The 275,930-nt window shown below is 34.4% G+C and overlaps 36 protein-coding genes, 8 long non-coding RNA genes and 2 other non-coding genes across 84 annotated transcripts; 23 read left to right on the forward strand and 23 right to left on the reverse strand.

Annotated features, from left to right (window-relative positions):
• Positions 1-6,697: 6,697 nt before the first annotated feature.
• Positions 6,698-16,392, forward strand: LOC101217120 (serine/threonine protein phosphatase 2A 55 kDa regulatory subunit B beta isoform). Its single transcript, XM_031888471.1, has 14 exons — positions 6,698-7,502; positions 9,195-9,298; positions 9,403-9,501; positions 9,626-9,745; positions 10,259-10,456; positions 11,566-11,657; positions 13,174-13,292; positions 13,471-13,594; positions 13,703-13,826; positions 14,951-15,019; positions 15,116-15,207; positions 15,317-15,394; positions 15,464-15,534; positions 15,641-16,392. The coding sequence occupies exons 1-14, from the start codon at positions 7,391-7,393 to the stop codon at positions 15,775-15,777; spliced, it is 1,539 nt and encodes a 512-aa protein (XP_031744331.1). The 5' UTR covers positions 6,698-7,390; the 3' UTR covers positions 15,778-16,392.
• Positions 16,393-17,102: 710 nt separating this feature from the next.
• LOC101216882 (ubiquitin carboxyl-terminal hydrolase 6) lies at positions 17,103-26,893 on the reverse strand. Its single transcript, XM_004141626.2, has 18 exons — positions 26,730-26,893; positions 25,989-26,134; positions 25,772-25,807; positions 25,575-25,682; positions 23,372-23,472; positions 23,181-23,304; positions 22,717-22,776; positions 22,565-22,632; positions 22,230-22,280; positions 21,479-21,587; positions 18,808-18,896; positions 18,492-18,561; positions 18,293-18,373; positions 18,101-18,196; positions 17,973-18,021; positions 17,759-17,881; positions 17,600-17,674; positions 17,103-17,469 (listed from the first exon to the last, which is right to left on the reverse strand). The coding sequence occupies exons 1-18, from the start codon at positions 26,737-26,739 to the stop codon at positions 17,414-17,416; spliced, it is 1,452 nt and encodes a 483-aa protein (XP_004141674.1). The 5' UTR covers positions 26,740-26,893; the 3' UTR covers positions 17,103-17,413.
• A 971-nt stretch (positions 26,894-27,864) lies between these two features.
• LOC101216653 (RWD domain-containing protein 1) lies at positions 27,865-34,673 on the reverse strand. 3 transcript variants are annotated; one of them, XM_004141625.3, is made up of 11 exons: positions 34,520-34,673; positions 33,661-33,726; positions 33,495-33,562; positions 32,859-32,892; positions 32,669-32,738; positions 31,811-31,868; positions 31,289-31,417; positions 30,442-30,533; positions 28,506-28,590; positions 28,271-28,349; positions 27,867-28,177 (listed from the first exon to the last, which is right to left on the reverse strand). In XM_004141625.3, the coding sequence occupies exons 1-11, from the start codon at positions 34,524-34,526 to the stop codon at positions 28,098-28,100; spliced, it is 768 nt and encodes a 255-aa protein (XP_004141673.1). In that variant the 5' UTR covers positions 34,527-34,673; the 3' UTR covers positions 27,867-28,097. The 3 variants fall into 3 exon arrangements, with proteins under 3 accessions (XP_031744378.1, XP_004141673.1, XP_031744377.1); XM_031888517.1 differs by having other exon boundaries at positions 33,661-33,749; positions 34,520-34,655; XM_031888518.1 differs by lacking the exons at positions 33,661-33,726; positions 34,520-34,673 and having other exon boundaries at positions 27,865-28,177; positions 32,669-32,733.
• Positions 34,674-35,244: 571 nt separating this feature from the next.
• On the forward strand, positions 35,245-39,186 carry LOC101208635 (uncharacterized protein At1g51745). The gene is made up of 3 exons (XM_011661346.2): positions 35,245-35,622; positions 36,077-37,281; positions 37,701-39,186. Exons 1-3 carry the CDS (start codon positions 35,438-35,440, stop codon positions 38,768-38,770), a joined length of 2,460 nt encoding a protein of 819 aa, XP_011659648.1. The 5' UTR covers positions 35,245-35,437; the 3' UTR covers positions 38,771-39,186.
• Positions 39,187-41,260: 2,074 nt separating this feature from the next.
• LOC101208393 (anoctamin-like protein At1g73020) lies at positions 41,261-48,375 on the reverse strand. Of its 6 annotated transcripts, none has more exons than XM_011661351.2 (17): positions 47,112-48,366; positions 46,598-46,667; positions 46,347-46,462; positions 45,912-46,038; positions 45,734-45,834; positions 45,556-45,647; positions 45,345-45,449; positions 44,953-45,219; positions 44,293-44,425; positions 44,078-44,191; positions 43,909-43,976; positions 43,667-43,797; positions 43,003-43,085; positions 42,800-42,907; positions 41,955-42,113; positions 41,671-41,809; positions 41,261-41,397 (listed from the first exon to the last, which is right to left on the reverse strand). In XM_011661351.2, the coding sequence occupies exons 1-16, from the start codon at positions 47,283-47,285 to the stop codon at positions 41,681-41,683; spliced, it is 1,977 nt and encodes a 658-aa protein (XP_011659653.1). In that variant the 5' UTR covers positions 47,286-48,366; the 3' UTR covers positions 41,261-41,397; positions 41,671-41,680. The 6 variants fall into 6 exon arrangements, with proteins under 6 accessions (XP_011659653.1, XP_011659652.1, XP_011659651.1 ...); XM_011661350.2 differs by lacking the exon at positions 41,261-41,397 and having other exon boundaries at positions 41,419-41,809; positions 47,112-47,304; positions 47,928-48,366; XM_011661349.2 differs by lacking the exon at positions 41,261-41,397 and having other exon boundaries at positions 41,419-41,809; positions 47,112-47,341; positions 47,928-48,365.
• Positions 48,376-48,813: 438 nt separating this feature from the next.
• Positions 48,814-49,921, forward strand: LOC101216409 (ESCRT-related protein CHMP1B). Its single transcript, XM_004141624.3, has one exon. It carries the CDS (start codon positions 49,000-49,002, stop codon positions 49,609-49,611), a length of 612 nt encoding a protein of 203 aa, XP_004141672.1. The 5' UTR covers positions 48,814-48,999; the 3' UTR covers positions 49,612-49,921.
• Positions 49,922-52,552: 2,631 nt separating this feature from the next.
• On the reverse strand, positions 52,553-55,773 carry LOC101216165 (glycosyltransferase BC10). 2 transcript variants are annotated; one of them, XM_004141623.3, is made up of 4 exons: positions 55,656-55,773; positions 55,454-55,559; positions 54,539-55,138; positions 52,810-53,448 (listed from the first exon to the last, which is right to left on the reverse strand). In XM_004141623.3, exons 3-4 carry the CDS (start codon positions 55,076-55,078, stop codon positions 52,810-52,812), a joined length of 1,179 nt encoding a protein of 392 aa, XP_004141671.1. In that variant the 5' UTR covers positions 55,079-55,138; positions 55,454-55,559; positions 55,656-55,773. The 2 variants fall into 2 exon arrangements, with proteins under 2 accessions (XP_011659656.1, XP_004141671.1); XM_011661354.2 differs by having other exon boundaries at positions 52,553-53,448; positions 55,454-55,692.
• Positions 55,774-57,444: 1,671 nt separating this feature from the next.
• LOC101215920 (uncharacterized RNA methyltransferase BT_0643) lies at positions 57,445-62,695 on the forward strand. Its single transcript, XM_004141622.3, has 10 exons — positions 57,445-57,936; positions 58,106-58,348; positions 58,813-58,974; positions 59,497-59,606; positions 60,567-60,675; positions 61,262-61,417; positions 61,499-61,614; positions 61,690-61,856; positions 62,047-62,177; positions 62,257-62,695. Exons 1-10 carry the CDS (start codon positions 57,571-57,573, stop codon positions 62,383-62,385), a joined length of 1,689 nt encoding a protein of 562 aa, XP_004141670.1. The 5' UTR covers positions 57,445-57,570; the 3' UTR covers positions 62,386-62,695.
• A 229-nt stretch (positions 62,696-62,924) lies between these two features.
• On the reverse strand, positions 62,925-67,862 carry LOC101208149 (protein HEADING DATE 3B). Its single transcript, XM_011661356.2, has 5 exons — positions 67,309-67,862; positions 66,219-66,815; positions 65,090-65,868; positions 64,252-64,303; positions 62,925-64,170 (listed from the first exon to the last, which is right to left on the reverse strand). The coding sequence occupies exons 2-5, from the start codon at positions 66,432-66,434 to the stop codon at positions 63,133-63,135; spliced, it is 2,085 nt and encodes a 694-aa protein (XP_011659658.1). The 5' UTR covers positions 66,435-66,815; positions 67,309-67,862; the 3' UTR covers positions 62,925-63,132.
• A 5,811-nt stretch (positions 67,863-73,673) lies between these two features.
• On the forward strand, positions 73,674-75,715 carry LOC101207907 (transcription factor bHLH87). Of its 2 annotated transcripts, none has more exons than XM_011661358.2 (3): positions 73,674-73,868; positions 74,103-74,250; positions 74,369-75,715. In XM_011661358.2, exon 3 carries the CDS (start codon positions 74,384-74,386, stop codon positions 75,563-75,565), a length of 1,182 nt encoding a protein of 393 aa, XP_011659660.1. In that variant the 5' UTR covers positions 73,674-73,868; positions 74,103-74,250; positions 74,369-74,383; the 3' UTR covers positions 75,566-75,715. The 2 variants fall into 2 exon arrangements, with proteins under 2 accessions (XP_011659660.1, XP_011659661.1); XM_011661359.2 differs by having other exon boundaries at positions 74,153-74,250.
• A 3,858-nt stretch (positions 75,716-79,573) lies between these two features.
• Positions 79,574-85,897, reverse strand: LOC101207661 (probable LRR receptor-like serine/threonine-protein kinase At1g05700). Of its 2 annotated transcripts, XM_031888391.1 has the most exons (13): positions 85,755-85,897; positions 85,503-85,632; positions 84,379-85,413; positions 84,152-84,287; positions 83,999-84,070; positions 83,846-83,917; positions 83,677-83,757; positions 83,423-83,580; positions 83,063-83,286; positions 81,920-82,046; positions 81,196-81,258; positions 80,918-81,104; positions 79,574-80,234 (listed from the first exon to the last, which is right to left on the reverse strand). In XM_031888391.1, the coding sequence occupies exons 2-13, from the start codon at positions 85,573-85,575 to the stop codon at positions 79,832-79,834; spliced, it is 2,631 nt and encodes an 876-aa protein (XP_031744251.1). In that variant the 5' UTR covers positions 85,576-85,632; positions 85,755-85,897; the 3' UTR covers positions 79,574-79,831. The 2 variants fall into 2 exon arrangements, with proteins under 2 accessions (XP_031744251.1, XP_011659664.1); XM_011661362.2 differs by lacking the exon at positions 85,755-85,897 and having other exon boundaries at positions 85,503-85,681.
• On the forward strand, positions 85,058-86,110 carry LOC116404959. The gene is made up of 3 exons (XR_004217978.1): positions 85,058-85,168; positions 85,294-85,595; positions 85,680-86,110. It is a non-coding gene; the product is annotated as an uncharacterized LOC116404959 (long non-coding RNA).
• Positions 86,111-86,745: 635 nt separating this feature from the next.
• On the forward strand, positions 86,746-88,830 carry LOC105436217. The gene is made up of 2 exons (XR_970161.2): positions 86,746-87,780; positions 88,248-88,830. It is a non-coding gene; the product is annotated as an uncharacterized LOC105436217 (long non-coding RNA).
• A 1,884-nt stretch (positions 88,831-90,714) lies between these two features.
• Positions 90,715-92,587, reverse strand: LOC101215676 (11S globulin subunit beta). The gene is made up of 3 exons (XM_004141621.3): positions 91,967-92,587; positions 91,421-91,876; positions 90,715-91,322 (listed from the first exon to the last, which is right to left on the reverse strand). The coding sequence occupies exons 1-3, from the start codon at positions 92,552-92,554 to the stop codon at positions 90,936-90,938; spliced, it is 1,431 nt and encodes a 476-aa protein (XP_004141669.3). The 5' UTR covers positions 92,555-92,587; the 3' UTR covers positions 90,715-90,935.
• A 103-nt stretch (positions 92,588-92,690) lies between these two features.
• On the forward strand, positions 92,691-104,838 carry LOC116405316. 11 transcript variants are annotated; one of them, XR_004218512.1, is made up of 10 exons: positions 92,691-92,827; positions 95,457-96,637; positions 97,640-97,711; positions 97,862-98,913; positions 99,006-99,165; positions 99,292-99,420; positions 100,017-100,964; positions 101,689-101,758; positions 102,931-103,029; positions 104,491-104,838. It is a non-coding gene; the product is annotated as an uncharacterized LOC116405316 (long non-coding RNA). The 11 variants fall into 11 exon arrangements; XR_004218505.1 differs by adding an exon at positions 102,577-102,608 and having other exon boundaries at positions 95,457-98,913; XR_004218510.1 differs by having other exon boundaries at positions 95,457-98,722; positions 98,844-98,913.
• LOC101206930 (putative leucine-rich repeat receptor-like protein kinase At2g19210) lies at positions 100,635-104,497 on the reverse strand. Its single transcript, XM_031889416.1, has 11 exons — positions 104,381-104,497; positions 103,766-104,294; positions 103,174-103,652; positions 102,929-103,061; positions 102,743-102,814; positions 102,575-102,643; positions 102,413-102,493; positions 101,704-102,323; positions 101,508-101,570; positions 101,274-101,433; positions 100,635-101,171 (listed from the first exon to the last, which is right to left on the reverse strand). Exons 1-8 carry the CDS (start codon positions 104,454-104,456, stop codon positions 101,894-101,896), a joined length of 1,869 nt encoding a protein of 622 aa, XP_031745276.1. The 5' UTR covers positions 104,457-104,497; the 3' UTR covers positions 100,635-101,171; positions 101,274-101,433; positions 101,508-101,570; positions 101,704-101,893.
• A 1,203-nt stretch (positions 104,839-106,041) lies between the features above and the next one.
• Positions 106,042-110,342, reverse strand: LOC101206687 (probable LRR receptor-like serine/threonine-protein kinase At1g51820). The gene is given in 12 exon segments (XM_011661364.2): positions 106,042-106,656; positions 106,751-106,940; positions 107,048-107,110; positions 107,250-107,376; positions 107,466-107,880; positions 107,988-108,065; positions 108,146-108,217; positions 108,292-108,363; positions 108,511-108,666; positions 108,668-109,192; positions 109,300-109,825; positions 109,903-110,342. Coding segments are annotated over 12 exon segments (2,664 nt in total). The 5' UTR covers positions 109,976-110,342; the 3' UTR covers positions 106,042-106,289.
• A 630-nt stretch (positions 110,343-110,972) lies between these two features.
• Positions 110,973-112,520, reverse strand: LOC101208111 (probable LRR receptor-like serine/threonine-protein kinase At2g28960). Its single transcript, XM_031888856.1, has 4 exons — positions 112,385-112,520; positions 112,186-112,248; positions 111,893-112,082; positions 110,973-111,800 (listed from the first exon to the last, which is right to left on the reverse strand). Exons 1-4 carry the CDS (start codon positions 112,497-112,499, stop codon positions 111,374-111,376), a joined length of 795 nt encoding a protein of 264 aa, XP_031744716.1. The 5' UTR covers positions 112,500-112,520; the 3' UTR covers positions 110,973-111,373.
• A 6-nt stretch (positions 112,521-112,526) lies between these two features.
• LOC116405134 lies at positions 112,527-113,682 on the forward strand. Its single transcript, XR_004218238.1, has 3 exons — positions 112,527-112,997; positions 113,088-113,137; positions 113,283-113,682. It is a non-coding gene; the product is annotated as an uncharacterized LOC116405134 (long non-coding RNA).
• Positions 113,683-113,722: 40 nt separating this feature from the next.
• On the reverse strand, positions 113,723-115,142 carry LOC116405269 (probable LRR receptor-like serine/threonine-protein kinase At1g51880). The gene is made up of 4 exons (XM_031889253.1): positions 115,082-115,142; positions 114,489-115,011; positions 113,850-114,339; positions 113,723-113,761 (listed from the first exon to the last, which is right to left on the reverse strand). Exons 1-4 carry the CDS (start codon positions 115,140-115,142, stop codon positions 113,723-113,725), a joined length of 1,113 nt encoding a protein of 370 aa, XP_031745113.1.
• Positions 115,143-116,073: 931 nt separating this feature from the next.
• LOC101206446 (LRR receptor-like serine/threonine-protein kinase IOS1) lies at positions 116,074-120,049 on the reverse strand. The gene is given in 11 exon segments (XM_031888857.1): positions 116,074-116,816; positions 116,909-116,978; positions 116,981-117,097; positions 117,201-117,263; positions 117,400-117,526; positions 117,618-118,017; positions 118,125-118,205; positions 118,287-118,358; positions 118,432-118,503; positions 118,630-118,762; positions 118,850-120,049. Coding segments are annotated over 11 exon segments (1,920 nt in total). The 5' UTR covers positions 119,208-120,049; the 3' UTR covers positions 116,074-116,389.
• A 695-nt stretch (positions 120,050-120,744) lies between these two features.
• On the reverse strand, positions 120,745-125,642 carry LOC101206211 (LRR receptor-like serine/threonine-protein kinase IOS1). Of its 2 annotated transcripts, none has more exons than XM_031888855.1 (12): positions 125,418-125,642; positions 124,769-125,306; positions 124,196-124,671; positions 123,976-124,108; positions 123,819-123,890; positions 123,656-123,727; positions 123,202-123,282; positions 122,634-123,048; positions 122,424-122,550; positions 122,244-122,309; positions 121,896-122,085; positions 120,745-121,400 (listed from the first exon to the last, which is right to left on the reverse strand). In XM_031888855.1, the coding sequence occupies exons 1-12, from the start codon at positions 125,512-125,514 to the stop codon at positions 120,980-120,982; spliced, it is 2,688 nt and encodes an 895-aa protein (XP_031744715.1). In that variant the 5' UTR covers positions 125,515-125,642; the 3' UTR covers positions 120,745-120,979. The 2 variants fall into 2 exon arrangements, with proteins under 2 accessions (XP_031744715.1, XP_011659665.1); XM_011661363.2 differs by having other exon boundaries at positions 122,244-122,306; positions 125,418-125,640.
• Positions 125,643-127,317: 1,675 nt separating this feature from the next.
• Positions 127,318-133,067, forward strand: LOC116405081. The gene is made up of 3 exons (XR_004218160.1): positions 127,318-127,545; positions 127,732-132,548; positions 132,668-133,067. It is a non-coding gene; the product is annotated as an uncharacterized LOC116405081 (long non-coding RNA).
• On the reverse strand, positions 132,217-136,375 carry LOC101205965 (LRR receptor-like serine/threonine-protein kinase IOS1). The gene is made up of 12 exons (XM_031888730.1): positions 136,058-136,375; positions 135,430-135,967; positions 134,851-135,329; positions 134,617-134,755; positions 134,475-134,546; positions 134,326-134,397; positions 134,163-134,243; positions 133,630-134,050; positions 133,421-133,547; positions 133,194-133,256; positions 132,918-133,116; positions 132,217-132,750 (listed from the first exon to the last, which is right to left on the reverse strand). Exons 1-12 carry the CDS (start codon positions 136,143-136,145, stop codon positions 132,336-132,338), a joined length of 2,694 nt encoding a protein of 897 aa, XP_031744590.1. The 5' UTR covers positions 136,146-136,375; the 3' UTR covers positions 132,217-132,335.
• Positions 136,376-139,176: 2,801 nt separating this feature from the next.
• LOC116405210 lies at positions 139,177-139,938 on the forward strand. Its single transcript, XR_004218373.1, has 2 exons — positions 139,177-139,393; positions 139,556-139,938. It is a non-coding gene; the product is annotated as an uncharacterized LOC116405210 (long non-coding RNA).
• Positions 139,939-141,365: 1,427 nt separating this feature from the next.
• Positions 141,366-142,268, forward strand: LOC116405304. The gene is made up of 2 exons (XR_004218480.1): positions 141,366-141,519; positions 141,912-142,268. It is a non-coding gene; the product is annotated as an uncharacterized LOC116405304 (long non-coding RNA).
• Positions 142,269-143,320: 1,052 nt separating this feature from the next.
• On the forward strand, positions 143,321-143,880 carry LOC116405286. Its single transcript, XR_004218441.1, has 2 exons — positions 143,321-143,487; positions 143,615-143,880. It is a non-coding gene; the product is annotated as an uncharacterized LOC116405286 (long non-coding RNA).
• Positions 143,881-144,902: 1,022 nt separating this feature from the next.
• Positions 144,903-149,993, forward strand: LOC101205735 (putative leucine-rich repeat receptor-like serine/threonine-protein kinase At2g19230). Its single transcript, XM_031889254.1, has 13 exons — positions 144,903-144,987; positions 146,037-146,559; positions 146,638-147,140; positions 147,238-147,373; positions 147,461-147,532; positions 147,643-147,714; positions 147,829-147,909; positions 148,027-148,178; positions 148,299-148,519; positions 148,608-148,734; positions 149,023-149,085; positions 149,188-149,377; positions 149,468-149,993. The coding sequence occupies exons 1-13, from the start codon at positions 144,903-144,905 to the stop codon at positions 149,862-149,864; spliced, it is 2,622 nt and encodes an 873-aa protein (XP_031745114.1). The 3' UTR covers positions 149,865-149,993.
• Positions 149,994-150,029: 36 nt separating this feature from the next.
• On the reverse strand, positions 150,030-150,101 carry TRNAQ-UUG. Its single transcript has one exon. It is a non-coding gene; the product is annotated as a tRNA-Gln (tRNA).
• A 615-nt stretch (positions 150,102-150,716) lies between these two features.
• TRNAE-UUC lies at positions 150,717-150,788 on the forward strand. The gene has a single exon. It is a non-coding gene; the product is annotated as a tRNA-Glu (tRNA).
• A 326-nt stretch (positions 150,789-151,114) lies between these two features.
• On the forward strand, positions 151,115-157,103 carry LOC101205499 (probable LRR receptor-like serine/threonine-protein kinase At1g05700). Its single transcript, XM_031888772.1, has 13 exons — positions 151,115-151,593; positions 152,371-152,884; positions 153,016-153,494; positions 153,780-153,912; positions 154,143-154,214; positions 154,351-154,422; positions 154,500-154,580; positions 154,960-155,111; positions 155,305-155,522; positions 155,603-155,729; positions 155,830-155,892; positions 155,979-156,168; positions 156,481-157,103. The coding sequence occupies exons 1-13, from the start codon at positions 151,431-151,433 to the stop codon at positions 156,899-156,901; spliced, it is 2,685 nt and encodes an 894-aa protein (XP_031744632.1). The 5' UTR covers positions 151,115-151,430; the 3' UTR covers positions 156,902-157,103.
• A 209-nt stretch (positions 157,104-157,312) lies between these two features.
• On the forward strand, positions 157,313-162,724 carry LOC101205261 (putative leucine-rich repeat receptor-like protein kinase At2g19210). The gene is made up of 12 exons (XM_031888773.1): positions 157,313-158,682; positions 158,768-159,225; positions 159,303-159,435; positions 159,522-159,593; positions 159,872-159,943; positions 160,038-160,118; positions 160,484-160,635; positions 160,804-161,021; positions 161,331-161,457; positions 161,694-161,756; positions 161,851-162,040; positions 162,242-162,724. Exons 1-12 carry the CDS (start codon positions 158,117-158,119, stop codon positions 162,648-162,650), a joined length of 2,541 nt encoding a protein of 846 aa, XP_031744633.1. The 5' UTR covers positions 157,313-158,116; the 3' UTR covers positions 162,651-162,724.
• Positions 162,725-163,852: 1,128 nt separating this feature from the next.
• On the forward strand, positions 163,853-168,458 carry LOC105436219 (LRR receptor-like serine/threonine-protein kinase IOS1). Its single transcript, XM_011661368.2, has 13 exons — positions 163,853-164,293; positions 164,379-164,922; positions 165,038-165,513; positions 165,597-165,729; positions 165,815-165,886; positions 166,057-166,128; positions 166,221-166,301; positions 166,483-166,649; positions 166,812-167,029; positions 167,112-167,238; positions 167,341-167,403; positions 167,496-167,685; positions 167,866-168,458. The coding sequence occupies exons 1-13, from the start codon at positions 164,206-164,208 to the stop codon at positions 168,269-168,271; spliced, it is 2,637 nt and encodes an 878-aa protein (XP_011659670.1). The 5' UTR covers positions 163,853-164,205; the 3' UTR covers positions 168,272-168,458.
• Positions 168,459-170,212: 1,754 nt separating this feature from the next.
• On the forward strand, positions 170,213-173,621 carry LOC101215446 (GDSL esterase/lipase APG). Its single transcript, XM_004141620.3, has 5 exons — positions 170,213-170,591; positions 170,994-171,124; positions 171,237-171,470; positions 172,779-173,037; positions 173,142-173,621. The coding sequence occupies exons 1-5, from the start codon at positions 170,309-170,311 to the stop codon at positions 173,333-173,335; spliced, it is 1,101 nt and encodes a 366-aa protein (XP_004141668.1). The 5' UTR covers positions 170,213-170,308; the 3' UTR covers positions 173,336-173,621.
• A 164-nt stretch (positions 173,622-173,785) lies between these two features.
• Positions 173,786-177,395, reverse strand: LOC101205025 (protein CHUP1, chloroplastic). 3 transcript variants are annotated; one of them, XM_031889087.1, is made up of 5 exons: positions 176,962-177,395; positions 176,447-176,680; positions 176,164-176,267; positions 175,045-175,824; positions 173,786-174,945 (listed from the first exon to the last, which is right to left on the reverse strand). In XM_031889087.1, the coding sequence occupies exons 2-5, from the start codon at positions 176,589-176,591 to the stop codon at positions 174,064-174,066; spliced, it is 1,911 nt and encodes a 636-aa protein (XP_031744947.1). In that variant the 5' UTR covers positions 176,592-176,680; positions 176,962-177,395; the 3' UTR covers positions 173,786-174,063. The 3 variants fall into 3 exon arrangements, with proteins under 3 accessions (XP_031744947.1, XP_004141788.1, XP_031744948.1); XM_004141740.3 differs by having other exon boundaries at positions 176,164-176,264; positions 176,962-177,393; XM_031889088.1 differs by lacking the exon at positions 176,962-177,395 and adding an exon at positions 176,828-176,951.
• A 1,176-nt stretch (positions 177,396-178,571) lies between these two features.
• LOC101204777 (DNA-directed RNA polymerase III subunit RPC7-like) lies at positions 178,572-183,036 on the forward strand. Of its 2 annotated transcripts, none has more exons than XM_004141739.3 (10): positions 178,572-178,881; positions 179,387-179,511; positions 179,656-179,743; positions 181,384-181,504; positions 181,608-181,733; positions 181,832-181,885; positions 181,999-182,045; positions 182,212-182,322; positions 182,491-182,545; positions 182,717-183,036. In XM_004141739.3, the coding sequence occupies exons 3-10, from the start codon at positions 179,660-179,662 to the stop codon at positions 182,731-182,733; spliced, it is 615 nt and encodes a 204-aa protein (XP_004141787.2). In that variant the 5' UTR covers positions 178,572-178,881; positions 179,387-179,511; positions 179,656-179,659; the 3' UTR covers positions 182,734-183,036. The 2 variants fall into 2 exon arrangements, with proteins under 2 accessions (XP_004141787.2, XP_031744270.1); XM_031888410.1 differs by lacking the exon at positions 178,572-178,881 and adding an exon at positions 178,886-178,983.
• Positions 183,037-186,797: 3,761 nt separating this feature from the next.
• LOC101204536 (protein IQ-DOMAIN 14) lies at positions 186,798-189,774 on the reverse strand. The gene is made up of 3 exons (XM_004141738.3): positions 188,433-189,774; positions 187,791-187,997; positions 186,798-187,705 (listed from the first exon to the last, which is right to left on the reverse strand). Exons 1-3 carry the CDS (start codon positions 188,850-188,852, stop codon positions 187,052-187,054), a joined length of 1,281 nt encoding a protein of 426 aa, XP_004141786.3. The 5' UTR covers positions 188,853-189,774; the 3' UTR covers positions 186,798-187,051.
• Positions 189,775-194,505: 4,731 nt separating this feature from the next.
• Positions 194,506-200,195, forward strand: LOC101204291 (nuclear poly(A) polymerase 4). Its single transcript, XM_011661369.2, has 12 exons — positions 194,506-195,228; positions 195,332-195,409; positions 195,807-195,914; positions 196,614-196,676; positions 196,773-196,934; positions 197,103-197,216; positions 197,322-197,384; positions 197,478-197,807; positions 197,938-198,102; positions 198,252-199,202; positions 199,301-199,377; positions 199,491-200,195. The coding sequence occupies exons 1-12, from the start codon at positions 195,079-195,081 to the stop codon at positions 199,513-199,515; spliced, it is 2,286 nt and encodes a 761-aa protein (XP_011659671.1). The 5' UTR covers positions 194,506-195,078; the 3' UTR covers positions 199,516-200,195.
• A 5,514-nt stretch (positions 200,196-205,709) lies between these two features.
• On the reverse strand, positions 205,710-208,225 carry LOC101215038 (clavaminate synthase-like protein At3g21360). Its single transcript, XM_004141619.3, has 3 exons — positions 207,627-208,225; positions 207,057-207,310; positions 205,710-206,397 (listed from the first exon to the last, which is right to left on the reverse strand). The coding sequence occupies exons 1-3, from the start codon at positions 207,984-207,986 to the stop codon at positions 206,037-206,039; spliced, it is 975 nt and encodes a 324-aa protein (XP_004141667.1). The 5' UTR covers positions 207,987-208,225; the 3' UTR covers positions 205,710-206,036.
• An 84-nt stretch (positions 208,226-208,309) lies between these two features.
• Positions 208,310-226,722, forward strand: LOC101204052 (MMS19 nucleotide excision repair protein homolog). Of its 5 annotated transcripts, XM_004141736.3 has the most exons (20): positions 208,310-208,616; positions 211,839-211,901; positions 212,000-212,054; positions 213,119-213,216; positions 214,337-214,495; positions 214,620-214,679; positions 214,976-215,164; positions 218,463-218,516; positions 219,449-219,535; positions 219,639-220,335; positions 220,701-221,080; positions 221,620-221,693; positions 222,149-222,251; positions 222,400-223,292; positions 224,276-224,351; positions 224,470-224,581; positions 225,600-225,676; positions 226,086-226,166; positions 226,257-226,336; positions 226,430-226,722. In XM_004141736.3, exons 1-20 carry the CDS (start codon positions 208,545-208,547, stop codon positions 226,461-226,463), a joined length of 3,444 nt encoding a protein of 1,147 aa, XP_004141784.1. In that variant the 5' UTR covers positions 208,310-208,544; the 3' UTR covers positions 226,464-226,722. The 5 variants fall into 5 exon arrangements, with proteins under 5 accessions (XP_004141784.1, XP_031745194.1, XP_031745192.1 ...); XM_031889334.1 differs by lacking the exon at positions 212,000-212,054 and having other exon boundaries at positions 208,550-208,616; positions 214,307-214,495; XM_031889332.1 differs by lacking the exon at positions 212,000-212,054 and having other exon boundaries at positions 208,550-208,616.
• A 60-nt stretch (positions 226,723-226,782) lies between these two features.
• On the reverse strand, positions 226,783-232,924 carry LOC101203806 (protein PAF1 homolog). The gene is given in 13 exon segments (XM_004141735.3): positions 226,783-227,277; positions 227,365-227,508; positions 227,619-227,690; positions 227,780-227,848; positions 228,195-228,281; positions 229,059-229,164; positions 229,545-229,664; positions 229,756-229,832; positions 229,909-230,092; positions 230,180-230,287; positions 231,017-231,085; positions 231,496-231,964; positions 231,967-232,924. Coding segments are annotated over 13 exon segments (2,118 nt in total). The 5' UTR covers positions 232,460-232,924; the 3' UTR covers positions 226,783-227,157.
• A 616-nt stretch (positions 232,925-233,540) lies between these two features.
• LOC101214800 (histidine-containing phosphotransfer protein 4) lies at positions 233,541-244,036 on the reverse strand. Of its 2 annotated transcripts, XM_004141618.3 has the most exons (10): positions 243,894-244,036; positions 243,321-243,513; positions 241,085-241,166; positions 240,093-240,159; positions 235,667-235,758; positions 235,246-235,376; positions 235,078-235,146; positions 234,804-234,875; positions 233,989-234,061; positions 233,551-233,862 (listed from the first exon to the last, which is right to left on the reverse strand). In XM_004141618.3, the coding sequence occupies exons 5-10, from the start codon at positions 235,724-235,726 to the stop codon at positions 233,815-233,817; spliced, it is 453 nt and encodes a 150-aa protein (XP_004141666.1). In that variant the 5' UTR covers positions 235,727-235,758; positions 240,093-240,159; positions 241,085-241,166; positions 243,321-243,513; positions 243,894-244,036; the 3' UTR covers positions 233,551-233,814. The 2 variants fall into 2 exon arrangements, with proteins under 2 accessions (XP_031745195.1, XP_004141666.1); XM_031889335.1 differs by lacking the exons at positions 243,321-243,513; positions 243,894-244,036 and adding an exon at positions 242,107-242,255 and having other exon boundaries at positions 233,541-233,862.
• Positions 243,628-251,752, reverse strand: LOC101214316 (transcription factor MYBS3). Of its 8 annotated transcripts, none has more exons than XR_004218465.1 (8): positions 251,242-251,752; positions 249,788-249,996; positions 248,968-249,536; positions 248,518-248,646; positions 247,216-247,544; positions 245,683-245,786; positions 244,968-245,079; positions 243,628-244,244 (listed from the first exon to the last, which is right to left on the reverse strand). XR_004218465.1 is itself a non-coding variant. In XM_004141616.3 (3 exons), the coding sequence occupies exons 1-3, from the start codon at positions 251,552-251,554 to the stop codon at positions 249,018-249,020; spliced, it is 1,041 nt and encodes a 346-aa protein (XP_004141664.1). In that variant the 5' UTR covers positions 251,555-251,752; the 3' UTR covers positions 248,785-249,017. The 8 variants fall into 8 exon arrangements, 1 of the variants encoding a protein (XP_004141664.1); XR_004218461.1 differs by having other exon boundaries at positions 247,216-247,825; XR_004218463.1 differs by having other exon boundaries at positions 247,216-248,642.
• Positions 251,753-255,586: 3,834 nt separating this feature from the next.
• On the reverse strand, positions 255,587-260,867 carry LOC101214072 (NADP-dependent malic enzyme). The gene is made up of 19 exons (XM_004141615.3): positions 260,388-260,867; positions 259,532-259,652; positions 259,356-259,430; positions 258,959-259,110; positions 258,760-258,865; positions 258,537-258,602; positions 258,181-258,276; positions 258,025-258,096; positions 257,830-257,913; positions 257,654-257,752; positions 257,514-257,561; positions 257,341-257,394; positions 257,142-257,240; positions 256,964-257,053; positions 256,807-256,884; positions 256,629-256,703; positions 256,430-256,520; positions 256,035-256,163; positions 255,587-255,945 (listed from the first exon to the last, which is right to left on the reverse strand). Exons 1-19 carry the CDS (start codon positions 260,468-260,470, stop codon positions 255,857-255,859), a joined length of 1,707 nt encoding a protein of 568 aa, XP_004141663.1. The 5' UTR covers positions 260,471-260,867; the 3' UTR covers positions 255,587-255,856.
• A 1,523-nt stretch (positions 260,868-262,390) lies between these two features.
• LOC101213827 (protein SAWADEE HOMEODOMAIN HOMOLOG 1) lies at positions 262,391-266,317 on the forward strand. Its single transcript, XM_004141614.3, has 9 exons — positions 262,391-262,572; positions 262,697-262,782; positions 262,892-262,937; positions 263,029-263,257; positions 263,863-263,923; positions 265,000-265,051; positions 265,264-265,407; positions 265,731-265,850; positions 265,942-266,317. The coding sequence occupies exons 1-9, from the start codon at positions 262,510-262,512 to the stop codon at positions 266,002-266,004; spliced, it is 864 nt and encodes a 287-aa protein (XP_004141662.1). The 5' UTR covers positions 262,391-262,509; the 3' UTR covers positions 266,005-266,317.
• On the reverse strand, positions 266,245-271,836 carry LOC101213589 (casein kinase 1-like protein HD16). 3 transcript variants are annotated; one of them, XM_011661378.2, is made up of 17 exons: positions 271,684-271,836; positions 271,035-271,491; positions 269,542-269,673; positions 269,373-269,446; positions 269,223-269,292; positions 269,066-269,121; positions 268,902-268,973; positions 268,686-268,780; positions 268,536-268,599; positions 268,286-268,415; positions 267,979-268,197; positions 267,734-267,876; positions 267,380-267,554; positions 267,157-267,247; positions 266,879-267,036; positions 266,613-266,801; positions 266,245-266,514 (listed from the first exon to the last, which is right to left on the reverse strand). In XM_011661378.2, the coding sequence occupies exons 2-17, from the start codon at positions 271,467-271,469 to the stop codon at positions 266,455-266,457; spliced, it is 2,163 nt and encodes a 720-aa protein (XP_011659680.1). In that variant the 5' UTR covers positions 271,470-271,491; positions 271,684-271,836; the 3' UTR covers positions 266,245-266,454. The 3 variants fall into 3 exon arrangements, with proteins under 3 accessions (XP_011659680.1, XP_004141661.1, XP_011659678.1); XM_004141613.3 differs by having other exon boundaries at positions 267,734-267,864; positions 271,035-271,834; XM_011661376.2 differs by having other exon boundaries at positions 271,035-271,833.
• Between the last annotated feature and the right edge of the window lie 4,094 nt (positions 271,837-275,930).

Raw genomic sequence — 275,930 nt, forward strand, 5'->3', positions numbered from 1 at the left:
CATAATTGATTAAACTGTTATTATTATTTAAACAGTGAATTAGTATATGAAATGACTTAAGACATATCTATGGCAACCTTTAAAATTGTATATGGGATATTTTATGTGTTTAAATAATACTACGAGGATTAGATTGATAGACAATGAAGATTATTAAAATGAAGGGATTAAGTTAGCACGTAATTGGTCAACAAAGGAATGTAATATAATTTTTTAATTAGTTGTCATCAATTGAATATAGATTATTAATTAACTAATTGTGTTTATTAATTAATTAATCAATCCACAGCTGCACATCTTGGAATTAAAACAAACAAAAAAAAAGTGGAAGTATTGTTTTGAATATTGTTCTTCCACGTTATTGATTCAAAATTCTCTTCAAAAAGTGAAAAATAAATTTGGTTTTACCCAAAGTTTTAGAAGAAACTAGATGATAATAAAAAGGGGAGATGTATTATAAACATGTGTTCTTGGTTTTTTCAGCTTCATATTCGGAAGCAATTGGTGTGATTAGAAAATAATCACGTTTTTTTATTCAATTAATTAGTGTAAATAGTTTTTTAATTTTTTATAGTTTTTAAAAAATGGATTGTATTAACATTTAATGAATATTTTTTAAATTGCAAAATAAACTAAAAAATATTCGATATAATTTAAAATTTTACTATATTTTTTTAAAAATTTTAATTTTTTTAGACGATCACCCAATATTTATTTTCTATTGTTTTAAATATTAGACTTTGAATCATTCATAAATTTAGTTAACATTTTAAAATGTTACAATTTTATAGTCGGAGATATCAGTTAGTTTCAAATCGATTTCAATAGTGGGAGTTGAAAAAATAAGGAAAATTATCAACATTTTGATCAAATATTTACGTTTTATAAAAAGACTAAATGTTATAAGTTTTATTTTGAGTAGTTTTGTTCTATCAGTTGTAAATAGTTTGTCAATTTTTTTTTTATTTTCGTGAAAATCTCTTATAAACTTATATTTATCAAATTGTGTTTAGTTTCATAACAGTCGATATGTAATCATCTATCATCAAAATCCACACAAATATAAGAATTCATGCATTTGAAATTTTCAAATATTATCTTACCAAAGATTTTTTATTTCTTGATCAAAACTCGAGATTTCAATTAACACAATTACATTATCATATATTTTAACATTAAACTTCTCGTAAGTCAAATTACTATTTTTTTCAATTATATTACTAATTACTCATCTAATAGATAGTATGTGTTAAAAGATGTTTGATAATATTATTAGAGATCAAAAGGTTTGTTGTTCGAATTTTCATTTTTTTTAAATGATTGTAATTAAAACATAGATAGAAGAATCAAAAACTTCAAATCTTGAAATTAATATTACATATATCATAGTGTAACAAACTTATTTTTCTTATATATCGTACATAGAAAATGTTATTATTATTTTGATTAATTATTGTTTAAATTTTGGAAAGAAGAAAAATGGCGGGGCGGTGTTGAACTTGATTGACCGGTCTGACGTGGTGGACACGCATTGACACGTTGTTTTTATGGCTCACATGCGGCAGCTTCCATGGAATTTACGGTGCCGCCCAAGCAGAAAAGTGCCGAGACCACCGAACCATATTCCCCTGTTTTTGAACTATTTATTTCGTTTTCAAAAACGGGTGAAATGTATTTTGTTAAATGTTTGTTTTTTCATTTTTCCAATATATAATTTAAGACCATAATTTTAAATGAATTTACTTGCTAAATAAAACAACAAATTATAGCAAAATTTTAGATTATATTAATGATAGTCTTCTATCACCGTAACGTATAAATTTAAATATTTTTTCAATTTTACTATTTTTGTAAATCTTTTATAAGAGAATGTAAAGGAATTTCTCATAAATATATAAAACATTTAAATATTTACTATTTATATAATAAAATATAAAAGATATTCAAAAAAAATAATTGAAATATTTGTAACAATATTCTTTTTAAAAACTATTTGAGTAAAAAAATCTAAAACTAATCCAATATGATCCCATGTTGAAAGAGATATTTTCTGTATTCGTGAGCACGTGGGTTTTTTCATTCTGAAATTGATTCTTTTATAAATATTTTGCTTATATTTTTTAAAAAACTCAAATATATAGATTTTAAATATTAATTTATGTAAATAAAAAAAATAGGAAGTATTTACTTAGAGCAGAAAAATATTTAGATTTATCATTTTAAACTTGGATTAAAAATTTGATGGTAAATAGTTTGGATCAAAACATGAGTTGATTGAGTGGACAGGAGCCACGTAACACCCGGTCACGTGACTCACATCACAATCAAAACAAGGAAACAAATTATTAGATTTTCTTTTTTTATTTTTTTAGTTCAAATTATAAAATTCATGGTATGAGTTTAGTTTTCATTTTTCAAAACTTTGCAATAATACTTTTTAAATTAAATACATATACATGGTCAAAAATACACTCTTAAATTAAATTGATCTATTTTATTAGTATGTTTATATTTAATATTGCAAAATTTGAAATTAGTTCATAATTTAGAACAAAAAAATAAAAAGGTAATTAACACCAACCAATTTGTTTAGAGAATACAAAAAATTAAAGAGTAAAAACTTAAGAGAGTAAAGTAGAAAATATGTTAAAAAAATTTATTGTTCTTAATTATTTAATTACAATAATTTCTTCCTATCTTTTAAAAATTATTTATATTTGTACATGGCAAAGTTTGAATCTCTAGTCCATTGTTGTTTAAGTACGATGAAAATTACAAAATGAGATATTAAACCTCGTATTTCGAGAATGATAATTTAGAACTTTACGAGTTCAATTAAACTTAAGTTAATTTAAACAATATTAAATTCTAACCCTTAAACCCTAAATCCTAAACTAAATCCATTATTTTTGAAAGAAAAGGAGATTGAAATTTCCAAGTATTGTATTATTTATTTTTTCTAAATTATTAATAATAATAAAAAGAATTCTAATTCTATTTTAATTGAAATATAAACGTTCTTTTGAAATTGAAAGCGATAATTATGTGATGAGTAAGACGATAAGTTTAGTTAAAAACAAACGCATTGTTGTTCGGATGTCGAACAATTGGAAGCATGCAATTAAGTTATTCGTGAGGAATGAGCATCAAATTCTATGGCATATCCCATTAGTTGGGTGAAGTTACACACATCTAATTATATTCCTTATACTAAACATTTTCTTTTTATTCCTCAATGTGATTTAATGTATTATTCTAGCTCCCTTCCATTTCTAATGTTCCCATTTTATATATTCTTTTACCTCTTTGATGTTTATCTTAACGTGGTTAGATTATTTATTATACAACGTATCATAAAATTTTCTATTTTTTTATTCTATCTCGTGAACGATGTGATAAGATAGAAAATACTTCCACATTAAGGTCAACGTAAACATACGATAAAAACATTATAAAAAATGAAAAATGGGATTTAAAACAAATACGAGATAATTGTTCTTGGTTCAAATCTACAAATTAATCAAAGTGATTTTTTTTGGATAAAAAGATTGGATGGTCGATAATAAAATCTAACCTTTTTTAACATAATTAATATTAAGGGTGTAGTTCAAACCTAGCTAATGGTAACGTCATACTGTATTTCATTACTTTTGTTTCACCATATTAATTATGACAACGTAGATTGAAGTACGAAACTATGATGATGTATATATTTATAGATAAACGGCCTCAAGTTTATTTTAGATTTGAGAATTAATTAAAATATGAAATTCTCGTGATGTTTAGTTTGATAATTAGTTCACTTTATTTTATATGATGTTTTGAGTCTTTGATCTATTTTGTAAGGTTCAAACTTGTCTAATACATGTATATATTTATTAATCAACTTATGCTTTGAAATGTCTTAGATTTGTTATGTAGTGTTACGTACAAACAGTTAAAAATACAAGCTCGTTAGTCACATATTTTTATTGTTTATGGTTAAACTCTCTAATCCTAGCGATATTGTCTGTATTATAACAAAATTTTCTTTAATAAAATTATTTTGAACGTAACTAAAAATCTTATTTAACTATATATAACTGTGTGTTGATTTTTTTTATTGTGTTTTGGGGAATGAGAATAAAAAACTTGAATAAATTTTTGTTAAAGAATGAAATGAATGAAAACAAAGTTAGATAAAGAGGGGGAGATATGGACATGACATATGCAATATGTGTAAGCATATACTTAGGTTTGGTGGTTTTATTCGTTTCAATTATAATAAATGAATATGTTCAATTTCAACATTTTACTTCCTTTCACACTACAAAAAGTGAACGAGATAGATTTTCTCTATATCGAGAAATTATATAAAAAAATATAACATTTGTCAAAATATTTACACGTTGTAGAAAAACTAAGTGTAATAAATGTTAATTTTTTTATTTTTGAAAAAACTCCTTTTAATTTCTACTTCTACCTAACACACACTTTCACATGGGAATTTTGCTCGAATTTTGCATACATCGATCGAGCTTCATTGGAGTGTCTGTTGGCCTTAGTGTTCGACTCACTTTGTATGGTTTAATATCTTTTTGAATGAATATGCATGTAAGTTTCTTTCTCCATTGTAATGTTTAGTTGATTACACTGCGACACTTAAGTTAGTATAAATAATGACTAATTGAACTAATCATAGAAAAATAGAAGGTTTGGATTCTCGTTGGCACTTATAAGTTATTTACCTTCTTCTGCAATATATTTTTCCTACAAACACTCACTTCACTTTTAAAAAAAATTTCACGGCTTTAGTTCATGCTTAAGAAAGAGATTGAGAGTTCTTACTCAGCTGTAGGGAAAGCTGCTTTGTTCCCCGCTACGTGGGCTTTATGGATTTGGGCATGGAAATTCTCTTCCACTCGTACAACTGTGATTTGAAGAGTATGAGTCATCAGTCTCACTTGTCTTCGAAATACAGAATCCCACTCGAATAGAAAGGGAAAAACCTAGTTTTCAAAAAGCTTGTTTTTTGTTTTTCCCTTTTGAAGCTAATAACTCACTCAATTTCTTAGATGAAAGATGAAAATTATGGTAAGAAACGGAGAAAAAACTTAGTTACAAAAATAAAAAAATTTAAAGGAATAGTTGCAAATTTAACAATTAGATTAAAAACAATTAAGTATGTAATAATATTTAATTTTTTTTTGCAAATATAGCAAAATTTGTCAACTTCTATCAATAAGTCTATCACCGATAGACCATGTTACAAATATATAGTCTATTAGTGATACAAACCGATACAAGTATATTAGTACTATATATATAATTTTTTTAAAATGTTACTGATATTTTTCGTTATTATTCCGATTAATCTAAATTGTCCAAACGAACGTGTACATTAGGTCTTCAAACATCCAACTACTCTATATGGCCTTTACGCTTTTGTGTCAGCAATAGGCTTCAACCTAGCATCTAGGCTTTTCTAGTGATGGGCCAGCCCGTTAACGAAAACCAGCACTACAAAAAGTTTGATAAACATTGGACCTTTATGGGCTTGAAGAAATATTATTGGGCCAGCATTTGAATTTTCCGAAAGAGAAGAAAGTAAGGGTAGGTGACCTTGAAATAACAAAATAAATATAATATGGGATTTTATAATTTAATAACATAAAGTAATGATAAGATTACGCTATGATTCACCAATAAATAATTTTATTGTGTGTTTTTTTTCTTACACTGAATGCGATTGCATTTTGTCTTACTACTACATTGTGATTACAGTTTTCTCCAATCAGTTTTAAAATAAACAAGGCAACTTTGGACATTTATGTCATTTCACACTTTTATTAAATTATTGATCATACATTAGGTTGTTTAAGATATGCTTTTTATTTCGCATTGGAAATTATTATAGTGCAACAACACCCCTATGATTGGCTTTTCATATTGTTATTAGTAGGTTTGCACAATGTTTTATTAAGTTGCATATGCTTTATCAAAAACCTTTTAAGTTTTTGCATATCTTATCAACTTGTTTCCTTTGATTTTTGTTTCACGGTTAATTCCCATAAACGTGATAGATTGGTATAATGTGTTCTTTTATTGTTTGGTGTTGGTAATTTTGTGTAATTTTGTAAATGAAGACTTGAAACTTAGTAAATTTGTTTAACCTAATTAGTTGAAACGTTGAAAGATACTTGGAAGTTGATTTTGTCTTCTATTGAGTTTTGGTGTTGTTGTTATATGTGATGATTGTAGTTGTTTGGTAATTGTTTGACGACTTTTAATTTATAGTGTTTGATCGTCGTGTTGTTGAAACGTCTACCAAGTTGTTTCGATGGCATGTGTGTAGCTCGTTTAGAGAAAATGTAGATGGATGGGATTAGTTCATTGTTGAATTGAGGAAGTTTGGGAGATTTCGAAGAGATTGAAGTTATTTTCGTGTGGTTTAATCAAATATCTCTTTTAAAAGAGAAACTATTTAAACAAACAAACATATATGTCTAGCATTTACACTATACTTACATCAACGCTCTTTGTTTTTATGTCTCATCAAATATCAATTAATTTGTTTATGTAGGTATCAAATTTATGGAAGACGGTAGACACTGTATGATCACATAATCGTATATTTAGAAGGGGAGGATAAAAGGTGAGACTATTATAAGGTGAAAGGAGGAATGAAATGGGAAATATATATATGTGGGTGTGTGTGTGTGTAATGTACGAATGAGATTGAGACCAAGTTGATGTTGATCTCCAATGATAGGGAACTCAAATGGTTCATCCGGGGAATTCGGGGATATGATGAACGATTATATAGAAAGGGGTAAGAGTAATAAGAAAAAAAGGGGGAGTTATTGATGAAGAGAGAAGAAGAAAGAGGAAAAGTGTTGGTGTGGGTATGTTTATGGGGTTTGTAGCTTTATGCATCAATGAGCTTTTTAATTTATAATAAATTGAAATTAATTAATAGTTTTTTTTTTCTTTTTTTCTTTTTTGTTTTTCATTCTTTCTTGTGTTTGGACGGTTTGTTGAGCTTTTAATCCCAATTTTCTCCTTCTAGAGAGAGAAAGTCTTTTAGAGAGACAAGAGACAGACACAGGGGAGAGAGTTTTAGAGAGAGAAAAAGTTTGTGGGAGGCGCAGGGGAATTGGGCATTTCTTTTTTCCCAGTTCGCGATGGTTTGATTGGAATCTGCAGCAACAGTTAGATTTCCCCTTTTTCTCTTGTCTTGTTTTGTTGCTTTTTCCAATTTTTGTTTTTCTGGGTTTCGAAAATCGTTGACGGGGTTTCCAAGCTGTGGTTTTTGTAAACCCAGAAAGGGATCTTCGATGCATTGATTAGATTTGGTGGATTTGGATTTTTCCTATCTGGGGTTGCTTGGATTTGCGTTTTTTTTGGCGAAATGAATGGTGGAAACGAGGTCGTTGCAGCTCCGGCCGGCCCGCCACAGCCGCTGGACTGGAAATTCTCTCAGGTATTTGGCGAACGTACAGCCGGTGAAGAAGTTCAAGAAGGTACTATTCACTTTATACTGTAATCCCGATGTTTTCTTTTCCGTTTGGGGTTTCTCGATCCAATTCAAATTTGTTGCATCCATTACAATTAGGGTTTTTTTTCACGCCTCCGATCTGTTTCAGATTGTAGCTCGTTCTGTTAATTTGGAATTTTTGTCGCGGATCTCTATCTGCTACCTTCTTGGACCTGCGAGTCAATCTGTGGTTTTTATGTTTATTTGCTGGGAATTCTTGCTTTGTGTTCTGTAATGAGAGGGAGTTAAGTTTGCTAGTTGAGATGCCCTTCCCCAAGGTTGTGCAGCATTGTTTTTCATTTTTTCTTTTTCTTTTTTTTTGGTAGGATTAGTAAGAAGCTTCGAACCTAAGCCTGGTGAGTGACCTGTGTAATAGCTTTGAGTCTCTGGGTTGAATTTACTGCATGCACTTTCTAGCCTTTGCCCTCAGATTTTCCTCCTTTTGATAGTAAGTGAATGCAAAGAGCCATGGTTAACTGTGTGGAGTGCATCCTCGATGTGTGATCCCTTCCACCCCCCTTTCAAACTATCGTTGAGAATGGGATAAATTTCACGTAAACACTCAAGCTTTTCTGGTCATAAGAAAACCTGACAAATGCCTGGTTCCTGTTATTCTGGAAATACCTGTATGTTAGAATATTGAGTTATGCTTAGCTAGCTTTAAAGCTTGTTTGGATTGTTCCCTTCCTGATGTGAAACCAAAATGCAAGTAATATGACAAACAAGCCTATTGAATTCGTATCTTGAGCTGACAAGTGTATTAAATTCCCTGCAATGAACCAACAACCACCCTTTAGTAGTTTCTGTGCTCATAGTCCGCTTTTGGAATATGGTGTTGTATGCATATCACATAAAGTTAAAATGGTATTGGACCCTTCTTTTCCTCCCCTTTTGGAAATTATTGTGGGAAAAAGTTCGAATTTCTTAGAGGACCCCGGGCTCTGTCATTATCTTTGGGAGTTAATTTGTTTTCTTTTCTATCTATCTTTCTTTCTCTTTTTTTCCTTTTAGTGCTACAATCGAACATCCTTCTAGTAAGTAACTGTCCTTTATGATTTGCGTTGGTGAGAAACTTTTTCTGCCACTCTTGGCTTTTGTGTTGGTAGGACAGAGGTCTTATTTCCCAAACCTCTTATTACTCACACCATTATATGTGGCTTGAACTCTCGGATGCTTCTTTGGGCAGTCTTCATGCTTCTATTGTCTTTCACTACCCAACTATTTCTTGTCTCATTGTTTCATTTCCTTTCCTTTTCCCAACTATAGCATTCCCTGAGATAATAGCCCTTGTTGCTGTCTAGCCGTGGTATGTGAAGGTAGACATGTATTATCAAGCTTGTTAAAGGTTTTGTTTGTTTTCTGTGTTCTCATCTAAATTCTTGGTTTTAAGTTTAGCATTCATGTTACACTGGTGATGGGTGTTTCACTTCACATTAACTCAGTTGTTTCAACATGAAAGCTCTTTCTTTCAAACTATCTGTATATGATTACTCTCTGCAATGGTTTTGGGCTGCTTGGATCTGCAATATGTGAAAATCTTGGAGTTGTCTAATAGATGCAGCAATTCTCGTTTTCCTAGTCAGTTTGATCGTTGATGCATGCATTTTTCATGGTTCTGTTTTCCTGTTTCCTCTATGTATGAATTTCTGAAGCTCTATATTCACCTCCTTTTTGGCAGTTGATATTATTTCAGCAATTGAATTTGATAAAAGTGGGGATCATCTTGCTACTGGTGACCGTGGTGGCCGGGTGGTACTCTTTGAGAGGACAGATACGAAAGATGTTTGTCTCTTGGAATGCCCTCTTTGTTTAGTACCCCTGGATATGTTTCTTGCTTTCTGTGTTCATTAGCATCTTATTTATTTGTCTTTTGCTTTAACTTTTAGCATGGTGGATCGAGAAGGGATTTGGAGAGGATGGATAATGCAATTATTAGGCATCCAGAGTTTCGTTATAAAACAGAATTTCAGAGTCACGAGCCTGAGGTATTCTCTCCAACATTAGTCTTTTAATTTCTTATTACTTATATGTGTGTGTGTTTGCGTATGTATTATATTGACGGGCTCAATTATATTCATATTTATGTTTCATTTGCATTGCTTTGATCAGTTTGACTACCTGAAGAGTTTGGAAATTGAGGAAAAAATTAACAAAATCAGATGGTGCCAGCCAGCTAATGGAGCCTTATTTCTGTTATCTACTAATGACAAAACAATCAAGTACTGGAAGGTAGGCTACTACCTATATCTCTCGTTATTAAACCATGCGGAGAACACTAAATTTGGTAGTTGATAAAATGGTAGCAATTATATCTGAGCATCTTGGTAGCATATTTCTGGAGGTTACTCAGTGTAATCCTAAGATTACATGCTTCGTAAGGTTGCATAAATTTTGAAGGGTTGAAAATTTAAAGCTTTATTGACTGTAGTCTGGTAGGTTATTCTAAATACTAGCAGCAGACGATTTCAGATTATCATGTCTGCTCATTTAAAAAATTTATGAATTGCTAATGCATAATGCTGAAGAATTATTCTAAACATCGGTTCTAGTGCATGAAGTTCTCTCTTTGAGTTTATTTATAATGAAAATATGGCGTGTTTTGGGACTAGTCAGAAGCCCTATCTCTTCCCCACCCCACCGAACAAACACACTCACGTGAAAAATCTTATATTTGTTGTCTTGTAGCCCTTTTGCCTGTTCTGCACCATTTACATCTTTCTTTTGTTTCTGAGTGTTGATCAGGTGCAAGAAAAGAAGGTTAAAAAGGTTTCAACTATGAATGTGGATCCTTCAAAACCTGCTGGAAACGGCAGCAATGCTAGTTCAAGCAATTCAAGCAGCTCTGGACAATATCTTGCAAATGGAGGATCCCCAGACCGGTATCCGAGTAATGACCTCTCATTTCCAGCGAGAGGGATACAATCGCTACGCCTACCAGTGGTAGGCCTTCACCTTCTTGTAATCGGGCATATATTAATTCGTTATTGGTTATTTTAGGAAAAATATGAATTTATACCTCTAAACTTTGTGGTTGTGTTAATTAAAACCTGAACTAACAATATCGTATCAATTTAAACTATAAACTTTTGTAAGTGTATTAATTTATACCCTCTATTACGTTTTGTTTTAGAAAACATCGTGTCAGACTTATACTTGTATCAATTAATCCCCTAAAATTTTATAAGTAAATCAATTTAGACTACCGTGAGAATTTCTTTTGAGAATCATCCATGCATCAACGCTGATTATCTATTTTATAAAACCAACGTCCGTAAAATTCTACACATGTAAGTACAGATGTATGGATGATTTTTAAAGGTAATCGTAATGGTGGATCTAAATTGATTTGCTTATGAACATTTAGGAGTTCCATTGATATGAATTAGAAGTTTTACATAATATTTGTTGAGTGAAATCTGGAGAATGAGAATGGTGTAGATTGATAAATTTACAAAAGTTGGGGGTTTTAATTGATACATTTACTTGTTTAGAGTGTAAAATGTCACAATTATTAGTTCAACATTTTAATTGATAACCCCAAACTGTAGGGGTATATACTGATATTTTCCCTTACTTTTAATTAAGGTCTTCAGTCTTCTATGATACTTTGTTCTCCTCTCTTAAAAAGTGAAGCTTGTTACCATGTTGTATCGTGGTGTAAATTGTCTTACTTCCTCTCGTATAGCTATACTCCCCTTTTAACAAATCAGATAGCCTTTTGTAACCAAAATGGATTTTCCAACCCTTTTTAAATTTCATACATTACATCAATAAAATTGTTTCTTATAAGAAAAATAGTTATTTTGATATATTCTTCTTAAGAACGCATTCGCCAAATTTCAAAATCAGGATTAGAACTTTGGTAACTATTGTTTTCCGTTGTTAAGATTTGGCCAAGTTTTTAGTAGTAAATTACAAATAGAGAAACATGTTTGGAAATAAATGTTATGTTTAGAAAAATAAGAAGAAGATAAAAGACCTAATTTCATCTTCTTCTTCCTTTTATTTTATTTTTAATGCTTGAGTTCTTAAAGACACTAGTTTTGCAGGTAACTAGCCACGAGACTAACCTGGTTGCAAGATGTCGGAGAGTGTATGCCCATGCTCATGATTATCATATCAACTCCATCTCCAATAATAGGTTTGATGTCTTTCACTGGAAGTTTTTTTGTGTGTATATTCTGTTATACTCTTTGAGTACTTGATGGAATGTTTTGTCTTTGATAACCTTGGCCATACATGATAATTTTTTTCAGAATCTTACCATTTTATTTTATTCATGCCTTGTATTAAGCACACGAGTATTTCATCTTACATGTTATACTTTTCTATTTTGAACAAGAAGGTTTTTTCATTTGTATATGAAAAGAGTTTGAAAATACATACTCCCAGAGGGGAAAGAAAGGAAAAGGAAAAACAAAAATGTAAAAGATTGCAGGAATCCAAAAAGAAACCCAACAAATCAAACAAAATACAGGGACCAAAAAAGATGCTAACTAACAATGATTGCAAAGCTAGAAGATAATAGCAAGTTAGCAACAAAGACTCTTAGCTTTTAAACAAAAGCTGAGTCTTTAATGGGAATTGGGAAGCTCCTCAAACTGCTGAAGCTTCGGACATCTAGTTGAGGAAGGAACAGCAACTGTCAAGGAGAAAAGTACGAACACCACAAGGCTAAAGAAGAAAACAAACAAAACAACAAAAAGCCCCTTTAACACCAAACTCAACTCCGAAGAAAACCCCAACAAGTAGCAACTTCACCCTATAACTGAAAACTGATGATATGACTAGCACTTCAGCCTAGCCAAAGATAAATGCACCAAAAAGGAAAAGAACAAAACCAATAGAAGATTTTTTTTTCATTTTCATCTATTTTGTTGATGAGAGGGGGAGAAGAAGACTCATCCAGCAGCTTCCTTGAAGGCAAATTAAGTTCTTGACAAGTACATATGAAAGAGCTTCAAAATCTTAATCATCAAATACCTTTTCATGCCCATCTATGATTGAAAGTTGAACCTCTAAGTCATCACTTCAAAGACTAAACAGAAACCTTGTCTGTCTCTTCATCCTCCTCCAAAAATCTGACTTCTTGATGATCTCATTTATTGAGATAATAGAGAACCTTATAAAGAGTGTTAGTAACAAATTATGTTGAAGACGAAGTTTTATTAAAATGTTATAATTACATTGAACTGTTTTTTAAACCTCTACACCAATTACAGGATAAAGTTCCATCAACATCCCATAGGTCCCAGAAATTTCTCAGTTGAAATCTCTAACTCCCTCCCTGCAGCATTTTCCTGGAAGTAAAAGTTCAAACTGTTTGTAAAAGTTAATGAACTAGTTTCAAATTCTGAGAATTTTCTTCATACTGGTGGTACACATATGTGTGTGTGTATTGCTTGCATAGAGTCAAAATCCGATAGCTTTGTGCTTGCTCATTTGACTCATGTATGTACGTATTTACTGTTTTAATGTCCTTAGTGATGAACTCTAGCTACTGTTGATTAGGGTCGTTAAAGGGGGAAAAAAAGGAAAAGGAAAAGAGAGGGGAATTTTTGATTTATTTTCGGAAACGTGCTTTCAATTTTCAGCAGTCTGCTTGTTTTTAGAATGCTTTTAGTAACCAATTATGTTATCTTGCCTTGTGTTTATAGTGATGGAGAAACTTTTATATCAGCTGATGATCTGCGGATAAATCTCTGGAATTTGGAAATTAGCAATCAGAGTTTTAATATTGTTGATGTCAAGCCTGCTAACATGGAGGATCTGACCGGTAAGGTGTTGAAATTTTGATCAGTAGTGTATGGCATTCCTTCTAGTGGCTGATATTTAAGTAATCAAAATTGAAAATATTAAGTGAATACTTTTTTCTATTACTAAAAAAATGGAAACGGAAAGGGTCTTTTATCTTCTTAAACTTTGGATTCTAAGTTTCCCTTGTGCTTCTGTAGAGGTGATAACGTCTGCAGAGTTTCATCCTACTCATTGCAATATGTTAGCATACAGTAGTTCAAAAGGATCCATCCGCTTAATTGATTTGCGGCAGTCAGCATTATGTGATTCTCACTCCAAATTGTAAGTGCCTTTACTGGTTTTAAAGAAAGATGGTTTTTTGCTTCATATCCTGCGTATAAAAGCATCCTGTGGACTTGAAAACTCATGAAAAATTTCAATTGGGTGCAGATTCGAGGAGCAGGAAGCACCTGGTTCTAGATCCTTTTTCACTGAGATTATTGCTTCAATCTCTGATATCAAGTTTGGAAAGGATGGAAGATACATTCTTAGTCGTGATTACATGACTCTCAAGGTTCTCATTTTTCTTCTTGACATGTGATATTTGGCGACCATGTTACAATTTCATCATTTAGGATAATAGAAAAGGGAAAGATAACCTTTAGCTCATGCAAAGCTCTCTTATTTCACGTCCATTTAGGAAGTTCCTGTTAGACTAGATCTGCAACAATTTTGGATTGGTCTGCCAAGAAAGCATATAGTTGAAAATTTGGAGTTATTACTATGTGGAAGATTTTTTTTAGTAAAAATCATCTTATTCCTCTGAATCCAAGCACTCCACAAAATAGTAAAGAAATCAGCTTGCCACAAACTCTACCTCCTCTGTGAGAGGACAATGTGATATCACCTCCTCAACCTTGGCTTTGACATCTCTATTCCGAACCCAAAATTCACCCAACTGCCACAACTTCAACTGCAGCCTCCCCATTTCCTTTTTGTTTATTTAGGAGTTTTTGTGTTGGAGGTAATGGGTGATATCTCCATTCTCATCTTTTTTACCTTTTGGTCTACTTTGATTATGATGGTCCTACTACATTGTTCTAATCAATAAGAAAACTCATTAGGTATAAGGCTTCTTGGCACTTTTCAAGGGAAGATACTTGTAGTTGTAGCTAACTTCTCTTAGGTAGTGTTAAATATTAATGCCTGGTAGGGTCATAACCCACAAGAAGGTTGTGAATCTGTGATTAAGTTTTTTATTGTTAATCGTGGGATGCTTGATCTTGTAAATGCCTGCTACAGTTCTGGAACCACTCTAAACACCGTGTGTGTTGTGCGTGCCTGCATGTAGTATGCTTCCGGTGGTTTTTGGCTCAGATTTTGTATCTTTTGTTTCTTGTTGATTGATTTTCATATTCACTCTTACCCCTAAGGCTTTTGGTCTATATTTTAAGAGTAATGATTGGGTGTAACCTAAGTTGAACCGAATACTTTGCATCTCTCCCTTGTAGATAGTGAAGAAAAAAACAATTCAACTTTTTCTTTTTTTAAATTGCGAGATGGCAAGATGTTTATTGGCAACTACCACCACCACCCAGACAACACCTAAGATTTTTTTTTCCATATTCAACAAAGTTTAGATTGTTTTCACTAGTTAAAGTTATCTTGTAACGAAGTGAGTTGTTTACTTATTTGCAGTTGTGGGACATTAATATGGATTCTGGTCCAGTTGCAGCGTTTCAGGTTCATGAATATTTAAGACCTAAGGTTGAACTATCTGCCCCTGAACTCAGATTTGAATATTAAATATGCAGCTATCTTTTATTTTTTTTTGGTAACGTTTTACTTCGAATATTCATGTAGCTGTGTGACCTGTATGAAAATGATTCAATCTTTGATAAGTTTGAGTGTTGTTTGAGTGGAGATGGATTGCGAGTAGCTACAGGCTCTTACAGGTAAGTGTTCTACTGCAGAGAACTCTTTATTTCTTTTCCTTTGCAGAGAACTGTACACTCCTTTTCTTTTCTGGGACATAAACCGTATTATGCATATTTTTGTTTCCAGTAATTTATTCCGCGTGTTTGGCTGTATATCGGGAAGTGCAGAGGCTACAACTTTAGAAGCTAGCAAAAATCCAATGAGGTAATTATTCGTGAGTGTGATTTCATCAGGTTTACGTGATGCTTATGTGAGGTTCAATTGTAACTGTAGGCGTCAAGTTCAGACCCCTTCAAGGCCTACCAGATCTCTGAGCAGTAGTATAACACGAGTTGTAAGACGAGGTTCGTGTTTCCTTCTCTTTTCACTTGTTGGCAAACCAAATTACCAAAATTCTAGTTGTGGCATACTGTTTATTTTACGTTCTCCCTATTTGGCATCCCATATCAGGAGCAGAGAGCCCTGGGATTGATGCAAATGGAAATTCCTTTGATTTCACAACAAAGTTACTGCATTTAGCTTGGCACCCAACTGAGAACTCAATTGCCTGCGCTGCTGCTAACAGCTTGTACATGTATTATGCGTAAACGTGGATTAGCAAGAGAACGCATTTTGCTTGGTCGAATTTCTCGAGTTTCTCTTGGAGAAAATTATTTTCCCATTTCCTTCCAGCCATTGATTCGGAAGCTTTGCAAGTACTCAAGACATCAAATGACGTACCCTGAAGACTTATTGAATGTGCCTTTGGTATCCCGGATGCAGAGGTGGCTGCCACCCAAAACCCTCCACAAGGTTTATGTTGATTTCTCTGCAGTGGCTGCATCTCATTTTCCTCCTCCCTCCCTCCCTCCCTCCCTCCCTCTTCCTTAACCCCAACTATTTAGTTTCTTCTTTCACTCTTTTCATTTCCCTGCATCTTCTGAAAGAGAAGATGTAGTTATGTTTCAGATTGTTTTGGGTTGGAGCCATGAAGGAAAAAAAGAATGTGATTGTAGCTCTCCTACAACAAATACTATAAACGAATGTTCAATATTTGCAACAACCGCAACTAGGTTTAAGATTACGAGGAAAAGGAAAATGTAGTTTTTATTCATAATCTTGGTTGGGATGAAACTTTTGATAAACTTACACAGCATCATTTTTTCATTGATTCTTTGTGTGACTGAGTGGTAATTTATTTGACCCACATTTATTAGAACTTACTTTATCTTGTGTGGTATTTCCGTTTTCTTATAGTTTCTTATATTTACATCAGGGAGCAAGGGGAAGACTGTGCTCTTACTTTAAGTATTGTTAACCAGATGAAGTGAGAAGTGAGTTTGTATGTCATTTCCTTAATTGCTCTACAAACTATTCATGTGCTCCTTTTAAAGGGTCCGATTTATTCTCTTAGAAATGTTGGCTTTGGTTAACTTTGGCAAACTTCTCCCGTTTTATTTGTGTAACAGAACAAATGGTGTAACAGCTTTTGAGATGATAGTTCCCATTTGGCTTAACGTAGATTTATGAGGTCATTTGATAGATAGATGAAAGTTTCAATCAAAGATATTAATGTAACTTAACATGTGCTGATATTAAAATATTTCTGGCATTTGTAATTTTTGGGTTTCCCTTGGTCATTGTTAAATAGAATCGAGGCAAGAAAAATGCAATAGTACCATACCACTTTTCAAACAGCACATTCGCTTTATTTTCAATTATTTCAAATTCGTACATTTAGTAACTTTATTTTATCATTCTCTATTGCTTAATTCTATAGCTCGAGTCAATATTATATCATCCAAATAATTCAGCGGACGCTATGGTTAAGTCTGTATTTAGGCGAATTGAACCAACCCAAATGCAATAGAAAAATGTTTTGAGAACTGGATTTGTTGGTTAGGTCGGTTTTGTTTTCATGTGCACAACGAACTTGAAAATCTAATTGGTTTCCCTGTTCATAAATAGAACTGAAAAATCTAATTGTAAAATTGTCCAATACAGAAATAGCAAGTGAGGTATAACATTTGAGGTGGTAAATAAAACAGTGCCAATGATCCACACATTCAAACATGACACGTTTGGTTCTAGAAAAAATATCTAACCAGACCGACTAGCTTGCTTTCAAGTTATCAAGCTGCTAGAACAAACCAACTTCAAACACTTTCTTGCAAGCCAACTTAGTCGATGAAATCTTTTAGCCAACCATGGAAGCCATCACATTAAACTCTAACATAAATGAGATCACTTGGGGACAACACGAGCCTTGTACATGCATATGTATGCCATGTGCCAGTCACCTGAAATAAGTGAAAGATCAGAACGAAACATTATTTGTGGTTAGCAGTGGATCCATTTCTAACGAATTTCTGTTTGGAGAATGGAAATTTAGGATACTAAAACAGGAATTAGTTCCCATGTGAGCTCTACCTCCACCAGATAGCTTTAAGATGTCTTCTTCTCTCTGTGCAATGGGGTTATCATCATCATATTCAATCCACTTCCCTGTGGCCAATTGAAGATCATTAATGATTGTTTGTTTTGCATAGTAATTAATGAAGAAAAAACTATTCATTCTAAAAGACTAACCGCTTTCTTGCTTTACCCAGGCAACATAATGTCCTGAATCTGCACTCCTTCCTTTGTGGGTCAACACAGCTACCAAATCATAAATTCCAGTCATTTGTGTTTCCTTGTCAGAAGAGGGCGAATCTGAGATAGATAATCATCGAAAGGTGAGAGTCTAAGAAAGCATGGAGGAAGAACCGATTGAATGCAAAGTGAAATTTTTAGAAAAGTGTACCTTCTTGAGGTGTAACACTTGACTGTGCCTCACTCCCAGTAGATGTACCCTGCATATTTCAGGAATTGGAAGTCAAAAAGAAAGTTCAAATATAATTATCAAAGGTTGCAAATGGAGTCTTGACTCACTTCTGCATCAGACATCTTTACATCCTTGTCTGCCGAATCTGAAGCCTTCTCCTTGGGTTTCAGACCAAGTTTTTTGCCTTCCTCATTCCTCAAAAGCTATATTTCAATAAACGGAATTAAAAAAATCATCAACTCTAAACTATCAATAAGTTTCTTCTTCAAAAACCGTAGGTGAGAATTGAGAAACCATACCAGTCGAGGACCTTCCAATTGTTTGCGAAGATCATCTGAACACAAATCAAACACATCCAACTCCAAAGGATAATCCACTTTCTGAGATGGAAGTTAAAATAAAAAAAAATTATGGAATACTGCAAGGCAATTTAAATTCAAGTAAAATAGAACAGGAATTACAATGTGTATCCACGGGAGAAAAAACTAAGTGGCATACCCTCAAGATTTTGGCCTTCTGATTTGACTCTCTCTTCCAAAAAAAGCGGACAAATTGAATTGTCAGGTACCTTAAAATAATTAAACCACAATAATTGTTATGTAGGTTGCAAAAGTTCACATTTTTATTTAATTTTTTGCATGGTTTAACGCTAATCTAAAATTGACCTCGTAGATTTTCTAGTGAAAAGATGCGCTAAGTAGTAGTAGGCAATGCAAAACTAAGAGAATTTTGAACTTAAGAAGATTATTTATTTTAATAAGAGAAAAACAAAAAAAGAAAAAGAAAAAGAAAAAAAGTATGAAGATATCTTTACCTTGGCAGGCTATTAATACGAGATTCCCTAATGAAAATTGCACTGCGCCCCAGTGAAGGAGACACTTTATCTATTTCTGATTTTAGACCCTGCAGAATTTCGAAGTATGTAAGAACTTATCATGAAGAAGGTTTCTAAAACAAGTACATATTTTAACACAAAACCAATACTTACTAAGAAAATATAAAAAATGAGGCAAGTGAGAGAGAATAGGAATTTCACTCGGGAAAACATTACAATATCAGACTTCAAAGTTCGCGCGAACTGCTCGCTCAAGTTATAGAACTATTTAATGTTTTTAAACATTTGGATAAAAACATTTTATAAATCTTATGGAATTACAGTATGTGGGGGCAGACCCCTGCCCAAAGGAATCACAGAAATTCTGTCCTTGGGCTATATAACAGCAGATAAGCTACAGCTTAAAAAGTAAGTGGAGAATTTACACAAAGAATTAAGAAAAAAGAAAAAATAAATTTGTACCAATGAACTTTGAAATTATATCTATCGATTAAAACTCAACTTTCAAACTCAACTTTCATAAGTGTATCAATTTTGACCATTCGCTGAGATCGTTTTAAGACCATTGATGCATAATCTTTACACACATATAAAACTCTTTCAATACAAGAGTTGCAAATATTAAAGAAATGTTGGAATCATTTATTATTATTAGTATTTTTGGGATAAGAAACAAATTTCATGGATACAGATTTCATTTATGTATCAAATTTACAAAAGGGCAAGAAGCCTGAGCCATGGAGTTACACAAGCTTCTCCAATTGGTCAAAGGAGATGTAAAATCATATGAATGGAAAAAAGATGTACAATTGCACCAAGTCATAGAAGTAGATGGTATGATTAAAAAAGTACCAAAAGATCTTCCCTTTTCGTCGAAGAGGCATAATATCATTAGGATAAGTGTGACCACATATTAACCATAAGAAAGCATAAATCAAGTGTGACCACATAATCTTCTTGGGTGAGGTAAAAGGATTTCTAATGAGAGTGCATGTGAGAAGGGCTCAAAATATCATTAGGATAAGGCGTACTGGAGCAGACCATCCAAAGGAGGTGGTGATCTCATTCCAAAAACGCGTAGCATAAAAGCAATGGATGAAAAGATGCTTGGAGTCTCGTAATCGGCATGGCAGAGTTGGCAACATTGTGGAGATAGAGCTATATGTGGAAGATGTCCCCGAATTTTGTCATTCGTATTGATTGCATTGCAGCAAAAGGGAGGGGTTGGAGAGGGACGCATAAAGACCAGCTATCTAGTGTATTGAAAAATGATTCCTTTTCCCTTGGGACCTGGTGGGGGTTAGGAATTGGGAACCTAAGGTTACAAATTAAAGCCTCAGTGGTAAAGTGGTTTGGGAGATTACGAAGAAAATCTAATTGTACAAAGTAGTTTAGAATGTGGTTGGCAGAAGAGGTGGCAGCATTTCAAGGTGCATTCTTCAGATAATGGTTTTGGAACTATACTCACTTTCTAATTAATGCTAACTTGGGCGATTTCCTATAAACTATTTTGGTGAGTCTTGCTTTTGTTAGAAACTATTGTATTTATTACTGTGATATCTCTCTTAACCAGGGAGATAATCAATTTATTTTAAGGGTACCTTCATATAGGCAGCCACTAGTGTTTGAATGCAATATCACGTACTGATAGAAAACATAACCGTTTCTAAACAATGGAAAGAACGGTGAAAACTGGTTAGTACAGAACCACTAGCTTGACTTCCAAAGAGAATGAAAAAAACCTAACCAACCATAAATTACGGGCTCCAAACACAGAAGTTCAATCTACTTCTAAAATATAAAATTTAGCTTTTGTAATTGAATGGGCAACCTTGTAGAAGGTTTCGGTTATATCAAGTACAAAGACATTTTAGGTATTTATATATGTATATATACCCTATTTCATTAATCAATGAAATGTTTCTTATTTAAGGGAATAAAAAAGAAAAGGTGTATATATATGCACATACATATGTTGTAAGAAATTAATCATTCATGGAGAAAAATGAAATAATTTACATGGCAAAAAAAGACCCACAAAAGTAGTTCACCAACAACCAACAAGAAAGGACTTCAATCCAAAAAAATAAGACCAAACCGAGCTTTTAAGTACATGATTGTTTTTATCTAAAATTTATTTTCCTATGAAATGCCAAATCCAGAGTTTTGGTAATGCTGAAGATACGCAACACATATATCAATCACCATGGCAACGGCAATGAAATTGCAAAACTCATAAGAGCAGGAAGAAACTAAAACTTTATGTAAATTTTGTTACCACTTACCAAACTTAGAAACTTCTCACGTTTATCCATCAGAGGTCAGAGCTAATGGAAATCATTCAAACTTTATTATCTTTTTATAATATTGACATTTTCCCTGTCCACTTTTCCTTCAAATCTATTTACGGAAAAAAAAAACATTTCTCCAAATTTTCCGTTTGTTTCATCATTTGTTTAATTACTTTTGTAAGGCAGGAAAAAGGAGCATTCAGATTTTAAACAAAACTTTTGCAAGAAAAGACAAGCCAAGTAAAGAACAAGTTGAACAACCAATTAATGTGAGTTCTGAAAGATACAAAGCGGGTAGTAAAATAATATCTGCATTCAACTACGAGCAGAGAAGAAATCTTCAAATTAACAAGACTTACATGCTTTAATCCTTCACTCAAATGGTTCACCTCTTGCGATATATGGCATTTAAGCGAATAAACTGATTCGGCTTCCGAACTTTCCTCTCCACTTTCCTGACAATGTATTCTGGCACCATAAAATCCCCACCATCAGCACATTAACAAGTTATAATTTGAAGACCACCATGTGCAATTTTGTGTTTTTTCCAGAAAAAAAAACAGGAAAGTTATATCAATCAGAAAAACACAGACAAAAAGAGGACATGGGAGAATCCAAAAGCAAAGTTAATTGAGCTAACAAAAGATTACACGTGAATACGCCCATCAATTTTCCAAGTATGACCAATCCAAAAACTATTACATGTGAATACAAGTCTCCCAGGCATGAAATTGATCATTGTGCAAGTTCATGAAAACAGTAAGATGTCTCTCTGCTTGTGGATAGTATAATATTGATTTTTATGGTGGTTCTAGTGCCCTCACCAACACACACTCAACAGTGATGACAAACTGGTACTTCAAGGTACGCTACAAAATAAGACACTGATGACAAACTGGCACTTCTTATCGATAGTATACTAAATAAATGTGGAGACATCTTAACACATTTCCACTTGTGATGAAGCAAACATAAGCCCATCAATTTAAGGTCAATGAATAGGTGCAGGAGAGAATGTGAAAGGAAGAAAAATAACGATCAATGTAAACTCTATTACCACCACTTCATGAATTTAATATCCGATGTATTAAATAACAATAGATGCCTTACCTGCTAACAAGATCAATGCCAAATAGGTTCTTTACAGAATCGGGGATTTCACTGCAAGTGAGAATGACAAAATTTTCTCATCAAACTACACACTTCTTCCATGAAAAATGAAACAAAAACAAAAAATCCAAAATCAGATGCAGAACAGCAAACATATTGAGAAATCCCTCAGACACGGCCTGAAACTAGAGTGTGAACTAAACTAACCATGGTTTGAAAACTATTCAGTTCGTGAGGAATTTCAAAGTGTGGATTAGACAATTACATTTATGCATATTTTGAGTAGCCAAATGAAATTACAGAAAATCACAAAAAAAAAAAAAAGATGCAACTACCTGGAACCTGCTGACCTAAGAGACTGAGATAGAGTGTATAGAAGTTGTGTCCAACATTCTTCAGCATCCTGTTAAAAAATAAAGATTTCAATCAATACATTAACTTTAAAGACGTAGTAGAATCCAATAAAAAAGTTCAAAATATCAGATACTTGTTGCATGAATGTACTATTCTGCAGCTGGCCAAATTGAGGATATTTTTTCCGTAGCACCTGGGAACCAAACATGGAACAATAAACACGTTATTTCCTAATCCAGTGAATTAACAACCGCAATGACAAAAAAGTTTCAAAAAATAAGTTATTACAAATTCAAATTCTAAATTAATTACAACTGAATTCCAATATCTAATAACATATGAAGAAATGAAATGGAAAAGATACAAATTGATTTCGTAAAATCAACTTTTTACATGGAGATCTACATCCAACAAAGCATGGCATTTCAATGTTAGCATCTGGCATCATCCTCAAGAAGGTTGCCGGATTGGTCTAGTAAGACGTTTCTAAGAGAAATGACCATTAAATGAAACATTAATACCAGTTTTCACCCCAACGTATGATAGAAACAAGTGCTTAAACAGGTGAATTTCAAGAATTTTGTGAAAGCCACTAACCATCCAGAACTGCATAGGTGCTACTGCCTTGACACTTCTATCAAGCTCACTGAATAAATCCCGGGTTGCAATAGTTAACATGTGTGAAGTTGGATCCACATCACTACGCCCAGCATTAGAGTACCTGATCCAAGCCAGATATTATATTTGTCGCTGCAGGAAGATTCATGAAAATTACAAGTAGAACTCACTTAATCAAAGCCGACTTAAGCTCAGGAACAGAATGCAAACACTGTAAAGTTGAATTCATGTAACACGTGTTTCCCAAATTAAACAAGCCAGCACTGTGACCCTGAAACAGCAAGGTTTTGGATGAAAACCAGGAATCATAAAAAATAGTTCAGCAGAAAATGTCCAATATAACAAAGAACTGAAGAAACAAGAGGAAGATATATAGCAAAATCAGAATGAATAGATGACAAAATATTTATGCATAAGCGACATATAGGCCTAGGGGTTGGGACCTGTGGCATCGGGTAGACGGTAGAGGCAACCTTCACTCATGTGTATTTGTTGTGGAGATCCTTATCTAATAAAGACACTGGATAGTGCAAGCTTTTTTCGGATTCCTTCAGGTATCATTTGTATGATTGGCACACTCTAATTATGGCTATGCACAAGCACCCAATGACTTCCCTTAAAGCTAACACTGGCCTCCCTGCTTTTTGCTTTTAATTTTTTGGTGGTTCTTCGATGCTGAGAAGCCCTTGTGTTCCTTGTTCCCTCATCTTTACCACCTATTGGATAAGAGATCACACTTGGTGGCCTTTATTTTGCCTTTCTCTGATAGTTCTTCTTACTTGCCTTTGGTTTTCATCACGTGCTTTCTGATTGTGACGCCTTTAAGGTTGTCAGGTTTATCTTCTCCATTATTTCTAATCAGGTTCCGAGAGTGGGGAGAAGGGATCCTAGATCTTGACTCTTTGAGCCCTTCGAGGGACTTTCCAGTAGGTTTTTTCCCCTGGTTTTTTTGTAACCCTTCTCCTTGCAGTTGGGTCTTTGATTTTCTTCTCTACAGAAAGTTAAAATTTATAGGAAAGTGAATCTTTTTGCCCAGAAAGTTTTACATGGAGAGTGATTACCCAAGATTGTATTCAAAGACTTTCCCCAATGGTGTTACAACCTCAATGGCGTCCTTCATAGGAGATAGGAAAAGGATCTTGACCATTTGCTTTGGGATTGCGAGTTTGTGACGACATGATGGAACATACTCTTTAGAATCTCTTAGGTTGCTGTTCGATGTTAGAGTAGGTGCTATTGGATCCATCCTTTTCACGGTAAAGAAAGGGTTCTTTGGCCCTTTTTCTTTTGCTGTGAGACATCTGGCTGGAGAGGAATGGTAATATTTTTCATGGTGTTTGGTGGTTTAGCTTAGAATAACTCTTTTGGGTTAAAGCCTATTTCTGCAACGGGGCATGGGGCTTTTTGTTTTTGCCTTCTTAGGCTTGTCCTTCTGCATTGCCTTTGTTTATCCTTTCTTCTATCTCAAAAAAAGTTTGGTTTCTAATAGAAAAAGAAAAATATGCTGGGAATATACTTGCTGTGAGAATCTTGGTTAGTTTTCATTGTTTACACTCTTAAGATGCAACAAGGACTTGAACCATGACTTCACAGTAAGCATAAACCACCCTACCCACAATGCTCACTATAGTAACTGTTTTCCTCGTTCACTCAATTTTACCTACACAAAATTTGAATCTTTTGCCTCCCATTTTCCATCCTTTAACTTACCATACTGGATGAAGAATAAAACAAGAGTATCTGCAGTGGTTTCATTATAGGGTACTAAGTTTGCCAATATCCATAACAATCTCATTATTTTATTGTTATGATTGAGAGCTTTACTTCCAGAGTTTTGTTTTATTGTTTTAGATGATCTATCAAGTTCCTTTTCCCTTGAGGTCTTGGTTCCTTCATATTCTATAATACTTGCATATATTTAAACTAAACTTCAACATTTGCTTATAAAAGAAAAACCTCATGATTCAATTATGATGGGAAACACATAAGTAAAATGATAATCAGTGGCAACAGGTCAGGCATCAATGGTAGATATGACTCATAAGCATGGACCAAAAAGATGTCAACTAAGCCAGTTACAATTATAACAGAAAAAATATGTCAAATTAATGGAATAAGACAAGCGTGACCTTAGATAAAAGAGATGTAAGCATCAAAGGTAAAAGGTGGTATCCTAAGTACACAATACTAATAGTCCAACATCTGGAAACAAACTTACCTTCAAAAATATTTTTCAGTTATTGTCTACAATGATCAAATTAATTATATCAACTAAAGAAAACTATCGACCTAATATTATCACTATCAGATGAGGACATGAATGCCATTATCTGACAAAATCCTGACACTTACAAAACATAATAAAAACCTTACCACTGCAATAACTTGTTCATCTTCAGGAAGATCTTCTATAAAGACAGGGCCCTTTTCTGGGGCCTTAACAATCTCATCTGCTGTCCCCATCATCATTAATTTTTGACCCTACAAAAAAAGAAGCATGTAAATGGAACAACATGCTTGGAGCCACAAAAATCAATCCGAAAGTTATATAACATTACTCATCAGTTTACCTCTTTTACTCCAACCGTTGACCAATCTGCATCATCCTGCTCAGTAAGAGAGTAAAAAGGATGTCAGATATTAGTAATCACTTGGGAAAAGCTTAAAGTTCGATCAGAAGTAAGAAAGAAGACATGGTTATTGTTGGTAATGAATGAGAATCAAGAACGAATAGTTCAACAACAAATTCACCATCCTCAAAAGAAACATAGAGAGATGTCAAGTAACCTTCAGTATACCACCCTTAACCATAATCTTCTGCCTTTCAGGAGGCACACCGGTGAGTTCAAACAACTGGCCTTTGAAAACATACGGGGGCAGACTGGTATCAATTTCAACATCACGGAACAGCTCTTTTTGCCACTTTACACTCACTATAAGATATCAAAATCCATTTGTCAGAAAATAAAATAATTCCCGCAAGAGTAAGAACTAGATTAAGTTAATGAATTCCACAACTTCTAATCGGTTCTTCCACCCAAACTCAAGTTACTATTCAACATTTGCCACTTCGACAAATTTAAAATTGTAACTGCTTACCACGACATGATAACACAATAAACTAAAGTTAGCAGAGATGGGCTTTAGCAAAATCATATCTTTCCTTTAACCATAACCACAAGCTACATCCAGCCACAAACCCAGATTAAAAAAGAAAAGCGTACATCAGTAACTAAGATCCTGCCCATTGATAATTACGATGTATGAAAGGGGTGATCTCAAATGAGAAGTAATGGCGATAGAAAAACGAGGCATTGGCAATTGCCCCAGAAAAAAAAAAAGACAAAGAAAAAAAAGCAATAAACAATTGACAAGGAGCTTAATGCTAAGAGGGGAAGATGAAAATGGGAATTGTCCCAGATCATTGTCCGCAAGAAGATCGGCAAATCTGGGGTGATTAAGAAGAATAAATGAAAGAAAGTAAAAGAGAAAGAAGAAGAAGTGAAAGAGAGAAGGTAGTGTTCGAACCTTTAATCATGATTAGAGAGCTCCCGAGAGAGGTAGAAGAATGGGCGAAGAGGTTGAAGAAGAAGAAGAAGAAGAAGAAGAAGAAGAGTTGTCTTGGAGAGGCGGTAAAGCGGAGCTCTGAATTTCTTGCTGATTCAACAAGCACAACAATTTGCCTCCCAATTCCATTCTTATATAAAGATAGGTTCACATGTTTTCTCTTATCAATTATGGGTCCAATCTACACATTTAAAACCTTAAATTAAAATTACATTCCAAACTTTAGTCCTAAACTTCTGAAGTTTCTCTTTATTCAGTTTAAATTTTTAAGGCACTTTAGTAAGTTTTATACATTTACTTGAGAGCATCAAATTTAAAATCATATCAATTTATTTGAATTTTTTTTTTATGTAAAATTACCTAATAGTCATTATTAAGTGTTTGAAAGTTCATTGACTCACAATACATAAACTTAGACTAAACTATACCAGGAGGCACTAACTATACAATTTCCTTTTTGTTTCAATAAATGTGATATTGGATGAATAGAAAAATAATCATAATTACTTATCAATAACTATATACCACTAAATACCTTAAAAGGCCGAGGAATGAAAAAAATGAAGAAAATTTTGAATAATAGTTGATAGGAAGACATCTATTAGTTAGAAAGTGTAAACTCTTAAGTTATAGTTTTAAGAAGAAAAAGAATTAATTTCTTATATACAATTTGCTAGCTCAATCAAATTTCAAATATTATATTTAAAAAATCTTAACCATAATTTATGAGGCATTGGAATGGTTTTCTAGAATAATCATTAAAAAAGACCATAAAATACTCTAACAAAGCTACCTTAGAATAAGCTTCTTATATTTTGATTGCAAGTACTTTTGTTGCAATCATATATTGAGTGGGGGGGAAAGGTGAAGTTATACTTTATGTAAAGCCTCAGTATTGAACATAACCATTGTCATTTTAGATCACTTTCTCATTTGTCTTGTTTTGAAAATGTAGTTATCATTGGTTCGCTGTTGCCTCCTATGTGAAGAAAGGACATTTCTTCATCAGAAAGGATTTGCAAAGTAGTGATAAATTTGGCATTATGTTTTTCAATAAGAATCTTTCATAAATAGTAAATGTAAGAAAGAGAGAATATGGAAACAAAATATATCACTAATTAATTGGCTTGCCACCACTAGCTTTCTTTCTAACCAAAACAAGAAAATACGAATTTCCAACTTCCAAGATCATCAGTCATCTCATTTCATCGTAACTGAATAGAACAAAAAGTTGTATAAATGGAAAAATTGTCACCCTCGTTCCAACTAAGATTACAAGCCAAAATTTGATATCCATTCTTGTAATGAAGCAAATAAACTGATAAATAACTAAGGCCTTCTAGATGAGTGAGAGGATGAATCTGATTTCTCGGCTAGATAGTGCTCAAGCATGTCTTCCTCGTCATCATCTGCAATTCAAGCAATGCAAAGGTTTGGAATGGGTTAATGCTAACAACTGAACAATTTAGTATGTATTATTATTAAGATGGGAGGGGGAGCACCTTCAAAATCATCCTCATCGAAATCAATATCTTCCTCGTCATCTTCGTCAGATCCTTCAGTAACTGGAGCTGCACCTTTCTGTTAAAAAAGTGAGCAATATGTTAAGTTGAATGAAGCAGAAACTCCAGCTAACTGGAGATTCGACATTATACCAACTGTATCATAGGATGAAATAGCCAGTTGATCAGTCTTTCTCTTCTAGCAATGACACCGGTGCTTAAAAAGAAAAATTACCCCAGAAGCTCTTCCGCTCTCAAACCACTGCCTGCCAGCAAGTTTCTTTTCCTTAGGTGCAGTAAGAGCTGATTCGGGCATTATCCTGAAAGAAGTTCAAATTTATTATCAACAAACAAAATTGTTGATAGGAATGGTATTAGAGAGATATTGAGGTACATTGGTAAACAGTTAAGTAGTTTTTTGGGGAAGATTGGTTATAATTTATAAATCCCGTGGGTAGGGAAGAACTGTAAACAATATTTTGGTGAGGCGATTAGAGCTTGAGAGTGATCGCAAGATTGGGAGGGTCAAGTTGAAACAAGGCTCTTCAATAATGAAATGAAAAGAGACTAAAGCTCAAATTTTTTATAAGTCAATACATTCAGGTCCCCTATCAAATATCTGACTTCTTTGAAACTGGAAAGATAGAATATAAATATGCTGATCAAATGTCAAGTACAAAACGGAAGAAAAAAACTAGGGACCATTAAATCTCGAGACTAGGCAAATTACAAAAGAAAAGCTCTATAATTAGACAAAACCAAAAGAAGAGAAGAATATTTAAAGCCCTTGTTATTAGCCACACAGAGACAGACATAAAAGCTGTCAGCTGCCCCATTTCAATTTCCCCAAAGAATTCCAAAGAACATCCCATCTTTACCTATCGAAAATCCCAAGGTATATCTTAGTCATTAGCTAACGTATTAGGTTGGATTAATAATGAATTTGCCTGGACTAGTGCACAACTTTTTGTAGCCTGGTTGGGATAAGGACTAGTAATAAGTACATATCAAAGCTCTATTGCTAATCATTTAGATTGTTTTATACGTAGTGTGAACCAGAAGTTCAGTAGTTATGCAGGTTTGAAGATTAGTTTTTGTGATTTTCTTTCTCTCTTATTCTCAACAACCAGAGCCCTTTTGGTAATTTTTAAGTTTTTTGTAAATAGGACTGTCCCATTCTCCTTGTTTGCATTTGTAAATAGGACTGTCCCATTCTCCTTGTTTTCATTTGTAAAGCTTAGTTACAACTAACCTTAGCGTTTTCTTTTTAGGGCAGGAACGATCCACAAAATTGGGCCTCTGTATGTTAGTGTTGTGCTAAGAACCAAAAGTCTCTTGAGGCATTTTAGGAGTGCCAACCATAAAACATTTAAGGAGCCACTCACAATCTTCACAAGGGGATCCAGCAACAATCAAGATAATAAAAAGGTGGTCCAAGTCCTCTGTTTGGTGCTCCACCAAAAACGCATATAAAGCAGCTTCGAAAGACCTTCATATGCCCTTTCTGCTGCATATTGTTTTGCTCAGAGTTCCCACAGGTATCTGGCAAATAACAACACGCTCTACGAATGACAACACTCTCTCTCCTCCAATAAAGAATCCTGGAGGCATCATAGCCATTTGAGTTTCTTCTCAGAAGAATTAGTCTTCGAAAGACAGACTTAGTAAGGTCCTTGCCATCTACAAACTGCGAGTTATATTGGCACATCTAAAGTTAACACCCTGTGGATTGCCTAAAAAAGTCAAATGAGATCTGCTTATAAAAAACCTCCACGGTTTCCAGTAACCATCATCTGACATCCAGTCCATAGAAGTGAAGCTCCCTCCATTAGAACATTAGACAGAACAATCCACTTCGTTGCCATATCATCGAGATCCACTCCTTCACTACATTAACATTGAGACTTGTTGGTGATATATAATTAAATTTGCCTTCAACCACCAGCTTAAGCTTTTGGATGAATCGGTGGTTTAATAAGACTCATCCATCCAAGAAAGGTATTGTACAACTTCAACCATATTGTTGGGATAGTCATCAGGTACACTACTAGCAAAACCCGAGACTACTCTAACGGCCTAACCTTTACAAGGACAACAATGGTCGCACTTTTGTTGTTGTATATATATATTGGGTGGGGGGCGGGGGAGCAAAAGAAAAATAAATAAATTACTTGGCTCGTTCCAGTGCAATCTCTGCTTCAAATCTTTCCCTCCATGCTAAAAATGTGTCAAGGGTGACAGGTTCTCCATGTGGTACAATTACCTGTGAGATCAAAGAAGCAGAATGTAAATGAGTTCATTCAATTTCAAGCAATGTTCAACAGTCAAGTATTTTAAAAGATAGTCTAACATAGACTAACATATGTCATCGAGTCAAGAATGTAACATAAATAAACAAATTTTGAAGGATGGTTCTTTTTTTTTATTCCTATGCTATGGGACATTTGGCCTCAGAAGAACATCAGAATTTTCCATCGAGTGAGACTGGAGAGGGACTTTGGGATACAATTAGATTTAATTCCTGTGGGGCATTTGACTTGAGAAGAAAAGTAGAATTTTCCATGGGGTGAGGAGGTCTGTGGGGAACTTTAGGATGCAACAAGATCTAATTCCTCTTCGTGGGCATCTGTTAATACCATCTTTTTAATCTATCAATTGAACCTAATTCTTTTGGATTGGAAGGCATTCCCATAATTGGGTGTGGAGGCTGTTTTGTTATAGAATTTTTTTATCCCCTTATGTATCCTTTCATCTATCTCAATAAAAGCATGGTTTCTCATTAAAAAGAAAAAAAAAGAAAGAAGAGAAAAACATAAATAACTAAACTTGTAGTACTCATCAGTCATCCCAAATATATAATAAACACCATAATAAAAATTAAAAACGTAAATCTAGACACAGATGTCATTTCCAGTCCAACAGTATTATTAACTATCAATCACAAAAGTAACTGAAAGTAAATAGAGAATCTTTATTTATAAAAAACTAATAACAGAAGATAAAAATAGAAACCCGTACATCTTCTTTTGCTCTCTCTTCTGCTTCAGCAATCTCAAGACTACTTTCTTGACCAAATCGCTCAGATAGCCACTCTTTAGATGATGTGACAAGTGTGTAGACCATAGCCATACCGAGATTTTCAGAAGCCTGTCCAAATATACTAAGATGTAAATGTCAGATATAGCACATTATCAAGATAACCGTAAGTTCCTCACCATCCAATAGCCAATAATTAGCTTACTAATCATCAGGCAATTTTGGTAAATAAAAAAGGGCTATAAGAAACTTGCTGTTTTCTGCTACACTGACAGAAACTTTCACGTGTCATCTTATTTCCCAACCCAATTTTGTGGGCACATTATATACTTGATATAATTATTAGTTTAGTTGAAAGAATCCTCAAAGTCTAAGGGCATAACTTGATTTTTTTTTCTTTTTATTTTCTGATAAGAAATGAAGTTCTCATTGGAAAAGAAAATTGAAAGAATATAAGCATCAATGTTACCGATGTGTGATAGCTATTTAAATTAAAGAAAATACCTCTTGCTGAAGCTTTTCTTTCAAAATCTTTAGATCTTCTCCCGGTATTCCTCTAATACTAAGCAACAAAGCAATAAACCCAAAAATCAATATATTATTATGCTAAAGAATGAAATATTCTTTTTAACTCAAATAACCTAGGGTATGTTTGGTAGGCAAATCAGAAATAAAAATTTGAAAAAAAGGGGTTCAATAAAAACAAAGTAGCAGTTTATCTTTTTAAATATATGTTTGGTAGCAGATTTAGAAATTGATCCCAATTTAAACAATTGTTCCAGATGTGTTTGATATAATACATGTATAAATTAAAAAGAACTAATTGCAGTTATCCACTAAATATTAGGTTGAGTATAAACTACTATTAATTAAGTTATAATTTATGAACATGTCTTCGGTTAAGAATTTTGAATGATATTTTACACTATCAAATAATTTATAATGCATTATAACTTATACAACATTTTAATTTAACAAAAAATGAATTGAGTTTATAATATGAGCAATATTTTTTAAAATGTTTTAGTACATTTTAAATATAAATTTTCAAATTCAAGATTTCGATACAATAAAACATAGAAAAACATTGTTTTCAAAAGTTGCAGTATTTGAATCACATACTTTGGAAAAAATAAAATAAAAAACATATCTGCAACTGCATATAGAACCTGAAAACATAAAAGTAAAACTGGATTGCCTACCAAACAACCCCCTAATGTGCCGCCAGAACGAGTCTGGGAATCAAAATCCACAACCTAACTAGGCAACTTAGATTAAATCTTTATGTTTATTTTGAATCATTGAAGTAAAGGATACTAAGGATTCACCTAAGTATTTACAAGCACAGTATAATTATACAACCTTTTCACATTCAAAAGTGGAGGTTCATCAGGATACTTCTCTGTATGAGAGAAAATCAAACCCAGCTGAACTGCAAAAAAATTGGGCAAGAGCTTACTACCACATAAATTACTGATCCTATATTAGGACGGTAAGAAAGTAGTTAACCTCTATGTATATCTATTAGCAAGGAAACTTAAGTAAGAACAACCTGGCATAATTGTTGATTCATCTGTCTCATCATCCTATTGAAAACAACAAAGGTAATGAACATTAAGATCATAAAGTTCAATAGGTCGACTTTCTTTGGTGACAATCAGCAAGTAAGCAAATAACGCTAAATTATAATAGGTCCTAATCTTTCACAATGAAAATGTCTCCAAAACCACAAAGCAAATTGATAACTATTATATCCAGGGTAGAATGTAATAAGGAAAATATTAACTGCTTCTCACGAATGGCCACCGAAAAAGATTTACCATAATATTTGAAATATTGTTCTAAGAACTGCTTCAAGAAATATGAAATGCTCGTTTCAAAAGTTCTAGTTTGAAGTACAACTTAAATTAAACCCAAATTCTTAAGTAACCAAAATAGTAGAACTCAATCCATTTGTACCTATACTAAAGCTAAGCTCTTCACAGCGGAGTAGATATATCCAAAATTTTCAACCATTGTGCTCCCCCTATCTTCCTCCCTTCTTTAAAGAGGAAAAGAGAGTCGGCACAATTATCATATCCTGTTCATCTCAGAATCCAGCATAGCACTTATCATTAGCACTAAGTAGGATGCTTATTGCTTACCATGCAGAAAAAGTAGAACAATTGGGAAACAGAGACACACATACCTGTGGAGACAGTGTTATTTGAAAACATCTACTAGAAGTGTTTAGGCCACTCTCACTTGAGTGAATTTCTGACATAGAATACAGACAGAAAAGGGCACCTGACAAGTTAAAAGAGAGAAAAGGTAGCGAAGCACTTTGAATTCTAAGAGACAAATGTGTCACAAACCTTTGAACTCGTCCATAAGTATAGCTTCCAATGCTTCAATTTCCATTTCCTGCTCTTGTGCATAGTCTACAAGCCGAATCGAACACCAACTGTTAGAATTTATGGGGACATAATGAAAAGTCCAGACAAAATATAATCCAGTATATAAGCACGGGCACACACATCAATTCATTAGATATTGAAGTATAGGATTGTATGTTATCCAATCACACCCAAAGTATTCAAGTCCTGTAATCTCACATTAATTTGATCACATTAACATGTTCATTTTTATTTTGTCCAATAAATAGGAATAATTTTGTCAAAGCAAAGTATGAAGGCGCTATGCTAATAAAGACCTATATATTCAAGTTCTGTTGGTCTCGTATCATAGGGAAAGTGTAACACGTGCTGGCAATTACACGCACTTCGTCAAAGCAAAATATGAAGGCACAGTACTACAAAGTATATGCTAATTATCGGACTTCAGACTTCTGCTGTCCCCATCGAAATCCCCATACTCTCGCCCAGCCCATTAAGTCTATCGTCAATGAGAAAAAAGTTTTTTTTTTAAAAAGCATTCTTTCATGAAGACCACATCACAGAACTTTCACGATTTGAAAAACATTCAATCTGCAGCTGGTAGAAATCGTTAACATAATCGCAAAGCATAATACTAGCAGTAGCCAGAAAAGTAAATATAGCAAGAACCAATAGACATTTATATGATCAGGTGAAAAATACTAGCAGAAGTCAGAGCTGAAGCACAGACGATAAGAAAGAATCCATATTCAGATAAAGGAAGGATACATAAAACACTTCCAAACTTCCTTAACATTAAGGTGAATCTGAAAGAAGTTGGATAGGGAAAATTGCGTACCAGTCATGGCTGCTATAATTGGATTCCGCTTACACCTCTTCCTGGCGTCGCTAAAATGCAATCACGGTCACTGAGCTAATGGAGACCCCAAAATTACTAATTAAAACAAAAAATCATAAGTTCTTCAGCTCTTTCCCTATGGGATTTGGTAAAGAAAACCAAATATAATGGATTGAGAGGAAAAATTGTGGGAATTTTTTCGAGTTTGAGGGGGAAAAGAATGGAAGAAAAGGGGGAAATAAAACAGAGGAAATAAACTATAAAAACCCTTGTTGCCCTTGTATTTATTTAACCTTTTTCTCGTCTCTGTCTCTCTCTCTTTCTCTCTCTCTCTCTCGCCGAATAGTTTTCATTTTTGAATAAAATTTTATTTACTACCCACCCTTTATCACTCTTCACAGAAACCCTCTCTCTTCCCCCACCAAAAGGTTGGTTTTTGATCCGAACTCACATCTCTCTCACACCTGGCTTGGACACCCTTTACACCACATACATAAGCTTCTTCAAAGAAAACCCCATAAACATAAATGGATGTCAACAGAAAAATCATATCAAGAACACTGAAAAATATTTTGCAGTAATGTTGAGAAAGACTCTTAAATCTTGGAGCTCGTTGTAGATCTCTGTTTTTCCCTTAAACCCTTTTCTCCTGTTCTTTCAGTGCCGCTTCCAACTGCTCTTCCTTTCCCTTTGAAGCTTAAATTTTGGTGTTTCTCTCTGACGCATGCAAGTATGCATTTCTCTTTAATCTAGTTATTCCCAGGGGTTCCTCTTTGTTAGTGGTGTATGCATTTGTCGGTGAAAGCAAGGTTTTTACGGTTTTAATCACTACTGATTGCGCTTCAAGATGAACAGCTAAGGGGTTGTTCATTTGAGGAATTCTTTCCCCTGGTCTTTGGGTTCTGGGGGGTTTTGGAGATGGGAAGTTCTAGCGAGGCCAAGGGTATAGATTCATCGGTTGGAGGGTTAGTTTGGGTCCGCCGCCGAAATGGGTCGTGGTGGCCGGGCAAGATTTTGGGCCTCGATGAATTGTCGGAGAGTTGTTTGGTTTCTCCGAGATCCGGTACGCCGGTGAAACTTCTAGGTCGCGAAGACGCTAGCATGTAATTGCTTCTTGTTATTGGTTCATTTTAAGTTCTGTTCTTCATTGATTTGGTTTGTGTGGATTGTATTATCTTCTTGTTCCTGGCTCTATCTCGTCATTTCCAATTCCTTTGTGTTTACTGGTTAACCCTTTTCGTTCTGCAAGGTTGCGTATGATGTTTGATGTCCGTGTGGTTCTCACTTGGCTGTTCTTTGAAGCTAAACGTTGACATTTGTGGCTTTTTGCTTTTTGTTTAACAATGATTGCATAAATTCTTTTTGGTGGCTTATAGCTATTAGCTAGAGATTTGGTCTCTGGAAAGCATGAGTTTTTCCCTTGCAGTTGCATCTACCACTTTTTATGCATCCTGATTTTCCCCTGTTCTCTATGTTTTGAATGTTAGGTGCCTTATTTTGTTTCTGTTTGAGGTTTTTCTCTCTATTGTGACTATATTCTTACTCTTGTTGGTTTAGTGACTGGTACAATCTTGAGAAATCTAAGAGGGTGAAGGCATTCCGATGTGGAGAATATGATGAATGCATTGAGAAGGCAAAGGCTTCTGCAGCGAACTCTTGTAAAAAGGCCGTGAAGTATGCCCGGAGGGAAGATGCTATTCTACATGCTCTTGAGCTTGAGAGTGCCCTTTTAGGCAAGGATCAGTTGGACTTTAGCTACAGGACTCAGAATAATGTTTCAGATGGCGACCATGGTATCTTAGTCAGTGAGTCTTCTCCTGTGTCTGATTCTTGTGAAGAAGGGGAAGAAGAGGAAGAAGAAGAAAAAGAAGACGAAGAAAAAGAAGAGGAAGAGGAGGAGGAAGAAGAGGAAGTCGAAGAGGAAGAAGAAGCCATCATGTCCGATGATGTGAGTAATTCTGAACACGCTTGTCCAAAAAAGAGTAATTCGGAAGATACCTGTCCTAAAAAGAGTAATTCTGAAGTGAGCTCTGATTCAGCCCCAGAAATCTCTCATTCAGACATTCCTTTGGAAGAAACTAATCATGCCAGTTCCTCGAAGGTTCTGTCTGAACACAGGAGGAGAACACCAAATGATTCAGAGGATGATGGAACCGAGGGTGTTAAGCGTATGAGAGGACTTGAAGATTTGGGTATGGGTTCATTGGCAAACGGGAAGTCCCATGCTGGAGTGCAACTTGAAAAAGTTCAGCAAGAGGATGCTTCCCACTGTGATGCGAATACTGGAAACTGTGTGACTAATGGAAATGGAAATCCTCCGAAGATTATTCATATGTATTCATCATCCTTGAGAAGAAAGCGATCACCAGTGGCAACTGTGCAGGAATTTTTGAAAAGGAAAAATCGCCGTCGGCCATTGACGAAGGTCTTGGAGAGCACAGCAATGGTATCTGTTCCAGTGTTTTGTGATCAGCTCCCTAATACATGTAGTTCTAACCTATGGGGATCATCTGATGGTAAAATCTCTGAATTAGATACTGAGTCGAAGAGAACTAATTCTTTAGCAGTTATCAATAGTTCAGACGGCAATGGCACTGCAGTTTCTTGTGATGATGAAGCCTTTTTAAGTGCATCTGAAGTGTCTCGGATTAACTCTAAGGCAAAGGAAAATGAAGTCTCCAGTATATCTGAGATCTCTGAGAATAAAACTTCGGACAAGCTATTTGATGTGACATTGGTTAAAGAGGAGAAGCACCCTGCTGGTATGATTGAAGTGAACAATTATGAATTTTTAATATATACGTTCTCTTTAGTATGTGTAGGTTCAAATTTTATGTTCTTTAACTGATAAAATTATGTTTTTGGCTTATTTACATTTCTGCTACACCTTGATTTTATTTTACGGATTCTTCTTGCCTCCTGGTTCATGCTGCCTGTGATTTATATGTGGCTGTGGCATCGTTGATAATACCTTTTTTCCCTTTCATGTATCATTTTAGAATTAACTTTTTGGTTCATTTGATGACATTATTATTGGTCCTGATGATAGTTGATAGGTTCAGACAGTGCTTGTTTCTCTTTGAATTACTTTCTGTCAAGGTGTTCTGCTGTGGCATAGATTGGAAAGTTTTTAGGTTGCATTTGGATGATATTGTACTGATTTTTGTTCCCCAACTGTCAGGTTTTTCTCCTACAAATCCCTCTTCTTCATCTGGTAGGTCTACAGTTGGTGCTTTAGGAAAGCAGTCCAGTCGAAGTACTCCAGCTGCATCTTTGGAGAACGAGGGAACAAAGGAACCCGGTTCTTCAATTTCAGCTGCCACTCGTAATGATAATACTAAGCAAAAGATTGAGAGAGGTACTTCAAGGTGGCAATTGAAGGGAAAGAGGAAGTCGAGGCATTTAAGTAACTACAGAAAACAAGATTCAAAAAATTCCTTGGATGTGGATGATGCATCTGATGCATGCTTGGTAGGTAAAGTAGAGTACAACAACGTTGGGAGATCCCCCTCTGCAAATGATTGTAACCTGCTAGCCAAGTCCAAAAAATTTGCTGAAAGTCAGGTGGATGGACTCTCTGAATGGAGTAAGCAAGTATCTTACAGGAAACCAAATGCAAGTGAACTGAAAACTGAGATGAAACAATTGCTTGATGACCCTCTAGTACCTCAAAAATTGCTTCCTTATCGCCAGTCCCGCTTTGCCGTTCATCGATATCAGATGCCAGAATTTTATGTTAGAAATCATGGAGCTAATCCACTATTATATGATGTTGAGCTTGAGGTGAAAGCCAGCTACAGGCCTCAGCATGTTCCATTGGTTTCTCTGATGAGCAAATTGAATGGTAAAGCCATAGTTGGTCATCCTCTCACAGTTGAAATTGTGGAAGATGGGCACTGTGATTCATTATTGACCAGAGCAGATTCTGAACCGGAAGGCAATGAACAATGTTATGTGACAGGCAAGCACACTGCACCTTCAAGAACTCAAGCCAAACAGTCCAAACAGTCACCATCCCAACCTTGTTTCTCACCCTCCAGATCGCCGAGAATGAAGAAATCTGGGCATTTATGTAAAAAGATCCGCAAACTATCATCATTGACTGGAAATCGGCACCAAAATCAGCCAAAACGAATGGTACAGAAGTCTAGTGATCATGTCATCACCTGCATCCCCCTTAAAGTAGTGTTCAGTCGGATAAACGAAGCAGTGAGCGGTTTAGCCAGACCTTCACACCATGCATTAACATGAGGCAACCCATGAATTAGGTTTGTTCTTTGACAGCTTGCTTAAATTATACAATTTGCACAACCTAGTGTCTGTTCAATTAGAATTGCGGTATGCATACAGCAGCATTCAACATTAAGGTAGATTGATAGAATCAACCGTACAAGTTCTTTGACATTTTGATATTTGTAGAGAGGAAGTGGTAGGACAGGAGTAGGAAGCATGGTTTCTGTTAGCTCTGTATATATGTAAAAGTAGCGGCAGAGTTGTAAAGATGGTGATTGGAATCATCTGGTGTTTGGTACTATTGTTGACCTCGTTTAGTTAGTTTTTCTTGGTCCAAGAGTGAAATAACTTCCATTCCCATTGTAATGCATGTAAACAATATTGTCACTAATTAATCCTCAGTAAACTTCTAAATTTGTTCTTTAGCTTCCCAATTCTCTGATTCTGTTGGGCACTTAAAACACATTCTAACAGCTTTGTGCATGTGATTTTTGTTCAAATTTTTCATGAATCTTACCCGAGATCTAGCATAATATGGTAATCGTTAGAAAAGGTTCAGAAAAGAAAAGAGTTTTCCATACTAATGACCTATTTTGGAAGGTGCTTCCACTCAACAATTTGTGAGTTCCAATTTCTTCTTGTTATTGCTCTTGCTCCTTTGAGTTTATGTTTTCCCATTCCTCACTTTTTGTTTTCTCTAGCAAGAAGGATGGAGATAGTGAGAGTGAAAGTTGAGAATACAGTTCCAGTTGATGTTCCACCAACCAAAATAATATATAATCATCTCAAATAAAAAAGTCCGTTAATACAATTCCTTGAAGTTTCCTTTTGTTTCTAATAAGATCATCCAAAATTTAAAAAGTAGATTTATATTTCAGTAACGTATTCTGAACAAAATAATACAACCTTTGCCGTTTGCTCATGAATTAAATTTGTTGAAAAGTAAGAATGCAAGTTTTACTTTTATTACCATCAAACACGGTAGGGTATGCTACCCAATTGCGAAAATTAAGAGGAGATGGAATCAAGACTTTTTCAATGGTCAAAGAGAAATCCTCAAAACTGAAATTATCCATCCAAGTTAGCAATTTACAATCAAAATTTTGCATTTTTTTTCTGATTTCCAGTGGAGATAGTCTACCTATGCTTTAATTGACAAATTGGAGATTACTAGATTCTCTTCTGAATAGGACTAATTTTGAGAGAACGGGGCTAAAACAATTGCAACAATTGATGATTTTTTTACTGAAGTACAAGAGTTCGAGCATCATACATTTATTTATTTATTTATTTTTGTAAAGATGGTGATTGGAATCATCTGATGTTTAAAAAAAGAATAGAAAAGAATAACTTAATCTAAAACCCATTATGATTTGAGAAAGTAAGCTATGGTTTTTTAAACCTCTAACAGCCAGCTAATTCTATGACTAACTGCCTTCCCTTCAATTCCCTTGAAGGATGTTTTGCATTGACCCCAGAGGTACACCAATAGCTCTGTAATAAACAATGACTTTCGCTTATTTAAATCTGCACATCTAATCCCAAACCTTGATTAATTTAATTAATCATATTTTCTATAGAAATGGTCAAAGTTGAATTTCCAGACTTCCAAGTTCACCTGGTTGCAGCTAGAAAGATAAGGTAACAATCATTTTGGTAAAGATAGAGTAAACTTCTCACATCATTTCACCAGACCATGGTGAAACAGAGATGAGATCATTAGAACAAACCAATGAGCTTAGCAAACCCAAGGCTTCTTTACAAAGAAACAGTATATTTTGAATGTTCAAAGTCAAAGGAAGTGCCTATACAACACGTATTTGTGCAACATCTGTTACTTGTCCTAGTTGCCATCTCTGCCATATAAATATGACCCAAAGCCGGACTGTCTCTCTACGGTTGTGCCAAATCCTTGGCTGCTAGACGAGCAGCCAAGAAAAAAAAAAAAGATAATGTCTGTGAAGAAGTCTCTCTCTCTAACAAAGGCCGAGGAGGCCAAGCGCCTCACAAGGCATGAAGCTGCCAGAAAGCGCAGGAGATCTTTTGATCTCTGTTTTTCGTACCCAGAGATACCGATGGAACGAGGAAAGTCTTTGAAAGAGATGAATTCAGAGAAGTTGAAGACTGGAATCAAGAAATGGGCTAAAGCTGTGGTGGCTTATGCCCGCACAGTAAGCGACCGCTTTGGAAGCCGACGTCGCTAATTGAACCAGATGAAGTTTCCATGGAATTTGACTAAATTAGAATGACTCAATTTCTCTCTTCAACATGAGGTTTGTTTTTGTGTAAGGAAGACCTTTGAAAGCAAAGTAGTTTCAATGATGATGAGTGCACGTCTTTTGGGTCATTGGTTGGGGGCTTATGGCTTTCATGAAGAAAATGGATCAGAATGAAACTCATTTGTATTGTGTCATGAAAGCTGAGGATCAAAAACAATGTACATAGTCTACTTTCTTGTTCCTTCTTCGTTTGAAATAAAATGCACCTTCAACTTTTTCTTGAGGCGTCTGAAATAAAATGCATCTTCAGCTTTTCCTTGATGAATAAAGTGAGATTCTCTTTGATAAATGAACGATCACGGAACCAAAACAGTACTAAGATTCCCTGTGTGCAATGAATGATCTACCTCTCCATTCTTTTCCACCCTTCATTCATTGAAAGAGGAATGGTCAAATGGGTTTATAAAATCAAACCCACAAAAATTATCGTGTGAATGTTCCAAACAAGAAAACCACCAAAAATTAATAATAACAAAGAAAGAAAGAAAAACACAAGATGGTGGAGAAAATACATCTATAACCCCCTCCCAAAAAAAAAAAACACCTCGTGTAAATTCAGACTTCTATGATATTCATCTATAATTCTATATGCTCTATACCAAAGGATGGAAGTGGAAAGATAATGTGCTTTATCAATACCTTCCTCTTTCTACTCAGTTTTCTTTACATAGTTTAGAGCTTTTTCTCCACCTGATATGGTTCTTAACAATTGTTTTGAACAAATGTCCTGTGCCTGAGTGGCTTTCTTCACACGGTTGGCTTTTACCCATGCAGGTTCCTGCCAATAAAAAAAAAAGTTCCATCATCTCTAATGCCTTTTAGTTTTAGGGAATGTATGGTATAAGATTAGAAAGTCCTAAATTATTGCATTGCAAAATGTTTTGTTCTTCCACTTTTTCATAGAAAAGGCAAGTTAATTTTACCTCAGGTACTAAACGAGAGAAGCCGAACTTGAGCAGTAGGAGAACATGTTCCATTACTAAGATGGCCGCAAGTCCAGGTTCAATCTTCCATTTTCCTTCCTGGTCATATAACCATACTAGAAGTGCGCAGTTGGTGCATATGGACATCACTATCAGAAACTACAATTTTAAGTGGTTTGCCACTTTGTTAGACATAGACATAATATTAAATATAAAACTTCCAACATAGAGAGATTTTTAATTTAATTTAATTTTTATATATAAAAAAAATTGTTAAGAAAGAAAAATAAAATTCCATGAACAGGAAAGCAATACTTTTGATGCTACTTAACGAGTTGGTCCTCTTTAGAGATGTTATGACCGCCTTCCAATATATTAGGTTTTCTTAACACAGTTAAGATTTAAGAGCAAATTCAATGCATGAATCATATTAGTCTGTAAGAGACCTAAATAGAGATAAAGTTGGGTTATTAGGATAATATAGTATGGTTATTAGAATGGGCAAATTCATAAATAACTAGTAAGTTGGTGATAACTTATCTTTTATTTACAAATAGGAGAGTGAAGTTAGGAGGAGCGTGAAGAATTTTGTGAGATTTTTCATCGGGAATTTGGAAGAGTCTAGCCTTTGCGAGTGATATTATAGCATATTTCCATACTTCAGAGTTACTGAGTTTTCTGTGAGATCTTTAGTGTGTTCTTAAGCTTAAATAAAGTTGATCCCAAAACTACTTCAAGGGCTCTACACTTCTACAAGGGCAAAGTTCGGCAAATATGTGGTTCTCTGAGAAACTCGATTTTTAAAGATGTAAATACAGTAGTTGTTAAATCCAAAAGAACAGTACCTGAAAAATGTTGAGCCAAGCACCAATTGTTGTTGCTGCACGGGGAAAGGGTCTTTTGTACATAGCTAGAAGTTTCAAAGCATCTGTTCTTATTTCTGTGATGTTGTTCTGCGTATAGAAGTCGGAAGATTATCCTAAGTACATAGGAAATGAACTGTCTTGGTAAAGCAGCCCAAATACAATGAAATTGAAAGAGAATTTACCAATGCAGCAAATGCAAAGGCAAGAGGAAATGCACAGGCAAACATCATTATCATTCCAAACTGCAATGCTAGCTCCAAACAATCTGCATTCAGTATTGGAGTTGCCATTAGACTTAAAAGGGGGAAATAGTAACAAAAGACCTTGAACAATGAACACAAATTTATAAGCAAATGCTTGCACACCACATACATATTAAGAGCTTCTGAGAAAATCCAAACCTGACATCTCTTTCTTTGATCTTTCTATACTCCAATATAAGCTTTCTCGTTCATTTTCAACAATAATTTTCCAATCAAAACTAAACAGAAAATCTCAAGTGCAACAAGGAAAATGCAACGAAGTCTCAAAAGCAGGAGCAACAACTACTGGAATTTCACATTACATTTCTTGCTATGACTTGGTGCATATGCACAACTTTCTATAGCTCGCGTTCTCTTTCCTCCCAACAAAATCTGTTTTTTTTAATAATAAAAAAATGCTCGAGTGCAAGGAATTTCAAGTCAAGAAAGGGTTCAAAGAAGAAACCCTAACTTCACTTGGTCAGCCAAAGAAACAGAATAAAGCCTCAGAAGTTGCGAACTTTAAAGAAACTGAATATAGTGTGTAATTAGAAAGCAACATAACGATACTGCTTGTTTCAAAGAGTTGCATTTAGCTTATTACCATCAAAGAGCCCATCTTCTAGCTCAACACCAATGCTCGCAGAATAAGAAGGCTTCAGATATTCTTTCTCTGCCCGAGAAGTGAATTGGATCTTCCCTTGTGATGATCCTTTTTCACGTCTTTTCTTGCTCCTTAACGCCAAAAGGATCAGTAGGCCAAGCCCAGTTATATAAAAAAGTCAGCCTGAGGTTGCCCACAATGTAACAAGCCCAGAAATTATTGGACAAAATGGTAGTGCTTACCGAACTTTGTATTTTCTATAGCTGTACTTGAGATAGGGTAAAGAATTTTCCAACAAGTTTTCCAATACCTGAACAACAATTTCAAATTCAAAGCATGCTACGGTCAGAAACAATGAAGAATAAAGTTCAATGCTCGGTGAAGAGTTAAAAAGTTTGATCGCTCTTTCACCTCAGATATAAGGAGGCGCTGTATTAAAACTTGACGAAGTGTGGCAAAGTTACGGTGCAAAAGGGCATGGTAGAAGACTCCAATATAGGATTGCATAAAGTAAAGTCCAAAAATCTGCAAGAAAACCCATTTAAGTGAAACAAAAATCTGCAAGAAAACCCATTTAAGTGAAATAAAGCCATGAGATGATGAGAACAATGAACAGACCCATTTACCTTGTAGACCAAACTATCAGCCCTTTTTTCATTGTTTTCATAGTTTTCACAGTTAATGAGCTTCATGGACATCTTAGCTCCCAACCGCGTAAAATATTGAATTGCAAAAAGGTACAAGACAGTCAACCCAAACCTGTAACCAAAATCATATATAATTTTTTTTAACAGTACGTCCCCAAATAATTTATACAGTTACCAAGAGATAGTACACAGTACTAAATTATTGCTGCCAAAAATAGACAAGAAATGTGTAGAAAAATATTATGCCGTAGTTGAGATGCTTTTTCTTAAGCTACATATATATAAATCTAAGATTAATGTGAAGTTAGAACAGGTAAATGATTATTGATAAGGTAACCAACTGAGACTTTACAGTCTTGAATGCTGAGCATACTGATGCAAAACCGACTGTGGTTTCATTTTAGTCAAAGGTATAATCAGGAATGGAGATTTTGAATGTAAAGATTGTAGAAATTTTACTTGGCATGCATCATCAATAAAGAAAAAGATGGACTGCTAATGGACACTTTTCAAATTGATCAAATGCCTATGCCTAGAGAGCAAGAAAAAGATGCTCAACGTAGAATGATCCAAAATGTTTTGATAAGTATATCAAGAGTTTAATTGCATGCAATATTTAAAGATGTCTAGTGTTCTTACTTGATAGCATCTGACTGAATGACCTCATAACAATGAGCATATGCCAACTCAAATGGCAACTGGAGGCATATAATGCTCAAGATGACAATTGCATCATTTCTGAATCGCCTAAGGCGACCAAACCACTCAATTCTTTGAAACGCTTCCTTCTCTTTTCTCTTATCCATTTCCTGGTCTTCAATGAGCTCTACAGGTATCTGTAGGGAGCTATCCACGCCTGAAAGTCTACAAGCTGGATCACCTCCAAATGTATAATTGATCTGCCATCTTTACAACAAGCATTGAGAGAAATGAATGAGTGACATGCCAAATGATAGACAAAAAAAAAGGAAGCATAATAGCGTATGCAGATTCAAGCTCTGCTAACATTTTATGCTTTTAGACCAAGGTACCTGGCTATAAGAGCAGAGTTTTTCCGTCTCCAGAATTGAGAAAACATGATAGCCCATAAAATAATGCTTATAAAGAAAATGGGGAGGACCAGTAATCGCATGGACCTGCGACAAGATGAGCAACATGGTGTTGATTCTTATGTAAATTTGGTATGCTTGGACAGGTTAAAAAGAACTGATGGCCCAGTATCTATTTGATAGAGTGGCTTACCCAAATTCAACTAGCTGCAGTATAAGCCCAAGTGCAGCTGGAAATAGCATCCATCGTGTATACATTCCAAGGAATGCAAAGTAGAGTGCAATCTTCAAACAGTTTATTCTCTTGCATGTCAGTCAAAATGTGCATCAGAAAGATTAGCAGCTACGAAGGAAAATTGTAGTTGAAGTACCTTTGGACCAAAATATGAATAAACCTCGTCAATAGGCTGTCCAGTGAAGTCCCACCAGTTAAGTGCCCAATTTCCAAGAAGTTTCTTCCTCCTTATTTCATCTATAAAATAGCCATCTTATTTCCACAGAACATACGAATAGAGCTGCAAAATTTTAGGGAAGTCAAGGAAATTATACCATGCAGAGGAAATATTTGTTTAACAATTTTCTTGGATTCCAATGTACGGACTAAACTCTCCCCAACCTTCCACTGAAATTCTTCTTCATCACATTTAAGAGTAACAGCTGACTGGTTCTCATTTACCTGTAAAATGAAATACCTAATCATAGGTTTAAATTCAAAACAATTTGCCGTGTTGTTTTCACAATTGCATTTTTAGTGACGTACATTAAGATAAAATTTTGATACTTGGATCCATAATTTGCAAATGAAAGCAAAAGAAAGACAGATGAAATTATTAAACAGAAGGAACTTTTTCCAGATGAGAAATTACTCAAAATACTAAAACTTATGCAAATGGATTGCCCTTATTAAAACATTGAAATGAATAGTGTAGTTAATAGGGCGGGGAAAAAACTTTGGGGCTCTGCGCCATGTGAGAAGTCACTTACAATCCCGTATATCAAGTGATGATAGCAACGAAACCGCTCACACCAACTGAAGAGCGAACCATCAGGCTGTCTCACAAAAGCATCAACCTCGTCCAATTCAAAAAGCAAATCCATGCCTTGTGTCCAGATAGAACCATGATCAATGCAGAAAAATAAAAACACGACCTATTCAAAACAGGTATTGGAGAAGGCCAATGGAGAAAGGACGACAAGAATCGAACAAGGGGTTTACTAAATATAGTTAAGCTTACCAATATGAGTCCTCTTCTTCATTTCTAGGCGTGCAGCAGCCTTTCCTAATAACTTCAGAGGAGCTGCCAACTGGATTTTAGAAGCAGGCAGTAAATGGAGATTGGATAAGTAAGACAAAACGAAAGCTTCACATAAACTGACTCATCCTACAAAAAGCTTAAGAATCAATAAAAATGTGTTTACGTATTAAACGGGCCCAAAACAATTACAACTTTGCTATAGCAAGCGGAAGGCAAGTGAGTTAAATGCAAGTCTCCTACATTGTTAGCTAAGCCTAGCTGCACATAGTGAAAACTCGCTAGGTTATTACTTCATACGGATACTTCTACTAATACGTTTTAAACATAAGAATATCTCTAGTACACGTAGATGTTAAACGAACACATGCACATCCCAATTGCAATAGAAATTGAAGGATAAATCATGCTTATAAATCACGCCATTGTCTAACAAGTAATGCCCATTGTTTAAATTCACATCAAAAGAAATATAAACCAAGTAGCAGAGGCAAACCTTCATGAACTCGTCAGTGACGCCATCAATCCTCTCAATCATAAAACCCACCTTCAGAAACGCATTTTCAAGCACCTCCACACAGTCACAAGTGGCATCTTCTTTCTTCGCTTTCCTTTTCGGAACCACCAAACATACCTCAAACACATTTTGTTCCTCCGGATGAACTTTCATTTCCGCGCTCCCTCACAGTCTACACGACACCCAGGAGCACCAAAAGATTGAGAATACTGCGCCGTATGGAAACAAAATTCTCGAATACTCAACTGGGGATATGTAAGAACGATCAAGAAGAGAAAAACTCTGTTACAAGAACCCAGTAGCCAAATGGGTCCCAATCACAAGACCGTTTGGGACTAAACCGACATGGTAAAATGGAAATAGTAATCTTAATCAATTGATCGAATACCCAAAAAAGCGCTATGGTTTTGCACAAACGGGAACATGCTTTGGCTCAAATGAAGTTTTCCAAGAACTAATTCAACGAAATCTTTTCACAAAACTGATAGAACGGATGCACAAGGAAGAAACAAAGCGAATCTAAACAAAAGGAAAGAGAGACGGAGTGAAGAGAAACCAGGTGTCTAAGCACACAGCATTTCGCTCGAGAGACACATGGGCGAGCATAGAAATGAGGGAGACACGTAGTGAAACACGGTGAACACAAAAACAAACGCTGTTTCTCTCTCTTTCCATGGCTTTAAAACGAAAAGAGAAAAAGGCTTTTGGGGATTCGAAGGCCAATTGTGATCATCCTTCATCCCATAACCCTTTTTACACATTTGGGTGGTGAAATTTCACAGTGAAAGAGCGTACCAGAAAAGGGAGAAAAAGGGGGTTTCTGAATGTGTGTGTTTTGGAGGGTGGATATCAGCCAGCTCGAAATTGAGACCGCAATCCGCAACCGACGAAGAACCAACAACTGTCAGTTTGAGAAATTTCAGCAGATTTTGCTCCGTCTGCATTCAAAACTTCTATTTCTGTTCACAACATTCCAATCATGGAGGACAACTCTTTCCATGATTAGATTGAAAGAAAAAAGAAATTCCAATCTCCCAATTCCTTCTTCTTCGCCTCTGTTTCTTCGTCAGTTTTCAATCCCCCCTTCGATGCAAGTTAAGCTTCTAACATTGTTAGAAACTTAGACGGAGAATATTTTTTTTCCGCCAATACAATTGGAACTTTCCCTTCTCACCATATCAATAATATTAGTATTTTATGTTAATTTATGCTCCTGGTCCTAAATTTCTTTCTGTTATTAATACTTTATTTTTTAACTATTTCAACTCTCGTCTTAAGCTTTGAATTTCTTTTTCTCTTTTCCACACAATCAAGCTTTGAAAATTAAAATCTATATATATTAAAATTAAAATTTCTAGAATTTTTCAAAATTAGGCCCAACCAAATTTTAAAAACTAAAGAAAAAATGTTTTATATTTATTAATATTTACAGATAGTTTAGATTTAAACTATGTTATCATATTTGTTACATCAATCTAGATATTTGGAGGTTATATTTATGAAAATGAAAATAGTATTAAAAGAGTAAGAAAGGTAAAAAGTAAAAGTAAAAGTAAAATGATTTGAAAAAGTTTGGAGTCACTTTTGTAGTTTTCCTAAAATTAGGGGACGGGAACGGTATATAAGTTAAAATTGGGGGGGTTTTAAAAAGTAAAGATAAAGATAGGACAAGTCAGGGCCCCGCGTCTTTGATATTTCGATGAACAAATCAGCGTCGTCCAATTCCTTCGACACCAAGTCAAACGATTCTTCAAACAAATTTCATCCTTTACCATAAGATTTCAAATTCCCCAAATCATTTCTTCTCCAGCCCTAGCGTTTTTCATCAATTCCACCGCATTTTGGGCATTTTGGGCATTTTCCGACCATGGGGAATACAGAGAAATTGTTGAATCAGATAATGGAATTGAAGTTCACTTCCAAGTCGTTGCAGCGCCAAGCCAGGAAGTGCGAGAAGGAGGAGAAATCCGAGAAGCTTAAGATCAAGAAGGCTATGGAGAAAGGCAACGTTGATGGAGCCAGAATTTACGCGGAGAACGCGATCCGTAAACGAACGGAACAGATGAACTATCTCCGTCTTTCTTCGAGGCTTGATGCTGTTGTTGCTCGTCTCGATACACAGGCCAAGATGACTACGATTAACAAGTCCATGGCGTCGATCGTCAAGTCCTTGGAATCTACTTTGGCGACTGGGAATCTGCAGAAGATGTCTGAGACTATGGACCAGTTTGAGAAGCAATTTGTGAATATGGAGGTTCAGGCAGAGTTCATGGAAAATGCAATGGCTGGATCTACGTCCCTTTCGACTCCGGAAGGAGAAGTCAACAGCTTGATGCAGCAGGTAGCGGATGATTACGGTCTGGAAGTCTCCGTCGGGCTACCGCAGCCGGCGTCACATGCAGTACCAACGAAGGAAACCGAGAAAGTTGACGAGGACGACTTAACGAGGCGCCTTGCAGAGCTTAAGGCCAGAGGTTAACAGTACGGCACGATTATAACATCTTATTACTGTGTGATATATATCAAATTTACGAATTTAGCAATTATGAGTCATTGTGCTTGCTATGAATATTCGAAGGATGTTACTTTTATGTCTATACTCCAGTGAATTCGCTTTCAATGGTAATTTCTTGCCTGCGCATTTTCTATATGTTTTCTGAGTATTTGAACATGGGGCTGGCGTTCGATTGAATATTTCTTCGACACCATAGCCAATGATGGTGTGTGTGTATTCCTCATCTGTAACTGTGGGATTCCATGATTATATCTAGCTTTCTGCCAGCATCAAAGTAAATTTTCCTCGGAGCTCGACTGATCTGCAGGCATTGTAAGTGAACTACACCACATAAATTTGCTTTAATATTCGTTTTCCCGTGCCTATTGAGTGGAACCTTATCCATGTTGCAGCTGTTCCCTCGGTTTTCAAAAGCGTCTCCACATTAAACTTGAAATAAACGAATTTGAAGATTTATGACTTGATGTGATCATTTGTCATGTAGGCATAGGTAGTGTTAACTAGTTTTAATGACTTCTAATTTGGTGTTATCTTCAGTTTGTATTTTTCTTAGTTGTATATTTACTCAATCTTCTCCAATTACACAGCCCTTGTGCATAATTGCATGTGTGTAGTGCATAGAAAAATCACTTGTCCAGAGCTTCCCCTTGTCAAATGTGGCATTGGAGTGGTTTTCAATCTCCTCCTTCCAGTTGCAATGCTTCTGTCATTGCCCACCAGAGATTCCTCTGCCTTCCTCTTTGTTTCTTTCTTCGTCCAAGCTTGGTTCAGGGAAATTTCTTATACTAGGATAGGATGGGTACTACTTCCATTAAGAGGCTGTTCGTGAAGTCATTATTGGAAATCTAACGAGTGTTGAAATGAATGAGGAATTGAGGACGGAATGGAAATGGACTTGTGATAAGTGAAAATGACGAGAATGAGGGATGAGTTGAAAACGGCAGAAATGAAATCAAACTCCGTTTTGGATTACATCACATTACAAGTCCATTCATTTACGGCCCCAAACAGCCCCAATTGACTGTTGCATGTAACATCTTTTAAGTGATTGAAGTGGGTCTAACAACAGTAAATAATTCTTTAGTAAACGAGAAAATCTAGGTGAACATAGGGAGTAGTTACTACAGAAATACTAGAAAACTTCCCCATTCTCGCATCTTCTACACTATTTCTGCCGTAGAAGTTGCTTCCAACTTGCATCACATTCTCCACCACTATAGCAACCTAGGGTTACTTCTTGTTTCCTGAAATTGGCCTCCATGGCTTCCGTGCTCAAGTTGTATACGTTGGCTTTGACAGACCCAATACCTTCCATCAGCAATGTTTTTGCTCTTTCATCTCCAGAGCACTAGACAAAACTGATTATAGTTGTCGATGGAACTGATCCCATCAAGGGTTACAAAATGTATGATAATTCTTATATGTTGTTCAGAGGAAGGGAAGGGAAGGGAAGGGAAGGGAAATGATTCAATATAGTTGCCAAATGCTACAACTACAACCTCCATGGATGTTTCTTGTTGAATGAATACTAACAGAATGGTAACAGTCAATCAAAACGATAATAGTGTTGAAGGTTGTCTATGTAATACCTAACCGAGCACGTGATCAACTGACATAATTATTGAACCGTTGTTTGCTTTTCAATGTATAGTGATTATGGCAGAGAGAGAACATAGGTTGCTGGTGCAGTATTATTGGATATCTCTGCTAGTTTGCTAAAATCTAATAAACTTTTGCTTTATTGAACTTGCAAGATGTTTGAATGAAATATGCTGTTAAAGTATGGAAAGTGGTTACAACAACCAAACTATAATATATTAAGCCATTCTGTAGCTGCTATTGTTTTTCATATCTTAAGGTTCTGTAGATTGTAATTTTGTTTTTAGTAGATTTTTACTGTGTTGGAACTTTTTGTGTCATATTTGGAGGTATAATCTCAGTGATCAATAATTTGGTTCATAATCATATTACATGAATTACTGATAATGGACAGCTTACTGATTTCTAAATTTCATACGAATTCATTTGAGTTGAAGACTTTCATGAAGCTCTTATTCAGCATATTGATTTTATCTGCACCATGTTTCTGTGTGTATCTGTTTTTCTTTTAATGTTCGAAATTTTACAATTTCAAATTCATTAAAAAATGAAAAATGAAGAACTCAAACTTTGATGGAAGATATACTTTAGATTCTCTTTAAGTTACCGTGTTTGTTTTGTAAATATCTATTTTTATTAGTAGATTTTTTTAGTGTTCCAAAAGTTACCATTATTTATGGGTTTATAATAATTTTATATAATTTCAAATTATATTACATGTTTTTATCAATTTGAATTTATTTTTAAGTTAATATAATGTTATTTTATTATATATTAGAATTTAGGATTTTCTGTACAATAAATATTAACTTCAACTTATATATCTGGTTAAAAATAATAAGAAATACAATATAATACAAATGTAAATGAATATAGGAGAATTATAAAAGATGACAAAATTGATAAAATATTTACATAATATATCAAAATTTAACATTCTATCAGTATCTATTAGTATTTAAACTTTTGTTATATTTTAATTTATTTTGTAATATTTGAGACAAAAATGTATAATAGAAATGTCTTCAATTCAAAAATATGAAAATTTGAATTCTCAAGAGGACTTCCAAGACTGCAAAATAAAACGGTAAACAAACTGTCCTAAAAACATGATAGATTGGATGTTTGAGTTAAATCAACTCGAAATTCCATTTATACTTTTAAAAAACTACATCTATACTTCTATTGTTTATTACACAGAACACGTTTTCATTGAATTTCTTGGGTTTAGCGTTAAAGATCACAAACTAACCGCACCCAAACTGTAATGCTTCAATCCAAGATGGGGAAACCATAGAAAAGAATATTGCTAACCAAGGCAGGTAATGCAATTTTATACTAACAAAAATAAAGTGTCTGGAGAGGAAATACCTCAAGCTGTTTGACCAAAGAATAAACAAAGATTGCTTATCGTCCTGGACCCTAAAGTTTGAGAAATTTATATATTTTATATACATCTACAAGTGTAAATCTAATATTTCAAAACTCGTGTAAAAGCTAGTAAAAAATGAAGCAGATTGTATCTACTAAGCCAATATCATTAGCTGTTCTACCAAGCTTGTATCAAAATCCCAAAACTCCCGATGATACATTTAACAGACGACCCAAGGCTTTTGGAGCGAACTTCCTAGCAAACAGAAAACAGAGTGTTGATGGCTGGTTATTGTAAAGGCATGTCCTACTTTCAAGAAGTTTCTTGAAGAAATCGTCCTCAATATCTGCCTCTCCGAAAGTTGCCGGATGAGCACCGCCTCTTGACCAGTCAACAAACGTGAAACTCCTGTTTGCTAAGAGATGTGGCGTTTTGATGCTCAACATAGTCTGAAAGTAATGTTCATCGACGTAACATGGTGGCTTACAGAACTTTTTAAATATAGGGTAGTAAACTGTGTCTTCAACCACCTTCACTGCAAGTTCTCTATTGAGTTCAAACCACTGAGAACCCTTCCGCCAATTTGTGAGATTGACCATGGGTGCCATACTTTCGTTGTACCGTCCCCTACCAATGGGTCCTGGTTCGTCGAACGAACTCATGAAACTGTAACGGGATCGGGATATGTAGTGATAGATGATGCTGAAGTTGTGAAGAGGAATGCAAGACTCAGAGAGAAGAATGAACCATTCATTTGCTATATCAAGAAGTGCATTGGCAAGCAGTCTTCTCTCGGCGTCACACATACTCATCTTTCCCCACTCGGCGATCTACATAGCGAAAATCAACGTGAAATGAATAGTCGTCTTCTATGGATAGGAACTTGAAAAAAAAAATTATAATCCTACATTGTAAACAGATTGTAGTTTGCATACTTTTAAAGCAATGTACCTCAACCACACAGCAATTAACCTAAAAAGATACATAAGCTCCAGAGTATAGCAGCCAGTCACAAAGGCAAGTAAAGAATCAAAATGGGAATGCTATACGAGAACAAGGATAACAAGGTAGAAAAGTGACCACATCATTATCTAACGGTGATAAACTTGTATGTAAACGAAATCAAGAATATCTAAGTTATACAAAATCCATATGTTCTTTCAAATAATATATAATAAAATGACAAAAATCAAAATTAGATCCATTTGGAATGACTTTCTAAGTACTTAAAAACCGTTTTTAAGTTGGAAAAAAATTAAGCACTTAAAGGTGTTTAGCTCAAGGAGGGGAGGAGGGGAGGAGGGGAGGAGTGGAGTTGTGAACTACACTACTTATTTGATCCAACGAGTTAGAGTTAGCAATTTTATGTTTTACAAGCTTCTTACACTTTGGTTGAGTCCTATGACTTCACAACTCCCCAAGCTTCACGCTTTCACTTCTTGTCCCAAACACCTCCTTAGAAAATCATTAACAACTGAGAAAGTTGCCAAACTGAGCTCAGCGATAATTGGTATGATAGTAAAAGGTTCGATCCCTCGCCCCCAATTGTACTATGAATAAATTAAGAAAAAAAAAACTAAGGAAGCTCTTGATAGATTCTAGAGAGTAGGCATGGATGATAGGGTAAGACCTCCCAAGAACAAGGCATCATCAATCTCGACGATTAAATTTTCAATTGTAGATTAGAAGTCATAAATCCATTACCATGTGGCAACGTATTTTAGACAATGAATAGCATGGAAAGGCCTATTCTCGTTAATCAAGGAAGAAGTGCAGAATGAATAATTCCAAATGAAGAAGAAAAACAAACTACGCAGCTTACGAGTAAAGCAGAAGGCTATCTAGAGCATATCATTAATCCCACAAAAAACATAACAAAGAATATCAGTAATGTATAAGTATAACAAGAACAAATATTACCTTGCTGGGGATCTGTCGTCCGTAAAATACTGATGAGGGTGGAAAATCAGCAACATAATGTGGCATAGGGTGAATATAAATAGAATAAAATTTCTCATGTCCCTTCAAGAACCGCTCCCAAAGAGGAGCCAAGGGCAGTGGTCCCTTGGTCAAGAACATGAAAGCAATTTTGCGGACTCTCTTGAATGGATAATTCTTCACACGAGGAATGAAAGAAGCTCTCCAAAGGAGCTCGGCATCGTTCATGGTGTGCATAAGACTTGATGGAGGTTCGATCCATCTTTCTATACTGGCTGGCTCTTCAAGACAAGGTCGAATTATGGACTGAGCTACAGGTACCACATTTGGACCTCCAAAATACTTGACAGTGTGCAAACTAGCCAGTGATATACCAAGGACGAAAAGCAGAAACAGAAAGAATAGCTGAAGAAACCTGAAAGGTAGGGTCTTAATTGGGTTGTTTGTTCTAGTGCTGGTGGCAATGGCAGTGGCAGTTGCAGAGGCCTTCCCTTCCTCAATCCCCACCACTCTAGTCTGCATCTTTGCCCCAATTTCTAACCCAATTCACTTCCAGATGTTTCAAATCCAAGGAAATGAAATCTACAAGGACATAATTAACAATCAAAATCCAATCTCAAAAACAGAGCCGTAAAACAACAGATGAAATGGGTTGCTCCCAAAAGCGGACTTGAAACACTATGCAACAAATTAACAACAAATCGACAAGATCTCAACAAAATCCAAACAAATATAGCAATTCACCAAGTGGGTATTTCCTAAAACTGAAAAACATTCCCATTAAATCAAAATGCCAAACACCAGAGCCCTTAAATCTTGTTACAGAAAATAGAAACAACATACAACATGCAATCGCCATGGCATTTAGCAAAAAGAAAGAGATGGAAGTTGTATTACCATGCGGGGCGGTGACGAATAGGCTCTCTAAGCTTCCACCAATTAAAGCTGGAAAAAATCGAGAAATAACCCAGATCGGTTCACTCATCAACCGTTCCAAACCAGACTGCAAACAAAAAGAATGGATTGATCAGTCATTCATGCACAGTACAGGCGGTTGTTGGAGGCTTTAATCTAAAATGAAGGAAGAGGATGGGCGTACGAGAGATGAGCGTGAGAAGCGAAACGCTCGAAACTTCAAAGTAAAGCTTAGATCAATTATTAATAATAAAGAAATTCCAGCCCAGGTGAATATTTGTCTTCTTATTTTTATTTCTTTCTATTTCAGAGTGTTTTAATTAAAACATTGTTCTTTACACGTGTAAATACCTCTTTTCCTTTCTTAAATCTCAAACTAATAATTCTATTCATTTAAATTTTGAGAATTTAAATTTATATATTAATGAACGGTTCAATTTGATACAATTATATTAAAGAAAATTACATCAGGTGACAAAAAGAATTTAGTAAAAAACGGTATATAGTACGACAATTTTTTACTTTTTGCAATTTAGAAAATGCATAATTATCATAACTTTTTTGCTATTTTTATAAACGTCATAGTTATTAATTTAATATCTAAATCGATACAACACGTATATTACAATTTCTTATAATTGAAATGCTAGAATTAGATGATGTTTCTATGTAAATTTATTATTTTCCTCTTTTGAAAAGTCATGGAGTCTTATAAGTATTATTTTATGGAAAGATTGTTATGTGTTAGTTCGAGGTTTTTAGGAGCATGTGGCATTTGCTAACATGATATATATATATAATATATATATGTGTGTATGTATTAGATTTGTTATTTTAATCAAACTTGCAAGTTGAAAATATTGAACGAATATTTATGTGCCAAATTTGACCAAAAAAAAAGAAAAAGGAATTAGTGTGTATTTTAATAATAGCAATTAAAACTAAGAGCTATCATACACATACGTTAATCCTAATGCACGTGTTAGTACGAGAAACTTGCACAACTCAACTATTGAGTTATTTTCTCTTGTTGAATTTTACTTTTTAAGTTCACTTATATAAAAGTTATTTGTAGCAGTGTGGTATCAAGCCCACCACAAGTTAAGTTATGAAGAGATGTAGAGTTCAATTAAACACATAGACTAAGGTTAAAGCTATTTTTGAAAGGTTGTTCACTGCGCACTTAAGCGTTGTTCATCTAAGTATGAATGTGCCCATGGAAGCATTCAAGTATTTATCTCCTGCCATATCTATAAATAAGTGGATCATTTTACTATATATGTATATACACGAAACATCTCGTTAACGAATCATCTAATAAAGACATTTTTAAGTATTGATTTACAAAATAAATTAAACAACTAAATAATCACAAATATATATATGGATTATGAGATAAGTGATTCAAACCTCTAATCCTATTATACTATGATAAATAAATACAGTCATCATGAGTTTAGCTTAATTGACATATACATATTCATGAGGACATGAGATTTTTTAACCAGTTTTAGATATTATAACATTATATTCAATCATTATCTTGTTTTTCTTCAAAAGTTGATATTTAGTGAACCATAACATGAAATAAAATAGAATCGTACAAACCTAAATTTCTATATAAAACTATATGTGAGTTTTAGTCCAAGCTTAATTTCGAAACATTTACTAATAAGGTGAGCATTAGTCGGTTGAAAAGTAGTTTTTGGATCAAACCTACTGTAAACGATGTAATAAATATTCAAATTGACCTCACAACAAAGTAGTATTTATTGTCTAATTGGGAGATTGATCCGTTTCAATCGATTTAAGCCTTAATTTTTTTTGTTTAAATGATGTGAATTGAACTTTTATCGAACCGACATCATTCAAATCCTTCATTTTGACTCACTTATACTCGATGGGTCAGCTCGACCTTTGGGTATATCATGATTGGAGTTGGATTTGGAGTATATTGGTTTGCTACAAAATTTAGGCATAAATCACCACATGTTGGATATAGCTGTGGCCTGTATACACACATTCACTAAATCCTCCATTGGCAGCTCCGGAGCTCACTGACGGCACTGTAGAGCTCGAGCCCAACTCCGGCTCCCGGAATGGCGTCCATTCCCAGCCATGGTCTCAGACACCTCTCCACCACAAGGTGCTCCTTTCAGTTCCACTTTCACAAGTTCCGCAGCTCAACTTCACTTGCTGCTTCTCCTTCATCCACTACTTCACATGACGATTCTCAACGAGCCGAGCAGCACGACCCCCCGAGTTCCAATGGATTCAGCTCAAAGTCGCAGTCCTATTTCCCCAAACGAGGTCAAACCCTGGAATTGGTTTGCGAATCGTTGGCATTTAAGGGAAAGGGTCTGTGTAAGGTTTCTGATACTGGGTTTGTTGTCATGTGTGATCGAGTTCTCCCTGGCGAGCGATTTGTTGGGCGAGTTACTCGAAGAAAAGGGAACTACGCTGAGGTCAGTTTCATATTATTTCTCTTGGGTAGAAGAAGATGGAGGATTAATTTGAGTATCGACTTCTTGTTTATCTGTTTGAATATAAATTATATTCCAAGTTTTAGAAAATGTATTAGCTTTGAGATGTCTTATGGTTTTATTTTCTCATCTGTCGTTGTTCTATCTGCAGGTGACTAAGCTTGAGACATTGTCTCCTCATTGGGATTTGGTTGATGCCCCTTGTGAGTATGCTTCTTACTGTGGAGGGTGTAAAACACAAAATCTATCTTACGAAGCTCAGCTTAGATATAAGGAACAGCAAGTTCACGAGTTGTTGACTCATGTAGGAAAATTTTCTCAAAAAGAACTTGAATTCCATATTGTCATGAAGCCTATTGTACCTTGTGAAATCCAGTTTCACTACAGGAATAAGGTTAGTAAGCAAGCAGTGGTTAATTTTGTTGCTTGCCTTCATTTTGGTTGCATCTGTGGGTATCTTATGATTTACACGTGGCATCTGTATGTCTTCCACCGTGGAGCCTGTTTGAATGGAGTCATTTCTTAATTTTCTGAGAACTTTAGTCTTGTACCTGAACAGATTTTAAAATTCTGTCATTGATTAAGTCAAGATCCTCGTTGCAGAATGCTATACGAATACTATTACTTTCCAAATATGAGGAACTTAAACTATTTAACTGTTCACCCCAGAACTTAAAATACTTGGTGAAACAAGGACAAGGGCATACCAGACTGCATTGTATTGTCTTTTGTACTAATTCTAATGATTTACGGAGCTTCTACCGGTAGTTCTGGACTCCATATTGATTTGTTTATTTAGTTTATTATGTCAATGGTCGCCCCCCCAAAGTAATTGAGGTAGTATTTCCATATCTGCAGATGGAATTCTCATTTGGTTCTAAAAGATGGGTGCCAAAGGATGCATTGAAAGAAAAACAGGAAGGTGATGAGATTAATGCTCTGGGACTGCATGCACCTGGATTTTTTGATAAGGTTCTAAATGTTGACAAATGTTTATTGCAAAGTGGACCTGCCAATCAGGTATTCAACATTAAGTACATAATCTTGGTTGTGGGATCAATTCACAAACACGTTTCGTTCACATGGTGCAAATGAATGTATACATGAAATGAGAAGTAATTGGGCTCATGGTACCATAAAACAATAATAATAATAATAATTAAACAGAGAAAGAATACATAGATATACCACCTGCAAGTTATTATTTGATTTCAATGTTCTTGTGGTGCATAATTGAGTAATTGTTGTTTACGGAGTTTTACGCCAACGTGTTCTGTCTCCTGCTGTAAAAAAAAAAGGAAAAGAAGCAGTTAGCGTGTTCTATCTCAAACTGTTTTTCAGATGCAAAGTTCTTTAGCTAAACTAACTAAAACTTCTGCACCATCAAGATCACTTCCTTGGTATATTTTTAACAATTTTGAACTTTTTCCTTTGGTTTGTACCAATGTCCGACTCTGAACTGATGTAAATTGTGGCTTCACACTAGATTGGCACTTGGAAATTACTCTACTGCTTCTTCATGGACTTTCTTTTTCCAAATAGGTTCTTGCATCCGTACAAGAATGTTGGAGGGATCCACTACTGGGTTTGTCTCCTTATGATGTACATTCTCACAAAGGATTCTTAAAGCATTTAATGCTAAGGACTGGAAGGTATTGATAAGATTTTTTTTTTCTGTTTCCTATCAGTATATATATGTGTCTCTTTATATTCTGGTATCTAAATTGGTTAGGTCTCATTCATGCTTGCACTTGTAGCATGTCAAACATGTCATTAACATGAGAAAAATCTATCTTGCTTAGACTCCAAGAGAATATCATTACATCTGTCCCTATAGCCTATGTGCTTTAGTTGAAGAATGCTTTTAGCAGAAAAAGAAGTAGAAGTTGTCTCTGTATGAGATGGAACTATGAGTATGTTAGGATCCCAACCTAACAAGAGATACTTGAGAACACACAAACAACTCAAGAACAATCAAATATGAAAAATATATTGAAATATATGCTATAATATCAAAGAACAAGTAACAATGTAACCCCTAGCCTTTGAGAGGGCTAATCTCTCCCAAATTCCCTCACAAGGAAATCACCACAAACTTCTTCACCCTTCTCTCCCAACCCCTCTCCTTCTATTTATAACTAAAATTCCTCACAAACTTAATATCTATTAGAAAACAAACTTAATATTTCATTATCCATATGCCCCTTCTAAACACCCCACTAATATTCTCCTAACACTCCTATTAATTTTATAACTAGGGGCCCTATAGAGTACTGGTAGAATTGTCGCCTGATGCCATGTTCCTTATTTGCTTTTGTTTTTTGTTCTCTGGTTGGATATTTTTTTTAGAAAACAATTATCACCCTTTTGTATTCAATCATTTTTCTCAATTAGATCCGATTCTTTCGTTAAGGGAAAAGTAGTCGAGGAAAGATTCACATGATAGGTTACAGTTAGCTTTTACGTTAACACTTTTGCATCTTTTACCATACATGTGATAAACACTGTTATTTTTCTCCTAATCAGTTCTTGAATCCTAGGATATCCTAACCATTTTCTACTGGAGAAAATTAATGAATTTATATATTCAATCTCCACTTATTGTCTGCCAGGGATGTAAACACTGGTTTGCCTGAGCTTATGGTTAACTTTGTGACTTCATCCTACAAGCCTGAGCTGCTGATGCCCCTAGTTGAGAAATTTTCAGATATTCCCGAAGTGGTAAGTGCGAAAATACTTTACAGCAAATAAGAGATGTGACCTTGTGAAATTCCTCTTCAGATGCTAGCTTGACTCATGTATTCTATGTTACTGTGTTTGGATTCTTTGACTGTTCCGAAAGCATCTTAAGATTGTTTTGATGATAATTGACTATAGGTTGGCCTTGACATACATAATCTTAAGTTGCTTCTATGGTTAGTATACTTTCTAGTGGCTTATGTGGGAAACTTTCTTGCTTCTATCTGTGCTACCATTATCCTCTCTACGAGGGCGAAATTTCTTGCATAGTAAATCTAAGCAGAGATTTCTATGGTTAACTTGTTCTTAATGTTTCTAAAAGCTACATGGCATCTTCTTATCCAATAAAAGTGCTACATGACAACAGAAAATTTCCTGCTTCATTAAATTATAGCGCTCAACTACCCTTTTGAATATTGGCAAAGTTTATTTTATACTAATTGCTAGTTGTTTCACTTTTTCTCACCTGCTACTTGCGTCATACACATAAATTTAGATTGCCGATTTATCCAATCATGTATTTTCCCCCTTTCACTTGTTAACTTTTTGCATCCCATCATGACTGTAGGTTAGCGTTGTGAATAATATAAATTCCTCTGTTGGTAACACTTCTGTTGGAGAGGAAGAACATGTTTTGTATGGTAAATCCAGCATAAGAGAAAGTCTACGAGGTCTAACATTCCAAATATCAGCGAATTCTTTCTTTCAAACAAACACTCATCAGGTAGATAGAAATTTATTCCATTGCCTGTTTCATCTTGATTATGACAATATTAACCGAGACACTGACCTAAATTTTGTTTAGGCAGAGGTTTTGTATAGACTGATTGAAGAGTGTGCTGGTCTTAAAGGAGATGGTTCAGAAATTGTTCTCGACTTGTTTTGTGGCACGGGCACTATTGGTCTTACACTTGCTAAAAGGTAACTTTTTTTTATGGATTCTTTTATTGTGAAGACCTGTGTAATAACTCCATGCTTTGAACCTCTTGGTTTCAGGGCTAGACATGTTTATGGCTATGAAGTGGTTCCTCAGGCCATCAAAGATGCCTGTTTGAATGCCGAGCTAAATAGTATTTGTAATGCTACATTTGTACAAGGGGATCTGAATAAAATTGACCAAAATTTTGGCAACAATTTCCCCAAGCCTGATATCATCATTTCGGGTCAGAAGCTTCATTTTCCTTTAGTTATTATTGTATCCTCAAGAGATCCTTAGCTATGGACCAGACAAGAAGTTCTTGTTTGTATTGTTTTGACGAGGAAGATTTACATTTTTATATTAATGTTCTATCAATAGATACTCTGCTTTTGGTCTTTCATCTTTTCTTAACTACAAGTACATAAATGATGCAGATCCGAACCGTCCTGGTATGCACATGAAGTTGATTAAATTTCTTCTCAAGATCAAGACACCTCGCATAGTTTATGTATCATGTAATCCAGCAACTTGTGCTCGTGATCTTGATTATCTCTGCCATGGTGTGGTATGTCCGATCTCGTTTCTACTATGTAAAAAGTTCCTTTTGCAGTCAGTCATTTGAGCTATTGATATATTCTGCGCAGGTGGAGGAAGGCATAAAAGGTTGTTACACACTTAAGAGCTTACAGCCAGTAGACATGTTCCCGCACACTCCTCATATTGAATGTGTCTGCCTACTGGAACTCACACCTGATTCCCAAATGGGATCATAATTTTTACTCAAATTGAAGCCTCCATTTTCATCTATTCCCAATTAATGAGGAGGGAGCTCTAGAAATATGTCTTGGTATTTTCAGTCAAATTTTGTAGCAGAGCAAGTGAGATGGTTTTGGTATTTTCAGTCAAATTTTGTAGCAGAGCAAGTGAGATGGTTTTGTCAGTTTGTAGTTGATACAAAATGTATAACTAATAAGTCATTAGTTAAGGCAATACATAATCTTCTTGTATTCTTTATATTAAAATTGGAACTACTGACGGCTTATTAAAGCTACCATTTTATGTCATTTTGTTTTTCTTCTTCTACTTAACATGTTTGGTCTTTTCTTATCTCAAACTTTCGAGAAGTATATTACAAAAGAAGACCATCTTAGGGTGTAGACTTTTGAAGTTTAAAAGCTAAGATATATTTTTTGGTCGCAAGGCCCAAAAACTCTCAGGACAAAATAAAATAAAAGGTCAAGTTTAAAACTTTGCTCTCCTCAACACCACTCCAGAGTTATTTTTCACAACACACAAAATTGGCAATCATCCCAAGAAAGAAAGAGTATGCTTTTATAACTTTCGGAAATCTATTCACATTTTCATTAGCCAGAAAAACGTGATTACAGACAAAATTTTCTAACATTTAAGTAAGAATATCTCAGATGGACTTCAACTACTCTGAGGAGCTCAAGTCCTCTGTTGTCAAGCAAAAGGGAGGGGGTAAAAGTAGATTTCTACAAATATAATTTTAAAATACATCATAGTTGGTTTCTTTCTTCTTGTATCAACTGAAATATCCTAGCTGCTGATTCAGTTGCAGATCTAGGATGGTGGGGTACAACCCTAATGGCTCTTGATTTGTTCTCATTCATTTCTGGATTTGGACTGGACTCCTCAACTGCTGGTGGTTCAGTAGGAAAAAGAGGAAGCACATCCCCATTACCTCTCTCAGAGGGGCTACTAGCTGTACTTCCCAACAATTCACTTCCCTTTGATCCATGAAACTTCTCAACATTAAATGGCATCGAATGGCTTGTCTGGCTTGGCATTTCACACGAGTTTTCTTGATGTGTCAAGCAGTTGACATCCCCAGTTGATATTTGGTTTTCCTGTTCTTTTGACTTGACTTTACTAGAAAGACTCACTTGATCTGGAACTGACCCCGACATGGATTTATTAGTTACTGGAATGCCATAAGGTGAAAAGTACGGCTGGTTCAATGGAATCGAGCCAGGAAAATATCCAAATCCTTGGTGGTGAGATGCAGGAACAGCATAAGCCGGAGGGTAAAAGTCCCTAGCTCCACTACCTGTATTTAGGCTCATTGTTCCGAAGTTACCGTACATCGGTGTCATGAATTGGGCACTTGGAGGGCATGGCCCAGAATATGGTTTGTAAACAAGCCCTTCGGAAGGGGACATAACAGGAACCAACCATTGATTTCCTGGTGTAGGTTGGTTCAAGCACCAGGGATTTGATTTTGGGGCAGCAGCAGTGGGAGTTTGTGGCTGCACGTCTTTTACACGAAGTTCATTGCTTGTTTGTTGAGCAAGTACAAGTTTACTGTTGTCCTTGTTGAAAGAAGGAAAAGGAAGCTTAGCAAGAAGATTCTTATCTGCACATTTTCTGTTGAGAACGAGATTGGCCTGTTGATGATTCTCTTTCACCGTGCTGCTCGGAGCCAGTTGTTGAGCACACTCAGTTAGCTTGTTCTTAACGGCAGAAAAAGTTGATGGTGGGTTGTCCAAATAGTCTTCAAGTAAGATGTGTGGTGATCCAGCAATGAGTTTTTGAACCTATGTTAAAATCAAGCAGTAACATTTAAACTACAGAACAACGACCAAAGTTCAAGTAATGACTGGAGCCAAATGATGTACCTCTATGAGTCTATGCAACTCAAACACCTGTACAGCAAAAATCCTTTGCTGACTGAAAACAGTTGGAAAAAAGTGAGAATAAGGGATCAGATAACATATACCGAGATCTCAAAGAAGATAACATTCGGATGAGAAGAATAAGCCAAATATACAAGGAATTGTAATCACAGAGGAATACTTAAGAGGTTCGACCAATTAAAGGATCATTTAATGGTAATGCTTGCAGTGCAAAGAGAATGTTACTTGATAAATGAACTCTAAAAAAATACCAACAAAGATTAACATTACATATCAGATCATATCAGGAGGTTATAATGGCATTTGCATCAACCAGAAGATGTCATAACTGGTGAAGTAACAAAATTCTAAAACATCTTCTAGATGAATAGTGTTAAATCACCGATTAACACAAAATTTTAAGCTAATGGGTTGAGATAATTTAATTATATTAACACTTTCCCCCTTGCTCTAGGCTTCAAAATTTTGTAGAAGACCCAACAAGTCAAAATCAATATTAATTGGGAAGAAAATGGCATTACAAGTGTTTGATTGAATACATAACCTCCTATTCTAATTATGTCAAATTACCAATGACCCAAAAGTTCAAGCTAATGACTTGTGGTAAATTTAGTGTTGATTTAACTATATCAACTTAACAAATAGATTGCAAACTGAATTTACAGAGTCAACTTAAGAATTGGTAGGCTAACAGAAGTATAGTATTGAGGGTATCGGACTAGTAGATGGCCTTTCTATATGAAGTTCAAGACAAGATACTACTTAGCAGCATAATATCTGAGATGTATCAACAAGGCTTAGGCATAAAAAGAATACTCACTGAACAATCGCTTTTCTAGCTTTCCAGAACTGTTTTTCGCCAATCAACTCGACGACAACATCAGGGGAGATGTTTGGAGCTGAAGTTGAATCTACTAAGGAAGCATAGGGTTCCATGAATGAATTTTCCAAACCTGCAACCCGGCTGCAACCCACCTTGTCCTGGACAGCTTCAGAGCTCTGCTCAGCCAAACCTTTTGGATGTCCTCTCACATTTGCACCAAACAGTCTATTCAAAGTGCTGACCGAAGTCCAGCTTTCTTTAGCCATGGATGGATGGGGTAGCTTTGCCTTTTCAAAGTCCTTATACTCTGCCTCTAACAAAGGCTTGCCAGTGGCTGAAGGGATAAATGCAGACCTCTCCTCAGGATCCCGAGTAGTTTTGGTCAAATTTGGATTATCCTTGCCTTCCTGCCCCACGTATTTTCTAGAAATAAGATTTGTGACTGCTATATTACCCTGTGGTTCACAAGCAATTCCAAGTTGTGCAGAAGAGCTCGTACTGGGGCTTGACATCCTTTCCCTATCAGAGGCAGGGATCCTGAACTCTTCGTCCTTGGAAGAAAAGTTCTTGAGAATCGATACTTTATTCTTAGTGACTAAATTGGGTTGAGGATTTGATGACAGTGATCTTGTTGCCACCAGACTTGTCTTTAGCAACTTTGCCTCGTTACTCTGCACAACTCCTCTAGAACCGTAAGAGTGAAGTTTCTCAGCCTGATGAGATTGTACAGAGCACTTGGAGGACGATGAGAAGATGCCCCTTTTTTGGCCAGCAAACTGCGGAGCAAAAAAATTCATGCAATCAATAGCACAAAATGAATAAAGAACTAATGCACGTGAGAAGACAAGCACTTCAGCCATGTTTGGCTCCTAGAGAGGCAGTCTGTTCCAAAATGGCTTACACTGATCAAACTGTCCCTCATTTTCTATTATTGATTCTGAGTATTTTCATCAAACATAATACTAGGAATATATGGTTTCAGTTTGAGTACTACAAGGATAATCCAACGTAACTTTTCGGAGAAGAAAACATTGAGGTTGATACCCAAAAAACCAAAAAAGTCAAGCACTAGTGTAGTGATAAACATGTGGGTTGTGAATAGTTGCAGTAATTCTGTGTATCTTACATGGCTCGGAGACGTCGGGGTAGCCGGAGTGCCGCTTGGAAGAGGAGTGGCTGAAGCTGATCCAGAGGTAAACCTCTGAGTAGGAATGGTGAGCTGCTCATATAGAGCCATTTTATTCCTTGGAGGGGCTCTTGGGCCTCCTTTCTCTGTGTCATTGACATGAAGCCTGGGGAACATCGGACTTAACAATTTTTCTTCATCCTTTCCCCCCCTCATCCTCTCACCAAAGTTCCAAATTAAACAAACTCACTAAATTCAAAATTCGCCAGAAGAACCCAATTCCATGATTTTCTGTGTTAAAACAAAGGGATTTTCATTCCAAAACACAGAAAACCCATTAATATCCTTCACCAGTTTGCAAGATTTCAAATACTTTTGCAAGTAACACGATTGCAACCTTTTGAGGGAAGAAAATGTTAAAAATTCCACTTAATTTTAGAAAGCCCTTTCTTCATTTTGTTTTGAAAAACTATTTAAAACCAACCATCAAATCACAAAATTCTGCCAACCCAGAAAGAGAAAACATTAATTTTGGTGAGGGATTCACAATTGGCAGATACCTATCATCAGCCCACCTCAAATGAACAAATCTTCTGGCTGAAATTCATGAAAAAACAGGAAGAACACATGAAAAAACAAGGAGAAAACGAGAAAGAGAAACCAAACAATAAGTGGCATCACCCAAAAATCCAAACAGTAGAGAAAAAAGAAAAAATTGAAAAACAATTTCTTTTAATAGCAAAAACTGAAGATTCGAGCTGACAACAAAAATGCAGACAACAGCCACAAAATCGAACACCCAAATGGAAAAAGTACAGAATTTGGCAACTAAGCAATCAAAGTAGCTGAAGAAGAAAAGTTAAAAAAAAAAAGAGGAAAATATCAGAAAGAAGTGCTGAAGGTAAGATAGAAACAACAACAAAACAACAGACCATACAAGGAAACACAGGAAGGAGGCTAAAAAATAGAAAAGTCAGCAGTTAAATATAAGGGAGAAAAAAGGAGAAAAGGGGAAAGAATAGAAAGAAAAGACCTATTGGATAAAGAATATAAATTGGGAAAGATGGATTCTGTGAAAGAATAGGGTTACCTTGGATTTGCACTACTACAGAGGATCCCATCAACCCACAAGAAAGGGAAAAAAAAAAAAAAAAAAAAGTAAAAGGAGAGAAAGAGAAGAAGAATAAAAACAAAAAAAGAACTCAAAGTTCACAGTAATGTGGGAACCAGGTGGGAAATAGGATAGAATGAGAACTACTTTTAGGCAAAAGGGCCTAATCCCAGAAGCCAAAGAAGGGTGTTCCTCCAGTTTTTCATATCTGCCTGTGCCTCCACAACAAAGGCTAGTTGTCAAGATTCAATTGGATTGAAAGACCCAATTTTGAAAACATTTCTGATTGTGGGGTAGTGACTGAGTTTAGCACATGGAGAAGTATTTTGTCTACGGTGTTCATCTTTCAACCTCATATTTTGTGTCCCTTAGAGAAAAAATTTGGCCAATCTCTTAACGAAAAATCCGTTAAAGATCGTCTTCAAAAGCTTGGAGTCAAAATTTTCTCTTTCTTTTTCCGGTTGTATTGATTCAACCAAAGGCAAAGGGGAGACAGAATTTGGGGTCTGGATATTGTACGGTCTTGAATTGTTAATTTGACCACAAAGATCTCTCTTTTATTTATTTTTTATCAAAAAGACACAGAAAAATTTCTCCTTTTTTTCTCTTAGATTTCTGTGTGAATCAGTATTATAATCACACGTGATCCCATTCATTACGTGGCCAAACCAAAGCCATTAAAATCTTTTTTATTCTCTTTTTCCAAAGAAGGAAAAAAAGCTTGCTTTCATTTTTGCATATAAACTCCATCCATCCCACACGCTTTACTTATCAGCCGGTACGACAAGTCGTTCCATGCTCATAAATTTTTCAAGAAACTTGGGCCTACCCTTTACTTTAACGAGCCCATTTCTTAAGCCCAAAGGCCTATTGAGTTCTGCGACTTCTACATTTGGGGCGGTCAAGAGAAAACCCATAGGCCCATGTCAACGTCCTAAGCCAAAGGCCAAAGAGGGAGAATCAATGCTCCTATTCTATTCCTTATAAATACTATTCACTCTAACAAGTATCTAATAAGTTTTATAGCTTTTTTGGTTCCTTTTCAAATATGTATGACTATTGCATATTCCTTTTCAAGTATACATAAAAACTTGATTAATACCATCACACCACATGAAGATATTCAGAGAGTTGTTATCTGTAACAATAATTGATATTGAAGTCATGTCCTAGACTTAGTTGTGTAGGTGTTTGTTGATGAGGTGATTAAATAGACAGAGAGGAAATCGATGGGTTACGTTAAAAGTGAGATGCTAAGAAATCGATAACTATTCGAACTAGTTCGATGGTTCTTTCAATTGCTGGAAATGCAACGAAAGTAATAGCTCGACAAAAAGGGCGGAAAAAGATAAGTAAGAAGTGGTGATGTAAATGAAACAAAGATATAAATAGGAAGAGGGTTGGTTGTGTCTAAAAATAAATAAAAAAAATAAGAAAAACATAAAAGAAAGAGAGAGGGAGAGAGACGGTGTCGTTTTAAAGGAAGAGTACAATATTTGAAGGGAAAGAAGACAAGAAAGAAAATGACGAAAAGGAAAAGAAAGATAATGTTAATTAATACTTTATATATATATATATAAAAGACAGATTGGAATTTTTGAAAGAGAGAAAGAAAGAAAGAAAGAAAGAAAGGGTTAGGTGTTAGGATTTTCCACGTGAGACAAGGTTATCAGGAGGAGGGCGAATGAGAGGAGGCCACGATGGAAAGGATGGTTGCGTTCACGTGTGAGCCGTAATAATGGAAATGACAAGGATATGCTTCTGGGGACCAATAATAAGAAAACGAATTAAAAGGAAAAAAGAAAAAAAGAGAGGCAAAATGCAATGTAACGAAATCAAGGGCCCTGATTTCCCCTTTTTGCCTTTTATTCAACATAATTGGATGCATCAACGGTCAGATTTGGATCTGGGATGACAAGATAAAATGGACCCCAAATTCTTTTTTAATGTACTTTATTTTAAACCCCAATGTACTTTCTCTCTATTTTCTTCACACTCTTTTTCCTTTACAATCGAATTTACAAAGTTTTATTAAACATTTTTTTAAAAGTTTAAATACATACTATTGTATTTCAATAATGAAAAGAGGTAAATTGTATTTCATTCCTAAGCTAATACCTAAATTGGCCTTTTAAACTGCTTTAAATTATATCAATTTGACTTTTTCAAATTATTTTAATACTTTATTCAACCAAATATTAAAATATATAATATACCAATTGGGTTTTCAATTCTCAATAAACAATCTCATCTTAAATTTTAATTTCTATCATATACAGTAAACATGACAAGTAATTACTGATATCGACTATTTGAGGAAGAGAATTATTAACATTTAAATTTGTTAATTTTGCAATTTAAAAAATGTAATGATATAAACTCTGTTGTTATAATTTTTTTTTTGCTATTTTTACAGGTGGTCGTGGATGAATTTCTTATTTAGGATTATTTATTTATTTGAAGAAGAAAATAATGCTTCATTTTAATATTTAAACTAAACTACTATATATATGTCTATGTCATGTTACCTGTTTAGGCAAAGATGTGACAAAGTATGTTTTCTTTTTCTTTTCCATTTTTTCAATAAAGACAAAGAAAAAGCCAACAATTTAGAAGCTTCTTTTCTTTTCTAAATCCTACACTATATAACGTTTCTTTTAGCTAAAATAAAACTCTACTATACATTTTAATTATTTCTTTTCTTACATATTCTGATTTGATAGTTTCTATAAAACCTCCCAACTATGATATTTGTTTCGATTATATTTTAAACTCTTTAATTTATAAAACAACTTATTTAAAAGAAAACAAATGTGTTTGGAAGTCACTCAAAATAGATTTTTAAGTATATGTTAAACAATTAAATATATGTTGAACAATTAAAAAAGAATAGTTTAATAATTTTTTTTTTAATTCAATCTAAACGGACTCAATTTTTTTTAGGGTATTTGAGTAATTTATCACAATATGCCTCCCCTAACTTTTATTTTATTAAACTCAATCTCCTATTGCAAGTGGTTATATATATATTGTAACATATATACTTCTACTTGTAAGAATTAATTCCTTCCTAACTCATTTCATCATCAAACTCCAAAAGTTCTCCAATTTTTTTCTTTCTATTTTAAAAAGTCATGGAAGCATGCATCACGAAATCGAAATCTTTCACAACCGTCTTACTTTCTTTAAATCGCAATAAGTGAGTGAGGATTCGAACATTCATCGTTGAAGAACGGCCTATATTATTAATCTCTTTTACTGCCTATGGTATAATTTCTATTAGAAGGATAAAAATGTATACATAAAATTTAATAGATGTCATCTTCACACATTAATGAAAAACCAAAGAAAAAAACTATATAAATGTAAGAGATAACATAATAATAGAGAAGTAGCATAGCATTTAATGGGAGAGGAAAATCTTGAATAATACATTCAATTAATTACAATTGCTACATCTTATATTAAAATTTGAAACTCAATCTAACTAGCTAGCTAAGATAATATGTTTTTCTTATTTCTTAAAACAACGTATATATACGGTGAAAAAACAATCGAGGGTACTAGTTGAACTATGGTCTAAAATAGTAGAAATTTCAATAGATGGATCGAGACATGGGAGGGAAGTTCGTTTAAAAATGATTATACGTTTGAAAGAAAGAGAAAGTAGAATAAAATAATGTGAAATGGGTAAGCCATGATCCGAAGTTTGAGACAAGTTGTAGGGAGAAAATGTTAGGGATGAGACAGTACATGATGTCTTAGTTATACCAAAGATAACATTTGTCCACTTTGTAACCCATTAACATATACAATACTCTGTTTCACACTTTCATATATATATATATATATGAATATATATTCTCTCACCCATTATTATTGTTATTATGTAGTTTCTATCATTCATTTTTAACCTAATGTTACTGTTTCCATTTGGCTGGTTTTCCTAAACTACAAATATTCCCCCATTACTGCTTTTTCCTGTTGGATGAAAATTGGGACTTGAAACATTCAGTTTTATGGTCTACTTGGAACATCAAACTCAAACTTTTCAACTTTAAACTAATAGAAACTACTGTTGGAACTTGAAATAATGTAAAATTGGGATCTAAGTTCTACATTGTTTTTAGCTAGTTGAAGCATATATATATAGAGAGAGAGAGCTCAATTAGTTGCTTGCTAAACTACTCATTCAAACTATATGATTATTATTGGAATCTAAGACAAAGAAATGAGACTTGAATACTGATGATACACTGTTTTCTAAGGTTAACTCAAGCATATATAAATCAGTTGGTTAACTTTTTGAGTCCAAGCGGCTAGAAACTATAACGGAGTTTGAAATAGAATGGAGAGTTGTATAGCGTCACATCTTACATTGTTTAAGTGAGTTAATTAACTCATAAACTACATGTTTTTATTTTAACTCCAAGGTGATGGAAACAAGGGAAGCAATGATGTTGAATTTGATTTTTTTGATGTATTTTAGAATTCTTCTCACTGTCATATTATCTGGTGCAAGAAAAATTGGGGGGGTATGAAGAAAAACATGAGAGTTGACAAATAACAAAGAGATGTTTCACCAAAACATAGCCTATTTAATGAGCTCACTGATTATGGGGAGCATGTGGGTGCTCAGCTCACAAGTCAGAAACCAAGTTTCTCTCTCTCTCTCTATTATGTAAGCAGTTAATAGAACCAGGAAGATGAGAAGAAAGTTTTCATTTTTATATGCAACTTGTTTATTTATTATATGCTCTCTCAAATCTAATTCTTCCTAGCTGCCCCTATGTGTATAAACCTTACTCTAGTTTTGGTAAATATATGATCTTAGAATGCCTTTAGTTTGTTATTTGATATTTCAACTCGTTTTTGGTGAAGTTTAGAGATAATACTCTCGAAATCATTACATCATATACGAACTCTTTAGATTTTTAAAACATCTCTTTCCTTTTGCTAATGGATATAGCCAACACATGGCTAGTTAGCGGGAATATCTTCCATGTCGATTATGTACTGTTTACGTTCTTTGATGGTTAATTTTTCATAACAATCATTATGGATAAATGATGTAATGGTTCTGTTTTTGCTATGTATACAATGTTTCTAAATTGAACTGCTCATTCATCATTACACAGTTAGATGTTTTTGGTACATCAACATTTAGGAAAGCTAAGGCCAAGGGCCATTATGATGCTATTGACATTTCCAAAAGAAAAGGAAAGAGGAAAAATAAAAAAAAACAATATACATCAGGAATCACTATTACACTTATCCTTTCATTTTTTTCCCCCTCTTGGGTCAATTCTAGATTCATCTAATTTGTTTCTATTTCAGAGATAAACCAGATAAGGTATGGATATAAATAGATAAGGATCCCTTTCCAGTTTGTTTGCTTTTTTTTTTTTTTTTTTCATTTTTTTCTTTAAACATATAAAACTGTTGTTTTGATAATAATCTCTTAAACTTCTGTTGTTTGTCTTCAATAATTAAGGAATCATTAGTGTGAATTTTGCAAAGGGAGAAAAGGTAAAGCCTATATGATTAAAGGTATGATTAATAGGAAAAGTTTTTATTGTTTGAAAAAGATGCTTTGGTCTGTCAAAATGACAGTTTTTTTTACAGAAAGCTAAGGCTTTTTAGTGCGCATGGTATTGGTATTGGTATTGGTATTGGTATGGTATATATATATATTAGCAACCAAAAAGGAGGGTCGGGTCAGAACTAGAGATGAGCTCTCCCCACTTGAATAAACTACTAAAATAATATATTAAAAAAATGGGAAGAACTTTCATTTTTCAACAAAGTTTTGATACCAAATAATGAATATGGAAAACAAGTATGAGAATTAAGAATCCTTGTGCTAATTATTTGGATCAGTAACGAAGAAAAGTGAGGTTAGGATAAGTAGTTCCTTCTTGCAAATCTTTTATTTGAATGGTTGGTCATGTGACTCTAGATCAAGTATTTCAAATGGAAATCGAATGAAACTTAAATTATTGAAAGAAAGTATATGAACAATAATTTTGTGAGTCCCTGGTGATTGATATCATCTCTCCACTTGAATAAACTATACAAAATAAAATATTAAAAAAGTGGGGAAATCTTCATTTTCCAACATAGTTTTGATTCAAAAATGCATCACTGAAATCTCATTCTTCCCAATTTGCAGAAATATATACACAGACAGTGTGTTTTTATTTTATAAGAAAAAGGAAATCCCCCCACCAAACTGACAAAAGAAAAGCTTATCTTTTTCAAACGCATTATATTTCTGTCAACTGTTTAGTTATTATATATAAATATTATATATATATGTGTGTGTGTGTGTATATATATTTTTTATTCTCTTCCTTTGTGCTCATTGTTTTACATCTTCAAAGTACAATTACCAATATTTTGTTGCATTATATAGCCTTTGCCTTTGGACATTTTTCTTTCCATTTCCATTCCCATCCCATCTATAAAAACCAAACCTTTCTTCTGTTTACCAGAATTTAACGTTGAATAATTTCTAGTTCTCCATTGCCATTTCACAGGTATGTACAACAATATAACATAAGTACAACTTTCTTCTTCTTCTTCTTCTTCTTCTTCTTCTTCTTCTTCTTCTTATTGCTTTTCACTCAGTTTCTTGTTTTATACGTTTCCTCTTTGCATGAATGTTTGGACTTTCTCTTTTGGAATTTCTATTTCCTTTTCCAATGGTTGACAAAAATTAGTCGCCAAAAAACTGACATAAGCAAATGCCCATTTTCTTCCTCTTCTCTCAGTTTCTTCATCATTTTCCAAATTAAGAAAGAGTTGGTTAATGTCCTGACAGAATGTACAAAAGGGGTTTAAATACTTGAAGGAAACTTTGTATCTTTTCTCCTCTTATTCAAACAAGATCGGTCTTTTTCGGTTTTCGTCATCGCTTTGGTAAGTTTCTTGAATTCTCTTATCATTTTAGGCTTTACTGAAACAGGAAATGAAGATAAAACGAGAAATAACGTGAGTTAAGTTAACAAAGTTTTTTTTTTGTGTTTTCATATTTCAGGGATTTGAATTGGTAATGGATCATTTGAACTGGAATGGATATGGATCGAGAGTTGCGAAGAAGACGACGGCGTCCACAACGTCTTCCTCGTCGTTTTGGAGTAATTACCAACAAGGAGTTGAAGAAAGGTTCGTGATATCAAGCTCAAATAATTCCAACTTCTTCAACTCAGTTCAAGATTTCCCAATTAAAGTGGCTGCAAATTCTTCAACTCCGGTTTTAAAAACAGAGAACCCTTTGGCTATGAGCCCTTCATTGACAAGCTTTACAACATCTAGCAACATGGATGTTGTTGGACTTTTATCGCAACTTGACGCCGGCTCCAACGGAGATAAATCGGCGACCGTAACAACGTGCTCGCTGGAGTCGTTAGACTGTTTGCTTTCAGCTACAAACAGCAACACAGACACATCAGTTGAAGATGATGGATCAGTTTCAATGATGTTAACAGATTACACCAATTTATGGAACTTTGGAGGCAATGCAGCAGTATCTTCAAAAGAATCTGAAAAGAATGGTTCAAATTCTACAAAGAGAAGCCATGAACAAACTCAATTCAAAGCTGCAGATTACTCTATTTTCTCAAATAACATCATAAATCTATCTGATTCCACTTCAGACAGTGGAGGTTTTAGGATCATAACAGATCATGATCTACCAAAACAGAAGAAACCCAGATCAGAAAAGCCACCAAGTTCATCAAACATCAATTTTCAACAATCATGTTCATCGGGATCTTCTTGTATTGATCAAGAACCGGATCCAGAGGCCATAGCACAAATGAAAGAGATGATCTACAGAGCAGCAGCTTTCAGGCCAGTGAATTTGGGATTAGAAATGATAGAAAAGCCTAAAAGGAAGAATGTGAGAATTTCATCAGATCCACAGACTGTAGCAGCAAGACAAAGGAGAGAAAGAATCAGTGAGAGAATAAGGGTTTTGCAAAGGCTTGTTCCTGGTGGAAGCAAAATGGATACAGCATCAATGCTTGATGAAGCTGCAAATTATCTAAAGTTCTTGAAATCTCAGATCAAAGCTTTAGAGAATCTTGGGCAAAAGCTTGAGTCTTTGAATTGTCCTCCAACTAGCATAGCTTTCTCTTTCAACCCATCTTTTCCCATACAAACATCATCCTCTCATAATAATTTCACACTCCTAAATCCCAACCATCTTATTAACCAATATCCTCAAAACTAATCTTTCTTCCTTAAAAAACTGTCCTCAAGATTACTCAACTTTTGATCAACTGATGTAGCTCAAATTTATTGGTTCATGTTTCAATCTTCAATGTATTTCTCTCTTTGTTTTTTACTCAACATAAATCAATAAATTTAAATTCAAATCCAATCATCATAAAATCACATCAACTCACTGCTAAACTCAAAAGCTTAAACAAATGAGTTACATGTTTGTTGTTTCAATACTTTAATACTCTTCTATTCACATATGAAATTGAAAATGTATAAAAGGTTGAACAAATAGAAATCAATACTAAGAGGAGAAAAGTGATATTATACTCGTTTAAAGCTATGATACTATGTTAAATCATCAATGACAACTAACAGGGCGATCAAAACTAAAAGAATCCCGTTTTTCTACCAAGTACAGTTTAGAAAGCTACGATACAAAGTTCCAAGCATATCAGGCCATGAACATGATCCCATTATGCAGCAATATATAACAGAAAACTGCTGAATTGGAGATCATCAATGGAAATGAAAGTGCTTTTTTCTTTTTCTTCTTGGAATTACAATAGTAATAATAATGGGATTTATTTTCTAATGATGATTGATTGATAATGAGGCTTTAGCTTTTTGTATGTAGCAGGGGAAAAGGCTTAGTAATAATAACAGTATGATTAAGATGAAAGAGGAGTTAGAAAGTGAATGTTACTTTTGAAACTTTGATCTTTGTAATTGAAAAAGAATCAAACTTTTTTCTTGGAGAAGAACTGAATTAAAAATTCTGATGTATATATTATTCATTTTGGCCCTCATTTAATTTTATTTTTACTGTAATTACCAATGCTTTTGAAACATTCTCTTTGGAAATATGAGCCAAAGTCAGTGGTGTGGTCTCCTTGATTCAATCCAAAGCGTGCTCTTGGGAATCACTCCAAATTTATTGCTAAGCACATGCTTTATGCTTCTTTTTTGGCTTGGTATTAAATCTCTCTCCCTCCCTCTCTCTCTCTTGGCACTATAGTAAGTACATTTTTGTTTAGCTCTATGTCTTATATGTTCTCCAACTTAGCATAGAATCTGGTTTTCCACTTTTAAAATAATAATAATAATAATACTATGTAGCTTTGATTAAATAAACCATACATCATTAGTTCTTCCAAAAAGAACCCTCAATCACTATTTATATTATACTTCTAATTAGCATATCATATGATCATGCATACTATTGTGGATGCATGTGCAATATGATGTATGGCCGGCTATCATTATTTACGATTGGATTCAAGGTGTGTTTTTGCCGGATACCTAACATGTTAAGCTAAAATTTGTTTACCGTATCTAAATTTTAGCCACTCAAATCTTCTTAAGATAACATACGATTTATAAGTAGCACTATTTTTTGACATATATACTAAAAAAGTCAAATGTTACTATGATAGAAACAACTGACGAACAAGGAAGCAAACACATAGATTTACATGATTCATTAACGATGTGTTAGATCCATAAGGTCGAGTGAGAAACTATTTTATTATTTCGAGGAGTATTAGGGTGAAAAATACAAAATGTAAAGATGTATGTAAGTAAAGGTTTTATACATGTTTTATATATAACAATCCGTTTAAGCCCTAACATGACAATTTGAAAACAAAATGATTGTCAAACAAAACCTTAGCATGTCAATTCTAATTGATACGAGACTTTAGTCGCACTTCTATTCTATTCGTTTTTTTCTTAACGTAATGATCAAACAACGTGAAGGAAAAGACAAAAAGGAAAGGGAGGAACGGTTGGAGTTTGATTGGATGCAAATTGATGATGAGAATGATGATGATATGTTAAAGTAGAGAAATTTGAATTTGCCAAAGTTAAGAGAGTCATGCAAGGAAGCCTAAATTTGTGGGTTGAACATTGAAAGCCCCTATGGGTTTGGTTTGGTTAATGACATAAATGAAGTGGAGGAGGTGGTGGTGGTGGTGGTAATGTGGGGTCACATCCCAAAGTAACAAACTTTGGACAAAAAATGATATCATTTCAATTAATTATTTAATAAGTAACAATAAAATAAAACAATAATTTATATAATATACTTTGAGCAATTTCAATTGGACTCTTATTTTGTAGGCTTTCCAACAGTTGACTTTGTCCAACCAATAGAGACATCACATAAGGGTGTTGTTGAAGCAAAATTCTTAACATATACATGGTCAAAATGAAAGGTGTCAAGCTCTCATTGGGCTGTCTTGCGGTGGCCAATACCGGGGTGGTTCCCTCATTTCTCTTTTCTTTGTTTTCTTCTACCCCGGAAAAGAAGAACTTTAGAGGTCACTCTCTTAACCGTTTAGCTATTAGCTGTGTGGATGCAGTACCATATCTTCTTCAAATAATATACATTTCTTTACCTCCTAGCTTCTTTTAGATGATACTGTGACGGTCAGGTAGATATGAGTTATGAAACAAATGGTATTACTATCTATATGTCTACTATGCTAACAAAGTATATCATTCTTCTTAAAGTTAGATGTGTTTGGGTTACTTTAGAAGCTCCTGTATGTTTTTGTAGACTGATTTAAAAGAGATAGAAATGGGTTTGAAAAATTAATGTAAAAGATATGGATAAAAGAAGTTTTGTTTAAATTTGGAAGGGGAAATGGAAGAAAGAACGTGCTGACCATTAATGGAATGTTGTAAAAGTAAAACTAATGGTGCTTGGAAGGGAGGATGCATCTTAATACCAAAGGTAACCGATTCTAAGTTCCAATCTCTTGTTAAATCGATTGATATTTGAGTGGATTGTGGTTTCTTTTTTCTTGAACAAAGATTTCTCTAAAATGAGGAAGAAAAAGAGAAAGAGGGAACTAAGATCGTTAAAAGCAAGTAATTTGAGTTACCATTTGATGCTTTAATGTGTTTTCTGAGTTGTTCTTGCAAGTCCATTGAAAATTTTAAGTTTCGTTTGATAATTGATTTCATGTTTGTTATTTAGGTGCATTTCGAATAACACACATGTCTTTCCTTTTGCATATCATCACGTCGTCCTATTATAGTTTGCTTTATATTTTTGAAATATTTTAATTTGTTCTTGGTATGAATGGTGAAGGGGAATATATTACTCTTTTAACAAAGAAAAAGGAGTAACTATTTCTTGTTTCTTCCCCATGTTGAGAAAGAAATGGTTTGTTAAATCTGCAAAAGATTCAACAAACAAAAATTGGTATTAGTTGGAGAGAATAGTGTCACAGGTTTTGACATTAAACCTCTGAACCACAAGTGAAAATCAATATTACTTGAAGAGGAAGTAACTTTACGTATGGTTTTTCGATACCGTGTTAAATTGCAAATTAATTTGAACGTATTCCTCAAAAACTCAAAGAAAGATGTTATTGTACAAGTCTTTAGCTTTTTCTTGATACCTAGAGAGTAGGAAGAAATACAATAGCACTAGTTCTTTCTTCTATTTACCGGTGCCTTCTTTTATTCGTAGAGGTCATATGACTCAGTTATTGATTTCTAATAGTTTTTGGTTTTTTAAATATAAGAGTTAGTGAAATACAAAAACTAAACCTGTTTCTAAAAATGACTTTTTTTTAAGCTTAGCTTGATTTTTGAAAATCATTGGTAGAAAGTATATAATAAAGTAAGAAACTTAGAAGTAAAAGAGACGTTTATAAATTTAATTTTCATTAAAAAAATATAGTTATGAAACGATTCATAGTTTTTATTCTTTAAATTTGATTAAGAATTGATGGGTCATGAAGAGAAAAAAAAGAAAGTTGAAAACTACAGCAAAGAAATAATAGCACCTAAGTAAAGAAGGATTGGGTGAGAACTTGAGATCCAGCAAAGTACATTGGAGGGTAGATTATCAGAATGGAGGATTGTTGTTGGATGCTCAGTTAGATTTTATTCGTATCAATTCTTATATCATCAATCAACTCAAAAACTTGTACTGATGGATGAAGTTAAATTCATTATATATCATCTAAAATTCTTGGTATGTGTGAGCTCCAAATATGAAAAAGACTCAGAAATGGAAAGGAAATAACATTGCAGGAGTTTAAACATATGTTCTCTTTGAACAATTTAGTCTCATACCATCTTAAATTACCAACCAATTCAAAAGCTTAATTGTTGAAGGTAAATTTAATTAAATATGATTCGACGCATATATTTTTTTTTAAAACAAGAAACAATTTCTTTCATGAAAATAGCAAAGAGTGGTATTGAAATACAGAAGGTCCAAACTAGAATATGAACAACTTATGCCATGCAAGTTCTATTACCTTTCTTGGGGATCTCTAAATGATGAAGTCAGAGGGACCAACACAAGGCTGGAACTGATTCCACCATTATTTTCCTGAGGATTCTCCAAGATAGCCAGACACTGCTTCAGTTCCATCACTACCTGGGTCATGGTTGGCCTCTCAGTTGAAGATGAAGATACACAGGCTATTGCCAACTCAATAGATTTCCAAATAGAACTATTGTTAACGTCCAATCCTATTTTTGGGTCAACTGTGTTCTTGATTTCTCCTTCCTTAAGCACTGAAATAACCCTTTTGATGACATGGGTTTTGTCCTGAGTTTTTGTTATTGCTGGCTGACCAGTGACAATTTCAAGTAAAATCACCCCAAAGCTATAAACATCACTCTTCTCATTTAACTTGTTTGTTATAGTATACCTGCAGAGAAATATACACCAGAAAGCCTATATCAAAACACAGAATTTTTGGGGAATTTAACAAAAATGAAGGGGGCGTGTTCAAATGTAAGAAGTCTTTTAAGTGCTTGTTTGATAACGATATTGTTTTTAGTTTTTTATAGTTTTCATCTTCCTTCAAGGATATTAGATTTTGAAAATGCTTTTAGAAATAACAAAACTAAGAAACTGGTGGGTGAAGTAATATTTATAAGCTTAATTTTAAAAAAACTGAATGGTTAGTCAAACAAGGTTTAAGTTATCAAGAGAGAGCGGATCAAGGATGATAAATTACTATACTCTATCCATGCTGGCACTAAGTTGGCTCTAAAATTCTTCTCTTTATCAATTTGGTTGTACTTTAATGGCTCGTCAATTCAAGATATCCTCGAAGCTGGGAAGCTTTCATTTTCCCTTATCATTGATTTGTTATCTAGGTTTTCTTTACAGAGAAATTAGTTTTGTTTTTGTTCTATCTCTTTTGGTGTTTCTCAGTGTTTTGTCTCCTTTCGTTTATTTTTTCCTACTGTATTTTAATCATTTCATTTCCTTAATGAAAAGTTCCGTATCCTTTTAAGAAGAAAGTTCTGCTGTTTGTATTTCAAAGTCAATAATCTGACTACTGACAGGAAATTCAAGAAAAAATAAACAACAGCAAATACTTACTCTGGATCAAGGTATCCTGGGGTGCCAACAGCTGCAGTTGCTTGAGCTAAATCTCCTGAATGAAATGCTTTTGACAAGCCAAAATCAGCTAATTTGGCATGGAGGTTTTTATCTAGTAATATGTTTGTAGACTTGAGGTCTCTGTGAATAATTGGTGGCTGACACCCAAAATGAAGGTACTCTAACCCTGTAGATGATAATAATATAACTTAGCACTAGCAATCAAATGAACAATAAAATAATGGGATTTTAGTTGAGCAAATGTTTGTTTTTCCAACCTTGTGCTGCATCCAAAGCAATTCTCAGTCTCTCCTTCCAGTTCAAGATACGATTGCTCTTTTCTAATCAGATTAGGGGAGAAAAAACTCAGTGAGTTTCTCTGTTGAATAATCCAACTGACATAGAATTTTAAAGTATAGTTTGATAATGATTTCCCTTTTAGCTCTTTGTATATTTTCCTCCTCCCAATCAATTTTGAAACTATCTCAACCATCCGTAGAATACACTTGACTTCTTAGATATGACAAAAACAAAAATGAGACCTAGTTTGATAACTATTTGGTTTTTTGAAAATTAGGCGTGTAATCACTATTTCCACCAATAGTTTTTATATATTATTATTCCGTTATTTACTTCTTACAAATGTTTTTAAAATCCAAGTGAAGCTTTTTCAAAACTAAAAAAAAGTAGCTTTTAAAACTGTTTTCGTTTCTAGATTTTAGCTTAGAGTTTGGACTTTTTCTTAACAAACATGCCAATGGAAATAAGATGTGAGAAACCAAGCCATAATTTTAGAAAACAAAAAACCAAAATTCAAATAGTTATCTAACAGTTAGGATTTATTATATTTTGGTTTTAAAATTTTGGCAAAGGTTATGAAAATGTTTTTAAAAGGTAGATAACAAATCAAAGAAACACATGTTCATAAACTTGATTTTTTGATATAAGAAAGCCTAAGTAATTAGTTTTTCTTCTATTTTTGTATTTGATCTTATTTGGTACCCGATAGAAGATCTGCCAAGTTTCCATTTTCCATGTGTTCATAAACCAGTCCTAGGTGAGTGTCTTCATTACAATATCCAAGTACGGAAGTTAAGTTTCCATGGTGAACTGTTGTAAGTAATTGTGCCTGTAATATTGTTAAAACTAAAATTAGCTCAACTTAATTCAAGGTCTTATCAATTACTTTAACATAGAAGAGACTGTACATAAAGAATTAGTGCTGAATGAGAGCTTCACCTGCTGTTAGGAGAATTGTTTAACTGATATGAGAGATATTTGAGAGTAATTTTGAAACGGTTAAAATATTTTTTGATGGTATAATGTAGGAGTAGCTGATTAAATTTTTTGGTGGAATTGCCGCAACATGGCATTCTTAGCAAGAATTATTGCACTTGGAGGATTTGAAAGGCATTATGACACTAAGATTCCTAAGAAGAATGAAACTGTACTTTGGCTAGTGTGTTTGTGTCAGATAGATGTGTACACTTTGAAGTTTGAAACTTCGAAACTTGTTGGGCATGTATTGGATACTTAGTAGAGCAATAGGCATGTTAGACATCAGTTGTACAAAGTCACGATCTGTCCAACATGAGTTAAAACATGCCTTGGTTCTTCTAGTACCACAATTGTGGAGATGGAGGATCGAACCTCCAACCTTTTGAGGAGAAAACCATGTCAATTATTGTTGAGCTAAGTTCACTCTGGATGACCTCAAATATTTGTTAATTATACTAAATAGATACATATCTGAAAAAAATAATTGATTCGAGAGTAATTTACGGCAAACTAATTTTTTAAGCTTATAAATTCATAAACTCATGCATTATGAGTTCCTTCTGGCTTATGGTATAAAAGTGATATATTTTTAAAAATATGTCCTTGCCTTATCTGTGTCCTTGATTTTAGAAAACATTGGCATGCTACCATATCAGTGTCGTGTCATGTCAGTGTCTCTTTGAAGATTTTCAAGGTTAACGCATTACTTAGGTTAGGTTTCACATCTAAAAGTGTAAAACACTCTCAAACATGCCCCTTGTGTGTGACAATTGCAAAATTCTATACCATTGTTTTGTTGTTTGATATATCATATATTATAAGAACATTGCTGAAAATTTAGTGAGGACTCAGTATGTTGTTGCTTACCTCTTCCTCAAATTGCTTGTAACCTTGAACTGATGCAGGGGACAGCATTTTCACAGAAACTTGGATGCTATGCAAGTAACCATGATAAACTGTTCCAAATCCACCTTTCCCTATTACAGTCTCAAAGTTGTTAGTTATACTCAAAATTTCAGAGTAGGTAAGCTTTGTTTTCTCTGGCACTAGTGACGTCTCTCCTTGCTTGCTACTCCCAGAGATCTGTTTTTCTGCATGATGTATTAGTGCTCCCACAGTTAAAGAAACGCTTAGTTTTAGTGAGCTACATTTGAAGAGTTACTGCATGTTTGATGAAACTAGAAGCATCTGACCATGAAAAACAAGATCATTATGTTTGTGCAATACCTTTCTTCTTTCGTCTCCTTTGGCGCCAAACAATTGCACCTCCGGTTAACAATGCTAATGTAACTCCACCAAGTGATGCTGCTAATGGAATTACATACTCTTTCTTCTTCTTCTTACTGCAGGGCTCTGATAGACAAAGATATGGATTGCCTTCGACACTTCATAATGAATAACAGGAAGTGAGATGCTTAAGAATATCTCTGTGACATAATTTCTATTAATTTGAGTAGTGTTGGGTTGTTATTATTAGTTACCTCAATGATATGGTTTCATTTCTTGATCTTTCGATAAGTGTCTGCGGAATTATCCCTGAGAGATCGTTGTTTGCCAGGTTTCTAAAAATTGAAAAATGTTGACATGATAACTCATTACCATAAGATATAGGTTCCATCTTAGCCTAAGTCGAAGATGCAAGTAACTTACAGAACTGTCAAGAATGGCAGACTAGCTAGAAAATCTGGAATCGTGCCATTTAAGTGATTGTTGGACAGATCCCTAAATAAGGCAAGCCAATTGCTTTAGAAAATGCTATTTTGAATGGTAAAGATAATGTCTACAGGTATTTGAGATGCTTACAGGTATTGTAGCATTGTAAGATTTGATATGTAAGAAGAAATTCCCCCAGCCAATCCACTCGACGACAAGTTCCTGATTTCATACCATTTCTTAAAAGAGAAATTTGGGTAAGATTAACAAGTTTTTCATTCTTGAATATGGATGAGGGCTTACAAAGATATGATTTTCGGTGGGCTGTCGCTAATGTAACTGCAATGAAGACTGGTCCACGCGTATTTTTGAGGGTAACATGGATCTCCTTGCCAGTTCTTCAGATTGTATGCTAATTTTATGTTCAGCAGTGCCTCAACTGGTATTGAAATGAATTGAGAATGATGATCATTAACTTGTTATGAACACAAATGACGAATATATTAAGCATAGATTGTGAAAAATCATACTTTCAGCTTGGTCTGTTTGCAACTGTGAGAACTGTTTTTGTACAAAAATCTCAATGGCATTGATTAGGGGTGGAAAACTTGAATTTTCATTTCTTTTAAGGGAGATCTCAATTTTGCTTCGATTTGCAGCTTTGGTGCCACTGCCGCTATAGACTGTGATTGTTGACAAATAATCAGGAGCCAGTTGCCCATACCATAATAATCCATTGACCAAGATGTCGAAGGCTCTAAACTGCCCTTTCTCCATCTTATGGATATCTGCAAAGTGCATGTAAATATAGAACCGTTCCCTTTTGTTACGAGTATTCCACGAAAAATTCAGGGGCTGATGGGAATGGTTTGGCGTAACTGCAGTTTCCAAGACAATAGATGGAATTGCAAATTTATTCAACTGAATTGAGCTGTTAGAAGATATGTTTTGCAATCCAGGTATGGTTGAGGACCACCATATCCGATCATAACTATCATTAGGATACCTTACAGTTCGGTTGCTTTCTGAACCATAGTCTAGCCGCTGACGGAGCATCAAGGATCCAGATACTGTCACATAAGTGGAATTATCTAGAGGTCTAATCTCTATTGCTGATATGAAAGGCACTCCTTTTTGAATGTTTATTAGACAGATTTGCATATAATCTAATGTTGGGACATGTATCAGTTCTTTTGTTACTATTTCAGAAGCATTTGACAGACGAACTGAATCCCAATAATCAACTCCAAGATATAAATCAAATGATGGTGGTCGATTTATGTTATCATAGTTGCCATACATGAAACTCACTCTGATCAAGTACTTTTCTCCCCCACTCCCTTGTGTTATGGTGTAACAGCTTCTGTTTCCTTCAGGAAAACTTCTTAGATTCCTGAGTTGGGCGTTGTTAAACTCACTCTGATCCAATTTTCTACTGTATTCAGGCGATATGTCATGGATTTCACCGGTATCGATAAACTCGGCATCAGAAACATACTTGAGCGTTGTTCTACTGTCAGTATAATTGGAATTTTCTGGTATACCACAATCTATGCTAATGAAACCTGCAAAGCAAAAGGAAATAAAAACATCATCCCTCTTTTTCTTCACAAGCTCGGAATGCAAAAAACTTCGAAAGAATAACAAATTGAACCTGATTGATCTTGACCATCAACATGGACCAGAAGGAGAGGCAAAAGTGCATAAAGCAGGAGAAGTCTAGGCATTTCAGATCACCCTTTTGATGGTATAATTCCAAACAAAACCCCCACCTTTTGAGATTACTTCTTGAAAGAAATATTGCAATAAATTAGATATATTCTTTTTGCAGGTGACCTCAGAAGTACCAAGTTAATTAATTGGGGCCAATGGAGGCAGCCACAAGGTGTAAGAAATGGTCATCTACCTGGAAAAGCAAGTAGTATTCAGCAGGTAACTTCTGCATAATTTTCCATCAGCATGAGCCTTAAACACTTCCATTTGTCAAATCAAGAATGGATGTTTTTGATGGAAAAGAACCAAGGGAGAATGGAATTAGGAGTGAAAATTCCTTAGGAGAAAGTTGCAGAAAATGAAACTTTGTAGCCATTGATATTTCTGAGTTTGAAACAGTCCAAGTCAATGAAGTTGACCACTTCTTTGTTTATGTTTTGACTTGTTTTTATTACAAAATGTACTTGTCTATGCTTATTATATTACATATGGAACCACAAGATGCCTTAAAAAAATCATGGGTGAAGTATTGTGAAATGTTCCATTTTCTTTCTTTCTTTTCCTCTTTGATGGAAGGATGGCTTTGTCTTTGTTTATTCATTTACTTCTATCATAACATTTTAAACTTCTCTAAAGACTCTAAAGTGAGTGGACTTTGTAGTACAGTTGTTAGTTTAAATTACAATCTAAGCCTAAAAAGAATAGTATAACCCATTTTGAATTGACATTTACCTAGAACTTATAGATCTTAGTGCATAAGACACGATGATATTAATTATTAACTAATACAAATGGATAGTAAATTAATAAATTGTCAAAGCGATTATAACTCATCTGAGTCTTTTAGAAATACCCGTGATTCAAACTTTGCTTCTCTAATTGTTTCAAAAGATAAAAATAAAAACAAATTGATTGGTTAGAATTAATCATAGTCAAAAGAATTACAACAAAACTATAAGAATTTTTTTTGTCGGTTTTGCTTAGGTAGAAGCTCGATCCGTGAGTCCTATGATTAAAAACCATTAATTACACAATTTATTAATTCTTGTAAGTTTAAATTTATAGGTCACAAACACTTTATATTAATTATAGAGTCACGACTATATAACATATGTGTATAATAATGAAATGGTATATTAAACTAATAATGATTCCCGCTCAATTAAACTAATTTACCGGAAACAACGAACCAATTAGGGCACAGTTATCTACACGCATTGGACGAACAAGAAATTTGTAGGTTTCAACGGCCAGATGAATCGTGGTGTTTAGCTCTGAAATTGCAAAATCTATGGATCTAATTTTAAATTCGAGTTCAGTGATAATGTAGACCTCAGATGAACTATCGACTCGATGCAACCAGTTGAATTACTTCACAGGGGAACTGAAAGCTGAAGGCAGAAAGAACGAAGAATAGTAATGCCAGTTTCGTAGAATTACTTCACATTGGGATGGGAATGAGATGGAGATCGTCGCATGGGTTATTATTCGGTGATGGCGCCTTTCATCTTGCTTCAGGACTGGATGTTGGTAAAGTAATGGAAATTGAGAACGTCTCAATTGAATCCCTCGAGTTAAGTGAGGGATTTTCTGTCTTCCGACTCATTTCCATGGCCAGACAATCCCTTGTGGTTTATTTTCGGCCTACTGCTTGAATTTGAAGACACGCAAGCCGTTGCTATTTCTACCGATTTCCAAACGGAGTTGGAGTCGAATTCCCCTTTTAGTCTTGAGTCGATTACGTTCCTGATGTCTCCTTGCGAAATCATGGTGGTCGCCCATTGAATTATGTGAACATTTTGCTGAGCTCTGGAAATCACTGGTCTGCAAGTAATTATCTTCAACAATACTACTCCGAAGCTATAAACATCACTTTTCTCAGTCAGTCGGTTTGAGATGTAGTATCTGCATGTCCGACGTAGAGTAAGATTTGAGCTGTATTTAATCTGTATCTGTTTCCCTTTGGGTGACTCACGGAGTTTTTGGTTCCTTAGGAAATTGGTATGATTAATAGTTGGAACTGAATCTGGTACTTACTCTGGATCAAAGTAACCAGGAGTGCCAGCCTCAATTGTGGACATGTGAGTCTTGCGACCATCATTTGGGAAACTCTTGGAGAGTCCGAAATCTGCAAGTTTTGCTTGTAAATTGTCTGTTAGCAAGATGTTTGTTGTTTTGACATCTCTGTGGACCATGGGTGGCTGACAACCATGATGCAGGTACTCCAGTCCTGTATTTTTCAAGATTTACCTGAATATTTTCTTTGTATATGGTGCAAAAGGAATGCTAATATTAATATATTTATTGAAAGGATCGAGTTTAATCTATAATTTTGTTGAGTTTTCTCACCTTGTGCTGTAGCTATTGTAATCCGAAGTCCATCTTCCCAGGTTAAGAAAACTGGACTTTCTGTGTGCATACATAAATTGGTTGAAGGTTCTCGTTGAATTAACACGTGAGAAAAGTCTTCTATAGTAATTAGCTGAACATGAAAGGACCTGTGCTAAGTTACCCTTGGTCATATACTCGTAAATAAGTCCAAAGTGGTTTTTTTCATTCAAGTACCCAACATGGCTTGTCAAGTTTCCATGGTAAACTCTCATGAGAAGTATCACCTGCACAGATAGATTTAGTATGATATAGTGGGACAATTTATGCTGATTAGAAATTGGAATTCTATGTTTAGGTCACACTTACCTCTGTTTGAAATTGCTGATAACTGTGAGCTGATAGTGGAGATAGCATCTTTACAGCTACTTGAACATCATCTGTAACTTTATGATCCAAAAGATAACTGCAGCCACTATGAGGACGCCAAACAATCCACCAACTGACACCACAACAGGTACAACGAAACTTTTCTTCTTCCCCTTTGCACACGAGTCTGAGGCGCATGCACCATCAAGATTTGGATTATCTTCCACACTGTCGTAAAAGCATATCATTAGAAGATGGGCTGGAACCTTTTTTGTTCAATATATTCTTCAATGTTATTTTGAAGTATCCAGACTAAAAAAAAAAACACTGTGGTATATTCCACTTAGAACAGATCTTAATTTTAGTGAACCATTATTCACATTTTTTTTGGAGTTCAGGTGGAAGTGGACCGGTGAGGTTGTTTTTTGTCTAACTTTCTGTGAAGGGTAAAAAAAAATCGTTTTTGTCTAATTTTCCAAGTAAATTACATGACTTTGAGGCTTTTCATATTGGCCAAGAAATCAGGTACATTTCCTGATAGGCTATTACTCGACAAGTCTCTGAAAACAAAATCATTTAGTTCTTCTTCCTTGGCATTGAATAGTTTTTAGGGGGATTGGTTGATCTAACAGTTTGGGTACAAAGATACTCACAAAGTTTGTAACATGGATAAGTTGAATATATAAGGAGATATTTCACCCGTCAGGTCACTTGATGATAAGTCCCTAATAAAAAATTACAGTAGCTTATTTCATTTTATACTCTAATTCCAATGGACATCAAATATGTAATGCACAATTTTTAGGAATGAATGCACCTACAGTGATTATTTTTTGGAGCAGTCTCATTGTCACAGATTAAGCCACTCCACGGATATGCTTTGGGAAGAAATGGGTCTGCTTGCCAATATTTGTTTACTCCATATGTCAGCTTAATGCTCATAATCGCATTTACTAATTTACAAGACAGTACAAACCCGATCATTTTGTATTTGAGAAAGAGATAGACTGATAGATAGAGCAAACCATCTGCTGCTTCCGTTTGTATATTTGAGACATTTATCACTTTATAAACATCAAATGCATTGATGAGAGGTGGAAGAGTTGAATTCTCAGGTGATGCTAATGAGACTGCATATGTTGTTAGTTATAAACTCTGTCAAGGATTGATTTCCTTTAAGATGGTCAAAGGTTGTCATTGCATATGTTGGGTTCTCATTCAGTATTTTGTGTCCAAGTTATCAAGCTTAGATGGCGAGGTTTGGTTTGAAAAAGTTCAACAGCCTTTACAGGATAAGCTTCTTCGTTGGTTTGCTTGCTTTGCGGAGCATGATCAACATCTTGAACAAAAATATTTTGATCAAAGAGGTAAATTCAGAATAGAAAATCCAACGTTGTCACCAAAACATGAACGTGTCCATCAGGGATAAACCCATAAGGGACGTTTCAAGCTCATTCAAAGTTGTAATAAGAAGATCAATCACCAAACTATCATCTTCCAAAGGGAACCCCTCAAAGAGTGGTGTCTTCTTCATCATTTGCTTTAACTTCTTTGATGTTCTAGTGGTCAATTTTCAACGTAATCAATAAGTCATTGTTCTTGCTCGATCTTTTTGACTTCACCTTGGTTTAGAGTTCCAGTGTTCGATACCACTCTTCCTCATCTCATTCGTTGCATTCTTCTTCTTCTTCTTCGCTTGAGACTACTTCCGAATCAACATCTTCAAAATTATCCTTTTCTTCTACTTTATTTATTTACCAACCAATCTAAAACTAACTTGATCATAAAATCTAAAGCTTGTAATTTACAAAGCACTAACTCAGTCCACAACAAATTATATTAAAACTAAAACAATCTCAAACTAAGCCTAAGCCTTTTCTAACTACTAAGCTTTTTCCAACTATGGACGCTTCATTTCATAAATCGTAAAGCAACATAATGTGGCTTGTGCTACCTTAGAAGTCAAATGTTTAATAACGAATTATGTGCTACCTTAATGTTAAGACTTTAAAGCGTTTAATAACGAAGAATTATCATATATATATATACATAAATGGAAGGAAGACATCTAACCAAACTTGTACGTATTTCACAACTTTATTTTGTATATACAAACAAATGAACTATTCAGGTACTACTAAACAATCAGTAATCAAATTCAATCAAATATATATCTGTTTTTCAAAAAATTGATTTTGAAGTTTCACTATTTTTGTATTAATTAGCCAAAATTGGAGTGATGCTCAACTCTTAACTTACAATTTATAGAAATTATTGTTGCAAATTGGTAATAGTTCTTTAAATTCTTAATAGAAAGAGAAATTTGATTATATTTTTATATGTAAAAAGAAGGGATTCATCCATAAGCATTGGGTATTGCATTGAGTTAGAACTTAGAATAGGGAATGAAAGCCCGCGAAACAAACATATATATATATTTAGAGAGAGAGATTTAATTTGAACACAAAACAGAGGCGCAAATATTATTATTTTTATTATTAAAACTCAGTGTCTTTCTGAGAGATTTCTCCATTTTTTCCGGCCGATAACAAGCTGGCTCGTCGGCGGCATCACCTGAAAGCTCGCTCTTTATTCCCTAAATTACCATTAACTACTACATATATCTTATATATATATATATGCGTCCTTTCCCCATTACATTACCATCTTCATCTCTTCACTCTCTTCTTCCCTGCGACCTTCCTGGACTGAAAATCCTCATCTCCGGTTGTCCGTACTTCAGCCGCTGTGCCTCTTCCCTTGAAATCCTGTACATGTTCGACAGAACTCCCAATGGAAGCAACCTCATCTGTGAAACTCTTCCCGCCAGCAAGTTCGTGATTGCGTTGTCGTTTGTCTTGAATGCTATCCATTCGAATCCTCTCTCGCTTGCTCTTGTCATCACCACGAAGTTCTGTGGAATCACCAGTACTTGTCCTTCCCGGACCTCGCCGTCGAACACTGCCTGACCGTAGTTGTCCACCACTTGCACTCTCGCGCTGCCTCTCGTAGCGTACGCCACTGTGTGGGCGTTCACTGTGTAGTGCGGTGCCGAGATCGCGTTCTGCGGTGAAATTTTTGTTGTTGTTAAGGTTTTAAGATTTGAAGGAATCTTATGCTATTACTGTCGTTAGATTGGGAGAAATGGTTTTAGAGACTTACGCTGTAGAGGACTCCTCGTTCGGCGCTGAGGCGGACCTGGCGGAGGAAGGGGAGGTTATTGAAGTTGGCGGTGGAGAGGCGGCCGCCGCGTGGGTTGAACACATCGGCATGTTCTGATCGACCAATGTTATGCTTCAATCGGAGTGTGCACACGGTTTCTTCGAAGCCATTTTCTGATTCTTTTTCAATGTATCTTCCTCTTGATCTTTCTTGATCGTCTTTCTCGGGCATAAGCACATCGAAATCTTCTTCGGCAAACACGATTCTGTCCCTCTCGTCGCTTTCTCCCTTCAACCGCCTAACCAATCCACTGTCTATTTGGAGAGCTTCTTCCAGAAATTCATCTGCAAATCCACTGAACACATTGCCTGATTTCTCTCCAGTGGATTCTCTGAAGCTTCTTCCTTCCCGTTCCCCTCTTCGCATCATCTCTGGTCTTCCGGCGAGGTAAAATTTCTGTAACAAACACACCAAAGAATTTTAAGGCTTCTTGTTCAAATCAGTAATTAAATCGTTATACTCTGTTTTTTTTTTTGTTCAACTTACTCTGGCGAATGGATCGATTTGATTGGCAACATTGCGTGTGTCAACGAACACGATCAAGATGAGATCAGACTGTCCACGGTTGTACATCCAGTGAGAAACTCCAGCCGGGACGACAAGGAGATCGCCCTCTCTGAACTCGCGGATCTTCTGGTGCTGGTCTCTGAAGTTTCCAGACGACTGCGATCTTCGTAGATCGGTTTCATAAGTCTCGGGACAGCCAGGCATTGCAACACCGCGAATACCAGTACCTTGGACGACGAAAATGAGTTTAGGAGCATTAGTGAATCCAGGTAGAAGCAGACCTTTGGGTCGGATTGTATGGCGGACCATATTTACTCCGGCGCACTGGAACTCCTCATTGTTGGGTTCCCATAGTTCAGTGTAACCAGCCTCCGCCTCAATCCGGCGAGCGGGCTCTTCAGCTCTGAGATTCTCGAGATGGCAGGCTTTGGGAGAGTGGAAACGGTGCTGCTGCCTAGCTTCACTGCCTTGGAATCCCCAACTCCAGGGAAATTGGTCGGTCTGAGAGAGGCAGCCATTGATGAAAACTGCTAAACATAAGAAAGCAAGAAGAGAAGAGCGAGCCATGGTGAGGGAGATGAGAAGAGAAGGCTGGTTGGTTGGTTAGTGTGAGGAAGGAAGAGGAAGGTGGCGGAGAATTTATAGGCGGGCGGAGGAAGGGCGGTGGTGACAAGTGGATGGCGGCGGTAGTAACAGAATACGTGGTGGAGGGATTGATGAAGAGACGCACCAGTTGCCATGGCGTTTCTGACTTGTTGGTAGAGTGGGTGCTCTTCCAAGCCTCCACGGACCATTGTTGTTCAGGAAGGAAGATCCACCTCATTTTTTGTCCATTCTGAGGTACGTAAACCCTTTTCAAAACTTCTAAATTCTTTCAATTTTTTGTTTTTCTCTTTTTCCCTTCTGATTCCTTTCTTCAGAAATTGGAATTTTATGTTTAGTTTACACTTGCCTGTGTTTTAAATTGCTGATAACTACGGGTTGATATTGGAGATAGCATTTTTACAACTACTTATACATATATTATCCTAACTTACTGATAATTTAAGGGATTTTAAAACATTGCTGATCTAATTATTTGTGTTGTTAGGAATTGTGAGATCAGGTAAGCATGTTAGTTTATTTATAGTGAGACAGGGGATTAAGCACCAATTATTCTCAAGTCTAAACTATCAGTTGATTTTTTATTTTATTACCCATTTCAACTGAGAACCACCTTTTAATTTTTGGACAAAGCTTGGGATATTCTGTTTTAGAGTATGAAAAAACCACAAGCATTTTTATGTCATTACTACATCAACGTTTCAAATTTAGTGTTATAAACTCTATCAAGGAGGAATTTTTTAAAGATGGTCAAAGGTTGTTATTGCATATGTTGGGTTCTCATGCAGTATTTTGTGTCCATGTTCTCAAGCGTAGATGGAGTTCAAGTTTTCCGTTAAAGCTTTGGCTTGAAAGAGTCTAACAGTCTTTACAGGAGGAGCTTCTTCATTGGTTTACTTGCTTTGGTTTAGTATGGGTTCAAGCCTCTTTACGTCAGACCTATATTGATTTTATTTCTTATGTTTAGTCCTTTTTTTTTTTCATTTTATCAATGGAAAGTTATTTCCTTTAGAAAAAAACTATGCCAAGGATGAAGAAAAGGGGATATGTATATTTTTTCATTGCACAAAAGTAATAAATTTGACGTAGCCTAAGTGGAAGAAGTAATCCTCCAAGAATCAAGCTTGTAAATATTTTATTAGAATGATGATGTGTCTCATACAACAGAAAATGAACTCTATTTATAGAGTTTGTTATAAGTGGGGTAAAAGAATAATTACGCAAGAATATTATCCAATTAGCCCTATTTTTCATTTGATTCTTCTAGCCCTCCAAATAGAAAACTCTTCCTCGAGTTTTAGAAAGAAAAAATGAAGCAAACAAGGAATGAAATAAACTCGTTCAACAGACCAATCAAACCTCCTACATCTTGAATAAAAATATTTTGATCAGAGTTAAATTCAAGATAGAAAATCCAACACTGTTGCTAGAAGCCGAACATGTCCATTAACCATAAACCCATAAGGGATGTTTCCATCAAGCTCATTCAAAACTTGATCGATTTTTTTACTTCTACCTTTGTTTAGAGTTTCGTTGTCTGATAACTCTTCCTCATCTCCTTTGTTGGATTTTTCTTGTTCGTTGGAGACTACTTCCGAATCAACATCTTAAGAAATTTCCTTTTTTTCTACTTTGTGTGATTTTTTTCCCAATCACCTCGATCAAATACATAGCTCTAAAATTTTTCGCAAAAGTTATCTTCAAGATTTTTTATTTGAAAGGTTTCCTGTGGAGATTCCTTTTTTTTCTTCAATATACAAAATTAATTATTTTTTGAACTCTGGCAAATGAATTGATAATTAATCTGTACTTTAGTACTTTTTCCGACAAACATTGAAGTTCTTTTGTTTTTTTTCTTTATTTACTCTAATGTTATAGGATTGAAGTACTTAGTATGTTTCAATCTCATAGTACGTAGTGGATTGATTAGTTGATTTTCTTGAATAGGAATGTCTTGCTTGATTGTATTTCATAACCACAAGAGTAATTTTGAGTCTTGAACGTTTCTTGGCTTGCAAAAGTCCATGTTGGACGATTCTTAAATTTTTTTCTTTTTTATCTTGAATATTAAAGGTTCCCCCTTAAAAAAAGGAATATTAAAAAAAAGGAATACTTTTGTAGGTATGGGTAGTAAAAGGATTTGGGTAAAAGTGGCCAATTGGAGCATAGCAATTAAGGTATGTGCCCTTGATTAAGAGATAAGAAGTTTGAATCTCCCATCTCACTTGTTAAACTCAGGAAACAAAAAGAAAGAAAAAGAAAAAAAAGATCATTAGAGGTGTGAAATCTTTATGCAGGCAAGAGAGTAAATATCCTCTCAACATATTATTTCATAATGAATGTTTATGAGATGTGTAATATCCTCAGAAAAGTTTATGCGCACAAAAGAGTATTCAATTAATATTTCTGTTAATCCTTCTCAAATAAATAAATCAACAAATAAATCAATTAATTAAAACTTTTGTCAATTGAATTGTTATCTTTTGAAATTTCTAGTCAACTGTAGACACTTTTGTGGCAGAACAAGATTATAAATTTTACTTTTTGGTTGTGTTGAAGATTTGTTTGATAGCATTTGAATGTTTTGATGCTGGGTTAGCATTATTTTCCTCTTTTGAATTTGAGTCTGGGTTTAGGTTAAAATTGACTTCATAAAATAACAATTGAGCCCTTCTCCAAAAGGTCCTTAAACGAATTTAGGAATGAAACTGCTTTATGAATTAATTTATTTACTTCGCTCATGAGATAAGAAAGTTTCCTTCAACACCACCAAAAGACAAAGCAAATTAGAGAACAGTTTTTCACATTTTTCTATTAACAATAGATATTTATGTTGGTGGTTGAAGGCGAAATTTATACATTTCAGGTTTCAATGACAAATGATAAAATCCAACAACTTAGATGAATTCTGGAAGGTAAACCCCCAATATCAGATGAATGGGAAAGAGCAAGATGCTGTTCAAATGAACTTCACCTTGCCATGGGACCTGATTGAGGGGGCAAAACCATGTAGATGGATGTCATTTCAATGGACTCTGTTGAATTAGGAGGCTGACTATCAGGTGTTCGGGTCAATTCTGTGGCTAAGCAACTTTTCAGTTCTGCCAGCACTTGATTTATTGTTGGCCTTCTCTCAGAATTAACTGCTACACAAGCCATTGCTACTTCCACTGCTTTTCGAACAGATCGTATGTTATATTCTCCTTTTAATCTTGGGTCTCCTATATTTCGAATGTCACCTTGTGCAACCATGGAACCAATCCATTTAACTATATGAACTGAATTCTGGCCCTGGGATTTTGATATCACTGGTCTGCAACTCACTATCTCCAACAGAGCGATGCCGAAGCTATATACATCACTTTTTGGACTCAGCCTGTTTGATGTTTTGTACCTAAAAGACAGGGCATAAAGTTTCTTCATATTTTTCTTTCACATTTTCTTTTCTTTTTAGGAAAAACTAAATGATCTCATTGAGAAATGTCTGAAATTAGTAGTTACTCTGGGTCAAGGTAACCGGTCTTATCATTTGTTGGGTAGCTCTTGGAAAGACCAAAGTCAGAAAGTTTAGCTTGGAAATTTTCAGTTAACAAGATGTTTGCTAGTTTCACGTCTCCATGGACAATTGGTGGCTTACAACCAACATGCAGATGTTCTAGTCCTGCATTTAATAAACTCGATACGGCACAAGGTTTTCATTTTGTAGAGGACAAAAGCAAAACTTGATAATGTATTTGTGAAGATATTTGAAAGGAAACTTATCTCACCTTGAGCTGCATCCATTGCTATTCGGAGTCTATCTTCCCAACTTATGACATTGGAACTTATCTCTGCATATCCAATAAAAAGAACAGGGAAGTGTTTTCATTCTTTTTATTTAAGTGGAACTAAAATTTTCAGTAGAACTTGGAATGTGATGCACGTGTTTCAAATCTTTGCTAGATGTTAAAAGCAAACGTTACCAGAAAGGCGCTGTGCTAAAGTTCCATTGGCCATGTACTCATAAATGAGGCCGAGATGAGTTCCTTCGTTCAAATACCCTACAAGGTTTGTCAAGTTTCGGTGGTGAACTTTAAGGAGAATGGTAACCTGTATGAAAGGGCATCTTTTTAGTCTGATAAGCAAGTGTGAGCTAAATATTTTTTATTAGAATATCGAAATATGAGATACTATATACAAATACATTCCTCTTCTTTAAATTGATCGTGGCCTTGTATTGCTGATGGTGCTAGCATCTTCACAGCCACTTGAATATCATCAATCAACCCATGGTAAACTGCTCCAAAACTACCTCTACCAAGAATCTGGTCAAAATTGTTGGTCATTGTCACAACTTCAGAGTAAGTGAACTGCCGCCTTCTCGTTTTCAAAGAACTGCTTCCAATGCTCGGGTTGGTTTGCGGACGATCCACCTCCAAGACCTCTTTACCTTTTTCTTTCCTTTTTCTTCTTGCAATACAAAAGAAAATCCCTGCAATTGTGGAAATAGCAAGTAGGCCACCAACCGATGCTACTACTGGAATCACAAACTTATTCTTTTTTTTCTGCTTCTCCCCTTTCTGTTCCTCAGTGCAATCACTTAAAGGATGTGCTTCAAGATTTGGATTACCTTTCACGCTGTCATCAATAAATTTTCATTAGTAGGCATGTTAGACGTAGAACTTGAAATTGAAATATTACTTACAAGTCCAGCTATTCTAAGAAAGATACCTCAGTGATAGTGAATTATCATTGAATCTTCTTAAGAGTACAGGTGGAATTGGACACGAGAGATTGTTGTTCTCCAAGTTTCTGTAAATAGAGAGAATACGTTTTCAGTTATCCTACAAACTACCTGGTCCTTGACTTTTTTTATTTATTTTTTCATTTTCATTGTAAGTAACTTACAGGACTTTGAGATTTGACAATTTGGACAGAGAATCAGGCAGTTTTCCTGTTAAGCCATTGTTTGACAAGTCCCTGAAATTAAAACTCTATTTACTATAATTGCTTTTAAGATTAAATTGGAGATCCTAGTTTAGATATTGTTTAAAGTAAAGATACTTACAGGGTTTCTAGGGCTGCTAGATTGGATAGATCTGGAGATATGTCTCCTGTCAGACCACTTGACGACAAGTTCCTGTAAGTTTTTTATTAGTGTTTTTTTTATCTCAATGCATATGTTTGGCTGGGAAACTTGGATGATTTATTTTCTAAGTAAAAAGCATGCATATACTTACAATGATATGATTCTTGGGATTGACTCATTGGTACAACCTACACCATTCCAAGGATATGCTTTGGGGATGCATGGATCTCCTTGCCAATCTTTGATGACTCCGTAAGTTGACTTTAATTTTCTCATTGTGTCCACTGATTTTCAGTGTATTGCATTCATGAAATCAATACTCAAGATTAAATTATTTGCCATCAGAATGTAAAAGCCGAAAATAAGAATCTAACAATGGAAAGTCAAGTCATCGTACCATCTTCCTGATCTGATTCTAGTTCTGAGATCTCAATTCTGAAATATACTTCTAAAGCATTGATGATTGGAGGAAGTGTTGAATTGTCAGTTCGAAAAAATGAAAGGTTGTGTTGTTTTTGTGGGAATTCCAATGGTTTGGTTTTATAATAGCTGCTTGGATACAAGTAATCGGGAATAATAGGTCCATCCCAATATTTCCCGTTATGACTGATGTTGAACCCTCGGAATTGCTTACGTGGAAGCTTTATCAACTCTGCAAAGTGAAAGTATATATAATACTGGATATTTTCATCATCTGACTTCCACCAAAGATTAATAGATGAACTCGTGTTTTTTGGTGCTATAGCAGTTTCCATGACTATGGCTGCTGGATGGTACTTGTTGTGGCCGTCAACATTTACAGTAAGAGAGGTGTTTAATTGAATGAAATAATCGTCATCATGGAAAGGATACCAAATTCGATCGAAAACATCATAAGGGTACCTGAAACAAAGGGGCACACGCACAAGAAATATTCCTTTTAACCATATTAGAAATTTCTTGCTGTGATATACAATAACGCATGGCAAAGTTGATGTATCAATAATAACTTACCTGTATTTTTCATTTGATCCCGACCCCATATTCAGTCGATCAAAAGTTGACAAGGATCCAAATTGAATTGGGTAAGTATCTTCTGGTAAAGGTCTAAATTCCAATGCAGAGATGAAAGGTATTCCAGTTCCCGTATTTATTAGACAGATTTGAACTCTATTTACTGATGGAATATGTATGATTTCTTTGTAGACCTCACTTGCTGTGTACTCAATCATCACTTTATCCCACAGGCTATCTCCAAAGTAGAGATCAAATGTTGGTAAGTTATTTAACCCATCATAATTTCCATACACAAAGCTTGCTCGAATTAAATATTTCTTTTGACTGATAATATTGCTTATGTTGTAACAGTTTCTGGTTTCTTGACGAAAGCTTCTAAGGGACTGTAGTTGTCTTTGATAGAAGCTCTTGAAGTTTGCGTTTATGGTTTTGCTTTCGCCACTGTTTATATATGCTGCATCTGAAATGTAGTCAATGCTTGTTGTTGGCTCCTTGTATGTTGAATTTTCCGGTAATCCACAATCCAAGCTTATAAAACCTGAGATAATTTTAGTCACATACAATTTGATGAATGTTTATGTAGAAATATACAAATGATGATAACAATTTTTACCTGATTGATCTTGAGCTTGAACAGCAAGTACAAGAGCTAGACCAACCAGAAAAGATCTCGTTGTTGCGTTCATTATCATGCCTTGGGAATTTCTCTCAGATTTGCTGCAGATAAGAATTCAAGTCAGTTATCTTGGCTTGCTAGGCCTTCCAAGTAATGTTCTTATATGTCTAATTCGTATTTGTGCCTTGACATTGAACATTTCATTTCTTCTCATCATTATTATATTATACTTCCCCTATACTTTTGATGTATAGACTTTTAAAATATATTTTGAAGACGTGACTTATATTGGTGACATTTAAGATTTAGAAGTTCATTTACTTTATTATAAAAGACACTATCTTCATATGATAATTCAACTGATTATCTTAAAGAATATAGTTTTGATGTATAGACTTTTAAAATGTGATATGCTCATTAAATTTGGCAAAATAACAGAAACTGGAGATCTAGCATTGCAAAGAAAGATTCATATTGTTAGATCTAAATGTTTTGCAGGTTATAGATCTTGGTCATAGATATTAAATTCATAGAACCTACAAGATATCTTCTAAACATTCCACTAATTCAACCAAATAAGGAATATCTTTTTCTTCTTTAAATCAAGCAGTTCTAATTTGTGATGTTGCTGCTCATGTTTGCAAGTTGACTTGAACTTGGTCTATCATTTTTTTAAAAAATAAATTTTCTGAGTTCAAGAATGTACTGATTTGTTTGTTTGTTTGTTTTTTTTATTTTTATGGCAGGACTTGGTCATCTATTAGAATACAAACAGTTGGACAGAGAGAATTTCAGCCCAATCATTGGCATCATGCTTTCCTTAGCAACGTTATTATTTAGACTTTACAAGCCCTTTATTTTATGCCCTACTTTCCCCTTAGCAGTACTAGAATTGATATGACATTTCTCTTAAAGGTTCTATTTTTCATTTCCATGGTTATTGTAATAAACAAAGGAAATTTGAAACTTGGTGAGCACCAATTATTTGAATGATAATGGCAATGTACTTTATTCCATCTTAATCTATTCATTATTCAACCTTAGCAGATACAAAGTCGATAGTTTAGGTTTAATTAAACTAGAGAGTTTAATCTGTCAAAATTCTATATTCTCATAAATTAGAAGTTTTGGACTTATCAAATACAAAATTAAGAGAGGTTTATGAATTTAAACTTATAAAATACAAAAGTAAGCTTTTTGGATCTTACTTAGGTTTCAAAATGTAACCTTTTCTACTTTTCAGATTCAAGCATTTTCATGAATGCTGGCTTTGTTCACTAGTGTTAACTTCTAACTAATTTCAAATAATTGTGATGGTCATAGAAATAATTATTATGAAATGGATCAGAGACCACCCAAAGAAGAAGCAATTAAAGCACGGTTTTTATTTATTTATTTTTTACATGAAGTCGAAATTTGTACGTTTGGAAGTTTTAAAAACACACTTCAATGATACATTCTGATATTCTGATGAATTTCACCTCGCCATGGGACCTGTTTGAGGTGGCAAAACCATGTACATTGATGTCATTTCCGTAGATTCTATTGAGTGAGGAGCTTGATTCTCTGGTGTTCGACTCAGTTCTATTGCTAAACAACTTTTCAGTTCTGCCACCACTTGATTCATTGTTGGCCTTCTCTCTGAATTCACTGATGCACAAGCCATTGCTACTTCCACCGCTTTACGGACAGAGGTTATGTTATATTCTCCTTTTAATCTTTTGTCTGCTATGTTTCTAAAATCACCTTGAGCAACCATGTGGCCAACCCATTTAATTATATGAATTGAATCCTGTCCTTTGGATTTAGATATCACTGGTTTGCAACAAACTATCTCTAACAGTGTAAGGCCGAAGCTGTACACATCACTTTTCTGACTCAACCGGTTTGATGTTTTGTACCTGAGAGACAAGCCATTAAGTTTCTTCAAATTTGTTTCTTTCCATTGCTTTTCCAAGGAAAAGCCAAGTGAAATTTGAGAAATGTTTGAAATTTGTGCTTACTCTGGGTCAATGTAACTGGTGTTATCATTTGTTGAGTAGCTCTTAAAGACACCGAAGTCAGAAAGTTTAGCTTGGAATTTTTCAGTCAACAAGATGTTTGTTGGTTTCACATTTCCATGGATTATTGGTTGCTTACAACCATTATGTAGGTACTCTAGTCCTGTATTCAGGGTTTTGGACAAAAATAAATGTGGATAATTTGTTACAAAGAAGTTTGAAAGAAACTTGACAAACCTTGTGCTGCATCCATTGCGATTCGGAGTCTATCTTCCCAACTTAGGACACTTGAACTTATCTCTGCATATTCAATGAGAACAGTGGAAGGAGGCCTCAATTTTCATTTTTGTTCTTGAAATGAGTTTAAAACGTTCAATATAATATGAAAGCTGATGCATGTGTTTCAAATCATTGATAGATACTAGAAGATTACCATAAAGGTGCTGTGCTATACTTCCATTGGCCATGTACTCGAAAATTAGGCCAAGGTGAGTTCCTTCACTCAAATACCCTTCAAGCTTTGTTAAGTTTCTGTGCTGAACATTAAGAAGAGTAGCAACCTGTATGAAATTAGCATCCTTTTAATCTGATAAACAAGTGTGTGGAAAATATTTTTGTGAGTATCAAATATGAAATACTAAGTATAAATATAAAATACATTCCTCTGCTTTGAATTGATCATGGCTTTGTATTGCTGATGGGGCTAGCATCTTCACAGCCACTTGAATATCATCAATCATCCCATGGTAAACTGCTCCAAAACTTCCTCTCCCAAGAATCCTCACAAAATTGTTGGTCACTCTCACCACTTCAGAATAAGTAAACTGGCGTATTCTGGTCTCCAAAGAACTGTCACCAACATTAGTGTTGGTTTCTGGACGATGCACCTCTACGGCATCATTACCTTCTTGTTTCCTTTTTGATCTAGCAATCCAGAAAACAATCCCCGCAATTATGGCAATGATAAGCAGACCACCAATTGATGCTACTACTGGAATTACAACTTTGTTTTTCTCCTTCTTTTCCACTACAATCTCGTTATTGCATTTTACACTGTCATAAGATTTTCATAAGCAGGCTTGTTAGCTTGCAGTTTGAAATTGGAATAATATTTATAAATTCATCTATTCCAAGAAAGAGACCTTAATGATAGTAAACTATCATTGAATCTTCGTATGAGTTCAGGTGGAATTGGACATGAGAGATTGTTGTTCTCCAAATTTCTGTACAAAGAATAAATACATTTTTAAACATCTTTCAAACTGCATCTTCCTTCATTGACTTCTTCGTTTTATGTAACTTACAGGACTTCGAGTTTTGACAATTTGGATAAATCGGGTACTTTTCCTGTCAAGTCATTGTTTGACAAATCCCTGAAATAAAAACTCAATTAATTTTGTTATTGGTCAAAGGATGAAACTGTGTCTTGTTGATCCAGTTTCCTTGTACAATTTAAATGAGAGAATACTTACAAAATTTGTAAGGCCGTTAGATCAAGTATATCAGTTGATATAAAGCCTGTCAAATTGCTCGATGACAAGTTCCTGCAAGATATATATATTTTTTTTTTTAGTTCAATTATGCGGTTATCTGGCAAAATCTTAGACGAAAAGGTTGTTATTTCCTAAGCAAAGTGTTTATGTACCGTATGTACTTACAGTGATATGATTCTTGGGCTTGATTCATCGCTGCAACCTATACCACTCCAAGGATATGTTCTCGGGATGCATGGATCTCCTTCCCAATCGTTGATCACTTTGTAAGTTGACTTTATTTTTTTGATTGCATCAACTAATTTCCATACAATGAATTTATTTAATTATCAATCTCGTTTAAACTTTTGTGTGATTGAATGTAAAAGGCAGAGCTAAGATGCTAATAATGAGTAATGGAATCAGCATACCATCTCCCTGATCTGATTCTAGTTCTAAGATTTCAATATTGGAATAAATTTCAACAGCGTTGAAGATTGGAGGAAGAGTTGAATTCTCAATTTGAGTTAAAGTTAAGTTGTGATGCTTTCCGGGGTCCAAAGGTTTGATGTTGTAAATACTGCTTGTGCTCAAGTAATCAGGAACAATAGGTCCCTCCCAATAATTCCCATTATGACTTATGTTGAAGCCTCTAAACTGTTTGGGTTTAAGCTTGACCAGCTCAGCAAAGTAAAGATATGCATAATACTGGATATTTTCATCACCTGTCTCCCATATAAAAAAAAAAGGCCTACTTGCATTTTTTGGGACTATAGTAGTTTCCATAACAATGGCTGGTGGCTGGTTCTCTGATTGGTTGACATCTACAGTGAGAGAGGTACTTAATCGATCGTAATATTTATCATTATTAATGGGAGGCCAAATTCGATCGAAAACATCATAAGGGAACCTGAAAAATGGCACTCACAGGGAATAGAAATGAGCCTCGTTCAATAAAAATTCATGTTGTGATATAGACTAATTTCAGTCTAAATTGATAAATCAATAATAAGGCATCTGTACCTGTATGGGATGTTTGATGTCGAACCAATATCATATCGGAAAGCAAGCAAGAGGGACCCTGATCCAATCGAGTAAATATGGTCTGGCAAAGGTCTAAATTCTAATGCAGAGATGAAAGGGGTTCCAGCTTCTTTATTGATCAAGCAGATTTGTACTTTGTTTGTCGATGGAACATGAATGATTTCATAATTGAATGTATATGTTTCTGACGTAATGTTCACTGTTACCCACAAGCTATCTCCAAAGTAGAGATCAAAGATTGGCGGAGATCGTATCCCATCATAATTACCATACAAGAAGCTTGCTCGAATTAAATATTTGGTGCCATCAGTAATATTGCTTATATTGTAACAGTTCCTGGTGCCATTAGGAAAGCTTCTAACGGTCCATAGTTGTTGTTCATAGCTATTTTTGTACAAGTCTATGTTTTCTGTTTCACCACTGTTTATATATGCTGCATCTGAGATGTAGGTGAGATTTGTGGTGTAGCTAGAATTTGCTGGTAGTCCACAATCCAGGCTTATAAAACCTGAGAAATCAAAAAAAAAAAAAAAAAGCCAAATATGATTTTAGAATGTTTATCGAGAAAATACAAATATTCCTTACAATATTTACCTGATTGATCTTGAGCTTGAATAGCATGTATAAGAGCTAAACAAAATAACAAACTTTTAGTTCTTGTATCCATCATCACCCCTTTCGAATTGCTTTCTGGTTGATTGCAGATACGACTTGAACTTGAAGCAGAGTGCTGTTGTTCCGGAGAAGAACTATCAGCTTTTCAACCTATTAAAGTGCTTATGTATACACTTGATACTGATTTCTTGATATTACATATATCGTTTTCCGTAGTTGGCAATGGAATTTCAACTACATGATTTTTTTATTACATACATAGTGAGGAGACTTCATAAAAATATTGATTACTTATTCAAAATCAGAAGTTCATTTATTTTATCAAAAGCCATTAGCATCCTATGATAATTACATTTATTGGCTTAAACAATATCATGTCAGATGTATGGACAAAATTTGAACACTGTTCTACCGTTACTTTAAATTTGGCAAGCTAACAGATGTTGAAAATCCAAAAGGTTCAGATTGTTGAATCTAAAATGTTATGCAGTTAATAGATTAAGATCATAGATTCTTAGCCTCTGCAAAAATACCTTTCACCAATTTTACCAATAAAGAATGCTGGTTTTTCTTCTGAACAAAAATATTTGGCAATTTGGTGTATTTTTGCATATGTTTGACCTTGCCAACAGCCAACTCTTTTAATACAAGCCGTTGACAGGAAAACTTCAACCCAACCATCCACATCATGCTGACTGCGGCATAGGATATTGTCTAAAGCTCGAAGTCCTATGTTTTACGGCCTCATTTCAACCCAACCAACAACCATCCACATCATGCTAACTCCAGCAGAGGTTATTGTTGAAATTAGTGCAAATCGAGCATGCTAGCAGCAATATGCTAACTACATGATTTGATGTAGTCTAAGTAGACTAAGTAGCCTCTTTTGAGTAATCTTTTAAGAACCAAGAGTGTGGAACTTTTATTAGAATGATAATATGTTTGGTACAAGCTCCTCTTTATAAGTAGGAATTAAAACAGAATTAAGGTAGAATAGTACTTAATTACTCAACTAGTCATCCTTCTTCTTTACATGCAATTGTTCAAAATTTGTGAGGATGACAATGGATGTTAGGAATGAAATGAATTCTAGAATCAATTATTTACTTTGCACATTCAGCATGTCCAAAGACGAAGCAATTAGGCATAGTTATTTATATGCATTCTACCAACAAGAGAGATTTTCGTCGGTGATAAAAAGGCCACAGTTTGTACATTTCAAGTTTCAAAAACCAAATAATGAAGAGATAAATTCTGAAATGAAAAGCTTTAACCAAACAATCGGAAAAATGTTGTACTGATTCTGATAAAAGAAGTGCTTGGTTAAATGTTGTATAAGATATGGTGTGAGATTAGCTAGGATGCACGTATAGTTACGTAGATGAACTTAATCTTTTTCCTCTTTGGATATAGTCAATTTGAGCACAATCTAAATATTTGGACATCTATTTGCATTCAATTTTTTTTTTTTTTCTGCAGGAAGAGACTAAATCTCAAGTACGATCATCATCTAAGATCTTAACATAGTTGAACTCTCCAATTAAGCCTAAAGACTTAAACCCAAGCTTTTGCTGCCCAATGGTACCTTAGGGTTGTTTGATTGCAGTCCATTAGGTTACTGTAAAAAATCTATAAGTTTCTTATAGTGAAACAGACTGATCTTATTCTCATATTGTTGTAATAAGAATGAATAAAACACATCAACTTCATTGCACACTGTTCACACAATTGCAAACTAAACTTCAGTGATACAACAATCAATTCAAATAGTTCAAAGGGAAACTGAAAGTTGAAATCAGGAAGGAAAGGAAAAAAAACATCAATTCAAGAAAAACTTGGGATGGGACTGGCATGAGTGGCATTCACAACCATAGTTGAGGACATCATTTCAGTGAATTCTTGATTCTAGTGGACGCTGTTCTAATCTCTGATTCAATTCCATGGCCAAGCATTCCTTCAGTTCTATCACTACTTGATTCATCGTTGGCCTTTCACTGGAGTTTTCTGATATGCAAGCCAAGGCTAGTCTCACAGCCTTCCAAACAGAGTTACTTTCATATGCTTCTTTTAATCTTGGGTCAACTATATTCTTGATATTTCTCTGAGCAACCATGGTGCGCATCCATTTGGCTATGTAATTCATTTCTGGGTCTTCGATGTTGGAAATTACTGGTCTGCAACTAATTACTTCCATTAAGGAAACTCCAAAACCATACACATCGCTTTTTTCAGTTAGCCTGTTTGATGTATAGTACCTGACAGACAAGCCACCGATGTTTGTTAACTTCATTTTTCTTTTCCTAACTTATGTATTTGAGAAGTAGTGGATTGAAAAATGTAGGAACTTACTCTGGATCAAGATAACCCGGAGTGCCAACAATAATAGTGCTCATGTAGGAGTTGTCATCTGTTGGGTAAGTCTTTGAAAGACCAAAATCAGAAAGTTTGGCGTTGAGTTTTTCTGTCAATAAGATGTTCGTTGTTTTCACATCCCTGTGGACTATTGGTGGCTTACAACCATGATGTAGATACTCCAGTCCTGCGTATTTATTTTGCAATATTAAACACTTCTTAAGTTTTTCTCTCTGGAATGCCAATAACGTGTTTGCCGAAAGTTAAAAGGAATTATGAACTTATTCCACACACCTTGAGCTGCATCTATTGCAATCCGAAGTCTGTCTTCCCAGCTTAAGATACTTGTGCTTTTCTCTGTGTTAGACAAGCAAAACGTGTTTAAGCTTCCGGTTTTGGTTTCTAAAGTTGAATTTGATGTACATTTTCATTTCATAAATTGGGTTGTGAAGCATGTGTTGTAACATGTATCTTGTAGCTAGAGCTAGAAGATTACCAGAAAGATGCTCGGCCAGGTTTCCTCTGGCCATGTACTCATAAATGAGGCCAAGGTGATCTCCATCATTCATATACCCTACAAGGTTTGTTAAGTTTCTGTGGTGAACTCTCATAAGAATTGTAACCTGAAAGAAAGTGGAAATTAATTCCAGTTTAGGAAAGAAGTATGAGCTAACTTTTTCTGAAAATTAGATATTATATCTTAGGCGCATACCTCTGCTTGAAACTGACTGTAGCCTTGTACTGCTGATGGAGAAATCATCTTCACAGCCACTTGAGTCTCATCTAGCACTCCATAGTAAACCATCCCGAAACCTCCCTTACCAAGAACCTTCTCAAAATTGTTGGTTATCATCACAACTTCTGCAAAAGTAAGCTGTCGTCTCCTTGTCTCCAAGGAACTGCCTAATTGGGTGTATGCCTTTGTGGGATTCCCTATCAAAGCAACATCATCACCTTGTTGTTTCTTATTTGATTTAGCAATCCAATAGACAATCACTGCAATTATGAGGAATGCAAGCAATCCACCCACTGAGGCTACTGCTGGAATGATTATATTGTTGCTTTTCTTCCTCTCAGGTGTCATATTTGTGCATGAATCTAAACATAAATTTGGATTGCCTAATGTTCTGTCATGAAATACTATTTGTTAGTCCAAAACTAAATTTTTATCACGGACATAGATGTTATATGTATGAAGAGGAAAGCAAGTTCATGTTCCCTCCCTATAGTGGACCTTAATGTAAGACCGTTCTTCTGTCTTTTTTTAAGCTCGGGTGGAAGAGAGCCTGTGAGATTGTTATTCTCTAAGTTTCTGCGAAGAGAAAAAAGAATGGTTTAATTTCTATATTAGGGTTAATTTGTGCTTCACTTTTTTCTTTTGGATTTACTTACAGGACTGTTAGGTGTTTCAACTCGGACAGAAATGTAGGTACTTCTCCTGTCAAGTAATTATTGGACAAATCCCTAAAAATATAATTTCATTATTTTTAGCATTAGTTTAATCATATTGATCTAAATACTTATGAAGAGATTCTTACAATGTTTGTAACATGGGTAGACTGATTATGTACGGAGATATCTCACCCTTCAATTTGCTTGAAGACAAGTTCCTGGTATAACAGAGTTCTATCATCTCTCACAAGAATTGTAGCTAGTAGTATAGTTAAATCTCTCATATACACTTTACAGTAACTTTGGCTAGTAGTTGATAGAATTGAACTTTGTTTGTCACTTTGCAACTGAAGATGTAAACTTACAGTGATGTGATTCTAGGGATTGGATCAGAGCTGCAACTCAAACCACTCCATGGATATCCACTTGGCAGACATGGGTCTCCTACCCAATTTTTGATTACTCCATAAGTTGACTGAACATTACTGATTGCATCCACTGATTTTTTCAATATATCGTCCATTAGTCTAAAGTAATGAGTAAAAATTAAAATAAAACCCATAAAATGTTATACCATCTCCATCGTATGATTCGATTTTTGAGATTGTCATCATAGTATAAATTTCTAAAGCATTGATGATTGGAGGAAGAGTTGAATTGTCAATTGGGAAGATGGATATATGATGTTTTGATGTTGTTATTAAAGGAAATAGGAATGAAGTATCTGTTATTGTGCCTAAATATTTAGGAATAATAGGTCCAGTCATGTATTCATCATAAGTGATATTAAATCCCCTGAATTCGTTGCTTTGAAGCTGTTCAAGTTCAGCAAAGTATAAATATGCATAAAATTCATCACTTCCGTTTCTTGAGTCCCATGAGAAATTAAGGTACTGGATCCCTTTCTTTGAAGTTGCAGCAGTTTGCATGACTACAACCGGTGTGTCCTCCAAGTTGTCAGTAACTATGGAATCCAGGGTACTTAGTGGTGTATAGTTATTATCTTCATATGTTTCCCACACTCGGTCATAAGGATCATCAGGAAACCTAAATGAATATAGCATGTTTCAAAGTGACTTTTTATCCTTAAAAATCACTCTCAAACATATTACTATTTAGGAAAATCAACTGTTCTATAGCATGCATGAACTAACCTGTACTGCTGATTTGTTATTGACCCCATATCGTATCGTTTATAAAGGCGCAAGGAATAAGATAGAGGTGAGTAACTGGAATAAGGAAGTTCTCTAAACTCTAATGTTGAGATGAATGGTATTCCATAGCCAATGTTGATTAGACAGATTGAGAATTTATCTACTGAAGGTGTGTGCATCATTTCTGTGTAGTAGTAGCTGTCATCCACTGTTGTCCATCGAGTATTGCCTAAATACAGGTCAAATTGTGGAGTTTTATTGAGCCCATCATAATTTCCGTATAAGAAACTTGCTCGAATCAAATATTCGGTGTCTTTACTGGCACTTATATTGTAACAATTTCTAATATATTGAGAAAAACTTCTCAGAGTCCAGAGTGATTGTTCATAGTTCTTGAACTCAGGTGCTACTCTGCTACTTTCCCCTGTCTTTATAAAGCTTTCATCTGATATATACTTGATCTTTGTCTTTGAATCGATGTAGCCTGATGAATTTGCTGGTAGACCACAATCTAGACTAACAAAGCCTGGAGAACCAAAGCAACATAATGACTTCAAGAGAATGTTCATATAGAGTCTAAGGTATGGAAGTTGAGAAAATTACCGAATTGATCTTGAGCTTGAACATGGAGTACAAAAGAACTTAACAGGAGCCAAATTGATATTGCAATTTCCATTTGGTATCTCTCAACTTTAGCTCTTGAAGATAGGGTAGTTTGTTGGTTATTTCTGTTTTATCACACTGATTAAATATATTTGATGCGAATTCAACCATTCCTATGGTTTTTCATTTGCTGAAATGCCATTTTCAAATGAAAATGAAATTTTGGTTAGACTTACAAAAATAAATAAACAAACAAACAAGAATGTCGTACTATCGATATCTTAAAAAATGTAGCATTACTTGAAAGTGATAGTTAGGAATGCACAAAGAACATGCGGTTTGAAGTGTCTACTCTTATGGTACTAAAAAATGTCAAATTATGTGCTAACGATCAAGAGGTCTATGATTCAAATTCCCCTACTACTATTATCCTAAAAAAAAAAAAAAAAAGTTAAAATTCCCCTTCCATTATTATACTTAAAAAAAAATTAAGTTTAGGAAATTTCCACCCATTAAAGTTTTGAAAACAAAAAAGTAGTATGTAAAGTTTACCATCATATATTTTTTTTATAATTGTATTAAAAAATCTAAGTTGATAAGATTGATTAGTTCATCCAACAGTTGACAGAATCAAAGTCCACTACATCAACTCTGTTGGCAAACATTAGGTGGAATTATGAATTATATAAGATCACCAGGTCTCCTCCATTTAAGGCCAAAGACCATTTAATAATAGATATGAGGATATAACTATCTATGATGTTTTTTCTTCCTTATGAAAATGTTTGCCTTAATTTTATACAAATATTTGTGGAAGTCTTGATAGTTATTCCTGAAAAAGACTATTTAAAAGTACAATAATCAAAGCTTGTATTATAATATATACATAGTCAAACTCTTATCTGTTTGGTCTTAGCTTTAATCTACTTTAATTTTTACAATCATTCTTCTATATCCAAATATCATTTTTAAAAATTAATTTCTTAGTTGTACTAACTAACAATATATAATCAGTTAAATTTGACGATTTGAGTAACCTACTAATCATCAAATGAAAGCTCATCAGTACAACCCGAAGTTTTGTTCCAATACATTTCTTCTTACGTGACTACCAATAAAATACAAGAAATACATAGATGATTTGATCATATATTGCTAAATAACAAATAAAAGATCCATATTATCAAAGTTCATGAATGATCGGAGATGAACTCAACCTCACTTCAATGAAATTTGTTGAATCAAGCCATGTGGACTCAGTTCCATGGCTGAAGCAATCTTTGAGTTCCTCCATAACGTTGCTCTAATCTTGGATTGACTTCATTGCAAATTCAACTTAAGTAATACCACAAAACACATCTAACCAATTTTTGTACTAAATTTCATCATCTCCAACTATTTATTTGATGAAATGAAGAGTGGATACAACCAGAAAATACTTGAGGTGAAGTCAATTGCTAGAATATTTTCTTCACCTTGGCATGGGACTAGAGTGGCTGGCATTCATAACCATTGATATGGACATCATTTCAATGGAGTCTTTTGATTCCATTGGATGGCTTTCCGATCTCTGACTCAACTCCATGGACAAGCAGTCCTTCAACTCTATCACTACTTGATTCATCGTTGGCCTTTGATTGGAGTCTACTGATACACAGGCCAAGGCTAATTCCGCAGCTTTCCAAACAGAGTTGCTTTCATATGCTCCTCTTATTCGTGGGTCAACTATATTCTTGATGTCTCCCTGAGAAACCATGGCATGAACCCATTTGACTATGTAATTCGTTTCTCTGTCTAGGGTGTTCAAAATTACTGGTCTGCAACTAATTACTTCCATCAATGAAACTCCAAAACCGTACACATCACTTTTTTCAGTTAGCCTGTTTGATGTATAGTACCTGAGAGACAAATCACCAAGTTTGTTTTCTTCATTTTTTTCTCACAATTTGAGAAGCAATTGATTAGAAAATGTTGGAAATTTAGTACTTACTCTGGATCAAGGTAACCTGGAGTGCCAACAATAACAGTGGACATGTAGGACTTGTCATCTGTTGGGTAAGTCTTTGAAAGTCCAAAATCAGAAAGCTTGGCATTGAAATTTTCTGTCAATAAGATATTTGTTGTTTTCACATCCCTGTGAACTATTGGTGGCTTACAACCATGATGTAGATACTCCAGTCCTGCGTATTTGATTTTCCATAGTCTACACTATAAATTTTTCTCTTGAATGATTATAATGTGTTTGTGCCAACATCAAAGAAATTATTAACTTGTCACACACACCTTGCGCTGCATCTATTGCAATTCGAAGTCTGTCTTCCCATCTTAATATACTGGAGCTTTTCTCTGTATGCAAACAAGCAAAGTGTGGTTAGGCTTCGTATTTTGTTTTCTAAATTGACTTCAAAATTTTCAATTCAGGAATTGGGTAGTGAAGTATGTTCTATAAGCTTGTAAGTTGCAGCTAGAGCTAGAAGATTACCAGAAAGATGCTCGGCCAAATTTCCTTTGGCCATGTACTCATAAATGAGGCCAAGGTGACCCTCATCATTCATATACCCTACAAGGTTCGTTAAATTTCTGTGATGAACTCTCATAAGAATTGTAACCTGAGAGAAATGTGCAACATTTTTCAGTCTAAGCAAAGACATATGGGCTAAGGTTTTTTCTGAAAATTAAGTACTATATTTTAGGCTCATGCCTCTGCTTGAAACTGATGGTAGCCTTGTACTGCTGATGGAGAAATCATCTTCACAGCCACTTGAGTGTCATCTAGAACTCCATAGTAAACCATCCCAAAACCTCCTTTACCAAGAATTCTCTCAAAATTGTTGGTCATCACCACAACTTCCGCATAAGTGAACTGATGTCTCCTTTTCTCCAATGAACTGCCTAAATGAGTGTTTGTCTTTGCCGGATCCTTTTTCGAAGAAACATTCTTATCTTGTTGTTTCTTTTTTGATTTAGAAATCAAATAAATAATTGCCGCAATTATGAGGAGTGCAAGCAATCCACCCACCGATGCTACTATTGGAATGATGATATTATTATTGCTTTTCTTCCTTTCTGGTGTCATCTTTGTGCATGGCTCTAAGGTACATAAATTTGGATTACCATCTATACTGTCATCAAATATGCTTTGTTAACACAAAACTAATTATTTATCATCATCATAAATATTATAGACATGAAGAAGAAAGCAAGTTCATGTTTCCTCCCTATAATGGACCTTAATGTAAGTGAACCGTTTTTCTGTCTTTTTGTAAGCTCAGGTGGAAGAGAGCCTGTGAGATTGTTATTATCTAGGTTTCTGCAAAGAGAGAAAACAGGATGGCTTACTTTCTGTCAATGAGTTTGATTTTTGTTCTTCTTTCGTCTAGGTTAACTTACAGGTATTGGAGGTGTGACAATTGGATCAGAAAATTAGGTACTTCTCCTGCCAAGTAATTGTTTGATAAATCCCTGAAATATAAGTACATTTTTATTGGCTTAGGTTCAAGCATAAAATTCTAATATAGTAATGGGGAGACTCTTACAATGTTTGTAACATTGGTAGACCGATTATGTCTGGAGATATCTCACCCTTCAATGCGCTTGAAGACAAGTTCCTAGTAACAAGTTAATTCTCTTATTATAAAATTTTCACTAGTTGTAAAGCTCAATTTAGTAGGATACAATCACGGAATTGAACTTTATTTGTTTCTTTGTAACTCGAAGTAAACTTACAGTGATATGATTCTGGGCACTAAATCAAAACTACAATTCAATCCACTCCATGGATATCCTCTTGGCACACATGGATCTCCTTGCCAATTTTTTTTTACTCCATAAGTTGACCGAACATTACTGATTGCATCCACTGAATTTTCAATATATCCATAATCATCAGTTCGAAGTAAGAAAAGTCACTTTGAACAAAAAAATAGAGAAAAAAAAAAAAAAAAGACAGACATACCATCTCCACTGTTTGTTTCCAATTCTGATATCTCCATCACAAGGTAAATTTCTAAACCATTGATGATTGGAGGGAGAGATGAATTTTCTATTGGGAAGAATGACAATTGATGTTGTAACGAGGACATCACAGATGGTTTGATATTATAAATTGTTGTTGTGCTTAAGTAATCAGGAACAATAGGTCCATCCCAATATTCCCCATTATAGGTGATGTTAAATCCTCTGAATTGGTTGCTCTGAAGCTTTTCAAGTTCAGCAAAGTGCATATATACATAAAATTGATCACTTTCCTTAGATGAGTTCCATGAGTAATTAAGGTACTTGCTCCCATTTTTTGGAGTTGCAGCACTTTGCATGACTATGGCTGCTGGATTGTAGCTATAGTAATTATCAGACTTTAAAGTGTTAATGGTACTTATTTGTGTGTAGTCATCACCATTGTACGCATTCCAAACTCTATCATAATCATCATAAGGGAACCTAAAGAAAGACAATATTTACATAGGTCAGTATTTCATTTACCATTTATATGTATATAAATCAATCTACAACTAACTTAAGCATAATTCAACTACTTTTGTGATTCAAATCCTATCACCCACCCGTCAATGAACTAAAATAACACCAACCTGTATTGTCTATCTGTGGTTGACCCCATATCTAATCGACAATAATTGTATAAAGAACCAGATACAGTTGGGTAAGTATAATCTGGCAGTTGTCTAAACTCTAATGCTGAGATAAACGGTATTCCTTGGTCAATATTGATAAGACAGATTTGCAGTTTATCTGTTGAAGGCACGTGTATAATGTCTATGTAGTAGCTATCATCCACTGTTCTCCATAGAGTATCTCCCACGTAGAGATCAAATTTAGGAATATTATTGAGCCCATCATAATTCCCATATAGGAAAGTTGCTCTAACCAAATATTTGGTGCCTTTGTTGATGCTAATATTGTAACAGTTTCTAATTTCGTGAGGAAAACTTCTAAGATGCCATAGTTGTCTTTCATATATCGTGAATTCGGATGATACACTTCTACTTTCACCGGTGTTTATATAGTCTGCATCTGACATATAGTCAATTTTTGTCCATGGTTCTCTGTAGCCTGATGAATTTGCTGGTAGGCCACAATCTAGGCTAAGAAAGCCTGGAGAACCATTACTTGTTAGCCATATACGGTTTAAAGAAGTAGGATCGAACCTAGTTAAGAAGATTACCTGATTGATCTTGAGCTTGAACAAGGAGTGCAAAAAGACTGAATAAGAACCACCTTGACATTGCAATTTTCATTGGATCCTCTCAACTTTGCCTTTGAAGACTGGACAGGTGCGAAGTAAACTTGCAAATTACTCATTAGCTAACATGAACAAAGCAGTTCTTATTGTATTTGTTCTCCTGTTTTTATTTAAAGAGAATTCAATCATTCATATGGTTTGTTCCTTTTCACTTTAGATATATCTTATTGATATGTTGTTTTCAAATGGAATTTTTTGAGATTTCAAAAAGAAATATATCATACAGAGAATATAAAAAAGATAGTGTCACATACAAAATGATAGGCAGGTATATACTAATGACTTGGTTTGTTTTGAAATTGAAGTTTTAGATAAGTGAACTATTATGAAAAGTTTACCAACAGTATTATACTTGACGAAAAAACAAGTGGGTAAGTTTGCCTTGCTCATCCATGACTGGTCTGACAGTTGACAACAAGAATGTCAACTGCACTATAAGCATCAATGCTGTTGTTAGCGACATCAGCTGGAGTAATATCACCATCATGACATTAAATAATGAGAACATAAGCTATAATGTTTTCTTTAAAGACATTGACTCATTCCTTCATAGTAACTCTAAGAATGTCTTCAATTTTGCCAGTTTTGTGGATGAAAATGACCATGCCTTAATTTTGTATGAATATAGATAGAAATATTAACATTATTGTGAACAATTATTTGATAGATCTCTCAGAAGTTAGTTAGATTAATAAACGAAAAAATTTATAGTTAGCAGGTGATATTTTAATTGATGTTTCTATTTTTTAAACATTTATATATCTATTTTTTCCTTTCATTCTCACAATCATTCTTCTATATCTAAATATCATTTTTACAAATTAATTTCTTAGTTGTCCTAACTAACAATATATGATCGAAATTTGTGGATTTGAGTAACATAATCTTCAAATGAAAGCTTATAATACAAAATAAGAATAAACAAAACTCAATTCAAAGTGTTTAAATATATTTTTAACTAGCAAAAATTGAACATAGTAGATAGTACTATGTGAACATAGTGTTTTATTCTCCAACACAGTTTAAAAAAAGATACAATAACCAAATGATCGATATTATCAAGGTCCATGAATGATCGGATATTCACATTGCCGTTGGACTTAAAACGGCAGCCATGAACTCCACAGATGAGATGAAGCTTGGATACAACCAATTCAAATAGTTCAAACGGAAGCTGAAAGTTGAAACCAGAAAATAATTGAAGCAAAGTCAGTTCCTAGAATATTTTCTTCACCTTGGCATGGGACTAGAATGGCTGGCATTCATAACCATTGATATGGACATCATTTCGATGGAGTCTTTTGATTCCATTGGACGGCTTTCCGATCTCTGACTCAACTCCATGGTCAAGCAGTCCTTTAACTCTATCACTACTTGATTCATCGTTGGCCTTTGATTGGAGTCTACTGATACACAGGCCAAGGCTAATTCCACAGCTTTCCAAACAGAGTTACTTTCATATGCTCCTCTTATTCGTGGGTCAACTATATTTTTGATGTCTCCCTGAGAAACCATGGCATGAACCCATTTGACTATGTAATTCGTTTCTCGGTCTGGGGTGTCCAAAATTACTGGTCTGCAACTAATTATTTCCATCAAGGAAACTCCAAAACCGTACACATCACTTTTTTCAGTTAGCCTGTTTGATGTATAGTACCTGAGAGACAAATCACCAAGTTTGTTTTCTTCATTTTTTTCTCACAATTTGAGAAGCAATGGATTACAAAATGTTGGAAATTTAGTACTTACTCTGGATCAAGGTAACCTGGAGTGCCAACAATAACAGTGGACATGTAGGACTTGTCATCTGTTGGGTAAGTCTTGAAAGTCCAAAATCAGAAAGCTTGGCATTGAAATTTTCTGTCAATAAGATATTTGTTGTTTTCACATCCCTGTGGACTATTGGTGGCTTACAACCATGATGTAGATACTCCAGTCCTGCATATTTGATTTTCCATATTCTACACTGTAAATTTTTCTCTTGAATGATTATAATGTGTTTGTGCCAACTTCAAAGAAATTATTATCTTGTCGCACACACCTTGCGCTGCATCTATTGCAATTCGAAGTCTGACTTCCCAGCTTAGTATATTGGAGCTTTTCTCTGTATGTAAACAAGCTAAGTGTTGTTAGGCTTCATATTTTGTTTTGTAAATTGACTTCAAATTTTTCCATTCAAGAATTGGATAGTGAAGTATGTTCTATAAGCTTGTAAGCTGCAGCTAGAGCTAGAAGATTACCAGAAAGATGCTCGGCCAGATTTCCTTTGGCCATGTACTCATAAATGAGGCCAAGGTGACCCTCATCATTCATATACCCTACAAGGTTCGTTAAATTTCTGTGATGAACTCTCATAAGAATTGTAACCTGAGAGAAATGTGCAACTTTTTCAGTCTAAGCAAAGACATATGGGCTAAGGTTTTTTCTGAAAATTAAGTACTATATTTTAGGCACATGCCTCTGCTTGAAACTGATGGTAGCCTTGTACTGCTGATGGAGAAATCATCTTCACAGCCACTTGAGTGTCATCTAGAACTCCATAGTAAACCATCCCAAAACCTCCTTTCCCAAGAATCCTCTCAAAATTGTTGGTCATCAACACAACTTCAGCATTAGTGAACTGCTGTCTCTTTTTCTCCAAGGACCTAACTGGATCCACTGGAAAAGTGTTATCCTTACCTTGTCGTTTCTTGTTTGATTTAGTAATCCAATAAATAAACGCTGCGATTATGAGGAACGCAAGCAATCCACCCACTGCTGCTACTACTGGAATGATGAAATTATTGTTGCTTTTCTTTTGCTCTGGTGTCATCTTTGTGCATGGCTCTAAGGTACATAAATTTGGATTACCATCTACACTGTCATCAAATAAGCTTTGTTAATATTAAACTAACTTTTTATCATGGACATAAATGCTATATGTATATAGAAGAATGCAAGTTCATTTTTCCCCCTTATAATGGACCTTAATGTAAGTGAACCGTTCATCTTTTTTTTGATAAGATCAGGTGGAAGAGACCCTGAAAGATTGTTGTTCTCTAACTTTCTGCAAAGAGAAAGAAGAATGGCTTAATTTCTATATTGAATTCATTTCGTGCTTCACTTATTTCTTTCTAAGATAACTTACAGGTTTTTGAGGTATAACAACTGGGACAGAAACTTAGGCACTTCTCCTGTCAAGGAATTGTTTGACAAATCTCTGAAATAGAACTTCATTGTTATTAGCATCGATTTAAGCATCTTGATCTAAATATGAATGAAGAAACTCTTACAATGTTTGTAGCATCGGTAGACTGAATATGTACAGAGATATCTCACCCTTCAATCCGCTTGAAGACAAGTTTCTGGTATAACAAAGTTCATTTCTCTCTTATTGAAAATTTTAGGGGGTAGGATAGTCTAATTCTCTCGTATGTACTCAATCGAATTGAAATGTATGTGTTAATTTTTAACTTAAAATGTAAACTTACAGTGATATGATTCTAGGGACTAAATCAGTACTGCAGCTCAAACCACTCCATGGATATGCTCTTGGCACACATGGATCCCCTTCCCAATTTTTTATTACGCCATAAGTTGATCGAACGTTACTGATTGCATCCACTGATTTTCCAACATGTCATCCATAAATCCAAAGTTATAAGTCAAAAGCGTTACTTTGAACAAAGAAACAAAAAGAAGTTAACATACCATCACCATTGTATGATTCTAGTTCGGAGATCTGCATCTCAACATAAATTTCTAAAGCATTCATGATTGGAGGAAGAGTTGAATTTTCTATTGGGAAGAGTGAAAATTGGTGTGTTGATGCTGTCTGTATAGTTGAAAAAATATCATAAGATGTTGTTGTGCTTAAATATCGAGGAATAATAGGCCCATCCCAATGTTCCCCATTATGAGTGATGTTAAATCCTCTGAATTGGTTGCTCTGAAGCTTTTCAAGTTCAGCAAAGTGCATATATGCATAAAAGTTATCATTATCGTTTGCTGAGTACCATGTGAAATTAAGGTACTTGGACCCTTTCTTTGGAGTCGCAGCAGTTTTCATGACTATGGGCGCTGGTTGGAAACTATTAGAACCATAAGCATCTACAGAATCAGAGGTACTTAGTGTTGCATAGTTATCATCATTGTATGCTTCCCATGCTCGATCGTAAATATCATCAGGATACCTAAAGAAAACACACCATGTTTACACATACGAGTATGTTTCGTTAGTATTCATGTTTGAGAGTGATTTTAAAATTATTTAAATCAGGTTCGAAACTACTATGAACATGTCTGGAATCATTCAAAATATGTTCAACTTTTGAAGGTCATTTTTATATTCAAATGAATACAGATATGTTTAAGAGTGATTTTAACCTTTCAAAACTACTCTCAAACAAATTATTGTTAAAGGATAGTGATATGAACCGAACCTGTATTGCTCATTTGTTATTGACCCCATATCGTATCGACTATAAAGGTACAAGGAATATAAAGTAAAGTAACTGAGATAAGGAAGTTCTCTGAACTCTAAAGATGAGATGAATGGTGTTCCCTGGCCAATGTTGATAAGACAGATTTGCAATTTATTTGTTGAAGGTGTGTGGATCATCTCTGTGTAGTAGCTATCATCCACTCTTGTCCATCGAGTATTGCCCAAATACAGATCAAATTTAGGAGTTTTGTTGAGCCCATCATAATTTCCATACAAGAAACTTGCTCGAATCAAATATTTAGTGTCTTTAATGGCACTTATATTGTAACAGTTTCTAATTTCTTGAGGAAAACTTCTTAGAGTCCATTGGGATCGTTCATATGTCAGGAATTCAGGCGCTACACTTTTACTTTCACCTGTCTTTATATATTCTGAATCTGAAATATACTTTATATTTGTGTCTAGATCATTGTAGCCTGATGAATTTGCTGGCAGACCACAATCTAGACTAAGAAAGCCTGGAGAATCATTACTTGTAAGTCATATATTTAAACTATTTTGTTTTTTTTTTTTTCTTCCAAAAAAACAACAAACAGAGATAGTTATTAAACATATTAATGTTTTTAGTTCTTTAGATGAAGGTTATCAAATGAAAAGTTGAAGGGATGAAAGTTAAAGGAAGTTACTTGTTTCATCTTGAGCCTGAACAATGAGGAAACAGAAACTAAATAGAAGCCACCTTAACATTGCAATTTCCATTGGGAAACTCTGAGCTCCTGAAGCTTGGCTACTTGCTTCCTTCTCTTCTTTTTCTCCCATTAATATGATATATTTAAAGAGGATTCAATACTTCCAAACTTTTAAATTTTGCTTGGAATTACAAGAAACTTCAATTAAACTAACTCAAGTATCACATATTAATGACTCATTCAAAAGGTAGCGTCACATAAAAATTGCTAATAATCTTATTTTTATAACTGTAAAAGAAAAAAGAAAACCAAGTTGATTTCTTCATTGTTTAACTGGTCTAAGAGTTGAGTGGGAGAATGTCAACTGCAATATCAGCATCAATGCTGTTTGCAACATGAGATGGAATTATGTAATCTTCATCACCATGCCTCTTCCACTCAAAGCCAACATTCTTCAATTTTAAAAACAAAAAGGAAAGTTGAAGCTTATCTTATTCAAAATGTAAGAGTACACTAACCAAATTTATACGAAGCATGAAGAAACTAAACACAACCTTCAAGTTTTGTTTGTAAAAAATGAAGAACTGAAAGTTTACAAATTTGATAACAATTACAATACAAATCTCCTTCGAGAAATAGATCCCAGAAGAAGATGAAGAAGGCCCACCGAAGAAATTATCCATATTTTCAAGTACGATAATTCCATATTCACCTCGCCACAGGACTTGAATCGGAAGCATTGATTCCTATAGAGATGGACCTCCTTTCACCGAAATTTGTTGATTCGAGCGAACCATTCTCATGATTCCGACTCAATGCTGTAGCTAAGCAATCTTTGAGTTCCGCCACAACGTCGCTCATCGTCGGCCTTCTACTGGAATTTGCCGCTACACAAGCCATTGCCACTTCCACCGTCTTCCAAACAGAGTTTCTTTCATACTGCCCTTCTAATCTTGGATCCACTATGCTCTGAATATCTCCTAGCGCTAGCAAAGACGTAACCCATTTAGCTATATGTGGTGTATCTCCTGTTCTTGATATTACTGGTTTGCAACTTATTATCTCTAATAGAGCTATCCCAAAGCTGTATACATCGCTTTTCTCTGTTAGCCTGTTTGATACGTAGTACCTGAGAGGAAACCCAATGAATCTGTTTAATCAGTTTTTGTTTCAGTTGATTGGAGTTTCGTTTTAATTGCATATTAAGAAAAGGAATTAAGTAGGATCAGGGATTGCTGGGCTTTAATGGAGGAGGTTTTCTTGAATTCTGTTTCAGGGAGTAGGAAGAAATTCTTTGCCAGACTTGTCTGTTTGGCTTTTGGCATAAAGGACATGCCTTGAGAGGAATTATAGGCTTCCTAGAGGAGCTGAAAGGTAGGAAGTTGGAGAGGTTATTAAGTTCAATGGTTCGTTGTAGTAATTAGCTAGACTTCATTCTTTTGGATTGGAGTCCGTTTTGTGGTTATTTGGACTCCTTTTGTTGGACTGTTTATTCACTTATTCTTGTATGTTATTGTATATTCTTTCATTATTCTTAATGAAATCTCTCGGTTTCTTATATGAAAAAAGGAAAAAGAAAAACGGAAAGTAATCAAGTTGATGGCTGATTGAAACTAATGCTTACTCTGGATCAAGGTAACCAGGAGTTCCAGCAACAACGGTGGACATGTGGGTGTTGCCATCTGTGGGGAAGCTTTTGGAAAGACCAAAATCTGCAAGCTTGCCTTGGAAATTATCTGTCAACAAGATGTTTGTTGTTTTCACATCTCTGTGGACAATGGGTGGCTTACAACCGTAATGCAGGTACTCTAGTCCTGTTATGTTCAGATTATTAAATAGTTAGCGTTTACTTTGTTTGGGGAGAATTGTAAACTCAATCAAACAAGAAATTTTGTTTGGGGAGAGAAATAGTGCTTATAACTTGTTTGTAGAAATGATTAAATGCATGACAAAATTTGTCTGGTTTTCTTACCTTGAGCTGCATCCATAGCTATTCGAAGTCTATCTTCCCAGCTTATGATACGTACACTCCTCTCTGCTTATAAGTGGAGCAAACACACGAGAAAGTTAAATTCTTTGTTCTTTACTGAAAGGTTAAAATTTAGACTAATCTTTTAAGTAGTATTGTGAAACTTATCACCATTGGGTTTACCTGAAAGATGTTCGGCCAAATCTCCATTCGCCATGTACTCGTAAATGAGGCCAAGGTGGTTTTCTTCGTTCAAATATCCAACAAGGCTGGTCAAGTTCCTATGGTGAACTCTCATAAGAAGGGTAACCTGCATTTTTTTTTAAGTTATCAGTTTAAGTTTGATATAAAGTGGTAAACGAATTCGTAAACTATGGATTTAGGTTAGCTTGCCTCTGCTTGAAATTGCCGATATCCTTGTGATGATGATAAAGACAACATCTTCACTGCCACTTCAATTTCGTCAATGACACCATAGTAGACCTCCCCGAAACCTCCTTTACCCAGAACTTTTTTGAAATTGTTGGTCATTTTCACCACCTCAGAATAAGTAAATTGTCGGCTTCTCACCTCCAATGAAGTACCTAACGGACTGTTGGTTCCTGACTTATCCACCACTGAGACAACATTTTTACCTTGTTGTTTCTTTCGAGATTTAATGATCCAAAAGGTTATTGCAACAATTGTGACAACAACTAGGAATCCACCAATTGATGCTACAATTGGAATGATGATGTTGTTTTTTTTCTCCTCATTCTTTGGACAAGGATCTGATGCACATCCTTCCAGATTTTGGTTACCTCCCACACTGTCATTCGTATCATTCATAGCTAGATAAGTTTGACTGAGATTGTGACTTCGGAAAATTTTCAGTTTCCAGGAAAAATGCCATAATAAACTAAGCATAAGAGCTCAAGACAGCTAATTATAATTTCACTTCTTTTCGCTCCATCAAACTGACCTTAATGATAGTGATCCATCATTGGATCTTTTCAAAAGCTCAGCTGGAATTGGACCTGAGAGCTTGTTGTTCCCTAGGTTCCTGCAAATAGGGACAGAATAACTCAATTTTGTTATAGCTCAAGTTGAGCTTCTGATAGAACATCAATAAGATATGTTCTTATTCAATTGATATAAACCTCACTATTGCAGAGAAGAATGATGAATATCAAGTCTGAGATGAAAATGGAGAAAATAATTAAGAACAAGTAAAATCCTACCCTCTCTGCCTATCCTCTCTCTCAAGTAAGAGTGCAGAAAAACTACCCACAAAACTGATCTCCCTTTCTTCCCTCACCAACTTCCTATTTATAACCATGTAACTGCCTTAATATCTAATTACCCTTATACCCCTGCCCTATACTAATCTAGGTAGGTATCTAACAGCTTCAAACATATTTTTCCAAATAACTTACAGAGTTTTGAGGTGTGACAAACTAGACAGGAAATCAGGCACATGTCCTGTCAAATTATTGTTTGACAAGTCCCTACAGAAACAAATGCAGTAGATTAGTACTTGTTTTCCAAGTTCAGCTTATTATTTAATCTACGCATCTGAACATAGAAGGAGACACTTACAAAGTTTGCAACATGGTTAGACTGGATATGTAGGAAGATATTTCACCGTTCAGTCCACTTGCAGATAAGTTCCTGTGCACAAAATTCAGATTCTGATGAATTCCATTGATTCATCCGTTTAAGGGAAATTAAAGCTTCATAGAAGTTTTTCACATACAAGGATATGATTCTTGGTGCCGCTTCATTGCTACAATTTAATCCACTCCAGGGATATCCCATCGGCATGCATGGATCTGCTTGCCAATCTTTCTTTACCCCATAGGTTGACTTGATATTGGTAATTGCTTCCACTGATTATCCAAAGAAGTAATCTAATTAATATTCATTAACCTTTGACAAAGTCAACTCTCAATGTGCTTTTGAAGAAGGATGCCTACCATCTCCTTTGTCTGCCTCAAGCTCTGATATATCTTTCACTATATATACCTCGAAAGCATTAACGATGGGAGGAAGCGTTGCATTTTCAATTGGAGTAAAAGAAAATGTATGTCTATCTGCTGCATCCAATGGTTTATTGCCAAAAATGGTCAGAGTGGATAAATAACTTGGAATTACAGGTCCATAAAAAAGATCCCCATTGTGCATGATATTGAATCCTCTACTCTGGTTGCCTCGAAGCTCTTCAACTTCAGCAACGTGGATGAATGCATAATATTCAGATGAATCTTCTGTATCCCACCAAATTTCCAGTGGATCGCTTGCATTTAGTCGGGAGGAAGCAGTTTGCATGACAATGGATGGTGGTTGGTGATTGTTGTGATCAGTTTCATCTACAGTTCGATTGGTGCTCACTTGTGTCCACTCTTTGAAGTTAAATGGTGCCCACATCCGATCATAAACATCAAAAGGGAACCTTAGGAGAGAGTAAACACATAAACATAATATCATCTCTGCCTTTAACTAGAGGCTTGTTAAAGCATATATTGTTTGCAATATTAGTGCTCAAATACCTGTATGTTTGATTTCCAGTTGAACCGACGTCCAATCGATAATCCAGTGATAAGGACCCTGCGGCTGTTTGATAAGTGACATTAAGTAAAGGTCTAAATTCTAAGGCTGAGATAAATGGCACCCCATTTCCTGTGTTGATCAGACAGATGTGAACTTTGTTTGAGGAGGTAATATGTATTAGATCTTTCAAAACGTTAGTACCCACTTTTGTGACGTTAATTGTCTCCCATAAGCTATTCCCGATATAGAGATCAAACATCGGTAGAGAATTCAGGCCATCATAATTCCCATATAAGAAACTTGCTCGAATCAAGTATTTGGTATCTTTTTTAACGCTTACATTGTAACAATTTCTAATTCCTTGGGGAAAGCTTCTAAGTTTCCTCATTTGCTGTTGGAAGGTGTTTCCATAGACTGAAGCTACACTTCCACTTACACCACTGTTTATGTAGGGTGCATCAGAAACATAGTCAATCGTGGTTGTTGTTTCGGTGTAACTCGTACCCTCTGGCGTTCCACAGTCTAAACTAATGAAGCCTGAGAAACATACAAGAAACGATTTAAACTTCTATTCTTTACACAACTCTTTGTATATGAAGATGATTGGAAGAAAGACAGATTGATTAGCTTCGGAGATATATTTTTTACCTGACTGATCCTGGGCTTGAACAAGAAGTAGAAGAGTTAAACTGCATAGCAGTAAACCAAAGAGCGAATGGAGCCCTGACATTTCCATTGCCTTCATCTTCTTGGTTCTATTTTCTGCTGCATTGCTTGATGAGAATTAAGAAAGTAGCCAACTTTATGCAGCGCCTTGAGACATTTATATTGAATGTTTGATGACAATAGGAAGTCAATACTACAGGGATTCTCTTAACACAGATTGGTCAATATTCACCGCTGGTCTTTGTGATATGTAAGGACACGTTACATAGGCAAGTTGCTCATGTACAGAATAAGTTACAATTAATCATCAGTTGAATTCAATTAATTTAATCGTTGTAACTAAAACCCTTTCGTTTGTTAATGAGTTTTGGGTTGTTCCTAAACCTAGTTTTGCGGAATAATTTTTTAAAACACTGTACTAAATATATCTTGAGAATCATATTATATAGAGTTGAAGCTCAATTTCATCATTATGAGCTGCTAAATAATAAAAGATTAGGGAAGGCTTCCCGCTTCCATTTCCATTGACGTTGACATATTTGTTTTGAAGGGAAGTCTCTAGGAAAATAACAGAGACCAAGTCCAATAATTTATTGCCCAACTGGGAATGCAAGTTGAGTCAAGCTTTATGGCAGATAATAATTTGCATCCTTTAACCAATTAGCCTCTGCAAAAATAAAGCTGTGCTGGGCACGATTAAATTTCTTAGCCTTGTCAAAAACCTTCAATAAACCACCACAATTGAAGGGGGGAGTACAGGAAGAATCTTACATTTGAATTATTCCTCTCACAACCAATTGGTTTTGAAATGGAACTCTATATTTATTTAATATAGCATCAAAACCAATAAAATCCAAGAGGTATTAAATCCAAAAACGAAAAAAAACACGATCCAAGATTGGTCAAATCTACGTGCTCTCATGAAGGATTTCACATTAAAAGAAGAAACTTTTGGAGTTACTCTTCTCATTACCTTTTGATTTTAATAAGAAACTTCATGTTTATTTAATATATTATTTATTTGATTTTTATTTTCGTACAGGTTGAAAATCATTTGGATGTGTATCCAATGAATGTGATGCTGCCATTGGAGGGAAGGGAAGGTAGACTTGGCTGCTGAAGATTTACTGCCATTCAATTTGAACAAAAGATTGAGCACATGGGAAACCGTAGACTTCATGGAGTCAATGGCCGTATTAATTACTTTCTTCCACAAATACGTGTGGAATAAAAGAGCTTAGACATTCATTATGCATTATTGGTTTAGACATTCATTATGCATTATTGGTTGGATTGCTGTAAAGGCGAGAACTGAAGTTTTAACCACACTCGAAAAGTCCATTACATTAGGCAATATTTTAGTCTAAAGAAAGGCTGGCCAATCAACTCACCTTATCAATAAGTAATTTCATGGCAACTTGTAGTTAGTCAAGTCAAGAAAAATGGACCAACCATTCATAATTACATTTAAAACCTCACTAATAAAATGTCATTTATGAACACAAAAAGTTTTAAGAATCTATAAGCTATGGTCAAGGAACCAACATTACTTCAAAACGTAATTTCAAGAACTATAAGGAATTAGGCACGGCACACTGTGAAGGCTACACTCAGAAGTTCATATCCAAATTTGAAATAAGAATTAACGTCTATCAAAAGTTAATATAATTATGCAGTACGGTTGTCTCTGTTTTCAATACAAATTTTCAATCGAAGCTCAAAGTGTGAGATGAAGAAACGTGAATCTCCAATACCCATTTGAAATTCAATAGATTTCATCTTGCTGATGGATGGGATGCAGTGTAATCCAGAACAATGGACATTGTGTTCATGGAGGAGTCTGTCGAATTCAAAGCTTGATTCTCCCTGATCCGTTCCAATTCTATGGCTAAGCAATTCTTCAGTTCTGCCACCACTTGATTCATTGACGGTCTTCTTCCAGGGTTCTCGGATACACAAGTTATCGCTATTTCCACTGCCTTCCAAACTGAGTTCACTTCATAATTACTGTCCAATCTTCGGTCAATTATGCCATTAATATCCCCTCGAGCTGCCATGGAGTTTACCCATTTGATGATATGAGCTTCAGACTCAGTTAGTGGCCTTACAGGTTTGCAGCTGACTATCTCCAATAGAACAACCCCAAAGCTAAACACATCACTTTTCTCAGTTAACCTGTTGGATTTATAGTACCTGAAAGACGAGCAGTTAAATTTATTTATATACATTTAAATCCGCTCGAGAATCTTTAATTTAAAATGAAATCTGTTAAATTTGGTTCTTACTCTGGATCAAGGTAACCAATAGTGCCAGCAACAATGGTGGACATGTGGGTGTTGTTGCCCTCTGTTTGGAAGCTTTTGGACAAACCAAAATCTGCAAGTTTGGCTTGGAAATTCTCTGTCAGTAAGATGTTTGTTGTTTTCACATCTCTGTGGATTATGGGCGGTTTGCAACCATCGTGCAGGTACTCCAATCCTGTTCTAAATTGTTAGAACTTTTTTCATGTTGATAAGGTGCTTGTGAAAATGCTCATGTGACATAATCAATTTACCTTGTGCTGCATCCAAGGCTATTCGGAGTCTATCTTGCCAACTTAAGACATGTGAGCTCTTCTCTGTTTGAATTTGATAAGTTTTGAAAATTTTAGTGTCAGCTTTTGAGTTGAAATTGAAAATAAAATTGCTGAGATTAATCAATTGAAAATGTTTAACTTGTTGGAAGTTGATCACCTGAAAGATGCTCTGCTAAGTTTCCATTGGCCATGAACTCATAAATGAGGCCAATGTGGTTTCCTTCGTTCAAATACCCCACTAGACTTGTCAAGTTCTTATGGTGAGCTCTCAAAAGAAGTGTAACCTACAATGTAGAAAACAACATCATAGTTATTATACAGGTGAAGTTAACTTAGAAGTGAAAATTTTAGTGGTGTGTGCATACCTCTGCCTGAAACTGTTGATAGCCTTGTCCTGATGCTTGAGAAAGCAACTTTACAGCCACTTGAACGTTGTTGATGAGGCCGTAGTAAACCATCCCAAAACCTCCTTTCCCCAGAACTCTCTCAAAATTATTTGTCATCTTTAATACTTCTGAATATGTAAATTGTCTCTTTTTTGACTCCAATAAAACACCAAGTCCATTTTGTGGTTTCTTCTTCAATTTAATAATCCAAAAGATGCTTGTTGCAATTGCGGCAATAGCTACCAACCCACCAATTGATGCTACTATCGGTATAACTACGTTATTTTTCCCACTCTTCTTCTTTGCACATGAATCTGACTGACATGCATCTAGATTTTGATTCCCTTGAACACTACGTCAATATTGTGACAAAAAGTTTATAATTTAAGAATACATCAAACTTGTAAAGTTAGACAACTATGTAAATCATGAAGCTTTTGCAGAAAATAAACCTTAACAATAATGAACCATCAACGGATTTCGTAATGAGTTCAGATGGAACAGTCCCTGTGAGCTTGTTGTTGTCTAACTTTCTGCAAATAGAGTGATCGATGTATTAATATTGCATATCCTAATTACTACGATTCAAGATGAATTATGCTCATCACTTACAGGACTTTAAGCTTTTTCAATGTAGAAAGAAAAGTAGGGATATTTCCTGTCAGGTTATTATTAGACAAGTCCCTGCAAATATCAAGTACGATCAATGGCTAATTCTAATATAGTTCCAATTGGGGTCGGGGTTGAATGTATCCAACACCATTTACTTACAAAGTTTGTATCATTTCTAGATTCATTATATATGAAGAAATTTCCCCACCCAATCCACTTGATGACAAATTCCTGAAAAGAGAAAGTTACTTATTTCATCATTTTATGTAAACATATTTTAGAAGTCAAAAGGTATATTTGTCATGAGGTTACTTACAGAGACCAAATTCTAGGAGCAGTTTCGTTGGAACAGTCTATACCCTCCCAAGGGTATGCTCTTGGAACGCATGGATCTCCTTCCCAGTCTTTGATTATTCCATAAGTTGACTTGATGTTTTTTATTGCATCCACTAGTTATTCATATATTTTTCAAAAATTAGAAGTAGCTAAATCTATTACAAGCCGATTTGGATTGACATTTTTAAAAAGTGTGAATCCAAAATGGCTCTAGATGAGAAAAGACGATCCAAAGGAAAAGAGAAATATAAGCATATACCATCTCCTTGATTTGATGCTAGCTGAGAGAGATCTATTACAATATAAGATTCCATAGCATTTAGGATGGGAGGAAGTGTTGAATTTTCAACTGGGACTATTGAGAATTGATGTGTTTTGGTCGGCTGATTTTGAATTGGTATTGGTTTTGTAGTATAAATAGTTGATGTGATCAAGTAACGAGGACTAAAAGGTCCATACATATATTGGCCATTATAGGTAATGTTGAATCCTCTTGTTTGATTGGGTTGGAGATTTTCTACTTCAGCAAAGTGCATATATATATGATATTGGGTTGTTTCATCTTCTGACTCCCATTGGAACCGCAAGGACTCATTTTTATTTATTTGAACTGCTGCTGTTCCCATGACACCAGACCCTAGCTGGAAATTATCGTTATCATCAGATTTTATCTCAAGTGTGGTACTAATGCTTGTCCACTGACCAAAGTTGAAAGGCACCCAAAATCGATCATAGACATCATCTGGAAACCTAAAGAAAAACAACTTTTAGGAGAGATGATCTTGGTGAGAACAAAAAAAAAAAAAAGAAATAGTTGTCAAATGAGGCCTTTATTTGCTACAAACCTATATGAGTTATTTGTCGTTGTACCCATATCTAACCGACTATGATACAACAACGAGCTGGACGAGACGTAAGTCTCACTAGGCAAAGGTCTAAACTCTAACGAAGAGATGAAAGGAGTCCCATTGTTTGTATTTACAAGACAAATTTGTACTTGATTGTTTGAGGTCACATGTATGATGTCTGTTGTGATTTCGATGCTTTCCTCGGTGAATTTCACTGTCGTCCATAGACTATCTCCAAAGTAGAGGTCGAAAGTTGGCAGTTTACTAAGCCCATCGTAATTACCATACAAGAAACCTGCTCGCATCAAATACTTGGTGTCTTTTTTAATGGCTATTGTGTAGCAATTCCTACGTCCTTGTGGAAAGCTTCTAAGGTGATGATATTGTTGTCGAAATAAAGTTTGATAATTAGAGGATGGGCTTTTGCTTACACCACTGTTTATATAGGGAATATCTGAAGTAAAGAGAAGTGTTGTTGTTGATTCAACATAACTTGTATTTGTTGGCAATCCACAATCTAAGCTGATGAAACCTACCAATAAGCAAATGAAGCTTAGAATCTTTTCTCTTTTTAACATTAATTTCTTCTTTAAATATTTGAATTCTTAGTTAAATTTGGATAAACACAAAAATAAGTTGGATTATAGTTGTGTTTATAACAATTTTCTTGAAATCTATGCTTGTTCTTTTTCTTCAATTTTTTATATTATGGTTTTAACATATTTAGATAGAATACTTTGATTCTAAGTTAAAAAGTTTGGAATTTCTTTTTCTTTTCAAAATTTAGTTCAGTTTTTGATAATATGCAGTAGAATTGGATAATAAAACATAGGAACTTATGAATGAAATGAGTGTTTTTAAGTCTAAATTTGAAAAACAAAAGACTTAATTTTTTTTTTATAAAAAGATTCAAGGAGTTAATTAGATTTATAAGATTAATATACATACCTAATTGATCTTGAGGCTGGACAAGAATGGCATTAAGAGCTAAGCAACCTAAAAAAGCGAGTAAATGTTGGGTAACAACCACGATCATTTTGTTAATCTTAATCCTACAGATGGATTGAGTTAAATATCCGAAAGTCACAAACATGTGTAGTTTTTATATATATGTGATTGTTATGTACTTTGTTTTGATCGATCCAATAATTTAATTAAGGCTAGCTAGTTTTAATAAACAAGATTTATTTAATTGACTTTTTAAGCATGATGATGACAACTTAAGAAAACAATTAGCAACCATGTCAAATTCAAAAAATCAAGTGTTGAATATATAATATATATATCTTTGTTTCATATACCATATCATGCAATGTTGTTATTATTTTTTGAGATGTTGGGTGGATTTATAATAATATCATTGACTAAGCTTTGATATCCATATTTTTCCTTTTCATTTAATTTTTTTATATTTAATAAGTAAATAAATTATACGTTAACTAATCGTAATTTTAAAATTTTCGTACAAACAAGACTTGCGTACAATTAAACCGTGAACGACCAAATCCATGCATGGAAACTTACAAAATAACCTTCAATGTTTGGTTTGGGTCATGAATTATCTAGGTCTCTTCCTCCTTTCTAGTTTTATCAATTTTTTTATTCTAATTTTAATATTACATTTTAGATGTCACAAAAATCATCCGAACAACGTTGTGTCGATGAAGTTGTTGAAATTGATGGATTAATAAGTGAGTGACCATAATCAAACGAGAAAACGTAGCCAATCGATTACAAATACTTCAAAAGGATATAAATTTTTTATATCTTTTTTTTTATGTTTAACATTGGATATTATTAAGAAAACAAGAAATAGTTATCCGACACATTTTTATAAAAGAAAACGAAAAACAGATAGTTACCAAATAAACTTAATAATTCGTTCAGTGTGACTTTCTTCTAAAATTCTAATAGTTCGTCAAAATTTAAATATAAAAAGTTAAAAGAAAAAGTAAGCAAAATTAGATGTCACATACTCACACCTATTGTAAATATATAAATACATTGACTTTGCTTCAAAACCATAAAGTAAAATGCTTGTTTGTTAATTTAATTAAACTTTAGAATCCAACTCGATATAGTTTACAATCAAACGAAAAATCAACAAGATCCTGCAATCCCCATATGAAATTCAACAACTTTTTCATCTAGCCATTGGAGTGGCTTCACTATAATCCATTACAATGGACATCATGTTGACGGAATTCGTCGAATTAAACCCTCCACTCTCCGGTGTTCGTTCCAATTCCATGGCTAAACAACTCTTCAGCTCCCCCACCACATGGTTCATCGTTGGTCTTCTTCCAGAGTTCCCAGATACACAATTCAACGCCACCTCCACTGCCTTCCACACTGAGTTACCATCATAGCTTCCTCCCAATCTTTCATCCATTATTCCGTTTATGTCCCCTTGAGCCACCATCGAGTTTACCCATTTACTGATATGGGCATTTTCTTCACTTCTTGATATCACAGGTCTGCAGCTGATTATCTCCAGTAGAGCTACTCCAAAGCTGTACACATCGCTTTTCTCCGTCAGCCTGTTCGATAAGTAGTAGCTGGAAACACACAAGCCAATAACGTAAACTTTATTAGAGCTTTGAAAATAGGATCTTCTACTTTTATATCATGTTGGGTTACTGCGGAATTTTTTGTTTATGCAAAAAAATATCATATTGACTTGGCAATTGGAAGGGAGTGAACAAATTTTGGTTCCTGTTCTTACTCTGGATCAAGGTAACCAGGGGTGCCAGCAACAACGGTGGACATGTAGTTGTTAGTCTTGTTGGCATCTACTGGGAAGCTTTTGGATAAACCAAAATCTGCAAGTTTTGCTTGGAAATTCTCTGTCAATAAAATGTTTGCTGTTTTCACATCTCTGTGGATTATGGGTGGCTTGCAACCATCGTGTAGGTACTCCAATCCTGTTTTGAACAGTTAGAAATTTGTCTTATGTCGATTAGGTGTTTTTAAAAATGCTCATGTGAACCAATCAATTTACCTTGTGCTGCATCCAACGCTATCCGGAGTCTATCTTGCCAACTTAGCACATATGAACTCGTTTCTGTTTGAGTTTGACAAGTTGAGAGAGACAAAAACTGATGTCAAATTTTTGGGTGTTGGGTTGAATGATAAAAATTATGGTAAAAAAATGCAGAGAAATAAGCACAACTTTAGAAAATAAAAAACATTGGTGGAAGTTTTTTTAGTTAATTGCAAGTAGATCACCTGAAAGATGCTCTGCTAAGTTTCCTTTGGCCATGAACTCATAAATGAGACCAAGGCGGTCTCCTTCATTCATATATCCCACAAGACTTGTCAAATTTTTATGGTGAACTCGCAAAAGAAGTGTAACCTGCAATATGGAAAACAATACTTCGATGAATTATAGGGATAAGCTGATTACTCGGAGATAAACTTTAGTGATGTACACGTGCCTCTGCTTGAAACTGTTGATAACCAAGACCTGAAGCTTGAGAAATCATCTTCACGGCCACTTGAGTGTTGTCTATAGTGCCATAGTAAACTATCCCAAAACCTCCTTTTCCTAGAACTCTCTCGAAATGATTGGTCATCCTCAAGACTTCTGAATATGTGAACTGCCGCCTCCTTGTCTCCAGGAACTGATCACTTATTTGATCATTGGGTCGTGAGGGTCCTGATGGATCCACTTTTGGAACAACGGTTTTATTTTGTTGTTTCTTCCTTGATTTAACAATTAAAAGAACGATGATTGAAACTGCGACGAGGCCTATGAATCCACCAACTGATGCTACAATTGGAATAACAATACTAGTCTTCTTCTTCTTACTCTTGCACGAATCTGATGTACAAACTAGATTTGGATTCCCTTGAAAACTATATCAATAAAACATATGAGAATCAATTTGTTTTGATGAGAAGAGTCTATGAAGGCATCAAAATTACAATTACATTAACATAAACCATAAGTTTTTGTTAGAAACTAAACCTTAATGATAACGAACCATCATCCATTTTCTTAAGAAGTTCAGATGGAACAGAGCCTGCGAGCTTGTTGTTATCTAACTTTCTGTATAAAGAGAAATCAACGATATTTTAATATTGTGCATCTTAAGTCCTATCACTCAAGTTGAGTTATGCCTTTTACTTACAAGACTTTAAGGTTTGACAAGGAAGAGAGAAAATCTGGGATATTTCCCGTCAAATTATTGTTTGACAAGTCCCTGCAAAGATTAAAGATGGTTAATCTCTAAAGTAGTTCCAATTAGGATAGGGTTGAATACATCTAATCATTACTTACAATATTTCTAGCATTTGTAGATTCTCTATACTCTGAGAAATCTCTCCTGTCAATCCACTTGATGACAAATTCCTGAAGAAAAAAAGAGTTAATCATTTCATGTAAATGGTTAGAAAGGAATATTTGATCGTGAGTTGCTTACAAAGACAGAATTCTAGGAGCAGTTTCATTTGTTTTGGTACAATCTATACCCTCCCAAGGGTATGCTCTTGGAACGCATGGATCTCCTGCCCAATCTTTGACTATTCCATAAGTTGACTTGATGCTTGTTATTGCATCCACTTATTATTCATATGACAGACAAGGATTAAAATCAGTTTAAAGTTCACACAAGTGAAGGAAAATTTTAAGATAGATAATAAGATTTAGTAAATACCATCTCCTTGATCTGATGTTAGCTCTGACATATCTATTACAGAATATATTTCCATGGCATTTATGATTGGAGGGTGTGTTGAATTCTCAATTGGTATAAGTGAGAATAGATGCTTCTTTTTTGGTGTTTTTAATGGACTTATACTATAAACCGTTTGTGTTGTCAAGTGCTCGGTTATGAGAGGACCATACCAAAGACTCCCATTATAATTGATATTGAATCCTCTGGTTTGAGGGGCTTCGAGATTTTCAACTTCCGCAAAGTGCATATATACATAAAACTGGGTGTTTACATCTTCAGGCTCCCACCAAATATCCAAAGTCTTTTCGGTATCTATTCTAACAGCTGCAGTTCCCATGACGGCCGACCCTGGTTCGTAACTATCATCAGTTGAATCTATCATAAGTGTGGTACTTATGCTTGTCCACTCAGGCCAATTGAAGGGCGGCCAAAATCGATCATATATATCACTAGGAAACCTGAAGAAAGAAGTTGACACATACTTTTTAGGAGGATTGTGAGTATTCAAATTAGAATGTGTCACATGTATGGAATAAATTTCGTTTCTTTGGAACCGACCTGTATGTTTGATTCGATATTGTACCAGTATCTAATCGGTAGTAAAGTAACAACGATCTTGTCAAGGTCTTATAAGCGTTATTTGGCAAAGGTCTGAATTCCAACGTAGAGATGAATGGAATTCCAGTGTTTGTGTTGACGAGACAAATTTGTACATGATTGTTTAAGGTTACATGTATGGAATCTATTGTGGTATCTAGATTCTCATCAGTAAAATTCACCGTCTTCCAGAAGCTATCTCCAAAGTAGAGATCGAATTTTGGCAGTTGGTTGAGCCCATCGTAATTCCCATAGAAAAAACTTGCTCGCATCAAATAATTTGTATTCTTTTGTACACTTATATTGTAGCAATTTCTACGTCCTTGTGGAAAGCTTCTAACATGAAGATATTGTTGATGTAGATATTCGTTATAAGTAGAGGACAAACTTTTGCTTTGACCACTGCTTATATAAGGAGCATCAGAAGTAAATCGAAGTGTTGTTTTTGGTTCAACGTAGTTTGTGTTTGGTGGCAATCCACAATCTAAGCTTATGAAGCCTAAAACACAAGCAGATGAAACTTAGTTGATTGATTTTATGAAGAAACAAGCAGTAATTAGACTGAGTTTGGGGCATAAATATGCATTACCTGTTTGACCTTGAGCTCGAACAAGATTAAGCAGAGCTACGCCACTCAAAAAGATAAAGATCAGCAAATATGTTGAAACACCCATCATGATTAGATTACCTTCTTAATTCCATTTCCATTGAGTTATATATCTATAATTGCTAATGAGCAACAAATTTATGTGTTTTTCATTAATAAACAAAGATTTAACTTCATTGACTTTTCTAGATTGGTGTGACAGCTTATGAATACAAGTGGACCAGATGAAGTTCAATTACCTAATATAAGCTTGAGTATACATATGAATGCAGATACTTTGGATATTTGAGATACATTAATATTAATAATAATATGTTTTGATGTTTTTTTTTTTTTTCTTCAAGAAAAATGAAGTTTTGTTAATGGTCTTTGCATTTGCAAATTTGTTTTTTAATAGTCATTATTCTAAAGTCTAATGTATGTAATTTAGATGGCCATCACGTAGTTATTTATTTTCTAAAATTTTAGCTTCCATTTTGTATAGTTTGGTTACTGTGTACCCTAGTTTATAAAGTCAACTAGCTAGTTTATAGAGAGAAAATTAAAGAAGTAAATGATTTTTCATTCCATGATAATTAATTAAGCACATTATACTATACTATTGACTATGCTAATGAATATATATATATGAACCAAAAAAATTAAAGTATGAAAGTCGTTCTCAGTGTCATTCTCTCCAAACCAATAATACTCTTTGATTCTTCTCCAATTTTTGTTTTTCAATTTGTTTTTGGGTTGGTTCTTTATTTTATTGAAGGTTGAGTGCTTCAACAATTTGATGTCATACCAACAATTTTGGACTAAAATAAATTAGAAATAATGCTCAAGTTGTCTCCTAACTTATCCTCTTGCTCTATATATTTAAAATACTCATACGGTATAACACGACGTGATTAGATATAAAAAGATTGTTAATTCTCAATCTGTCTAAATAAAAGAAAAATAATCAATATGAGTATTTTGATTAACAATAACTTATCCTCTTTCTTTTTCAACGTAAAAATAAATTCGAAACTAAAAATAAATTGTGATTGCAAAGAAACGTTATTAAAAGAGCAGTAATCATAGTGATTGGAATAATTCTTTCCATTTATCTATTTATGAGAATTATGGAATCTTCGACTTGTTCTATGCTAAGTGGTGAAGGTCAACATACATATACTATACATACACATATGATATATTATAAACCAACATGCCCTTTTTCTTATTATATATTCTCTTAGTCAAATCAGGGTTTGATTAAAGGGATGAATGAAATATAGTGATTTAAGGCAATATATATAGATTTTTTTTGAACCAAGAGACTTAATTTGAGTTATAGCTTTCTGGCAGTTTTTATATAGCAGTGGGCCATTATGAGTTATATATATCTATCTCACTTTCTCTTCCAAGTTAAAGAATTACATCTAAGTTTTAAAACCACATAACACTCATAAATATATATATAATTAATGATGAATCATTTTTGTTGAGATATGATATATGAAAACCCATTTTGAAATAAACATGAAGCTTAGGGAGCATATAAGAGAAGAAAGGTGAAATCCAATCAAGAAATTTATGTTGTCTGCAGCCAACCCACATGAATTGCCAATAGCTTCAAATTTATTACAAATCTCTCTTCAAAATTAAAATAAATTCTCCCAGAAGAAACCAAACTTGCTTTCCAAAGGTTGAAAATGATGGGGAATAATGTTTTAGAGTTTCGAAGATGCCACCTCTTTCCTCACTACTCCAAAATGTTTGAGAATTAATTGAATTCATTATCTGACGTCAATTGCAAACTTTAAACAAATTTATTATTGATACCACGTAAAGGTTATATGTGTTTGTTTTTTTTCTTATATATAATATAATTACTTTCTTTGATTCTTTTATCATTTGAAAGTCGATCTTATTTGATATCTATTTAAATTGCTCAAAATTCTAAAAAACGAAACCAAACAACATACAACGACGTGAATAAAAACAAGCATTTCTAACTTATTTGGTACTTGAGCCATCTAAATATAATACACAATGGGTGAGATGACAAAATTGTTAATAAATAAACTCAAATAGTTCAAAGTCACCTTTGAACTAGATTAAAGAAAAGTATTGCTTACATACATTATAGTTTGTTTTACGTGATTGATTATGATTGACGATGTGCAAGACTATAGGTGTTGCACACGATGTATTCATATACGCGTATATATTTAGAAAAACATATGTTTTGTATTAATGAAAAAAATGATGTAACACCTCATAATTTTGCACCATTTTAATTAGGTGTATGTATGTGAGATTTGAGTATCATGATATTGATAGAATTATTAAGGTGTCCCTTTCCATTATAATTATTGCATATGGAGAAAGAAAAGGTTGAAATGTTTCATTCCCCTCGTTCCCATCTAACACAATCTTTGAAACATTTAAATTAATTAATATCACATCATCACCTAAACTTTCTTCCCCTAATTTCTCTTAAAACTAGCAAATAATTAATGTCTTTGTGGTTTAGTGGAACATCATCTTTAGGTCCAATTTATGATTTTAATTAGGCCTTAAAATTAACTTGATGGCCATTTTCCTAGTGATAATATAATGCTTCTTCAACATTATTAACCTTCTCCCTTATGTTAATGAAATAAATAAATAAGTATGCATCAAACTGGTAGTTGTGAATGTATGTAATATTGTCCATTTTGGTGGATTGACTTTTTGGGTTATTGTAGGAAAACATCATATCTCTCATATATATCAACAAATTAATTGATATAAAAACTTAAAACAAACAAATATACGAAATCTTAAAGTAAAATTTTCAAAGAAAGTACACTGCAAATTTATATATATACCATGCCTAGCCTAGCTTGGTTTGATCATCACGAGAAGATGAAATCAATATGCATGCATGGTGTCACTGCAGCCATCAAAGTTGATTAATTTTGCGTAATATTTTGGAACATGGTTGGAAAAGTTGGACTGTACAACGTGAAATAAGTATAAAAGAAAGTCAAAATTGTACAAATATTTCAAAATATTATCACTTTTGATTGATTATTCAAACCCCATGGTTTCATTATAAATATATGGATCCATGCAGCTTCAAAATCATCACCAATAATCCAAAGAAGTTTGAGTACATACACGTACGTACCCAATAGTACATACCCCTTCACTTCACTGTTATATCTCTTCAAAATATTCTACCAATGGCCATACCTAAACTCCCTCTAACCTCTGTTTTTATCACCGTTCTCGTCTTCGCCATGGTTCTCTCTCCCATGACAACTCCAACCGCCAGTGCCACTCGTGTTCTTCTACAGCAAAGTAAGGATTTTTTTTCCTTTTTTTTGTAAATTAAATATAGACAGTTTGTACATTTGAATTTGATTAATAAACAACAGTAGCTATTTTCTTTAATGGAAAAAACTTGGTTGTTAATATTTAAAGCTAATTATGAGTTGGGGTGGTGTGTGTATGTGTGTGCAGTTAATAGGCCGCCTATATGTCCGGCGTGCGTGTGCTGCGAACCGCCACCGGCGGGATCCTGTTGCCGCTGTTGTGCTTCTCCGATTCAGACTTCATCTCAGAACGGGTCGCCATGAAAAAATCAGAATTTGCTGATCATACTTGCTGATCTGTCCATGGGAGTAAGGATTTGAAGATGCATGCATGCTTTGAGAATAAGGAGAAGACGAATCTCCATTATCCAAATAATAATAATAAATACTAATTAAGATTTGTTTTAATTAGGTTAATGTGTGATTAGATTAATGTTACGTTGTTATTTGAATTAATGAAGTCTCAGTTTGATATTCTAATTGAAGAATAAAAGAATGAAAATAATATACTTCAAATTTAGTGTTTGTGAATTCCCTTATTCCCTTAGCTTTGATATTATGCTTTGGAGATGAACTTAGGAAAAAAATCTCAAAACTTAAAGAATAAAAAAGATGTAATGTTAATTATGAAACTTTAGGGATGAAATGAAAATTAAAACCAAAAGTTAGGGATAAAAGTAAGCACCAAATGAAAATCAACTCAAAACTCAAAATAACAGTAGAGAAAGAAACTCTTTTATGATCTAAGTTATCACTGTTTACCTTAAAACTCAAAATCTAGACCTCAAAATAACAGTAAGGGAAAAAAAAAAACAAAGAAAAACTTATTAGAAGAAAAAACAAAAGAATATGTTGATCCAACCATGAAATAAATAGGATTTTCGATGCATTTGAGATTTGTCTCTTTCTTTTTTTGTGTTTTCATGATGGAAATTAGGTTTAATTTGCTCATTTTGGTTTTCTTTATTTTTCAATCTTGAAAGATTTAAGAAAATAATGCTTGATTCGTGATGTTATAACCACATCAGTGTCATTTTGTTAGATATATAATTATAATGGGCTAATCAACATCAATATATTTTAATCCTTACTAATTTGAATTAGAGTTTCTCAAATGAAAAAGTCAATCTAGAAAACCCTAATGGATGCAACTAAATTCTCTCTAAGCTCCATTTTGTTGGTGATTGTTCTTGTATATATCTGTTGGGAAGAAAAAGAGAGTAAATTATAAAAAGCAAACGACTGTGAAAATTTTCTGATATGTATGTAATTAAAAAGTTGTTTATTTCCTTTCATGGAAGAAGTCTACTTGATTAATTGATTTCGTATCTATTAATATTCACACCTTAATTATATTAAACCGAATAATAAATATTGAATAAACAATAAAATTAATGCTCGTCATCTAATTCATCAGTTTCCATTAATTGAAAATTTGCTTGTGACAGCTAGATGGGATCTTAATCAATTAAGTTCAATTCACTGTTTAGCCAAGTTTGAATAATATATAACATTTCTATATAGCTTGATTATAAATACTTGGTGGGTTTACGAATGGTGTTTTTAGTTGCATACAAGATTGAAAATGTATTGTTTTTAGTGTTTAATACAAATTAGTGCTCAAAATCCCGATTTGTCTAAGCAAATTAAATGAAAATATATCCTCATGGGGTAACTTAGATTTGTCTTTACATTAAAGTAGTCTGTCTCTTCTAGCATTCAATTTCAATCATAACCAAGTCATGTGTAAGATTGTTTTTTAAAATATATAGTGATGATAAGTTTATGATTAATAAGAAAAAGGTACAATAAAAGCTGGGGAGCTAAAAGTACTTTTGAAAGTCAAATATATAGAGAGCACCAACTTTGGTTAAAACAAAAATGGCATACAAAAATAATAACAGAATAGATCAGTTGTGTGTGTGTATTATATATTATAAGGGAGAAGGGTTCGATTATTACGACAAAGTTGAAAAAATATCATAACGATGGCCATTCTAAGGTCCCATTACTATACTCTTGCTTTTGTTGCTCTTTTCATAGTTTTCGTGATGGTTTCTTCTCCTCTCATGATAGCAAGCTCCCATGCAGCTCGTTTATTGACCAAAACAGGTGAGCAAATTAGTCTCAAATGTTTCGGAGTTTAGTCTTAAATAATTTTATCTCTAAGTGAACTAAAAGTTTAATTTATTGTCAACTTAATTTCATAAATGTTTGTCTGATGGTTTTACCATAGAGAGCTTTCTCAATTAATGAGTTGACAGAATTAAAATGTTTATAAATGGATGTGTGAGAAGTTGTTATATTGTACATGTGTAGATGGGGTTCTGAGAATATATATCAAAACATTCAAGTCTTACTGTGATGTATATATATGTGGGGATCATTGGATCAAGGTGTAAGGGTTTAGATACTTAGTTAGGTTGAGATTTAAGATGAACAAATTTGGGTTGACTTAGACTTAAGAGATCCTTCACGCAACCTTTGTATATATTGATATGCAGATCATATTCAACCTTTGTGTTGCGAGTGCTGTGGTTGTTGCTCTACTTCTGATCCGTTGAAGCCGTGAATATAATTTCATTGGACTTATATTACTGCTTCATCAAATCCAACTTCAACATCGTCACCTATCGTCTCTAATATATAAAGACATCCTTCAATAGTAAACCAGTACTCAGCTCAATATATAAGCTGATCAAAAGCCATGTACTAATGTCCATTTGAATGGTTGGAAGCTTGAATCTCCATTAATCCGTATGAATTCAAATCTAGCTTGTTACTTATGGTTTTTGTTGTATATTCATGCATGTATTCTATGTAATGGTAATTTGAACATTAATTAAACGAAATTAAACCCATGTTTTCATTTTGATCAAACTTAATTTAAAAAACAGATATGACAAATAATTTTTTTAAAAAATAAATGACCAGGACTAAGCTTTTCATACCCGGCCATTTATTAAAAAAATTAATTAGAGCAATCATACCTCTTTAATAAAGCCAACAAGTAAATAAATAAATAAAAGACAATTGCACCTTATTATATTTATTTTTGCATAGAAAATAAGGTTCAATATTTTTACTAATTTTTCTAATGCCCTAAGTCGTGTGGATCCATTAGCAATGTTTTAGTTAAATAATCGGAATCGCAACTATATACAAAATTTTTGGATGCTCATTATTTAATTCTAAGTTGAAAGTTTCATGAGACTATTATTGCCACATTAAACCTTGCACTACAATCAAAGAAGAAAGATCAAACATAATTTTTTTAAGAAGAAAAAGAAAGTCAATCTTAATTATTTTCTAATTACTTACCGAAATTAATGAGCCTAATTCACACCTAAAGCTTACATTGTATTCTTATAACCTTAAAATTAGAGGGATGATTATGTATTCTCTATGCTACATATTATTAATTATAGACCTTGATACTGTACTTCCATGAAAATTCAATATTCAATAATTCCTTTAAGAGTGTGTGTGCTAATAATATACTAATCTTTTCTATTGTTGAGTATATATCTTGCTTAAAAGAAAAAAGAAAAAAAAAATCGTCTAATAAATGTGAACTCAAACTCGCTCTTTTGAAATTCAAAACCTCATTATTGTATTTAATAATCCACGAAAATTTAATATTCAATACTTTCTTACAAATGTTTATGCTTATGTACTAAATTTTTTCTATCATTAAGTAAAAAATAAAAATAAAAATATAATGAATGTGTGAACTCAAACAAGCTCTTTTGATATTCAAAACCTCATCTTAGAGATGTGCATAAAATATGGAATGGGGATAGGTTTGATGAGAATAAAGTGAATATAAAAGTAAGAAAAATGTTTGAAAGTCAAATAGAGGGGCTATGCTTTGCTTCATAATTAAAGGAAAACAGCCTATAAAAGCATGCAATAGAGAAATTTAATTTGGTGTAGTGTTAAAGAATATAATCATGGCTCTGCAAAGGTGTGGCAATAACGTTGGTTTTGTTGCTGTTTTCATAGTTCTAATGGTGGTTTCTTCTGCCCCTGATCTCATGCTAATTACTACCTCCCATGCAGCTCGTTTGGCCAAAATAGGTGAGCAAATTTAATACATCAATTTGGATATATATATATATATATATATATATATATATATAATGTTTAATTAAGATTGAATACATAATTGGATATATAATGGTAATTTGGTTTTGGGTTTGGGCAGATCCACCAATGTGTCCTCAATGCATGTGTTGTAGTTCACCACCACCAGGGTTTTGCTGTGATTGCTGCTCCAATTCTCAGTTGCCACCATGAATAAAATTCATCTTCGTTACATGTAATTACCTATGATATGTAACATTATTAAATATTTCATAATCCATTATATTGGATTAGTATTTAAGCTTTATATATATAACTATTATGTAACCCTACTACTCTATTTTATTACCCTTGCTCTATATATATAACAATAGAAATTATTTAAAATATTTCAATGTATTCTAATAGTAATTATAATATAAACTACTGATTACTTTAGGTAATTAAGCTAATGGTTCGAGTTGTTGATATTAATTGTGCTTTAATTATATTAGGATTTTCTAATTAAATTGTACTCTTTAGATATAATACCAATAAATAAAAAATTGATACATATAGTATTATATATACCATCATCTTCATGACGCATTGTATGTGATAGGAATGGAGACAAAATTTAATATATAGTACTCTTGTTTTGCTCATTCGTAAATAATAATCAACTCCTTGATTATTTTTTGAAGGGATTTTGTTATTGATCACCAAAAGTAAAACAAAAAGAAAATAATATATATATTTCTTTTAAACAATAATATATTTATTCTCAACACCCATGCCATTTAGATATAATTAATTACTTAGAAACTCATGTAACACCATTTAATTTGGAATTTGGATAATTTTTTTAAAACTTAGTATACTTTCTGAAATGGACATTACCATTTAACAATTAATTGGAAATTATGAAAGTCTTACATTACTTATACAATATATATTCAAATAGTGATGATACTGGATGTTTGATATAAGATCAAAAGCTAAGACACAATGATATATATATATATATATATATATGGAATGTGAATGTGTATTTTTAAAATTCATAGAAAGAATGGTATACAACATAACTTCTTGAAAACGTTACCCATAAATGAAGAATAGTAATTACATTAGAAATTTGTGTTCACGAATTAGGTTTTTAATACACTAATTAAATTGTTTTTAACTTATTTTTCTTCCCTTTTCATCTATATCTATGTATGTATATAGTTGTTTGAGCATTGACCTAGGAATTAACAAGTGGGAGAATCAATAATCATATTATATATAAAGAAGTTTATAGGAAAATGTCAAATGTCAATGAAAATTCCAATTCCAATTCCAATTGCAACTAATAATTTGTTTGGATTATAACTATAAAGAAGATTAAGAAATAGGAATTATGCAATTAAAAGCATAGGGTTTTAGAAATGAATTTGGTCTATGTGGTGTGTGTGTTTCTTTTGGCAATTGGCTTCCACTTTCTATCCCTTCATGCCGACAATTCTCCCAAAGGTAAACCAAATAATTATATTTTTCTTTTAGAAGATCTTTAAATTAATTTTATTGTTTTTATTGATTAACCTCATGATCATAATTCAGATTTAGAAAAACATTCTTGTTTTTTTTCATTTTTCAAATTACCTAGATTTCAAAAGAAATAAAACCCAATTTCAATTTTCATCAATTTTCATCAATTTTAGGAGTTGTGTTTGCCAATTGAGATGTGTAAAATGCCTTTGTTTGTGGCACAAAGTTATAAAATATGAAGTTAGTTGATATAAATTTTCGAAAAATAAAAAATGAAATGATAAATTTTACTATACCTTTTAATTTGTCTGGTTAGGTTTGGAAGATGTGATTTTTAAATCATCCATTTAAGTTAATTATTGTTTCTTTATAAAGTTTAGAGTTTTAATAAGCAAAATTTGAATCAAACCAAAGATGTATTGAAAAAAATTGATAACTTATGAACGTTGGTGATCTTTAACGGTTAAAATTATTGATTCAGAGTTTAAATTAATACACAACAATAATGTTTAAAGGGTTTAGTTGATATTTTTCGTAATTAAAAACAAGTTAAAATTTAATTTATTGTTGTTTTTAAATATACCAAAACGAATCAAAATAATTATAAAATATAATAAAATTCAAATTTTGATTAATGGAAGATAATAAGCACTAATAGACTATATCTACTGATATTCGTCAATCAATGTCTCTAAATCAGTATCTATAGTACAGAAAGTCTAAACTTTTAGAGTAATACTCGGTGCAAATTGAACCTCGTTCATTTTTGCATTTTTTCTCACTATTCATATAAAGAGAATGTTAATTTTCATAAATATAACAAAATGTAAAATATTTATGTTTTAAATATAACAAATGGATAACATTCCATTTTTTAAAAATATTTTGGCCATTTTCATAGTTTTGCTTTTCTTCTGTCATTTTTAAATATTTACAAATATATTAAAATATTATTTAAGTGAGCGTATTTGATTTATTTATTTTTGTATAAATTACATAAATTTTGAAATTTGCCGCTCTGAGTTTGTTTGAAGATTTCATTAGCATCGACTGTGGCGGAGTTGTTGATTCCGTAGACTCCGAGAGTGGATTTCCATACAAATCAGATCAAAATCTCATAGATTCAGGAGTTATCGGTCAGATTTCCTCAGACATTGCCGATAATTATCGTCTTCAATACAGACACCTAAGAAGTTTTCCCCACGGCGTGAAGAACTGCTACACTCTCCGCCCAGATTCCGGCAGAAACAACAATTACTTGATCAGAGCCATTTTCGTTTATGGCAATTACGACGGTAAAAACACTACCCCTGTTTTCAGCATCTATGTCGGCGTTAATCTGTGGAGTACCATCATATACGACGATACTAGAACGGAGGCCATTGTCGTGCCTCCCACAGATTACATAGACGTATGCCTTGTCAATATTGGGAATGGAGTCCCTTACATTTCTACCTTGGAATTACGCCCCTTGGATAACTCTGTTTATCGCACTGATCCCCAGCAGTTCCTGGTCTTGTCCACTCGACGCGATGTTGGCGGCGATTATAGACTCAGGTAATCCATTTGACTGGAGTGCCTTAATTCTTTGTTTCAACCTGCTTAATTTTAAGAATTATTCCTTTTCTTCAATAGATATCCACAGGATGTTGATGATCGAATCTGGGTAGAGTATGATGATGACTTCAATTTATCGTGGTTGAAGAAGATTCAGACGAACGGGAGCATCACGCAGAATAGTAATGATCCGTACAAAATACCAGCATCGATGTTGAAAACCGCTTACGGAACCCTAAATTCCAGTGTTCCTTTCGTCTATGAGTGGTTCCCTTACGACTTCAGCCCTACTATATATTTCTGCTTTCATTTCGCTGAGATTGAGAAGTTAAGTTCTGGAACGGTTCGAGAAATGAGTATTGTGTTGAATGACATCTACACCATTGCACCATCTGTAATTCTTCAGTATCTCGTACCACAAACCATATGCACAACTTCCGCTGGTATCCCTGTTAATATCAATGAAGAGAATTACTTGCGAATTTCCGCTGCTTCCGGTTCGAAACTTCCTCCCATTATCAATGGGTTTGAGCTTTTTTACTTCGCAAACCTCTCTTATTCACCTACATTCTCACAGGATGGTATGTTTCTTCCTTTCATTCTCCAATTCTTGTTCATTACATTAATATTATTGTCTTTGGATACAAGTTTTTGCATTATTTTTGTCTGCATGTATAGTTAATGCTGTAATGGACATAAAGAATACGTTCAAGCTATTGAACAGTGACTGGCAGGGGGATCCATGTTTGCCTGAATTTTCTATATGGAGTGGTTTAAACTGCAGCCACGGTAATCCTCCTAGGATCATTTCACTGTGAGTGCTTCATTTTAACTCAACAAACTTGACCTTGTCGATAAATATTCAAATAATTTCCGATGTAAATAATTTCTGGGAAAGCAGGAACTTGAGTAGGAGCAATTTAACAGGAGAGATCCCATTTTCCATCTTGAATCTCACTCAATTGGAGACTCTGTACGTGCTTCACTGTTTAAGATTACATGAAATTGAACTTTGATTGACAAAATCATTACATATAGCTCTTTTTTTTATTCTAATCCTCAACCTGCTTTTTTATCTTACAGGGATTTATCCTACAATAACTTAAGTGGATCACTTCCAGAATTTCTAGCACAACTACCTCTTCTGAAAATCCTGTAAAATATTAACTCTTTTAACCCTCGATTCTCAATTGCAAGTAAAACATTTTGCAGGATAGGATCAGTATAATTGATTGGATTACTGATTATCTTTTGACCATTTCCTTGCAGCGATTTAACTGGTAATAATCTTGGTGGCTCAGTTCCGGAAGCACTTCATGTGAAATCTATAGATGGAGTTTTGGATTTGAGGTATCACTGATTGTATTCCCTTAAATTCTACGAGAAATTCACATATTCTTCTTGTCACTGCCTTTGATTTTGTGATTTAGATTCTCACTATTCGCTTCTTCCTCTTGTTGAATGCAGAGTGGGTGATAATCCAGAACTCTGTTTGTCACCTCCTTGCAAGAAAAAGAAAAAGAAAGTTCCTGTTCTTCCTATCATCATTGCTGTAGTAGGAAGCGTCATCCTAATTATAGCCTTGGTCGTACTTTTAATTTATAAGAGAAGCAAGAAAAGTAAGTCATGTCATTTCTTGATGCTGCTTTTGTGTTTCTGATGATAAGTATTGGCCCTTAGAGAGAATTTGGAGAGGAAATATCTGCTTGTGAATATGTCTTGTGGATTATGTTTTGTAGAGAATTCGAGAAATTCGACGGAAGAGAAAATTTCACTAAAGCAAAAACATCGGGAGTACAGTTATTCTGAAGTCGTGAGTATTACAAATAATTTCAAAGACATCATTGGAGAAGGAGGATTTGGAAAAGTATATAAAGGTGCTTTGAAAGATAAAACTCTGGTTGCTGTTAAGCTGCTCTCATCAACGTCAAAGCAGGGCTATAGGGAATTTCAAACTGAGGTTATAAATAATATATGTTTTAAACAATTATTGAATTTTTTCTCTCTGTTTTTTCAATTTTGATTGAATTCATATGATAATGCTTCAGGCGGAACTCTTAATGATTGTTCATCACAGAAACTTGGTTTCTCTTGTTGGATATTGCGACGAGGGTAACACCAAGGCCCTCATTTACGAATACATGGTCAATGGAAATTTGCGGCAACGTTTATCTGGTAATCATGTTTTATGATGAGATTTCATTTTCTAATGTGTTAATTAGAAACAACTCAAATAGAACTGGAATAGTATCAAAATATGAAAGATATAGCAGTAATATATAATCAGATACTTGGAACCTCATATCTTTAGTAATTTCACTCTAAGCCTAACTTCTATCCTAATAGAATTTCAATCAAAATCCTAAAACCCTAAATTTGTTTGAAGTCTTGAGACAAATACTCCCTAAGACGTGTGAATGAGGTTAATTTCAACTAGAATTAATAGAATCGTTTTGGCTACAGACGCAAACACAGACGTTCTGAGTTGGAATGAAAGACTTCAAATTGCAGTGGATGCAGCACATGGTTACCATCATCATCAACCTTCAACTTTCTCACCTTTCTTCTTCGTTATTATTATTATTATTTTAATTATTTTCTTTCCTTCCTCTTCCATGGATGTTTCAGGACTTGATTATCTACACAATGGTTGCAAGCCAACAATAATCCACAGAGATTTAAAACCTGCCAACATACTATTAGATGATATGTTGCAAGCCAAAATAGCTGATTTTGGATTGTCTAGAACTTTCCAAGTTGAAAATCAACCTGAAATGTTAACACGATTAGCTGGAACACCAGGGTACTTTGATCCTGAGTAAGTACTTCAATAAAATTGAATTTCACCTTCTACACACGATGTCTTAAAATTGATGGTAAATTGATCATATTTTTTTTATGTTTTCAGAAGCCAAACGCTTGGAAATTTGAATAAGAAAAGTGATGTATATAGCTTCGGGATAATCTTATTTGAGTTGATCACTGGCTCCACTGCAATAACAAGAAGCTACAATGGAAATAACATTCACCTTCTAGATTGGGTTGCTCCAATAATGAAGAAAGGGAAGATTGAAGATGTGGTTGATGTGAGAATAAAAGGAGAATTTAACCATAACTCAGCTCGTAGAATGGCGGAGATAGGCATGTCATGCACCAAACCAAATGGTAACCAAAGGCCTGACATTAGTGTTGTTTTGGAGGAGCTTAAGGAGTGTTTGGCAGTGGAGATGAGTACACTTTCAGAAAGCTGTGAATTTTCTTCAACAATTTTATCTGAGTTTAATGTTGGTCCTAATCTTAGGTGATTGAGTTTCATTTTTACCTTCAAACACAACAATATCTAGTTGTCATGACTTGTGTGTATACCCCTGATTTTTTACATTTTTTTTCCCCTCTTTTTTTCAAAGCTAGAAGATTATAAGTTGTTGCACATACATACTAGCAAAGACAAATTATAAATAAAAAAAAATAGGTCCTACCGGGAGTCGAACCCAGGTCGCTGGATTCAAAGTCCAGAGTGCTTACCACTACACCATAGAACCACATGTTAAAACTAATTTAAATTTATTAAAGTAACCTCAAAAGCTATTTGGTTCAAATCCTTCCATCCTCCCTTGTTGTAGGAGAAAAATTATATGAAAATCATTTGAATATAAATCTCTTTTTCCAAAAAGAAAAAAAGAAAAACCACTCTTAAACATGTTTTGAATATGAAAATAAAATGATATATATTGGATGGATTCAAAAATCACTTGAAAAATATATGGGATGTGAGGAAGTGATTTTCAATTAACTGCAAACAATGTTTGTAGAGAAGAAAGAAGTAGAGGAAAACCACCGTCATAATTAGACTCAACTACTAATATCTTTCACTTTCTGTAGAATATAAACCAAATTGTGTAGTCCATTTAAACTCAATTGTCCCCTTCAACTTTAATTTTTTCACTCAATGCTTATCTCAAACTACATGCAACTCCCCAACCACACCCTTCCTTGACTCATTCCCAAAGTTATTAATACATTCAAAATGTGTCAATTACTCTAACTTGAAGGCTCTTTTTGCTTAAATCATTTTTTTCCTTCATTATAATTTAATGTATCCAAGTAATATTACTAATTGAGGTTAAGAAAAAGAATATTTATATTAACATCAAAATTCCGTTGTCGTCCAGCGGTTAGGATATCTGGCTTTCACCCAGGAGACCCGGGTTCGATTCCCGGCAACGGAACTTTTTTATTTTGATTTTCTTCCTCTTATGGAGGAGATGCTGAAGAATTCTGAAAACACTTACTGACTTTTCCAAATCTTTTTCTTCCAGGTGGGCCGCATCCTTGTTTATTACGCCGTTGCTTCCTCCCCCTTCACTTTCCATTCTTCTACATCCCCAAATTCCTCCCTTCCACCACCCTCACATTATTATTTCTTTACCTATTTACCTTACAACAAAATTACTACCATTTCAACCTTTTCTTTTTCTTGTTTCTTTTGGGTAGAGGCATGGTTGTCAATTTTGAAGTGGCATCCATCTTTTTAAATTAATGTTTTTTTCTTTCCATTAGAAGAGAAGACTATTCCTTTTTACTTACTCTAGTTGAATTGAAAGTCACCATATGGGCAGGCTTATGTCCTTTCCTATTTGAGTTTGACGCGCTTTTCTTCTCTTTTATTTATTATCATTACTTCTTTCTGTCCACTTCTTCTTCTTCTTCTTCTTCTTCTTCTTCTTGAGCCTGTTGTTGATGCAGGGCAGAGCTGAGCTGAGCTGCTTCTGGGGACAGGGCACCTTTCCTTCATTGTTGATTCTTTGGCTAACTTCATAATCTTTAACCATTTTTTTGGCTTCTTCAATGTTCTGCTTCAATTACTAACTATGGATTACGTTGGAAATGGCCATAATGTTCCAAGCACCAAAATTTGTCTTTTATTCAAATCTTGCTTCATCTTCTACTGCCTCTTTACTATTCTCTCCAACTCTAAACTGGCTTCTGGATATGCATATGGTGCTCGGAATCTTGCTTCAGTTACCCCTTCAGGTGATTTAGTTGACTAAAATTAAAACATACCGACTCTCTTCACGGATTCTTAATTTTACTTTCATTCTTTCCTTTTAGATTGTAAATGGATTCTGCTTTCTTCTCCGAGATTTTTTGCACCCATGACCAAACTTCACGGTTGACTGTCATTTGATTTGACCCGTTTTTTGAAAATAATGAATGAATACTTTTTGTTGTTGATGTCACAAGCCACTTGCAGCAGCACCTTTTTCTCAGAGCGGCGAGCACTAGTGAGAAAATAACCTTGTGTAGGAAAGGAATGGAAAAGGAGCTCGGATAGAAATAACAAAGTTGTGTATCCATACTTCCAAATTTTGGGTCAAATGACAATATCAATTTGGATCATCCATATTCCATACAAAAATCTCTTCTTCTTGATGAAAAAGAAGTTACATGCCATATACTCCCATTCCACTACTTTGGAGAGGAAAAGATAAGTTACATGGAATGAAACACTGGGCACAAGGTGTCACGAGCCAAGGCAGAGTTGTTTATAGTTTTTGAGTTGCACAAACTGAGGGATGGAATTGTTAATATGAAGTTTGAATTGTTAATATGAAGTTTGAATTGTTAATATGAAGTTTGAATTGTTAATATGAAGTTTTCTATCTTTAAACATTATTTATAAGAAAATTTCTACCTTAGACCTAATTAATAATTCAATTAACTTTGATCTGTTTTTACCTATTGGACCTTTGCTTGTAAATTGGAAAATGTATATCTTATTGGTTTCCTTCTCTCAAACACTTGTATTAGGTTTTATTAGCATTGACTGTGGAGCAAATGAAGATTATATGGATAATGGCATCTTGTATAAATCGGATAGTGACTTTGTAGATACAGGAATCAACCAGCCAGTGTCCCTTAACATCTCTAGAAATCTTCGGCCACAGTTAAAAAATGTGAGAAGTTTTCCTGAAGGGAGAAGGAATTGTTATGTCCTAAAACCTGAAAATGGAAAGGACAACACTTACTTGATTCGAGCTTCGTTTCTATATGGAAACTATGATGGAAAAAACTCTACCCCTAGTTTTGATTTATACCTTGGGTCCAATCTGTGGTGGACAGTGGACTGGGACAATGGATATGTAGAGACCCTTTATACCCCTTCCACAGATTACATTACTGTCTGTCTTTTCAACACTAGCAAAGGGGTGCCTTACATTTCAACATTGGAGTTACGACATCTAGATAATACCATTTATCGAACCCCTGCCAGGGCTCTCGTAACGATGCAACGTTTCGACATTGGTGGAAGATCAAATTTAAGGTAACTTGCATTTGTTGATGTAGTTCGGCTCTTCTTGTTCAATGTAATAAACTGAGTGTTAGGCGATTAATGTCGTGGAACAAATGTAATTTGTTTTGAAGTTGTTGACTTTTGTAATTTTTGTTAACTAGATACCCGGCTGATGTTTATGATCGAATTTGGAACCCCTTGGACGTTGCCACACTGAATTCCAGTGCCACAAACTCTAGCATAAGCCAGGGAAATAATGATGCATACAAAATACCAGATATAATGCTGAGAACTGCTGCAAAGGAACAAAATGCCACTTGCTCCTTGAGCTATTTCTGGGAAACCCAATCTTCCAGTACACAGTTTTATGTATACTTCCACTTTGCTGAGATTGAGAAGCTTGTAGGGAAACAAAGGAGATTGAAGGTTGATTTGACTGGCCAACGAAATGCAACAACAAATGCTACACTTGATTACTTGAAGCCCCTATCTGTCAGTCTAACTGGCACCCCAGATAACGCAGGCCAGCTGCAGTTTTCAATTTCTGCTGCCGCGGGATCAGACCTCCCTCCGCTACTGAATGGCTTTGAGATATATGCTGCTAAAGATATGCAAAATGCATCAACCGTTCCTGTTGAGGGTACATATCTTCTGCTCTTGTCTTTGCTTCCTAAATTCCTAATATTATTTTGTGTGTAGTGCTTGCTGTTATTTAAGATGATGGAGCCGCATCGACTGCTTGTTTCTAAGAAAGGATGCTACCAGATTAGCTGGTAGATTAGAATCACCTTTCCTGACGTGTGATAATTTCAAAGTACTAAACTTAGGAAGGGTCATCTCGAAATTATGGATATGGCATCACTTGTTTTCTTTTTTCTCTCAACTTATTGTCATTTGATCTTCTGTTTGCCACTGGAAACAATAGCTGATGCTATGATGGGTGTCAAGCGAGCATTCAAATTGATCAGAAACTGGGAAGGTGATCCATGTTTTCCAAGTGAATTATCATGGTCTGGCTTAACCTGCAGCAACAGTAGCGCATCAAACATCCTCTCAATGTGAGTGCCCTCTTAGGCCATCAAAACCTGCTACAAAGCATGAATTTGAACTGTTCATGACTTGTAAATCTCAAACACAGAGCCCCATTTAACAGTCCTGGACTCTTGGTGCACATTCATTTTCTTTTTTGTAGCTTAGGAGAATGTTCAAGTTGACCAATGTTCTCTTGCACATGCGATTACATCTGTTAAAATAAATGCCTCGTTTCTCACTTTTGTCTTTTAAGCAGAAACCTGAGCTCAAGCAACTTGACAGGAGAAATTCCTGCTTCAATCGCAAATCTCCAAGAAATAACATCACTGTAAGCGTCCATCTAGAGTTTTTCTTTTATGTTAATAGTATTATCAAATGGTGTTAAGACCAAAAAGGGCTTTAAAGAACAAGAAAAGTTAATGAGTACCGATTTTGTGCCAAACTAATATTTTGTTCTCTATCAGGGACTTGTCCAATAATGAGTTGACAGGAGAGGTGCCAGAATTTTTAGTAGATTTGCCAAATTTAAGAAACCTGTAAGTTTCTTAACTTTTATTTAGACATCCTGAAAATGAAATTCTAGGAGGAAACTAAAGATTGTCTATGTTTGCAGTAATTTAACCAGCAACAAATTCACAGGCTCGGTTCCCAAGGCTTTATTGCAAAGGGCCCAAGCTGGATCACTTACATTAAGGTAGCAATCAAATAAAGTTCACTTCCCTTCGCTTTATTCTAAGTTATTTCTCACTTTCTGACCTTCTAATCTAGGCCTTGTTTAATAACAATTTCATTTTTACTTTTTAGCTTTTCAAATTTATGATCATTTCCATAGCTCCGCTTAAATTTCTTTACTATGATTTTCATATTTCGTCTTATTTCTTATGGTGGTTAGAAAAAAAAAAGAGTAGTTGACAACAAAGAAACTTATAGGTTATAAGTTTCGTTTTCAATTTTTTTTAAAAAAAACCAAATTTTGATGAAGCAGCATTAATGTTTTAATACTAAATGATTAATAGAAAACACAAATGAAAATCCATTTGCTTACGCCTTACATTTTCTTCTGCTTGTACTAGTGTTGGTGAAAATCCAGATCTTTGTATATCACTTAAATGTTCTGACAAGTTGAAGAAGTACTTGCCTCTTATAATCATCGCCTGTATACTTGCTGTGCTCCTACCTATCGTAGTGTTTGCTTTGGTAATGTACAGAAGGAGACGACAAAGAGGTACTTGTCTTATTTCTTCAGCTTCAGGTTCCATAATTTATTTATGCTTTTAACATATATCTTTGGATTACTGATGGCCTCATAGTTTAAGTAAATACAATGTAACTGAGGCAAACAGGGAAAAGAGTTCCCAAGTGATGGTTGACTTTGAAGATGTAAATGTACCATAATTTGTGTATTTTCCTTGTTGCAGAGAATCTCAAAAGAGAGATCGAAGAAAGGTTGCTGAAATCGAAAAACCATCAAGTTAGGTATTCAGAGATACTCCTTATCTCAGATAACTTGAAGACAACTATTGGGGAAGGAGGGTTTGGAAAAGTGTACTACGGTACACTGGGTGATAAAACCCAAGTTGCTATCAAGCTTCTGTCTGCATCTTCACGACAAGGCTCTAACGAATTCAAAGCAGAGGTTCAGTTTTTCAATACTTCAAATTTTGTTTGTAACTTTTTACAAAGTGCACTAATGTCTGATACATTATGCACATGCAGGCTCAAATATTAACCATTGTTCATCATAGAAATCTAGTTTCTCTCATTGGTTACTGTGATGAGGCTGAGAATAAGGCGCTCATCTATGAATTCATGTCTAACGGAAATCTACGCAAGCATCTGTCTGGTAATAGTCATACAAAGGATTTTGCTCTAAAATATATGTATGTATGTATCCTGATGGTTGGTTGACTATACAAGATGATTTTCCCCTTTTCCTGATACAGATCCAAACACAAAGGCCTTGAGTTGGATGGAAAGGCTCCAAATTGCAGTTGATGCAGCACAAGGTTATTTTAATCAACACAGGAGCTTATTAATCCATATTTTTTTTCTTTACCCTTCTAATTTGTGAAATCTAGTAAACAAATTGCAGGGTTAGAATATTTACACAATGGTTGCAAGCCACCAATAATTCACAGAGATATGAAAACTTCAAATATCTTGTTGAATGAGAGAATGCAAGCAAAAATATCAGATTTTGGACTGTCCAGGGTATTTGCAAATGAAAGTGATACTCATTTGTCCACATGTCCTGCTGGCACTTTCGGATACGTAGACCCTTTGTAAGTATCAACAATCACGACATTACAAGCATCATGTTCATTCAGTATAATGCATAATTAAATAGACACTACTACTATGACCTTACTTTAATAGGATATGTTCTGTAAGGTATACACAAATATGGCCTTGAGTTCAAAATCTACGCAACTGTGAAATTGTGATGACTATATTTACACTTTAACCTACTTTTTCATACTATTCAAGCAAATTTCAATGTTGAAACGGTCAGGTTCTCTATTTCCTGTTTGAGAATACGAAAAACTCCTCGTTACACAAACTAAAGAATTTAAGAACATATAAATGTATTGCAGGATTCATTTATCTGGGAACTTCACCAAGAAAAGTGACGTTTACAGCTTTGGGGTTGTGTTGTTTGAGTTGGTGACTGGGCAACCTGCCATAATCAAGGGTGAGTACAACAAACACATCGTGGACTGGGCTAAGCCTTTCATTGAAGAAGGTAATATCCAAAACATTGTTGATCCAAGGTTAGAAGATAGCGCAGAAAGTTGTTCTGTTGGAAAATTTGTGGAGTTGGCTCTGTCTTGTACATTGCCTACTACACCTGAAAGGCCCGACATGAGTGATGTTGTGTCACAACTCATTGAATGTTTGAAGATGGTTCAAGACAAAATGCCACAAGTGCCACAAATGTCACAAATCAAATCACACAGAACTGAGGAGTTCTCTTACAATTCAATTGGTTCTGAATCACTGTTCAGTCCTAGATAAAAGTAATTAAACAATTCATTCTTTTTCAGTTGAGTTGAACTGTGAGGATTATCCAAACTTCCAAATCTGTATAATAGGTCCTCAACTTTCAATCTTTTTTCAATGAAGTTGAAATTTGAGAACAAATGGTCCATTGGATCTAATTTGTAACTAAAAAATTTGTCTGTATAATTAGTGAATTTTCAAAGATAATCAAGGTTCACCAACTAAATATGTAATGTTAGATGATGATATTTCTAAGAGTTTGAACTTACATCAAATTCAGTTAAAAGGACGAGGATTCAAATCATGGACTTTTCGATCATCAACGTATATTAATACTAGTCGATGATAAACAAACATTTGAATTTCTAGTCAAATAAAAATGGAGGGTAGCTGTTTTTCTTTTTCTTTTGCTTCTAATTTCTCTATCAACCAGAAAGGATTAGTATTAGTTGATATATTTCCTAAATCTCCAACATGGAGAAGAATTGTTATTCTCGATGATATATAGTTTATATGTTCAAAACATTGATGATATATTGAAAATTGAAATCTGATATATAAATCAACCTAGATTGATCCATAAATTTGCAAATGATTTTAATTAAGTTGAAGTAAGACTTAGGCCATACATTGATAACTGTCATAAAATCATGAAGTACTTGAAAACTCTATTAATCCAATCAAACTTGTTGATGTAAAGTCAAATGTACCCCATCCCATGTGCCCAAAGTACTTAATTTAAAGGGAATTCCTCTTGTGTTGACTTTACATCATCATTACAAGCTTTCCATTTATGTCTCAGCCTGCAAAAATGAGTGTTTTCTGATGAATTCTCACCAATCAATGCACCCAAAGATACATACCCAACATAAAGAGGATGATGATGATGGGAGTATCAACCCATTTCTTCTCTGTTTTGTTCCCAAGTGCTTTGGCATTGACATTGACTCTTCTACTTCCTCTTCAAGCTTCGGATCAATCAGGCAAACAAAATTCTCTAACTTACTTTCAATATTTATATATATAAAGAGAAACAGAGAAGGTTAAACTATATGTGTTAAGAGTAATGATTTATTTTATTCTAATCCATCCTCTTAAACTTTTGGGCTTGGGTTGATCGGTGATTTAAGGTCGTATCAAAGTAGGAAGTCGAGGGGAAGTGTTAAAAGTATTGATACATAGGAATATATGGTAACTTCACGCTTTTGAGTTGATGAGTAATTTGATGATATGTTTTTTTGTTTCTTAGGTTTCGTTAGCTTAGATTGTGGATCACCAGAAGGTACAATGTATACTGAAATTTCAAACAATATTACCTATGTTTCTGATGCACCCTTTGTAAAAAGTGGAGTAAGTGAAAGCCTAGGTTCGAGAATGGGAGCTGATACTGTTCCATTTCCAAGGCAAATGAGGAGTCTTAGAAGCTTCCCTCAAGGAATCAGAAACTGCTACAATGTAAGCATTGTAAATGGTACTAAATATTTGATTCGAGCGAGTTTCTTGTACGAGAATTACGACGGCCTGAATATTCTGCCAGCATTTGATATCTATATTGGGAATAGCTTATGGGAAAGAGTAAACTTCACTGACATTCACATTGAACCCTCCTTTGAGCTCATACATATTACCTCCTCAAATGAAGTCCATATGTGTTTGATCAATATAGGGAATGGAGTGCCAATTATTTCATCCTTAGAATTTAGACCTTTACTCAACATCACTTATCAAACAGCTTCGAGATCGTTATCGCTTCAGTCTCGATTTGACTTCGGCTCATCAGATGACAAAGAATACAGGTATTCAAGCACTATTTTTGCAGAAACAAAATTTTGGAGATACTGACTTACATTGCTTTGTTTCTGTATCTGCTCTTTCTTACAGATACCCTATCGATGTTTACGATCGTATTTGGTCGACGATTAACTACTACGGGCAAGAACCAGTTAAAGCCAGTGCCACAACAGGTGCTGTTGAGGAGAACAATTACAAAGTGCCATCAATTGTGATGAAAACTGCTTCCGCTATAAAGGATATTAGGTTGAATACAAAAAACTCATCTCAATATTATGTGTTTATGCACTTTTCTGAGGTTGTTGAGCTTCAACCCAATCAGAGTAGAGTGTTCAATATCACTCACAATGAGAATTTTTTTTATGGACCTCTAATTCCAAGTTACTTGTCCACACAAACTGTTTCCAATAAAGATCCATTTGATGCCTCAAATTTACATTTATTTTCTTTCATTTCAACTAACAACGCAACGCTTCCTCCCATCATCAATGCGTTCGAGATATATTATGCGAAAGACATAATAGAGTTGGAAACAAATCGAGGAGATGGTATGCTTCTTTAAATCCACTCTTTGAGTTTATTGAAAGTTAATGAATACTAATGTGATTTTTCTTTGGATCATTAGTGAATGCAATTACCAAAATCAAGTCAACTTATGGGATAAAGAGGGATTGGCAAGGAGATCCATGTGTGCCAATGGAATACCCTTGGAGTGGATTGAATTGTAGTAATGCAACTGCTCCAAGGATCATTTACTTGTAAGTGCAAGTATTTTATGAAACAAATATTTTAAAGGGTGGGACTACATTAATTCATGAGAATAAATGCAAAATCTTGTATACAGGAATCTGTCAGCAAGTGGATTGACAGGTGAAATATCTTCTTACATATCAAATCTGACAATGTTGCAAACTCTGTAAGTGTCTCTCTGTTATGATTCTTAATATGGATTTACATTAGAGATATTATTAGGGTATTAGCAAAGCATAAGTGTCATTAGTAAAACAGTTTGTCAAAGTGCTTTGGGTTTGGGTAGTTTTAAGAAGAAATCAGGCCTCTGTAAGTGGTTTAAGTTTTGCAGTTTTACATTCTAATTTCAATGCTCTTTTCTATCCACTTCTGTTTAAATGTTTGGTCCTATCATATCCATATAGATGATTTCTTCAAACTTCCAATAACTTTGTTCTCTATCAGGGACTTGTCCCACAATGAGTTGACTGGAGAGCTGCCAGATTTCTTAACAAATTTTCCAAATTTAAGAGTTCTGTAAGTTTTTTGGTTTTAATGCTGACATCTAGAACATGAAACTCAAGATGAAAATCGAAGGCCATCAACCTCCTAGTCTCTATTTTTCTTGCAGCATTTTAACCAGAAACAAGCTCACAGGCTCAGTTCCTGAAGTTCTCTTGCAAAGGGCTGAAGCTAAATCACTCACTTTAAGGTTATTTCCCCTACTCTTCATTCTAAGGGCTGGTTTGGAATGAATTTTCAAGGACTTAATTAAAAAGTATTTTCACAAAAATATACTTTTAAATATTTAGAAAGTCAATCCAAACGGACACTAAGTTACTTCTCATATTTCTTGTTTTGTTTTCTTTACTATAACGTTGTCTATGTAAAGGCTTGTTTGAAACAACTAACCAAGTGCTCAAAAATATGTTTGTAATTGCAAGAAAAGTACTTTTAAGTACAAAAGTAATCATTCCAAATCGGCCTACATGTTCTTATATTAAATGACTAACACTAACAGAAAAGACAAATGAAAGTTCTTTTGGTTAAACCTGATATGTCTTTTGCTTGTGTAAGTGTTGGTGAAAATCCAGATCTTTGTACATCACTTAAATGCGATAACAAGAAGAAAAAGTACTTGGTTCTTATAATTCTCGCAACTATTATACCTGTGATTTTATCTATCCTAGTGGTAACTCTTGTCCTCTACAAAAGAAGAAAACAAAGAGGTAAATCTCTCATTTCATTTGCTTCTGTTTCTGTACTTTGTTAATTCCAGCACATTTCAAGTAAAAAACAATGTAACCGAGGTAAAAAAAGGATCAAAATTTCCTGAATCATGAGTGGTTTTTAAAGGTTGAGAATTAACCAAAATGTGTTGATTTTCCATGTTGCAGAACATCTCAAAAGATCAATCCAAGAAAGATTGCTTAAATCAAAGAACCAACAGGTTCACTACTCTGAGATATTGGTTATAACAGATAACTTGAAAACTTCTATAGGAGAAGGAGGATTTGGAAAAGTATATTTGGGTGTACTGAGTGACAAAATTCAAGTTGCTGTCAAGTTGCTGTCTGCATCATCACGGCAAGGCACTAAAGAATTCAAAGCAGAGGTTTCAGTTCTTACTATGTTGTTTGGTAACGATTTCATTTTTAGTCTTAAGTTTTTGAAATTTGCTTGTTTACTCCTTATTTTTCAACTATGGTTTTCACTAAAAGCACTTGAATTTCTAGTCAAATTCTAGAAACAATTTTTTTTTCTGTAGTATTCAAAACTTTACTTGATTTCTTAAAATATTGGTACAAAGTGGATCGCAAAATAAGATACTTATAGGTTGAAGTAGTATTTGTAAGGTTAATTAGTGGTTATGAAATGGGACTCAAGTAACTAAAATCTGATATATTGTGTTCTCAAATGGCAGGCTGAAATATTGACCATTGTTCATCACAGAAATTTGGTTTCGCTCATTGGTTACTGTGATGAGGCTGAGAATAAGGCTCTCATTTATGAATTTATGGCTAATGGAAATCTACGCAAACATCTCTCTGGTAATTATAATACTATTTTAATAATTGATTTTGGAGGATTTATAAAATCAGGAGTTCATATACTCATGCAGTTTATGGTTCCAATTCACTGGCGTTTCAAAAGTCTTTATTTGTCAACAGCTTTGATTTCAAGAGGATCCATATCAACCCAATTCTTAGGGTTGAAATCAAATATTGATTTCAGGCTTTCGTGTTTGTGACTACAGAAGATGATTTTCTTTACAACTTTTATGCAGATTCAAGTACGACAGTTCTGAATTGGAAGCAAAGACTCCAAATTGCACTTGATGCAGCACAAGGTATATATTATACATAAAACAAAACGTATTAGTTCATACTTTTTTTTTTCTACTTACCCTTTTAGTTTGTGACATTATCATAAACAAACTGCAGGGTTGGAATATTTGCACAATTGTTGCAAGCCACCTATACTTCACAGAGATATGAAGACTTCAAATATCTTATTGAATGAAAAAATGCAGGCTAAAATATCAGATTTTGGACTCTCCAGGATATTTGCAAATGAAAACGATACTCATTTGGCCACTCGCCCTGCTGGCACCTTTGGATATGTTGATCCCACGTGAGTATCAACTATTAAATTGACTAGTTTAAACAGTATTTTGATTCTTTTGCTTTGGTTCACTTTGGTCTCATGTTCATTCTTGGTTCCTCTACTTTCAGCCTTCGTTCATTTTGGTCTCCATACTTTCAAAATATCTATTTTGTTCCTTAAACTATTTACTAAAAAGAAGAAAACTGAGACAATAGTAAGGTGTTGCAGGATTCATTTATGTGGAAACTTCAGCAAGAAAAGCGATGTTTACAGTTTTGGGATTGTGTTATTTGAGCTGATAACTGGAAAACCAGTCATAATAAAGAGTAATACAGAAAGTGAGATACACATAGTGGATTGGGCAAAGCCTTCGATTTTAGAAGGAAACAGCCAAAGCATTGTGGATCAAAGATTACAAGGGTGCATTGAAATCTGTTCAGCAACAAAATTTATGGAGCTAGCTTTGTGTTGCACACTCTCAACTTCAGCACAAAGGCCTCAGATTAGTGATGTAGTGAAACAACTGATTGAATGTCAAGAAATGGCTCAGAATAGAACTACCTCACATAGGCCACCTATTAATCCCAACTTTTCTTACACTTCAATTGGATCTGATTCTATTTTAAGTCCTAGATAAAAACTCATCAACAAATTTATATCATCCTTTCCTCCTTTATGGGTTATGATCTAATCTCAATCTTGCTTGCTGTTTTCCACCTTCTTTTGATTGCTGCCTTCCAAGTTTCAATCATTCCTTCTTCGACAATTGAAATCAAAAGCAAAAAGCCATGCAAGTAAATTTTGCTATTTACTAAAACAATTTAGTATTTTTTATTTGAGGGTCTCACATTATTCTTAAACATTTCTTCTGTGGCAAGCAACAAATAGAGCCAGCAATTGAAAATCACAAACACATTTTTGTATAGTAAATTGTCTTTTAAACTCGGTTATGAAACTTAAGTCGAAACCTAAACTTGGTGAACCAAAATTTTAACTTTCACATATTGATTGATAATCAAATGAACTTTCTCTACTCTTATAAACAAATTTAATTAAATGTTCAAACTTTCATATGAATCAATTTATACTTTTTATGTCGAAGTTGAGCATGTGTTCATTTTAATATATATATAAAAAAAAAAAACCAAAAGTTCAAACCTCTCATCACTCTATTTTAGAGTTCCATTTTAAAATAGTTCATATAACATTTTTACATGGACTTCTTTGAATGCAAAACTTATCTCAGGAATGATAGAGTTTTCATTAATATGATTAATTTTTCAATCTAAATATCCTAATGGTTTTAGGTTGATTTTGTATGGAATCAAAGTGAAATAGTTGGCAACCTATGTCAAAATGGTTCAAGTTTCCATTCCCAAATTATTGTGTTTTAAAAGGAGAAGAGAAAAAAAGTGTGGAATAGTTATAAATCTAAGTTTAGATTTTAAGTTTGATTCAATCATTAGTTTATTTCAAAACTTTAGGGAATAAAATGATTTTTAATTTGTACAAATTTATAATAGAGAGTCAACGGCTTCCCCATGTGCCCAACTTAGTGTAATTTCAAAGAACATGGCAAGCTAAGCTCAGAAGAAGATTTCTTCAAACATTGATGGCAATGGCGTAACCTTCTTCTGCAATCATATTTGCCTCAAATGTCATTCATCCAACACACTCCCACAAATTTGTTCATAGATTATTCTGCATTTGGTTTGTCTTTTTCCTTCACTGTCGTAGTAAATAAGTTCAAAATTTCTAGTAATGGAGCATTTGTCCACTTCAGTCGTTCAATTTAGCTACTACTCTGCTACATGTTCGTCAATATTTAGATTGATTGAATTCAATTTGTAATTCAAGGAAATGTAATTTTTTTAGTTTAGAGCAGTAGTAAAAAAGAAAAAGGATCAAGGGTATGAAAAGAGAGATGGGAGGGATTGAGTTGAATCTATGTGCCACATATTTAAAATTTAATATTATACGTGTTTCTGTTGTCTCTAAGATTAGTCGAAGCGTGTGCAAGCTAGCTATGTAATGCAATGTTGCAAAAGGAATAGGGAATGGCTCTTGAGCTGAGTTTCTATTATGATCACAGGGCTGTCATATATGCATCAAGGATCAGGCATATGGCTGCTTTCTCAATTCTCATCAATCAATGCAGCTAGAGGATGGACTTAAGAGGAAGAGGATGATTAATGGGAACATCAGGGCATTTCCTCTTTGGTTTCTTGCTAAGTGCCTTGGCACTGCCTCTTCTACTTGTTCAAGCTCAGGATCAGTCAGGTAACATTAATCTATTCAATTTCTGTCAGACATTTGTGTATAGAAACTTGGAGTTTCAGTTGGTTATTATGTGTTTGTTTCTCAGGCTTTATTAGTTTAGACTGTGGATTACCAGAGGGCACGAGCTACACCGAAACAACGACTAAACTTAACTATGTTTCTGATGCATCCTTCATAAACAGTGGGGTAAGTCAAGATGTAGCTTCAGCGTATGGAGATGGAGAAACCTACCCTAGGCAATTGAGGAAGCTGAGAAGCTTCCCTCAAGGAATCAGAAACTGTTATAGTGTAACCACTCTAAAGGGTTCCGAGTACTTGATTCGAGCAAGTTTCTTGTATGGGAATTATGATGGCTTGGATTCGTTACCAACCTTTGATCTCTATATGGGGGATAGCTTGTGGCAGACCTTAAATTTCACGGACAATGGCATGGATACTTACATAGATCTCATACACGTCACCTCCTCAAACAAAGTTAACATCTGTTTGATCAATACAGGAAATGGAGTGCCATTTATTTCAGCATTAGAATTTAGACCTTCACTCAATATCACTTATCTAACTATCACATCATCCTTGTCGCTTTACACCCGAATGAACATTGGTTCAACAGAAGATCGAAAGTACAGGTACGTTTTAGCTTTTGTTTTGCAAAAATATTTACTGGTAATGAAGAGAAGATATGTTTTAACTAATGAAAGATGCTAACATAATATTTTGTTTATGTTATTACTCTTTCTTAAGATTCCCTTTTGATGTTTATGATCGTATCTGGTCACCATTTAACTTCAACGAGTGGACACAAATAAGCACCAACTATAGTTTCGAGCCCGTAGGGGAGAGTGGTCTCCAACTGCCATCAATTGTCATGCAAACTGCTTCCACTTCAAAAGACACAAGCAAGCCTCTGGAAATTGGGTGGGATCCGATAGATTCATCTCAATATTATGTATTGATGCACCTTGCTGAAGTTTTATATCCTGAAGTCAACCAAAGTAGAGAGTTCATTATCACTAACAATGACAATTTTGTTTTTGGACCTATAATTCCCAATTATTTGTCCTCGGTATCTATTCTCCCCAATGAAGCACTCGAAGGAGCAAGTAGACATGTAATTTCCTTCATTTCAACTGAGAAAGCGACGCTTCCTCCAATCATCAATGCTTTTGAGTTATATATAGTGAAAAATATATCAAAGTTAGAAGCAGACCAAGGAGATGGTATCTCTCTTTAGATGCACTTTGTGAGTTTACTTTATTGAAATTTAACAAATACTAATTTGATTTCTTTTTTGGATAACTAGTGGATGCACTTACCAATATCAAGTCAACTTATGGAATAAAGAAAGATTGGCAGGGAGATCCATGTGTGCCAATGAGATTTCCCTGGAGTGGATTACATTGTAGCAATGGAACTATTCCAAGAATTTTATCCTTGTAAGTTCAAACTCTCTGTCATAATCGTTTTGTATTTGAAGGATGAATCACGTAAATCGTCAGTTAATGTTCATTTTATGAACAGGAACCTATCTACAAGTGGACTAACCGGTGAAATATCTCCTTACATATCAAATCTAACAATGTTGCAAATTTTGTAAGTCTCTCTGCTAGAAATCTTAGTACGAAAATATCATGAATTTTATCAGGATATTAAGAAAACATAATTTTCATTAGATAAAGAGCTTGTTCGAGACAGTTTTATTTGTTATCTCTTGGATTGCAAGGTTTGAACCATATCATATATAATATCCTGTTTTATATTAGGGATTTGTCTGATAATGAGTTGACTGGAGAGCTGCCGGAATTCTTAGTAAATTTGCCAAATTTAAGAATCCTGTAAGTTTCTTTCTTAGTCATCATTCTGACATCCAAAACATGAAATTCTAGTTGAAAATTGAATAATAACTATCTTCTTATTGTGTTTGCAGTTATTTAACCAGAAACAGGTTCACAGGCTTAATTCCCAAGGCTCTCTTGCAAAGGGCTGAAGCTGGATTACTTGCATTGAGGTAAGCTATCAAATTAATCAAGTTATATCTCATCTCCTCTATTTTCTTTACTGCCATATCTTCACCTTCTAATTCTATTTTCTTTTTCCATAATAAATAACTAACACTAACAGAGAAACAAGTCCAACAACAAATGAGAAATCATTTGCTTAAACCTGACAGTTTCTTCTGCTTGTGCAAGTGTGGGTGAAAATCCAGATCTTTGTAAATCAGTTGAATGTGTTAACAAGAGGAAGAATAAAAAGAGGAAGAAGTACTTGGTTGCTATAATTCTCTCCACTGTTGTAGCTGTGCTCCTACCTATCCTTATGGTTACTCTGGTAATCTACAAAAGGAGAAAACAAAGAGGTAATTCTCTCTTTTCTTCTGCTTATGTTTCAGTTTGTTTACACTGCTAATTCCAGCACATTTCGAGTAGAACAATGAATGTCACTGAGGTAAATAAAGAAAATGGAAAAGAATTTTAAAAGTGTTTAATGAACAAAAACACGTTGATGTACCTCGGTGCAGAGAATCTCAAAAGATCAATTCAAGAAAGGTTACTTAAGTCGAAGAACCAACTGGTTCAATTCTCCGAGATATTGGTTATCACAGATAACTTGAAGACAAGTATTGGGGAAGGAGGTTTTGGAAAAGTATACTTGGGTGTGCTTAGCGACAAAACCCGAGTTGCTGTCAAGTTGATGTCTTCAATGTCACAGCAAGGCTACAATGAATTCAGAGCTGAGGTTTAGTTTTTGTTAGGTTCATATTTGTTTGTGTTTGGTTAAACTTAAACTAGTATTTAATCAACTATATTTGCTAATGCAGGCTCAAATATTAACAGTTGTTCATCATATAAATCTGGTTTCTCTTATTGGTTACTGTGATGAGGCTGAGAACAAGGCACTCATTTATGAATTCATGGGTAATGGAAGTTTACGCGATTTTCTATCTGGTAATTATGATCTTGTCTTAAAATAAAAAGGTTTATCTAAAATGATTTTGTCCTGATGGTTAGCTGACTATATAAGATGATTTTTTACCTATGATGATATAGATTCAAGCACAAAGGTCTTGAATTGGAAAGAAAGACTCCAAATTGCAGTTGATGCAGCTCAAGGTGTGTACAGATAACAAACAAAAGAACTTATTGGATCTTACTTTTATTTACTTACCTTTCTGGTATGTGACATTTAGTTAAACAAATTACAGGGTTGGAATATTTACACAATGGTTGTGTGCCACCTATAATTCACAGAGATGTGAAGTCTTCCAATATCCTCTTGAATGAACAAATGCAAGCTAAAATATCAGATTTTGGACTATCTAGGGTGTTTGTAAATGAAAGTGATACTCATTTCTCCACTTGTCCTGCTGGCACCTTCGGATATCTTGACCCAACGTAAGTAACAATGATATATGTCCTTTAAAGTTTATATATTACAAATTTGGTCCCTGTGGAACGTATCATAGGGATAGATTTTCGATTTCATTATCTGTTTCAGTGTCCCAATATAGCAAAAAGAAGCATGTTGTGTAGTGTACAAAAACAAAAGAACTAAAACACATAAATGTGTTGCAGGGTTCATTTATCAAGAAACTTCATCAAGAAAAGTGATGTTTACAGCTTTGGGATTGTGTTGTTTGAGCTGATAACTGGGCATCCAGCCATAATCAAGAGCTCTGAAGACAACATCCACATAGTTGATTGGGTTAAGCCACACATTACAGTAGGCAACATCCAAAACATTGTTGATCCAAGGTTAGAAAGCTGCATAGATAGTCGTTGTGCAAGTAAATTTGTGGAGCTTGCTCTGTCTTGCACATTGCCAACTTCAGCAGGAAGGCCTGAGATGAGTGAAGTGGTGTTACAACTCATAGAATGTTTGAAAATGGTTCAAGATACAACCCCACAAATGTCAAATAACAATGCTGAGAACTTTTCACACAATTCCATTGGCTCTGCATCCCTTCCTAGTCCTAGATAGTGAAGAAAAGCAATCATTCTTTTTGTTTTTCCTTGTATCGAGAGTTTAATGCATATCCTATTCTTTTCTTCCTTGTTCTTCAACTTGCTAACTTAAAAAGAAGAAGAGAGATATATGTTTTATTAAAGGAACTATTATTATCATCATCAAAGATTGCTATGTTAACATTTCCATTATCCTTTCTTAATTCATATACCAAATTGAAGTATTTCATTAAAGTTACCCAAGCTCGAAGAACCAAAAACATTTACCCAACAAAACTAAAGAAAGAAAAAGAACAGGCAAGTTGTTGTTGAATCAGCTAAAATAGAAGGGGGGAAAAGTTCATTTGGAAAACAACAACTACCCACATGGATGAAGATGGAATATTTTTTAGAATGAAACATAGAAAATGATATTTGAAAGTATAAATTAGAAAAAATGTAAGTAATAATAAATGAGGATGTTGAATCAAAATCAAAATATGGACGTGACCTTTATATTATGTCTGTAGCAGTGGCAGTGGCAGGTACATTCACTTCACTTCTCTTAAGTTTAATGCAAAGATAAGATTTTGTTGAATAAAGATATTGAACATACTTTTCATTACTAATCATTTATTTTGTTTGAGAATTTAGGTGCATCTAATAACAATCCCCCTTAAGTAATTTGATCAAAAACTTGGCTTTTTTTTCTTCTTTCATAATATATGTTTGAAAGAGGACCCCTTGTGATTAAATTTGATGAAGATTGGTGGTTGAGTAAAGCTGGTTGGTTTGAATGAATTATCTAAAATGGGTCTCTCATTTATTGTCTGAAATATATTTCCTCTTACAACACAATTTTTTCATATCCACCTCATCAGTTGTTGGTTTCATTCAATGAACTGAGATTTTATTATAATTGAATGTGTGTATATGATTCTCTTTCCTTTCCTTTCCTCACAAATACATAAACTTCATTTTAACCTCAAAACTATCATCATTTTTATAATAATTGAATGTGATTTTTCAATGCAAACTCTTTGTATTTCTGGAAGTTGGGTTTTAATTTAAGTAATTGTCCTATATTGGAATGAAGGTTTGGAACTAATTCATATAATTTAGTTCATGATGATGTATTCTCACAATAGATCCTAAATTTAGTTGTCAATGTTGGTTTATTATTGGGTTATTTAAAAACTTAAGTTTTCAAATGTGTATTGACATGAAATTTATTGCTTTTATTTATTTAACCAATTTCAATGAAAGTTAATTTTGATAGATTAAATTTAAGATTAGTATTTGAGTTATTTGATTAATGGTGTTTATTAATTGCTAAAATTGGGATCTTTGTTTTGATTTGGTTTAATTTGTTTGTTAGTTGATTGTTGTTTGTTTGGACATTTATGAGGTGGGCTTACCACTTTTAATGGATGCATTTTTTCTTCCTTCTTCCAAATCACCATTATCTACCATTTAGGTTTATTTATTCATGGTTCATTTGTTCACAAACACAAATCATATCTTACATTAGTTCTTTTAATTATATTGAACTTTTACAAACCGTTCTTGACTATATGAGTATGTTTTAATATAATATTATATCATTCAACGCTCTTTTGAAAAGAAAACAAAGAGGGTGTTTGAGACGATATGTGATTTGTAATAGTCTTAATATTTGAAACTTAGTAGGAGAGAGGTGTGAAGAGGAGGAGCAAAGAGAGTGAAAACAAGTATTATCATAGTATCAAATAGCTCACTCTACTTCACTCTAATCCTAAGGACAAATAGCCTTTAAGGAGTTGTTTAAATTATAGTTTTATATCGCTGTTTCTCTTAAGAGTTACGAAAAATTAGTATCGACTTTAAACGAAAAACACCCTTTTAAATAAAAATTGAAATGATGTAAAAGAGGTTTCAAAATTTTAAAGTTGTTTTTACTAAAAAGAGTAGCTTTGAACCATGAAAACTAATGTAAGTGTTGGATGTCTTTTATATATATACATAGGTGAGAATGGACGTTAGAAGTGCTTTAAGCTCATACAAATTAAACAACGTCTTTCTTTCATAACAAGAGATGGCTGCTGCTGTCTTTGTGTGCTTCTTCGTTTTCACGTTAATAATAATATGTTTAGCCACCCCGGCGGTGTCGTGGAAGAAAGCCGGTGCTGATGACACCGCCGCTGCTGCCACCATTTTTCCAGCTATCTTCACGTTTGGTGACTCCGCTTTGGACATGGGAAACAACAACAATCGTTTCACCATGTTCAAGGCAAACTACCTTCCTTATGGTCAAGATTTCACCAACCATAAACCCACTGGCAGATTCTGTAATGGAAAACTTGTCTCTGATATAACTGGTAATTCATTCATTTAAAAAATTATTACTCCTTCAACTTCTCAAAGTAGTAATTGAAGGGTACAAGAGCTCAAAAATGTGTTCTTCTATCTCACTTTTCTTTTCTATGATTAAGTGTAGATATATATTTTAGCAAAATTTGGTACTATAGGTATAAAAAGTTAATTGTTACCTCTAATCAAGCTATATAATTATATTATTGGAGATCATGATGTCGCCATAATAATAATTAAGAAGACGAGTTGTATGCACATTATGGTGACTTAAACTAGTAAGTTTTAGAATGTAGCAAAAAAGTTGGAAAAGATCGGTATATGTAAATGTCAATTTGACACCGTTGTTTAGATAATTATGTATGGATAAAATTGTGATTCAACAATGGTTTGATTTCAAATTTTGACAGCGGAAACCCTTGGTTTCCAGACCTACCCACCGCCGTATCTCAGCCCAGAGGCGTCCGGGCGGAATCTTCTAATCGGAGCCGGGTTTGCTTCCGCCGCCGCCGGTTACGATGAGCAAGCTTCCATTTCAAATGTATATATCTACTACATGATGATCTTCTAATTGTGATCAACTTATTTACTTTAAATAACTGATAGAGATGAGATTATTTATTAGTTTTTTGTTTTGTGTGTGCTGTGTGCAGCGTGCGATTACATTGAGTCAGCAACTGGGTAATTACAAAGAGTATCAAAGCAAAGTGGCGATGGTGGTCGGCGATGAGGAAGCGGGCGCCATTGTTGCCAATGGACTGCATATACTTAGCTGTGGCACAGGCGACTATCTTCGGAACTATTACATAAATCCGGGGGTTCGTAGACGGTTCACGCCGTATGAGTACTCCTCTTTCCTTGTTGCTTCCTTCTCCAAATTCATCAAGGTACCCTTCTTTATTTACTTACTCCATAGTTAATAGTAGTAGTAGTGCATGCTTCTACTATTACCTTTGTATCCATTATCCTATCATATGCTTAATACAATCAAAATAATAACAACAACAATGTGAGTTATATTTTCAAAATTTGTACACTTTTGAGACGATGAGTGTGACTTATGATAGTCTAAACATGTCAGTGTTGCTTCCTTTTGTAGTTATTGATATAAATATTAGAATAAGTATTACGATAGTATGGTGGTAGTTAAAAAATGTGAAAATTACAAATTGAAAAAGTAAATGAACAAAAAAAGAATATTAATAGGCATTTAATTATTTGTCAAATGAGAGAAGATGAAGAATGAATAGGTAGGGCTGGGGAGCTTTGGCGGCAGAAAAAGGACGTCCCTGTCCGGCTGTCCGGCCCCTCCCCCATTAGACATTGCTATTCATTATCTCTCGTTCTCTTTCTATGGAGAATCAAAGTACAGGCTCATCCCAATATCTCACTCTACCAATACACTACTCTCCAAATTTTTACAACCTAACCTCTTTAATATTTTTACCTTCTTAATTCTTTTCTGACACATCTATTTTTACAACCTCTTCTTCCCTTAAATGTTCTTACATCACCTTTCAATTCTTCCTTTACCTCTTGCCTATTACATCACTTTTCCTACTACTTCAACAGAAAAAACGTTGTCAAATGGTTGAAATCTTTAACACAGCTTCATCTATAAAGAGAAATTAGCAATAATGATATGTATTGATTTCATGGGACCATGTGTCCGTCAATAATAAATTAAAGGGGAAGGTTTGGGGAATATTAAATTTGTGTAGGACCACGTGTCTTTAATCTTAAGGGATGATTTTGTTTCAAATTTTATGGTAAAGGTATTCTTTCAAATCTGTTTAAATCTCTATGTTTGTGCTTACCCTAAAAGGAAATTTTTTTTGTCATATCACTATTTTCAGGCAGGAAGAATATTTGTCTAACCTATTTTATTGATTTTGAATGTAATCTTATTAGAACATTTAAGCCACAAAATACACCACATCAAATGTCCTCAATCTCTAAGTTGTTTTCTTTCGTATACCTTTCTAACTTAAAAGATGTCTTAATAATTTCAAAATATTCATTTTGATCTATATATTCTAAGTGTTGTTCACTTCGATCGTTTATCATAAGAGAAGTGATCATTAAAATAAGAAAATTTAAATTTATATATAAAAAAAAGGAGGAAAAGAAAAGAAGAAAGACCATCGTTATGTTCACAATAACATTAGATGGAGGATTTTGTGGCTTTGATGAAGGACTTGCATGGGCTAGGAGCAAGGAAAATTGGGGTCACTTCCTTGCCTCCATTAGGCTGTTTTCCTGCTGCACTCACTCAGTTTGGCTACCAACAAGAAAAGGGCTGTGTTAGAACAATCAACAATGAGGTCCTAGTCTTCAACAGGAAGCTAAACTCTACTGCTGCAACTCTTCAAAAGCAGCTATCCGGTCTCAAACTCGTTGTCTTCGACGTTTTCAAACCTTTATACGATGCTATCATGTCTCCATCCACTCATGGTACTTCACAAACATAAAAACTTCATCAATAATAGAATTGTTTTCAAACACTCAGGTGCTAATCAATACAGTTATTCTCTCTGTTTTTTGTGTTTTCTTTCAAGGGTTCGATGAAGTGAGAAAAGGGTGTTGTAGCACTGGGGCTGTGGAGACGGTATCAGTCTTGTGCAATCCAAAGTTCCATGAAACATGTTCTAATGCAACCAAATATATGTTCTGGGACAGTATTCATCTATCAGAGGCTGCCAATCAGATGCTTGCTGATACCATGATTGTTCAGGGCTATGCTCTCGTTTGATCATCACAATATGAGTTGTTTTAGTTTTACTCTTTTTCCATATATTTCTTGATTCTCTAGCAAATGCTTGTTTTAGTTACTGTTGTTTAGAAATTTGTAAGACCTTCAATTACTCGAAATTATGTAAGGAGGGTGTAAAGAAGGGCACCTGTTCTGTTCTCTTGAATTATTGCATTATCATGTTCTTTCTATTTCGTTATCTTTTCATTGCTATATCATTGTATTAGTTGATATTTTACTGTTTGGACTCTTTTGGAACTTGATGTTGCAAAAAAACATTTTTTCTTGGACTTTCTCCACACTCCATTGTATTAGCTAATCTGCAAGTGATACCTTACCAAATTTAAGGACATCTGATAAAGACATACATGATAAGCACTTGATTGTATTTAGTACGAAAAAGTTCCATAAACTTGACACAAAAAAGAGGGCCGGTTAAGGATACATATATACTCTTTTCGTTTTCTATCTTGCTTTTGCAATGTTCAAGAACATGTAATCCAGAATAGACACATTTCCTGTCACAGTGGCAAGAGAAAACTTGATAAAATTAGTTTTTTTAGAATTGAGCTCGTACAAGTAACATTACAACAGTAAGTCATTTTATGTTACAAAGTTTCCGTATCAGTGGAATTAGTTTCTAACTATCTTTTGTGAACAGTATAGTCAATTATACACATGAACAAGCGGTGATGAAGCAATTGAACGCCAGACGAGCTTTTTTGTGTTCAAAACGAACCAATGGATGCAGTCTTTCTATGTGATCGGTTCTTAGCTCCTCGGGTGTCTTTCAAAACTTCAGCATATTTCATCAACTCAGACTTCTCGGTGGATTCTGTATCCTGATTTTGAGATCTATATGACGAGTCGCTCAATTGGTCGCTCCCTACAACAAATCTCTTGTTAACGCAGCCAACATCACTATTCCTTCTAATGGAGTCTTCAATTTTTACATCGTCTTCCTTTTGGCTTTGCAATCTGTGAAAATCCATTGAATGGCCTGATGAGTTCAGCAATGGAGTTGCATATCCAATAGCCTGACCCTCGGCTCGAGTAGCATTGGTCCCAGTAGAATTACTCGTGCTGTAACAAGGAGAATCACTATCTTCTACAGATGCTGCAGATTTTTCTGCTAACAAAGTCATATTTTGTTGACTACCTTTTCCCTTCAAGAGTTTTCTGAGTTTACTAATAAATTTGATTTTGTTTGAACCTGTCTTGGCTGTGGATGGAAAATCAGTAGTGGAATCATCTGGATCTCCAGGATCAGTATGAGAGGAAGCTTGTGAGGATGACCATTGATCAGAATCGAAATCCGTAACGTTCATGCTCTTCCCTTCATTTCCTTCTGTGTTTGCATAATCGAGGATGAGCTTCTTTGCTTTCTCCTCGGATTTGGGACTTAGTGTTTTGCTTAGGTCTCTTGCTGCTGTTTTTCCTGCTGGAGGCTGAAAATTCCGCAGCTCGTATCTTAAGCAAGCATTAATCCAACGGAGATAGACTAGCTCTTCAACATCTGCCAACCGGTGTGCTTGGAGCTGCTCGATTTCCTTAGTTAATGCCTCGTTTTCTCGTGTCAAACGCTCTGTTTCTTCTTTCAGTGATTCTTTCTGTACAAATTAGATGAATATTGAATCAAATGTTTCATCACCTTAAAGTTATAAAAAGCTAAAATAGCTACAGTAAGGAAGAGGGGAAAAAAAACGTACTTCTTGGTCTTCCAAAAGAGAATTTGCAAGAAATTGAGTAGCATCTAATCTCCGACCCAGATCAGAATTTTCTATTTCTAATCTCAAATTCGACTTTCTCAACTCCTCTATCTCTTTCTCTAAATCTTCAATCTTTTGCAGCTTGATTTGGGCATCTTTATTGCTTTGATTTGTCTTATGTTCTTGATCTTGCAGCTTAAGAACTCTTTTCTGAAGATTTAAGATCTGTCCCCTGTTCTGTTCTGCTTCATATCTAAGTTTTTTCTTGAGGAACTTAATTTTTGCTCTTGCAGCCTCGAGGTCGGACACTGATTTAGCATGGTCGCAGACTTGCGACTCTAATCGTCGGTTATCTGCCTCAAGGGACTCAATCTTGAAGGTGAAAAGCTTGGCTTCCATGTTGTTAATCTTCAACCTATTTTGAAGTTCCATTACTGCAGTTTCTTGCTCTTTGAGGCCATAATACTCAAGTAATTGAACCTCAAGGTTCCTCTCTCTCTCTCGCAGCATTTTCACCTTGCTTTTGAGATATCTGATTTCTTGTTCATATTCATCATTCTCAACGGTCTTATAAGCTTTTGGAGTTTCCAGCCCGTACCTTGGAGCTTCAACATTTTTCTTGGAAGAAAACTCGGCATTTGCAGCAGATAAATCAAATTCTTTAAGAAGTTCCTGAAACTCTGGGGGAAGCAAGCCATCTTTATCTACACCATGTTTATTGCTAGGACAGAGACCAAGATTTGAATCATCAAAATTGACTTTTGGAATACACGTTTCTTCCTGAGAAAGAAATCAAACAACAAAGATACGAACTTAAAGATTATAACACATAACGTGAAGATTATGTCTTAATCAAAGACCAACATGCTCAAAACAAATCACTGCCAGTGACAGAGACTGAGGAAGAACAATCAACAAACTTGATGGTTTTTTCATTAATAAGATACTTTCATCATAAGGTATAGCATTTTGCATCAATCCCAACAGTTCAACAAATGGGTTCATTATACAAATGTTGCACAACCAACTTCAGAAGAAGCCTGCCTGGTATCCAACCTTTTTGGGCATTCTAAGTTACTCATACTTCCGAAATGTAAAAACCATCATTAGAAAACTTACATAGGCATCAACTGCAAAAAGAACAACATTAGAGGGCGTTCCTTGCTTGTCAAGTCTAGGTCCTCTTCCTCTTCCCAAGTTAACTTTATTGCCCTGATCATCTGCTAAAAGCAAGTGAAGTACATGATTTAAAATTTGCCGACTAAACATAATCCAATATATCTCAATCATTTAAAACCAAAGGTTAGAGTTTCGAACTCGCACAACACGATAAACACCAAATACATGACTCGACAATTAACACTAAGAAATTGAGGAAGCATAGGAGATTGAATATAAGAACCTGAAGAACTATATGAAGGAGGAGGCAGAGGAGGTCTTTTATTTTTTAGTCTGAATCGGGAATAGAGGAAACCAGCAAAGGAGATAGCCAGAACAACCCCAAATTTGAATAATATAGGTCTCCTCAAATTCCCCTTGTCTTCCATTATTGGATATCAATAACCTTTAATCTAACCAAGTTAATGAACTAAAGGATCAGAAAATATTATAGGTCGTCATCTTCATCGTCTTCCATCTGCATGAACCAAATAGAATCAATGACCCATTAAACATAAAAGCACATAAAGAAGCTTTTTTTCAAATAAAACCCACAAAAACTATCGAAACCCATTCAATAAGAAAAGGCAATCAAACGATCAACTGCTGCAGAAAGAAAGAATACTTGGAAAAATCAGCCAAAACCCATTTCAGATTCGTAAGAGAGGAGGAAAAAAAAAATCAACCAAACCCCATTACAGATTCGGAAAAGAAGAGGAAACCCAAATGAGTAGTTGAGGAGAAGGGTGGAGAAGTTACTTTGATTTTATAACAGAAGAGCATTTGGGAACGCATGAAATCAACGGGAGAGTAACGCTTTGACGTTGGCCGGATGACTGCGAATGTTGTTTGTATTGGATACTTTTCCGTCCGTGTCATAGGCTGCTTAAACACAAGTGCAAGCTGTAGAAAATTCCAATCCAAAAACCCTTCTGTCCTTCTTTGTTTCTGCTATGGGAAACAATGGGCACGCTCGTGTGGATGCTGACGTGCAAGAGCGGGTCTACCCAGAAGGATTTGGGTTGATGGAACAGGGAAAGAAAGTATGTTTAATGAATTTCAAATTTGGAACAGTTAAATGAGACAGGGATAATTAATTGGTGGATTAGAGCGATGATTAGGAGGAAGAAGAAGATGGGTTTTTTTGTTATGGAATGGAAATGGTTTAATTTTGGATAGTTTCCTTTTTGGATTTTGAGGATTTACGTGAAGAAGAGCTGTTTAATCGCTAATCTCGTTTTATCTGTCGTTTTTAGTTTATCTTCAAATTGGAAATGTGCAAAGTAGGATTTCTTTACAAACTTTTCTTCTTCTTCTTCTTCTCCCCTTTTGCCATTGATTCCCTTCCTATTTTCTAACTTTTTGACTTTTATGGATTATGGATTTGGATGGAAGAATAAGATAAAAGCAAGTATTTGTTTGGTAAACCGTTTGATTTAATGAAAATAGCATTGTGATTTCTATTTCATATAAACTCCAACCTTTGATTCCAATTTTAGAAAATGTTTGAATATGATTCATATATATACTAATATTTAGCTTACAATAAGTTAAGGTAGTTTTGTTAGGAACATAATTTATATTTTAAAAAATTAGTTAAAATACAAATTTAGACCCTACAAACGAGACTATTTTTTATTATTTAATTTGCAAAAATAGAACTTGAGTTATGTGTCAAACACATTCACGGAAATTTTGAATTGTCTATGGTACATTAACTAAAAGTGATAATTTAAACCGTATAGTTGTTAAGTAGAGGTTAATCATTAAATATGTTTGTTTATGTTGAAACTTGGTAGATTTTATGCTTTTTAACTAGAAGTTTAAGTTGGTTCTCTTAATCTCAACCAATTAATCACTATACTACAACCATTCTTATTTTCTATCTTGTTTTTTCTTTTAAAATGTTAAAAGTATAATAAAACGTTTTTAAGTTATAAAGATAGTTTTTAAATTGAGTATTTATTAATAGTTTGAATACATATAGTGTCTTGAAATCGTTACGAATAAAAACTTTAATGAACTATAAAGACTTAGATAGATTTTATAACTTTCCAAATTTAGGAGGGGAGGATTAAATGGACTCGAAAGCAAGGTTACAAAATGCTTTAAACAATTAAATGTTACAATTAACAGTTTACCATCGTAAAAATTTTAAAGTTGAGTTAGGATAAAGACGTTGAAGAATCCGTATTGGTTTAGGATGACAATTTTCACTCTAATAACTATAAGATATAAGAGAAGGAATGATGAGGTTGTTGGAGTATTTCTTTTAAAAGCTTAGGTATTATGAATGGATGTATTTTGGAAAATTTAAAGGTTTGGTAGACAATGTGAGTAATTTGTATAATTTAGCATTAAAAAAGAGGGAAGTTATACGTTCAATATTTTCTTTTTTCCCTTTCTGCCGCTAAACTCTCTTCCATCCTCCTCTTCTTCTTCTTCTTCTTCGCGGGACTTTCGCCATCTTCCCTCTCCCTTTCACTCTGCTGTCCACCGCCTCGCCGATCGTCGCCCCAAGCTTCCGCCTCTTGCCTCCTTCTCGCCGCCGCCGTCGGTAACGTCAAGGCATCTCTCTCTTTCTTACACCTCTCTGTTGGAAATTTCCATGGTGATTAGAAGGAACGTGATTCAACAGCGAACCAACCATCTTCCAGCTTTTGTTTGCTGATATTGCAGGTAACACACTTACAAGAGGCTTTAAACTGATTTGTTCAATTGGCCCAATAATGAAGTTGATGTTCTTGTGATGGGAAATTGTTTGCTCTAAACTCATCCAAGGTTTAACTATCTCTCCTCTGTTTTTCTTTTGTTCTGGAATAGTTTATTTACTGAATTCCTATTTTTGGGTAAGACTAAGAGCAAGTAAATCCCGTCGAATAGCCTTTTGTTGCGTAAATGGAATTTTCTTTTAAATAGTTGTAGTGTTACTGTGATTTAAACTGAAAATCGAACCGGTAGAACTTGAATCAACCGCCGTTTGGTCCAGCACCATTTCTCTCTCACCTTCATTGGGCTTCTTCCGCATTTGGGTTTTCAACTTGGTAAAGAAACTACCAAACCTAATCGAACTTAGTTAAGCTTGAATTCAGGGCGTGATATTAGGAGAAATAGTATTGTCGTTGGTTTTGGATAGGGTATTCTTCGTTATGTTTTTTAAAATTCTCTAACTTATCTTTTACAGGGATAAAAGGTGTTGCCGTCTCCATCTTTGTTCTTCTCAGGATACCGTGCCATTGAGTTGTGCCAGGAATCAGTTTTTTACATCCATAATTTGAGCAAGTCATCGAAAAGGTTTGGGAATTTCAGGTAATAAATCATATGGCCTTTTCCATTAAATGATGAAAGCAACGTGGACTATAATACAGATTTAAAGTCTGCATGAGATTAGACCTCCTATTTTGTATTTATGCCTAGAGGCTAGAGTAGTTTACTTATTTGTTCTACAATCAGGGGGATGGCATTTAGAGGGCGAGGACGAGGTGGTGGTGGTGGGAGCTTTCAATACGCCAAGCAAGAACCTTTCGAGCTTTTCCCAGAGGTGGGTAGTTCTAACTTCTGTAAGCTAGAAAAGTCCTTCTAACTTCCACTTAGTTTGCAGTGGTGAACTGATAGGATATGCTAACAAACTTCATTGATGCCCGATTGAGTTCAAATTAGCACATCTTTGTTAATATTATTATTGCTTGTATTATTTCACCTATGTTTGCTTTGAGTGAATGTGGGACTTACAAAATTACATTTGAGTTGAGTTTAGATAGTTGAAAAGATGAATTAAAGCTGTTGGTTATTGATGAAATCTGTAGTACTAGTACATTATTTGTATGATTGTAGGGATCCCTTTCTTCTCTCTTGGAACCTTTTTATCTTTCTTGGTTAACTATGACCTTAAAAGTACGATGGCCTATTGCTCCTTGTAATATATTTCCCGACCAAACAAACAGATATTGTTTAACATTTTGAACCTATGACCTTAAAAGCATTTGTGTTGCCAACTTTTCCCTTAAAGGGTTTTGTTCTCACACGGTTAAGTAGGATGCTTTTAAAAAAATGAAAAACAACTACTTTGATTTATCTCATTTTTGTATAAGCATATATTGTCAGGTGTTTTCTTTCATGCACTTTGCTTTCAAATCATTAGTGTAACTTGTAAGTATTTTATATTTTTGGTTACTTATATTTTGATATCCATCACTCAAACTGTAGAGCAAATACTATCGCAGAGCTAATAGTTTCTTTCTTTCTTTTTCTTTTCTTTTTTTGTTTTTTTCTTTTAATAATAACAAATGGCTTTCATTTAGAAAGAACGAAAGAATACACGGGCGCATAAAAAGCAAGCCCAAAAAAAGAGGAACCCACCGGGAGAGGGAAACAATGGATGTGAAGGCCCTTCTTTCTATTATTGAGAATCACCCGTTTCATTTTAGGGGAGAGATGTGAGAGTTTGGAACCTTAGTCCTCTGGACGGGTTTTCCTGAAAGTCTTTTTTTCCAGTGTTTGATTAACCCTTCCTTCTTAGGTGAGTCAGTCTTCTCTTCATTGTGGAGGATTAAGGTCCCTAGAAAGGTTAGATTCTTTACTTGGAAGGTTCTCCACGGTTGTATTTGTACAATGGACAGGCTTACAAGGAAGATGTCGTCGTTGGCTGGGCATTTCTGCTGTATCCTTTGTTGGAAGGCAGAAGATGACCTTGACCATATTTTGTGGCATTGTGAGTTGGCGACTTTGTTTGGAATGCTTTCTTCCAGAATTTTGGCATGAGAAGTATTCGTCACAGAGTTGTTAGAGATATGATCGAAGAGTTCCTCCTCAATTTGCCATTTGGGGGAAAAAGGTCGTTTTCTTTGGATTGCTGGTATTTGTGCTGTTTTATGGATGTTGTGGAGTGAAAGGAATAATAAGATGTTTAGCAGGATTGAGAGGGTGAGTGGAAAATTGTGGCGTAAGTCCATCTTCATGTCTCTCTCATTGGGCTTCGATATCAAAGGATTTTTGTAATTATCCCATGAACTTGGTTTTGGTTAGTAGCAGAGCCAATAGTTTAGGCAGCCACATTTCTCTATCTGCTTCTCAATGGGAAATATTAGTTCGAAGATAATTTCATCAAATTGTAGTACATTCACCTGCAAGCTTACCAGTTTATTTTCTTTCCTAAGGAGATATTTTCTGGCACAATTGCAGAATGTAACGCTACCAAGCATCGGTGAAATGCCTGAAGAATTAGCCTTGGCTATGGGTCACATCAACTTTATGAAGTATTGGAAGGCCTCTCCTTTTTATCTAGAGGAAAATGTCATGAAAAGTTAGTGCCCTTGTAACTCTTCCCCCCCACACAACAAAATTAATGCTATTTTGTTGCAACAAAAAATTGGTAATCTTGTACACTACTTGGATTATTGTACCAGAGATGCAAAGAACTGAGATAGAGAAATTTTCCGATAGAACGAAGCTGAATAATACGTTGAAGCGTGATTCCCTCGCACAAATTATACAGCTCACGTCTAGGAACTTTCCTGAAGAATTGGTTGAAGGTATATGGGAGTTATACTAAGATCACGCGTCTGTTTTCTCCAATCTTTTCTTTTTGGGGCCACCTATGTATACAGATACTCTACTGTTAAATTTTCAGGTTTCAAAGGGAAGTTGCGGACCAAACGAAAAGTGCAATGGAACCCTGACTCAGGTTTGTTGGTTGGGACAATAAGAATTTCTCTCTCTATACCAACTCAATATGGATGCTATTTCTGTTAGTCACCTGTTGATGGATCCTTGTTGGTGGTATCTGTCTCATTACAGGGCTGAAAAAAATGGACCTCCTAGAGAAGCGTGAAGAATCTCTCAAGGTAAGACATTTTCTACCTCAATCATTCACTCCTTTTGTAATTGTAGTCCCCTTAAATATTTTCTTCTTTTAGTTGTCATTGCAGTTTATGATTAAAAATGTTCGTACATACACATTTGCTCTACAGGATCCCCTTTGCTGATTCTTTTCTTTCTTAACTTCATCAGGGACAGGATAAGGAGGATAAGGAGAAGAAAGAAGGAGAAGAAGGTGAAGACGAAGACGAAGAAGAAGAGGATGCACAGTCCGAGGAACTTACCGATGATGATTATTATCAGGTTTTGACTGGAACTGTTGGATTTCGTTATATGCTTTATATAATCGTGAATCTTCTTTCCTCATTCTCCACTCTCTCGATTATAACCAATATCCTAGCAACCTCGTTCTTAATATATCCTTGATAACAAGCCTATCAATTTTCTCCAACTAACATCAATGCATTGCAGAACGAATATTTTGACGATGATGAAGACGATTACAACATGGAAGAAGAAGGTGGAGGTATGGTTATTACTCTAACGGACGTTATTGTTAGATTTTGAGTTTAGAACATGATATGTTTATTATTATAATTCTGGAAGATTAAGCTAGAAGTTGTAAATGATTAAGCTAAACAAAATTTTCTCCCACTCAATACAAAGGCTGATGTTATATAGTTCAACATTGTTGCAGATGAACCTGAATATTAGTGACTATGGAAAGTGAGTGGTGCTATCTGAGGGTTGTTTCTCCAACTCAAATAATTTAATTGCTGCAGGCCATTCAATTGAATTGATTTTATTTTATTTGATTTTTTTACACTTCTTCTTTCTAAATAATTAAATTTAAGTTTAAATAATATTTTAGTTCTTCCTTTTTTAGTTTTTTCTTCTTTCTTGTTTATGTGGACGATTTGGCTAAAATGTTTTTTTTTTAATAAAAAAAACTATTTGATAGATGTAAAGTAGCAATCCATTCTGTTTATTTATATACGAAGGATCAAATTTCTGATGTCTTAATTTTTTTAATTTTTTTAAGTACGAATATATTTTTTTTTCTTTCTATTTTAGAGGATGTTTAGGATGATATTCGTTTAATAATTATTTTATTTTTTTCTTTGACAATTATTATAAAAAAAAATCTTGCTTTTAAATAATAATATTCAAATAACATATTTCTCTTCGTATTTATTTATTCTGAATTTAGGTGAAGTTATTTTGTTTGATTTTTGTATTTTTAAACCACATTTTATGACTAAAAAATACTAGCTTCTTGTTTTTGAAATTTTACTATCATTTTACATTTAATAGGATATTTAATATGGGAAGAAGTTTCAAATTACAAAGTGAGATTAAGGTGATAATTAATATGAAAAGATTGTTGGTAAATAAATCCACGACAGTAGCTAATACATCATAAATGATGAGTGTTGTTTTCAAGTGTTAAAGATTAGTAACTTAACCTCAGAAAGATATATAAAATCAATAGCTAGATTTTTCATTAGTTTACAAACAGAGTGTTACCTATGATAATTAATTTAAGCATTTTTCGTATAATCTATTCTTACCTTCAATCAAAGTTTACAAAGTTTTTGAATTTTTGAGTCTAATAATAAGTTTACAAACTTTTAATTTTATATGTTAGCAACTCTTTTAATTAAATTAAACTTCCTAAACTTTTTTGTGTTAAGTAAAAGTAACCTTGATCCTGTTTGACATTTGCTAAATATTTTGCAAGCTTACTTTCTCAATGTACTAAAGCTTTCTTAGAGTGTGTTTGACACAAATGCAAAAGTTGAAGAATGAATTTTGTAGTTTACTCCTAAATTTATTCTACTGTACTATAGACCTTACGTTTGCCATTCCCAAATCCCACTTTAAGATCTATAAGTTAAAATATCCCAATTTCATTATCCCAAATCTAGACATTATTGAAGCTTACAAACACACTGTACTTAATAAGAAACTTTTTACATTTTGTGTTGTGAATTGTGATATATATATATATGTTGGTGATCATCATAACTCATTCATCCAAGCAGTGTGTTGAGATAGTACAATAATATTACAAATAATCATCATGGGGGAATGGTATGGGAATTGAAGCCCCATAGAATAATATTGTAGATTCCCTTTTGGAATTAATAGGCAACTGAATGAGATGGCAAATTTAAACTTTCTTTTATTTTTAAATTATCAATACATTTTTTTAATTAGATTTTACCAAAATAATAATAATAATAATTAACAAATTCAAAAACTTTTCAGCTCTCCAATTCAAAACATTATCTCATATATCATTTCACATTTGAAATATATAATAGTTTACTGTTGTTTATGGGATAAGAGATTCAAGTTCAAATTCCTATACTATATATTATTATTATTATTATTATTATTATTTCTTTTCTAATCTCAACATTATATAATCATTATTATTATTCAACCTTTCCATCATACTCTATTACTAAACCAAAACATAAACTATGTATGATCATTATTTTCATCATTACCCTTCTTCTGTCATATAATCTTCCATTCTAATAATGTCAAAACTGTTTTATATGAATCAACCCTAAAGTTATTAGTAAACAAAAGATGGTTTTAATAAATAGGTTTGAATGTAACGTAATTAATAAGGAGTGATCAAATAGGCTATGTTGTTGTGGAAGTTTTTTCTATTAAAGGGGGTTTGTAGTTTGTTCATAAAAACGTTAAGTAGAGAGATGGAATTGTATTTGTTATTATTATTGTTTGCCTACTTTGTACATCTACACTTGCAAGTAACTCTTGGACCATCAGAATTCATACTTCATTTTCTTTAGGTGGTTGTTGAGAATTTATTGAAATAATTAACATCATTATTATTGTGTAACCACTGTTTTACTTTCTTCTTCTTTTTGGGGGTGACATTTCTTGTTTCAATCTTATCATAATAAAGTTGGAAGAGTCAACCCTCATTTAGTTAGTTTTCTACTCTTGTACCTAAAATATACTTGCATGCCATTCATATATTTATAACCTTTCTTCTTGTTATAACCTTTATCTCTACTAACACAACTTTATCCTATATAGAATGGGGGAAACAATTGAAGTTATGGTTAAAACTTTATTAAAATGCTACAATATATATGTGTGTATATATATATATTGAATCTTGTGTTGTATAAATTGTAGCCAAATGAAGGATGTAGATGACCCACCTAAAATTTTCACCCAAATGTCCTCTACAAATCTATATATATGCATTCATATATATGGTCCATTTCCTATTGAACCTTAAATGCCATAAACTTTAATAGCTTCATTTCAAATCACTATAAATAATATATCCAAATTAAACTCATCTACCGTTGACTTTCAGTCCCTAATCTCTCTTATGCTCATAGTTAATAACTTTAAGCCTTAAAAGGTTTTTAATTAGTACTACTAAACTGACTTCATTGCTTTTCTATTTCTTGTCTCTCAATTACTTCAACTACAAGAATAAGAACATTGATTATCGAATGAGATTAAGAATGTTAATATAAGTAGTAGAAGTTGAAAAATATTTTGTGTAGTTTAGAGAAAATTACATGAATATGAATATAAATTGGAACTGTAGTATGGGCTATGCTGCTAAGTGCTGCTAAGTGCTGCTAATGGATGGGCCTAATAGCTTAATATTAATCACCATTCCGTACAGCCAATTATAAGGCTAATACACACATAGAATGGGTTATTCTAATTATAATAACTATCTTTATTAATTAACTGATTAAATCAGTATAGTTTTTGTCCCCACTTTTCTTGAACTAATCACTTTTAACACAGACCAAAGTATGGATGATTTTGTTTGTAATTCAAATTCACAAATAAATGAGAACTCCCCAACAAAAGAAAAAGGGAAAAGAAAAGAAATTTGTTGAGTGGTTGGCACATGATGCCCCCCATACTGTTTTCAAACTGTACCATCACAACTCTCTTTCTCTCTCTATATATTTAAAAAAGAATACAAAGACCGAGGCCTAATCTTATATTAATGAATTGTTATTAGATAATGAATTTGTGTTGTTATTGACCATGTTAGTGCTTTTCGAATTAAGTGCTTTTAGTTTATATGCATCTGTTATTTCGATAACTCAAAGGCTATGACGTATGCATCTCTACTTCAAAATCCTTTTTTCTTGAACAAACCAATTGGTACACCTTTATTTATTCTCTTTTCTTTATAAAACACACGAAGTAGTAGAGGAAGATGAAAATGCAAAGATTTGAAAGTATAATGAAGAAGAAAAGAAAGAGTGTGTACTGTACTGTGTAGAGTAAGTGGAAAAGTAGAGTATTTAAAGAAAGAGAAGAAAAATATGAGAATTTAATGTTAGAATCAGAAGAGACATACCGGAAAATTCGGGGAAAATACTTATTTAATGTTTGATTTTGTAGCCGTTTGTTTCTTTCAAAATCTTTCATACCCTTTTGATTCTGATTCTTTTTCAAACTCTTTTTCTCAGGGTGCTTTGTGGTATTTCACCTGCTACTCATTTGAATTTTGAACACTCATGCTGCTATACGAGGTTTTGGAAGAACTTTCATTGACTCAACAATGAAAGAGTTCTTTTTTTCTTTTCAGGGGTTGCGCTGTCAATGAAGTGTTCTTGAAGCAATTTTGTTGTATAAATCCAAAGAACAACATCCATCCCATTATTCTGTCTCTTTAATCCTTTAAACTTGATTACATTTCAAGCAAACAAAACAATAATAATCTCCCTCTCCCCTCCCCCCAAAAAAAAAAGTAAAGCAATCAACACTGGAAGGGAAGTGTTTAAATGGAATTTTAATTACAGATTACAAGCTCCCTTTTTGTTGGTATCTATCTCATTCATTCCTTGAGATTTAACAGTAAAATGTGGAAGCAGTGAGAGAGGGGAAAAAAAAAAACAAAGCTTTTTTTATAGAGACAGATTTCAACTTCTTGTTCTATGATTCTATCCCATTTCTTGCTTTAATTAAAACCTTAACAAACAAAGAAAACAAAGTAACAGATTATTCAAAAACCATATGATGTTTCTTCTTCTTCATCGTCTTCTTCTTCTTCTTCTTCTTCTTGCAGCATCTGGTTATTTGGTCTTTGCATTCTTACACTGCTTAAGCTGTTTCTTGCTGCCATTATTTCATTCAATGATAGCTTCTTCTTGGACCCTGGCTCTGGCCTTTGCTTTGGGGCACTTTGAGACCTCAGTTTTGCTTTGAAAGATTGTGTGTTTGCCATATAATTGGGGCAGTAGTTTATGTATGGCCGGTAGAAGCTGTCCCCACATACACTCTTCGACGGGGTGACTGGCACGTTGGCAGACACGAACGAGTTATTCGATAGCCGGGGCGTGCTATGAGCTGTGGGGAACTTGCAATCCTCACCCATCAAGCACCATTCGAAGTCACGAAGCACATTGTTGTTGTGACAATCGACCACTACACGAGGTCGATTTGAACATGGTATTGGCGATGATTGGAAAGCTATATCATCTCCTCCGCATTCGGACAATGTCGAAATGTACCTACGAGACCTCGATCGAGTTCTGTATGTGTCGATTTCAACAATTTTCGGACTCTCGTCCAATGAATTCATACAGGTTTCATAAGATGATGCTACAGACAACCTCTTACTATGGAATAATTCACTTCTCGTTTCATCAAACCGTTCCTGAAATGAATAAAAACATAGTTTTTAAACAAGACTATTCTCAACTGTTTAATAAAGATTTCAGTTTTTGGATATGGAATCTTACGGAGGATTTTCGGGGTCGAATATCGGGGTTAAACCTGTTCTCTTTGTTGAAAGAACGACGAGCTCGTTGAGTTCTAACAGCAGTTTGAGCTCTAAAAAGAGCTTGCATACTGTGAAGAGTAGCAGCAGCTCTTTTTCTTACAAGAAATCCTCTAACCACAGCCTGTAGTTTGACAAGCCCTTTGAGAGCTCGTAGGGCCTTTCTTGCCTGACCATAAAAACAAAACACATTTTCAAATTTGAAAAAAGAAAACCCTTTTACAAATGGAGCCCATAAAAGTGTAAGGAAAGAGAAGGATCAGAAAAGCTTCTGGATTTAGTCAGCAAATCAATGTACTGTTTCATTGACAAACCAAAGAGATTTTTGCACTGTTTCATATTCACTTTTTATGCTCTTCTTTTCTCAGCTTTCAAGGAGAACACAGAGAATGTAAAAGATTAAAAAAAAAAAAAAAAAGTACCATGTTTTGTAATTTTCATGGAGGAAATATATTTGTAAAAGAAGGAAAAAAAAAGGTACAATTATTCCTCCGAAAAGAACTTTGTATTTGGTGATGAACAGCAAATGTAAAAAGAAAAAAAGAAAAAAAGCAGAGGAAAAGCAGAGGGAAAAATTGGAACTTTTTTAATTTTTTTGACTTACCAAATAGCCCCTAAAAACTGTTTGAATCTTGACAGCAGCCCATCTATCTCTTCCAGTGATATAGTGAGAGGCTCTTCCTCTTCCTTGGCTTGTGAGACGAACGACGGCCACCGCCGCTTGAGCAGCGGCGACAGCCGCGTCTGCAGCTGCAGCGGTGGCTGCAGCTACAGCAATTGCGTGTTTGTTCTGTTCTCTGTCAGAATCAGAAATGTATGAGGATCTGAACCAAGCAGACTCAAGGGGAGGAGGCAGCGTTTGGGCAGAATCTCTAGTGGACTTGGCAAAACTCCAGCGTTTCTTGTCCTTTCTGTTGTCGGCGGGGAGGGTTGTTGAATTAGAGTTTGAATTTGAATTTGAAGATGGGTCTTTGTCTTTCTTGATCCCCAATAAGCCCTTCAACCATCTGGTGGCTTTCCCCATTTCAGAAGAATAACGAATAAAATGAGGATGATCCTAGAGAGAGAGAGAGAGAGAAAGAGTGAACTCAAAAAGGGTGAACTCAAAACGTAAGCATTATGTCAATGGGGGGAAGGGAGGAGTGAGTGAAAAGAGGAGGAAGGGGTTATATTGAGGGAGGAAGGAAAAGAGAAAGAGTTGAAAGTGTCTATTTTTAGAATTTGGGGAACTAGAAATATAAAGAAGAGTGAAACTCCATTTCCAAAGATACTAATAGAATAAAATCCCAAGTAGTTATTTCCAAGAGAGAAAGAAGAAAGAGGAGATTTTGATTATTATTTTTTCTTTTCTAGAGAAAAGAAAAGGAAAAGAGAGGTGTAATATAAGGAGAGAGACAGAGAGTGTAAAGATCTGTTATAAACTTAACATGTTGCAGAATAAGAAAATAGTATGGATTGGCAAACACAAACTATCTCTAAAATACTCTCCTCTCTCTCTCTCTCTCTCTCTCTCTCTCTCTCTCTCTCTTTCTTTTACATAAATAAAAACAAAAAACAAACGGTGAGTGAGAGAATAAGGAACATAAAACATGGGCTTTTCAGATTTTTCAAATACATACATACATACATATACATACATATATATAATAAAACTCAATACCTTTTTCTTTACCTTCCACTTATTAATGAATGGATGTTAAATGTATGAAAAAACACATTGTAAAGGGCCAAGGGAGGGGGGGATATAGTAGTAAGTATTAGAAGAAGAAGAAGAAGAAGAAATTTTTTCATTTGTTTTCAAAAGAAAAAAAGAAAAATGCTTCTGACAGCATCTCGTGAAAAAACTGCATTACAAGACAAAAAGACGTCATACAAATACTTCAGAACCTAAGGAGGGAAAAATGGAAGAGAAACAAAAACAAAAAAGAAAGAGAAATTTGAAATCTTTAGGGTACTAAAAAGAAATGATTCCAATACAAGACAACAAAATTAAAAAAAAAAAGAAAAGGGCTGCTTATTACAGCTTTATAAAATATTAAAATGAATGTAAAAATGAGGATCAATATCAATATCAATATCAATATCAATATCAATTCCTCCTCCTCCTCCAATTGTGAATGTTAGAACATAACAACAAAACAACAACAACCCCCCAATTCCAAAACAAAGCAAAAGCACAAATATTTGGTTATTCTTCCACAGGGAAGAAGAGAATCAATAAAGTTAGAGAGAAGAAGAGATCAGTATGGTATTTGTGCTGCAGAATGATCTGATCTGAAGAGTTTTCAGATGGAAGAAAATTTTCAAAAAGAAAAAAAAAAAAAAACTTATTTATAATTGGAAAAGGATCTTTCTAAAAACAAACTCTAATAAATCACAATCCAAAACGTACCCATTCAACTAAAGACGCTGTTTAAATAGCAAAAAAAAGAAGGGTATTGCCAGTTTTTTGGGATTTTAAATCCCATATTCATTCCCTTTTTTTTCCCTTTTTTCTTTACAAAATAACACTCTTCTCTTCTTTTTTTCATGCACATTTTTATCAATCTTATTACATATATTTATATTGTAAAAAGGAGTAGAGGGTAATTTACTCAGTTGTTTGGCATATTGTGGTTGAAGGTCAGAGGTTGTAGATTGATTAATTTTGGGATGGGAAAAAAAAAAGGGCTAAAGTTGAGTGGCAAAACACACACACACACAGCCAGATTCTTATTTTCAAAATTTGAATAGATGAATGGATGAATGGATGAATGGATGAATGGATGAGATGAGAACCACATTGATGGTGGAAAGCAACGTCAAAAAAATTTGAGAAATTAATTAATTAATAGTGAATGTTGATTTTTTTAAATATATATATATATATTTGTTACTTGTCAGAAATTAATAATGAGATATGATATATGGAGGAGATCTTGATTTTGATGTTTCCATTATTATTCTAATTTCTACAAAAGTTGTGTTTTGTGTGCCATTACATAGTCTACACTCTCATTAAACCAATACTGATAACCATAAATCATTTACTTCTTCTCAAAAACTGTGTTTCTCTTTTTCCTTCCTTTCATGTATATCATTCTATCGTTTCTTTGTACACAATCTATATGGAAGAATGATTCATTTCTGGGAAGATGTGTTTTTAAAGTATTTGCTTCATTCTCACCCTAGCAAACTAATCACTAATCACTAATCACACATGAATTATCCTAATCAAATTACCTGATATGGAATGAAATTAAACGAAAAGACATCATATTCAATCAAACCAACAATGGCAAACTTGCATATGGAATGAGAGACTTGACTTGACTACCATAATCACTTTTCAACTCATAATTTTGAGAGGTAGGATAACTAAAATCACTTTTAGGTTTTAGAGATATTGTAGGGTTGAGTTGCAAAATAGAATTTCGTAAAATATGCGAGAATTGGGTTGGCCCTAATTAGTAAATGCACATCAACATCAAAGAAGAGAAGAAAGATATTGTGGTGAGAAAATAATGTGTATCATGAAAGTCTGTGCAATATAACTTCTTAAGCATGAATTCAACTGTAGTAAAGTCGTGTTTGGCCTAGAAGATATCAATTTGATTGAATTTAATAACGAGAAGTGAACTAACCTTTGGAGTACTACAACCACTTTCATTCCAGGAGAATTAACTCATGAATTTTTACTTTCATTTTCAAAAGTGAAGAACCAATAAAAATGGATGGATGAAATAGATACAATAGTTAGAGATGTAGTGTATGGGTAATATTTTAGAGGTAATGAATTGGTATATTTGGAGTAAAGCAAGCATGAAGTGAGATTTGATTGGGCTGGGCCTTTTCAACATTCCGTAAAGCCACTAAGGGATTTCAAACAATGGCCCATCCACATTCTCTCTTTGACCAATTCATTGTTGTGCCCATGGTTATTTATTTATAATCATATTTATGCCCTATTATTATTACTATTGCTTTTTTTTCTTTATCTTTCCCTTTTGTGACAAAGTGATGATGGATGCTTTTGATTGAATTCTAATTTTGTGTTCTCAATTCTTTTTTATTTTGGTGATTTGAATGTGATCTCTTAAGCTATAAGGTGTGGTGTAAGGGTAAGGGTGGAAGTGTGTTAAGCGGTTGGCACCGCGTGAAAATAAATATAAATTTTCAGATTTTTCTTTTATATATATATATATATTTGTGATTATAATTATAATTACTATGAAGCACGTGAAAATCACGCTCAAATGGTGTAGACAGATATATATTCCAATTATTAACTCACCTTTTCGTAATTAAATTGAGTCGGTTGTAATAATTCACTCATTTATTAAATTCTTCTTCTAAACAAATATATAGATTGAATCTTTTTTATCAAATTGTTTTTTTATGTTTGTTGAGGAGCAAATTTCGACTAATTAAATTTAGTCACGTTATCGCACTAAATTTGGGATGGTTATCCAACCCAATTCAAGCCTCTTATAGAAAAATAAGGCGGTCGAGGCTCGAGTCCACCAAGAAAATGAGTCCAAGTCTAAGCAAAGAGACCTAGGTCCAAGCCCAACAAATAAATAGATCTAAGCCTACCTAAAGCCCATGATTTTTTTTTTTTTTGTAAATAGAGACTTTTACCATCCATTCGATAAAATCTTTGGTTGAATGAAGTATTGAACCTCTTAAGTTTCTGTAAAGCCTCGAGACGTGCAAATTCTTACCAACTTTGAGATCATCCTCTTCTGAAAAATTGAAGAGTTTGAAGATCAAACTTTCATTGAATTTCAGAAGACGGAGTCTCAGATAGACTTGCAACTACAACATCCTAAAAACCGAAGATTAATAAATTTTAAGTTTTTAACTTTTTAGTTTGTAACTAACATTAAATGTTAAATGGATGGTTTATTATGCATCTCAAGATCTCATTTTCTTTTCAATATTTTGATCGTTTTCAATTTCTTTTGCTCATTGTCATTCCATTTTATTTTTTTAGTTCATATGTTATACGCAATTAAACCTCTCGAGTTTGAAATATCTTAGGATTCGTCTTATGTATTTGTTTTTTTCATCTTCCTTCTATTTCCTCATTATTTATTTTATGAATTTTGTGATTCACTCTTATGTGCAATTTTATTGAGTTTATTTTATACATGCATTGTACCTAATTTATTCTATATTGCATAGATGTTAACACCAATGCATAGTTATATTTTATTTTATTTCTATTTTACTTAACTTCATTATTCTCATTTGCTTCAACATTTCAATTTGAAACAAATAAAATAAAGCTAGAGAAACAAATTATGAGAAGCAAGAGATTTAAGTTTTTATGGATAAATTAACGAAAACAAAATTTGAATTTGAATTTATTTGATTACCTGAAAAACTAGTAAACTTACCCGTCATTCATCCAATTAATTAATACGATGAATTATAGCTCAATCATCGAGATATAAAAGTCATACCAAAATTTGAAGGTTGGTTACATTTTTAACAGTTTATGAATTAAAATAAAATTATTTTTGATATAGAGTGAATATCTTTTAAAATTAAAAACGGCCATTAATTTTTATTTGATGTTATAATAAATGTAAACAGAGAAAAAAAACCAACATTAACAAGTCGAAATAACAATTATTTATTTTGTAATTAACAAGGCATAAAAGTATATTCCGATCTAAAAGAAATATACATAAATATAATTTCATAAGATTCATAGAGATTTCCAATATCTTTGAAAAAAAACAAACATTAATTATTAATTTGTCTCTTCACATTCATCTGAAAATGCATTTAAACGTCAATGGTCACCGTTAAGATGAAAATTAAAAGGATGATTATGCCTATTAAGATGAAAACTTGTTTTAATGCCATTTACTAACAAATTTAAAAAATTAATGAGAGAATAAAAGAAAGTGGGGATGATTTTTTTTGTTTTCATGAAAAGGAAAGAGAACATTTACGAACTGTTTGAAGTAAACGTGAATTATTATAGTGTCTAAATTATTATACGCAAGTTATAATATTTTGTGTATTTTAGATTATTTTAGTTCATGTTATAAATTAAAATAAATAACCTAAACTAAAATAAATAGTAAACACAGGTTTTAATATTAAAATCAATCAAATGGATATTTAAAAACAATATTTAATCTAACTAGAGATAATTATTATAGTCTTCAAGACAATATGAACAATTTTGGAATTATATAATAAATTTTGTATAAAATATTAGAAAAAAGAAAAGAAAAGAAAAGAAAGAGAGAGAGATTATGCGAAAGATGAAGATAAAGATGCTTTTTTTTAAAAAGGATTTTTGAATAAAGATATTTAAAACTTCCCATACTAATTTAATGAAAATGATTAAAGAGTGGGAGAAAATAGTATTAAAATACGTGGGTAGTAAATAGCAATATTAAAAGGTTAAAAATAATAAAATAGTTGGTTTAAAATATAATAAGAATAATAATACTTAATATTCCTTAAAGTAATGAATAATTGAGAAAAGAAATAAAAAGCAGATTTGACCATAATTATAAAAATGTACATAAATTAATGTTAAAAAGTAGAATATATTTTTGCAATTAAGCGTGAGAGAAGCGTTATATTTGATGAGAAGGGATAAGATTGGATTTTTATTTTTGAAATTAACTAACTATATAGAAATTAAATTGATTTCTTCCGATATTGACTAAAGGAAGGAAAAGGAAAAGGAAAAGGAAAAGGAAAAGGAAAAGGAGAAGGAGAAGGAAAAAGGAAAATAAATATTATCAAGTTTCCAATTCCGCCGGTGCTCTCACCCACACGGCCGCACCGATCTTGAATTCCCAACCAACGATTTTCCTTCGTCTTTCTCTCTCCCTTCCTCCACCTGCAATCTCCTTTGGTATTCCTAATTCCATTTGCCTTTCTCTTTTTCTTTTTCTTTTTCTTTTTTATTATTATTATTTTCATCTCACCAAGTTTCCATATTTCCCTACTTTCTTCTCACTTTCTATTCGCGATCTGCATTTTTGGGGGATTTTCGACTTCGAAAACAATACCCGTTTAGGGCTTCAATCTCTTATCTCTCTCTCCCGATTTCATCTTCTTTGATTTTCCTCGCTCTTATTTCATCTGGGTCTGATCTTTTCTGGGTTGGGGTTTCGATTCGGTTTCGTTCCTGTTGAGGGATGTCTTCCTCATCCATTTCCGTTTTAGGGCATCTACAGTTATAGATTCTTGTTCTTCAATTTTAGGCCTTTAGGTGGGGGAAACTTCTTTTCTCTATGCGATACGTGATGGGTAGCGCAGAGGTGCTGGGTAATTCGCCGTTACCTGCTAATCAAGCGGTGCCGAAATGCTATGGTGTGACGAAGCCGATATCGATGGCGGGGCCTTGTGACACTGACGTGCAAAGAAACAAGGAGCTGGAAAAGGTTTTAATTCATAAATTTTGGTTCCCTTTTAGTGCGCGATTCGAAATTAGTATGCTTGATTTTTCTTTTTGTTTGTTTGTTTTTCTGGTCTGTGGTGTATTAGTTCCTGGTCGACGCTGGCTTGTACGAAAGCAAAGAGGAATCTGCAAAGAGAGAAGAGGTTCTTTCCCGGATAGGACAGGTGATGAACTATGTTCTGTTGAACTCAATCTTCAGTTTCTTTTTCCTTTTATCAATGGCGAGTTACTACAGTTGCAATTAGGGATGAAGCTTAGGTAGAGAAAGAAAAGTATTTCACAACCATTATTAGAGACGGATGTTCGATATTTAGGTTTATAATTTTGGATAGTTTGGTGCCATGTTACATAGAGATGATGATGAATAATAGATTGGTTTATCAGATGATATTTTCCCAAAAGTATTTGTTCATGTGATGATTTTGAAAGTCAGAATTTCTATGGTTGTAAATTTGTCAAGGCGGCTTCAAATTTCTGAGTGGTCGATATTTTATTAATTTGCTTCCTTAACTTTGTACTCCATCATCCTAACTCTTGCGTTTTTCTAATTTCCTTCTCTAGATTGTGAAAGACTGGGTAAAACAACTTACTCGCATTAAAGGTTATACAGATCAAATGGTGGAAGATGCAAATGCTGTGATCTTCACTTTTGGTTCCTATCGTCTAGGGGTAAGCATAGTTGATGCTGTTGTATTTCTTCCCCATGATGTATACAAACAGTCCGGTGCTTTTTTATGACCTTACATGAGCTAGATATACCCTATAGGTTATTCAATTTTTTAAGGAATACTCCCGGGCTTGTTTCCATTTCACTTGGGGATGTATTGTGTTTTATAGGTTGCACAACCGTATCCTTGAGTTCAAGGAATAAGCTGGTGCTTTTGAGTTTTGACTATTTGGTCACTAGTGTATGCCTTAACCAGATGAGCAACGTTTAGGTTGGCATGAATTGTGTCCCACGTGGTGTTTTAGATAATTTATAGTTGTTGCTGTCGCCACATTCCTTTTCTTTTGCGGGTGTAGGGGTCCTTGAGTTTTATGGAATGAAACAAAATACAGATCCTTCACCTCCCCATCCATTCATAGAGTTCTCTGGGAAAGGTTTGGAGCTCTTATCAAGCTAAAGTAAAGTATGAGTAAAAGTGATATTGATACAAATAATCTCATTCTTCCCAGAAACCACCCTTTGCTACTGTTTTCAGAATGTTATAGAATCTGACTTTCCCACAACAAGTATGGTTTCGGGGTCAAGTTTCTTTCTTTCTTTCTGTTTTTTTTTGCAAGAACAAAGTTTTGGTCACAGGAGTATATTTTTTTGTATTTGTTTCGTACTTGTCAATCAACCGTTGCATGCCATTTGAAATGTAGGTGCATGGACCTGGAGCTGATATAGACACGCTATGTGTTGGGCCATCTTATGTGAACAGGGAGGTGAGTGTTAGATTTGAGTAATTTTGTTCTCTTGCTTGAGATGTTTTGTTTTTCTGGACCTGACCCTATATCTTTTTTCAATATTTTTTTTTCCAGGAAGATTTCTTTTACATGTTACATAATATTTTGGAAGAAATGGAAGAAGTGTCTGAGTTGCAGCCAGTTCCTGATGCTCACGTCCCAGTGATGAAATTCAAGTTTGATGGAATATCAATTGATCTGCTTTATGCTAGTATATCTTGTCTGGTTGTGCCTGAAGTAAGTGACATTTGATTCTTGTTCATTATCATGTGGCATAATGATGGCTAATTGTACTGCTTGAACATAATGGATTCCTTGTTTTAGCACCATGTTCATTCGAACTGCCTCGTTGTATGGCTGTGATGACAGTGCTTGTCCTTTTCTGTCATTAATGTTTACTTTCAGGATTTGGATATCTCTGACGTGTCTGTGCTATATAATGTTGATGAGCCTACTGTTCGAAGTCTTAATGGTTGTCGCGTTGCTGATCAAATTCTAAAACTTGTTCCGAATGTTGAGGTGAGTGACTTTCTATTTCACTTTTTTTTTTTTTGTTAAATTCTTCCACCCAAATATTCCTGTCTGGAAACTGTAATCTCCGTTTGTTTTGTCCTGTGTTTGTAGAGTTTTCGAACAGCGCTTAGATGCTTGAAATTTTGGGCTAAAAGGCGTGGTGTTTACTCAAACGTGAGTTTACCTATTAATTATGTGTGTATAGGGCTGCTGATTAGTTTATACATTTGCCTACTGTAATTCTCTACTCACCACATGCATGAACAGGTGACTGGGTTTCTTGGTGGTGTAAACTGGGCCCTTCTTGTTGCTCGAGTTTGTCAGCTTTATCCGAATGCAGTTCCCAGTATGCTGCTGTCTCGATTTTTCAGAGTTTATACCCTTTGGCGTTGGCCAAACCCTGTTATGTTGTGTGCAATTGAGGAGGATGATCTTGGGTGTTCTGTATGGGATCCTCGTAAAAATCCTCGTGATAGAACTCATCATATGCCCATAATAACACCTGCATATCCATGCATGAATTCTAGCTACAATGTTTCTACGAGTACACTCCGAGTTATGATGGAACAGTTCCAGTTTGGTAACAAAGTTTGTGAGGTATTATTACCTGTGCATGCATGAAATTCTTTACATTATTATTTCATAGAGGAGACTAAGATTACAGCAAGGCATCTCCCATTATTATATACTTGCGACATGATTTAATTATTTGTGGAAATTTCATTAGGAAATTGAGCTGAATAAAGCGCAGTGGAGTTCTCTCTTTGAGCCATATTTGTTTTTCGAAAGTTACAAAAACTATCTGCAAGTTGATATAGTAGCAGCTGATGCAGACGACTTGCGCTCTTGGAAAGGATGGGTAGAATCTCGTTTTAGGCATTTGACATTGTTGGTAATTTTTCTTACATCTAAATGAATCACGGTTATGATAATACTAATACTGTTTCTCAACTTGAAAGCATTTCTATTCTTGAGTTGAATTAAAATTTCTGGTTCTAGAAATATCTTTCCTTTGCCCATGGTTTTTGTAATTCTCAACAGATTGAGAGGAAGACCGAAGGGAAGTTACAGTGCCATCCCTATCCACACGAATATGTTGACACATCCAAGCCATGTGCCCATTGTGCATTTTTCATGGGTCTGCAGAGGAAGCAGGGAGAGATAATTCAAGAAGGCCAGCAGTTTGATATACGTTCTTCAGTTGATGAATTCAAGCATTATACAAGTTCATACATGTTCTGGAAACCAGGAATGGAAATCTTTGTTTCTCATGTCCGTAGAAGGCAGATCCCTCCTTTTGTCTTTCCAGAAGGTCATAAACGGTTTCGTGCTTCAAGGTTGTCAGCATTGCAACGTTCACCAAATCAAGAAGATGTGCAAAATGGTAGGAGTGGCAGTTGCGAAAGAGACCTTAAGAGAAAAAATGATCCTGCTCGAATTGAAGGGGAGCATAATTCTCCCCAAAAACGGCAATCTATTAGTCCTAGAAGGCAGGATTCAGTTTCATCCAATATTAGCAACTTTTCAAATACTGCTTCTTCTGAGCGTCCGGAAGCTGATATTGAAGCTAAAACTATTGTTGAGAAAAACAGTCCTTGTCGGACTATCACTCGGGAAAATGAAGAGTTGGCTTTTGGTGGCTCTCGTATTGGTAACTGTTCTTCAAGGAAAGATTCTAGTAGTGTAGAGAGTGACAAAGGGTCTACGGTAGAGATAATTGATCCAGACAAAGTTCCTTTTACCGAAATTGATCACAGATGTGCGTCTAATTCCAGTGTGATCACTTCCTTAACAAGTGAAAGTAGTTCCTGCGAGAATGTTGGGTTTGCATTAGCAGCAGGTAGTAGTGAAGGCAATGCTGGGAGCATAGAAGGAAGTGCCGATGAAAGTAATAATCCGGGAACATCTGTTGTTGATTCGTGTGAGGCAGATTCTGAACTTCAGTTGGATAATAGGTGTGTAAATGGAGATAGCATGCATATGGAGACAGAGGTGGGTTTTCATTCCTTTTGTTGGTTGTATTTAGTTTGATTTATAGTCCTCTCTATTACCTTACATTTTTTCATTTTATTCTGGTTTGACATGTGAAGCCAAATGCTGTGCTTGAGATGGCATTGAATCCTGGAGGTGGGGTTAAGTCTACAACTATCCAGAACCCAGTGATAAGGCATGCTTCTTTTTAAAGAAAGATTCAATGTTACTTTGGAGCTTTGCTTATATTTTGTTTTATCTTTATACTGCTCTTCCTGGTTTTTTGTGTGTTTTTCATATTTTTACCAGGCTGAGTATGGCCTCGACAGCGTAAGAGAAAGCTAAGCAAGATCATTATAATATGATGATCTATACACCACCGTGAATACAATCCGTATTGGCCAAAGAAGAAATAGAAATAAAAGAAAGGAAGCCACCTGTCCATTTGGGGTAAGTGTTCTTTGAATTGCTGGCCTTGGCGTGTCATTCTTTTTTTCTTTTTGTTTTAAGTGCCCACATTCTTTATATCTACAAATGCACCATCTAAACAAATTATCATGCACAAAGTAAAAAGTTCTTTGTGTACTGATAATACTTGCTTGCACTTACAATGACTTCAACAAAACCGTTCTTCAAGAGCTTTCTGAGCCTTAAAAGGCTCCCTTGGCTTGTTGGGATTTTCGCTAATATGTGCTTTGGCTGCTGAGTTGAGTGCTACTCCCCCGGTCGTCATATCCCCACCTCCATAGTCATTGTAATATATTCATCGATCCTTTTGTTAATTATTACTATTGTGAGGGGAGGGGAGGGGAGGGGAGGGGAAGTGTTTTGTATTTCTGCCTTTTTCTGTTTTCTTTTTTTTATCTCTTGAAAAAGTATCGGGATTGAAATGGGGACTGAGTTCTTAGATTTACGGACGAAGTACTACTTGACTTGGTGTTTCTCAACCATTGAATGTAATCTACCAACTATTTGTGTTAATACAAACAACTATTTGCGTTAGTGCAGATCCAACCTCTCTCTCGCTCTCTTTTATGTTGTTTTCATTCTACGAGCTCGATCCAATCCTAAGAAATTTGATACCTGAAAGTATATTGAATTTACTTTATTATCAATGAATAGAAGTATATGCATGGTATGTTTTCAAAGATGTGCATCTGTCCAACGTCCTTGAATATGATTGAACATAGCAACATAGCAACTTGCTTTGAAATATCTGCTTGTGTGATCATTTACTTGTGAATTCTCATAAGCTAATTTTTAGAGGTTTAATTATATCCAATTTGATGTGACAATTTAAAATTAATTCGAATTTAGATTCGGTATGAGGTAATTTGAGTTAATTTTGGGTGGCTTGAGTGGGTTGAAGAATAAGTTGAGTTGGCAATTAAATTAGATATTTTGAATTGTGAAGCTGGTGATCAATTTCGTTTATCCTCTAATAGTGCACTAATTGGATTTCCTCAATCAATGTTATTATGGGAAAGGTTAAAGTAGAACCTGTCAAAAAAAAAAAAAAAGTACAGACTATTTTAAATTATTATATTAAATTAGAGAAACACACACACACATATAATATATAAAAATTAGTGAATTAAAAAGAAGAAGAAGAAGAAGAAAAATGACAATAATAAAGAAGAATGTGTTAGTGAGTTAGTGTAGTGTGGAAATGATGATTTGTTGGAAAAATTGGGAGTTTGATTACTTAACAGTTAGAGTCCAACAAAAGTAGTGTGTAGTGTATGAGTGTGTAGTGTGAAAGCTAATACCGCTCGAAAATACCGAAAGTGATTGTGGCTTCAAATACTAATGAATATTTGACCAACACACTTGAAAACATTATACATTCTTTTCTTAACTTTTCTTTTTCCTTCTTCCAAAACATAGAAAAAAGAAAAAGAAAAATAAAAACCCCCTCAAGTGGAAGTGCTCCAAATTCCTCACCCCTCTTCGTTATTTCAGTAAGTTAGTCCATATAGCAATGAGTTTCGAGTTGAATTTTTGGTCAGCATCACCTTTCATTACCCACTATCCAGACAACGGAATATATTTTTATTATGTTTTTCATTACCAATATATATATATATATATAAGTCTCTAATAAAGTTCTCTCTTTTTCGAGGGGTAATTATATAGTCTTTATAGCTTCAATTGTTTTCTTTTACCTTCTTACTTTTTTTTTTTCCCCTTTGTTAGATTACAAGTTCAGTCTTGTACCAAAACTTTCTGTCTAATAAATTTTCTAACTCTAAATTCCATACACAATTTCATTTTGTGTTGCTGCCGAGCATGACCTGGCAAAGAGGAAGGCTCTGGAAAGAAGGGGCGATATGGGCGTAAACAACCAGCAAGTAAAAGGAAGAAGTCACAAAATTCTAAAATTTCAGTTTTATATCTATGAAGCTTAAATGAGTTGTTGTACACTCAATGAAGTAGAAAGAAAAGAAAATGAGCTATGGTCGTCAACTTAAAAATATTTACGAATAATGAATTATATTAGTAATATAAGTTAAATGAAGGATAAAATTTATATTAAATTTGGTTAGGTTGGCAAGTCTTTTTAAAGTAATAGCTCTAAAAAACTGCTATAGATTACAATTTACTTTTTAATAAAGGAAAACACATTGAACATAGTAAAATCACACCCAAAAGCATGATAATATAGATAGGCCATAATTAATATGAAAAGATTTCTGGTTTTTCCCAAGTGTCACACCAATGGCTGTTTCCATGGCATAAATAAAATGCCTATAATTAATTTTCTCAAAGTGCCAATGCCAAACACTTTTATATATTGGTATTGCCAAACCCATCAACCCATCAACCCATCAACCCATCAACCCATCAACATTCTTCTTCTTCTTCTTCTTCTTCTTCTTCTTCTTCTTCACCAAATATATACCCTTTTTTTTCCATTATTTGATAATCATCACCTTCAAATTTCCAACTTTGGTTTTTCTCTTTCTTTTATTGTGAGTTAGCCAATTAAAATGAAGATCTCAGTCAAATTCCCATTTTTCAACTTCCACTAATTTCACTATATAATTGTTGGCATCAAGAAGGCAATTTTCTTAACAGCACCACAGTATGTAATCTTCTTCAATCTCAGCTCTACAAGGACAGATTATAAAGCTTCTTCCTTTTCTTCTTCTTCTTCTTCTTCTTCCCGTTTTGAGGGATTTTTTTTCTTCTTCTCAAAATGGGTGTTTTTGTTTCTCTCTGTTTAAAGCTCAATTTTGGTGTGTGTGTGTTTGGCAAAAAAGCCTAATTAGAATTTGGCTGATTTGTGAAACAACATGTAGACAAAGGAATTTATCATTATGGTCAGGCACACAGGGCAAAGCCAGGCACTTAAAACGCTGCGTTTCAGTCAAAAGAAAGAAAAGAAAAGAAAAGAAAAGAAAAAGGTGAAGTTTGTTTTACAAATTAATTAGCTATTTAACTGAAAATTATGAGAATAAATGAGGATTGGATCAATTCCTGTAGTTTTGCTTCTCTTTCTCTTTTGTGTTGTTATTTAGTATCCAAAAATGGCAGAAGCTTTTATGAGTCATTATAAGTCTATAAACAGCTTATAAAACAAAAGCTTACACCATATATATATATATTATATATTACGGCCTGTACTGCAGATTCTAAAGACTAGCTAGAGCTAGATTCTGTTTTTCTTTTCTTTTCTTTTCTTTTTGGGTATTATTGTAATGTTATTGGGTGTGTGATTCAGTAAAAACACAGCTGCATCACGAGTGTAATTTTTTTTAAACTTTATATGAACAATTCAGTAACTTTATACGTCTATATCTTCAGTATCTTCTATATTTTGCATTTGTTCATCAAACTATCAAGGTAAAATACTACATTCTTTTTCCTTCCATGTTGTGTTTCAGAAATGATTCTTATATATTCCACTTCTCCCAGTTCAACCATTTGAATGTTTCCATTATTCATTTTCAACTTCATATATGAACAATAATCTAAGATATCAGCAATATCTTTTAAGAACAGATCGACAAGTATCTTTGTTTTTGTTATCAACTTATATTATATAACAGAAAAGTATCTATCTGTGAACATTATAAAAACAAAAACAAATAAAATATATGGGGTTTGAGAAATGATTCTCTCTCTCTCTCTCTATATATATATATATATATTTCCCTCCTGTTAAATTGCTTGATATATATTTTGAGTAGAAGTGTAATGTTAGAAGACTATAAAACTCATAAACTAATTAAGACATCCTTTTAGATTACATGACAGCTGAAATTAGGATTAGTGCAAGTAAAAAGGAAACTATTGTCTGATATACATGAGTGAAAATAAAGTAGTATTTATTCATGGAACTTGACATATTAAATCAGGTTCCTTCCATAGAATCATATCAAAGAATTGAAAAGAGATAAAAGAATCTTCATTGAACAGTACGGAACAGCTAGAGGAGAGAGTGGTGGTGGGAGCTAATGCACGTCCTTCAAACCCACTTACGAGTTCAAGAATAGAAGAGCATTTTTAATGTTGCGCATACATTTCCAATCAAAACCATTTATTCACTCCTGTTTCATCAAACAGATCAGTTTTCATCTTTTGATTTCTTAACGATTTTTTTTAACACAAAATCTAATGTTAATTAGTCCAACGATACATAGAATTTAGTTTCAATTCGAGCATATAACTTAGTATATAAGGCACTAACCACCATATCTTAAAAGTTAAAAGGTTTGATTATTATTCTATCTCTATTATCGATAAAGGAATCAATACATAAAAACCAGAGAAACAAAGTGTTGTTTGGAGAAGTAGACTTCTGGCACTCTTCAAAAGGCCATAAGCATTTATGGCAAAATCATTAAAGAAATTTTATGGGCATAGAGTGGGAATCAAACCATAAAAAGGAAGCTAAAAAAAACAACTTTCTTTTACCATTGATTTTGACAAAAAGTTATGAAATGTGTGTGATAAAAAAATCCTTTGTCTTGACTATTATACAACATGTGATCTCAGGCAATGAAAATAAGAGATATGATGACTTGATCTTGCCTTTAAGTTATCCTTTTCTAACTTATAATCATATTTCATCTGTTAAAGTGTATTTTTTTCAACAATGACAACTAATTAAACACGATATTCGACTTTTGTTATGGAATTTAACCTAACAATTAAACCCCTTACGGCATGGTATGTCTTACACACTACCAAAACATCATTGACATGAATCCTTCTAAAAACAAGTGTTTCATATACAGTTGGCACGTAATTCAAGGCATTTAAAAGAAACTTTACTTTACTCGGTTTGGTACATAATCTTTGTATGATACTCTACTCTAAAGCTTATATGGGTACTCCCTTTTCTTAATTAGTGTTGAATAGGGAGCTTAGTTAAGACTGCATTTAAAGGAACGTTGGTAGCATTATTATAGACTCATAGGAAAAGGAGTGTCATTAATGCTTGTCCAAAGGAAGCTCTCTAGTCTACTGCTTAAAGTGCTTGATCAAGCTAAGGGACCTAGCGTTGGCGTGGTGCTCACTGCTCAGTTAAGTATGCTCTCAAGCTGACGTTGGGAATACTTTTGAATTAGTGCCATTTGCCAACCCAATCTAATTAAGTTAAGATTATATAATTGCTTTTGTGAAGGAATTCTGATGGTGTTTTGTAAGCAGATGGAGGGGATAACCAAAACCAAGTTTGGTTGGGGGGTTGGCTTTTGCAATGCTTGGCGCCCGAACATGTGTCCTCCCGAATGGTTAGGCAACACAACATTCTTCATTATGGTTTCCTCCTTTGAGGAAATGCCTTTTGTAAAATTCCCAAATTTGAGAGTAGTGATTAGATGGGATTTATGTGACATATGGATATTAGTGTCTCAAACATGCATGGATTTGCAGTTAGCTTTAGTAAAAAATCGCAATAATGGTGGGTCAGGGTGTCTTCTCAAAAAGTGCATTTATCAATTTCATGTACATGCAACTCAAACAATGTAAAAGGAAAAAAGATGCTTCTTTTTAAGTTAATTACATTAAAGATGAACACCTATTTGATGTATTAATTTGTTTTATATGGGAAAAATATGCACAGACACTCCTTTTCTCTCTCACGTCTCATTTTGAAAAGAAGAAAAAAAATTAAAGTTAGAAAGATTGTAAGGAATATTTGAAAGATGAGCATTTCAATATTAAGTCAAGGAGAACATCATATGAGTGAATGTTGTGATGGTAGTGGTAAAGTGGCGAAAGTCATGGGTGTAGTGGTGGGGGTGGTTGAATTAGATGTGTTTATGTTGTATTGATTTGTTTGACTTTGGTCACATTATTTTGACTAAATTTATCTTTTTCCATACATTCTAAAGTCTAAAAAGGGATACAACCAACCAAACCACCGTTGCCAAATGGTTGCAAAGGGCCAAGAAGAATAATTGGAGACACATACACCTTCTGTTTTGGTTCAACAGATAATAAATAAAACTTAGTTTCATCATTTTTAACTACTTTAATCAAGTAAGAGAAGTTGCTTTAAGAACAATACAAACCGAGTGTCGTAGACAATGAAATTATATTTCGTTTTAACCAACCCGTCCATGAATGTTGGAGATGAATACCCTTACATGAATACAACTTACTGAATAAAGCCAAAGGCAATTACATTATTAACGGTTAACACTACACAGTTTTATTGAGTACTTTCTTTAAATTACATGAGATAGAATTGGTTTGGAGAGAGAAAGAGCATGGGAACCTTCAATACATACACAGCTGAAGAACAACAATGACTTTATTCTACTTGATGACAATAATTCAACCATCTGCTTTAGAATTGCCACAATCCTGGTCCTACATGATTTTCCCGTCTTTGTGATGCACTTACCTGCAAAGTGAAGCGAGTATACGACGAGGAGGGAGGAATGGCCTACGTGAGTGAAGGACAGCCCAATTGTCAATCAGAAGAATATCACCTTTCTGCCAAGGAATGGCAACAGACTCCTCTTCCAGAATTCTCAAGCAGCCATAGATGATATCAGCTGGCAATGGAGTACCGTCCCCAAACGTTACCGCCTTTACGGGATCGTTCCTTGCATCTTCCCAACCGGTGTAAGCTGCAACCATGCTATTAAACCAAATCTTGCGCTGTCGTACTTTATCATGCTTGATGGCTGGGATTGGACCCATTACTGTTTTCACTCCATCTTTTAACCACTCCAACTTCATTCCCAACTTAGCTGCCCTGTTGAACGTTTAGAATTGTTAAACCGACTTGTCAAGTCTAAGTTCTTGTACAAACTGCAAATAAAGCATTTTTGAAGAAATTTGAGATAGAATACAAAAGATAAAGGTTAGGTGCAAAGATGTTTGATAAGATGTAGATTCTAGTAAGACCAAGTGTTCATAGGTATTATCGTGCAGTGAAACACATTTGATTGTCGTGGAAATAAATCCTCATCTTTTCAAGTAACTCAATTTCTTGCTTAAAAAATATGCAACTTTTATGCATTCTAACATGATTTCAAATCAAATAAAGCATCAGTATGTGGCTTTCCTCTGTCCTCACTTTGAAGTAACTTTCTTAGTCCACGTTCAACCGCATTCACCTAGCAAATCTAAATGTTGCTGAAACAGTGGAAGTTACAGCCAATATAATAATATAAATAAGCTACTTTCAGCATCAATCGTTTGGGTTAAATTATAAAAACTGCCATTGATTTTGTCGTTCGTCTAAAAACCACTCTTATTCTTTCAAATGATCGATATTAACTTTAATCTTTCCTAACTCTTTCAAAACAATCTTCAATGTATAAAATTCTGAAAGATTTCTACTTCAAAATAATTTTGAAATGGTAAGGAAGTTTTTTCTTCTTTGGTGAGGGGTTGGATTTGATCATGAACCTTTCTTCAGCAATGCTCTTATCGTGAGTCAAGAATGTAGATTTCCAACCACGGCCAATTGGAGATGATGGATCATCATCTTCTCCCAACACGCGAGTGTAAATTAGGCCCTGTTCCTCCAACCTCTCAACAAACTCTGGATATTTCTCTTTCACTCTCTCATAAACAACATGACTGAGAACAATGGGTGTTTCTCCACCACTTCTAGGCTCTACTTCACAATAGAAAAACAGCTTGGCAGGGAATTCAGGCACCTGAAACGTACAAAAACCCCACTTCGTTCTTTCAATTTCAGACTTCACCACCAAAACACAGTATCAACCCATGATTTTCCCAGTATCTATGAAACTAAAAAGACTCTAACTAACCATCAAAGTGGTAAAATAGATTCTATTTCCACCGAACCCAAGCCAGATTATTTAAATAGTTAATTCTGAGCTACAAACTAAACTAAGCTAAACTGCGCTAATTGGTAACCAATTCCCATTCATAGATATGAATAAAAAAGACCTTGTAGAATTTCCTAAAATCAAAATGCTCAAAAAAGGTGAGACAGAGGACAATGAGTACCTGGGCCAATTCGTGATGAAAAGGGATCTTCTGGTCTGGCGGGGACTCGTTGGCCGTGAAAACCCGACCAACGACCTTACTTCGAGGAGCTGCACCTCCAACGTAAGGAAACTCCTCGTAACCAAAGGCCTCAACGACGTCGTTGAAGTCGGACGCCGCTTCAACCGGAAAACCTCTGAAGAGTATGGCTCCGGAGTTGAGAATCAGGGAATCGATTGTTGATTTCTGGGCTTTGATGGCTTGAGCGAAGGACGAAACAGCGAAAGAAGCCGAAGACGGGGATAAAACTAATGGGAAATAACTTGCAGGGTAGTGTTTCTGATGCGGAATTTGAATTTCCATTAAATTCTCAACGGCCATGGTAGTTACTGATAAATTTGCAAGAACAGTTGGGCGGGGCTTGAATTCTGAGTTTGTGTTCAGGGTGGCGCTTGATGGTGAGGAGGCTGCGGCCCCAATACTATGTCACTAATAATAAATAGTCTTGTAACAATAAACCAAGCCATTGGGTTAATTTCAAGATGGTTTCAATCGAAGATTCCATTAGTTCGTTTTTAGAAAGTGCATTGTGTTGAGTATGGCTTGAAATCAAATCCTCGTTTGCAACTAGCTAAGTCACATTTGTGCATTGTTTGTTTTTGTTTGATGTTAACTTTTGTGCATTGTTTTTAATAGCTTTTTTCATTTTTAATTAATTTTAAGCACAAAAGGGTCCAAAAACATCTTAATAATAATTAAAGATAAAAAAGAAAAAGAAAAAGAGAAGTGGAAGGAGTAAGGGCTTAGGGTGCATAAAAATTGAGTCTTGAAGCTGAAAGGTGAAGTTTTAATTTTTAACATCCATTTTTATTGTAATTTCGTAAAGTCAGAAGCCCGAGCTTTCCCCCCACCAAGGTTGCGCGGCTTAAACCCGAAAAAATGGCGGAGCTCTGTAAGCTTACACACTACGTCGAGTCCTTCGTCGATGTATCTCGTACACCCTCTCAACAGGTTATTCCTCCATTCCCATTTCGCTTTTCATCTCTCAATTTCTCAATATTACATGCCAAACTACCCGATTATCTAAGCGGATTGTACTACTACTTCAATTTTAGATTTCTTTCACTATTTGTTATCAGTCATACCTCAACTACTCCTTCTCCTCATTCTATTTATTATAAACGGAAGTAGAAAGCTGAACACCTGCAGTGTGTCTGTGACTGTTTTTTGAGATAACAGTGCAACAGTGTGAGGTTTGGGAAGTTACTTTTTCAAAAAGATGACAAGTTTCATGTACATAGCTCAGGTTAGGAAGTTAGTTCCAAGTTCCCAACCAACTACGGTATTTTCTGTAAGAGTTAGGTTGGGTAAGGATGATGATGATGATGATGGTCATTGGTCTGGTTTCATTTGCATGTGAATAACTACTCCCATATTTTCCTGTTTCTAATTCTTATACATAAACTTGTGTGTCTTCTCGAAATCTTCACTTACAAGGACTTGCATTCATCTTTTTGGTTTTCCGTAGCTTGATTTGATTTTGAACCCACGAGGTTAGTTGCGAGTTATGGTACCAAGATGCAACTCAAAATCAACAGCTAACTTGGATAGTTTTGCGATGAATAAAACTCAGCAACTTAGAACGGCCATCGAGCAACATGCAACAAACGATGAATATAATGGTTGAAAAATGACTGAACACCAGTAAAGCATTTTAGCAGAATATCTAGAGCAAAAACTGTATCACAAAATTAGAATTTTTTTAACACTTATTTTGAAGGTTTTAAAGTAACTATTACAATATATTCAAAAAGAGCAATTTTTTTTTTTAATCTTTTTTGATTTTGTAGTGGGTGATGGGAGTCGCATAAAGTTTTGGGAGGATAGGTGGTATGTATCACAATCGCAACTTTTAAAGTACGGGACGGACGATTGTGCAGCACTTGTTCTAACTCAGTGAACTAGTCAGCCGTATAAAATTCGAAAGTTGTAGACAAACTCGTGATATGATGTAGCCTCCCTTCACGTTTTGAGAGAAATTGGTTTTATAAAACGTGAGAAAGAAAGAAATGCAAAGAAAACTTGGAATGCAAAGAGTACAACAAGGCTTGGTCGAAGATTCAACTACCATGTCTCCCCTATAGTACATTTTAAACATTTTTAGCTTTGACAGACTTGCATATGAAAATGCCGAAATGTCACACTCTAGGTCGATGACAACAAAATGAAAGCAAATGGCTAAATTAAGTACACAACATAAATATAAGATGGTTTGAGGATGTTCGAGCATGCGGCCATGGGCAAACAACACCTTGGACAAGCATGCTCATGACAGTGTGCAGCCCAGCCTCTTGCTTCCTTGTACCGTGACATCTACATTATTTCCTCAAAAAAGAATGCTTTGATGACAGATTATTAGGTTGATTCTAATCAAGCTTGGGATCTAGGGTTGAGAAGGAGAGTGTTTGATAGAGAAATTGGCAATTATATTGCTCTTGCTCATCCGCTGACTAGTTGGGTAGTGAATAGAGCAAGAGACAGCTTACGGTGGAAGTTGGAAGCTTCAGGCCAGTTTTCTACCGTCTACTTTCCTAAAGTTAATCTTCCTTTGGTCAATCTTATTTGGAAATTGAAAATTCCTAGAAAAACAAAGTTTTTCCTTTGGTCTCTCGCCTATTGAAGTCTCAACACCCAGAAAAAGCTCTGAGGTTCCTAATTGGAGTCTTTCCCCTTCCATGTGCCTGCTTTGCCAAAAGAAGGCTGAGACTTTAGATCACCTTTTTGTTTGAGACTTTAGATCACCTTTTTTTTACACTGTGAGTTTGCGACCAAAAGGTGGAGTAGTATTTTTTGCAACCTTTGGGTTGGATGGCTGTCTCCCATTGTGGGTCGATGAATGGATGATGGAGGGTTTGTCTGGGGGCAGCTTTTGTGGAAAGGGAAAATTTTGTGGAGTGTGCAACACGTGCTCTCTTGTGGCATCTCTAGTGAAAGAAATAGTAGGGTGTTTGATGATAAGTTTAGCTCTTTTGATTCTTTTTGGGCTCGTGTGCAGCGTATGGCCTCTTGGCCGTGTACAAAACTATACAAAGTTATTTTGTAATTACAGCCTTCTCATGATTATTAACAACTGGAAGGCTCTTATTGTTTAGTTTTTTGTTGGGGGGGGGCTTCTCAACCCCTCACTCTTTGGCTGTTTTCTACTTGCTGATTTATATATATACATTTCTCTGTTTCTTGTAATAAAAACCAAATATTCAACATAAGCTTGAGAAGTTTGTCTCCAGAGGAGTTGAGGACGACCTAGTTATGTTTGATCCCTAGTAAAGTTCTATGTTTCTCTTGGGGCATCGGTGACAAAGTCTTTTGTAATCATTTGTTAGTTCTCATTTCACTTTGTTGGAGTTTATTTATTTAGTGGGGTTCTCTATTGCGGGCTTTATTTTTTTTTGAATGCTTGATGCTATTTCCTTTTTTCTTAATGAAATTTTGGTTTTTAGTAAAGAAAAATGGTTGAGATATTAATGACAAAAGAGTAATACATATTTAATGTCTTTTTAAGGCTTTAGTTAACAATGGAAAAGTTATCAGATTATGGGAGGACAATCAATCTAACTCTTTTCCCCTCTCAACAACCTCTTTCCAGGACATGAACAATTTTTAACCAACATGATCTGGTGATTAGTGATTGTCGGGATGTAGAAAATTCTTATTGCGATTTGATATTATAAGAAACCTCTCTTTAATGGAAAGATGAATTTATTATAACTGTTAATCCTCTTGGTATTGCTTCAGTCTAAAGTGGCACTTTGTAGAAGATAGGACAATGTGGTCTTCAGACTCTCTGGTCTCTATTCTTGTAGGATGGTCTCTATCAGCTTATCTTGCTTCATCTACATTTGAGGACTTTTTTACTGAAGTTTGGATGGAAAGTGGATAAAGAAGATGAAACCTTACCTTAGGTGTTGTTCAATGCAAGCCCTTTAGACCAATGATAGACACCCAACATTGTTTATTCAGTCTTAATTGATCCTTCTATTTTTTCATTTTATGAAATTATTATTACTTTTTGGGCAAAGTCCATGTGGAAATTGCTAACCTTATTTTTTTTAGGAAGCCCATATATTACTCATCTGTGTTTCTTTATGCTACAATGTTCATCTTTGTAACAATGTACTGATTAGGAACACGATGAAGAACAATGAACTAATGAGAATATATGTGACACTACAGGCCACAAGCTTGGAAACGATCACCTCCCTTGTGAAGAACAATGTACTAACAATAGAAACACTGGTATTTTCTACCTAACTTCTACTTTCCTTCTTCTCTGTTCATGTTTCCTTTAACTCTATGCTGTTATACTGCCTTAAATTTTTATTTATATGATTTAGGTTAGAGAAATGGGGATGTATTTGACAATTACTGATAACATTATTCGAGGCAGAGGTACTGTTACATAAACTTCTGATTTTGTTTTATGGTAATCATCATTACCATTACAAATTATTATTGTCTAAACTTTCTGTATATCTTACTTGCTTGCTCTAACTTTTGAACAGTGTCAGTGGTTTGATGGTTGGCCATGAATCAGTCTGTGGTCTGTACTTTGTAGCTATGACTCTCCCTCTAGGCTGAAAGACTCTAGTTGGCTAAAACACAAGAGCAATTTAAGGAAATTTTTTGTGTGACACAACCTATTGGAATTACTAACCCTCACTCACTCCAAATTTTTGATCCATCAGAAATCCTCCTGTTTCTTTCTTTCCACAGCTTTGGTAAAATAGGCAGTATAGCTATTATCTAGATGGACCTAGCTTTCCTAAAATTTATTGTGCAGACTCGCTAAAACACACAATATTTTTAAAATTACTGCCTTGTTGATGTTTACCTAGTTGGGATGTATTATTATCTAAACTTTCTTTATATCTTACCTTGTTGATGAAACAAACCTCTTCATTAAGAATCAATAAATTTTAGGTGCATTTACTGATTCTTGTTTTTTGTTTTTTGTTTATTGTATCTAAATTTTGCACTTTGAGGATTAGTCTCATTTCATTATCTTAATGAAGAGGTTTGTTTCCATTTTAAAAAGAAAAAGACAGTATAGCGATTATCTAGATGGACCTAGCTTTCCTAAAATTTATTGCGAAGACTTGCCAAAATTTTATTCAAAAATTACTTTAAGAGGTAATTCCTTGTTGATATTAATGGCTCAAAAAACTGTCTCCAATTTTCCTCCACGACAATGAACGAATGTGTTCTGAATGTTGTCCTTGGTGCTTAGCACTGAGTTGTCTATTAAAGAACACATCCCAATTTTCTTTTTGTTCTAGGGATGTTATTGTGCCTTGCTGGTAGCCTTAGTCCGTCAAGAAATATGTTATGCACACACTGCCTTTTGTGGTTTATGCATGCCGTAGATGGTTGAAATTTTTGACCTGTTGCCTTACATTTTCAAATTATTCTTCTTTATTGTTGAAAAAGAAACAACAGCTTGCTATTCTTTTCAGGCATACTTCTTCTTGGGGAACTACTTGCATGTCTAGCATCAAAGCCTCTGGATAGTGCAACAATTCACAGCCTAATTGCCTTCTTCACAGAGAGACTGGTGAGTGTGCACTTTTAATTTCTTTTTCTTGGCATTAATCACCTATCCAAACAGAGGGGCAATGGGTGTTTTCTATTGGTCTTTCTCAATTTTGATCATTTGTCTTTGTTCTATATGCTATTGTCTTTTCTCCTCTTTGTAATTGCTTCCTTGTGTTGAAATGGAAGATTAAATAAACATTGATCTTTCACTCTTCATACCTGTTGTACTTTCTATTAGGCTGTAATGATTTTTCTTTTAAACATGCATATCCCATGTTCCAAGATTGACCAAGCATAAGTTTCATTCTTTTTTTTTTCTTTTTTTCTGTAAATTTTTTTACATAGTTGTAATTTTCTTTTGAAGAGGGCAACAAGTTTTTGTCTGAGCTAATAATAGGAAAGAAATGCTAGGACTTCTCAAGAAAAGGAAAGATCTCTGGACATCCTTATTGATCGCATTTGTTTCTTAGCTATGTCTCAACCTCTTTATATGTATAGTTTAGATTTTCTTATATCCAATTTGAGAAGTTTTCTTTGTAACTTCATTCTATTGGTTTCTACATTTTGTTTTTGGTTTTTGATAAACTACCAAACTTTCATATTGAAGAAATGAAAGAATACATGGATATACAAAAATGTAGCTTGCATAAAGAAGTCAAAAAAAAAAAAAAAAAGCTCCAGTCAAGTAAAGTAACACTTGGATGATACTTATTTTATAAAAGAAAACAATTTCCTTTGGGAATTTGTATCCCTTGAACATTTATTCTTTTTCACTATACGAACTATAATTTATTTCTTGAAAAGAATCCATTACAAAAGCCTAGAAGGGAACATGGAATCCAACAAGAGACAACATTACCCAATCTCTCCAACTCTCTAAAGATTCTTTTGAATACTTTTCTTTTCAGAAAAGTGCTTATTATACTTTAGTAGGATTGGGAAGAAAAGTGCTTCAAAATTGTACCTGAGCATACGCCTTTGAGGAGGGAACTGATTTTTATGATTTAAAAACAGTCAAAATTAAAAACACTCCCAAGTCCCACCAAATAGTTCGTATTGTAGATTGAAGATTCTTTTTAATACACAACCAATCAAGTTTCTCTATTCAGTGTGATAGATGACTTGATACTTACTATCAGGCAGATTGGAAAGCTTTACGAGGTGCCCTTGTTGGCTGCTTGGCACTAATGAGGAGGAAAACAAATGTTGGGTCAATTTCTCAGAATGATGCAAAGTCAGTTGCACAGTCTTATTTTCAAAATCTTCAAGTACAGTCCCTGGGACAGCATGATCGAAAGGTGAGTTAACAAACTTAACATGTAGGGAACTTATGCAGATACTCGCTGACAAATCCTTTTAAATTTTAGTAACTTTTCTGATATTCTTTGCTTCTGTTTCACTTTGGTTTATTTATTTTGACAGCTGAGTTTTGAACTTCTGGCGTGTCTTTTGGAACATTATCCTGATGCAGTTGTTTCACTGGTACTTTAGTTTTCTTGCTTTCGTCCAGCCTTTTAAACTGTGTCTTCTTTTAGAAGTCATGAAAACCACACTATCAAAAAAGAAATGAAGTCATGAAAACCACAAGCGATTAAAAAATGTTCCCTTGACCCATTTGCTCAACGCTTTTTAGTTTTTAGGTCACTTCACATCTTTATGTCTACACGACACTTTTCATGTTTCATTGCTGTGTATAACTTTTTCTCTTGACTATTTTAATTCTTAACTTACTTGATTTTTCTTTTTGTGGAGTATCAATGAATTTTACTGTTATTCAGGGTGATGATCTTGTGTATGGAATCTGTGAAGCCATTGATGGTGAAAAAGATCCACACTGCTTACTGCTTACTTTTCGCATCGTTGAGCTTGTGGCAAAACTATTCCCAGATCCAACTGGAGCACTTGCAAGTAGTTCTAGCGATCTTTTTGAATTCCTGGGTTGCTATTTCCCAATCCATTTTACACATGTAGGTTCAATTCGTCTTGGTCATCATTTCCTTTTTTGGTTTCTTGACTTTTCTCATCTTGCATATGATTGATTATTGGTAGTGTACTTCTCTCTCCTTTTGGGGAGGCAAAATGATGAACCATATCTGTAAAACACATCAGAGGTTTATTTTTTATTTTGAAAATGAATCATGTTTATTATTTTCCTTGAAATGAAAACAAAGCTTTTCATTGATGAAATAAAAAGAGGCTAATACTCGAAGTACAATGAGACATAGTAAGCAAGATAAAGTAAATGCAACCAAATATAGTCCAATGTTGGACTTGTCCAGAAAATTAAAGCAAGTACGGTCAAATACAACTCATAATGGAACAATTTGGCTCTTTGAACAAAACTTCAAACACCACTGAAGCTGAAACTCTGGGAAAGCAATGGAGAAAACACAAGCTTCAACTTGGGAAAGCTGATAATAAAGCCACCAATCCATAAAACCAAAGCCATAAGAGGGGAACAGATGAACTAGATTAATTGAAGAACCACGGCGCATTAGAACTAGATGAATCCAAATCGATAGAGGCTGCCAAGAACTTGGAGAGGGGACAAACAAAACTAGTAAAATACATCCTCCAACTTTGACAACTTGGTAACAAAGCTTCCTTAGAGTCTGAGGCCTCCAATTTTCAGCTTCAACTGATCCAGCAAAAAAAATCAAGCACAACGAGGATACAATTTTCCTTTTTTCTCCCTTTCTTCCTCATAGTCAGAAAACCATGACTTCAAAGCTTTTTTAATAATTCAGAGCTTTGAATAAATGAAAAAACCCGCCCACCCTTACACCCAAAGATCGGCAACTGAAGATTCTATCTTTAAGTGACATTCTTTATGAAGCAACCAATTTTTACAGAAACAAATGAAGATGGACCCCAAAGGAAAAAATAAAACCTCCAGCTTCTCATATCAGAGGGAAGTGGACTGAAATAGTTTTCGAAAGCCTTGAAACTCTCCGCTAGACAAAAATGGTGAATGAGGATACGAGTTTCATTCACAGGTTTTTGGTGGCAAGGAAAAAGAAAAATTTGATCACTGAATTGGTTAATGAACAAGGCGTGCCAACTAAATCATTTAGAGAGCTTGAAGGTTTAATTCTGGATTTCTATGGAAATCTTTATGCCAAAAGTCTGGGTGCAAGACACCTTCCTTTGAGTTTTGAATGGAACTGTGTTTTCCCAAGAAAGAATTCTGCACTTACAGCACAGTTTTCAGAGGGGGAAATCAAGACAGTGATCAGGATTCTTGGTAAAAGCGAAGCCTCAGGTCCAGACAGTTTTACAGCTGAGTTCCTATTGAAATTTTGAGATCTTATGAAGACAAACTTCCTATCTCTTTTTGAAGAGTTCTATAAGAATGGGAGACTGGATGCGTGTGTCCAAGAGAAATTTTTGTTTAATTCAAAAGAAGGCAAAAATTTCTACTAGGAGAATTCAATAAGGAGATACTCTATCCCCATTTCTTTTCCTTCTTGTGAGTGAAGTTTTGGGCACACTAGTGGGCAAACTTTATCAGAATGGATTATATGAAGGATTCACAATTGATAAAGAAAAAATTAATACCTGGGCTGATATTATTAACCGTGCTAATCTTGGTATGGAAGTTATGCATGAACGTAATGCTCACAACTTCCCTCTAGACCTAGCTGGTTCTCCAATCTGCAAACAACACCCTATTATTTAGATGTATGACAGTCACATGCTCACCCAGCTCAGCAAGTTATAGAATTTTTTGAGTGGTACTCAGGTCAGAAGATGAACGGGGACAAATCGGCATTGTGTGGCATTAGTATATTAATATTAGGAAAAATCGGCAAGTTCGCAGTGTAAGGCTGAATGTTTACCCTTTTTGTATCTTGGCTTACCATGGGGAGTGGGGTGCCCAAAACGAATTTTTTTTCTGGCAACCAGTGATCGATTTGGTATAAGCCAAACTTGATAAATGGAAGAGATTCAACCTTTCAAGAGGAGGAAGAGCCACATTCTGTAAATTGGTCATATCCAACCTTCCAACCTATTTTATGTCATTATTCCTAGGGCCCGTAGGTGTCATAATTAGAAAGAATTCTAAGGAACTTTTTTCTGAGAAGGTCATAGTGGTAGTAAGGCTTTCCACTTAGTCAAGTGGGAAACAATTCATAAATCTACTGTGGATGGCGGGTTTGGGTTAGGTGATCTCGAAGCAAAAAACCTGGCCCTTCTTGCTAAATGGGAGTGGTGGTTTTTAGAGGAAGGGGATTGGTTGTGGTACAATGTGGTGAGTATGAAGCCATTAGGGGCAAACAGCTGGAAAAGGTGGAAAGAGTTTATGAAGCCATTAGGTTAGTATTTCCTGAACTTGGTAGAAAGTGGAAGCTGTGGCTAATTTCAATTTCGAAAACAGGAGTCAGATTGCATTTTGGTTAGACGCTTTGGAGGGTGAAATTCCTTTTAATATTCAGTTTCCAAGACTTTATAGAATTTCCTTACTTCCTAAAGGTTCAATAGAAGAGCATTGGGATTCCGATGTAAACTCTTGAGCTATACATTTCTGTCGACTTCTAAAGGAAGAGGAGATAGCAGAAGTTCAGAATCTGATTGGTAAATTTTCAGCAAGAAGAATTTCAGAGGCTTCTGATAGAAAAATTTGATCCTTAGTGAGTAGTGGAAGATTTTCGGTAAAATTTTACTCATCTTCCCCACTGGATAAGTTGCAGCCTTTATGGAAGACGAACAGCCCAAGAAGAGTAACATTCTTGTTTGGATTTTGCTGGTTGGGCACTTGAATACATCTTCAGTTTTGCAGTGCAAATTGGCATCTAGTTGCGTTTCTCTCTCGATTTGTCCATTTTGTCTTCAACATGGAGAAGACCCGATTAATCTCTTTTTCTTGTGCCCGTATTCTGTCAAGTGCTGGGAAACTTTGTTCTCTGTTTTTAATATGTCGTGGGTGTTTGAAGAGGATTGTAGAGATTTGGTAAGGCAGCTTCTAGGAGGTCCATGTTTCAATAAGACCTCACGACTAATTTGGTTTAATGCGGTAAAAGCAATTTTGGCGAAATTATGGTTTGAAAGGAATCAAAGGGTTTTTTTTTCATGAGAAATCTCTCATGGCTAGATTGTTATGTAGTTGCTCATGCAGTCTTATGTATGTATGTGCTGCCTTCTTTTTCTTCTTCATCATCATTATCTTCTTCTTCTTCTTTTTCACTTTAAATATTTTTTAAATGAGTTGTTTTCTCTCTTGCTTTCTGTGTGTTAATAATGTTTCTATATACTATTATGATCCAGGGAAAAGAGGAGGACATAGATGTAAGAAGGAATGATCTTTCGCATGCACTTATGGTATGCTAATGTGCAAGGACATTGGTTTACAGGTTTACGTTGTTATTTGAGATCTTAATTGTTACCAAAGATTTCTTGCTTGATAACATTTTTCTTACTTGGAACCCCCTTTAGTTGGAGTGTTTTGGTGGACTTATTTTTTTTATGTCCTTGAATTCTTTATGCCTTCCATGTGGTTAGAACTTACCCAACAACGGAAATTTCTACTTTGGACCATTGTAGATACAATTGTCAGCCTTCCATATGGATTCAGAGTTTTATTCAAACCCAAACTATGGGAAGCCTTGTTAGCCTCAGCTTCTTCAAAATGTCTGACCCTAAACCAAGTCTTCAAAGAACATGAAGATTTTTAATTCTTTTAGAAATTTGTCATGTTTATTACATATGATCTTGTAAGGATCTGTTTCCATGTTTCTCAGCAACCAAAATTGACAAGGATCTGTTGGTGTTGTAAAGTTAACAAGACTGAACTCTAGGGAAAATTAAAATCCCTTTCCAGGATTACATATTCTCACGTTCTGTGGAAGTTGAATATAGATAAACTGTTCAGGTTAATTTGCATGATTTGCTTTCTGGATAATTTTGGAAATTCACAATTCTTTTAATGTCTCCAACCCCCAAAAAGAGTATTCTTCCATCTCTAGCTGTATACCAATATTCTAGATGTTTCGTGGTTCAAACAGTTTTAACCATTTAGTTCTTGGGTTTACTTCATTCCTGCTTAAGAATTTGAATTTTGGCGTTCTTCTATTTTTTCACTTATATAGGTCAGTTATAAATTTATTGGTGCCCTGGGATTGGTGTTAATTACATTACCCTCATCCATCATTATTTGTTTATTTTTCACTCCATATGTTGAATTCTGCACCATATTCATAATCTCTATTGCATATTATTCAACTTGATTGGACTTTTGTAATATTTCTGCGCAGAGGGCCTTCTCATCTACCCCCCTCTTTGAGCCATTTGCCATTCCTTTGCTTCTTGAGAAACTTTCATCTTCATTGCCATTAGCAAAGGTGTGTCTCAGTTTCTCTATTTACTTGATTTAGTAATTGTTTAATAATTTAGGATACCCTTCTTTTGAACGTCCAAGCTGTTGAATTACTTGAATAATTGCAGATTGATTCTTTGAAGTATCTAAGTGATTGCACTGTCAAATATGGGGCAGATAGAATGAAAAAGCATAGTGAAGCTATCTGGTCTTCAGTAAAGGAGATCATATTTACTTCAATAGGACAGCCGAATTTGTCCATTAACACAGAATCATTAAATAGTCCAAGCTTTCAAGAGAATGAAATGACAACAGAAGCACTAAGACTCCTGCAGAAGATGGTTGTTGCGAGCAATGGGTTATTTTTAACATTAATTATCAATGATGAAGACGTAAAGGATATTTTCAATATCCTAAATATTTATACATGTTACAAGGACTTTCCTTTGCAAAGCAGGCAGAGACTAAATGCAGTGGGCCATATCCTTTACACGTCAGCAAGTGCATCTGTTGCTTCCTGCGATCATGTGTTTGAAAGTTACTTCCATCGTTTGCTGGATTTTATGGGGATTTCTGTGGATCAGTATCATAATGATAAAATTTCTCCCATAAGGAATTTAAACTTTGGAGCCCTCTATCTCTGTATTGAAGTTATTGCAGCTTGCAGAAACTTGATTGTAAGCTCTGATGAAAACACATGCTCCGTTAAAGAGAAATCATACTCCATGCTTCAAATTTTTTCATGTTCAGTGGTTCAGCTCCTCAGCTCTACCTTTTCAGGAATTGTTAAACGAGATCTGCATGATGCTGAATTCTACTGTGCAGGTATCTTCTTTTGAGGTGTTTCCCTTGAGTGAGGTCTGCTTGAAAATTTACTATTCTTATATTTGAATGGGGGTGCGTCTGTAATTTACACGTCCATACATATGACATGTCTCCTCATGTTTTTATTGAAGAAATAAGATGGTTTTCAATTTCTTATTGGAGCTGCAATTACTGCAGTTCAGTCTTTTCAATTTTCCATTTATATCTCTTTTAAACAATTTTATTGTTGATCCTTGCCTGTTCTCTAACTTATTGTTGCTTATATGTCTTAGTGGTTTAAATCTAAGATAGGTTAATTATTTATCCTAATCTAAGATTGGTTAATTAGAATATAAGCTGTGACTGAAGTTTGAAACCATTTGCAGTAAAGGGCTTGCTGAATCTGTCCACATTCCCGGTAGGCTCTTCACCAGTATCCAGAGTCATATTTGAGGATATTTTGTTGGAGTTCATGTCATTTATAACAGTGAACTTCAAATTTGGATCGTTGTGGAATCATGCCTTGAAGGCACTACAGCATATTGGTTCATTTGTTGACAAATATCCTGGGTCTGTGGAATCACAAAGTTACATGCATATAGTCGTTGAAAAGATTGCATTGATGTTCTCTCCTCATGATGAGGTCTTGCCACTGATGCTTAAACTTGAGATGGCAGTTGACATTGGTAGAACTGGGCGCAGTTATATGCTGAAAATTGTTGGGGGGATTGAAGAGACAATATTCTACAATTTATCTGAGGTTTATGTACGTGTTGAAAGATTATCAATCTTTATGTTATGCTAGATATTCCTCATTGGCATCATCAACCTATATATCCACAAGCAACGTCCCAAAAGAACTCCAATTGATGAATGATCCATCTTTTCTTCCCTAATTAATTTTAGTTTGTTTCTTCTTGACATGTTATGTTTTCAATTGTCTTGATGAAAAAAATCCAACATATCAGAGAACAACCTACAAAAAATGATGATTTCTTAGTATTTTTCAATTGGACTAAATGTTTTTATTTTTCTGGAAGATAATTTCTGAGTATTATTTTGCGGTTGTCCATCTCTGATTTTTCCAAAAATAAAAAAAAACCGAAAAGAAAAGAAAAAATGAAGAGTTAGTATTGTACATAGGAGGAAGAACTTCATTTGATTTTCAAGGAACATCGGAGCTCTCTCTTTTTTTTTTCTTGTCGTTTTTCATGGTGTAATCCCAATATTATTATATCAACTCAGAGCTGATCGCTGTTTTTTTCTTTTCTCTCTAATTGGCTTCTGGACATTCTATATATTTAGGTCTATGGCAATTCAAAATCAGTCGAGATTGTATTGTCCCTGTTGGATTGCTACTCGACCAAAATTCTTCCATGGTACATGGTTCTGTTATATCTTATACTTCTTATTGCTTGGTAACTATTTAGTTTTTCATAATTGTGCTGTTTTCTCTGTTTCTTAACCATAATTTTCATCTCTCTTAAGTAAGCATGCAAACGTTAATGTAAAAAACAAAAACAAGTTCTAAAATTTTTTAAGTTTTCAAAACTTGGCTTGGGTTCTGAAGAACACTCCTAAAAGGTATATATATACAAAGAAACCAATAGGTTTAAGTAGTGTTTATAAGTTTAATTTTGTCGAATTTTCTTTTTGTTAGTTTACTGTCAAAGGGCACGTACAACCATGTCTGCAGGGTTTTTTTGGTTTAGAATTACAAATATGCGATAATGACTCCCTTTTTTGTTCTTTTTTCCCTTCTCAATTGTTTTGTTGTAATAAATGTGCTGCTTGACTTTATTTTATTTATTTATTTATTTTCACGATGGTGTAGGTTTGATGAAGCTGGAGATTTTGAGGAAGTCATACTGCGATTTGCACTGAACATTTGGGATCAAATTGAAAAATGTTCAACTTTTAGCACTTCGATGGATAAAGTGAGTAAAATTTTTATTCTCTGCTTTATTAGTTGTCAATTGATTTTGTGTAGTTTTTCTACTTAAGACATCCTAAAATCAGTTGTGAGCTTTTTGATGAAGCAGCAGCCTTTTGTTTCGTTTTTTTTTTTCTCCTTCCCCTTTTTAGTGTATCCAGGTGCTTCTTGATGCTACCATGATGGCATTGAAACTCTCAGTTCGAAGTTGCTCAAAGGAGAGCCAGAATATTATAGTCCAAAAGGCATTCAATGTATTATTAACAAGCAGTTTTTCTCCTTTAAAAGTGACATTATCTAATACAATACCAGTTCAGATGGAGGGCTTGCAATTTCTGCAGCAGAAAGATAATCCTACTTCTAGAGATGAATGGATTCTTTCATTATTTGCATCAGTCACTATAGCACTTCGCCCACAAGTACATGTTCCAGACGTGAGATTAATAATTCGTTTGCTTATGTTATCCACCACCAGGGGCTGTGTACCAGCTGCACAGGCACTGGGTTCTATGATCAATAAATTGAGTGTGAAATCTGATAAAGTAGAAGTCTCAAGTTATGTTTCCTTGGAAGAAGCTATTGACATTATTTTCAAAACAGAATTTAGGTGCCTCCATAATGAAAGTACTGGTGATGGCAGTGAAATGTTTCTCACTGATTTATGCTCTAGCATTGAAAAAAGCTCTTTGCTTCAAGTTCATGCTGTGGTTGGATTATCATGGATTGGAAAAGGTTTGCTCCTTTGTGGTCATGATAAGGTCCGAGATATAACCATGGTTTTCTTGCAGCTCTTAGTGTCAAAAAGCAGAACAGATGCCTCACCCTTGCAGCAGTTTAAACTGGAAAAAGATAACGAAACAAGCTTAGACTTTGCAGTCATGAAAGGTGCAGCAGAGGCATTTCACATTCTTATGAGTGATTCTGAGGCTTGTTTGAACCGAAAGTTCCATGCAATAGTACGACCACTTTATAAGCAGCGTTTTTTCTCTACCATGATGCCTATTTTCCAGACTCTAGTAAGCAAATCAGATACGTCACTTTCTAGGTATACATGTCTTTTACCCTATGGAAAAATTAAATTTCCTTTTGATGAGCATATTGCGCCACTTTTTCTTGTCTGTCTTAGCAATGTCCACGCTAAGAAGAATGCAACCGAACGCTAAATGTAAACAATTAATGTCTAGTCTAATAGACCTGGGTTTGTCAATGATCTTAAACAAACTCTACCATGCTGAAGTTTCCTTCCAATTTTGTCATCCTTCGTAGTACTATTACATAATTTATAGCATTGCAATATTGCAACTCAAAAGTATGTTTCTCTCTTTATTGCTACACCTCAAACAACTGATTTGAAACCTGTAATTTTTGGAACTAGGGTTCGGTCTTCTTAAATCACCAATTGACCTAAAAGCTTAAATTGATGGGTGACAACAAATTTAATTATATATCATCGTTCAATATTCATGATGGAAATGAATATTAAATGGAAAGGTAACAACAATGAACACAATCCATCATGGATCATACTATGCTGCTACCATCTTAAATCACCAATTGAATCAAAAGTTTAAGCTGATGGGTGAAAGTGAATTTAGTTTTACATCATCTAACATGTTTATCCTTTTGAATCACATAGCAAGATTTGTCTAACCTATTACAATTTTGAGTTTATTATGATCATGATAATATTTATATAATACCAAGTATTATCTTCTTTAAGAGAGTTAATGCAGATTTACAGTTAGGATAACAAGTAAACATCTTAGTAAATAGCTTATGAACGATCATTACGCAGCCTAGCTTATTCCTGCAGATGCATAATTTAGCTTATTTCTTTTATTTGTTTGTGTTCATGAAAGTTGAATTGGACTTCAACTTCGGCTTGGGTGTTTGTTAACACTGGAGTAAGAAATGTGCATGAAAATACCTGTTTGGAGCATTTACTATAACCGTGCTTTAATACTGCCTGGATGCTAGTCGAAGGGAAATTTTGGTAGCCATGTTCTGATATGGCGCTTTGTATTTCAGATATATGTTGTACCAGGCATATGCACATGTTATATCTGATACTCCACTCACTGCTATATTGAGTGATGCAAAGAAGGTTAGCTTTAATGTAAACAAAAAGTTGTTTCTGCTTTTTATTTGTGCTATTATTGCAGTTCAGTCTTTTTTATACGAAAGCCATATAGTTTATAGCAACATATCATTAATTTTTGCAGTTTATTCCTATGCTTTTGGATGGGTTGTTAACATTAAGTGTGAACGGCATAAATAAGGATGTGGTTTATAGCCTCCTCCTTGTTTTATCTGGGATATTGATGGATAAAAATGGTAAGATTCTGATCTATTTCCATGATTCAGTATTTCTTTTTCATTAATTATTGCGTAATTTTATTCTATTTTGCAAATTAACATGTTAGCTTTGTATTTGATACTAGTACTAATTGGCCGGCAATTACATCTTTTAGTGGATACTGAGGCACGGCCGATTTTCCCCTGATAAGAGTGTCTAAATGGACCACAATTGAGACTTATGGATCTTATTGTGATTTCAAATTCTTTTTGTTAGGTATAGGAGAAAAGGAGTTGGAGTGATACCCAAACACCGAAAATACAAGTAAACACTAAAGATAACTATGTTGCAATATCAATAAAGAGATTACCATATAAGGTTGCGAAGCTGCTCTTATTTATAAACAAGACACTATTAAATATATACATAATCAACCCTAACTAGTACTCTCACGGAGTAGTGGCAGAGTATTAGGTCATATTTGCCTGGGGGAATTAGATTGGAAGAAAGGGGATTCTAGTGTTAAAAAAATTTCAACCTCTTCCTTAGTTGGAGATAACCGATGAGCCACAAAGTGATGAGGGTTTGTCTGCCCTTTTCTTTTATGGGAAGGTCCGGCCCTTCTGTGATCAGGTGACTTACTCTTATGTTAGTTCAGTTACAAAGCATCCAGGATTGGCCGACATGTGATTATTCTATAAAGACAGTATTTTGTTGATCACAAAATCAACGAGTCTACCACACTTGGTACATAGCTCATGTTTTATATATCTAGCCTTAGAAAGCATAATACTAAAGGTGAGGAGCACTTGTGTATAATAGACTAGTGCAAGGGGAAAGATCGGTTGAAATTAAAAAGGAAAGGGGAGATGAGGAGTTAGCGCCAAAGCATTGGTGAGATAACCACGGATTCCCAAATACTCATGATTGGGTCTTACCTTTCCGGGAATCCGTGGATTTAAATAAACTTCTATTCTATCAATGCCTTGGTCCCATGGCCCAAACTTAAACAAATTCTTCACTCAGTTCTGAGAGGATTTGTCCCTCATATTGCAGGACAGGAAGCTGTAACAGAGAATGCACATAAAATTGTTGATTGCCTAGCTGGACTTACTGACTTTTCTCATATGATGGTATGAAGTATTTTTCTTGAACCGTCATTTTATTGTCTGTTGCAATGCAGTCCTTCTGATGGGTTCTTGCCTGCTGGCTGATATTCTCCTTAATAAATGATTTTTTTTGGGTCCTCTATATAACCCTTCGAGTAAGGCAACTGTTCCAGTATCTGCATTTTGCTTTCACACGTAACGTCCTCTCCCCCAATTTGTACATAGATTTCCTTGCATGATCCGGAGGCGTGAACTTTCTCAGTATTAACCATTTAATTGTTTTTTCTTTTTTCTTTTGGCTGACGCTGAACAACGACGTTGCTGTTATCAAAGTTCAATTAGTATAGGTTTTAGTGGCTGTATTTTTGCAATAGAGATAATGCCTGGTATATTACACTATTGTACTAAAACCTGAAGCACATGCATTATCCAGCTCGTACGAGAAACTGCAATTCAGTGCCTTGTCGCTGTGTCTGAACTGCCCCATGCAAGGATATACCCCATGAGAAGACAGGTATCCAGATGGTTGTTCCTTGCAATCATTTATCTGGGACTGTGCTGTTAATCCTGCTTGTGATGTTCAATACTGTTCTGCCGTTTTCAGGTACTGCACGTAATATCTAAAGCTCTTGATGATCCAAAAAGATCTGTTCGACAGGAAGCTGTCAGATGTCGACAAGCATGGTCAGTGCTCCATGACGGGTTTATGATTCTATAGCACTTTACTGGTAGTTACTACCGGAAGGTACTAAATTCATTTTATAATTTCACCAACAGGGCATCGATTGCATCAAGAAGTCTTCATTTCTAATGGTCCATTGCGAGCAATTTTCCTTGTCTCACATAGCTTGCGAGACTTTGCAAAGGTTGGCAGCTTAGCACAATTGAAGTTACCAAATTTAGTGCATATTGTCTGCTTATACATAATTTCAATGTAATGTACATGTAATAGTTCAGCTCTCTTTCTTGGATAGTAGCTAGTTGATTCATTGTTTTTTTTTTCTACAAGGAAAAAACTGTAAACATAATTTGTGCAAAAAAATTAATATAGTTGATCCATTACGCACTCATCGATAATTTGAATAACTTTGATACAGAAAGAAGAAAAATACAGAGATGGAAGGTGGAAATTTATGATCCACTAAAATACTGCAATCTTATTATCAAAGATGTGTACAAGATCATTGTAAGATGCATCACACGAGATAATTGGTTTACCCACATAAAAGAATCGAAAATGGGAGTATCTAATTTAGAGTCTTCTATCAGATTTCACTTTTCCTGCCGTGTCGGTAAGAGACTATACAGATTAAGAAATTTGATAATGAAAACAAGTGCTAAAGTTAGCGTAGCAATAGATCATGTAACGTACACACTCAATAAAGCACCATAAACATCTGGTTGTATATAAGGAAAAATTGGGCCGACTCCCACAGCCGCGTTTGAATTTGGAAGATAATCCAAGGGAAGCCATATAAAATTTGGTTGTACCAAAATGTTATTGATCAATCAGACATCTCGTCTTCAGCTCCACTGAATTGATCCATGTCTTGATGTCTATCATGTTTATGCGATCTTCCTATACCATCTTCAATATCTGATCCTCTTTTTGAATTTGAGTAAATCTGAAAGCAGCAAAGTTAAAAAAAGATCGCCAATAACCATAAACATGGGTAATACTACTAATTGAAGTTCATAAACTTAGACTATACCCCAGGATCCTTCACTTCCAAAGTAGCTACGGTTGGTCTTCTCCTTACAGTCACTCTTGCAGGTGCTGGAAAATGTTCAACCTCATCACTGGATCTCCCTTCTTTAGCCCTCTTTTTTCTAAGAACAAGCTTTGTGGGAAGTGGCTACAATTGAAATTTAATAGATGAGTAAATCTCTAAACCAAGAACAAGCCCATGAATACATATGTGAAGTCCAAAGAATTATAAAGAAATAGAAAAGATGTGATGAATACCACATAACGAGCTTCTGCATCATCAAATGAAACGAGATATGTAGTGGGGTCGTCCACATTGTCACCCCGTACCTGTCACAAGTGTCATCAGAAACCTCACCAAACATGCAGTCGAAATTCTAACTTAGTGTTGTACACTAATTAAAAATGCCTTCACTTACATCCCAATGATACTCACGAACCCAGGAATAAGAGACATCTTCTTGTTCATCGTAAATATCCTTCGAAAGCTGAATCAAAACAAGAGAATAAACATGTCTCCCTCCAAATAGGAATGATACTTATTTATTGACTTTGCTTCACATCAGAGTGTATGCGAGAGAGAGAGGTGAAATCTTTGCCTAGTAGAGATATTTCATAAAAAGGAATGTAAACACAAGGTGTAGGTGCTGTTAATCTTTGCGTAGTAGATTAAGCTATGTTTTAAATCTTCCATTTGTTTTTGGAATAGCGAAGGGAGCTAAGAATGCTACGGACTTCATTTCTCTTTGGCTTTAGGCAAGATAAGAAAAACATAAAACTAAAATTCCAATGAAAAATACTAAAATTAAAAGATATTATTCATTGACCACCAACCTCATCTGGAGAGGGAACCATGTACGCAAGAAATTTCTCAGGTTTTGAGGGATCTGAGCTTGTTGCCATATAACTTTTCATTATCGCCTGAAAAGGATCAACAAGCAGCGTTAGAACTAACTACTTCATACTGCATGTTAACAATCCTCCCTAATCTTCAGTTGGAAATTCTTCCTTATAAAAAAAAATGTACAGCACCAAATAGAAAAGTTTTATTAATTGATCAAGGAAGTTGATAAATGTTATCAACTTGTATCTGAAAAGTAAACTTATCATTGGTAATCTGGTATGGTACCAAGATTGGGCCTTACTCAAATTAACTCTGATCACAGACATACCATATTGTGAAAACTTGTTACATACGTACCTTTTTAAATTAACTCCATTTCCACCCAATGGTTTCTTTCTCAAGTTTTCTTACTCTCCAGTAATTTCAAGAAAATAACCAATTCAAATCTAAAGGCGTTGAGTAACACAACTTAATTCTATCGGAGGTCCCCAAAGGGGCAAGTTAAATAATTTAGTTATTGCTTCCAAAAACTACTGTATTATCTCACTATTTTTTTATAGAATTTTTTTAAATAGATGACCTTACCAATTCAAGCAAGTGGGGATCATCAGTGAACTAGGGTTGTTGAAGTTGGCCAATTCCCAACTTGAACATTTGTATTAAGTCCGAAATACCTCCTAACCTACTCAATCTAATCCACAAATTCTACTCGAACAAGACCCAAGATTTAAACTAAAACCAATATTTTCTTTTGTGGTAAGAAAATGATTAATATATGTAAGTGTTAATGAAATGAACTTTAGCAATCAGCCTTTCAATAATATATTTGAAGTATAAATAACCTCAAAACTGACCTGTGATTCATGAGCGTCACGGATGGATTGGTCTAACTTGTTGAAAGTCTCTGAATCAGCTGTGGGAGCACTATCAAACGCCACCACAACAAATGGATCATCATACCTGATGCAATAACAATATTCTTTTGAATAAGAAAGTATACATTGACGAATGTGATATAAGGCACACTGCCTCCAGACTTCATCCAATTGTTGCAAGTCATAGGAATGTCAAAATTTAGATGTTCCGGCACATGATGTAACTTGTAAGACCATTGTCAAAGATTATATTGTTGCTAGCAATCAAATTTTATTGAAAAGCGAACCTATACGAAAATATCCAGTGCCAAAAGAAGAAGGAATGCACCCTAATTGCAATTTAAATCCTAACACTGTATTGCAGCCTTGAGGAGAAGCTGACACAAAATTCTTGCGCTAATGTACTATAATAAATCCATTATTTTATTTACCAAATTCATAATCAAGGATTGAATTATTTTGTACCTATCAAAATCAGGTAGAAGAGGTAAAACCTCAACAGGATATAAATTCTTATTAGTGGCGTGAATAGGGCGTGACTTGCATGCCTCAAATGATGCCTCAATTTCCTTAATTTGTCTTTCCCTGGAAAATATAAAGATCACTCAGTAAAGAATATAATCACACCACATATAGCTTAGGTTTTTTTTCCTTCTCTTAAAGGAAAAAGACAAACCTATTATTGAGGTTCTCAAGAATATTGCGTCCTCCCTTCATTTCTCGCAGTTCTTTTGCCTGTTTTTCAGTCAAAGACTGCAGATGCAACCCTTGTTAACACTGATACAACTGCAGCATAATTATTTGTACAATAAAACTTCAATAGAAATACCTGCTTCGCAGATTCAATGCTGAGAGGAGAAATGTACTGTGTCTTAACAAGCCAGGCAACACCTTTATCAGTAGGACGCTCTTTTCTTTTTATACCACCATCTTTTTTAACTGGAGTTTTCAATACATCATCACGTAATAATTCCTCATCTTCAGGAGCAAGGGGCATTCTAACACTAGAAGGGCTAGTAAGCATATGCATAGAGAAAAGTTAGAATAAGTTTATACAAAAAATAGTCACGTTATAAAGAAAATATTTATATGATCCATACTTGTATACACTGAGGTCAAGCAAATCGAGAGGTATTCCAAGATCTGGCTCTACATAAAGCTGAGGTTTGTAGGTTTTCTCTAGTGATGTAATTGTATATCTTGTATAGCTGCAACATCCAAAAAAATAGAAGATGCTACCTCTTATTATTTAAGTCAAACCTATTGGTAAGATAATAAAAGAGAAAAAGGACCGTAATACCAAGAAATTAATACTTTCAATGAAAACAACCAATACAACCTAAACACAGTGGTAATTCAAACCATTTTTTCACACAATATGGTGACTACCAATCTTAAATACTAATACACATGTGACATAGGATCCCTTTATGTCTTTCAAGTAATGGTTTGCATAGAAGAATAAATACGAGAGCTAAGCTGTCAAAACTACATTTTTTTCCAACTTCGGATAAAAGACTATCTAGGCGAACCTTTTTAGAACTCATGGAAATGGTTCTACAACCTATAAAACTGATCCTATTCAAGTAAGGTTGTCTGTCTAGGTGAACATTTATAAGCAAATACATCAAACTTTAGCTTTCTGAGTTCTCAATATTACAACTAGTGCTCTGGCTTACCTTCATCAATTCCCTTTTTGTCTAGCAAGAGATGTTTCACTTAATTTCTACATTTTCAGTTGTTAATAACTATCACAAGGTGGATAATTTTTGTACAGCGTCAAATAGTTATAGATCGTCAAAATAACATAATTGTATCTAGCAAAATGAGGGGCAGTATAAAGGGATGAAAAGAACAAAAAATGGAGAAGCACCTCATGTATCAGCACAAGTTGCACACCTATGCAAACTTTGGAAGGAAAAGAATAGAATACATACTGATCTTTCTCTTTCCGTAGTGACATGAGCTTCGGCTGAGCACTTGTATCTGGAAGCTCGTTGCGGAATCTTTGAAATGCATGGAAGTCAAAGTACAACATAATTAGCCATAAGAATATAAAAATCAATGAACATCGATAAGAGAAGAAGCATGAAATATCATTTCTACCAGAAAACATTGGTAGGGGCATTAAATAATTGGTGTTTTTAGAGATTATTACAGAACATTAATCCATAGATTGAAACTAAAAACGATCCCCTGGGAAAAAGGGCGGTGTGAATTTGTGTTAATAAAGATATGCCTTCCTGATCACATAGAATGAAAAAATTATGATAATGAAAACAATAACAATACAAGGAATAAATATTAACTGAGCATTCCGCTCATTCACTCATCCAAAGAGTTCTTAGTAAACGTCAACAATTATAGACAAGACTTAAAACCAGATCATAACAATGAAAAATATCTACATACTCACTTCAACTTGCACAAAAATGTGGTTGGCTTCTTCAACCTATTTTCTATTCTCTCCCCACTAAGAAAAGGAGTAGCCTTCCTTTCCCCCATTCGGGATCCTACAATTGATCCATGCACCTTCCCAGTAGATAACATCTGGGTCTTTTGCAGTATAGTGTTTTGGGATTCTTTTAGATGGTGTCTGTGCCTCTCATCTTGCCTTTGTTTTTCGAACTCTCTCTTCTTCCTCAGTCTTTTCTCATCATCTGTCTCCATTCTCCCTGAAGGACCGTTTGCTTTCTTGGGAGGCATTGGGGGACCAGAATGCTTCTGGTGTTTATCATGATTTGAATTTTCACGATCACGCCTGCCATATGAGGGATCCTTGGGAACTCCTTTATCGCGTTCGTGTGCTCCCATGTTTGTACCCTCTGCTTTTTGCTGAGAGGCTGATGGAGGTGGGGGAGAATTTGGGGGGGGAGGTGGGGGATTGAAGAACTCGGTGGTGGAGATGAGGGCGGAGGTGGTGGCTGCATTGACTGCTGGTTTTGATTACCCTGGGAATACTGTGAAGAAGGATAGTAAAGATTAGGAGGCTGTGAAGTCGCTGGTGGGGGTGGAGGCGGTGGATAGGAAGAATCAGGAGGAGGAGGGGGCGGTGGTTGAGGTGCATAAGGATAGGACTGGTGAGGAGGAGGAGGAGGAGGTGGAGGGTGTTGTGTTCTGGGAGGACCATACTGTTGATGGTGGTAATTAGAAGTTTGATGAAGTTGGTTGTTGTAATTTTGGGGATAGGATGAAGAAGGAGCAGGAGGTGCAGAGGCATCACCGGCGTAAGTACCCCAATTCTGATTATATTGAGTAGTAGCTCCTCCTCGCTGTTGGGATGAGACGGAAGCGGATTGGGCAGATGGAGGTGGAATAGAGTTTTGAGCTGGAGCAGAACCGAAAGACGATTGAGGAGGATATGGCCGGTAAGAAGCCATGAGTATATCTCCCCCAACAAAAAGTCGACCAAACAGAACCCTCGAGAACAGAAAAGTGGCGTTGAAGTTGAGTCAGATTTCCAGGCCAATCATACATATATTTAAGAAAAGAACCTTCTAACAAGAGAAGAAATCTAGAAAACCCTATGAAGGCATGTAGAAGAAGCAGCTGCAATGGAGATGGTTTGTGGAGAAAATGAAGATCGATAACCGAGGAAACCCTAGCAGAGGAAGAAGAAGGAAATAAAGAAAAGTCCGAAGCAGAAGAAGAAGAAGAAGAAGGTAGAAGTGAGTGGGAGAGTACAAAGAATAAAAAAGAAAAGAAAAAATTAGTGGGAGAAGAGAAGAGAAGAGAAGAGAAAGAGGTGTTTGAGTTTGCAAACGGAGGAGGCGGCCTTCCTGGATCTCTCCCACCAATCTATTACGTCAGTCCTTTTCAGATCATCACTCGCATTATTCCGTCCAGCTTCTATTTTTCTCATTTTAATCTATTTTCTTTTCCTATAATAATTTTACTTTACTATTCTACTCAATTAAATTTAACCACAAAAATTCAATGAAATGCTAACTATCTTCTGACTTTTTTTATTTTTTAAAAAACAATTTTCTTCCTAATTACTATTTTATATAGTATAGAAGTACAAAGCACATAAGATAAATATATAACTTTTTGATTTTATATACTCTAGTTGTAGATATAACTTTATACTTATTTCTTGTCATTTTTTATTCTCTCAATTTTGTAGCACTTATTATGTATGTATATATGGTTCCACCGTTGCCAATCTCACTTTATATACAACCATAAATATATACAATTTCATTTTTTATTTTAGTTTCTTGTTGAGGTAAATAATAATAATAAATGACACGTGTTTCATTCATTGCAAACATTTCATATCATAGTTTAATCGCACTGTTTACATTTTTCATTTTTTTTTTTGGTAATACTCTGTTTTTTGCTTTGAGGCGTTCAAATCTTCAGTATACTATACATTATGAAGCTAATAAGAGTTAGGTTTTTTGGTAATATGAAAAGTTGAGTGCAGGCTTTGGGCCTTTTGCTATTTAGACGGCCCAAGAGTAAATAATTGGGGCAAGAATGGATATGTTATGTTAAGAGATCAGAAGGCCCAAACAATAGTCACAAAGGATCCAAAACTTCAATCGAAATTGCATTCATGAACCCAAAAAGAAGAAAAGAAAAAGAAAAGAAAAGAAAAGAAAAGCAACCTATAAGCCCCACAGGCTGCTCCAATCCACAATTGGAGCTTTACATAATTTAGAGAAACATAAAGATCTCCAATCACATCTTCCCACATCAGCTCTGTCCTCCATTTGTCTTCCACATATGATTACTTGGGCCGACATGCAGATTCCATGGGCCCAGCCTGTCTTGCGAGCTGTGATTAGACCACAAAACTTAAATGTTAATTACCTTTAGCTTGCAGAAAATAGATTATATTATATTGGAATGAAAAAGTAACGAAGGAAACCAAAGAATGGGAGCTAAGCTTTTTTATACAAACCTGAAAATAGGCTTCAAGCTTCTTTCTCAGACTTGTATATTCTTTCTTCAGTTGTTGGAATGTTCTCATGCATCTGTTTTCATTATAAAAAAAGGAGATATTTGTTTTTAGTAAACAGTTAACAAATGATAATAAAATAGGTGATCCTGTACAAACTCTTTAAAGCCTTAAAAAGTGTTTGGAAGTGGGAAAGGAAACTGTTTCTCAAGTAGCACTAGGGAGTCGAGACTTTGAACCCAAACAATTAAGTAGATTACATGCATATATATATACCTTCTAGAATAACATTTGTTTTTAAATAACCCCTTTTAATTAAAAGTTAGGAATGGAAAATTTGTCAAAATCACTTTTTAAGAAGATTTAGAAAACAAAGCTTACTTTTTAGAGTAAATAAGCAGATTTTTAATGGAAAACTTTAAGGAAAATCTCTTTAATTAGTATAAGATACCATCAACAGTGATGCACAGTAATGACCTAACTGAACAAGTTTGAAAAAGTTGGTTGCTTTTTCTTCATGTAACTAAGTGAGCATGTGATGTAAACGATAATAATAATAATAATATGTTATTGTCTACCTTCCTACTGTCATTGTTTCCATTGCATGCATGCAAAGACTGAACCATACATCTCAAAGCTCATGTTACTTTCTACTATACTTGTTAATTTAAAAACTGATATATATTTTTAAAAAAATGAAAATATAGATGTATACTTAAAATGGAGGAGCAGGGAAAGGGATCAAATTCATGTTCGATCAATCTCAGCCGTCCACGTTGAAGGGAATAAGAAAAAAGATATGTATGATAGATATTTACCCTTCTCCACTTCCTGCCTTGCAATATTCCCTCAATTGTGTGCACTCAGCTTTCACCTTTTTGGCTCCAATACTGCACCCATTACAAAAAGAACATGAGTGTTTTTTCAACAGGAAGATTTGTTTGGCTATATTTAACTAGTGCCCATCAGAGTATATACTCCGACCCATGGCCACCTCACCCTCTCTCTCTCACATTTTTTTTTATTTTTTTTTAAAGACTTTTATGTTCAAATTTTGTTAACATTGCCAGTTATTCAAAATATTTGGGTTACCTTGAGCTACTTCCTTTAAATTGGTGCATAAGGGCATCCAACTTATTGAAGTCCAGAGGGCTCTTCTGTCTGCATTTGAGATGAAAATTTTTTGGAGATTAATTATATAACAAAGAGACTTTCTTAGGTCAAAATTTGGTAAGCAGCAAAAGAAAATAAGAAGCATACAGTGCTTGCTCTATGCTAAGAATCAGTCTGGATGAGTCTCTGTAGTACAATGTAACAATTTCCTCCACAAAGTTTGGGTTAGCATCATCTTGCAGTTCCTCTAACTGCACAAACTGTTCGTCAAGAAATCCCTGACAAATGGCCAGCCGAAATTTGATGTCAAAACGAAGCATTTGATATTACACTTAACACGCTAAACTGAAAATATCACTGATATAGCAAGCCAAGTATAGTCTTTTTACACTGCTCTTCCAGTTCACATATGAACAAAAGCATACAGGCTATATAACACATGAAATCGAAGGGAATTGTCATTCATTGTAGGAATTACAACTTAACTAACACTTCCTAACTATGAGATATGTTGTTAAATTAGTAATCTTTTAGGGTGGTGGAATTAAATGTGAACATCATTAATTACCTGATCAAAAAGGGACTGCCTAATGTTAGCAAGCTGCCTACGCAACTGTGTTTTCTCCATTTGAGGAAGTGCAAATGACTCCAAAAGTAGAACTTTTATGAGGTTGAAACAAAGAAAAGGAAAGAAATAGTTAGAGGCGGTTAAGCTATACTCCTAAGAAAGGGTTGGAAGGGAGAGTTTATATAATGAAGGAAAAGGGAGATGGAATAGGTGTGAGAAAAGGGAACAGAAGATCATGACAATGCAAGGTATGTGATGTGTGGACCAGACTGCTTTGAAAAAGAGAGTGAAAGAACAAGGGAACTTGTCGAGCATCCAATTTAAATCATAAGGCTTAAAGGTATAAATCTCGGCTATATGGATTCTTCACATAAATACAAACAAAAAAAAAAAGTATAATACAATGTGAAATATAAATACGATAATGTCACAAATTTATATATAATAATAATATTTGATCTATATGCAGCTTTCTAGCCTGTATGCAGATTCTACTCGAACACACGAAAAGTTCAAATTTTTCTTTAGAATTATGCTGTTGCTATACATCTTGTTAAAGGTCACTAGTGGTAGTACTCTATAATGTTTCTACACACTACAGTATTTTGGCATTGATATACTTCTTGGTATTAAAACTTTCAAAAAATTATATATAAAGTATTCTCGCGCCATTCTTTCATTTATATATGCGGCCAGACACTATGAAAATATATATAATGATAAATATTTTTAATTATTTAAAACATACGTGTACTTTTCACATATGAAATTAGTAATTTCCAAAACAATATTATGAAGCTACTCGGAGTAGTAACGAGGCTATATGCATAAAAACTTGACGTAATACATGGACAAAAATTCTTTGGTAAAGGTAATTAAATCTTCTTCCTTTTGAGCTCCAAACCTGAAAGCCACCCCTTGCGTGAAGGGTGCTAGGTTTGCCAAAAGCAGCTTAAGCACAAAAAATAGGTAAAAATGAAAGAAAAGACAAGAAATTCTGCTTATCACTGTGGCCAATTCAATTTTGTCTTGGTATGGCCTTCTAATCATTGATTAGGATTTTTCTGACTGTGACCACAGGATTTTTGGGTGCCTAATTCCAATAAGAGGAGAAGTCCTTTCTCTTCAAGAAATATTCTTGATGATGTTATAATTACGTTCCCTTATTTATGTATATATTTGTTTTTATCCGCAGTTTAATTTCACCGTCAAGTTATCTGAAAGACACTATTTGCATGTTGATAAGATGTAGTATACTTGAGAATCAATAAATAATTAATACTTAAATCTCATTCAAAATGTTTTTTCTAATTAAGAATATATATGAGAAAACTAACATTTAAAATAGATTCAGCAAAGCTACTGTATACGTACCAAAACAAAATACAAAATAATATAGATTTGATGTAAAGAGATACATCAAGTTCTATTTTACATTTTTCTATATCCTTGCTTATATAATAAGCTTGATAAAGAGAAGCTGTATATGAAACAACCACACTAGATGTAACAGAAATATAACCAGAGTAATTTGGCGGCAAATAAAGAATGATTAAATTGGTACTTGGATGTTTTTTTTCCTTATAAACTAACTTTTAATGTACTTTTCCATAAACAGCACTTAAAAGGAAATTCCTGACATTCATGGATGCCTAAATTTGTTCTTATTTCTACTGTTCACGACTCAATTACGTTACCTTTAAAAACTTTTTCGAAGTTAAAAATTATTGTACAAAAAACTCAACTCACAACTTTAGACAACCCCGGCCCCCATAAAGAAAAGAAAAAAAAAATTGCTCAAAACAAAATCTGTCCTGTTCCCAAGCACCTAAATAATAATATAAAGTTTATTTGCTTTCGTACTAGCTAGACAAAGAATTTATCCCAATCCCAAGTGTCCATTCCATATATGCACCACCAATTTGATATATAAATAAAAAATCACATCACTCTTGCTATTCCAATCTAAAATTCGACTTTTCCTAAGATATTTTCTACCTAAGGTAAGAAGAACATGAATCATTTCACTTTGTTTAATTTACTCTAATTGGCCAATCATTTCTTTCCTTCTGTCATCTTTCCAAAATGAACCTATCCATCCGAAGGAAATGAGTATGACATATTCTGTGGTGTGGTGGAGAGAAATATCAAATCAAAGAACAGGTTACATTTCAGATTTTAGCAAAAATAGTTCTACAGTTGAGGTACCTGCTTCTTTTCTTTTAGATTGGAATTTTAAATCTCTACCAAATTCGAAAGAAAAGAATTTATAGTTTTTTTTATCCATGAAAATTAATTCCTAAGTAAGTCATCACCATTAATTCAATCCTAAACCTTCCAGGCATTTATTGAAACTATGTATCTTTTCTACCACTAAGTCAACCGTACCCAAAATTTTTAAATGAAGTAATAAAAATATTAATATACATGGTAACATATACACAATAATAATAATCTAATTTAGTATAAAAACAACAATCAAATTAGAAAAGTGCAGTTTACATTTCTACAAGTGATGGTCATGCAAATACAAACCTAACTCAACAATAAAAGACATAAACATTCATACATTTCTTTTGAAGTTGTAGATTTAAATCCTTAATCTTTAACCTACCTTTGATGTGTTTACTCATAGTTTAGCTTTGTTTTAGTTGTCAATATTTATATATCTCATATTTCTCAATGATGATTGGAATAAACTTATTTCAATTAAGGTTGAAGTTTCAAATTCTCGTAGCACCGCATAAACTCTATTTTAATGATAATTAGTATCTTTTTCCATCCAACAAAGGACCGGTTTTGTGACTCGTGTCCTTTGAATAAAACATCCAATTAAGCTAAAAAAACAACAATAATAATAGTAAAAAAAAAAACCAAACCTTTTCAAAAATCAATTCACTAAACTTAGCCAGCTTTATTTATTTATTATTACTGTTATTAATATTGAAAAAAGTTACACGATATTTTCTTTTTGCCTCACTTTCCAATGAACAGAGGTTTACCTAAGCAAATACAGAGTGCTAGATGTAGTGGCTATATATTTTGGGTTTCAAAACGAATAAGAATTTCAATTTTTAAAAGTTAAAAAATAAAATAGCTTTTTTTCCATGGTAATGAATCAGACTTGTAGACTCTTATATATACCTAAAATTAGGTAGAGATACGAAGTTTTGCTATATTTTGATAATATTTTTGTTCATTTTATAATATTTAAAAATGATTCAATATTTTTGTTCATTTTACAATATTTAAAAATAATTCAATACAAAATCAATTCAAGATAGATCCAATAATAAACTTATAGATTTTAATTTTGTAATATTGTAAATTCTTTTGTGTATACTATATTTACAATTCCCCGTAGTTTTTTTCTTTTTTTCTCTTTTTATGATTTACAGAAAAAATAACGAACGATAATTTCAATTACATAAGCAAATCTATGGTGGTTTATTTTTTTTATAAAAAATATAATTAAATTTTGTTAGGTGATTTAAATTACACTTGTCGCTTATATATAAAAAATGTCTAATAAATTCTTTTTTTTGTCTTGCCCATACATCCATATTAAACATATTTTAAATTGATTTATAATATATATTAATAGACCTTAAACTTTTAATGTTTTGTTTAATAGTCTTTAATTTTAAAAAATATCAACTAAATAAAAAAAAGGTTGTAAATACATATATCAGACAGCACAATGCAATACAACAAAATTCACATTTAATTTTTAAAATCAAACTGTTTTATGGTATGAATCTATCGATAATAGACAAAATTATTGATAGAATTCTATCCGTAATAGACTAATAATTTTCTTTTTATATTTACAATTATTTATAAATGTGATCCTACATTTATCATCTTTTAAAAGTGGCATCCAATGCAATTTAAAAAAAAAAAAATAGACAGAACATAATATTTAAAACTAACCAACGAGATAATTTCTTAAAGTTAAAAAACCCTATTAAAAGCACTTTTTAAACTAACTTGAAAAAACAAGGCGTGAACTAAACTTGTATTTTGACATAACTTTTACCACGCAGTTAATGGGAGGATCTCTCTTAGACGGATAGTGTCACTCGGAGAGAGACTCCGCCGAAACTCTAAGACACTTCAGGCTTCAGCAATGATAATGAAGCCACCACTACCATAAATCCTCAATAGTTTCTTATAAGTTTGGTTTTTTTTTTTAATCAGCAAAATTTCCCTTTAAGTTTCGACATCAAACTTAAAATTCGAATATTTATAATTAGTTAGGCTACAGAAGCTCAGACTTGAGACACCTTTACTGATAAAAGCGAGGACCCAAATATGGACTTGGCTCACCATTTCTTAAAGAGACACATAGTTAAATCAGCATATATTTTATCTACATAAAACTTTAGTATTCTAAATTATAATAATTTGATCAGAGGATAAATACCTTGATAATTCCATCAACTGTCTATGGCACATGTCGATTGAAAGTGATAAATCCCTGCCTTATATACCTGGGAAAAAAAGAAAAATGAAAAAACAAAAAAACAAAATGTAACTTTTTCAAATAATGAAATTAAACTTATTTACGTCGACTAATCTGTTTGAGTGGTTTTCATATTAACATGGCAAGTTGACAATACCTTTATCCATCTAAAATTAGGCTAAACTAGTCTAGACAGTATTATATAAAGTTTGAGATACTTCAAATTAATAATCCGTAGGGAGTAAACTTAGAGCCCTCCCAAGTCTTTAGTCTTTAGTACCTATGTCCTGCAAAGGTTAGTTAGTATATTTATCTTATTAAATACCAATTCACTCTATCTTATAAGCCTCCATATATATAGTGCTTACTCCAAACAGCTCCTCTCTCTCTCTCTCCATCCCTCTATATGCATGATATATACAATGTTAAGTGTCAAGATATACACTTCACAATCAAAAAGCCTAAAATTCAATCCCTAAAGAAGAAAAGAAAAATGACAATGTTACACCTAGTCCAATATTTCTGTAAAAAAGATGAAATATTTCATTTTTATATTTTAGAAAAAACGACGCAACAAACTTTAAACTGGTGTCGCTCGTGTGATTGAGAGCATCAAAAGATGCACCCAAGTTTTGGTTGAATATACAGCTCATTCAATTAATTTCATTCACACAATAACCTAATGAAGCAGAAAAATAGAACCCGTCCATCCCAAACAAGCTTCGTGGATAATGCTTTATCACTTTATTTGATCTTTTAATTTAAGATTGGTTGGGAAAAATAATTTTTTAAAAAAGAGATAATTAGTAGAATGAAAGGATTTATAGAAAAGTTAAGAGATGGTGAGTGGAGAATAAATAATATGGGTCGAGGAGCAAGCATCAGCATGAAGGCGAGAATCAATAAGTTGAGCAAAATGGAGAAATGATCCCTAAAGGCAGAAGAAATCCCACCAATGATTGACATAAGAAGCTGAGTACAATCAATCGCAGGCAATGGTCCTTGTCATGTCTTTTAACTCTTTCATTCTCTCACCTGCATTTTTAGACAGATGTAATGTTAAAAAGTGAAAAATGTCAAGTGTTCAGGGGAAGAGATTCCACAACTTTACATTCCTCTGCCATATATATTATATACTAAGTAAAATGAGAAATGCATATATAGCAAAAAGGTGTTTTTATGCACTGCTCTCTCCCAGCTGACCTCTCTATCTATCTCTCAAATGCTTCGTCACATCAAATGCCTTGTTAAAAGAGTTAACAGGAAAAAGCTAGCCATATATGTGGGTGAGGTGTGGTGGGTGAAGTGGGATCAGAATAACCCCTATGTGTTTTATATTTATATATTTCCTTTTTATGTGGCATAGATTGTGACCCTCTTTTTCTATCACTGTCCCTCCAATGTCGATAAGAATCCCACTCTGGACAATCATCAATCTCTTCCTTGTATTGTCAATCCTTGCGGTTGCTTATTCAAATTGTTATGAAAAGGGTTGATAAAGTATCACAACGCCCACACAAATCTCTGTAACTATCTAGGTTCTCAGTTCTATGTCAAATGTTTTGAATGACTAAAAGATTTAGTCCTAGTGAAAAAAGGAATAAGGAGAAATCGTAAAAATACTCATAAAATTCTTTCTATTTAAAAAAGAAAATTAATGAAAAACCACGCAACACAAAATGGTGAAAAAAGAAAAGTCATAATAAAAAGCTAACTAAAAAATTGCAGAAAAAGGCTCCAGAGAGATGAAAGAATAATCAGAAGAGACGGACGACAATCACTATCCTTAGTTACAAGCAACTTACAAATACCTAAAGCGAAGTATTGAGCCTAAGCGTCTCGACATAACTTCAAACTCCTAAAACTCTCCACACTTCTAAAATCTCTCCTATTTGCTAAAAATTCGCAAGACTAAAATAAAGGCACACACAAAGAGCTACCCATAAAATAGAAGGGAGGATGAAACAAAACCCACCTACTTCCAAACAAGACCTCTTATGCACTCCAAAAGCCTACAAAATACTGTCTCAAATCATACTTGCAGACACTCCTACATAACATGCTCTCTAGATTCTCTACGTTACTCCTACAAATGTTGTATCACTAAGACTCCTGAAAATAAAAATCAAAGTAATAGTAATAGTAAAAAGAACTTCAAATAAGATTAATGGTGTTAAATCCTCCATCATTGAAACCCGTGACGAAGAAACGAACCTTCCTAAAGAGTCTCAACTCCCAAATCGAGGAAAACGAAAAAAAGAGGTGAGACCCATATAATAGAGAAATTGAGCTATGGGAGAACACCCCCATGAAGCTTAAGGTCAGTAGACAAATATTCCTAATCCCAGGTAGAAACGTAAATCTGCATTGAAAAGAGAGAGCAAAGACTGTCAATCAGACAGAAGCTGTCGAGATGGAGATAGAAATTGTTGGTGGGAAAGATTAGAAGTCGAGAAATTTTCTAATACAACAGAAATATCAAACTTCTTTTGTTCACATTATAGATTTATCTTCTAAGTTAATGTCATTAAACCCACACTAACTTTAAAAATATGTTGATGTGCCACATAGAGAGAGTATGAAAACTACATAGTACTAGTTATTTTCCCACCAAGCAAATTTCAAGGGGAAAATTTGAAATTGTTGTCAGGAACTGCGCTCGAACAACACTAAACTAATGTTTTCTCACAATAAAATAATTAATTAAAATCGTATTGGACCCAAAAAAAGAGTTAGAAACCATCAAATTTCATCCCATCAACATTTTAGGACTTTATATCATCAACCAAAAAAATAAAAATTCAAATCTCTACATACTGTTTAAGACTTTGTATTATCAGTAAAAAAAATAAAAAAAATCAAATCTCCACTTCACATATCCACACGACTACAAGTTTGTTGAACTAAAATAAATAAATAAATTAGAAACATCAAGATCAAGCTTACATCAACTATACGACAAGAGAGGAACAAATATAATTTTAAAATCTGGCTTTGATGCCATCGTCCATATAAAGAAAGCATAAACATTACCACCTAAGAGGATTAGTTGCTTAATGGGCCTTCTCAAGAGAGCAAGAGCGGATGTAACGAACAATAGAATCTGTTTGTACCTTTCCTAATCGAGAATGTGTTCATTGAGAATAATCCAAACTTATGCGTGTTGGTTGCAATCATATAGAAGCTTACCTTTAAGGTTGCTTTCTCAGTGACCTTTACGCAGATATTCCTTTCTTTTGCAGCATCAATCCTGTTCATCCTCACAAGAATCCGTTCCTTGGAAATATGAAATTATTGAAAGCAGCATTCTCCACTATGTGTAGCTTTTGCTCCATTCACCAAAGTGTTATCCAAATAAGCCCATCCGAGTCCTCGTAGTAACCTAAAACAGAAAGAATCTAAGTACTAAACATTCATCGAGTAGCGTCACGTGTAGATTGATTAACTACACGTTCAATTGCATACATTGTTCTGAATGAAACTGAATGACACTCTGTATTGTAAAGAGTTCGCTAATTATTCATAGAAGCAACAAATTCATTTGCTTAGAATGAAATAATGAAAAGAAACACAACACTAGCGGACCTGGGTATGGTTGATGCATATTGCATGAAAAAAATTGTATACAAGGTTGGAACTAGGTGCGTAGAAAAATACATAGGAAGTTTCTCTAACAAACTAGAAAGATATGGTAAAGGAGCTGGCAGCGTTTGTACAACTATTTACAGCCCAAGTATATGTCCAGTTTCTAGAAAAGATCACCATGCTTCTGGGGTCTGCCCATCCATCCTTTATGGACTTTCAGGCTGACGCTCCTTCATTTGGTGCTTTAGGTCAATCACAATAACTGGAGATGTTGTCACCACTGAAATGACTGGCTACCTTGCGAAATTGATTTGCAGCATATTGTCGTGGAGAAATTGCATCGTGAGTTCCACTAAACACCAACTTTCTGCATTGCCTCCTTGGTATGCTGCACACCATCTTCGTCATCATTAGACAAGACACCCCATACTCCATCACTTGCCAAAATCAAACACTCATATACTTTAGTCCTTGACATAAATGTGACCTCCGGCTCCCATATGATCCATGGTTTTACCTAATGATCACCTGATGAAGAAACACACTCGAAATTAGAATACAATGGAGTGGAGTAGCTAAAATAAAAGGAAGTAATTGCAAAGTTAGACAATGGTGACAGATCCCAAATGAGTCGAGGAAGATTAGCTTAGTGAACAATAATTTTGCTAAACAAGAACATAACCTCAAACTAATTATAATCATAATAAAACTTGGAATCACAGGCCAACATAGCATATTTCTTCCGGCTAGTATAAATGATCTTTTATCTTTTTTTTTATATCAATGATTGTCTGGGCCAGCTTACGCACATCTCAACTAATCTCACGGGACAACCCGCCTGACCCTACAACATTTGAGTGTCAAAGAAACCCGTAGAAAATTAATTCCTAGGTAGGTGGCTACCATGGATCGAACCCATGATCTCTTAGTTAGTTATTGATCATTTTACCACTAAATGGTGGTTAGTATAAATGCTCTTCTTCAAAAGATTGCAAGAAGCGAACATGAGTTCAACTCAACTGAAATCTATATGTTCTCGAGGACAAGAGGTTCCGAGTTCAAATCCTTCACTCCCATGTTGTACTTAATAAGACCTTTTCAAAAAAAGAAAAAGAAGCTTGCAAGACTTGCTCGATGATAACTATAATCATTATTAACTTGACTCTTCAAAGTATTAGCGTCGGGAAATCAATAGAATCATAACTAGTTATGACTAGATAGGATAGTATGATGCTACGGGTCAGAAACAACCTATTGCTCTGGTCATAGCCAGCCCTCCTTTCGACCCTAGGGCAGCCAACAAACAAAACTCTCGCTTTTCCCTTACAAGTCTATCATATAAATATTCATCTAGCCAACTGATCTGCATCAGAAAGTGGAAAAACGAGAGCCATTATATCAGCTAAAAATATTGGGCAAATTGTGCACCCAAATCATATATATGACTGGTCTTTAATTAATTTGAATACAAAGATTACAAAGCATACACACTTAAATCAAGGCACGATAGCAATAAAGTGTTCAACAACCATAATCTGCAATAGGATACAAAATCAAGAATCTTCATGGTTTAATAACTACACAATCAACAGGTACAACCAGTTTGTATACAATTTCCTTCCAAAGCTTCAGATATTACTCTCACCTACTAATTTCAGAAGTGAGCCTATAACTCAATGGCATAAGAGCACGTCAAGGATAGCAAAACACATATCAACAGATTCATACAAAATAAAACATGTCGTAAAGGGAAAACACAATGATCCCTACAACGGCATCAGCATCCATAATCTAGAATCTGACTCCAACATCTTATCCATTCCTTAGAAGAGACAAGTGGGAGAACTAAAAGATTGGTGAGCATAATTGAAATTTTTATTTAACAATGATGTTAAATTATTAAATTGTTGCCAACTATAACATTTCAGAAACATAAAGCAGGACAGATAAAGAATTCTAATTGAACCTTGTGATCAGCCGTCAAGGGCTGATTTGACTCCCACAACAAAGCAATGCTCGAGTCACCACAGTTGGCAAAAATTATCTGGCAAGCTGAGAGAAGAACCAAACCTGTAGATCCAACGGAGTAGAAGACATCATCAAACCTCCCATAAGACTTTCTAAATGCCATTTCCCACTGCCCATTCTGACAAATGTCAGAACCCCCTCTAATCTGTCCATTCTGACCAATGTCAGACCCCCCTCTAATCCACTCTTTTTCTAATCATTCATGGAAGTTATTTGAACGCACGTACTCACCTAAAATCACCACTAGATAATAGACTGGTCATATATTTAGCAATCATATGCCCAAACTCCATATCAAATATATGGATTCGCCAAAGTGAACGTAGCTCAACAATAATTGGCATGATCTTCTATCCTTAAGGTGAGAGGTTTGATCCCCTCCCCACAGTTGTTGTACCCAAAATATATATGGATGCTCCAAACTAGGTTTCTAATTGGAAACCCCTTCCTAAACTCACTGACAAAATACCATAATTTATACTTTGTATTTAAACGGTATCAAAGCAGGAATGGCCACATGTTAGAACAGTGCCATCTTTCATTGGGAACAGCTTCAATACATAAAGAATGAGTGTAATTATTTTGATTGAAGTAGAACCAAGGTGAAAACCATTTAAAATGGTTTGGAAATGTCTCCTCGTCGTTAGCCAAACTAAGGAATGGGAAAGAAGAGTATCTCCTTTTCTAAGCATCTTATTTCATGGTTAACAAACAATAATATAATTTGAAATTTGTGATTTAAAGGGAAGCCCCTTAAATACTCAGAGAGTAATGAATCGGTGTTAAGTCATTGTGATCAACCGCCTCAAAGACTCTAAAAAGTAGAATAAATAAATAAAAATAAATTTTCCTCCTACAATCAAATTGATCTGAATCATAATGCTCATTATCTCAGGTGTGGTTGCAAAGACAACCAGAGGTCAATAAGGTCGGTTGTGTACCATTCTATTTGGTTTCCTATAACTTAACTCAAATCTTTAAGGCCAAATTGTTATGAAATAGGTCAACAAAAAAGGGTGGACAAAAGGATACTTATTTCGGCTTACTCACAGAATTAAAAATAGTAATTCGACATCATATTTAAGTAAGGGTTTCGGCTGATTAAGACATTATGGTTACGCTTTCATTGAACTCAGAATAATTTAAAACCCACCCCAATAATGGAAAGGAATAAAATTGAAAGAGGGAAACAATAATTTAATCAAATACATAAGTTCAAGTTAATAAGTTTTGATGGTTTCTTCCTATGAGTTTCCTTGACACCCAAATGTTGTAGAGTCAGGGAAAATAATTTTAACATAACATCTATAAGTGACTCACAGATATAAAAAAAAAGGTTTTGATGGTTTCAATCCAACAAATAATTTTAATATATCTATAAGTAACTGAATTGGAACCAAAGATTATCAAGCCTAAAAGTTTGCATGCAAATAGATGTATTTAAGTCATTATAAATAACCAAAAGACGTACCAAAAACTTCCGTCCCCATCAAACCAGCCAAAATAATGAACCAGCTGAAAATCTTCCTCCACCAACCCATCATCTTTCCATCCAACTTGAAATATAACACATATGGTGATGCCATCTTTAATTGCAGTTCTACATACCTTATCTAATCCAAAACCCCACAAAAACTCAAGATTACTACGTCCATTGTCCAATGCACTCATCGATCCCCCGTTATTCCTACAAGGGTCTTTGACCTCTTGGTGTAGACGTCGTCGTCTGTTAAGGATTCACTGGAGTTGTTGGTGATAAACACTTGACTTTGGAAATCAACGAAATCACCCATCATAAAACTGAAACGACACAACTTATAAATATAAGTTAGGGTAAGAAAAAGAGATATAACTACGGAGGAGTTTTTGCTGCATCAACACGTGGTAGAAGGGAGAACAAACATGGCAATCTCCACGATGTTGCATGACCAAAAATTGGAAACCATAATCAGAATCAATTCAAGACTAATGCCATCCAAACATCCAATGTCAAGACGACATATCGTCCGCAAAATCATGCATTCTTCTCTGGATCAAAATCTAGTTGTATGTGGCATGGCTTCTAGTTTTTTTGGTAAAACCTGGCTAGATAAAGTAAACACTTAAGAGAAAAACATTAACAGATTTATTAAATCAAAATTCTAAATTAAAAACATAAATTAAGATGAAACAATATGTGTAGAAACAAGGAAAACTTGGCTTTTATAGGCAGCTGCCGCCTTTATGTAAGGCAGTACCAACATAGAATACGAGTGGCAGGTGGTGTGCTTGTTTGAGGGTCGCTTTAGGTCTAATTTCTAATGTTAGCCATGACAAGTTTTCGTGGCTTTTAATATGAAAAAAGTAATGAAAAATCTTGGCAAAGAATAAAATCTTCCAATCTTCAACTACCAACATATTGAACTAAAAAAGAGTTCTTCGTTTTCTACCAAAATGTTGAACTAAAAAAGAATTCTTCATCATGCTTAGCTATCAAGGACTTAACTGTAGAAAGTTAAATCCAGAAAGAAGTGGACGGTTTAGATTTCAGCACTTGAATATTCTTTTAACTTTTGTTAAAATAAAAATGTAAAATCGTCATTCCTTCCTATTTTTACTATTAGAAAACATAAAAACCAGTGGGGTCCATTTTTGTAGGAAACTAGATTCTCTTATTCCAGTGTTCATTATTCAATATTCATTCAAGTCCATATGTTCATACATGGGGCACAAGGGGTGTGTGTGGACAAAAACAGTTGATCCCAAATTGATTTAACAAAGAAATGAACCTAACCCCATTTCTGGTTATTGAAGGATAGCTTCAGCAAGGCTGCAAGAACTCCAATCTTTCCCCTCCTGTTGTTGCCTGGGTGAAGATTGTAGCTAGTTCAACTGAGTCAGCTTCGTTTGTGTTTCAACCTGCCTGCCAGGAAATGGAACGAGAAAAACCCAAAAGAAGGAAATCACCAATCAATTCCTTGGTTATAACTTATAAGCATATGAAGCGGATCACGGTATCACACTAGACAGGTGTATTAAAACCTAAAAGAGGTACAAACAGTTATCTACAAAATCAAGTTAGGATCTGCTGATTAACATATTTATTACAATATCTACCTGTTTACAATTACAAAGAATAAATATACTTAAAAAGGACTTTCACTAGCCTACTTTATATCAATAAAAACAACCACACTACAGACTTTCTAAGAAGAAAAAAACTAGTTTAAGGGTGTAATTTTACAAGAAAAGCTCATGATGCATGAAAACTGGTCCCTTCTTGATTCAATGAGCTTAGATTGTATCAGTATCATCCTTGATTAACTCTGAACGACTGACTGGAGCATTTGGATGGAACGCCGACTGTCTTGAGCGCTCACCTATCAATTTTAAGGACAGAGGTGAAGGCTCTCTACGCTCTCTTTCATACTCTCGCAGAGTGAGTTGAGACATGCCAACTAGTTCATCAACATTGACTGGCTCCGTTGGCACAACTGGAATTGGCTTTAGGACCTCATGATGACACGTTTCTACAACATTTTCTTCTTCCATTGGGAATGAACTTGGTGCCCAAATAGGGAAAGGTACAGGCATATAAGCTGGGATGAATCCTGGTATCACAGGGGGAAAACCAGCAACTTCCATCTTAGGTACATGGAGTTCTTTTCCATTTTCTTCTACTGTAGTTTCCATCATATGGAACTCTGAGTTAAGTGAGAGATTTAGTGAAGGTTGTGAATTAGAGTTTTCTGTTTCTTTTGTCTGAGAAGCATGTAAAATCTCATCTTCTGGCACAGGTAGCGGATCTGTTGCCTGAGACATGAAATGAAGAAACTCAAAACCTAATGAAGTAAAAATTATGTCATGCTAGCAGAGAAGGGACACGTTTCTATGGTCACAAATACCCATATGCACATTATGACCACAGAAACGTGACAAGAAAAACTAAGTAGATGCTAACACACAAATTTCAACAGAGATGCACGGCTGTATTTTGAAACATTATCTGGAGGGGGGAAGGGGGACACAAATAATAAACTAGAATGTAAGAGTTCAAGACAAACCATTTCAGGAACCATGTCAAAAAGGCTCGATCTTCGCTTTCTTCTCGTTGCATTACTCTGTCGTATGAAATACTTCTGAGCATGGCTTGCCACCTGAGTTGGAGTTCTTGTTATAACAAAATTCCGAGAAATCCCACGCCAGTCTCCTTTCCCCAGTTTCTGAAGACCAACTAAGAACAATCGATGCTCCTCCTCTGTCCATGGAACACCTGAAAACAAAGTTTAAGGTATCAAACAACAGCAATATAATACCTGGCCCAACTATTAGAACTCCAATGCTTGTAGACTAAATAAAACACGTCTGACTTTCAGGCCTTTGATGAGTTCCACAAATGTTGATTGATGGAAAAAAAGTTGACAATCAAGGGGGCCAAAGGTTCCATGATAAAAACTAAAACAGAGAATCGTACCTACCAAATTATAATAGGCTGCAACAATCGCCAAGCTTAGCCTATTACAGTCACAGCTAAGCTAATCATCAAACACTAGCCACAAACAAAATAATGCCAACTAAGTACATACTCCTCAACCACCCAGCCATGTCGCATACCAGAGAGTAATTGCATGGCCGAATTCTTTCCTACAGAACTCTACAAGTTTCTAATTCGACATAGCCTGCTCAAATAGAAATGAAACTAGTAAATATATCATGCAATGCAATATTTACTACATAATGAAGCCTAATGGAGTTTCCATCCCTCCAACCTCCTCTCGAACCTGTTGCCTTGCATGCAATTATTTTCAAATGCCAATCTAAAGGCATTATTCCTCTCTTCAACTTTCCATAGCTTTCAATAGTGACCATTAAAATTGAAATGAAAGTAAGTCCAACCACATCCATTTAGAGGAGATTGAAGTTCCATATGGAAAAGTCAGCAGGTCATTACTTCTCGATGCATACTTAGAAAGCACTGGTCCAGAAACTTTCGAGAGGATTGGTTAAAGGAAACGTTGAATAATTGAAAAGATGTCTACTCCATCCACATTATCCACGAAAAAACTTGTGGCCAGAGACTTCACTCTTAATAGTTCCCGCGAACGTTACGGAAAGCAGTACAACAAGTCATCGAATTGAAATTCTCAATGATTACAGGACACAAAATTCAGGTATCGGAATTCGCAACAAAATAGAAAGAATGACGGAACCGATCAAAAGAAAAAAGAAATAAATGGCCAGGGAAAAGTCCGAAAGAAAACATGAAAAAAAAAACTGACGAAGACAAGAAAATCACCCAAGCGCGAAGTATTTATCAGAAGACGGCCATGAAATTCGTCAAAAATATACGACAACAAAAGATAGTAAAAAACTCCGACTAAGCTCTAGAACACGGACATCAAGAAAATTAAATAGCCTAATCCGGATCACAAGGAAAACCAAACACGAATTCCTCTCAGAAACAAACATTTCAAGACCAAAACATAACTCTAGGATTCTGAAACTGTTCATCGGTTACCTTTCTTCCTTTCAGCCCGGCGATTAGCGGAGCAGGATGCATGGGCAGGATCATCGGATAAAAAGCCATCGGAATCATGAACGGGATCGGAGTTAGGAGAGTCGGGATTGGGAGAGGCGGCGGCGGAAGAAGAACTATGGTAATGTACAGAGAGGTTACCCATGCTGGCGCTTTTCTTGATGAAAGAGCCGTCGGTGAGCCTAACCCCAAAGAGCTTGACACCTGCGCCACTGCCACCGCCGCCACCGGCGCGGGAGGGGCAGGTTCGGGAGTTATGGCCATTGTTGCTGCAGTGAGAGCAACGCCGAGTCATTGCGATCCGTGACCCGGCGAGTCAGGCCACCGAGTTAGTGAAGAGAGCACAAATGAGAGATGGTGAGAAATGAGGAAGAATTAAAGAGAGAAATAGAGGTTTTTATGATGAAAGAGAGAATTTTGAGGAAAAATCAAAGTTCTCTGTTCAATCGGGAGAGATTAGCGAAACGCGGGTGTTCGTTGCTAAGACTTTGTTGATATGACCGTTTTATCCTTTCTTCAAGATAACGTATTTTTCTGGTCTCTCCCCCTCCCCCTCCCCCTCCCCCTCCCTCCCCTATCCTTATTATTATTATTATTATCATTATTGTTATTGCTTAATCTCATCTCAATCTCTCTTTCTCATGCTCATGCACTCATGCTCATCCATTTATTTTTAGTCTTTCTTTGCTTTTTTTTTTATTTATTTTATTCCCCTCCTCAATCTTTTCCTATTCAAATAAAATAAACATCAAAATTTATATCAATATTTACTATTTTAATCCTTTTTAAATAACAACAAATATATATTAATACAACATTTTAATTTATACAATAATATCCATCATCAATCATCATTTCATTTCACAAAATTTGTTGTACTATGATCAAACGTTTATTTTTCTACATTTTTCTTTACCATATCTATATATACAAAAATATGTCTCGTTCCTGAGCTACCTAGAAATTAAATAAATTTATTTGATAATCTAAATTTTAGATTATAATTTATGGTGTTAGATTATTTTAAAAGAATATTTCATTTATCTACTTCCATGGTTAAAAAAGTGTTTTAATATTGTTTTTCTTTTTACTTAATTCAGAAGGCTGTATCCTTTTAGGCAAAACAAATAAACTATAAAGGAAAATATAAGGCATAACTTGGTGATCAAGTGATCACTATTTACTAGATATGTTATAAACTCACAAAAATTATAATCCATTTCTCGATATTGATGGTATTTATATTCCAATAAATTTACAGAAGTCAGTTTTTATTTGTATAATCAGAACTTAAATATTTAGGTTAGAACAAGTAACCAAATTTGTATAATCAGAACTTAAATATTTAGGTTAGAACAAGTAAAAATACCAAATTAATACAGTATGGATCGTTTTATTCTACATTAACAATGTCATTCACACAATTAATTACATAAAATTTTGATTTTCTTTGACAAATCACGATCAAGACTATGATTCATTAGTGATTATGATAGACATCCCAATTTATATGTTTCTAAATTTAAATTATTCAGAATAATTATTATAGATAAAATATTAATAGTGCATTGCTTGGGATAATTTTTAAGTTTATATTACATATTAGTGAAATTTATAGCTTATCCATTTGGTATCTTCATCCAACCAAAATAATAATAATAATAAATAATAATCCAGAAATATTCTTTCACTAATAATCTAATTTATCTTTTCTAATCAATTGATTCACCAAAGTTGTAATGATGCTTTGGGAGGATATGTAAAAGGTAGATAATGGAGGGTAAGATAGGGAAAGAATTCTTAGTATATAAATACACAATTATTCATGTTTCTAAAAGTAACAGTAATTATCTATAAATTTATGCCTATTAAAAAAAAACCTCTAATATAGTTTTTGTTTACTTAAAAAAAAGTTAAATGAAAGGCATATTACAATTTATTTTTAATTAATTGTTTTTTACAGGTGAAACGTTTGCTCATTAATGTACTCTTAATTATAAAAAGTATTACGATTGTATTTGTTGGGCTTATCATATAATTTCATAAATTAATAAACAATTTTTTAAATCAATAAATTATATATAATGAACTTCCTTCCTTAATTCAATTTAGTATTATATTTGTGTTTCATTATTTTTCTCAATTGAAATTCAAATTAACTATTATTATTGATAAATATGTTTAAAAAATTAAATATACTTTATCCTCAATAAATAATTATGACTGTGGGTATTGAGACATTAGAGTAATTAATGTCTTATGAACTATCTCTGTTTCTTTTTTTTCATGTTGTAAAAAATACGGTGGGTTATGATAAATTTATTTTGTAATTGGCAATACTCTTAAATAAAATAATTGTTAATGAAAAAACAAATAATATAAATTTAAAACATAATATATTTATGCATTATCCCATGATACACACAATTAAAATTAATGTAAATTTTAAGTGTTCTAGGTAACTTTTCCGAATAGGTAAGCATTAAATATATTCCTTAAGCATTAAATATATTCCTTACATATACTTATGCAATTGTTAGGAATAGCAGAAAAATTAAACAATTTACAAAATATTTAATAAGCATGTATATGCTTAAATTTGGTACGAAATGCTATTGAATTAACCCACAAAGAAAACTTAGGAATAATATAAAAAGATGAGGCTAAACTTGGTGCAAATGCAATATTAAGAACCCACATATGGGAAAGAATCATTATGCGGAAGTCACAAAAGAACTTACCATCATACCATACCATGCATATACTCAATAAACACAAAAGAGCTTACAAATACTAGACGTTAGGAGCAAATTGAAAGCATTTAGAAATGATTGATAAGTTAAATTTATATTAATTGGGAGGAAGTGTAGATTGAAGAAGGCATAAAGTGAAATATTGAATGTAATGAATAATTTGAATTGGTTAAAAGAAGAGAAGTTTTTATTAAAAGGAAAAATAGATAGGATAAGGGTAGGGTGGAGGAAGGAGAGTACAGATGAAAAAAGGGAATATTATGGTGCTGATTGGTACGGACACGTGAAAAAGAGTTTCCTATTTAGTTGCCACGTGTGAGGCTCAGGTTTCCAGTTGTAGAGTGTAAATAAATTCTGGTGGTGTAAGTTCCAGGAAACTGGGGAGTGCCCTTCCTTTCTTTTCTACTCTTTGTTCTCAGAAATTTCTTCCATATTTTCCAATACTTAATTTGTCATAATATGTGTAAGGTATGTTTTCTTTTGTTGAAGATATGCACAATCAAATTAAAATTTTCGTATTTTCAATTCAAACATCGATATGGAGTTCACATAAAATTGTTATTATTTTAGTGAGAGGAGAATCTAATTCTTATTGAGAAAAGATAAAAATTATTCTAGCATTGAAATAGGGAAATATGGATGGAGTTGGAGGAGAAAAATCAAAGGTGGGGTAATGGCCAAGGAACATATAAGTCATAAATTTAAATTGAGGAGTAGAAAAACATAGATAGTGATTAGTAAAGGAAATGGGATGGAATTATTGAAGCAATTTCCATTGAATGAACACAATACAAAAAGGTAGAGCCGCACTGGTTGAAGTAGTTGTGCTTGTCCACTTAAATTGACCATATTTTCAACCATTCAAATTTTATTTGTCTCATCAAATTATGAAAAATCTCATTTTATTTTATAAAAATAAAAGTTACACTTTTTTTTTTTGTTTGTTAGTGTTTGAATCATATTTATATGCTCTTTTGAGAGTGTTTGACATTTTTTTTGTTAAAGAAATTCTTTCAATAATATCAATAATCACTAACACTAAACATAAAATGTTCTCATTTATATTGATTAAAGTTTATCGATAGGTTTCTATATTTTACTATAATTATAAATATTTTTCTACAACTTTACTTTTAAAACAATTTTTCATAGATAAATATATATTATGACACGGACTTGTTATAATCGTAGAACTTCAACAATTAAATTTCATCTTAGACTCAATATATTTGAATGGTTTTGCTATTTGGTGTGTGCATCTTATACTCATCCTAGCATATTCAAATTTAAACTCTAGATATGAATATCCAAACCTATTATAATCATCAAACTTCACCTATTAAAAAAATGTGCAAGTAAACAAGATAGATGATGTTGTCTAGATAAGGTATAAAATACCATTTTTCTAAAAAGGAAAATAATAGTTTTGGAGGATTTGTAACGACCTTATATTAGTGTTTGAAAACAATATTTTTTCACTTGCAAGACTTTTTTAACATGTGAAAAGTCATTCTATATACATAAGCAAGACAGTAGAGGTAGCACACCTAGAGAAAATTGGAGTAGGAAAGTCATTGCCATAATGGGAGGTTCTTAGAATTTGCCTTTATTTCTCACAAAATGGATAGGACTATGAACTTTTACATACTATATATCAGTGTTTGATCTCTCAACCTCAATTATAAGAACTAGAACCCACATACTTCTCATCCCATCAGTTAATTTACAGGACAGAAGTTGGTTGGAAGAACAAATAATTGACAAAAGCTGATGTGTGTTTGATTTGAACACGTAAAGGAAAAAAAAGGGAAGGAAGAAGGCAAAACTGGGGAAACCTTGCAGCTTCACCGATAATTTTGGTAAGAAGGACTGTACATACAACTCTCTGCGTGTTTCACCAAGTCTTCCGGTTGAGGAAGGCGAGTCGCCAGACCTAAGAGCAACAGCAAAATGGCGAAACATTCGGTTAGAGATAGTAGTGAGAATGATGGAAGTCAAAAAGAGTGGTACTGCTAAGCTAACCAAGTTCATATGCTTTTGCAGCTACTTTTGCAGCAATATTTGCTGAAATTTTTCTAATGTTGGTAAATGGAGGGTATATGAGTCCCTTGTCGAAGTTCTCTTGAGTAACCTGTGCAGCCAGAGCTTCCGCTGTTCCAACAAAACAAACAAGTCAATAACAAATTGTCCCTGCCTGAAAGGATACATAATTGTTTTTGAAACACTTTTGGCTTTGAGAATCAACTTCAAAAGAGACTACAGGTGACTCAAGGCTCTATCGATATCTGATCTTGGTCTCCGTTCGCAGGGTCAGAAGATTCAGAGGAGGGGGAAATGAAGGATAAAAAATATTTAATGATCATTTTGAATTGTGTATCAAAATAACTCAAAGTCCTAGAAGTCAGTTTTGCACTTACAAGCTGCTAGGAGCATGTCATTACGAACACGGATGGTACCGGACATGATCAATCCAAGACCAAAGCCAGGAAAAATATAGGCATTATTTGCCTGGGTAAAACAGGAAAACAGTAATAGGGTGAGACTTACACACCTCATGAAAGACAGTTGAGGGAAAAAGAGAAAAAGGAAATTTAGACACGGGAGAATGTATAAAACCTGTCCAGGTACAAAGACATTTCCTTCGTATTCAACAGGGTTAAATGGACTGCCGCTAGCAAAAATGGCACGACCCTGCAAGGAGGAAAAGGACCATATAAAATGAAGTCGAAATAGAAGTATTGGGTCAACATCGACAACACGAAAACTAGGACATGATAGAGTGTGTATCTAGTACCTTAGTCCATGTATAAGCCTCTTCAGCAGTGCATTCAGACTGCGAAGTGGGGTTCGAGAGAGCAAGAATTATCGGCTTCTGCAATCCACAATAAAATTACGGTCAACATAATTTCTCTTCTGAATTGACATAAAACGCAAGTGAGCAAATAGAATACCTCGTTAATGGCAGCCATGGCCTCCACAACGTCTTTAGTAAATGTTCTTCCCACTCCTGATGTCCCAATCAACACTGTTGGTTTGATATCCTGAAATGAGATAGGAGGATAAGTACTTTGAAACCTTTGGCTTTGTACTAGCATGCAAATTCTAAAATGGAGATGGCAAGAAAGAGACCTTCACAGCATCGATAAGATCTTTAATTGGTTCATGCTCATGTGCCCAAGGTTTCTTGAAGTGTTGGAGTGATTCCTTGCGAGAACTAACAATCAAACCCTGCAAAGCAAGAAGATTAACACTAATAGAAAAAAAACGGAGTCAATAGAAATATATACCGTAGCAAAAGGAGAAACTTCTTTCGTTTTCTTTGAACCACCTTCGAATCGACAAGCCAGATTTTCTTGCGAGCATCTTCCAAAGCAGTACTTGTCTGCAAAGTGAATTCAGAAACCTTTAGTGGTTCTCACAACATATTGTCCTTGATATCAGATTCAGTATCTCTTTCCAAGTTGTAAAAACTATGAGGAATTAGCATTGCATGATCATTACCCTTTTTGATATCTCTAGAGCAATGAGTTCTGCAATCCCTGTGCCAGCCTACAAGCAACAAAAGCTAGAGAAGTCAATCGAGAAGAAAATGCCCGCACATATATAGAATATGATTTCTATAACATTTTAGGAAAGACAACCTCTCCAGCACCAAGAAATAGGAATGTATGGTCAGCCAATGTTCCACCAACGAGCTTCAAAGCTGCAACAACCCCTGCTAGGACCACAGATGCTGTCCCCTGTTCGGTAGTAGTTTACATATTAGAATGCCAGATTCGAAATATCAAGTAAAACATTGGAATCATTGAATAATAACCTGAATATCGTCGTTAAAAACAAGGTGAGTATTGCTGTATTTTTCTAACAGATCAAAGGCATTGTGGTTGGCAAAGTCTTCAAACTGGAAATGTGGCAGGCCATTATCAGCGGGAAAGAACCAAAAGAACAAGTAAAGTAAGGCTGTATCAGAATGTTAGAACACTTGGGTTATGTTGTGTCATTAAAATTGTACCTGAATGAGGATTTTCTCTCCATAATTCTGTTTGACTGCCCCCATGAATTCGTGGACAAGTTCAGTGTATTCCTAAAGCAAGAAACAGAAAGGTGCCAACTTCATTGCACTATCAAAAAACACAAAGAATCGACTGGGTAACCAAATACTACAGACCTGACCAGTAGCCCTTTTTTGCCTGAGCCCTATGTAAAATTCGTCGTTCAACAACCTTTCATTGTTCGTCCCCACATCGATGGTCACAGGCAAGCACTGAAAGAGTTAACCTTTGTGATAAGACAATTCTTTTTCTTTTTCTTCCCAGAAAGTCAACAAAATGTTATGCACGTTGGTTGAAAATCATCCTTACAAAAACTTTCAAATTCAGAACTTTTGTTATTGCATCACTGGAATGGAATCATTTCAGTTAGACTTGATAGAATTAAGGGAACCAACATTTTTAAATGAAGGAATTAGATGAAAAGTCGATGGATATTTCCATTGAAAAAGGAATAGCATAGAAAAATACATACTGCAGAAGGACGGACACCACCAAGGGCACTATATAGTGAAAGTTTTCCAACTGGAATTCCCATACCCTGAATTATTCCATCGAATGTAAGAAATTACAAAGCACGAGATTTCAAAAGAAAAAGATAACAGATACCGTTAACGATTAATAAACGACACAAAAAGGTCAAATTTTGTGTTAAAAGAGCAAATGCAAACAAAATCATAACCCACAATTAGTTATACCTGGCAACCAAGATCACCCAGTCCTAGGATTCGCTCACCATCAGTGACAACAATGACTTGAATATTCCTCTCAGGCCAATTTCGTAAAACCTCTAAGATCTTCCCTCTGCACAAGAATCCAAAAGGGTGAGGAAGTCTGTGCAACTTTGACTTATAATGTAAGACCACAGAACTGAAGAAAGACTATGATTAACCATACTTCTCCTTCAAACTAATATAAAGACCCTGAGGACGCTTGAAGATACTTCCATATTTCTGGCATGCTTCCCCTACAGTTGGAGTATAAACCACTGGAAGTAACTCCTCAACATGCTCAATTAGAAGTTTGTAGAACAACTTTTCATTGCTTTCCTGAACAAGGTAAATATAATCGATCAACTTTAACTTCATCGTAATTGACAAATCAAATTACTTTGGAACTATTGTGATCATTATATTAGTATTAACAGCCATTTCAAAATAACACCGCATTGTGATTTGTGATGTGATGCATCAAAAAATATTCATATGGGTAAAAAATGTAAGAAATATATTAGTCATAGTCCTTGCCCACCACGTAGAATCTAAGAGAAGCGTGAAAAACAGGACACTATTACCTGAAGATCCATCATGGCCATGTATTTTTGTAGAGGAACTTGATATTCTCGTAGGTTGTTTAACAACCTCTTTACCTATCATATTATATTTGAGAGGTAAATAAATATATACCAAAAAGGTGGGTGACCCAAGATTAGAGTTGAGAAATAATTAAATAGTAGAAGAATTAGATTACCTGAAGATCTTGAGAAATAACAGTAGGAGGCAGAAGACCACACAAGTAGTGGGCATCCCTCTCTTTCTCTGTGAAGGCTAGACCTTTATTGTGATGGGGATCCCGCAGTAAATTATATCCACTAGGGAGAATTAATTGTGATAAATAATCAACTCGTCATAATAGTAGTTAAAGACTCAAGATGAAACTACCCCTAATCGAATGAATATGGCTTTAACCAATTCAACTATATAATTGAAGTGCAGTACAGTAAACCAAAGTTAATTAGGAAGAACTTGTGCTATTGGTGGCTGTGTTTTTAGGTGGTTGATAAGCTAAACCAAACCAATCGTGGGAGTGTATTGCATATTAGGATTTTTTAAAAATTAATATAGCTATTTTTTAAACCTTTTTCTTTCTTTAGTACCTATTTATTAAGATTATTATGAAAATACAGTTATATTTAAATTTTGTATTGTTTTATTCCTCTTTCTCACATAAAGGGTTGGCACAACAAAAAGATAAGGCCAAAATAATCAATTTCAAAACATTTGAGTCTTTGACCTCATCCTTTACGAGTAGACGTCAACCCAATATGCCAAAACCTTTTCTTTTTCTTTTCCTTTTGTCGTCTCTTGAAGAGATAGAAATGCGCAGTTTTATTTGCCCCATAGCAAACGCGTTCACAGCAACCAATAAAACAAACTATTTTATTTTGAAAAAAAGAGCGAGGATTGAGGATGTAAAAGCATTAAGAATTGACATTATAGTGTGTGTGTGTGTGTGTGTATGTAGGGGAGCTAAAGAAAGAAAGATGAAGGAAGTAATTAAAAGTAGTAAGTTATATATGAATTATATATATGTGTGTGTGTCTGACCTAGCAACAGAGAGGGTCCAGGGAGTGACACCCTGGTCGTCAATGTAGAAATCAAGAACCGAATCCTTCAATGGGGTTTCCATGAAAACGTACGTGGTGGTCTCTGATCTAACAGATGGAAGAGAGAGGTTGAAGTTGAAGGATTGTGAGAGATACAGCTATAAGAGTAGAAGAAATGTGGGTGTTTGTTGTTGTGTTAAAATAAAATTAAACAAGAGGAACCGGCCAGAAGATAGATTTATGAATTGGTGAGGGATGTGGTGGAGGAGAAAGGGAAAGAGCTAGAAATAGTCTTTGGGTTGGATGGATGCATGTGGGGGAAGAAAACACAAAGAGAAACAAATGAGAGATTATTAAGGAACAACACAACAAATTAAAGCCCTTTTAATGGGGTATGTAGGATTCCATTCTTTCTTCCACCTTTCAACTTCCTCCCAACTCTCTCTCCCTCAACAGATCAAAATTTGGAACCTCTTAGACAATAATAGAACCTTGTGTGGGTTAAGCACTGCTCATTTGACTTTGTGCCTTTTTATTGATGTGGACAATGAGGGACTTTATGACATATATTGGAGATAAATACAAATATATATAGAACAATTTTACCTAAAAATATAGTTGTGGAATTTATTTGTATAATGAGATTCTTGTTGACCAACCAAGGATAAAGTTATTTTGTATATGTATATATATACTTCTACTACACAATAATAGTGATCAGTAGGATGTCGAACCTATTTAAAGACATTCATTTACACGTTTAGATGAGAATCAAACAATAATAATTGTGATATCCACTCTACTTTTATTTTTATTCTATTCACCATGTTTAAACAAAATTAAGAATGAAAAACGTAACAAAACTCAATCCACCAAAAATTATCATTCACGTTTTCATTTTAAGTTTCACTCGAGATGATACCAATCTTATTCTCATTTCTTATCATCCTTCTACCTCCTTTAACCTTTTTAAATTACTATTATCTAATTATTTTTACCCTAAATTATTGACAATATCTCTAAACTTTGTATACTTTGTTTTGAAAATAACTTTAAACTTAAAACAAATTGAGTTAAGAAAAATGTACCTATCACTGGTTTTAGATGGAAATGATTAATATTGAAAGAATGGTGATCAAAGATTCTTTTATCGTCGCCATATATGTGGTTAAAAATCGCTATATAATAGTTCTAAAAAAATCCTCTAAAGTTTTCGAAAATTGTATTCACACACCTAACCTTAAGAAAATGGATGAAGGGAATATGTGCTACACATGACAAAAGTATGCAAAAGATACCAAATTGATGTCGCTTACTTATAGAGTCATATTATTGTTCTTGATACCGGTTATATGGATGAAGGAAATATTGGTGCACGTGTGCAAAAGATAGCAAAGGGATGTTAGCTTATTGATGGAATGTCACCGTCCTTGATGTTGCTTTCTTTTAAATTTTTTGAACATTCATGTTGCCTCCATGCGACTCCACGTAGTAGATATGATAATGGTATATCCTACTATTATAATTAACAATTAACTATGTTTAAAGTGATTTTTTAAATTACAATGTTTACTATTTTTTATTCTTTATTTTCCCATTCGTTAGAGTATTTACAATTCTACCTATACGTAGTTGTACCTCAAACATAAACTATATTATGACTTATGGGTCAATTGATATTGGAGTGTACTACTAACCACAAAATATGTGGTTCAAATCTCATACTTCCATCGTTAACATTACGTCCTTAGATTAAACATTTTATTTCATTTTTTATAATTGTATTGTTAGCCTTTTTCAAGTTTATTCCCACAAAGTAATAAAAAATAGATAAATTTAACATAGGTAGAAATATTTTATTTAGAAAAAAATAAAACTAAACATACCCAACTTATCAAAGCATTCATAGTTGAAAATATTATGCACCTAAATATTGTCTAACTAAAATAAATAATTAAATAATTAGAATATATAAATAGAGAGATTGATGATGTTAAAGAAGAGACATAAGGAGGGTTTATATTGTCTCAACACCAACAACAACAACCACACTTCTTACCTCTTCTTCCTCTTCTTCTTCTTCTTCTTCGTGCGTTTTCCATAATTTCTTCTGTTTTTGGCTATGGAGCATCGAAAATCGTCAAAGCTTTTAGATGATTCTTCATTCGAATTCACACTAGCTGAGGCAAGTTCTTATGTTATGCGAACTTTATGTCTTTCAATCCATGCTTCCGATCGACTCTACTCTCCCTCTTCCAGTTATGTGCAGAAATTCATTACAGCATTTTCCTCTGCCGCTAATTTTGCAGATTGTGGAGATGGATAATATCTTGAAGGATTCTAGAGATCAAACACTTGGTCAAGAGTTCTTCCAAGATGTCGCGCTTCATTTCAGGTTTGCGGGCCCAGTTTATTAAAACCTTCGACCGATTCTTCAAAGTTCAAACCAATATTCTTGCAATCAAGCATCATGCCTTTCTTTTTATGCTCTCTCTTTCTTGCAGTTGCTCTCCGTGGCGCGCTGCAAAATCTCCCGTCACTACGGAACATGTATTCGACTTTTTTTTTTTTTTTATTAGAATCCACATTCTACTTTGTTTTCATTGTTTTCTTGATATTTGGTATTTCTTACGTGCCCTAGGTGCATGCCTGGTTTGAGAATCGGAGAAAGGAATTGCGAGCTAGTTCTAAGAAAGCTCGGCCTCCACCTCCGCCTCCGTCTGAACCTCCACCTCCGCCTCCGTCTGAACTTCCACCTCTACCTACGCCATCGTCTCCCCCTCCGTCTCCACCACCGAAACTCTTGCTTTATCATTCGGAGAGTGATTTTTTAACTCACGCGCCTTCATCTGGACCACCTGAATTCAAAGGTAAATTTCGCGTCATTAACTGATGAATTCTGGAAACGCTATCTGAAATTCTCCTTTCCACTGCTAATGCAGCAACCAATCGCTGCGGTTATTGGTATATACGTAATTCTATATGTTTTGGCTCTGCGACGGTTTTCTTTTATTCTGTTGCACAATATTTGGATGGTAGAGGGAGGGGCTGCACAGTGTTTGGTAACTCATTCGTGCCTAGAATTATTCAAGTACCGCGTGCACGATGATTGAAGATTTAGTCATGCTTATATAACCAAATCTTTTATCAAGGAATTTTAAGTGGAAAGATGCCTAGGCGATGAAACTTGAAACTCATGATCTTAGTTCCAAAGCATGTTAGTCTAAGCTTAACAAACAAGTACGGATGGCTGTAAACTTGGTTAGTACTCTGTGCATTGCACATCTAGAGCTTCATTGTGAATTGAAATCTGCCGTGTGTCCTTGCATGATTTGATCTTTGGCCAAGGTAGGATACTAAGATTTGCAACTTCAGCAATTATCACTTTTTATACGTTTTGGCAAACTTGAAATCTGTCCATTTCCAAAACAAACTGTTGACTTTTTTAATATCATTACTTGAAAATTTAACGCAGGCAAGGCAACTGATCTTTCAGAGTTAGCATTTGAGGCATTTTCATCAAGAGACCATGCCTGGTGAGAAAAGTATAGAGCAGAGAATATAAAACTGTTTTATGAGCTTGATATGTGATGGATTCATATTTTCATATTCATACAAGCACAATTTTCATGGATCGTAAACTGTAAATGACATATTGAATCCATTGGAATATATTAGGTAGACAGCAATTGCTCCCCAGTTGGATGTAGTGCCTCGGTTTAGTTACCTGTAATCATAGCTAGAATCGAACAAGTGCCTTGAGTTTATTTTCATTTCACACTTGGAAAAACAAGTGGAAGACAAATCTCCATATAAACAATGCTATCTTCTCGGTCATTCAGGATGCTGCACTCTTGATAGTAATGTTTGCATGTTAACTTTGTTACAAATGTGTTGCATTCAGTCTTTTAGTTTTATGTTGAACTTGGTTTATTTCTGTATTAGTTCTTGTGTTATTCTTTGTTTTCAAGGCTGTGTTAGTACTGTTCTCAGTAAAAGTTCGGCTGTTTAATAAAATAATAGAACACACTACTTAGTGTGAAACACCAAATCTCCCTTTTCAAACAGAACCTCCCCACTTTTCGTATCTGCTGCTTTCTTCATTCTCTCTTGAGCTAGCAACAAGTGTTCTTTAAGGGCTAGCAAAGCTTGTTCCCTCTCTAAAGTGTTATTCGTCGTTTTTTTATCACCATAAGAGACCATTGCTGGTGGTGATCTGCCATAGAGTACCCGAAACGGCGTACTAGGAATAGAGATATGAGAGGTGGTGCTATACCAATACTATCCCCATGGAATCCACCTAAACCAACTTTTAAGTAGTTCGTCGCAAAGCACATGAGATAAGTCTCCATGAAATGATTGACGCATTCAATTTGTTAGTTATATATGGGCAATGACATAGATAATGGACCTATCATATGTATATCTATGAGAAGGCTTGTCTCTTCGAGTGTCAACTTGATGCTTTACAGAAAAGCCATTAATATTTCAAGATTCACATTATTCTATCCACATTATTCTGCTTTCAGCAAGCACTGTTGCTGCATAATCAGTTTTGGTTTAAGACACGTATGTTTTAATACAATCTTATTAATGTTTTTTTATTCCTTAGGTATGACGTAGCTTCCTTCCTCACTTACCGAGTTAATTGCCATGGAGAACTAGTAAGATTTTTCCCACACAATTCATGTATTTATTTAGACTGCTGTGGCCTGTAAGTTGCAAATGCACTAAATACGCTAAATACGCTGTTGTTTTCTACTGTGGTTTATCATTATGAAACCTCTGGAAAAAAGTAGACAAATATTTAGACGTTGAAGAGAAAAGCCTCATGATTTGTTGTGCTTTTTTTATGCTATTGCAACAAACTTCACAGGACGCTCGAGTTCGATATGCTGGTTTCAGAAAGGATGAGGATGAGTGGGTTAATGTTGGAAGAGGAGTGCGTGATCGGTCTATACCTTTGGAATCTTCCGAGTGTTACAGAGTGAAAGTTGGAGATCTTGTGTTATGTTTCCAGGTAACTCTGCTATTCATTATTATTGTTGTTTTGAAATGGAGACGTAAACACACACACACAAGAAGCCTTAAAACTTAAGAGGCGAAAATGCCTTCACACGTGACCCTTATAGGAATCCTTTGTTCCCAAATTGAGTTTTTTTAGCGAGGGGTTGCAAGCAACAAACAGTCTAGCTACCAGAAAAGCTTTGTACTGAACTATAATCACTAAATTGTTTCTTGTTTCTGTTGTAAAACTAAAATGGTGACAAGTAATCCTTAGTGCCAAAAATGTTTCAAATTATATAATCTCACATTGGATAGTGTTATGGCTTATTTACACAGGAAAGACAAGATCATGCCCTCTACTTCGATGCACATGTTGTGGAAATTCAGAGGAGGTTACATGATATTAGTGGTTGTCGATGCATATTTGTAGTACGCTATGAGCATGATCGCCATGAGGTAGGAAAGCAACCAATTGAAACATCTCTAATTTTCTTTCCTTGAAACAAATATCAGTAGATCTTCATGCTGTGCATTTGTCTTTGCTTAGGAAAAAGTGCATATAGGGAGATTATGCTGCAGGCCTTCCGCGTTCAACTCGGACCAAATTTAACTAACCCGTTCTTCATCCTCAAAAAGTACATTTGGAAGGTCAATGGTTACTTGGAATTTGCTGAAAACTATCAGTAATGTATGTTATGTTCTCATCTAGCAAAAGAAGTGTAGCCTGGGGGGCACTTAAAAGTGAAGGAACAAGATGGCCCCAACTTTACTAAAAAAATGAAATGGAAAGTGCTTTCAGTTGCTTTGTATTATCTTTTTGTTAGGGAGGAGGAGAGATTTGAAAACAAAGTTTGTAAGGCTTAAATTATCATTGACCGATAATGATTTTGCATATTTTTCTATAAATGGCAATAATTCACAAACCTTCTAACACATACCAACTAACAACTAACTACTTAATTACATTTCATTAATTCGACTAAGGTCATCAAAAGCTGTTCTAAGCTTGAGGTCTCTTCCTGTGCCTTTTTGTTAGGGTAGAACGGTAACAGAAGAAAGATCACGAAACTGTTCTTCCATAACATACGGATGCAATATAAAGGTTCTTTGCCCATTTCTCCTGTAGTAGGAATGACAGAACCATCATTACATTTTTAGATCATTTAACAACAAAATCCAACAAAGCCATTAACAGATTATAAGAGTTTTATACCATACCTTAACATGGGTACTCGGAAATGCAGATGTTCGTAGAGTCTCCTGAGTCTCGTCAGCAGGTTTTCGCCTTGGCACACTAAGAACAAAGGCTGCTTGGTCACTGGTTGCTGCAGTTGCCGTGATTCGGTACCCACAGTCCCATCGGCGATGAATACCTTCACTAGGATATAAGAAATCCAATTCCACCACCTGAAATTTAAGAACCCCCCGTCAGTCGGTCAGTTCAGTTCGGTACTCTACTGGCAAAGCTGGCTGCAAGAAATTACCTGATCAGAAAATCCTGATCCACGGGACATTACGACACCCCACCTACTTCCTGAGGTGGCCATTGCCGTTACATAGAATCCCTCCCTCCACTTTTTGTTTATCCATTTGAATGGAAAAGAATCACTGACTTTGTATGACTGTTGCAAGTACTGGGTGCCTGTAATCATTTAATTAAATTGACTCAATTAACATTTAAAAACATAATAATAATAATAATAATAATAATAAAATCATGAGAACTCTACAACTGAAGATGGTAAAATATATTCAAACTCACCCTTTGACATTACAACCAATGAGCTGCCATTGACGACTCCGGCAACTGCTGTAATATAATAGTTCTTTTCCCAATGCTCCATGATCCATTCCTTCATTCACAAACCAATTCATCAATACATAAAATTGGACCCATAGAAGTTAAAAGGTTAAATGCGGTAAGTTTGTGTGATGGCCCAAATATTATTGATGCCATTCCAAGGAGGGGTAAAAAAGTAAGTTACCTTGTGAAGAAAATTGGGTGAAAGTTCATAAACTTGTGTTGAAAACCCAGTGCCAGCATCCATTATCAAGGCCCATAAATTCTGACATGAGGCTACACTACTTATAAACAAGCCATCCTCATTCCCTTTCTCTATATGCTGCGCAAGCCTTGCATCAGCTACATTATAGTGATACCTACACAACAAAATAATTCATTATTTCAAACAGGTAAATATCAATTTCACCCCATCTTGTAAGGATGATACATTATTATACATTGGCGACCCAGAAACAAACATGGTGTCTAATTTATGAAGACTTTATGCATCTCAATGTGGATAAAGCACAAAATCTATCATTTTATGAATGAATACCTCTGTTTCATAGGCCGCCTAGCATTATACACACTGATCCATTGTGTTGCAGGCATGCCCATCCGAACCTTCTTCTTTGGTTGTTCATCCTCCTCCTCCTCCAAACTCAATCTGCCTCGCTTATGTCCTACCTGACAAATGAGCTTCAGAAGGAGCTTCAGAAAGTTAGATCCTATCACACCCCAAACTCATCTAAATAGGAGGCCACAAATATCTATAGTCTTTTATGTGCCTTCACGACATACCTTTTGAGCACCATCTGTATTTATTGGCCTGATCTCAGGATTTGGGCCAATGATTCCATCAAAAAGTGAAATATATTTTGCATAATTAGGTTCTTCATCAAACTTCAAGTTCACCACATATTCAACAAACTGTTTGAAGGGTTGCGGACAAAAGCAACATAAAGTCTCCGGAGAAGTAGCCATCTTCTTCTTGGAAACCAGGAATCCTTTGTTCTCTCCCTGTAACCAGTATCATGGTTAAGTCTTGCATGTGCATGTGCATATATACAGGAGATAAACAGTCTATACAACTTAAGAAAGGATCAACCTGATATCCTTGCCAAGGTAGGCGACCCCGAAGAAGGAAAACTAGTGTGTAGGCAAGAGATTCTAGATCATCTCTCCGGCTACCGATTCTCCCTAAATGAGCATGTACACTAGCATAGCGCACTGTTCCTCTGTCAAAACAGAACACAAACAAACCAAGACCTTCAATAACAGACAGTACCAAGAATACAAGAACTTTAGGATGGACAAATAGCAGAGATCTATAAAATAAAAACAGGATAAAGGTGCACCTGAATACATCAGGTCTCTGATCATATTCAACGTGCTGGCCAGAACCATCGCGCCATCTAGTTGCTGAAAATGATAAAAACAAAGAATAGTGCAAGATGCTACAAAATGAATATTAAATGAGAAATGATGCAAGTCATAATATAATATACCTAAGCCAAGATCAACCAAAAACAACTTTTTTTCATCTGGGGTCCCTGAAGGACCAAGCAGAAAATTTTCAGGTTTGACATCACCGTGAATATACCTAACAGAGAGATAATTAAATTAGGAATATTAATAATAAAAATAAGATTTGAAAACATGAGACGTGCTGTTTGCACAACAAGCTTACACAAGATCTAAATGCCTCCCAACAGAATCCTTACCCGCGAGAGTGCATCTTTTCCAATATAGATATTGCTTCAATAGCAATGCATGCAACCATTTCAACAGACATTCTGAAATAAAAATAATAATAATTGTTATTATTATTAAAAGATAATACTTAAGGTTCAAATGGATGTTGAGAAAAGATTCTTTCTTTACTCACGTATGAGCGTTATTATTCCAGACGTCCCACAAGCTCGGCCCAAGCATATCCATAACCTGAAAGATTAAAGTTACGTGTATAGACCAGTAAATATGACCTTCAAAACAAAGAAGATGCAACCAAAAGGAAAACCAGAGAGAAACACGTAGGAACATACCATAATATAGTAGTCACCTTGTCTCCCTTTGTAATGCACCCGGGGTACACCATGACTACCACCAAGAGTACTGTGAGAGTGATAAAGTATAAGAATCACCAAAAAAACAAAAAAGAAAAATCGATGAAGATAGATAATAGAACCACTCACTTGTAAACTTGCCACTCATAAGGTGGTCCATAATTACATCCCTTGCTACTTCTATGCTCAAATTTCAAAGCCACCTAAATCAGAAATTTTGTTCATTGCGACACATGCAGAGAGAGGAAGAGAATGGGGTGGGAATCTATGTGTAAATCAAAATTGTCCTGATGCTTACCTCCACAGCACCAGGGCCAGTTCTCTCATTTGTATTAACAGTGGAAGCACGCCGTCCAACATAAACCTGTCCAAATCCACCTTTACCCAGCTTCCTATCTATCCTGTAGAGTGGGGAACCACCCACCTGAATCTGCAGGATTTTTTTATGGAAAAAGATTATAATGGGCTAACAATAAACGAAGCTTCTCCTTAAAAAAAAAAACCTTCTCTAGAAAGAAGAGATCATAAACTCTAACTTTGGCCGCAACATTGCTACATTATTTATAAAGAATAGCATTTGAAAAAAAAATGAAGAAACTAACAATATATCTTTAGAATTACAAAGCTCAAAGACCAAAGTGCCTACTGCAAGAAGCCAGAAGACAGCCTTGCAGAGAAAAAAATTAGCACAAGCACGAAACAGTACACAATCTGAGCATTTTTGTTATTTTATAAGATAGTAAAATAATGAGATCCTAATGATGGCAAGGTGAATGAAAATGCACATTAGTGGTAAAAACCAGACTAAGAATAGAAGTATGAGGAATGCTAATGACTAAAATTGAAAGTAATGCAGAGTATCCATTTCAAGAAAAATCAAGAGAGCCCATGGAAAATTGCAGCTACCAAATAACATTCAACATAGAAAATAAGGATATGATTAGAGATGAGATGACAAAAAAACTGGTTAGCATCTTACATATCTAAATGACCCGGCTAATAGCAGCCAAGCTTCTCCGGAATCTTTGTCCAACTACAATTTATTGTCAATTGTTCTAAGAAATATAGGTATACGCATAGGTGTGAAACGAAGATGGATTAAGCAATTCTATAGTCAAAAAGATAAATTTCCAAACATGATATCAAGACAACTAACAAGCTAAGTGATCAGTTAAAAAATAGTGAAGTAACTAAAATAATTATGTACCATTACTTGCCAAAGTGGGCATTACACAACTGTCATATAGTGCGTGTTAGTGACCAAGGGCTCTAAACTCTAGTTTGAATTTCCCACCCCTATTGTACTAAAAAAAAAAAATACATGCTACTTCCTGCACCAATTATATCCAGCAACAAATGAAATAGTATGAACCCTAACTTTCTTAATTCTTAAAACGATATTTAACTTCCTAGAAAGCCCTAATGGTGATTGAATTTAGAATCAATAAGGACTCCAAACGGAACCCTAAATGTGCGAATTCAACTCCATATTGGATCTCAACGAATAGAGAGGAGATTTTTTTTTCACCAAGCATTGTGAAAAAACATTTTCCCCATGAAATCCATTATCACGAGACGTCCCATAAAAAGTTTGTCATAAACTGAGAGAAATGTGCACCATACATTAGTCCTTCATCCACCACCAAAAAAAAAAAAAAAAAAAAAAAAAAAAAAAAAAAAAAAAAAAAAAAAAACTATGTAATATTAACCCGCAGATCAATCAATACATGCAGCAAACAACGCATCGAGTCCGCATTTTTAACTTACTACTGCAGCTGTAATAGTACTAACCTTCTCAGGAAGTGGTGTTGTGCTTCCCTCCTCTTCAACAGCGTGAGCTTTATCGTTGCTTCCTGCTCCACTGTCACGATCATTCATTTTCTTATCCCCTAATTCTTCCTTCTTAGCTCCACCAGCAGCGCCTCCTACCTCACCAATACCAAGCTGATCTCCACCTCTGACACGAAAATCTTCCTTCGACACCCGATGCTCCTCCGGAATAGCTAGCACAGCAGCTACCTTATCATCGACCGGTGGCAGCTGCTGAGCGTTTCCTTCTTGCAACTGTTTCTCGTTAGTATTAGGAACCAATTCTACTGCCGTCGCAGCCTTCCTTCTCCTTCTTGTTCTAGTCGCAATGGCCTCTCCTTCTGTCTCGATCGGACTCAACACGTCTTTCCGCTGCTTTGCCCGGCCCCTGCGCACTCCGCTACGCAGTACCGGCATCGTTCATCCTTCAAGAATCATCCTACTCTCAAAACACCAAACGGAGAACAAAATTCTCCTCATAAATCCACCGTAACGCCAAAACCCTAGTTTACTCCGCAAACTCAAAACCACGACCAATACAGGCAAATATAGAACCCTAGAATGCCGATTCGGACAATAAAAGATGAGCCGCAAAGAGAGAAATGCAACCAAAACTTTCAGAGGAACGTACCATACGCCGCAGTTTGCTTAACAAGAGATGTCTCGCAATAGTATCGCTCGGGCGTGAAATTTCGTTATCGAGCGCGGGAGGAAATGAGAGAGAAGAGAGAGAGAGATCGTGACGGTGACCGAGAGGGAAAAGGGTTCAAGTGCCTGCGCAGTCTAATGCCGTACGACGTGTCAGTTTATCATCGAACCCGGTATGGCCCATACCCACAGCTCGGCCCAATATAAAGTTTTTATCATTAATGGGCCTCCACATCTTTTTCTGCTTGGTCCAGCACGATCCCATTTTTACAAGTCATAGCCCAACCCCTTCAGCCGAATTGGGTCAGTCAATTACAGGCTTAATGAAAATAGAACAAAATTTACAAATATTTATATCATATACAATAGTTTTGAAAAATAGAAAAAATTCCACCACATAAAATAACAAAAATAGTTCACAATTAATCCACCACACGCTTAAAAAAATGATCTTGTATTCACTTTAAACGATTTTGGTATACGATATTTCCTCGTATCCAATTTAAACAAATTTGTACCATGTGTCCATTCTAAACGATCTCGTACTCTATTTAAATAATTTATACTAAATTCAAATGATCTTGATACAATACTTGATAATAAAAAAAGGAAAAGGAAAAAACTAGTTTACGAAAAATATGACAGTAAAGTTTTAAAAAAATATCTTATAAACAGAAACAAAATATTTGATTCAAAATAACACAAAGTGGATTGCATATTAAAAGAAACAAATACATTTTACATAAAATCAAAATTTTATAAAAAAAAACTAAGGTGTATTCATGGATAAGTGAATGAGACAACTTTTAGGATATATTGTCTTTTAACTTCTTGTATGCATGTCTTTCATTACAAGTAAAATTGTAAATGAAATATATAAAAACCAATAAAACTTACTTTTTGTAAAAGAAAATTTGCTAAATTAACGAGAGTATTTGATGATAGTTTAACACACACATTTGTGTGGTTTAAATTATTTATTTAACTTAATTGATATACTATACTTCTAACATTTAATACAATATAATCATAAAACAAAGAAATGGTAATTTTTCCTTTTGTAAAATAATATTTGAGAAACAACAGTCTATTTTCTTTCTTTGGTTAAGTGACAATCGTACTTGGTAGCAAAGCAAGAGGGCTAATGGTTTGGTTCAGGGCCGACATGTCGATCATGAAACAAGGCTTACGTTGGTGGTGATGGCGCGGCGTTTTTTTATTTTTAAATACACATATTATTATGATTATTACAACTTTAAAAAATTATTTCAAAGTGAAACTTTCCCCAAAAACCCATTATTGCTTTTAAAGCAGCTTTCTATATTTCCTTTTTCTTCTTCAAATTGTGTTTGCTGTTTGCTTCTTAATATAATCTTTACTACCAAATGGAAAGGGAGAAAATGTCATTGCCTTTCTTTTTTTTCTTTTCTTTTGGGCAGCCAAGTTATTTTGGTTTTGTCTTGCAACTTCTCTTTATTTATTTATTTGTAAAATATGATCAAATTCTAGAATGGTCTTTGAACATCTTTGTAAAAGCACACAATGAAGATATTATATTGGAGAGGGTAGCTAGCTAGTTTATGGAGATAGAAAAGATTTCAATTATTGGACCAATGGTTGGAATTTTCAAAGAAACTGTTGTTGGTTTTTCAACTCCTAAAGCTTTCTTTTAAACAACAAAAAGTAGGGTTTTGACATTTTTAATAGTTTACATTACACCCTTCCAAGAAGTATACTCCATATTGCTTAGCCAAGTTGGCAGCCGTGTAAGTTTGTAGAAACCATTTTCAAAACAATTTTGTATTTCTTTTCACTTAGCTTTTACAGATCATGTTACGTATACTATCGCAATAATATATAGATCAAAACATGATTAAGTAATAAATTAAAGACGAAAACTTCCACGTAATTTTATTTTTCAAGTAATTAACACATACGTACGTGCCAATTTAGGGCTGACTTGATGACTACCTTAATTAGTTCTTAACCTTTTTCAGGCCCCCACCTCCACAAAGGCACCAACTTTGGTTAAAGTTTTGCAATTTATAACGTCCAAACTCGATCATTTTCCTAATGAAATGTGACTAACACTCTACATCATCATAACATCTAAGATTACATATACACATAATTATACAAACAGTCCAATATGACAACTCCTAAAAAGAGAAAGAAATTTCATATTATTCGTAAGATAAATAAGTTACTTATTTTGTTATTAATTGATTTTGAGATTGAGTTTCATTGTTACCTAATATTACATCGTAGAAATTACGATTGATTTTATATAAAATAGATGAGTTGAATATTTTGCATGAACGTTTCTTTCAATTGTATTCGAGATAGGCTCTCTCTCTCTTGTTACGAACCAACATTAACAAAGAAAAAGATGCATGTAATTAAATGCAAAAATGTAGATTCATGCATGCATATATAACACAATACTTAACATATTTAGGGTTTTGGAGGGTGGTAGTGTTGTGAAAGTAAGGTGTTGAATTAGGTAAAAGAATATGGCAGCCAATGTGATAGAAGTTAGTGGGTAGATAGGGAAAGGAAAAACATTTGCACTAATCAACAATTTGAGCTTTTACAAAAAGCAGAAGTTTGCCTTTAAAATTTTTTGACGCTTTTCCATTAGGGTTGAGGCCAGACGAAGTAGCAAAGCTCAAGGTTTTCACCAAAGTTCCCTCAACGTTGGGGCACCGCACCTTGTTTTCTTTTATTACTTTTTATCTAACCTAAAATTCCACTAAACATAACTCTTATCAAGTTTTTATGATTACAACTTTTCATCTGTTCAAAGTTCATTATATAGTTTTCACAATTTCATATTTACCCCATTTCCTAAATTATATTTTTATATTAACTCCCACTACAAACAAAATGAACAAAATAATTTAACCTTGTTTAGGTAGATTTTAAAATTTAAAAACAAAACCTACAATAATTAAAGTAGGATAGTGTAAAAGTAAATTTGAATATCCAGATTAAATAATAACCTATTAAAAACATGTGGAATTAAGGAGGAAGTAAATGTAATTTTTTGTTAAGTGGAAAATGTATTGTATTATTAAAAGAAAAAAGAGATTTGAAGTCTGAGGTTAAGACACAAAACAATCAAACAAGACAAACAGAGAACCAACGTACCACGCATAACTTAAGAAAAAATGTTCCAAGGAGAAAAATTCACCTGACGTTATTCACAAAAGTCTCCAACTACTGAGCACAATGCATACATAAAAAGCTTGGTATGAATATCCAGTCTAATCACACAAAAGAAGCACCACATAGATATACGTTATTAGGCTCACACCAAACATATGATAGATAATAGCATCTTAAGCGACTCTCAAACTTTACTTTCCAAGTAAATAGTTAAATCATTGAAATGTCATAGATTTAACCAGTTTAACATCACTTTGGAAGAACATTTAAAACCAATAATTGAAATATTGATATGAAATCGATATCAAAATGTTATAATTCTACAAATATATATGAATATCAATGTTAACATATGAGTTGATTATATAACAAATAGTGTAAGAGAGTAATTGATTAAATTTAAAGGTATGATTATAATAAATCCAATATATCAAATGCAGCCAAGTATGATTAACTTGATAGAGAATAAAATTAAAGAATTGTTAGACGGTTTAAATCACTCATTGACCTAAAACCAATTTTAATGGGGTATATATCGTCATCTAACATTCATTTTGTTTATATTAGCATTCATATATATTATTTGAAGTAAATGAAATAAAGAAGTAGATTTCACGCTCATATGTAAGTTTAAATTAATTAAGGGTGAAAGGAAAATTTGTTTGCCAAAATTAGAGCTTTCCAAAAATTCAGGTAATTTGACTCTGATACCACTTGTCACAATCGTAGCGTTTCAACCTCAAGACGGATGATCGTGCGGCAACCGATCAAAATCCAAGAGTTGTGGATAACGTCGACCTATGTTGTAACCTTCCTTTGCGTTTTAGGAAAATTTTATTTATAAAACGCGGAAAAGAAAGAAATACATTGAAATAGACATTAAGATAAGCATTAAAGATTGTCAATTGCAAGGAAAAAAAGATTGCTTGCAAAAAGTACATCTAATGCTCGGGCGGGGATTCAACTGGTATGTCTCGCTTATAGTACATTTTGAACATTTTTCAGCTATGGCACACTTGCATATGAAAATGCCGAAACGTCACACTCAAGCTTTATAAACTA

Source organism: Cucumis sativus, chromosome 7, assembly GCF_000004075.3.
Source record: "Cucumis sativus cultivar 9930 chromosome 7, Cucumber_9930_V3, whole genome shotgun sequence".
Lineage (NCBI taxonomy): Eukaryota > Viridiplantae > Streptophyta > Magnoliopsida > Cucurbitales > Cucurbitaceae > Cucumis > Cucumis sativus.

Coding starts and splice junctions, on each gene's coding strand:
- LOC101217120 (XM_031888471.1), top strand. CDS start 7,391: ATGAATGGTGGAAACGAGGTCGTTGCAGCTCCGGCCGGCCCGCCACAG. Junction 7,503..9,194: donor CGGTGAAGAAGTTCAAGAAG/GTACTATTCACT, acceptor CCTTTTTGGCAG/TTGATATTATTTCAGCAATT. Junction 9,746..10,258: donor AAACAATCAAGTACTGGAAG/GTAGGCTACTAC, acceptor AGTGTTGATCAG/GTGCAAGAAAAGAAGGTTAA.
- LOC101216882 (XM_004141626.2), bottom strand. Junction 18,197..18,292: donor AATTGGAAGGTCCTCGACTG/GTATGGTTTCTC, acceptor ATTGAAATATAG/CTTTTGAGGAATGAGGAAGG. Junction 17,470..17,599: donor CTTAAAGCTATCTGGTGGAG/GTAGAGCTCACA, acceptor CACTTATTTCAG/GTGACTGGCACATGGCATAC.
- LOC101216653 (XM_004141625.3), bottom strand. Junction 28,350..28,505: donor AGAGCGGAAGAGCTTCTGGG/GTAATTTTTCTT, acceptor CTTTTTTAACAG/AAAGGTGCAGCTCCAGTTAC. Junction 28,178..28,270: donor CGATGAGGATGATTTTGAAG/GTGCTCCCCCTC, acceptor CTTGAATTGCAG/ATGATGACGAGGAAGACATG.
- LOC101208635 (XM_011661346.2), top strand. CDS start 35,438: ATGGGAAGTTCTAGCGAGGCCAAGGGTATAGATTCATCGGTTGGAGGG. Junction 35,623..36,076: donor GGTCGCGAAGACGCTAGCAT/GTAATTGCTTCT, acceptor TTGTTGGTTTAG/TGACTGGTACAATCTTGAGA. Junction 37,282..37,700: donor AGAGGAGAAGCACCCTGCTG/GTATGATTGAAG, acceptor CCCAACTGTCAG/GTTTTTCTCCTACAAATCCC.
- LOC101208393 (XM_011661351.2), bottom strand. CDS start 47,285: ATGAAAGTTCATCCGGAGGAACAAAATGTGTTTGAGGTATGTTTGGTG. Junction 45,220..45,344: donor AACTCTGCTCTTATAGCCAG/GTACCTTGGTCT, acceptor CTTGTTGTAAAG/ATGGCAGATCAATTATACAT. Junction 42,114..42,799: donor CTTGGCTCAACATTTTTCAG/GTACTGTTCTTT, acceptor TTAAAATTGTAG/TTTCTGATAGTGATGTCCAT.
- LOC101216409 (XM_004141624.3), top strand. CDS start 49,000: ATGGGGAATACAGAGAAATTGTTGAATCAGATAATGGAATTGAAGTTC.
- LOC101216165 (XM_011661354.2), bottom strand. CDS start 55,078: ATGCAGACTAGAGTGGTGGGGATTGAGGAAGGGAAGGCCTCTGCAACT. Junction 53,449..54,538: donor GACGACAGATCCCCAGCAAG/GTAATATTTGTT, acceptor TTCGCTATGTAG/ATCGCCGAGTGGGGAAAGAT.
- LOC101215920 (XM_004141622.3), top strand. CDS start 57,571: ATGGCGTCCATTCCCAGCCATGGTCTCAGACACCTCTCCACCACAAGG. Junction 58,975..59,496: donor AAAGTGGACCTGCCAATCAG/GTATTCAACATT, acceptor TTTTCCAAATAG/GTTCTTGCATCCGTACAAGA. Junction 61,857..62,046: donor GCCTGATATCATCATTTCGG/GTCAGAAGCTTC, acceptor TAAATGATGCAG/ATCCGAACCGTCCTGGTATG.
- LOC101208149 (XM_011661356.2), bottom strand. CDS start 66,434: ATGAGGGGGGGAAAGGATGAAGAAAAATTGTTAAGTCCGATGTTCCCC. Junction 65,869..66,218: donor CCCCGACGTCTCCGAGCCAT/GTAAGATACACA, acceptor TTTGCTCCGCAG/TTTGCTGGCCAAAAAAGGGG. Junction 64,171..64,251: donor AGTTGCATAGACTCATAGAG/GTACATCATTTG, acceptor ATTTTAACATAG/GTTCAAAAACTCATTGCTGG.
- LOC101207907 (XM_011661358.2), top strand. CDS start 74,384: ATGGATCATTTGAACTGGAATGGATATGGATCGAGAGTTGCGAAGAAG.
- LOC101207661 (XM_031888391.1), bottom strand. CDS start 85,575: ATGCCTAGACTTCTCCTGCTTTATGCACTTTTGCCTCTCCTTCTGGTC. Junction 85,414..85,502: donor TGATGGTCAAGATCAATCAG/GTTCAATTTGTT, acceptor TTTGCTTTGCAG/GTTTCATTAGCATAGATTGT. Junction 83,918..83,998: donor CTTACAATGCTACAATACCT/GTAAGCATCTCA, acceptor TGCCTTATTTAG/GGATCTGTCCAACAATCACT.
- LOC101215676 (XM_004141621.3), bottom strand. CDS start 92,554: ATGGCTCGCTCTTCTCTTCTTGCTTTCTTATGTTTAGCAGTTTTCATC. Junction 91,877..91,966: donor AAATCGATCCATTCGCCAGA/GTAAGTTGAACA, acceptor TGTTTGTTACAG/AAATTTTACCTCGCCGGAAG. Junction 91,323..91,420: donor AACGAGGAGTCCTCTACAGC/GTAAGTCTCTAA, acceptor ATTTCACCGCAG/AACGCGATCTCGGCACCGCA.
- LOC101206930 (XM_031889416.1), bottom strand. CDS start 104,456: ATGATGGATACAAGAACTAAAAGTTTGTTATTTTGTTTAGCTCTTATA. Junction 103,062..103,173: donor AGAATCAGATCAGGGAGATG/GTATGCTGATTC, acceptor TATGGAAATTAG/TTGATGCAATCAAAAAAATA. Junction 102,494..102,574: donor TTGTCAAAACTCGAAGTCCT/GTAAGTTACATA, acceptor TTCTTTGTACAG/AAATTTGGAGAACAACAATC.
- LOC101208111 (XM_031888856.1), bottom strand. CDS start 112,499: ATGAGAGTTCATCACAGAAATTTAACGAACCTTGTAGGGTATATGAAT. Junction 112,249..112,384: donor TTTGGCCGAGCATCTTTCTG/GTAATCTTCTAG, acceptor GTTTGCATACAG/AGAAAAGCTCCAGTATATTA. Junction 112,083..112,185: donor TGCAATAGATGCAGCGCAAG/GTGTGTGTGACA, acceptor TCAAATACGCAG/GACTGGAGTATCTACATCAT.
- LOC116405269 (XM_031889253.1), bottom strand. CDS start 115,142: ATGTCAAGGTGGTTCTTATTCAGTCTTTTTGCACTCCTTGTTCAAGCT. Junction 115,012..115,081: donor TCAAGCTCAAGATCAATCAG/GTAATCTTCTTA, acceptor ATGGTTCTCCAG/GCTTTCTTAGCCTAGATTGT. Junction 113,762..113,849: donor ACAGTGGAGATGGTATGTCT/GTCTTTTTTTTT, acceptor TTGAAAATTCAG/TGGATGCAATCAGTAATGTT.
- LOC101206211 (XM_031888855.1), bottom strand. CDS start 125,514: ATGAAGGCAATGGAAATGTCAGGGCTCCATTCGCTCTTTGGTTTACTG. Junction 123,891..123,975: donor GCACCAAGAATCATATCCTT/GTATGTGAAAAA, acceptor TTTTGTGCACAG/GAACTTATCTGCAAGTGGAC. Junction 123,049..123,201: donor GATGGATCACTATCATTAAG/GTCAGTTTGATG, acceptor TACGAATGACAG/TGTGGGAGGTAACCAAAATC.
- LOC101205965 (XM_031888730.1), bottom strand. CDS start 136,145: ATGATGGGTGTTTCAACATATTTGCTGATCTTTATCTTTTTGAGTGGC. Junction 135,968..136,057: donor TCGAGCTCAAGGTCAAACAG/GTAATGCATATT, acceptor CTTGTGTTTTAG/GCTTCATAAGCTTAGATTGT. Junction 132,751..132,917: donor CCTGGTTACCTTGATCCAGA/GTAAGAACAGGA, acceptor GTGTGTTTCCAG/CTACTACTTATCGAACAGGC.
- LOC101205735 (XM_031889254.1), top strand. CDS start 144,903: ATGAATTTGGTCTATGTGGTGTGTGTGTTTCTTTTGGCAATTGGCTTC. Junction 147,141..147,237: donor ACCTACATTCTCACAGGATG/GTATGTTTCTTC, acceptor CTGCATGTATAG/TTAATGCTGTAATGGACATA. Junction 147,533..147,642: donor CTCACTCAATTGGAGACTCT/GTACGTGCTTCA, acceptor TTTATCTTACAG/GGATTTATCCTACAATAACT.
- LOC101205499 (XM_031888772.1), top strand. CDS start 151,431: ATGGATTACGTTGGAAATGGCCATAATGTTCCAAGCACCAAAATTTGT. Junction 155,112..155,304: donor CAGAAGGAGACGACAAAGAG/GTACTTGTCTTA, acceptor TCCTTGTTGCAG/AGAATCTCAAAAGAGAGATC. Junction 155,893..155,978: donor TGCAGTTGATGCAGCACAAG/GTTATTTTAATC, acceptor AACAAATTGCAG/GGTTAGAATATTTACACAAT.
- LOC101205261 (XM_031888773.1), top strand. CDS start 158,117: ATGTTTTTTTGTTTCTTAGGTTTCGTTAGCTTAGATTGTGGATCACCA. Junction 159,436..159,521: donor GCTCCAAGGATCATTTACTT/GTAAGTGCAAGT, acceptor TCTTGTATACAG/GAATCTGTCAGCAAGTGGAT. Junction 159,594..159,871: donor CTGACAATGTTGCAAACTCT/GTAAGTGTCTCT, acceptor GTTCTCTATCAG/GGACTTGTCCCACAATGAGT.
- LOC105436219 (XM_011661368.2), top strand. CDS start 164,206: ATGGGAACATCAGGGCATTTCCTCTTTGGTTTCTTGCTAAGTGCCTTG. Junction 164,923..165,037: donor ACAGAAGATCGAAAGTACAG/GTACGTTTTAGC, acceptor CTCTTTCTTAAG/ATTCCCTTTTGATGTTTATG. Junction 166,302..166,482: donor GCTGGATTACTTGCATTGAG/GTAAGCTATCAA, acceptor TGCTTGTGCAAG/TGTGGGTGAAAATCCAGATC.
- LOC101215446 (XM_004141620.3), top strand. CDS start 170,309: ATGGCTGCTGCTGTCTTTGTGTGCTTCTTCGTTTTCACGTTAATAATA. Junction 171,471..172,778: donor CCTTCTCCAAATTCATCAAG/GTACCCTTCTTT, acceptor GCTTTGATGAAG/GACTTGCATGGGCTAGGAGC. Junction 173,038..173,141: donor CATGTCTCCATCCACTCATG/GTACTTCACAAA, acceptor TTTTCTTTCAAG/GGTTCGATGAAGTGAGAAAA.
- LOC101205025 (XM_031889087.1), bottom strand. CDS start 176,591: ATGGAAGACAAGGGGAATTTGAGGAGACCTATATTATTCAAATTTGGG. Junction 175,825..176,163: donor TTTTTGCAGTTGATGCCTAT/GTAAGTTTTCTA, acceptor TTTCTTTCTCAG/GAAGAAACGTGTATTCCAAA. Junction 174,946..175,044: donor CTCTTTTGGAAGACCAAGAA/GTACGTTTTTTT, acceptor TAATTTGTACAG/AAAGAATCACTGAAAGAAGA.
- LOC101204777 (XM_004141739.3), top strand. CDS start 179,660: ATGGCATTTAGAGGGCGAGGACGAGGTGGTGGTGGTGGGAGCTTTCAA. Junction 181,734..181,831: donor TCCTGAAGAATTGGTTGAAG/GTATATGGGAGT, acceptor TTAAATTTTCAG/GTTTCAAAGGGAAGTTGCGG. Junction 182,323..182,490: donor CCGATGATGATTATTATCAG/GTTTTGACTGGA, acceptor AATGCATTGCAG/AACGAATATTTTGACGATGA.
- LOC101204536 (XM_004141738.3), bottom strand. CDS start 188,852: ATGGGGAAAGCCACCAGATGGTTGAAGGGCTTATTGGGGATCAAGAAA. Junction 187,998..188,432: donor CAGTTTTTAGGGGCTATTTG/GTAAGTCAAAAA, acceptor TTTTATGGTCAG/GCAAGAAAGGCCCTACGAGC. Junction 187,706..187,790: donor TTCGACCCCGAAAATCCTCC/GTAAGATTCCAT, acceptor TATTCATTTCAG/GAACGGTTTGATGAAACGAG.
- LOC101204291 (XM_011661369.2), top strand. CDS start 195,079: ATGCGATACGTGATGGGTAGCGCAGAGGTGCTGGGTAATTCGCCGTTA. Junction 195,410..195,806: donor TTCTTTCCCGGATAGGACAG/GTGATGAACTAT, acceptor TTCCTTCTCTAG/ATTGTGAAAGACTGGGTAAA. Junction 197,808..197,937: donor TTGGTAACAAAGTTTGTGAG/GTATTATTACCT, acceptor AAATTTCATTAG/GAAATTGAGCTGAATAAAGC.
- LOC101215038 (XM_004141619.3), bottom strand. CDS start 207,986: ATGGCCGTTGAGAATTTAATGGAAATTCAAATTCCGCATCAGAAACAC. Junction 207,311..207,626: donor TTCATCACGAATTGGCCCAG/GTACTCATTGTC, acceptor TGTACGTTTCAG/GTGCCTGAATTCCCTGCCAA. Junction 206,398..207,056: donor AAGAGCATTGCTGAAGAAAG/GTTCATGATCAA, acceptor AACGTTCAACAG/GGCAGCTAAGTTGGGAATGA.
- LOC101204052 (XM_004141736.3), top strand. CDS start 208,545: ATGGCGGAGCTCTGTAAGCTTACACACTACGTCGAGTCCTTCGTCGAT. Junction 211,902..211,999: donor TACTAACAATAGAAACACTG/GTATTTTCTACC, acceptor TATATGATTTAG/GTTAGAGAAATGGGGATGTA. Junction 226,167..226,256: donor TATACCCCATGAGAAGACAG/GTATCCAGATGG, acceptor TGCCGTTTTCAG/GTACTGCACGTAATATCTAA.
- LOC101214800 (XM_031889335.1), bottom strand. CDS start 235,726: ATGGAGAAAACACAGTTGCGTAGGCAGCTTGCTAACATTAGGCAGTCC. Junction 234,876..235,077: donor TTTAAAGGAAGTAGCTCAAG/GTAACCCAAATA, acceptor TAATGGGTGCAG/TATTGGAGCCAAAAAGGTGA. Junction 234,062..234,803: donor AAGGCAGGAAGTGGAGAAGG/GTAAATATCTAT, acceptor TAATGAAAACAG/ATGCATGAGAACATTCCAAC.
- LOC101214316 (XM_004141616.3), bottom strand. CDS start 251,554: ATGACTCGGCGTTGCTCTCACTGCAGCAACAATGGCCATAACTCCCGA. Junction 249,997..251,241: donor CCGGGCTGAAAGGAAGAAAG/GTAACCGATGAA, acceptor CTTTGTTTTCAG/GTGTTCCATGGACAGAGGAG. Junction 249,537..249,787: donor TTGACATGGTTCCTGAAATG/GTTTGTCTTGAA, acceptor TTCATGTCTCAG/GCAACAGATCCGCTACCTGT.
- LOC101214072 (XM_004141615.3), bottom strand. CDS start 260,470: ATGGAAACCCCATTGAAGGATTCGGTTCTTGATTTCTACATTGACGAC. Junction 259,431..259,531: donor TTATTTCTCAAGATCTTCAG/GTAATCTAATTC, acceptor ATAATATGATAG/GTAAAGAGGTTGTTAAACAA. Junction 258,097..258,180: donor AAAAAAGGGCTACTGGTCAG/GTCTGTAGTATT, acceptor TTCTTGCTTTAG/GAATACACTGAACTTGTCCA.
- LOC101213827 (XM_004141614.3), top strand. CDS start 262,510: ATGGAGCATCGAAAATCGTCAAAGCTTTTAGATGATTCTTCATTCGAA. Junction 262,938..263,028: donor CTCCCGTCACTACGGAACAT/GTATTCGACTTT, acceptor TACGTGCCCTAG/GTGCATGCCTGGTTTGAGAA. Junction 265,408..265,730: donor ATCTTGTGTTATGTTTCCAG/GTAACTCTGCTA, acceptor TTATTTACACAG/GAAAGACAAGATCATGCCCT.
- LOC101213589 (XM_011661378.2), bottom strand. CDS start 271,469: ATGCCGGTACTGCGTAGCGGAGTGCGCAGGGGCCGGGCAAAGCAGCGG. Junction 269,293..269,372: donor TATGAGTGGCAAGTTTACAA/GTGAGTGGTTCT, acceptor TCACTCTCACAG/TACTCTTGGTGGTAGTCATG. Junction 268,600..268,685: donor TTTGGTTGATCTTGGCTTAG/GTATATTATATT, acceptor TATCATTTTCAG/CAACTAGATGGCGCGATGGT.